At 39.9% G+C, this 288,358-nt stretch overlaps 1 protein-coding gene and 2 long non-coding RNA genes across 6 annotated transcripts; 1 reads left to right on the forward strand and 2 right to left on the reverse strand.

Moving 5' to 3' along the window:
- Positions 1–316: 316 nt before the first annotated feature.
- VWC2L (von Willebrand factor C domain containing 2 like) lies at positions 317–54,183 on the reverse strand. Of its 4 annotated transcripts, none has more exons than XM_074872575.1 (4): positions 53,561–54,183; positions 51,003–51,469; positions 32,601–32,730; positions 317–2,475 (listed from the first exon to the last, which is right to left on the reverse strand). In XM_074872575.1, exons 2-4 carry the CDS (start codon positions 51,411–51,413, stop codon positions 2,327–2,329), a joined length of 690 nt encoding a protein of 229 aa, XP_074728676.1. In that variant the 5' UTR covers positions 51,414–51,469; positions 53,561–54,183; the 3' UTR covers positions 317–2,326. The 4 variants fall into 4 exon arrangements, with proteins under 4 accessions (XP_074728676.1, XP_074728677.1, XP_074728679.1 ...); XM_074872576.1 differs by lacking the exon at positions 53,561–54,183 and adding an exon at positions 52,142–52,165; XM_074872577.1 differs by lacking the exon at positions 317–2,475 and adding an exon at positions 25,800–26,168.
- Positions 53,793–55,569, forward strand: LOC141945085 (uncharacterized). The gene is made up of 2 exons (XR_012629410.1): positions 53,793–53,876; positions 54,862–55,569. It is a non-coding gene; the product is annotated as an uncharacterized LOC141945085 (long non-coding RNA).
- Positions 54,674–151,459, reverse strand: LOC141945086 (uncharacterized). The gene is made up of 2 exons (XR_012629411.1): positions 151,236–151,459; positions 54,674–55,036 (listed from the first exon to the last, which is right to left on the reverse strand). It is a non-coding gene; the product is annotated as an uncharacterized LOC141945086 (long non-coding RNA).
- Between the last annotated feature and the right edge of the window lie 136,899 nt (positions 151,460–288,358).

The following is a 288,358-nucleotide window of genomic DNA, read 5'->3' on the forward strand; positions in this document are numbered from 1 at the left end:
TGTGTCGGTCCACGATGGCTCCCCAGAAGGGAATCCCAGTTTGGCACGTATCTTGTGACAAAGCAAAGCTGATTTACTGCTCAGGAGCTCCCTGGACAACCCATCCCATCCCCAAAGTAGGACTTTCATGGCTATTTCCAGGCTCCAAGCCCAGTCCTCCCAGCCCAGCTACATTACTGCACTCACCAATGCTGCAAAGAGTTGGGGGCTGGAGCAAGGGATGGGATTGGGAATTGGGAGCTTGAGGGGATGATCATCAGCAGAGTAAAATACACCACAAATATGTAATTTGGGGGTTTTTTGCTGGTTCACACACTTTATATTTAACAAAATAATTTTTTAATAATATATTCTTTTACACATCAAATATTGTTTCTAGACCCCCCCATTTTTTTACAGATTTTTTTTTTCTCACTAGTTTCAGGCACACTATTGTTTGAAAATTTTGAAACTGGATAGTCATTGACAGGCAACAGCTTACAAAGAAATGTGGCGATGACTTCTTTAATGGTACCGGTTCAACTTGCAGGAAGCCAATGCTCAGCCAAAGTATGGCCATCACTGTGCTAGTGCTCCTCCTACCCCCTGCCCTCTGGTAAAACGCAAAAATGGGGAAGAAATAAAAGTATAAAGGCAACAGTGTGCATAAACTGAGACCGACTGTGCTGATCCGCTTTGGTGGAGGATGCTGCAAGGAGGATTTGCTGCCGTCGCTGTTAAGAGCAGGTGCTGGACTGAAGTCTGAGCGAAGTAAGCACCATCACCCATGGTCATGGCCATGACCAAAAATCAGCAAACCAAAGGTGGACAGTGATGGGAACATCTCCTGCGCTCACCTGGGCAGGGCAGAGCAGGGAAATGACATGGGTGGCTTTTCTCTCACAGTATCACTCGGAAGCTGCAGCCTGAGAAAGCAAGAGGTGGTGGTGCCAAAAAGCCCGAAGGGGACCCTCTGCTGCTGGCGGGGACTGCAGGGACCTCTCCTCCTGGCAGGCAGGCACGTAGCCTGCTTTCTAGAGAGACCCTTCACCAGGAGCCGATTCCCATGGACGCGGCCAGCCCGTCCCCAGCCCCCCGTGCCCCCTGGCTTGCTTCATCCCCAGCAGTAGGGATGCCCCTGGGACTGGGGGAGAGCCAGGGCAGCTCCCTCATGCTGCTGCAAAGGGTCTCACCCACCAGCTGAGCCAGTTTAGTGCTGGCACAGCGATGGGACATTTCTGGAAACTTCCCTAAGGGCGACGGGCAGAGCCGGTGGGGGATCAGATATTTTAATTGTGACTTGTGGCGGCCGAGTCTTGCTGTTGCTGAAGTCAATGAACCTGTGCCCTTGGCTCCAGCCAGAGCAGCCTCAGCACCGGCAAAACAGGGCTGGGGCTCAGCCCAGGAGCTGGCGGAGCTGGGGCGCAGGTGGGACCCTCCTCCCGCTGCTCTGCCGCCAATGCCCCAGCCAGGCATCACACAGAGACAACCCAGGGAAGACATTGCTTTCTCGGTGCCTTTCCAGGGCTTTTGGCTCGCTGCCCCCGCCTGCCCGTGCAGCCGGTATTGGCTCGTGCTCCGATCAAGGTCACGGTGACTGTGTAGGTGTCTTCGACTTTATTGTCCCCACTCAGTGGAGAAAGTGTAACACAGATACAGCTTGTCTCTTGGCTGTCTGGTTGCATACCTGTGCATCTACCTTGGTCCTTCTGCAGGTTACATTCCAGTTGGGGGGAGGGGGGGGTTAACCCCTTCCTCCCCTTTTAATTGTTACCGCCCTCCTGTCCTTAGCGGGCCCCCCTTATAGACACGATAAAAATGATCCATCACTTCACTCATAGCTGTATTGCCCCGATAACCCCAGCTTAGGAAGAGGCTTAAAAAAAAAAATTAAAAATCACAATAGCAAAAAAACCTTAAATAAATAAACGTGAAAAACCCCGCAATCCACATCGTAGAAAGTGAGAGCGGTGAATCGATTGGCATCTTGGAGGTGGCACCAGTCCAAGAACTTGCGTGGGCCGGTTTTCTTTTTTCCTCCCCAGATCTGCTCACCGCCTCCCTATCAAGCACTGATAATTACAAAAGCAGAGTAGATACCTAGATACTGGATACATAATGTGTAAAGTGAGAGAAGAGCAGGAGAGTGGGGAGAGGGAGACCCTTCCCCATGAGTAAAATCTCTGCTTGTGTGAAACCCTCACAGGTTTTGCTGGTGACCCCGTTGCAGCTGGCGGGAGGTCGGACGCGTGTGCAGCGTCGAAGCCGTTCCTTCGTCATTGTCATCATTGTCATCATCATCAGTGGCTGGTTTGGCCGGCGGTGCCGCTGGCGGGGGGTTTTGCCACTACAGAGCCTGCTTGCCCTGGCACTCGCGCTTGGAGCACTGCGCCGGCTTCCACCAGTCCCCGTTGTGGCAGTGGCAGATGTTGCAGTCGTCCACCTTCACCTCGATGCCGGCGGGAATTATCGTGGTTCCTGCAAAGCAGTTTGGGCCTGCAAAAACACAGAGCAATAATAGAAATAAATACTTTTTTGGTTTTAAGTTGGGTGTAGCAACTTTGCTAGAAGCACCTGGGAGCAGGCAGGTGCTCAGCTCCAGCCCCTTGCTGTGCTCTGGACGCAACGTCGCTGCTGCCGAAATCAGCAGCAATACTCCCAGCCTTCTCAGTGCCAAGCCTTTGCCCCGCACTGATCACTTGTATTATTTTTTTGGCTGCCCTCAGGGACTGAAGGAAAAAAAAGGCACTGAAACTTTCCTTCTCCTGTTTCTGTACCCAACCTCTAGTACAAATAGCATTGGATGCCCCATCGATGTACCCAGCTTTTTCTACTCAGTTGCCCACTAATTTAGTATCTCATTCTCCTAAAATTTGGCTGCAAGATGGACAAGACCACAAGGACAAGCATTAGGACACAGCCCAGCCTTCACTGCTTTAGCCCAGTAAGCCTGCACTGGGCTGCAGGGACTGGAGCCAGTTCATCCCCCAGGACCATGGCAGCCGTGCCCGAATGCCCAGTAACCTCAGGGACACCCACCAGCTTGGGGCTATTAATCATAAATGATTTATAGCATCAAATTAACAAAAATAATTCATGTCACAAATAAGCTTTCTGATAAAATCTGTTTTTTTCTCAAGGGCAATTCCTTTAACCTGCTTATTACTGGTAATTTTTTTGTCTTCTCTATTACACAATATCAAAGCTGAGCAGCAAATCAGCAAGGACCTTACTTTCCTCCTTCTCGTAAGAGCCCTACGAATACCCATTGCCCCACTGTCTCTTTGCAAACCCTCTTCTCCTCTCGCTCCTGCATCAGTTAGTGCCGGGAATTAATGTCAGAGACAGCAGCACAGGGAAAAAAAATTGAGGCGGTCGCATTCGTGGCATCAGGGAAGCATGAAGACATTTGAAAAGTGTCTCATGACTTGAGTGCTGCTCTGAAATGTCACCCCTTGGCTGGCCACCGGCTTTAATCTATGCCTCCGGTGCACGAGGTGCATTCAAAAGATGACAGCGTGTACAGACACGAAATTACAGACAAGTTGTTAGTGTTTAAAATAAGGCTTAAGACTGTTTGAAAGGGAAAATAGGGTCCCTACGGGGCCAGAAACAGGCTGAGCTGTAGCCAACCCAGTGCTGGGGTCTCACGTTTTATAGTCTCAGGGAAATTAATTTCATCTCCCTGATTTATTAGTGCCCTGTCTTTATTAAGATGCTCCTCAGGACCTTATGTTTAAGCTCAGCAGGCCACGAGTCTGACAGGGCTGAGCTTAACCAGACGTAGGCAATTCAGGTTGCTGCCAAGCCAAACGGTGCCTGAACGTTGTTTGTGTTGAAGTGACCTCCTGCCTTTATTAAAGGCCTCTTCAACTGCAGCTCTAAAGCAACTTTTCACATCCATCTTAATGAAGCCACAACAGAATGGCCTGAGAAAATTGCCTCTGATCGCTCCTGTACCAGAATTTAGGGTGCCTGGGTGTACCCCAGGACTGCTGCTTCCTTCCATGGGCAGGACCTGTGAAGGCAGGCTGTGGCACCGGGAAGGTCTGTGTCTCTCCATGAAATGGGGATGATGCCTCCTTCTTTGCTTGGCCAGCACGTGCACCTGTCAGGATGCCAGGAAGAAGCAGGCTTTTGCTCCAAATGAGGAAATTCAACACCACTTGTTGAGCTAGTGGTCAGGCTACACTGATCTGCTGGCAGTGAGGAGCAGTCCACTGCCTGTGGGGAAGTTTTAAGTCTGCTTTGAGCTGGGCCTTGGGCTGGACAACCTCCAAAGGTCCCCTTCAACCTCAGTCATTCCATAGTGCAAAGAACTTCAAAGCCAGGAGTTACCAGCCAAGGACACGCAGGGATACAGAAAAGCCAAACTCCATGTCTGCACACATATACTCTACATGTGCTTTTCTTTACATGCATGTGCTTGAAAAAGTCATGACCTGTTTTGATCATGAGCTGAAGATTTCCAAAGTTGGCATGTCTCTGGAAGACACGATCCTGATTGGAAAGGCTGTCACCCCAACTGCGGTATTTGTCTGGCAACCCACTGAAGTCACTTCTTCCCATGGCTTTTGGGTCCCTGGGCTGGCTGTGCTGCTGCCTGTGCTCCTCATCACAGATTTTAATTCTCTGCTTCATCAAGTCTGGTGAGTGTTGTTCTGTTATGTCATCTAGTGTGGGCTTTGCCATCAGGTCAGCTCATTCGCTGCCGTTAAATGTCCGGGGTTCAAACGCAATGAAAATGCCAATAGTTGTAGTTAGCCGTATTTAAAGTTGAAGTAAGCACCTGTCCCTCTTTAATAGGATGCTCTGATTGCCTGCTGATGTCGCAGTCACCCAGGATGGGTGCCTGCTCCGCGCTCCCAGAGAAAAAAACCCTTTTCATTAAAATTTAAAGAAAAAGCTTCCTCTGGAGATTAGGGTGACAAGGAAAGGGGAAGATTGTTTTCTCTCTTGTTGCCCTGCAGCTGCCTGTTAATCATCTCATTTGAGAAGCCAATACTGCCTCGACACCCACACACGTCTCCAGACACAGCCTTCTTTGGGTGCTGAGCGACAGCAGATTTATAGCACTGCTGGCCCACTCAACACAGCTGAAAACGCGGGAGGCCAGTGGTGACGGGAGCCAGCGTGTTTTCAGACTCACAGGTGGGCCAACCTTCACCGCCTGGCTGGGATTCGGGGACCCTGCGCCCCTGTCACAGTGTTTTGGCTCAAATGCCACAGGGGCAGAGCACGTCTCGGGGTCACGGTCAGCTGAGGGTGAGCGGGTTGGGACTAGCTGATGGGTACTGCAAACTGGAGAAAAAAGTTTATTTTTCCTTGCATCCTGCTTATCTGTCCATCCCATGGCTGCTCCATCATGGCCACAACTGCCCTTCCTCTTCCTCTTAGGAGTCCCAGGTCCCTTCTCCCTCTTGAGCTTCCCCTGGGGGGTCATTTGGAAAGAAGGTAATCATTAAACACCTCTCATTAACGTCCCTATCCCAGAGCCCAGAAGCAGAAAGCAGACACCACAATGAAAAGAGGGGTGGACGTACTAAAAGCATGACCCATGGCTTTGAGGTACCCAGCAGAGAGGGGATCACTCATTTTGGGGCCAGCACCACAGCAGCAGCGTCCCTGCCCTAGCCAAGGACATAGAGCAGCTCTGCAAAATAGTAATTAAACACTAATAATCTGCCCCTCTGATCTCTGGCATCTATCGAGCCAGGAAGGACCTGGCAAGCGCCTCCATGACTAACGGAAAATCCTTGGGATGCTGCCATCCCCCCTACAAAGAGGCTGGGTGAAGGGAAGAAGAAAAATTATGGGTATTTTGGATAAATTGTAGGGACTGAAGGCTGAGAGGAACATCAGGGGACAGCCAAACCAGCCCTTGCTGAAGCAACACTGAGCATCCCTGGCTGGCTGGCTAAACACCACCTGAGCACACCTAAGGAAGGAGCTGTATTCAGAGGCTTAACCAAGGGAAAAATTACAGAAAGTGGGTTTCTTTGCCTTTTTCTTAGCAAAATGGATGAAAATCTGGCTTTGGGCTCTGCTGACACCTGCCCTCTCACGTGATGTTTTGCTGCCATTTCAGGACATCCATCTCTTCTGTCAGACCTTAATACTTTTAATTTAGGCCAACACTGCCACTGCTCTGGACCCTTTTTTCCCCAGCACTCTCTCAGAATAGTCACCTCTGCATTGCCAGAGTGAAATGTTTTCTTTTGTACACCACAGCAAGCTGGATGGAGCATTTTTGCATCCTCTCTCCCCTCGCTTCTAGCCTCACCCCTATAGAAATATGGATTTCTAACGGAAGGCAAAATTTCCACACTCCATTTGTGATAATTCAACTTAAATTCCCACCGCCTGAAATCCAATTTTCCAGCATAACTACTATCAGCCAGCCCCCCTTTTTTTTTTCCTATCTAAACTTCTTCGACCTTCATATTGTAAAAGTGAATCCTGTTTGTCCAAAATGGGATGCAGTGAGCATAGCACCTGCAGCTGAGGCACGAGAAAGATACACTTGGAGAGGGACGCTGCTGAAATTTAGTGGAAAATATGCCCCAGACAAGTGGCATTTTCTATGCAATGGCACAGCTACTGGGGAGTTTTCCAGTGACCTTGGCTTTTTATAGAGCCAACGGCTAATGCACTGCTGGAGATAACATCCAGCACCTGGGGATGCTGTGTGGCTTTGCGATGCACCTTAGAGGAGCTGCAGCCCTTAAAGCCACAACTGGATCCCACAGCAAGAAACCAAGTCCTTTTTTTGCTCTGCAGCAGAGCTAACCAGACTCCTTTAATTTCTCTAATATTTTTTTCCCCTCCCTTAGATCAGCCTCCCAACATTTCAGAAGCTCAGTGCCCCAACACCATGCTGCTGGGGTCTGTCCTGATCTTTCCCACCGTGGCTTTGTGCTGCTTAGAGGAGCAGGCTGAGACCAGGATCTGCCAAACTGATGTAAAAAATCACAAAGAATGAGACAGAACAGCACAGAAATGTGGGGGTTTTTTATTATTATTCAAAGGAAGACGCTGCTCAGAAATATCTGATGACATGTCAAGCACATCAAGAAAGTTACTTATGATAATAGCAGTAGGAACAAGAAGCTGCTTTGGGCAAGGGCTGTCGGGCTGTCGTCCTGGTCTTTGTAAAAGCATCTTAAACCATGACTGCGATGAAAACAGGACAGTGATCACCCTCATTTCCTTGCTCTGGGAGACTGATGGGAGAAGTTCGCTGCTCCCACAGACAATGTAATCGTGAGATTTGCTTGCTTAACATAGTTAATACTCATAAAAGACCACAGCACTCCAGGCTGTTTGCTAGAACAACTGCGAAGGTTTTTATGGAGATATATTAGGGACATTCAGATGCTGTTTTGATGGGAGAGATGTAGAAAAATCATGTGTGGGGTTTTTTTGGGAGGAGTGATGGCAAATTCTGCAACTGTACCCACAAGAGCAGATACCTGGGTGACGACCCACGTTGTGCTGCTGACCTGCACCCCTGGTATGTCTAATCCCATGCGCGGGCATTAATACACACCTGCTACATCATGCAATGCTACCCAAGGGTGTGAGATAAAGTCCTCTCGGGACTCTGTGGCACAGTGGTGCTTTAAAGAAACTCAAAATCCCCTCAATTCAAAATCAGAAGCTCCCTTTCACGCTGGAAAAAACTCACAGCCCAAATGCAGGAGGAAAACATGTGAATTCAAGAGCACCCTGCATGGATGCCGAGTTAAAGATGGAAATAGCAGGAGCGTGGGGTTTGATGCTCCCCAATGTCACGAGCATACAGTGTCACGCCGATGCTCTGGAGTCACTAGGTGCTGAACACCAGCCCAGCCTTGGGGGGCTGCAGGCTGCAGACTGATCCCAGTTGTTTCTTGGGTGGGTTTTACTGAACTCAAGGGCTTTGCCCATGACTTACAGGAGCTCTGAATTTAGCTTCGTGTGTGCAAAGAAGCAATAAAAGGAAATCAAATGTTAAGCACCGCAAGCAAGCACGAATGACTTCAGGCCAACCGTGATATTCAGATTTGCCGTGAATAGCATCTTGTGTCAAGTAAAGCTCATCACCTTCACTGGAACTTCTCATGGTACAACATCATATTTCAGCAAGGAGTGGTATTTTCCTCTTAGTTAAGTATCTTCCGATGATAATCCTATGTCTCCTGCCACTCCTTTAAGAGCCTCCCCATCCCTTTAGGAAATATTAAGGCTGACTCCAGGAGAATTTAGGTTATTTAGTCAATGGAAAACTTCAAGGAGAGAGGTGCTGATGGTTTCGCTTATCTACCTCGCACTGGTAGTTTAGATAGCCGTTAAATAGCAACTCAATCCAGCCATCCCTCAGGCTCCCACGTGATGTGCCCCACAACTGAAATTGCAAGGGATAACCAGAAAATGGTGTTCCCAACAGTGTTTAGGAATGGATACAGCCTGAAAACATCCCCATGGACACTCATTTAGCTGAATGAGTCTTGATGACTTTGCTTCTGGAGCTCAACCCCGAATGCAACAGGGTGTGGGAACTTACTGCTGGCAATCTGCGTTGAACTGGGGGAGCCATTTCTAGTGGATGTGGCCAAGTGTCTTCTCAGTGGGAGGGTGCATTTTTCTTTGCATGTCTCCACAAAGCAGGCATCTCATAGTCTTCACCATGACCATCCCATACCACAAGCCATGAGATCTCTAGTGACAGCGTCCAGCACGCCCAGCATTGCTTGGCTGAAACAACCACTTGCAGAGCAATCACCAGGTGAGGATTACACCTCGAAACCTGCACAAGGATGCTCGTGGACAACTCCCCAACAAAGAGGCAAACACAGCAGAAATACAAATGATCCCCAGGCTCTGGCACAGAGGGCAGAAATCGATGGCTGCCCGCACCTTGCGGCTTTTTCCATGTCCAGGCTGAACTCCGCACTCGGGGGGGAAGAAAAAACAGCATTTCTGGAGGTTAACAGCTCCTCTCTGCTGATCCTGCGGGATCTTTTCAAATGTTCCTCCAGCTCTGTCAATGCTATTTATGCGATCACTTCAGATTGCAGGAAAAGAGCGCAATTTGTGGCTTTAATTAACGAGTCAAGGCGGGAAGGAGTCTTGTTTTCACTGCCTGGTACCAAGACTGCCTGCCCCGCTCTCCCCGGGAGAAGAAGGCGGCGGGTGAAGCCAGAGGTGAGACATAAAGAAGTCAGCCGCTGATGCTGAGCTTTGCCTTATTGAAAATTAAATTTGGTGATGCTCTGTGGGTGGGGGGAGGGGGTGGGGCTGAAAACCCCACCAAAAGATAACAACCTTTCTTGTGTTAGAAAGAAGCCGAAGCTGAAGCTTCTGCTTCAAAACATGGTTGAAGCCTGAGCGTGCATTGGAAACGGGGCTGCTGTGACCGTGGCATGTGGGTGGGTGAGTTTACACCCTGCTAACACCCAGCTCTGATCCCTGGTCTGTGGCTAGTTGCTTCTTGGTGGTGGCAGGAGAGAGGGGAGTGCAATGCAGCTCTGCCTCCTCCCTGCTCCTGGAGATGATGTCCATGTGCCCCAGGCGATGGAGGACACAGCTCTTTGCAGATTAGAGGACATCTATTCATCCCACATGTTCCCAATATATACACTAGGTGAAAATATCCAGCCTGGACTCCCCTATAGCCCAAGTCCATCCCCACCCAACTTGCACAAAAGCTCCTGCAGGGCTGGAAAGGGGACCGGTGCAGGTCAGCATCCCCATCCAGATCACCACCAAGACTCTGAAAGCCCCCTTCCAGCCCACTCACCTTCTCCAGCACCAGACAAGCTCTCATAAACTGCCTGCACCCAAACGTGGAGTCTGCATCAGCACCTCAGCCACCACCCCAATAAAGTCTGGATGCTGCTACGTCTCTGGGAGAGACTACGAGTCGAGTCTCCCAAACTGCGCCAGCCCCAGCGCCGCAAATTAAAAATCCTTCCAGCAGGCAGGCGGGGGATGCTGGAGGTGTCAGTCCTCACCGCCCTAAGCAAAACACTTTGCAGAGCCATCTGCCACCCCAAATGCTAATCGGCTGCACATCGCAGCTTGGAAGCGCTGTGCGCTGGAGCACGTCAATGTTTTCAGCGTGGGTAGGTGAAAGTTGGTCACCAGCACAAACAAGCCATCGTCTGCTAATCCCCCCCCCCCCCCCCCCGCCGATGCCACCGCAGACCTGTTGGATGGCAATCGCGTCCCACAGATATAAGGAAGCCCTCCAGGCGTGGCAGCTGCCAGAAATGTGGCATCTCCATCTGGCAGGTGAGGGGGCTCCGTCTTGTGGCGAGGCAGGCAGTGAATGGAGCGGGGCGGGGGGGGCGGGGAGGCAAAAGCAGTGCTGCTTTTTTTGGCAACAGGCCCACAAACAAGTGGATACCGTTTTTTTGCCCCATCCTCCCCCACCAGTTGAGGGATGAAAACCAACGCAGGCACAGAAAGTTTTGGGGAGGAGGTGTGAGCGAGCACTGGGGTACTGCTGGCCCCAGCATCCCCTGGACTTTCTGCCATTCTGTTGATATTTCAAAATCCCAAAAGAAAGCCTTGCATGGACCTGAAGTGTATGTGTGTGTATGCATATAAGCAAATCCAAGGAAGTTTGAAAGATACATTTCCCACAGCCTTTTTTCTGTTGTTCATTTGCTTTCAGCCAGTGTTTCCCTGCAAGGACAAGCGGTCTGTGCAAGCTTTCCCACCAAATCTCAGCCTGCTCCGGTCATCGTTCACTGGCGCAAACAGTGCAAAGAGCTCCCAGGAAAGTGGGTCTGTCACTCCCACCCTCTGCTGAATGGGTCTATGACTCCACCCTCTCTGCTGAAAGGAACCAAAATATGGATACATGCAACGATGGAACAAGTGATGTTTCTGTGACAAGGCCACCTTCTGCCTGGGATGTTTCCACTTTTAGGCAGAATATTGCATGATGATGGCCCTTAGCCACTGTAACAAGTGTCACCTCCTCGAGGTGATCCCAAGGTGGAAGCTTCACTCTTCCTTTGCTGCCTTATTCATCCACCCATGGGGAGGAAGCACCTCCAGTAAGTGCCCCTAGTTTCACTCTGTTGTCTATGTTGCAAAATGAGAGCCTTTTCGTTTTTTGTTTGTGGACAAACCCCACTGGCTCTGGCTAAAAGCTCCCCGGAGTCTACTGGTGGTTATCTCCCAGCCACCCACGAGCTTTCAATCTTGCACACCGTTGTCCCAAAGAATTAATCTCCTCTGAAGCTGATCTGCAGCTCTTTCCTGCATATTTCACTCCTCACAAGACGATGCTAACAGCCCTTCTCAAGCACTGCCTATTTACATGAGAAATTTTTCCATCCATAATTCACATTGCTGGGTGCCTGAAGATGCCTAAAAGTTATTTAATCTCTGCATTAAAAAAATATATATATATCTGCAGTATCCTTCTCCAATCTAAATCCAAGTTGCTCCCTCTAAGCAAGCCCTACATCATTAAAAGGAGTGCACTGAAAAGGCAAGACAGAGCTGAAAAGCTAAATTCAGGGCAACAGGAGCCTTTCCACTGATTTTTGCCAATGATGAAGCTGGCACAGTAAAGAAGATAAAACACACCTGCAGCTCTCAGCCAGCCCAATGGGACAGGGATCTCCTGGTAGCCTCAGGTCACCTTCTGGCTCTCCCCATGCAGAGATGTTCACATCATCCGGGCTTTGCTCAGACCGCCCCAAGCATCTGCCGCCTTGGAGTCTAAAGGATGCAGGGGACCCACTTGAGTCCCCTAAATTATGACCTGGCTCTCAGTGACACAGACTGATTTAATCCTCACCGCTTTGCACTGTGGTTAGAAAATTACTGATAGCTCGTTATCTGTCTTAATCAGGAGCAGCAAACAAATGAGGGACAGGGAGACATCCAGAAGGGAATATACCGCATTACTCCTCCTTATTGATAGCACAGTTACTTAATTTGATGTGGAGACATAACTTCAGGCATCACTAAATACTGGAGCAGGAATGTGTTGGTGCAAGGAAGATCTATGGGTGCAATTTAAAAGCAGTCTGTTTAGGAGTGGTGACATCTACCAGCGCTGATACAGATCTAAGCTGAGTGGACAGGCTTGAGATTATCACTCAGCAAGTTAAATAAAGACAGCGGCTCTTTGACAGTTAAAAAGCACCAGCTGAAAATTGCAGCCCCACTTCTCTCTCCATCCGCCACGCGTGTGGGATGAGCATGACAAAGGAGGACCAAGCCCAAAGTTTTTCTGACACACAACACTGCTGATGCCGTGGCGGCAGCAAAACTCCAGATCAGACATTTGGCACGGCCCGCTGTGGGGAAGGCAGCGTGGAGATGACGGAGAAAAATGCGTGTTCAGTACAGGCATCTGCAGAAAACAGGTCAGCCACAAGCGGTGCCAATGACTGACAGCCGATGTTGCCGCCGGCGGGTACGGGGGGATGCCAAACTGGGCAGTTCCCAGGATTAAAGCCCAGAAGGAGCGGAACTCTTCCTCCAGCAGGAATATTGTGGATTGAGATATGATAATAAACTACCGGGAGTCTCAACTGTGAAAATGAATCTTTTTAATCAGTTTTTAACAATCCAAGACTAGTGCAGATAATCTAATAAAACTGATCTGGGCACGCTAAAGAAAATAGGACAAGCGGTACGTTTCCTGCTGGTTTAGATTAAGGGTATTTCCCTCATTGTAACAGCATTTGCCCCAAACCTGCGCATCCAGCCTGTTTCTGATCCCAAGTGCACCAAACTCAAAGCTGGAAGTGCATCAACATCTGAGTGCACTTCAAACTTCCTGCAAAATCTCCACCCTCAGTTTCCCCATTTTACCAGGTTTTTAATCCAGTGGTGGCTTATGGACTGTTGCCCAGCAGGGTTAGGCATTGCTGCAGTGCAAATTAATAGCTAATATCAAATTCATAATCATTTACCCACTCTGTTGACTGAATAATACACTTGAATTGAGGGCAGCACTGAAGTTGAACCACTGCCATCAAAGTCACAGAGGAGCCAACACACGGCGTGTCTCAGTATCAGCTCTCAGACAGCAGAAGAGCAAATCGCACGGCTACAGACCTAGACTTAAATACAGGGTTTTCCTCACCTCTTTTAATACAAAATGCAGGTTGGCATTTTCAAAGTCACCTATGGGATTTACACACTTCTTCATTTTAATAGGATCTACGTGTGCAAATACCTTAATCAGCACTGAAAAGTTTAGCTTATGGTAAAAAAACCCACACAGGCAAGGTGCTCAGCATTGCACAGGCAGATACTGTGCATATAAAACAGCTTTTCTGAATCAGATTTTTACTGTGTACATTCAAGGTTGAAGAAGGAAAACAGTAACACCTCAAAGACAGCAGTAGCCATCTATTAAGTGAGAAATGCATGTTTCAACATTTACTGGACCAAATAAAAGGAATTTGCTCTTAAAAATCTTTTTGCAGACAGCATAAAGCATTGGGAGAATACCATAGATTTTTTTAAAAAAATATAGGTAGATTTTAATTGCAGGCAATGAAAGCTACTCCTAGGTCATTATAACCTTTCAGGTAAGAAATCAGTTTTTAAAAAGTCATCTAAATAGGTATTTCCCAAAATGAACTCCAACAGTGCTGAAGGTATATTAGTTCTTTTAATGGTTCAAACACGGCAAATAAGGTGAGGTGGGGTTTTTTGGAGCTGGTATCAAATAGGTTAATTTAAAAGAAATCAGTTACTGAAACTACCAATAAATACTGCATCAGCTAACAAAGTTACTAGTAAAATCAACAGCCAAAGGGAGGAAAAGTTGGACCTTCCAGAGACTAAACCTTTAAGTGAAGAAATATATATGCCGAGGGTGGAGATATATATATGATATATATATATAAAAATATATATTAAAAACATGTCATTGCATTTCTGCTGCCTCCACCTTGCCAGCTTGAGTCCCGAGAGCAGCCATGGGACAACGTGTGCCATGGGACAGGCTTGGTCCAGGTGACTGTGCCCTTATAGCCGGTATTTCCCAGGTCACCCAAGAGAGGAATGGGGACACAGAGCAGCAAACGTGGCCAGGGACTTGGCTGGATGTTCATCCCGCCCACTGCAATGGTGTTGGGGCACCTCCCAAGGCACCGTCCTCGGGCACTGGCGGGGAGCAGCAGCTCTTTGTCCATGCAGACGTGAGGGGACACCCTTACCTAGGGAAGCAAGTGGCAAAACAGCCCTCGACTGCCAAAGTACCAGGTCTTTGCTCTCTGCCTGGGTATCTCCATTCAAAGGCGAAGGTTAACAACAAAAGAATAACAACTGGGACTTTTCCTCTGGATCTTTTGAGCTTTTAGCCAACTTACTCACCTCTTGGTTGTGCTCGGTGTGAAAATTTAATGATTTTTATGGCCCATTTTAACATTTTTATGTCTTATTTCTTCGGAAAAAACCCCCACATTTTGTGTAAGAATTAAAACAGTATTTCATCCTTAACTGCAATCACAGATGATGTATGGAAGAGAGCTGGCTGCACGTCAACTCAATATAAAGCCAAAATTTAATCTAACTTGGTCACTACAGCTGTGCATGATGTTTTATGGTGTGGGGTTTTTTTCATATCAGTCATAAAAGAAGTGGAAACTGTGACAGTGCTAATTTTGTATTAAACAGGAGGAAAAAAATGCAAAACCAGGGGGGCTGGGGGGAAGAACCAGGATTACTATACATTATCGGAGTTGTGCATTTAGATGTGCAGTTTACTGAAAACCCAGCCCACTGTTGGATAGTGAAACTACTGTGGTTAATGCACGATGGTGGTCACACCACCGTGCACATTAGTCACGGCAATGGTTGCCTGCTGGTATAAGTAAACCTCTGCGCCAACCTTCTTCAGCTGCAGGAAACCACATGCTGAAGGCAAACCTTCAGCTCCTTTATGAAAAATAGAGTTTCATCACAATCAGATGACTCTGGGAATGTGTCAGTTGGTAGAAAAATGCCTTTATGCCTTTCTGCCATTGTGAGATGCTTTGAGAGCATCAGCATGGTCCCAATATTTTTTTTTCCACCTGGCAACAGATTTTTCTGACTAAAGTTTTGAACATGGGATCATGTTAGAAATGGAACTTCAAAGCAAAGCAAAAACTTTTCATGTAAGAAGAGAGCTGCTGCTGAAACCATTTCTTTCTACTCTCAGCTCATGTTTGAGTTGTTGGATTTCCTGCTGCCGATTTTAAGCAGAACCCAATTTTCACACTTTGTGTGACACAGCCAGCCCATCTCCTGCTGTCTTCACCACCATTCCCCAGCCTCCTGACCTCCACAACAATGAACACAGAAATGACTGGCCACAGACAGGCAAGACCCAAGCGAAAGGTGAGTTTAATGAACATGTACATGTATAAAAGCTAAAAGTCTAAGTCAGTCACCAAAGGTTCCCCTTCCAGTCAAAGGACGGACTCTTCTGGAGGGCGTTTAACAGAGCCGAGTGGCACCGGCCTTTGGATTTGCCTTTTTTTCATCCCTATAAATTCAGGTCAGGCTGCAGAGGCAGAGCTCCCACTTCTATGCAGATCCGTACAAATAACTGATTACTGGGAGAAAGGGAATAACCACAATGGCAGAAACATAATGTCTTAATTTGTTTGGGGAGTTTAATTACCTGCCTGGGAGACGGAAAAGGAAACTCGAGAAAACATGTCCCCTCTCACCCCACCCCAGGCACTGATAAGCTTGGTGTTAGAGAGACAAGACATGGCAGTGCTGGGCCGAAACCCCCTTCTGCTGAGACCTGCCTTGATGTCTCCAACAGCTGCAGGGGGAAGGAACTCGCGGACAGAGTGGCAAAGTGATGGTCAGCAACTTCCAAATGAAATTCCCCATTCATGAGTGTTTCCACACTCTGTAGCAAGTATTCCCTGCCTTGTTTTTCCTGTGTTCATTTTGTCCTTTAGAAATTTTTTTAAAGCCAGAAGGGGAATTTAGACATTAGAACAGCTACTGACCTGATACAAGTTAATGATTTTATAAAACGCCTAAAAATGCTTTACTTTAAAAGATTGATGTTTCCTATTGTATTTTTTTCAATGCCAATTAATTACTTAATTCATTAGCAGTGTAACACAAGAATAGTCTTTGAAAATCTGGTACTTTGTGTAGATGCCTTTAATTATGGATAATTAAATACTGTGGAAGGACCTGATTATACCTCTGAGCATTTTCTAATCTGGAAAATGAAACATGCTCTTGTACTCTGGAATGCCTGTAACAAAAGCTGAGCTCAACAACTACATGCAGTAAAAAAAGATGGAAAAAAAGCACCCCAAAATGCAGCCCAGCCCCAAACCCCACAACTAAAGGAGGGTAGAAATTCCTGGGGAAGCCGGAGGGCTTTGGGCACACCCTGCCTGGTTGACTCCTCCACACAGGGTTGTACCCAGCCCCTGCCTTGTTGGGGATGAGCGGAAGCCCAAGCAGGCTCAACACGGAGCCGCTGCAGCCAGCAAGCAAACACGGGCTCAGGGCAACTTGATGTTAACGCTTGCTAAAGTTGGGAACAGAGTTCCAGATGGTCCTTTGTACGTATGGCTGCAACAGCCAAAACTGCTAAAAAGAGCAAAGCACTCTCCAAACGACATCAGGGCTGACCTTGGAAGATGAAAACTTGCCAGTGCCAGAAGTTACTCTATTAGTTTGGCTTTGCATTCCTTTCCCTTGCCTTTTTTTTTTCCTTTTTCTCTTCTTCATTCCTCCGCAGCGATCGCAGTGAGAAAGTCAGCATCCAGAAGGCTATAATAACCAGTGTCTCTGTCTCAGAAAGGGTTTTAATCTCAGAAGAAAGCCAGGGAAATGCTTGCTTTGAAGACAGCATCGCCCCAGCACTTTCAAGACAGATCCCCTCCTTACCGCAGCAGGGCCCAAGGAGGTTTATTTTTGGCTATTTTTGTACTCACTGGAAAAAAGTGGGGGGAAAAGAGGGGCACCGATGTCTAAACAAAGCCAATTTGTGCTGTCACGCCAGGCACCCTCACTGTGTACACCTCCCCTTCCTCCTCCCTCCGGCATCTTATTTATACCACAGTCAATTCCTCCCCGCATCCCTGCCCCCTGTGCCCTCCGCAACCGATTGCCTTCTGCCTTAATTAAAAGCCACCGATTACAGTGCCAAGTGATAAAATGAGGCCAGGGGCTTTTCGTTGCTAGAGGCCAATCCTGCTTGGCTGGCTGGGAGCTGACTTTTGCCGCTGGGCAGCCTGACCCAACTCCCTAATGAACGGCTGGTTATCGAAGAGCTGAGCACATATGCTGCAGAACAGGGCTGTTAAGCACTGTATCACAAGCGAGCCATCAGCCAGAGAGACTACATACTCATAGAGAGCACAGGCCAGGGCTGGGTTAACTAACCTCCAGCGGGTGCTTTAGAGAGCAAACAGCATCTATTTATCCCCCCGACTCTTATTTTGCATGGTTCTTCCCTGGGCTGTGAAGTGATTGCCAAACCCAGTGAATAAACTTTGTTGCCTTTATTGAAGATATTTCTCAGCTACAAAATTTTGGGAGAAGAATCAGGACAGGTCCTGTGAAACCTTTGGGGCAGGATGACATGAGAAGGACAAATAAATGAGCTTCACACTGGCACTGATTGCTCTGGAGACATAAAAAGAAGGAAAATGTCACCCCTAACGTGTGGGCTGCCTGGCTGCATTAAGAAGTCAAAGTAGCAACCGTGACTTTGTGGCTGCTGATGTCCAAGTGTGGGGTGTTGCTCTGCCCCAGAAATGCCCCTCCTGGGATGCACAGCCAAAATCCTTGACATGGCAGCTGAGTTCAGCTGAGAAATGCAGAAACTCAGCGACTGGGGGGTGAAATGCACAACTAGACACTACAGCGTATCAGATGTGTTATTGATGCCGTCCAGCGATGTGGTGCCTACATCATTTGTCAGGATTACCCACCCAATGCTGCCAGAAAGTCTCCCTCCTAAAGGGAAGGGGTCAGAGACTCACTGCTAGCCCCTCGCCAAGAGGCTATCTCCTCCCAGCGTGACGGCAGTAGGGCTAACGCTGAAATGATGGGAGTGTAGCAGACCCCAGAAAGACAGCAATAACACCTTATTAAAAGGTGCCACCAGACTCACTGCTGCTTTGACCTTACCAGTTGGGAAAGTTTTGGACATCATGAGCTTATGTGGTGGATTTTACTTTTTCCCAACAGATTAGTGGAAAACAGAAAGCCAATGATATGTGGCCCCTTTGCTCACCCCCACAGCAGTGACCTGCCTATTAATGCATACAGCGATGGAGAACCATTGGGTTGGCCCCACCTAGGAGTCTACATTCAACCAGCACATGCATTACCTGGTTTATGGCAGACCTTCCTGTGCCAATGTTTCATGTAGCAGAGCAGGCCATGCCTAGAAAGCCCGACCCTCAGTCGGGAGGACAAAATGCACCAAATTCCTTGATGCACCTTGAGCATCACCTTCACATCTGGTAGATCGTATTCCAAGAAGGAAAAGCTTTCACACACCGCTTTGAAACCCCGGCACATCCATGGGGCTGGGAGAGCCCAGCCTCTTTGCTGGGTGCAGGCTGTCACGGCCAGTCTGATGGTGCCTATCAGCATCCCACGTGAACCTGCCAAGCGCGGTCACTGCTGCTGCTCCCAATTAGCCAGCAGTCTCCTCTAATCTCGTCTCTGGCTACAGAATAGCTGCAGCACTTTGTTTAACCCATGGTTACAAGAGGAGCTTCTTGCTTGATCACACATGAACCCGAGGAGGGAGAGCACAGGCAGCACTTCCCTGAGATGGGAGGAAAAAAGGAGGGGAGAAGGGGCAATGCAAACTCAAAAAACACTACCACATGCAAAAGAGGAGTAAGGAAAGTCCTGGTTTTGTTGCTGGGGGCTTATAATTCCTACCTTCCTTTGAGGCCATTCCCCTCCCATCACCACTCCTCAAGCCTTTTCCATAGATATAAGTTAGGCTAAATCTGTAAAGAAAAGTAATCACCTTTACTTCATGGGTTGACCCACTTGGGAAACCCAAGCGACCATTTGGGCAGGGAAGTCCCTCAACTACAGGTGAAACTGTTCAAGAAAGGGTTCTGAGAAGTTCGCATCAAGCACTGGGAGAGCTGAACCAGGCACAACCCCTCTATGTTTCTCAGTCCCTTACTCAGATTTTGGCAAGATCTTTCTGGAAAAAGATGGCAGCAAACCAAAGGAGGCAGAGCAGCAATGTAGGGGGGTTGTGCAGACCCTCCTAGTCCAGACAAGCAAGCTCCTGTCACAGATAAATGCACCCCGGGAGGACGGCTGGCTGCAACTTTGCTATTTGGACTTGCTGTTCATCCCAAGGGGCAGAGCCACCTCTCAGGGGCAACAGCAGCAGCATGCCCTGTTTTGGAGGGTGTGAGGCTGGCTTATGTGGGTGCAGGAACTGGCCCTGGCTATTTTTTGCTTGTAGCAACTTCATTGTCAAGCTGTTAGGAGAAATGAGAGGGGGACAAATCCTCAGCTGCTGAAAAAGCACGGGTGTTTCCCTTGGAGCAAGGCAGCCAGGCCAGTTAACATCAGTCTCAGGACTCACAGTGTATTTGTTCTCTAGAGGGGCACAAATGTAGCCAAGAAAAAACGTGGTTTCTGTGCAAAACATAGCAAATACATCTAACTGTTACTATTGTGGACAGGTTTCCATTTTTAATCACAGTTTTCCAAGTCCTTAATAATTACCATTTGACATTTCCTGCAATACATTTCTTTTTCATTTGACACAGCTTGAAAAGTAACCAAAAATTCTCTCTCGCCGCTTTCCTCGTAGCACAGAGAGGGTAGCAAAGCCTCACGCACATCAACTGCGGCGTGTCGAACAAAAGCAAGCAAAATTCATTCATCAATAGCTGACAACCACTGCCCTGATCCGTAACCCAGCGGGCAGGTCTGCGACTGCCGTGCCGTCAGGAAGGGGCTGGTGCCCGCACCGCCTGCGCGACTGCCAGCCTCTGCTCGCTGGGAGATAAGGGATGACGCATCGGATGCTGCTGCGGACCCGGTTCAGATGAATAATCCTCATGCAGAAGGAGTCCCTTGGACGTCAGCGGTGGCTGTGATGAGTCAGAGATCAGAGAACGAGGCTTTTCTGGAAGGAACACCCAACGCTGGCTCGGCCCTCATGAAATCAGAGCCTTTGACTTGCAAGCTGAGCTGGCTTGGCACTGAACTGCTGCGTGTCGGCTGCAGCACGTTCCTCAGCCTCTGCTCAGACGCAGCCCAAGGAACTGACGGGGGGATTATTTACTCCCCAGTTTTTGCAGTCCTTTCTGTATGCAGTGAGGGCTGTGAGGGGATGGCATGAAAGCACACTGCTGTGTTGGTTCAGAAACCAGAAACCAGGCAAATGCACTGACCTGAGATAATGAGACTCAGGAGCACCTAAGCAATATCGAGCGAGGGCTCTTCCACCTGCGCCTCCTGACATTTCCCATGCATTTCAATCAGAGGAGAAAGTGCAATTCAAGGTGCTATTTTGCAAACAGCAAAGCCTGCAGGCCTGATCCTGCAAGGTGCAGAGAGTTTACCAAGAAGCGCTAGGTGCTGGCAGCCCTCTCCAGCCAGGTGTGGAAGGTGGTGGCCCCAAAGACATCTAGCCCCAGAGGAGTATTTTAATCCCATCCTGGACCTGACTACTTACCCGGGCTGAAGGACGTTTCCCATCGCAGTCAGAGCTATTTCTGCTATTCCTCTCCCACTCAAATGAGGAGGAAAAGTCAAAGTCACAAGCACTTTTCAGTTTTAATAAAAATCAGAGCAGGTTCTCTGAAAAAATTCATTTGGCAAAACCCCCTTCATTTCTGTCTTCCCTATTTGAAATGGTCCGAATTATAAAATAAATATCTACATCCAAAATCATGTCACCCCCTCCACCCGCCCAGATTTGAGTCGGTTTGTTTTGAAAGCATTAAAATAGGGCATCTGATCATTTCAAGGTTTCTTCCCGACCTTTTTAAATGTACACACAGTGAGTTTGCTATAATTGGCCTTTCTCCTGGGGACATTTCAGTGAGTCAGCATTTTCTGACCAGCATATTCCCATCTTCTTCAAATACGCTCAACCGGCTGCAGTGAAAGAAGTCCGAGCTTTGAAAGGCTGGGGAGAACTTTGTGTGCTCATCTTCACACAAACCCATTTCTCTCAACAGGTCCTGTGTAGGACTGTGCAGTACTTTTCTTTTTGGTACATCAGCTCCTGCTCCGTTATTTCTAGCAAACATGAGCTTCCCTACCAGCACAACACATTTTTAACTGGAACAAAAAAGTGGCTTAGTTGATGGAAAATGAGGTATACAGTTTACATCAGCTGTGGGACTGGTCCATATCTAGGGTTTTTTTTTTCTTAAAACTACTTACTGAATTCCTGGTGGCAATTACGATTTTAGAAATGGGTACGAGTGGAGTATGTACATCCTAGAGTTTACCTGAAAAGAATAAACCTGGGGAGCCTCCATGCACAAGAAATATAACATTGCTCACATGGTGTAGAATACATGTGATGAGGATGTAGGAGTTGGGGGATACCTAACGGGAGCTCTGACTGCCTTTCCACCTTCCTAGGAGATGAAATCTAACTTGCAGTTGACATCTTCTGTACAAGAATAAGGTTAGATCAAACATACAATTAGACCACATACATCCTGAGTTCACTGGAGATAGGGCAGATTTCAAACTCTGTTCGTCAGACAGGACTGCCAGTCTGTGGTGTTTTGCACATTGTTTTGAAGGGGTTTTAGCTTGATTTTTTGTATTTCTATCATGAGCAATTTCTGATTTTTACGGTTTTAAATTTCAAGAACTTGTGTACAAAAAGGAATGGTAAGGAATACAGGCATGCCTACACGGGGTTGCTAAGAGTGACCATGTTTTGCAATGAGACCCACCTAGTACATGCCCACATCCCAAAGGACGGGTTTCTTCAGTCCAGCAGAAAAGCAGTATGTCCTCAGGACACAGACAAGTTGAGGACCATGGGCTGCCAACTGTCTTTGCTAATGACCTACTGTATCACCTGGGGTGCATCACTGCCCTCCTCCCTGCTTCCTCTCCTCCCCAGTCCCTATTGCAGGTGTGAGCTCTGCACCTCAAGTCTCCACACATGAAGTCTCCTGGTGGCTTAGTGCTTCTGGACACAAAAATGTTAAGGGGTAAGAGTGCAGTGGCAGCTTTTCTTGTGCACTCAGGGAACGCACCCATGCTGCAATAAAACAGGGCATGAGACCCTCCTCTGGCTCTAATGCCATGTAGCAAAGACTGGCCACACCCACACCACCCAGCACTTCTTGGACCTCCTCCAGAGCCCAGGAGGTGCCCTCTTCACCCCAAGACATAGTTATTTTGTATGCATTTCTTTGGACTGCTTGAGCTAGCAGGAGAGTGGCCCTGCAGCCCAGCAGGATGATGGTCCCTTAGCATCAAGGGGTGATATGTGCCTCGGGGTTGGGGTGAAGACACAGCTGGGCGGTGGAGCATACAAAGCCTGCTAAAACAGCGCTGGCCGAGTGCTGTGACTTAGGTGTGTCACCCCATTACGAAGTGCTGACAGTCAGGGTCCCACGGCCAAGTGCTCTGCCCAGCCCTCCTTTATTTAGCTGTACCAATACGGCCAGAGGTGCGAGGAACCGAACCATGCCAACCCAACCAGTCAAAGCAAAGAAAGCAACATCCTCTCCTCTTTTCCACTGGGCTTTTATTTGCTAATGATGAAGCCTAAGTTCTTCAGTCTTAGGTATGAATTCAGATCAACATTGCAGAAGGGTTTTCTAAACACAAACACAGAAAGCAAGAAACTACTCCCAACCAGTCAAGCTCTTCGCAGCCTGTGCTGCAGAAATAGAGGCAAGAAAAGCCTCATGCGGCAGAAGTGAAGCGCTGGTGTTGAGCTCTTAGACCTGCACTGAGAGCTGAAAGCACCCATGGAAAACCAGAGCATGAAGACAGCTAACTGAGAGGGAGAGGGGTGGGCCAAGAGAGTGGAGAGAAATGGATGCTGATGTTTATGGGCAGAAGAGCATCTCTGGACAACAGGGACCAGCAATATCTGATGGCAGCCTTGGCACCACACCAGCCTCGAGCCTGTCCTACAGGAACCCTCTCCAGGCAGCACAGCTCAACCACTGTCACACAGCAGCATCGTCACCACGAATAAATAATGTTCTTTCACCCTCACCTGAGTGTGCTGTAACAAACTGCGGGTCCTTCTGGCAAATGGTTCCACCAAACTTGCACTTATTTTCATTCAGCCCAGGGGATGCACTCCATTAGCAAATCAGGGATAGAGATGAAGAAGAGCACACTTTAAAAATACTTTTTAGTCTCTCCAGCTGAACTGATTGGTGAGTTGGCAAGCGTAACAGGGTAGGATGATGTGCAAACATACAGTAATACCCAGAATGAGATTACTGCACTGATTTCCTTCGCAGAGGTGCGTAGGTGTAGAAGAGACAGAAGGCTGTGGCTGAAATGCAGGACCCTACCAAAGAAGCAGAGAGGATGGAGATGTAGAAAAGGCAGAGGAAAGGGAAGGAAAGGAAACGGGAAGAGACAACTTCTAAGTGCCTTTTTTAATTCTAAGTTTTCTCAGACTTGCTTAGCTCTAATCTTTAATTCATATTTTCATTACAGTCTCTTTGCTCTGTAAAGTCTGCATTTCATGTAAAAGGAGCAGCTCAAACATCAATTATTTGACATAAGTCAACCCCTTGTTAAAGTCCTCTACTCTACATATATGTAGGCTCCAATAAAAGGAGCATTAAACATTCATTAAATTAGAAATACATGAAGACAGTGTCTGCCACTCTTCTCATACAGATATGCTTAATAATCCCAACCTTCTAGAGCAGCGAAAGCAAACCCATCTCTAATCCTTTTAGAAAGCCTGACCATGCAAAACACCTCAGCCTCCTGCAATTTGCCTGTGAGTCACCCAGACATTATTAGCTCTTGCAGGTCAGATCCTCAGCTGGAGTAAACCAGAGTAAAACAACACTGCTGACGTTACACTAAGTGACACAGAGTCAGGATTTGGCTTTAGGCTTCTCTTGCAGCAAAATGGTTTACAGCAATGTAGTTGGATAATAATGCCACTTTTGGTCTTTTAAGTTACACCAAGAATCTGATCAGGTGGGGAACAGCCACACCACGCCTGCTTTAATTTCAGCACTGCCCAGGCTGCTTGTGCTCTGAAAAAGGAACCTGGTTTCCCAACCCGAATCCAGAAATTTTTTCCCCCGCAAAACCCCAAACCCACCCCCCTCCTCTACAATATACTATCATGATGATAGTGGATCTTGAACTACCACTGCCATAGGCTTGTGCACACAAATTTCAGCAACGTTTTCCCAAGGGGAAACAATCACCGGTGAGCAGATGCTTCTTTATAAATATTTCTGAGTTTAAAGAGCAATGCAGACCATGTAACGTGTTTCCCATATCTCTGTGAGCTGTGTCCGCTTAATAAGAGCTTTGGAGCAAGTCCCATCCAACAAATGACTTCTCATAATCCTCCCTGGCCCTTCTCTTCTGAGTGCCTGTAGACATTCATTTTGAACTCTGCTGGGGTGGAAGCCTGGAAACATGGTTAGGACCTGGGGTACAAATTCAGGACAGGGGCTTTCAGCTCCTGCCTGGCCTTCAGCTGTCTGGCAGAGTCTTCTTCTGCCTTGTTTAATATGTGAATTATCCTTTTCTTGCTTCCTGGGCAGAGGGAGAGACCACAAATGCTTGGGAAGTATTAGCTGACCTGTAAACATGCAGACGAACATGTTGGGTCAAAAGAGGCTGCTGCCCCACTGGCTCCCTACCGCAGCACTCTTTGAATTCAGCTTTTCCCAGAAGCGTCCCTGTCACTCTCACGCCTCACAGTCCAGCAGCTCCTGCTTTGTGTGAGCACTGAGCTGTGTGATAGAGTTAATCACATTAAGCGCTGTTCAGTTCATGTCTTTTTCATTCTCTAAAGGCTTTTCCTCTCCCCGGCCTCTTTTGGTCTCTCCTCCTAAACTTCAGGAGGTGGCAGATTCAACTCAGCCCCCCCGTTGCTATCCAGCACCAGGATGGCTAATTTTGGAAGGTTTAACCTCTATATACCTTTCCAAAGCTTTTCACCGTTACTAGATGACTCTTCCAACAGCTGTCTCCACAGGGAGCAGGTCATAGTCTTTAGTCAGCAGGGCATTTAAGCATCTGGATAATCCAACCGCGTGAGATTTCCAAAAGCAATGGAGGGGCTAGCTCTTGACAGATGCTTATGTACCTAACTCTCACCAGCAACTTCAGCATCTACGTGCCTTTAACCACTTGGCCTGAAGTGACGGAGGTGAACGAGCTCCACTGAAAATCAATTTCAGTGAAATGACTTCTTTTTTCAAGGAACAGTAAAAAGCAAGTACTGAAGCATTTTGTCAGGTTGGTGACTGTCCCAAATATACCGCTTTGTTTTCAGTCTTGATCTTCTACTTGCTTTTAAATCAATCCTTTTTTTCCTCTGTTGGTAATCAAATCACTCCTTTAATTGAGCTAATTGGGCACCACAGTTTACACTCCTGCTGGTAAACACAAAGAGCATTAGCCAACAAACAATCAAAAACGCATCCTTTGTAGTCTCAGCAATTTTCTTTTGCATTCAACCTTCCAAAACCATTGATTTTCACAGCTGGCCATGAAGCCTCGGTGCACTGGGCTCTGTCATCGCAATGTTAAAGTGGCTTCTACAGGCTCTGCAAAATGGAAGATGACTCCTGATTTGGGGTGACATCTCTGCGTCAGCACAGCAGCGCTACGGAGTCAGCTGCGAAACAACCACCAGCCCCCACGTGCTGGGCAAGCGCTGCCCGAAGAGGAGCAGGTCCTTCCTGTGACCCTCAGCCTGACATCTGAATGGGGTGGTGGGGGGGGGGTCAACTGAGTACCCAAAAAGGCTGGCTGGCTGCCATGAATACTTCTTCCACCGAGAACGAAGGGTGATGCAGCTACGCTACGCTACCAGCTTCAGTCTTCGGGACCTATGAAGAGGATCGTGGAGTCCTGCAAAGTCCGGCGTGGGGGATACATCTTCTTCTTGGCTGGTCACATTCAACTTGCATCTGAACAATCAATCAGCATATTGCATAGACTTTGACTGAAGGGGGTTTAACTGCAATCTTAAAATCTGGCCATTTCAGGAATTCCTGAAATAAATTAGAAGAGGAATTTTATTTAGTTGTTTTTTTCTAAAGGAATTCCCCCATGGCTCCAAAACACTGTTTTCCATAAAGTAAATGAATATGAAGTCTTCTCTCATCCTCTTGCCACATTTTCTGTGCCACCTTTATCCTGCAACAGTTGTATATAATCAAATGGCTGACAAAACATCCTCTCCCCAAAACCTTCCTTTTTTTCCTCAAACTTTAGGTATTTTTTTCCACACTTCACTGATTTGTCACTGATCATGACAGAAGCAGATGCTTTCCGAAACAATGACCTGGAGATTCAGTGATCCACATCTTGCAGATAAATAACAAGCTACATTTATGCAATAAAGCACAGGTAACTTAATATCCAGGCACTGGATTATTAAAATCTTGGTACTTTTAAAAATAATTTGGAACAATAAGAGACCACATGGGAAAGTTCTTTTTGTCAATATTGGTTAACAACTTGCACTTGTTAATCCACTACCTTCACCTAAAATACAATAAATAATTTACATTTATATGGAGCTTTTTGTCCCCCAAAATCCCAAAGGGTTTTGCAAAATAAACAGCTCGCATTGCCCCCCTAAGACAATACCTGGGCATCGATTTGGTTGTCTCCCTGATTCAGAACCAACACCTCTTTCTGCGGCATCTAGATTTTCCTGGGAGGTCTACCCACCTGAGTGGTAATCAGTATTAACCCTGCTTAATTTATGAATGCAAATGAAGTTCCTGAACCAATTTTCACCCGGTGTGTGGCTGGGCCCAACAGGAACAGCCTGGCCTGGGAGCTGCCTGCCCATGTTCTAGAACCAACTCCCCCGGTAGACCACAGCAGAGCTTTTCTGAAGGGACACCCCTTCAGCCCTTGGGGACTTAGAAAAATCTCCCGCTTAGAAAAATGCATTTCTACATACTGCTTGCTAGGAAAAGGCAGCTTCGAAGGTCAGCCCCCGGTGTTGTTCTACACAGTGGTGTGCAAAATTCACTTAGGGACACATGTAACGCATATTTGTTTGCTAAAGGAAAGGCTGCCCTCAGCTTCGATGGGCTGGGAAAATCCTAGGGGGTTTTCCGGGCAAAACATGCTGTGTTACAGAAAGAACAAGCTGGGGTGCAGAATGCTTATTTCAAATTAACTCAAACAGAGAAATAATGAGCAGCAAGTTTATATTCTCAGTAAATTAAGAGAGAAGCTCAGGGAAAATGTGGCTTCGTATGCATGGAAATAAATTATTATTTACTCACTTTTGTGCTCATGCCCTCATGAAGAAGATATTTGTATGAAATTATTAATATTTATAGCATATTACAATAAATACTCACAAGAGCTTTGCCTGAATACATGTTACTTTACCAAGGTAAAATATGTTGAAAGTCAAAGGGATCTTTTGCTTGTGTGTGGTGGGCAGGATCAGACTCTTTGAAATCTGTATCAACTGTGATAATTTAAAGCTTTAATTAAAGACTCAGTGACAGATTATCTACAAAACGTCTTCCTGCTGCCCAGTATTTCATCACAAATGTCTCCAGAAGCCCACGCTAACGTGAGTAAGCACACTTGCCAGGAAGTATTTCACTGTGGACATGTTAGCTTTTATCTGCCTTGTTGGGTAACAAATTCTTTTGTTGAGGATTGGTGGCAACAAAAATTAAATTAAAAGCAAAACCAGACCCCAAACCAGAAATTTATAATGCTTATTCTGTTCATCCCTCAAGAAAATGAAAGTGCCAAGGCAAAGTCTATTTTAGCAATTGTGTTAATGTACGTGTAAATGGGTGAAGGCGCCTTTGAAATGCTCTGAAAAGAATTTCACACTTTAGAGAGGAGAAGCTAACAATTCTATTGTGGCATTTATTGGGATTTTTAAATTAATTTCCCTGACACAGCTGTGCCATAAAATCCCCCATGGTGAATTTTTGCTAATGTTGAGATTATTTTGGGATACAATTCTGAAGGAGGACTTTGTAAAACCAGGAGAACATGGGTCACTGGGAACTGTACGCTGCCCCTTCCTTGCCTCCAGTCACCTCCAGCCTTTCCCTGAGCAGCTGTGACACTGATAATTTGAAACTGCATCTGTTTTTTCTTCCACGGAGCAGCAAACGGGGGATGTGAAGCTGAGCCCCCTTACAGCAGTGGGCAAAGATCAGCGTGTCACTAACTCAGGGTGGCGTTGGAGGAAGCACCTCCAAGGCCACCTGGGGACTGCCTGCTAGAGCACATCTACTCACACCTCACACCCCCCCCAAAAAGGACACGGGAGCGCGTGGTTTTGGCTCTGAACAAACAGCACTGGGCAAGGTGAAATGCAGTGAATTTCTCCCTTTGTGCACAGCAGTAGGTGAGAGTTGTTTGGAGGTGTCAAAGAAGAGGAACCCATTTAGTCTGGATCATAGATTAAACCAGATTAAGAGACATAGGTGATGATACACTGGAGATCCCCCCCAGTCCCTGCATCCTTGCCAGACCATGTCCAAAGAGCTGAAGGAAACGTAAAGAGCAACCTTGCAGCAACACATAAGGAAGGGCCTTAAAAAACACACGTCCCACCAATAATGAGGCTCAATCTGCAGCAGCCGATGGATTTACAGGGAGAGACAAGCAGAGGTTTGGAAATGAAAAGTTCATGGTCAGGTGAGAAGACCCAGGAGAGGTAAGAATAACACCAGACAGACATGTCTACAGTCCTAGACACAGGAGGATGAGGATCTTGGGGGGGATTTTTGCTCAGAAAGGCTTTGGTGTAAGCAGAATGAATGGATGCTCTTGCTGAACTGCAGGAGAACCTGGGGGCAGGAGGGATAGCACAGATGGTGGCAGCCACGAGCTTGATTTTAACAGTCATAGGCAAGTTTTAGATCCTGCAGAGGAGAAAGTTAACAATAGCTGACACACTTTTGTCTGGAGAAGTTACAATGACTAGAAATAACAACTCCGGGCCATAATTCTGCAGTCTGTTGCTACCAGGAAACGTGAAATCCAGTGACCTTTCATCTCCACGATGGAAATGCTACACAGCACCTGGAGCCATTGCCCTCAAAATCCACTCTGACAAATGGGACAATGGGACATGAAGGAGAAAATGTCCTCTCCCTCTCTCACCCCCAAATTTTAGCCTCCCAGTGAACTCTGCCTGCTCTGCATTTAATGCAGTATCCCTTGCTGAGCAGAGCCAGCTTTGCATGAGCTACAGCATTTAGCAAAACACAAGATAACAATTCTATTTCTTTTGACAATAAGGAATAAATCTGCAAAGCCACTTGTTCAGACTGCTCTTAAATGATGGTAGAGGGAAGGAAATTGATATCGGCTTTTTATGAATCTTCAGGTCAGGTATGTTAGAATCAACAGATTTTTGCATTAACCTCACTGCTACACAGCACTTTTGCCCTTGGCAAGGCATAATTAAGAAAGGCATGAAAATCTATCTGAACGTATCGAGAGGAAATTATTCTCCCATTAACGGCAGCAACAGCTAAACAAGCAGGTAAGCTATGCTGCTAGCAGAGTGCCGCAAATGATGCAGGGCTGTGTTTTAACCTAAAATGAAGATTTTCCTTACCAAAATTTTAAGGAGTAGCTTTTGAAATGAGGATTTGCACTAAAGTTGTTCTGGGGATTAACACTTCTTTCCCCTCAACATCTGTATTCCTTGAGCTCTTCTGTTTGCCTTTCTAAAATGATGACCATGGGGACTGAGACTAAGCTAAAATCTTTTCATCACACTGAAACATGGTGCTGTAACTGTCTTCACCACTTTGGTAGAAAGCAAAAGCTACTGGATGGAAGGAAGAAAAAACAAATAAATTTTTAAGAAGTGTGGTTTCAAGTCATTTAAGTGGGTCTGTCAACTTGTGTTATCTTCATGCCTTTGTGAAACTGAGCTCCTAATTGACTGGCTGCAGTGGAGAGCCAAAAGATAAAATCTGGGTCTCAAGATGAACAGACAGCTTAAAGCGTTGCGATCCTCATTCACTAGGATGTGTCAGAGGGATTCAGAGGTGAAAGAGACACAGCAGTGACTGTTACTCTTTCACATGAAGTTCCCAAAACTTAAGAGGGAGGCAAAAGGTGTGCACCACATTTGGAGCCACGTCCAAGACCAGTAACAAAATCTGCTCATCAGATTCCCTGTGACAATGGAGACTACCTTGGCACCTCCTAATTTCTATCACTGTGTGAACTATTGTATTTCATTTGCAAAGGATAAAGCCAAAACTACAAGCAGTGGCCAACTATTAGCCAGTCACAACTGCAGAAGGAGGAGCAGAAAGCCCTGCCAGCTGGGAGGTCTCACATCTCATCCCTACAGCCAGGCTGGGACACAAGGAGGAGTTCAGTTCCCCTCCACAGTACCCCCCCATGTAGATATCCTCCTTGATCCCAAGGAATAGCCACACCACTGTGTTGCCTCTCACCTTCATCCACTGCTGGCTCAGAGCTGTGCTGCAAGCCCTGGTCGCCCTGGCCCCAGAGACCAGGATCCCCAAGGCATGCAGAATGCTCTTAAGAGGATGGTGAAAAATACTTCCCTGCCTAAAACAGGTTTCCGAGAACTTTATATCTGTATCTCCAACAGATGAGTGAAGAAAGGAGCGGAGAAATTTGGCAAAACTGTGGAGGAAGCCTCCTGGCTTCTAGTTGAGGGTTCCAATAGCTACACTGTGCCCCGGAGCCCCTTCAGCAGGTGTTCAATTTTCCTTGTGTCCTCCTGTCCTCATTCCCACCAGCAGGAGCTGCTTCCTTCCCTTTCCTGCTGGTTATATGGGCACTGACTGTTTTGAAGAAAGATGCTGTCCACTCCCAGTCACCAGGCATGTTGGGGAATGCAACACAGAAAGCCACCAACCCCAAAGCATCTGCTTATTTGGGGAAATGGTCATGGTGGTGAAGGGTTAGTAGGGAAACCCAGCAGCTCCTGGACCCGTGTGAAGCCACCTTTGAGTCTGCACTCCTGGGAAGGCTGAGTGATGCTCAGAGTTTGGATTCAGGTGATGTGAACCAGATGAGAAGGAATTGGTGAGTGCTGCCACCATAAATGAGGGGGATTCAGCATGGTACCCCATACGCAATGGGAACACAGAGGCCAAACACACATGAGCAGCACTTGTTTGGGTGTAAATGAGTCTGAGCTACAGTGACAGGCATGGCAATGGCCAGCGTTACCCCTCCCAGTCATCAACCTGACATCAATCCTGTTGAGTGCGATGGGAAACCTCACACCCAAGCGCAGTGGGCCATATGCAAAGGTGGGTGGTGGATAGAGCTGGTTAACATAGCTTTTCTCTGAAGTTCATCAATAACAACAACAAACCAATGAAATTTCCTATGAACATTTTCTGCTTTTCAACAGAAACATAAAACTGTAAATGAAAACCTTTCAAAATTGATTTAATATAAACCTCAGTATTTCAAGTAGTATTTTTGGTATAATTTTCCAGGCCGGTCTTAATTTTGCCATTTCCTTTAGTAAAAATATTTTGCATTTCCAACTCTTTGCTTTTTCTCTGTCTTAAAGAGCAGAAAATGTGTTGAAAATGTTATTTCTTTGTAAACATTTTCATTTAGATCCAAAAGCAACCATTACTCTTATCCAGCAGCAGTGATGTATGTAAGAGGAAATATATATGGACAGTGAATTCTAAACACAAGAAGATGAGTCTAAGTAGCCATTTCTTGTATGTTAAGAAAGCCATGAAGAGGTTTATGTGAAGCTAGCTCACCTTTTAATCTGTCTTCATATTTACATTAGGAGAAAGGTGCTTTTCCAGAGACATATGTGTGGACAGGCTGCAGTACAAGACCAGGGAGACCTTCTTGGAAGCAGATTTATTTTCCAAAGAGGTGCTTTCAGTCATCCCAAAACCTTTCTTGAAAGTATTGCTGAATCAGACTCCAATTCATGAAATCGTTTCAGCAGGACAATGAGGGCCAACACTACACACACAGACTCCAGCACACAACTAACGACGTTACAGGCTTGGTGGGTGTCTCACTGGCCCCAACGAAAGTTTTTCAACTGATTTTGATGAGTTTTCCCCTGGTCTTAGGTGATAACCATTGGCTTTTTAATTTAGGGACAAAGACTCTCTCTTTTGTTATATGCTTGATTTTATGTTAGACTAATGAGAAAAAAACAAAGACATGAAACGACTATCACCGATATCAGGACTCAATCCTATGAAGCCTCACTCAAGTCAGCAATCCCATCAGCTTCAATGAGAAGACGCAGGCTGGGAAGGGCAGCCTTAATTTTCACAACTGCCACCTCATAACTGAAGCCCACGCACAAGGAGAAGTAACAGCCCCAACGCCAGCCTGTGCTGATGGAAGCAAATCTCCTGGCGATGCATCAGTAACAACATTTTCATGAAATGTTTCCTTTATATCTCTTTGTTAAAGCCAATACAGTACTTTCTTACCATTTTTGCAGACCGGACAACACTGTTCTGGTTCATAGACTGGGTTGACACACTCGGGAACTGCGCAGTCTGCTACAACACAGTGAACTTCATTGCTGGGCTCGCAGCGACACCATTCGCATGGCGAGGGCTAGGAACAAATCTAAAATTAGCCCATTTCCTCCTGTAGCTCACAAGTTTGCAACATTTCTATCTTGCCATAAGATAAACACATCACCGTTCAATACCTCTTGACTGCATTCATTCATCATGGGTAATACAAATGAACCTATAGGACAAAATAGCAACATCTGAAATAGGCAACCAGAACATTAGAAAAACCAGCAAGCATGATACTTGTTTTCCCAGAGAGGGTGTGGGGTTTTTTAGCTTTCATGCAACTTTAGGTCCCCCCTTTGTCAAAAAGACTGAGCTGAAGCCTCGTACCTCTGCTCTACCCATCCATTGTTATCTTACACATTTGGCCGGGAGCAGAGCAGTATTTTTGGAAGACCACAAGTGGTGGTTCACCCCAGGAAGGGAGGACAGGGTGATTTTTCCAGGTCATACTCATATCTCACGTAGATCAGCACTGCCAGCAAACCCCAAGCTGTCGGAAAGGTGCTGCTGGGGTGGCCTGTCCATCTGCCAGCCTCTCAATGTGCTTTCATTTCTGTTTTTCAGAGGAGAGGAGAATAGTGTTGTTCTTGGATGGGCAAAAACGTTTTATCCTGTGTTTGTGCAGCACCTGCATCAGGGGTCTGTAAGCACTCCCATAACATAACCATTTGATCTGGTCCTGGCCCCATTCCTGCCTGTTCCAACAAGGTTTGTGAGCAACTGCCTCACACAGAGTATGTAAATAATTAAGAGCCTGAATAATTCTGCTGAAGTCAGGGAGTTCTGGATTAAAGCACCCAGCTAAATGGTTTTGTTTCAGCTCCATCAATTCAAACAGGAATCTCTATCTGCCTCTTAACAGTAGAGAGCTGTCACTGTCTCACCCTTTGAAAAGCTGTGGAAATCTGAAAAATAGAAAGGTCAATGTTTTAAGGTTCCCAGTGTCCTTCTGTGTGTGGAAGTGCGATGGAAGGATGACAACAGAGCTCAGGAAGGAGAGTAAGAGAATTTGAAAGGAAAATAACTTCCTTTCAGTACCTGTAGGTTCAATACATAATTCCCAGTTCCTCAGCAACAGTAGGTCCACCACTAACACTTGAACGAGTAAATGTGGGTATTGGAAACAATTCTGCTTACTGTTGCACTGGTGGGAATCTGCAACAATGGGAATTCCTCCATATTAAATAAAAAAAGTGAGAGGCAAAGGAAAGGAGGATTCATCCCCATGTGCTTCAGACCCCAGTGATGCGTCACTCATTTCTACAAGACAGATACAACCTGTGAGTTCTGGTTCTGACAAGTAAAAAGCTTTTCAGTTCACCTCTAAGAAGCTCCATATGTCTTGAGTCAAATAATTTATTCCCAGGAAATCCATTTCTACCTTAAAATGCACTAATTAAAGCTTCTCTTGCTTTGTCTCAGCATCTGCAGTCTATAATTCCCATCACCTCTCATTTGCTCACGGCTTTGGCAATTTAGATAAAATCAGCACTCCTTGAGCAAGGGAAGAAGTCTGTGGAGGTGGAATTCCTCTCTCTAATTATCTTTCCTCATTCAATCCTGCTTTGATTTCTGTCTGAACCACCAGGAATCTAAATTCATTTGACTGACATTTCTTATTCAAGGCTATTTAATAAGAAGAAACAATACAGAAGAAAATAGACAGAACTATTTGCTGAGGGATCAATAAGAAAATTGCTGCTTTGTTTTTACTCATTTTAATCGCTAATTATATGGAGTAGTAGAACTAGATCTTGTGATTTGTGGAGGCTTTCACTGACATATCCTTCAGGACTTGTCCCCATCTTCACTACTACAGTGGCTGCAATGCTAAGAAATATGTGGCGTATTTCCAGAACTGCAGCCCAATCTACGGCTTAAAGATGATCAGCACAAGTAGACGATGCCCCTGAACGACTCTGTGACTGAGTAAATGAGACATGACATACACATCTTTTGCTTTTGCGTTGTTGGTGTAACCTGAAAATGACACTGTAATAAACCATGATGTTGCTTGACAATGAAAGCAGCTTTTCAGGAGGGAAGAGCCACACACAATTGAAGAAGGAAAGCACACCTCAGCGGTACAAGGAATGAGCAGCGATTTGGCATGAACAGCAAGACTTTTCTCAGCCACCTCCTCTTCCCCGTCTTAAAAGTTCAAGGCACTTGGTCTTGCCTCTAGGATCTTTGTCCATCTGACTAACTTCAATTGCCAGTGCCCCTTACTGTGGCTCTTACCCAGATGCTCATCTCCATGGCTGACTCCAGCCCTCCTGTACACTTATTTTATGAACGTCTAGGTACCTTCTCCCATGGGATGTGCTTTGGGATCTGATTTGCAAACCTCTACCCTTTCAGAAAGGATTTTGCCCCAGGCACATTGATTGAGCATCTTTTTACTGTTGTCTGTGTGTACTGCATCCCTGCTATCAATTTCCCTGGAGCTACCCTTTTTGAGGAGTAACTATGGGAAATTAGCCAAAAAAGTCCTCTGTTTATTTACATAGGCATTACATAGGCCAAGTGGCAAAATGACAAACTGGGAACCAGTAAGAACAGTGACCCAGTGAAAGATGTCCCAAAGTTTTGTTTCCTGATTCTACCTCATTTGCTCTTACTTTTCTCCAGATCACAGCAGTTACTCTTTTGTGGTCAGTGGTGTTCCCAGTGCTCTCTGTCCCAGTGCAAGTACTGCTCTCATGACTAGGAGCATTTCACAGGATCCACTAGGCTGCAATGTCAATCTTTGCAAGACCCAGAATCTGGATTTAAAGATTTATCCCTCATGGAAAAAGGGTGGTTTACAGTTTTGTAGCCACTCAAGTCCAAACATCAGCTAACACCAGTGCCTGAAAAGAAACTCTCATCCCTACTGAAAAACAAGGTTGAAAAAAATACAGAGGGTTTCTGAAGTATGGAGGAGAGAGGACACAAATCACAGGCTACGCCATTCCCACATGGACAATGCAAACGCTTTATTGGTGTCCCTTAAACTGATATTCTAGAAAATGTGTTAAGATTAAAGGATCACAAAAGGCTTGGGCCAGAATATGATTTATTCACTCCCCCTGTCCAAGGCAGAATAATCTCTTAGAAGCCTCTCTAGGGAAGGATTTGTTAGGAAGCATGTTGGTGCAGAAACATTCTTCTATCATTGTCCAAAAGGAAAGGATGTTCACGGTGCCCAGCAATAACACGGACACATGTCCACACAATTGCATGGTCCCTTACTGTTCAAGGTATGTTTTAAGAAATGCACCTATCATTAAAACCGGAGGAGCGGACTGGGTCCTTTCGTAGAAGGTATCAATGCAGCATTTTGACTTAGGAAAACTGGTGCAATGCACCTGAAATTCTTTTTCCCAATCTTCACTTACCACGGGGGTGAGAGCACTAACCCTCAGGTATAGTGAGGAAATATGTTCTCTGATGTTGTTGTCTGTGCAGGGGCCAAGTCGAGCTAAGCTGGTGGGATGAAGATGTGGCCAACATCTAACCACCATTCGAGGGCTTTTGAGAGCAGATGAAGTGGGACACAGAGCACAAAGAACCTTCTGAGTCTTAGCACTGATCCTGATTCACCTCTCCTTCAGCCATTCGCTTCAAAGACACCCAAACAAGCACAAGGATGTGGATGGACCCTGAACACCACTGTTTATAACCACGCCTAAGATCATGGCCCAACTTCTATTTCTCTTCTGTTCTACTGACATCAAGGAGCACTGTGACCCCAGGTTTGGTGGGGAGGGCAGGTTCATCCCCTGCTTCTACCAGGGGATGGCCCCATCCCACACAGCGAGGCAGCCAGAGGAAGGAGCCAGCACTCATTCGGTTGCGTGGCTGGAAATCCTTAGTCTCAGGTGCTGTCAAATGGGAAACATCTGCTATCAGCAGAGTTTGTTAACAAAGAAAGAAGGAAAATTAAAACAGAGAATAGAGAATACGCATGGCTAATAAAGATTTTATGTGCATGAACACATAATGATAAACTTGATAGATGATATAAACAAACAAACGAAAAAGGCAGCAAAGGAAACAGAATGAAAACCAAGATACACCGAGCAGGGGAAATCAGGAAGTCAAACAAGATGTAGATACCGTATCTCCTAATCTTCAGTCTTGCTCCCATACACACCAGCTCCCCACCATTTTCACCCTGGTTTTGGAAGCAAATGCCAGTACATGTAGGAATTATGATTGCTAGCATCATCCAGCTCCTCCTCACAAAAATAAGGCGCTCCCTCTCTTACCGGGTTGGGCACCACATGGGTCCTTCTTTAGTCAGCTACTAGGATTCATAAAACCACAGAAATTTCATACCTCTGAGAGGTTTACACTTGAGGGCTCCAGCAGGTCCTCAAGTCATCCAGAAGAATTGGTGGACAGACACAGAGACGTATGATCAAACAATTTTTCAGGAAAATAGCCTAAAATACTAATTCTTCCCAAACTTAAGGGAGAAGTGGAAAAAAGAAAATGGAAAATTGGATTCAGAACTCTGTGTCTAAATCCACTCTTATGTTTTTCTACAGCTGAAGAAATCTGAATCAAACATTTTTTCAGACCAAGGCAGCTGGTACAATCACACAAATAACCGATACACAAAACTTCAAGTTTTTAGGCAAGATCTTGCAAGAAGCTTCTGCAAGACCTAAGCTTTACTGCATCTGAGCCATGGCATTTAGTCATACAAATTCTCTCGTCCCATATACTTACTGAACCTCACCTGTATTTCACCCTTAGCTCATGCCTTGTCCACAACAACTACAGCACCCCGAGCCACCTCTCTGCTGCCCCAAACATGTGAGAGAATTTTCTAGAACATTTAGATTGCCCTGCAAAAGCTTATTACTGAGTAGTAAGTATTCTCCTTGAGTGAATAGAGAAAGCATATATATATATATGAAACATTATACTGCAGCCCTCCTCTTCCCTGCCTCCAATAAGGATTTCTCTGTCTATATGTCTGCTTGTCAATCACTCTTAGCTGCTTCTACACAAACATCTCTAGAGAGGTGGAAAGGGAGTGATTTACCTAAAACAAACAAAAAACCTCTGAAGATGACATCTGATTGATATTTTTTTATTTAGCTGTTTGTTCTGTCAATCAGAAGCAATTTTCCTCAGTTTTTGCTCTGCTGTCACACTCACCAGCCTAACCGTAGTTACAGGCGCACTCATTTCAGTCCTGTATGTGAGCTGACACCCAGCTCAGTGGAGATCTCAGACCAAGTTTTAAGGCTGAAGTTTCCTGTGATCTGCTGTGATTAATCCAGATGGCTTCACTCAGATGTGAGGTTTGTTTGAGGCTCATACTCCTCCAAGAGCTGGGAAAACAGTGCCCATTTTCCAAACAGCCTTCTGAGAGCAAAGTGTTATTTGGCACCTAAGTATTTCAAGAGCCAGTGGGTTTTATATCATTAAAACTACACAGACCTCTTACTCCTTGAGACTTCCCACTCTATGAATTTAGATGCCAGCTCCTGATTTCCTCCAGGCATGTTTAGCACAACCACTTCCTGAGACTTTGGACCTCTCCTCACCTTTTCCAGAAAAGGCTTTGAATTGTGTGGTACTTCCTTCATACCTGAGTTTTCAGCCTCAAGGAAGAAGGTTTACATCTTTGATGGAGCTAGGGTACAGGCTGCTCAAAGCTGCTGCAAATTCTTGCAATTGCCCTTTAGTCATCTATTCTGAGATCCTGTCACCAGGATTTATTGGGCTGTTCTCTTCCCCCTCCTTCCTACAGTCTCCAGCTAAGCCTGAGGAGGGTATTTGTACAAGAATGTCCCATAATCCCATACTCAAAGACTTCATCTCATTGACAAGGTCCCATGAAGTGGTCACATAAGGACCACGTCCTTGTGCTGCCTGCCTATTGCACAACAGCCCTTTACCATTTATACACAGCTACTGGCAAACAACTACAGAGCAATACAAACTTTACAACTATTATATCACAAATACTTGACATTTCCTTTGAGAAAGGAAATGGAAAGCTTCATGTAAGTGTTTACAACCATCTAATCATGTTACAATAGACATATACTTATCACCAGGCAGGGGCTGTTCAAGTTAGTAGAAGACAATCTAAGTATTTCCACTGAATTGAAGAGACCTCCTGTTGAGGCCTGTGATGCTTTTCACAGTCAAACAGGTATATTTACAAAATGGGCAGAATGAGTGGAGAAATCTGCTTGATTGACTAGAATTGGAAGTGGTGTATAACTAAGAAATTAAGCCAGTGGGCTTGCTTTCTGAGCCTCATGGAAACCCAAGGGTTCATCACACCTGAGCAAATGCAGAGCAGGTGCCAGGACCCTTGATATCACTGCAAGCCTTAATCAAGTATGTTAGCTCCCACGTCCTTTAAACACCAAAAAGGAAATGGTGCATAAGTATATGCCTTTTCTAGATTACACTGCAAAGGGAAAAAATGCTTTTCATGGTGGTTTTACTGAATACGGAGTTGCAATGCTTTCTCCCATTTTGAGAACAGGTTAGAAAAGGAAGTGCAAACCCCTTAAAAAGGAGATGCCATCATCTCCATTTCTATCCACGTCAAGGCAGTTTTGAATGCAGTGGATCTAACCTGGTACTTCTGCACACATTTGCCAGTACCCTGCCATAGATACAGATCCACTAGCTGTATCCACATGCACCTCCTGCCTACACATCCCCAGGAAGGACTGGAGTGTCCCATCCCCTGCGAGTGCTGGACACCAAGGGAAGGAAAGCTGAAAACCATTGCTGCTGCCAATCTCTCCATCTTTTCGTTTTCAAGAGACTGTGTGCCAGCACTCATATCACATGCAGCCTCCCCCCTCACACAGGCTCGACTGATAGCATCCTGCTCTATGCAGATAAAACAGCAGGAAAAGCAGAGCGATGTAAAGTGAAGTCTGTCAAATTGGGCACTTACATCTTAAGAGTAGCTGTAACTTTTAATGACACTAAGGACAATGGCAATTCTGATGGAAATGATTTTTGTAGGTACAGTTTCAGGTGGCGAATTTATTGGCAGGAAGTAAGAACGGGAAGAAAGTTAAAAAGGACCTGATGAATAAAATCAGAGGCAAAAATGGTTTCCACATTATGGCTGAGGTGGGAAGTCATAAACCAGGGGAGATGAATAAAAAAGAAACCGGGATAACATTCATTGAAGATACTCCAGGAGTCGAAATTAGAATCATTTCCATTGTTATTGAAATTGCCTGTGATCTCAGACAGATTAGCAGGAGATTGCAGGGAAGTTCAGAGAAAGCTTTCAACTGAGGTATTTTGCAGGTGCCAAACTGAGGAGAACTGGCTAGCTAGCGAGTTCCACCTGAAGGCAAGACTGAAATCAGCCCATTTCTCTTCTGGGTTGCTCCTTTGCCTTTACTACTAGCAGCGCATAAACATCCATCTAAATTGTGTTACAGTTTTGGTAAATGGCTCTTTTTTGTGTGTGCATGTGTGTGCGTCAATACAAGAACTTGCATGGGGCAAAAATTTCACTCATTTTTGTCACTTACTTAAAAAAAATAAAAATCATCCATCCAGCTAGTGGAGACACAGTATCAATTATGCTACAGAAACTGTAATGACTTGGATTTTCCATAGGTGGAAAGTTGCTCAAATAAACAATCTGGTGAGTGATTATAGATGAGTACAATCTCTGAAAACACCATCAGGTTGCAAATGATTTTGCAACAGGAAAAAAACTACTAAGTCATTAGATAATTTATTTGCAGGGAAAAACTGGAGCGGTATCCTACTTACATGGAGCACTACCAATACAAATGAACTGCGCCATTCAAAAATTGAAAAATGCTTGCACCATACTGCAGATCATCTATAAGAAGGAGCTGGCTTCCAACAAGCAGCAGAAGCCAATGCCGAGATCCATTATTTCTAGGGGACACCCCCAACAGGCACATAAGCATTGCTAATGTAAGACTGAAATGAAATGACAGATTTCTCACTCAGTTGAAAGAACGAGACACAAATACATTACTGAAAACATCTTCTATAAATGGTGACTCCATCCTACAGTCAAAGCAGCCCCATCACAGAGGTTGAAGATGACTTGCCTATTTTTTTAGCCTACAGATGCTGCTGCTCTCCACTCAAAGCTCGATTTTAGTTACACCTAATTGCTGCTTGTCTATTCACAGCTACAAGAGTCTTCCCAGCAGGCTGGTGACCAGGCATGGATTCTGGAGATGGAAAGGCATAAAGATGCTGTAACTCCCCCAGGTCAAGTATGCCCCTCCTCCCCTCAGCCTCAGACCATGCCTGTCCATACCTGGAAACATTATCCTTGCCATCCTGTTGTAAAAATTCCTGAGAAGGTACCACCGATCAGTAAGCCAGATGAAGGAGAGAAGCACAGAAGATGTGCCACACCATGGGTATCCTGGGCCCACAACTGATGATTCAGGATTGTGATGGCATTAGGAGCTTTGTACTCATATATTTGCTACGTGCCACACAACTTGACGGGTTTAAAAGGATCCTGGAACCACATCTGGATCTGAAGAGTGAGTCCTTCATTAGCTGATGAGAGACAGACAACCTTGAGCTGAGTCCTGGCCCTTTTTCCACGGGAGCTGTGTATCTGCAGTCTCGTGGTTGCTTTTCTCTCCCGAGAGCAGCAGTGGAGCTTTCTGTAACATGACTTTGCACTTCTTTCGTAAGAACTCTCTCTTTGCTTTGATATATGTCTCATTTTATTCCTTACAATAGTTGCACCTCACCTACCCTGGGGCTGAGGGGACTAGAGTTCTCTATTACTTTGGTGATAATTTTTATGGCTCTATTACAATAGTTTTTTAGTTCAAACGTGCCCAGTGCACAGGACTCCTTTCGAAAGGTTGCAGATATGACAGATGGGACTGTGGCTCCAACGTGCGATGCACAGCCCCATTCGGACACAGACAAAATGTTTGTGTGTGCTTCACATTTGTTAAGCTCCTTTTAATACCAGTCGGGAAAGCGAGCCCAGCTGGCAGCTTCCTGCTCTCCATTCCCTCCCTGTCAGCTCTTGCAATGAAGGAGCCTCATCTAGGAGAAAGCCTCCTGGGGCAGGGAGAAAGGAACCAAGGACTGGGTCAGAAAGGTGGTCCCTTTTACACATGTTTTCCCTATACCTGAATCTGCCATTTCTTTCTTCATTCACGCTGAAAGACAGGAGAAGGTGGTGAGATCAGCTCTAGGTACTGATAAAATACTGAATTTGTATTAAGGAGGTAGGTATAATACAACCAGCTTTGGATCTTGGTCCTATTCCTTCTCCTGCAGCTTTCTGTCTGGATCATCATATGCACCTTCCACAGCCACAGTACAGGTCAGGTAGATTTACACCAGTGATGGATTTGGCCCTGTGACTCTTTTACTCACCAGATAGCCAGATGATGGCAGTTTGGCTGAACTGAATGTGATCTGTGGAGTCAGTCTGCTTTGTCTGGAGACAAGCTCCGTGTCCCCACGCAGCTCAGGCAGCGGGAAATAATCACCCTGGCAGGTGACTCCCGGCTGGGCCATGGCAGTCAAGGGGAGGTGTGAGCTCCTCTTGCTGTAGGCCCCACACCGCAGATTTCAGTGCTGTATCACCCTCAGCCGCAGCGTTCTGCACAGTTTTGCACCTCTTGTGTGCTAAGGGAAGCTGGTCCCACCTCCCTGGTACTGCAGTGGGAGCTCCCGCGTCCCACCGTTACACCAATATGCTCCCTCCTTCCCCCCAAAGGAGCAGTTCCTTCCTGAATGCTTTGCTCTTGCTCACCTCTGCTGAACTCTGAATTCCCTCCAGCGTCAGAGCTGGAGACAAGAGCTCATTACTGATCTCCATTAAGTCCCTGTTGCTGTATTGCCTTTTTCTCCTCCCAAGGAAAGACATGTTGGCCGAACCCAAGTCCAAGGAACAATGTAATCCAAGGAGCAACGAGGAGCTGACTTGCTTTTTTCTTTACATTGCTGAGGGTACAGGAGCTCAAGGGTGCTGAGCACCCACAGTTAACATCTACATGCACATCCCCTTCTCCTTTGCTGACTCCAGGCCCTGCTTCAAGCAGTGAGTTGTGGTTGTATCAGTGGGTTAATGTGATGTCTGCCTGGGTTTGCTGTGGTTTTGGTTTCCTTTGCTCATGGGCTTTGACACCCGTCCTGTTTTCATTGTACTTGAGAGGCGGGAGAGGGGCAAACACATCACATCAAATACTGACTTGTTCCTGGTTGCTTTTTCTCTCTCATTCTCGACTATCTGTACTTCTTTGATAGCCTAACTTTTTACTTTCTGGCAGCTGGCAATGTGGATTAGGCTTCATGGGACCTCCCTTAGGCAAATCCCTATCTCAGGTAAGCATCATGCAAATTCCACAGAGGACTATCTAACTGGTACCAAACTTTACACCAGCGTAACATCCCAGTGGGCCACTTGCGACCCATAGAGCTGCAGCAGTTCATAGCAGCGGAGGACCTGCCCCACAGAATAAAGCAGCTCTTTACTAGCTGGCACTGTGGAGAAGGTGTTCTCCAAATTCTCCTGTCTGCCCCTTGTGTCCAGTTGCCACTGCTTAAACCCTTAGGAGGGAAGCCAGCAGGGCCTGGGAGGTTTCTGTCCCTCATGGGATGTTAGCACATTTGGTTATGAGCACAAGCTGGGAATGATGTGAAATGAAAATGGGTTTGAACATGTTATCTGCAATGAGAGAATATGCAGGGGTCTGCTACCACAGGGAGCACACTGGGTTAACCTTCAGTTAGAAAGGTTTTCCTGCCTGGGATGACCACAGTTAACAGACTGAGAGATTCCCTGTTTTGAGGAGCTGCTTCAAACCCTAATGCTCCTCCAAGCATACCAATTTTGTTATAATTCCCAAGGAATTACCTCTGAACAGTACAACAGAACAAAGAGTAAGGAAGCCTAATACTACATGCATTTTTATTTTGCAACTAGACCAAGCGTTGTCACTACATGACTTATCCAATTATAGTCTTAAAAACAATAACTAGGATAATTAGCTAATTGAGCATTATTTTTAATGAATGCAATTCAGCATAAAGCACATTCCAGTAGCAACAAACACACACCTGCACTTCCACTTGCTCTGGTAGGAAATGGTTCTCACCATTGACCTGTCAACATCTCTGTGGACTACATCCTTCTTCACAAGCTGACGACCTGAGGACCTCATGCTCAGCAGCCCTACAGAAACATCTTGGGTGGCAGAGATGGACATAGCTTTGGAGAGTCAAGGGATGAGCGTTTCTCTCCTTGGCCCCACTGAGCATTGTCTTGCATGATAATAAAGCCTCAGACTTGATTTTACCACTCTTGGAAGGAGCTGATAACAGTTGCACGTACTACACATCCCCTTTTCTAACAGCATGGCTCCAGCAGCAACGGAGGGGAAAGGAAGTGCCAGAGCCTCTTCTCCAGCTATGCAGCAATATCTCCCCTCTTTCAGTAGCTCTCTGGACAGCCCCCAATTCTGGAAGCAAGCAGAGCCGATGGGTTATTTCCTGGAGCAAATATCTGAAAGCCCAGCCACAGCTTTGGCGGCACAAATGTTGGGCACGTGTTAATTCCTGTGTCATATTTACTGGAAAAATACCATTCCCTTGGGCTTGCATGTACAGGCCAAATTCTGCACTGTGATTAAAACACTGGGGGCTTGTGCTTAATTCCAGGTGATTCTGAATCGTGCTGATGCTCAAGTTTTGGGTCTCATCTACTTCGATGGGGAGCTTTGAGAGAGTATGTGTGTAGCGAAGCTGGCACCACCAAGCTCTGAACTTTTGGGGCCTCCGTGTCTTACTGTGATCTGGGGAAAGCAACAGCATGGATTTTTTTGTAGCCAAATTCTGAATACGGCCCATCTTCTTTCACCTATTGTAATAACATACTTGTGCATAATGTAATATATATGTTATAGAATCAGTAGCTAAGTACATAACATAATTTAAAAAATAGCTATCACTACAGATCAATATGTGACATGCCTATCTATTTTAGTGTGTTTTCTTGGTACAAATTATGACAGAAATACAGTAAGTCAGTAATTTCAGATTCCTTTGCATAGACATTGTCACTGTAATTTTGCCAGGAGGGAGATAATAAATCGTACTTTTCCATCTGACTGATGTTCTGTTTCCCCCGTCTGATTTCAATGGCTGTATGCTATCTTCAGAACTGGCATTGTTCATGGCTCCTTTTATTAAAGCACAGGCACGTTATTGAAATTTCTTTTGTATTATGATTTTCTAGCCGTACATGACATTGCAGAACACACAAGAAGGAAAAAAAAAGCCCCATTTTTTTGAGTCATAGTAGAAAAAAAACCTGCTGCACACATCTTGAAGAGAAAAATGCCAGTATTAAAACAGAGGCCCCATACTGGTTAGTAATAATTTTCTTGGAATTCATGAGCGAATATCCGAAAACTATTAGTGATTTGGATGATTGGTTTAGTATACTACCAAAAGGTTTTAATAATGCTACTTCTTGCAATGATTAGCTTGCCATGATTTGAGTGCTTTCTGAGATTCACCAGGAAACTGAACACTCAGATAATAAGATGAGAAAAGTCAGTAAAGAACCTCATTTTTCCCCCAACTTTGTTTTTCTAGTGGCCTAAGGAAGCTCCTCAGATTTAAGGTGTCGTATCTCTGTTCTTTCACAGTGATATAAACCCCAGCATCCACCGTCCAAACCTGCAGCTGGGCAGTTCAATACGCCAGGGCAGGGCTGAGGGACCCTCAGAGCAGCCCACACTGCACACCCCAGGCACCGGACGGTTGCACACTTCTGCCCCTCACCTTCTCTTTCAACCCAGGGCTGCAAAAAACTCTTGGTTTTCACCTAACAGCATCATCCCATCAGTAATGCTCCAGGAACGTCCCAAGTGCTTCATTCATATTTGATAAGGTTGCACTCCCAGGCTGGGTAACTAGGGGTCAGAGCAAGGCTGTAGTTTGCACCACTTAATTTCTATTTCTGGCATGATTCTGGGGGTGGGGAATCACTTTTTGGTTTCATTGACTCCTTTTCTCCAGTGGCAGAATGGACACACTATTTCAGGGACTGAGAGATGCTGGGATAGCAGGGGAATACACTCTTGAATGTGCTAATGCCTTCTGATGAGAGGTCTTACTTTGTTAAGTTATATTGAGATAATTGCATTAATAAAAACACAATTAATTTAAATTTTTTAAGAGCATTAACAAAGGAGAAGGAGGTGCCACTATTCTGAAGAATGAGCTGAGAATTAGTATATGATAATGTTATGCTTATATAGTCCCTCATTTATTTTGGATTCTGATTATACCCTGAAGATCCCTATTAGAGCTGTGATCCCTACTGTGCAAAGTGCTGCTCAAGAAGACATAAAGTCAGTGAGATGCAGAAGCCCTAGCTGAAGGATTACAGATGATTTGTGGACAAAACAAAGCAATGAACTTAAAACATACAGTGGCAGGAAACATGGGAAAGAAAAATAAAGTAGGACTCCAGCAGTGAAATCCTGGCTTTTTTCAAGTCAGTGGAGATTTTGCCCTAGAATGAAGCTAAAATTTACCCTCTCCTGTTTTTGGTTTGTTTAGTTTTTTTTTTTTCCCCACAGTGCTGAGGCCTGCCCAGGGGTGAGGGTTGTTCTCCCATCCCTCCACACTCGTGCTTGATGCAAGGGACAAAGATTTGGGCATCATCTAGGGACTTTTCAAGCGAGGGTGGATGTGGGAGCAGTGAAGGTGGAAGGGGACGGGACAAGGAGGTGGAGAAGTCATTGTGAAGGGCAGACAGGTGAAAGGCAGCAAGCAGCAGAGGTTAAGCATTGTCAGAGCCAATGGCTAGAAGAAATTGCAGCTCTGTGCTTGGCAGAAAGCAGGGCAACCACTGAACAGCACCCAAAAAACGTCCTTGATGTTCAGAGCCGTTTTCAAGCTCAAGTTCACAACTGCAGGTTGAAGTGCTCTTCTGACCTGAATATTATCAGGAAGGCCAAGTTCTGATGCCAAAACTTCTTGTGTTCTCACCCAATGTCCTGCCAGGCAAATAGAGATATTTTATTGTTTGTGGCTAGAAAACCTCTGCCATTGACTTTGAGAAGGATGGCATCATGCTACCAAAACCCATGTCACCGGGACTCACTCTCCTGCAGGGACAGGGACCTGCCTGTAGGGTCTAAAATGAAGAGAATGTTTCAAGATACCAGCTTGACAATCTCTTGTGAGCCGGTCATTCATTTCCCAGCAATGGTATTTTGCTACAAATTCATACAGGTCCATAGAAAGAAGATTATTCCGGATATGACTATATTGGGTGATGAGAGATCTAGGAATTTCAGAAGTGATTATGGACTTTTCACACTGACAACCTAATCCTTTTCAAATGGCTCCCAACTGTGGCTACAAATGTACCTTAAACCGCACTGTAAATTGCATTTCTCAACTCTGGGTAGGCATGTGCTTTTCTCAGTAAGTTATGCAGGAGAGTAAAAACTAATCAGCACTTAGGAAAACTGTTGTCTCACTGACATTTGCACGATTTCTCCATAAGCTGCCAATGAACATCCATCACGCTGGCAGTACACTGTCTCCTTAAGTTTACATAAGCTGCTGTCTGGGAACATTCATTTAAAACACAACCATGTGTACTTAAAATAACCGAGACTGCTCTCTGAGTTGTTATTTGTTTGTTTTCTCTCTGGGCAGAAAGGGGAGGGTTAACAAGCTCCCTGAAAGATTTCTGCTAGTACAGGCGAGCTCGGAGCACTTGGGACTCGGACTTTAACCTCCAGGACTAAAATCGAAACACAGATGATGTGTGGGAGAAAAAGCAAGCTGCTAAGTGACCCCAAGAGTCCCCTCCAGGTCTCTCTGGAGAAAACGGAGAGACTGCTTGAGATTTGCAGCATCCTTCACACCTTCCCTGCAGCCACCGCAGCTGCCCATCACACTGCATTTGCCTCTGAGAGGGACTGGAGGAGACCTGAGAGACCAGATTTGAGGCTGACAAGGAGAGAAGTGGAAAATGAGGTTGGAAAAGAGATACAGGGATCCCAGTAAAAGCCACCAGACTTCCCTTTTCTCCTGCACACTGCTCCACAGGAGTCAAAATCCTGAACACTGGGCACCAATGTACATATTATACATGTTTGAGTCGGATCTTGATTCACATTAGGGACACCACATTGACCTTTTCTGCGTGGGTTTCCAGGTGGAACCACAGCCTCAGACGAAGTTGGGAACACGTCTCAGGCAATCCAAGGGGATGAGGCAGCTCCGTATGGGCAGCTGGGGCTTGAAACCCACAAAGATCTCCCAGGACCCATAACAGAGCTATGAACATGCTACATGGGGTTACTAAACCATCTGTCAGGGACACAAGGTTTTACAAAAGAATACAAGAAAAACTACTAATGGGTTTAGATTTACAATTGAACTTCAGTTCAGCATTTCATTTGTACGTGTTAACGATTTAGGGGCACAAGCATAAACATTTGGACAGCTGTCTAAGCTAGATGGCTTGTTGTTCATGTTTATATTTTGTGCTTAGGATTGTTATGAGTCAAAAAAATCAGAGGTACAAGATCAGTTCACTAGAAGAAAGCTAAATATTCAGAAATGGGCCTTTATAACTACTCCTTTACCCTGAGATAGTCATGGTTACTGTCAGTGGTAAGAAAAAAAAAGACTAAATCACATTTGGATTTCTCACCCCAACGCTAAACAGAAATCTAGAAATGAGAGAGGAAAATTCTCCCAAATGGAAACCTCTCACAGATTTTGATATCCTAGAGAAAAAAATTTCCTAGAGGAAAAAAAAAAATCCTAATTTGTGAAATTTCTACAAGATGAGTCAGTCCTGGCACACGCACACACAAACACAAACACACACTTGTAAAAGATTTTTAAACGGAGGCTAATTTCAGCTGTAACTAAGCAGTGACAAGCACTTCTACGGATGATGATTTTGATGAGCTACATATTACCAAAACTAAATTAAGTGGGTGAAAGGGTTATGAGCCCACATAAAACAGTACTTCCGTTTCCACTGAAAGCAGTCTGGTTTTGAGTCAGAACGACTGGAGAAAGCCTCTCCTCTTTGTCTTCAGTGTGTGTGGAATGGACTTGAGAAAGTTTACAGACTGCATAAATTCAACTGGACAAGGGAAGGGCAGAACTCAGAGCCTGTAAAAACTATGAACTGCTCAGAATTTCATCTGTGGAGTTAGCAGGTAAAATCTTTGTTCTGTTGAAGTAAACAGCAAAATGGTTCAATGAAGTCAAGATTTCACTTCATAGCAGCTGTTTCCTGCATCTTTTAGTTGTCTTTCCTATAGCATTTGTAAAGTCATAGTGCACAGATGCTTCTTTTTTTCCCTAAAAACACCCCTGGAAGTGCACAGTAATCTTCCACTGTCTGAATCTCTTCCACTACTAGAGGAGAAAAAGAATTTCACTATTTATTCTAGGTAAACACATAGTTTTCAAAAAAATTGGTTTCTGCCCTACTCCACAAGGTATTGACCTCTCAGCAAAATAGGTCCAGGTTAAAAGCTCAACTGTTAATTAAACTAAGATTGAAGGATCTCACATTAGTCCTGGACTGAAGGTTTCCATGTCCAAGAGTGGCATGCCACCATCTACTTTGTGTTTCTCAGAGGATACAGGAACTTCGCTTTCCACACAACACCCCACAGTTTTTGAATGCAGCAAACAACCAACCAGATTGCTCTAACACTCTCTAATACCCTTTCTCCCCTAAATTCTGTTTCTCTATCCTTTAATCACTTATCAGGGTGCAATTATTTCTTTCAGAAAAAGTGATTAGTACTTTTGTACTTCATTCATGTGAAAAAGATACTTCAATGAGAAGATCTATCTCATTATTCTACTGTTGAAATATCTCAGAGAGAGTCCTTATAACTTTCTCCGATTTCCTAAAATCTCTCCAAAAAGAGTCCTTACAACTCTCACCTGACCATGTGTCAGAATTACACCTAGGTGGGACACTTCACCACCTGACCACACAGCAGTCAAAATGGGACCACTGAAGCATGACTGTGGGATGAAGTTTGGCTAGGCTTTCGGAGGGCAAGAAGAAACTGTTATTTAAGCAGTTCACAAGATCAGCATCTTCACAGTCCTCAACAAAGCAAAGCAGAGAACAGGTTGATCAGGATGGCCCTCAAGGAGATGTTCCTCATATGTTTGTTTTGCCTTATCTCTGTGACATTAAACTGTCCTGCCCACACTGAATGATTGCAGTTACAGATGGACAGAAAAAGATGAACATAAACCATACATGGTAGAAGAAGGGCACTAAATACTACCTTTGCTGAAAATTACAGTATTTGGGAAAGAGGAAATCGTGATCTATGTTACTGAGAACTTGTGAAGTACACGGACCTATATGGAAGTATTTTTCGTTATCAGAAAAGAAAATAAATTGGCAAGTGTATAATGAGATCAGGCATAAAGCCGTGAAGAGTTATAGGCTGTTGTTAATTATGGAGGTACAAATCTTAAAGCCACATGACCTGGGAGAAAGCCACGTGACCTGGGAGAACAAACTTGTGTATACCTATTGCCTTTACAGACTCTGTTCTTCGTTGTGAAATGCTTTTTTCCGTAGAATTGAAAACATGCAATCAAACTCATTAGAATGAGAGAAGCAGGCTGTGTCAAGGGTAGTGGTTTTTGAAAATCTGGTCTTATTTTTAAGATATAGTCCAGAAGGATTTCTTTACAACATTCCTAATAGGAACTCAACCATTACAATTAACCCCCATAGTTCTCATTACTTGAGATGGCCATCTGCCTAGGAATTAATCTTCTGCCATTGTAGACAGCCTTATCACAGTTGAAATGAAAATATTAAATATAGCTTGCAATCTCCTTACTTACATTCTCATACAGTTATGAGTAACAACTCTCAGTACCATGCCATGGATTTTTGCTATCCAAGTTGGAAAACGGGTTCTTAAAAAGCACTCAGTATTTGTTTACCACCACTTCTACATGGTCCGACCTGATTCATGCTATGAGCAAGGAAGGAGGTTGTCCGGAGTAGCAGATTCAGAGGGCTGGCATTTCACACGGGGGCTTCTGACTGACCACTGGCCCTCAGTGAGTGCACATGAAGGGGGAGGTGGCAGCTTTTACATTAGCCAGACCTGCATCACAGCTAAAAAGGACTTCAGCTTTAGCATCAATTAGTAGAAGTAAGCAAATACTGAGTGCCTTGAGAGTCCCCAACAGAAAGACAATTCCCATAGCGTACTAGTATTAAATACTGAAGAAAAGGCTTCATACCTTAAATTCCTCCAAGATTTTATAATTTTTCCCATGATATTCACAAAAGTTTTTCACTTCTTTGCATTCTGGACAGCATCCATTGTGTTCCACTTTTGTACACTTTGGGTGGATTTTAGGGCATTCTGGTTGATCGCAAACAGGTCCATCCTCAGTACAGACACAGGGACAGTTGGAATGTCCCGGGAAAAAACGTTCTCCCAGTTTGTACACAAAGCCACTGTCATCCACACAGCCCTTCCCTCGGTAGTCATCAAAGATCAGATTGTCATTACTGGACGTCTGGTCCCCTTCATCGGCAGGGTAGTCTTCATGATTGATGGCGGCTGGAGTGACCAAAGCAGGGATTACAAACAGAAGTATCCAGGCTTCATGGATATGAAGAGCCATCCCCCTCCTCAGCTTCTCCATGGGATCTCAATGCCCGATAGAAACAGCTGCTTCCATAGGGAGACCAATGTTGTGGTCTGAAAACAAATATTTTTAAGTGAGAACAAACTCAAAATTCTAAGGAATATTGACTTACAAAGGCCATAGTTTCAACCAGCACCCAAGAAGAAATCAGTGCTTTCAAACTGCACAGATAACTATTGCTGTTTCATTTGAATTAAGCCTCTTCTCAATTATTGTTAAAGAGAATAAAGCATATGAAATACATAAATTAGACACACGTGCCTGGAAGCATTTGCCCACAAAATGTCTCCGCAGAAATGGTGCCTCACAGAAGCATCTAATTTTTACTTTCCTCATTCGTGCAGTTGAGTTTTCTGATGCACCAGAAATTAAACCAGCTGCCTGAAATCGCATGGTGATGGGCAGCTCAGAGGGATCTGAACCCACGTTTAAGCATGGTCTTAACCTCCTGCTGTGGCCACTGTCCCTCTGTGCTACGTATGGCACGCAGCCCACTTCATTAAACTGAGGTGGGAAACCTGAGTTGAAAAATGAGATAAGCATAATCTGTAAGTAGATCTGCGTCCAACATGAAAGATGATGCTGGGTTATACCCGGTCTGCGAGAGGTGGAATAGTACAGAATTTTATATACAGCATTTCTGAAGAGGGACTACCTGGGCTACCAACACAGCCCAGCCTGTGGCAGGTACGTGTAATCCCGACAGAAGCAAAGATGTAATTCACCTTCTCCATTATTCAGCATTTCAGTAACTCCCAGAGAGAAACGCGGAGAGCAGGATGCTAAATGCCTGTGGAATGCATGGAGCCGCTGAAACGTGTTTGTCTGATTAAGCTGGAGCCTTTCTAAAACTTTGGGAGCGATGCGGCATGGCCCGACCTCTGGAGAGCTCTGCTGAAGCGGCGGGGCCGAGGATGGACCCAGCGAGGGAGAGGAGCTCTGCAGGGCCCCCAGGGACAGCCAGCGCCGGGCGTGTGGCTTTGGGTGTGCTATTGGCTGCCCATGGTGCCACATCACTGCCACCAACACCCCGTCCTGCCGGCACGGCCACCAGCGGCCAGCGCAGCCCCAGCACCAAAATGGTTTCTGACCTCTCTTAAGAGAACTGGGCAAAGTATTAGAGGAAACTTTTAAATGAGGAAGGATGGAGGCAGCTGCCGGCACAAAAATGGACTGTTTGGGTGTGTGTGTCATTGCTTCTCTTCCTCCTTTCCCACAGCGTGCACACACAGATACACACAGTATATACAAACATGCACTAACCTACACACACAGGCAAACACGTCCTCCCCCTCCACCTCTCTGGGAGATATTTTTTATGTATCGGGATTTCTGGTGGGCTGCAGATGTTCAGCAATTAATTCTCCCTTAATTGAAGAAAAAAGGCAGCAGCAGGAGGAGAAAGCTTTAATCCTAGAGAAGCAGCTAAGGGATCCTGTTGACAAAGCAGTTTTTCCAAAGCCACAACAGAGGGAGACACCGGATATTACACAAGCTTTATCAAATTCAAAAGATATCTTCTTAATTGAAGTACTAGCTACGTTTCTATCACAAGGACTACGCACCCTGTTACTACTAATCAGCAATATCTATTGTAACATGTTGTTTGGAAATAAGTGGTTCATGCAGATACGGCTGCTTTGCGTATCCACAGAGTAGAGAATCTCGCCCACCTAAACGCTACAGGTAGGTTGCAACATTGCAGATTGGTGGGCATTTGGCGGGGGGGGGGGGGGGGGGGGGAGCAGAAGCAGATGAAGTAATTCATGTCTGAGGAAATGTGATGAAACAATCGAGAGAATCTGTTGAAGTTTGATGAAGAAGCTCTCCAAATTATTTTAAAAAAAAAAAAAGTTCTCCGAAGATCATAAATAAAACCACTGTATTTTGCTACAGCATCTGAGATGTCCCACGGCAACTCACAAGCGCTGGGCTCCGCGGCGGCGCTGGAAGGCAGACAGACTGCAGGCGTCTTGCACGGACAGATTTCAACAAGTAAACAAATGCTGCTCAGCTCAGAATTAGTTTACAGCCGAACTTTCTCATCATTTCTCATCATGAGAGAGGCCGGGAACATAGGTAAGTCTCCGAGTAAAACGCTTCCATGCGCCTTCCCTCACCCCAAGTGAATAATTTACACTTACCTAATCAGGCTCGATCTGAACGCTGGAAGGGGTCACAGGCCAACATGGACTAAAAGGTTAGAGAGAGATTAGTGCAAGCAGTTCCTCCTAATCACATTTTCAGTGTTGACTCACGGACAATCCCTTTTCCTCCACCTCCCATCGCAGAAGAGGGGAGCGCGGCAGCCCGGCGAGCACAACCTGAGCATTAAGCTTTAACCCGGTGTTCGGATTCAGAGCGAGCAGCGGCGCGGCGGTCCGGAGGCAGGGATGCCGCGGAGAAACCCCGGTGCCAGCAGCACAGTCATCGCCGCCAACTTGGGCTGGATTTCCTCAGGTCTTGAGGAGGGGGGGGAAGAGAAAAAAAAAACCCATATATATCCCCTCCCTATGCCCAGCGGATCTCTTGCGAGCCTAGATTTGCCACGGCGGGGGAAGGGAAGGGGGGGGAGAGGGGGCTGGTTAGGCTGTAGGCAGGCGGGAGAGGGAGGGCGGAGGAGCCCGGCGGGCGAGCGGGCGGGCCCCGCTCCCCTGCGGGGACCCCCCCGGCCCGGGCATGCCCGCGCCGGGCCGCGCAGCGCCGCGCCCCCTGCCTATTAGTATTATAATTAATTTTTTTTTTTTTTGGAGGGGGTGGGGAAAGAAAAAAAGGGGAGAGGGGGAAAAAAAAAAAAAAATTCCAGCGGCGGAGCGCTCCGGCGCCGCGGGCCTCAGCGCGGGCGCGCCATGGCGCGGAGCGGCGCGCTTTCCCCGCGGGCGGCGGGGTTTCCGCGGGGCACAGCGCTGCTGCCGCGTCCCCGCTCCGCCGCCGTGGCGCGTCCCGGCCAGCGGCGCTGCCCCGCCCGCAGCCCCCCCCCCCCCCCCCCCGCACGGCTCGGCTCGGCCCCGCTGCCCGGCCGCCGGCTTCCTGCAGTAAAAAAAAATCCCCGGTGGCTGCATTATTAAAACTTCACATCTTCCCCCGGGCTGGTGCCGGAGAAGGGGCGCCCTGCTCGCGTGTCTCGTGTTACATTAAAAATCAATCTCCTTGCAATTCGTCTGCTCAGGCATTAGGCGTCATCGTAAAGCTATTTCTCCAGAAACCACCAAAAGAGAGATTCTTGATGTTCGGAAAAACACAGTGTCAACAGAAAGAGGGAGAAATTGGGTATTTTATTTGGATAAAACGCAGAATAATACTCCTCTCGGGCGATTGTTCCCACTGCAAATATTAGCTATGAAAACAACTTCACTAAGCCCTTGCTGCTATGGTGTCAAACCGTTTTTTTTTCCCGTAACACCTTGAGATTAAGGTTACGTTAAGGAGCTTGCTTGGTCCTCAGGTCCAGAGACACACGGTACCGCCGGCACCCCCAGAAAGCAGCTGCGCTGCCCGCCGATGGAAGCCAACGCTGTGCACCTCGCCGCCGTCGTGGCCTCGCAGGCCGGAGAGCTGCCCACGCTCAAGTTGCAGAACCTTAATGGATCCATCGCTGCTCGCCAGAGCCACGACATGACCTGAAATTCAGAGGAAAGTTATCGAGGTTTGCCAGGGCAAGGCAAGAGATTGTCGCTTTAAAGATTGATCTTTAAAGATTAAACATGCATACTCCTGTTTTCTGAGATAAAGTATCAGAAAGTTGGACAGATCAGTAACAATGAGATTGGATTTGGGAGTGATTAAGTGAATCTGGAGACTCCGGCAGGCTACCCGTTAGGAGCACAGCTATTTTACTTACATTCGGATACAATCATTCAGAACCAGATTCTGACACACGGACTGAGCACTGGAAAAGTTGATGCACTTCTGATACCTGGAGGTATCAGCATCAGAGCATGCTCTTAACGCTGCTTTTCTTGAACAGCTCTGGGAGAAATGGGGATGTGGGTTTTCAACTGGATTTCAAGGAGGTCAGGCATCTAACTGAACTGAGTGCCTTGCTCCCTTATATCCTTGTGGAAAAAACAGTGATAATGAAATTGTTAGTATACAATTGGGTCTAACAGTAGAAAAAATAAAAGAAAAAATAAAACCTCAAAAAGGTTCTAAGGAGTTCCCAGTTTCCATGTGTTTATTTTTGAACCAAGCAGACTGAGTTTCATCACTCTGAAGGAGGCAGAATGTGTTTATAAGTTTATTCTCTTCCTGCTTAAATAAAAGCAGAGGTAGCAGAGCTGGTAGGTGATATGTTTGAAGCACCTTTTACTTATTCAGCCACCACATAAAGACATTCTCCCTTTAGAAATTAACTACAATAATCATGAGTTTCACGTACAAAAAAAAAAGAGGATCAATACATTCATTTCAAAGCTGATGTGGTCCTCCCAACAATGGAATCATTGTACTGCCAGTCATGATCTTGGTCAAACACCTTTTTCTATTAGGAGCAAGTTCAATATACCTTCCAAATGATTACGGCTCTTTTTATGTATCAGGATTTTCTCTCTGAAAGCAAAGGCATCTCCAGCAGAGGAATAATTCATATTGACACTGACAAAGTCAGTCTGGCACTGAGGTTATCATTTTTGGGAAGATTATGAAAAACAGGAGATATTTTGCTATTTTTAGTCATTCAGTTTATTCACCAAGTAGCCAATGGGAACATACTGCCCAACAGAAGTTAGTATGGAGGGGTCTGTCCCAATTTTAATAACGTGCAAGCCACAGGGCCTTGGGGATGCCTATGTGATGTATAGTTTATCCAGGGAATACATTGCGTCTCCATTCAAACTAATTCATAACAGTAATGTGCTCTGCTCTGCTCATGGAGACCTGATGGCTTCATTTGACAGCCTGGGAAGTAAACAACTGCCATTTTCTCGATTTATCAAAGGAAACACATAGTCTAAAACATCTTACAAATGCACTGAGAATATTTAATCACAAGTTATGCTTAGCGTGGTCATGGATATTTGTGCAAGAAAGGGAACTAGAAAGTAGAGCTAACCATGATAAATATGCCCTATTTGCAAACCTTTATAACTACCAGGCTTCTTCATCTAGAACAAAGCCTGACACAGCAAAGATCTGTAGGATGGATTAGAGTGTCCAAAGCAGCAGATGTGAATATTTATTATAAACCCTCTTCCAGCAAGTCTTTGCTGACAGAAGCATTGCATATGGATTTTGCTTGCAGCCAGACTCTCCAGGCAATCCCTGGGATGACTTCTCTAGGAGCCAAACAAATGCCATTTCGCCTGGAGCCCTGACACCGCAACAGCTGGGCAGGGGGTTAATGGCACTTTCAGCTTCTCAAAACCAGTAACGAACCTGCTGGTTTCAAAGAGAGAGGGATGGGAAGGAGAAAAGATTTGGACAACTGCGATTCACTTCCAGAAAGTCAGGGCAGGACAGACTGGTAACTGAGACAACAGCTTCAATGTCTAACTTACCCCCCCGGCTTTGGCAGCAGGGCAGGAGCAGACCCCAACGCAGCGTTTTTCTAAACTCTTTGCTAGATAAGTCATATGCCTGAAGCCAAACAATAGCACTCTCATCTGGTCAGTCCACGCCAACATCCTGACAGTATCGGGAAATGACGAAACCAATAGGAAAATAGAGAGGGACAATAAAAAACAAAAACCAACTAGCTAGGAGGTGCAGTAGTAAACCACACGTGCCTTCATTGCTAGCACGCATGGGCGAAGGGGTTTAGGTGTATGAGGCAGCCCTGGTGAAGAATGATTCACTTCATATGGACTTTTGTTACCTGAGTTACGATGTGTTACTATCCTATTGTTGACTATGAGTATAGCCACGTCCTTGCCTGGTAGCAGCAGGATGCACAGGCAAACGCCTGCGAGAGGGAACAAAAGGGGAGGGGAACGCACAAAATGAGAACATCTTATTTCCGTCACCCTTTATGTCAACACTGATCTACACGCTCATAACAATTTGCTCATTATAATGTAAATTTACTCCCTCCTTCCTTCCAAAAGGAGACATTTCGTTTTGGAAAGAGGGAACAAATTGTGTTTTATTGCGCTTTCAAAATGTTCTCCAATTAGGAAAGCAAACAAAAACTATTACATAATTGTCATGCAAAGCTCTGTTTTTACGAAGGATACTTACTTGTGCACTAACAAAGGCACTTTGATACCATGCTCAGTGGAAGATAAAAGCCTGGAGATAAATTTTTCTTCATACCTTTGACCAAACTGTCAGGTGGGGCTGGTCTGCGCAAACTCCCTAAACTCAACAGTTACACTGATTTGCATTGAAATGAACAGTTTCTGCTTAGAAGATGCAAAGCCTCAAAGACCCCAACCTCTAGATCTCACAGCCTCTAGATCTCCAGCTCCTTCCAAAGAAACCACTCTGGATCTGCTGGTGCACCTCCCAGATGGGCAACACGGGGAGCTAAAATGAAGCTTTGCTCTGGCTGGCCCCACGCCAGTCCTGAGCTCATCCTTCTACCTCAAACTGGCAGACAGGAGTGATGACAAAGCACATTGCCACGACAAAGAGACCCTACGGTAGCAGCCTTTGTTCTAATTACAGCTGATTTGCTGTTGCCCACTGCTAGAACATAGGTACTAATTTTTCTGATGTACCCCTATTATATCCTTAGAATAACATAAGCTCTGACCATCTGGTCACTTGCTTCAGGAAGGATGCAGTGAGTTAGAAAAGGTAGAGAGAAAAAAGCAGCAACAGCAATGAAAGGTATAAACAACTTCTGTGAAAGGAATCATTAAGAGGGATGACAGCTTACCCCAGAGAAAACTATTTGTGCACTAAAATGTACTTGGCTGATCATGCTTTCTCCATATGCAAACCTCAAGCTTCAGTCAGCCCATGATATCGCTGCTGTTTCCCTCCCTGGGGACCCACAGAGAAATGCAGAGCTAAGCCAGACCCCGAACTACCACCCAGGTGGTGTGGGTGAAACACGGAGTTTCCATCAAAATGCCAGTCTGAATCCCAGCTAACCTGGGAGCTGCGAGGCAGCTGGAGCAGCTGTCAGAAGCAGTGCAGCAAGGACAGGGTGTTTCTGAACAGTCACCTTTCTTCTTGGACAAAATTAAATTTCCTCGGAGTGATCAGTGGGCTTCAGCTTCCTTTTTTCACCAGCATTTGAGTAAGCTACTGCTCTAGGTTTTCAGTCCTGGTATCCTACAGAGAAGAATCTCTGTTCATAGTCTCGTGTGCGCTGCCTCGCCAGGCTGCCACTTCCAGACTGGCAATGCTCTTGATTTTAGGCATTGATTAATTACAAATGCAGTGCTGTTGTCTGGGCTGGAAAAATACATTTGTACATAACAAAACAATAAAAATCACTCATGCTCTTCTATTCCTGATACTAACACCAGAGCTGAACCCTAAAATCAATTAGTACCTCAAAAGATGCGATTACTTTTAAGATATGTACCCCACTGGGGGTAATTAAAATGAATTATCTTATATGGAAATCTGGCCCTGTAAATTTTCCAAATGTACATAAAGTTATGTGCCTAAGAATGGCCATAGCCATAAAGTGTCAAAAGCAAGAATCTGGAAAAAAAAAAAAGAAGTTGTTTTACTGGAGTCTCCACACTGACCTAAACATGTGAGGTTAAAATCAAAGTTACTGCATTCAGTGAAACTCAGTTATGTTACATATAAGTAAACAACATGCTGTTTCTCATCTGCAAGGAACTTTGCATATTTATACTGCTATGTAAATGCTAACAAAACCAAAGCCACTCATGTGAATACAATGTGAAATCCATCTCCTAATTTGAACTGGTGGATAAATTTAAAATAGTGCTGGTATATTGAAGCAATTTAATTTGTTACTGCATTTCTTCAGAAGACAAAACTAGACAAGATTAATTTGCTGGGTTGATGGAACCAAATTACTTGGGGTAGAGGGAACAAAACCTGTGCTTGTCAAAAGACAGTTTGACAATTTATATTCCATAAGAGACTAACAGAAATCACAGCCATGATTACCGTCTTCTTTATAAAGTGAATTTTGAGTGAAACCTTGCCAAGACCACATTAAGTACTGCTTTACTGGCTTATGTGTTCAAACAGCTGGAAACAGTGACACCTTTGGACTTGGGAAGCCTAAACAGCAGACCAGTTTACTGGTATTAGGCTCTGACAGTCAATAAATGATGTTGGACAAAGCCTTAAGATTTCATCTTAAAACAAGTCACAACTGTAAAGGCTGTCAAGCACCTGATTTCTCAAACAGTTGGAAACAGAGCCCTCTTTCAGAGCAAGCGCTCCAACAGACCGATCCCGCTCACATGGCAGACTGCTACGTACACACACCGCTGTGTCCGAACAAAGCACCACCACCAACCCTCGTCGGACAGCCCTTCACAGATACGTTGAAGTATGAAACTTTTCTTCAGGCAAATTAATTTACAAATTATGTAACATTCAGTTATCAAATACTCTGAAAATTCCTTTTTTAGCAGACAAGTACTTAATGTTTCTAGAGTAGTCTAGCAGCTTAAATGTTAATAAAATAGTATTGTAACAAAAGTCACAAACTCCGCAACTTACTGTAGCATATTAGGCTGAGACAATCCATAGCGATAAGTAACACTGTTTGCTCTCTCAGAATAACTTTTTTCCATAGACTCAGCAGCTAACATTTACTCTTTTGCTCAGATACAGAGCAAAACAAGGACAGTGGAAGATCGAAAGCTCTCCTCACTGTTCCGGCAGCTCTTACTCCCAGAGCGAATGGACTAGTCGAGGTGCTGGATTTGGACAATTGTGTCTAATAAAAGTACGGCAGTTGCTTTAGACTTTCTTATAAATAATTCAGATGTAGTAACTTTCCCAATTTAAAAATACTTGCACTGCCTAACTGTAAGCAAAGCATTCATCTTCAAAGACACAAACCCAGTTATTTCTTGTTTCATTGAAATTATAATCTTGCATGGGTTTAAGAAATTCTGTTTATCATAACTGCATAGAAAAGTCGGAGACTGATGGCAGAGATGAAATAACATATCAAAGAAAGAAAGAAAGAAAAGCTTTGATCAATAGGGAAATGATTTTTATACACATCAGAACCAATTTAAAGAATTCTCTAGGATCAATTTAGATAGACAGAAATGCTTCTCAGCATTTATTACCTGTGGAGGGAATATTGATCCCATCCATTGATTTCTCCTATGCACATAGAGCAGCATCTGGTTTTGTTGTGTGTTTTTTTTTAAAGAAAGATGCCCCAAAATGGAAAGCATCAAGAAATTACTTATATTTTAAGGACTTACATTCAACCAATGTCATTACTCAGAACTTTTAAACTGTATTCAAGAATAGGCAAAATGTAATTTAGCTTAATTTTGGTACATGATTATTAGTCAATAGAATATATTTTAAGAGAAGGGGTTTTTTTGAAACCTTACTTACCAAAGGCTACTAATTCCTTACATAAGACTGTGTACCAAATACATTTTCTTTCCTGTTCCCTTTTTAAAAGGAATCTCTCTTCATGTTAATATTATAACTCACACAGCCCTAATGGATTACATTCCCTCTGCATTAAGATCTTTTGTCATTATTGGAGCTGCAACCATTTGCATCATCATGACAATCACTCAACCTAGAGAGTCTCCTAGGAACGGGGGACCTCTCAGGTTAGGTGTAAAGGCAAAAATACCCAGTCCCTGCCTTGAATAATCTGCAGTCTAAGTATAACCAAGTAACAACCAACCACAACAAGGAATACAGCAAATAGATCAGGGAGGACAAGGCTACAGATGATTATAAACTTAATTAGCCATGATCACACTGCCTTCCCATAGTTGAATGTTTTATGGGCATCCTGGCAGCAGGAGAGGACTTGGGGTCTGAAGTCTTGTCTATGCACTGCACCATGTGGAGGTACGGGGTACGGCCCGCTATACAAAGCTAGCTGAGGTATGTGGAGTACATCTAGAGCAGTATAGCTGTTTCAGTGCACCCCTCCAGCCAATACGCCTTGCTTCTCTGCCTGGACACAGCATGGCATGACAGTGGCGATGTGACCTCCAGCTTCTGAGTTGGCATCACTGAAGTGCTAAGGCTCGGACAATAGGCCCAAGCCAGAGTTGACCTATAAGTGAATCCTGTATATTTTATAACTGATTATCATTGTGCTAATAGGTATTATACTAAGTTATAGCAAACCACCTATTCTGATGTAAAAGGTAGGAGTATTGAAGCCTGAGCAACAGGCCCTGAACGGGAACTGCTAATTCAGTATGTAGTCATTAGTGAAATATGCATAGAAGATGTAGCTTAAACATCATAAAACATGTCTATCTTGAATGTATCCTTATCTTTCTTTGTGTGTGTGAGCAAGATAACAGGGCCACAGAGACAGTTGTCTGGCCCTGTGACCTGGTGTGTGACCTTGCTCATAAATCAACTAGATAAGCAGGGAAAACCCCTTAGTTTCTCCCCTGAGCCCTGGCCAGGCTCTGGGAAAATCTAACATGAGAATGAAAACAGATATTTCCACTTAAAACAAAAGGTGCCAGCTATTCTGGCTTGCTTATTTTTGGTATATAAGGCTGGACCCGCTTGCGGTGACTTTGGATGCCTCACCTATGGGTGGGATTTCCTACTTGCCGGGACATGCTCTCCAAATCCTCGCTGCAACTGGGGCTCCCCAGCGCCTGCGGATCTGGATGATGGTAACGTATGCAAGTGGTGATGGATCTTTCTTAATCACTATTCTCCCTCTCAGGTAGTAATGATTTGATGCATTACCCTGTATTTTCCTATTTGCACTGTTCTGTCTTTTCTTACTGTATGTTTTCTGTATTATTCTATTATTTAGTTATTTCTAGTAAAACACACCTACTCTTTTCACTCTAGTGTCTGAGTTTAATTGGTATCCCTAATCAGCAGAACAATCACCTGTGGTGCAAAGAAATGTGAACTGGATGGGCTTGGATCCTTAGCTGGGAAATGGGAGGAGAGCACTGAGTTGCTTTAAAACAGCTCATGATATGGCCCACAGTTTTTTACTTGGTATGTGTGGCATTTAAGGTAATGAATTAATTTGGTCCTCAGAGATTAGAGGGGCTAAGGGTGACTGGACTTATCTCTTAATAGCTATGCCAATTATGGCTGTAACTACAGGCCTGACACCAGATGCAGGAACAGCTCGTGTGCTCTAGGTCCGGTTGTATTCAAGAGAAGCCGTCAGGTTCACAAATAGTACGGTTTATTCTTATGCAACATCTACAGATTCTTTGAGATTGCCTACAATAAATGTACAAACTGCAGGTTGGCTGTATAGCACTACACACAAAAAATGATTGCAATCACACACACTTAATTCCTGGGTAATCACTCAACATAGCCAAGGGCCCAAATGTTACCAAAAGGTGTCCCTTCTGGAGGGGGGCGAGGAGCACAAACCCGTCGATCTGTCCCTCTGATTTGGTATCGGATTATCATCCACCCGAGTTAGATACAAACTCAGGGTAGTGTTTATCTAAGTGTGCATGTGTGAGTGGGTGGGACCGTGGTCAAGCCATTGTTTCTTGAGTAACAACGCAGCACATTCCTTGGTGAGAGGTGTGCGCTGGTTTTGTGGGAAAAGAGGAAGAATGAGAGATAAGATCTGCAGAGTACTGCAGAACAGTCCTTGAGAAAAGGGGAAGAGCAGGAGATAAATCTGCATAGTCATGTCAAATGTTCCTTGAGAAAAGTAGAAGAACGGGACCGCACAGCCCCCACCTCGCGTTGAATTCCTCCTTGGTGCCATGGCAACACAGATCACTGGATCTCCATCCCATCCTGTGGTCCTGTGTTTGTTCTGGGTACCATGTGTTAAGGAGATGTGTGTTTTGCAGATTTTTCACTGATTCGCTTTTCCCACACTTCCAACAGTATGAAATTAGACAAAACTTTAATTTTGAGGAACCTGTCTGAGGGAGGTGGAACAGGAGATGGAAAGGTTGCCAAACAACTGCAAAGATTCTTCATGCAAATGTTAGTGTGCTTGCCTAAATACCAGTAAATAAAATGCTTACAGATGCTGCAAACTGTGATTGCAGTGGCTGTAGATAAAATTCTTCATTACTGTCACACCGAGCAGAATGTTATTTACCAGGCAACTGATTTTACCATATGATAGATGTACATTTTTTTTTGTTCTATAAACAGCTTTCAACAAATATAACAATGATTTCTCATTTTCCAAATTTACACTATGCTTTGCTTAGGAGTGCACTTTTTTGGATGTTATTATAAGTCCTTCATTCTCAAATGTGAATAAAACCTCCTAAATATCCTTCTCCTGGAATGGCAACCCCCTCCTCCCTTGGCCTTCCCACTGTGTTTATTTAGATCCTTCATGGGAGAGGGCATACAAGAATAATCTTGAGCAGGTTGTAATTCACTTGCAGCAATTTACTAAATATTCTCAGTAATGGAGACCAAAAGGCAAGCTGGGAAAGAGAGAAGAGGTCCAACAATCTGCTGACACAGGTTTTTAATATACTGGTAACAAAATAAAATCCTTTTGTCATTCTCTAATGCAATGACTTTTTTTTTTTTCCTTTCTCAGAAGAATTTAAATAGACAGAGATTTAGCAAAATATATTAGGGAAAATTAGCTCATCTCAGTATGCACTTAAACTCGTGACTCACCTTATGCATGTGAAGTCATTCAATTCAGTGCAATCATGTGCTTAAATGATGGCAGGATCAGGGCATCACAAACAGATTCATTATTGCAATAATGAGTTATAGCACAAGGTCTTATAACGAACAAATTCTCTTTTATTTGGCTTTTAGTAGTACACTAATAGTTAGACCTTTTAAAGAGAAAGGCAGCTTTATAGAGTGAGTAGGGGCATATAATGCAGTTTCCTAGACCCAAGTATTAGAAGAAGATAATGACAGAAAAGTAAGTGCAGGGAAATTTCTCAGACAAATTATTCAATAGACATTTACAAAGGTGGAGAGTGACTCCCCTGGAACACAGAAAAACTCAAATTACCCAGGCAGCGTGTTAATAGAAATTCAGTTATCTTTAAAAATCTGCGCGTAGAGATTTGTCCGGGATGCGAAGTGAGTGTGCGGCAGGATATGGCCTTATGCATTTCCCTCAAAAGAGTAAGGGTGTGGAGTAATGTTTGACCAATGGAAAAAGAAGACTTCTCTTAAATTCTTACTGTGTGGAAAATGTGACTTAGATGAAGGGACATTATTTCCAGAGCTTAAACAGATCTCAGAACTCAACAAATCCTTTTTCAATCAAAAAATCACTAGAAAGTTACTCAGCGCAAAGAAAGCATTTATCTAGTAGAAGAAAATCCTTTATATAAAAGAACTTAAAGCCATTTTATAAGGATTTCTAGACTCAGACCATTGCTGTAAAGCTGCTTTCAGCTGGACTTGAGCTTGTTTACATTAGAATTTAGTTGGCCTTTTGGTAGCGTTTTGGATTTTCAGAATAGTTTCAAACCAAACCAAAAAGTATTGAAGCAGAAACTTTTGGAGCAGAAACTTTTGGAGCAGAGGCTTCAAAATCTTTCTAGATGTGCTAATGAGGCATGCCTGAATATATTAGGAATATATTAAAAAATAATATATTGAGAATAAAAGGACAATGATCTCCATCTTCTGTCCAGGACTGGAGGTTTTTTCATGAAAACTTATACAAAAGAAGAGTATTTTCATGCATATAATAGGAACACGTTCGTCTAGCTTTCAGTGTTACCTGGAATATCTATTATGGGCACACACCTAGATCTGTTTCCAAGTGAATCTACCCTGATGAAAAAAAACCAGATGAGGAACAAGGCAGATGGCATTCTGGCAAAAATCCTTGGACTGCTACTTAGTGTGGGACCTCAGTCCCATCGAGCTCTTCTGAAATCAAAAATCCCAACAGGCAGTGTTTGATTTTTACATCACCATTAAAGGGGAATGTGTTCAGTGACACTGCACCAATGGGGAGCTGCCTGGAGCTTTGGCAGAGCAATAACCTCCTCAACACTTTGGCAGAGAAACTTCAGAGAAGGTGACACCAGTAATGTTGTTGCTGTGGTTGTGCTTGTGCTGCCCAGGGCAACAACATGACGAAGATGTCGGATTTTAAAACACTGCATGAGAAGAAAGCGATGGAGGAAAAGAGTGAAGATCACTATCATCCGATGATCTTCAAAAAGGAATAAATCACCATAAAATTAAGTTGCCAAGCTGAAGCTCTGCTTAGAAAGAAACTTTCTGAAGGATTTTTTATGTGATGGCAAATGCTCCAGAACATGGTTAAGGTTCACACTAAAATCTTACTCTGACGAACAAGCTTTTCTCTTCTGTTAAACTTACGTATTGGAAGCAGCATATCAAGTACTGCACTGCATGTAATATTATCTCCATAATACATTAGCTGGTTTCTTGGTGTTTTAAGTCTGTGAGGACAAAATGTCACACTTATGTTAAATAAAAATTTTCATTAAGAAAAATAAAACTTACTGATGGGGTAACTTAGAAAAATTAAGTCACAGCAAAACTGCTGTCACCACAAATTGAAATTTATTCTTGTTTCTGCTACAAGTGAGGTCCCTGAATATAGATTTGGGCACAAAAACATGCTTTCCTCTGAACTTCCTACTTGATGCAGCTGTATGTATTTTAGGTATCAGTATGTCTCATTTTTAAGAATTCAGTGAAGTTGAGCAATGTATAAAGACAAGAAAAATTCCGGGTACGCAGGAACATAGCTCTGACTAATGGAAACACCATTTTAAAAGCATTCAGAGAATAGAAGATAACCTTTTTATTAATATTCTATTCTTTCTCTTTTCTCCACTCTCTATTTTCAGATGCCTGCAGTCATTCGGTTAAAACCTCTTTGATCCTCCTTCCTTTCTCAAACAGTAAGATGGATATGCTTGTGTTACAGAAGATGAGACCGGGATGTGAACAATGATTTATTTTTCCCTTGGACAGCATATGCATCATCCTTTCCATTAACTCTAAAAGAATGACCAGATGCGTAATCGTTTTTTGACACAGAGTGGGATTCATCTCATCTAACCTCACCATCCTGAGATGAGTAGTTAGTTCATCTGGACTCCTTCTGCAGCTACCAGTGAGAAAAACTTCCTTTTCAAAGGAACTCACCCTGCCTCTTTTAGCCAGCTATCGCAGGTGATCGTCTCTGTGCACTGACTCCACATAGCTCATTTTCAGACAGCTGAGGCAGGGTGAGATTAAATCCCACTCACAACTTGCAAACAGGCACTTCAAAGAAATTTTCAAAAGAAATTCCATGATTTGCACTGCTGGCAGACTTGTGTATACCAGAGCTTCTGAAAATGTAACTAGGCACCTGTATGCATCTCCAGGCATTTAAATACCATTGAAAGTCAGACTTATATAGGCAATGACCTCCATTAAACCCAAGTCTTAATCATTTGGTGCAACTCTCATGCTGTGGCAACAATCCATAATTTAAGTAGCATTTGGTAACAAAGCAGATCGTGTGCATTGTCAACATCTTGTAACCCTATTAACTCTGAGATAATGGACTTGTCTCCACTATATTTCTAAGCTTATTGAAATGGACTGTAATTAGCACTTCCTTTTTTATAGAAATCGCTTGATCCCAAGAGCCAGCTCTTACACTGCAGCTAATAACCAGTGCAGGTGATCAAAGCCTGAGATGAAGGTGGACTCAGACAAAATGGTTTGGCCATGCAGACCTGGAAGCCAAACTTCAGTTTACTTCTAAAGTTCAAGCAGGAATAATGAAAACTACTTCAGAGAAAAAGTGCTTTGGAGGAAAAATAATATTTATCTTGCTTTACTTCACAATGTTCTGCCTAAATGTTTTATCTCTGAACATGCTTTTCAAAGAGAACTTCGGTGTCCTTATGAGCTCAGATCAGAGCAGAAGCTCTGTGTAAACACTGATGATTTCTAATGGTTTTTGCACTCATCAGTCTCTTCTAGCAAATAAGATCAGGGAACACATCTGTTTTGTCCTTAAAGCTAGTTTGTTGTTATCATTATTATTTCAAGCTTAAAGGATGATCTAATGTATGTGGATTCTGCTTTTTGTCAAGTAAAATCCTTCCCTACACAATGCTCCCTGGAGAGGAAGGCTGATGCAGGGCTGGTTAAAGCACTGCTGAGACAGCTGGGAAAGCCAAGCCTGGCTTGTGCTGTGTGTGCCTCCAGCTTAGGCTGAGGTTACCCTCCGGACTTTTCCGTGCCCAGTCTGTCATAGCTGTCTGGGCATTTTCTATGGTAACTGGAAAGAGATGGGTGGAATAAAGTGTGCTCTGCAGGTCTCCATTCACTCCAGAGGTAGTCCCATGACTAGCTCAAACAAATTACTTATTTTTAGGTATCCAAATAGATGGGTTCAATGCCATCATTAATCTTCTCAGCTCTCCCAACTCTTAAGTTGGTTTTGTCTGTTTATAAACTTTTCAGGATTAAAAAAATGGTGATTTTTAATCGTAATCAATGCAGCCTTCAGATGTTGCCCACACTGTCATGATAATTTAAGTGAAACAGAGTGTTACAGAATGACTTGCATCTTTCTTCCACGTTACAACAAGATAGTGTTTTGCCATGGTAGTAAAAACAGACAGACACACAGGAAGACTCTGAAAACAAAACCAAAAAATAGAAGTAGAAAAACTGGCTTAATAAAATCTTCTCCAAATAAAAGCTCAAACAAAGAGTCTACTTTTACCATAAGCATGTTATTGTCAACAGCGGCATCTCTATTAGGCTTGTTCCCTTACCTAAACATTCCTATTACTGTCATTTCTCAGGGTTGTCATATTCACTGCCTTGACGGCGCAAACACTATGCTGTAAAATCTGTCAAAGAGACCAGTTGATTTCCTACATCTTCTGACACTTGCAGGTCTTTAATATCAGGCTGTCAGAACACCTAAGAGAAAGGCGGGTGCTTCCCTGTTCAGTGCTGTTGCTGTGACTACCATCACACATACTTTAATCATTAGCCTTATACTACTATGAAATCCTGACTTTTATGCCCTTGGAGTCCCATGCTAGAAAATGCTGCTGGCATAAATCTATCATAGAGGTTAGCTGGCTCACTTACCCATGGAGTTACATTTGTACAACGAAGCCTTTACGTTTTATGAAGCTTATATAGTTTTTTCTTAAACTTTCTTCTGTGACTTTTTTTTTTGCTTGAGAGGGGAGCTGTAGTAGGTGTAATGATTATTCAGTGACAGGCGTAGGTGAAACTCAGCTGCTTAAAATAAACCTCTACACCTGGACCCTTTTGTCTTTAGGCATTCTAATATAGCAGATGAGCTCAGTGGGCAGTAAGTTTTCTGTAACGCAGAACTCCTTTGATTCAATATTGAAATGAAACTGAGAGAAGAAGAGCAAGAGTAAAGCAGATCAAAACAGTCAACGGCTTTTGTTTATGACACTCACTTCACAGGGAGGAGGGTATCTGTATTCCTGCTTCTGCTCTGCTCTGGTCCCCCAGTGACACTGAATGAACCAGTTCCTGAGCTAATAATTATCCCGGGATAGGCCTTTTTGAATATCTCCTGTTTTAGCATTCCACTTTGTATCCCAAAAAAATCTAAAAAGCTGGTAGAAAATATTTTACAGCCCCCAGATCAGGGTGCTGCCCTGAGTTGTAGCAGTCTCTGCTATTACTAACAGTCAAATTAATCACACAGGGTGGCATGGCTCCACAGAAGCCACACGGTTGATGGATTTAGGAAACCCCATTGCAAGAGCTAAGAGTGCAATAAGCAAAGCACATACTTCCAGGTGGTATGAATCAGGTAAGCCACCAGAAACAATAGGTGGATTTTTATGTAGCTTTAAGTGACTGTATTGGTGCTCCGAGAGTTTCTATTCACAGAGAAGGGAACAAAAATGTAGGTCTTCAGTACTTCAATTGCCAAAGAACATTAGCTGCAGGAACATAATAACTTTTCTATGCATGAATCCATGAACACCCTGCAAGAGCATTAGTGGAGAATCAACAGACTTGTGGCTGAGGCAGGACAAGTTTGGAGATCAGTTCTAATAACTGCCGTACTCCCTGACAGAACACGTCATTTAATTTCCCCGTGCCTCAGCTCCCCATCTGCAACAGAAAGCAGTAACACTACTTTGTTCAGCTTATCTCCTTAGACCGACTGGGGCAAGAACTCTTACATCTTGCCCAGTGGAGCCTCTAGGCATTATTAATAAAATAATAAATAATAACAAATGTGTTTACTGCTGTAAGTCAACAACAGATCTCCTGGCTGCATGTGCACACAAGGCATCAATTGAGCCATGGGAGATAACACACAATGTCACTTCCTCGGGCCACTCTGCTCCTACTGGCTGCCAAATTACTCTCACCTCTCATCAAGTAAGGGCTAAATACTGTAAGGAAATGCAGTCTGGCTGCTATTGCTTACAGTAATGAATGCTGCTGTCAAGTATAACAAATGTCGTATGTCATAATGGCATTTATGACACTAATACTGAATCACTGGATAGCATCCAATAAAAATCTATGGTGAAGTAATGGGACGTAGCTAGAGAGTGTTGAAAAGGAATCCTGAGTTAATATACCTCTTATAGTTTCAGGTATACACGAAATATCTTGTAATACTACAGCTAAGTGACAGTTAAAAAACAAAAAAGCTCACTGTAGGATACATTAGACATTTTGCAGATTTATGGTACTTAGGATGCAGCTCCTTGCAGTGATCCCTGCCAAGGTTTTAAGCGGGGTTAACACTTTTGACTGTTTTGTGGCATCCCCTATGCTTTAAGTGTCTGAAAGATATGAATTCCTTTTCGCTCGTTGTCCTGAACTGACTGGTATATTACTGCTTTTATTCACAGCTGAAAAATATTTTTAATTCTTTATGGGTTATTCATCCTTTGCCTGAGAAGACAGCACAGGTCAAGACTGAATGAATTTGTCTCAGACCCTGCAAAGTGACTGCTCTTTCAAGTCTAAGTCCATGACATGTAACAGTTTCCAAAACGAAAATGTCCTACCAGACCCAAATAGTCTCTCGTATATCAGGTTAAGATATAAAATGTGCCTTGAACTGTGTTCCTTTTCCTTCAACTTGCCATTTGTAATACTACTGATTGCTTAGAGATGTTGCTTTTTCCTGTGCTTGCAGAGACAGTTACACACAAAAATTATGGAAGTAAGGCTTTGTAAATCCAATCCATCCCTCTCCTAAGCACGGGTAGTTGCATAAGCACAGGTAGTTTAAATTATTTCATTTAAATTCAGGTTTCCAAAGCAGCACTGGCAAATACCTTCTACGACCTTCTACAATGGGGTTACAGCATTGGTGGACAAGGGAAGAGCAACTCTCATCATCTACCTGGACTTGTGCAAAGCATTTGACACTGTCCTGCATGACATCCTTGTCTCTACATTGGAGAGACATGAATTTGATGGATGGAGTGGATAAGGAATTGGCTGGATGGTCACTCTCAAAGAGTTGCGGTCAATGGGTCAATGTCCAAGTGGAGAGCAGTGACAAGTGCCATTCCTCAGGGGTCGGTGTTGGAACTGGTGCTGTTTAACATCTTTGTTGGTGACGTGGACAGTGGGATCGAGTGCACCCTCAGCAAGTTCTCCAACGACACCGAGCTGTGTGGTGCGGCCGACACACTGGAGGGAAGGGATGTGCCATCCAGAGAGACCTGGACAGGCTGGAGAGGTGGGACCATGTGAACCTCATGGGAGTTCAACAAGGCCAAGTGCAAGGTCCTGCCCATGGGTCGGGGCAATCCCAAGCAGAAATACAGGCTGGGTGATGAGTGGATTGAGAGCAGCCCCAAGGAGAAGGACTTGGGGGTAATAGTGGATGGAAAACTGACTGTGAGCCAACAATGTGCACTCACAGCCCAGAAAGCCAACCGTGTCCTGGGCTGCATCAAGAGGAGTGTGGCCAGCAGGGCAAGGGAGGGAATTCTCCCCCTCTACTCTGCTCTCGTGAGACCCCCCTGTAGTGCTATGTCCAGCTCGGGCCCCCAACGTAAGAAAGACATGGACCTGCTCAAGCAGGTCCAGAGGAGGCCACGAAGATGCTCAGGGGGCTGGAGCACCTCCCCTGTGAGGACAGGCTGAGACAGTTGGGGGTGTTCAGCCTGGAGAAGAGAAGGCTCCGGGGAGACCTTATAGTGGCCTCCCAGTACTGAAAGGGGCTACAGGAAAGATGGGGAGGGACTCTGCATCAGGGGATGTAGGGATAGGTAACAGGTAACAGAGGGGCAACAGAGGGCAGATTTGGATTAGATATAAGGAAGAAATTCTTTCCTATGAGGCTGGTGAGACACTGGCATGGGTTGCCCAGAGGAGCTGTGGCTGCCCCCTCCCTGGAAGGGTTCAAGGCCAGGTTGGATGGGGCTTTGAGCAACCTGGGCTAGTGGAAGGTGTCCCTGCCCATGGCAGGGGGGTTGGAACTAGACAATCTTTAAGGTCCCTTCCAACCCAAGCCATTCTGTGATTCTCTGATTCTTCTCTGGTAAATAAAAAAGAATGATTTTGGGGCAGAATCCCAGGAACTTATTTTCTGTAAAAGGAGGCTGTGTGTTAGGTTTTTTCTTCCATATTGGGAGAACTTTTGTTTTAAATATGCCATTGTACTCCTGTGATTCCATTCCCAGGGATTCAGATCTCTTTCATCTGGATTCTCCAGGTGAATGGATGATTCCATAATACAATCAATGTTTGTTATAGCTTTTAATAACCTCTATGTTTGAATTAATCTGACATTTTCATTAGAGAATATTTTTATTGTGTCTATTCTTTCTTTCCACTGCGAGTCTTCAGATCTGCTGACTTTGAGTTAAAGCTGCAATCTCATGTAGCTTCATTAAATTACATTTGTTTTAAAACAAGGTTCACATCTGGTTCTAGATTTTCTCAAAAGCTTGAGACGCTCAGGATTGAGGTTTTGATTGTAGCAACTTCTGGAAAAAAAAAGGTTCCACTTTCATACCCAAACTCTCTCTGAGTCCCAAATATATCTCTCCAAAGGTTTGATTCAGATTCAGCTACTGTTTTCCTTATGCAGTACTAATACATTTGCCAGGGAGTTGGTTTGGTTTCACAGGAGCTTTAGCAGCATAACCAAAGCAACCATGCCAGGCTGCATAAATGGAATTTCAGCAAGTACTTTTGAACAGAACCTCTTCCCAAAATTGTTTTTCTGTAATTGAAAAATGTCTTTCAAATGGAACCACTTAGCATAGCTCTGAACTGTATCCAGAATGGTCGTAAACTGCTGCTCACAGGCTAAGGGCCAAGATTTTAACTTCAGATATAAATGCAGTAGCAGATGCCAATACTGCTAACACTGAGGTCTGGCCTGATAAGCTTGATTTTAAAGTGTTTGTTTCTTTGTTCTCATTTCTGCTTGTAAAATCAAGGAGTGTGTTTAAGGCAGAGCTCAGATGAAACATTCTTTGGGAAAACTCACCATGAAAACTCTATCCAACTCAGGCTTCTGGTCTGTCTCAATCTAACTATAACCTCAATAGCTTGTAATGGAGCCAAATTCCCTTATTCTTTATGAACAATAAACAGGTCAAGAACCTCAGCATTAGCTTCATTTCCTTCCATCAAAACATCCCAGCCATATACAATTCCACCGCTTCTTCCTGGACATCTCTAGTGAATCACCTTTAGCTCCTTCTCACAATGTCCTCCCTAATACCACTCTGTCATTCTGCCTCCCCCATAGCAAACACTACTACTGAGGTCATCACTGTTAACTGTTCTCACCATACCACTCTTAATGGTCTCCACTCCTCAACTACACCAATTCAAATTTCTTTCTCCAACGATGTCTCATTCATTTAGGTTTTTTTCAACTCCCTCCATTCTACCTGTTTAGCTTTCAATGTCTCATTTGACAGATTCACCCAGAAGTCTTTATGCCTAGAAGTTCTACGACTCAAATAACTTATCGACACTTGCTTCAAAACCACAAAAGACTTGAATAAGATCAATTGAAGCTACTGATGTCAAATTTCCTCAATCAGAAATCTGTTCAGCAGAGTTCCTTCTGCTTCAGCAGAGGCACCTGTTCTTTAATGTTCTTCATGCTTTTGGTAATGGCTGTTGTAAAAACAGCCTTCCATGGGACTTACTGCAAATTCTGAAATCTGAACAGGGGCAGACACTGTAGATGGCTTAACAGGCAGAAACGTGTCAGCAATAAATCAAGAAGGCAGGAGGGGAAAATTACCTCTTATAGTGTATCAACCTGTTTATTCTTGTTTTACCCCAACATCAAGAGCGCATGTCTATAGGCAGCAACCATACCCCGTCTTTTACCTTCACTCCATCCTAATTACCAGGGTACAACTTAGGTTTTCAGAATGACTTAGGGCACCAAAGTCTCAGCTTCTGCTGAAAGTTATTTTGATTTGGCATCCAACCTTCAATTATATTTCTGGTTAATACCCCTGGTGCACTAAGAAAGAACTGCCACAATTCAAGTGCACAAGTGATGCTTTCTCTGAAAGATGTACCACTGGCCTGGCCATAGACAACAAACAAAGTAAGGACTTTGGTGCTTTGCAGCTCATGATCATTTAGCAAAGAAATAGAAGTTTCAAAAAGGGATTCAGCCTAAGGAAAAATCTAGTTTCTGTATTTACTGCAGCTGTTCCTGCACTAATATATCTGGGATAACAACTATGAGAATTTCAGCAGACAGATGGTAATGACTGGAAATAATTTGATATTATCTGTTTTTCTATCCCTACTGGTGGAATATTTTGTTCCTTACAATTTTGGTTTTGCACGACAGTAAATCATGGGTAAATTACTGATTAAATCTGAGGTCCTAAAGACATCAAGTAATTCTAATAACTAGTATTAGAAAATCATTTAACTCTTAGAATCTACTGATTAACATATAATTCATGTGATTCTTTTTGTTGCTATAAATACAGTTTAATTTAAAGATAATCTTCTAATCCACTGTATTAAAAAGGAATTATGGCAAGAGTGCATTAACTAAGAATCAGTTGCACATCCCAGAGACATAACAGATCTAGGACTTCATTAGAGCACATTCACGTGGAGGTGACTGAACAACTGGGGACGGCATCAGTTAACCCACTTAATTATTTAATGCAATAGGATTTAATTTGCTAATGAAATTCACAAAGTTGTCAGATACTGAAAACATGCTGGCTTATGAACACCAACCACAGCGGCTCACTATCATGCAGATACTCTTCCCCTCATTTGCAGATATGGTATTGTGGTGGTGAATTGGTTATGTGCAGCAGCAGTACTGAGAAAGGCTTTCCAGAAGCCTTTTTAAGTGGAATTATAAACTGAGATGCAGAAAGAAGAAACAGCATCTGCTCATCAAGCCATCCTGTGCACCACAGCAACAAAGCTTTTGCAGGTGTCTCCTGACCTGAGGTACACTGATAATTTTAAGGAAATCTGGAATCGTTAAGTCTAATGTTTTAGAAGTGTAGAATCCTCTCTAAATTAAAGAAATCAGGAAAAAAAGAGAAACGCACACAGACAGAACTCCATTGTTTTGGACGCTAAAGAGAGACTCTTCTTAAAAATTAAAATCACATTTTCCCTTAGTACCTGAATATCCATAATTCAAATACTTAAGTCAGCGAAAACTGTTGAGTATTGGATCTGAATGAACAGAAGAATTCAATGGCAAATTCAGGATTAGAACCTGAATCTGTTTCTCAGAACATTAAATCATGTCAGAAAAACTCCTTTTGAAATTCTTTTAGCACTATATGGATCAGTTCTCATCACACTGGTTGCCTCAGTAGGATGCATGGAGTAAGACTTTAATTCCTCTGAGAGGCATGGGCATATTACAAATAGTTAGCATCCTTCACTGCCTGTATATGCAATTCATCTTCTGCACAACTGTATTTCAATCTTATTTTCATTAGTAACTTGTACTGTGTTTGGATTAATTATTAAATGAAAAAGAGTATCATTATATATGGCAAAGATGAAAAGCTTGCAAATGGAGAAGTATAATTCCCTCATTGAGGGTATTATACTCTCTGTGTCTCAGAATGTATTATAAATCCACACATGCTCAACTACTGAAGTTCTTCACCTGCATCTCAGTTAGGTAAAACAACGTCTGCTTTTTGATACATTCAAGCTGCAAGCTATAGGTGGTCTGAAAACAAATTTTTGATATTGTCAAGCTGCAAGCTATAGGTGGTCTGAAAACAGACTGTGGCTCCGGTAGCTTTATATTATTTACTGATATTAGCTGTATCTCGCTAATCTGCCTTATGGAGAGAAAGAAGTTTCCTTGTTTCAATGTCAGATTTATTTGGAGAGCTGCCTTTTTATTGTTTAAAAGCCTGGCCTAAATTTGAAGTATGACAATAATTAAAATAAGTCAAGTCCGAGTAGAGATTTGTTGATGTATACTAATGACTGTTTCTTAAACTTCAGCTCACTGTTATTTTATAGTAAAGGCAAGCATAGAAACCTGAACCATTTCAAATTAACCTGGTTTTATCTGAGCTGGTAAATTATTTTTAAGTGTCTAGTATCAATTAAGAGGAATAAGCTGCTCAAATTGTTTCCAGCAGAAGAGGAAAGTTCGGTTTGGAGGTCACAGGCATAAAAGATAAAGAGTGTATCAAATTAAGCAAGAGGTCACTTGTGAAAGACCAAAATACAGGCAATGTTAAAAAACCCCCACACTATGGTTAAGTAAGTTGAGGGTATACAGGAGCTAGGCACTGAACTGCAACAACAGCGGCAGGGATGCAATAGGAGACATCCCATATCAGAAGAAATCAGAAGTTAATTTTTTCATGATGAATGCCTCACAACATTGTAGCTATGAACACTATTGACACTAAAGGATGTAAAAAAAAATTAAGAAAATAAGCAATGAGAGAGTAGTTCAGAATTAGCGTTTTTATGTGGGTTAAAATGAGATGGGGTGTCAGTTAGAGGTAGCTGTGAGGCACATGGTTGTGCAGCTGACAGGGGTTACCTTCTAATCGCCGCTGCTGGCTGGATGTAGGAGAAAGGCCATGTGAGGAAAAAATATCCAAGAAGACATCTATGTACAAGTGTGTTCTGAGATCACCGGTTCTGCCAGAATTCAAAGCCATCACCTGGTTAATACAGAGGTTTTGGAGAGCGTATAATTTGACTCAGAGAGCAAAGATGAACTAGAGAGAGCTCTATTCCTAGCTGGAGTATGTCACAGAGAAAGGAATGGCAGTCCCCTGGGATCACTCACGGGGGACAGTGGGGTGGGCTGGGCTTCCTCCAGAGACGATGGATAATTCCCACTGCATTAGATTTCTAGAGTGGAATGAGAAACTGCATTTTTGCTGTTTGATACTAGCCATTAGGAATGTAGCTAAGTAGAATCAGGAAAGAGTTAGGAAAAAATGGCTTCCCAAGGAAGCGCAGTGATATCCTGAGATGAACCGTGAATCGGTTTGCCCACATGTTCTTGCCATCACTTCACAATTTGGCATTCCCATTTCCCTCCCCATCTATTTTGCGATTTGAAGAAAAAACAAAAGTAGGTCAATGTTGTGAATACATCTGATTTGCTTAAAAAACGAAGATTTTCTCATCCTGTTTGTATGTGGCTGAACTTTATGAGCTGCATTTATATTGCCTAGTTTACACAGTCTGGGGCCAATCTGGGTGTTTTAAGTAAGAGTTATTCATTTAGCAGAACAGGTAATTCACTGACTATCTGAATTGTTTAGGCAAATTCCCTGCACTGACAAAGCTTTTGCTTCTTATGTGCTTATTCAGCTTATCTATTTTCAAATGCACGTCTAGAATCTTTTACTGCATTTGCACAGCTAGAAACCGACGTCTGGATTTGAAAATTATGACATCAGAGGCAAAATACCAGCATCACAAAGTCCCAAGTGTCATCTCTCCCTGTTCCCACTACTGTTAAGCTCCAGATTTCTGATCTTAGGGACCTGATGGAGAATAAATACATGTTTTGTATTTGATTTATTTCTGTGTTATTAAATCTTGTTTGTGCTTCACCCAGATACATGTAACAATGTGAACTTATTTCACGCCACAATGGATCATGTAATCTGAAGTCATTATTCCCACTGGAAATACTGCAGTTGCTTGCAGGCTTAGGAGCATATGATATTCCTGACTCAAGATCCTGTGATGGGAATGAAATTCATAGTAAGTTGGTAATTATGTCTGGTCCTATACTGTGAAGATACAGGCACTCAGAGACAAGTGTGTCAATACTCTGTGTTTATATTTTTGCAAGATAGGAGAAATTCAATTTTATTCAGCTATCTCCCAGTGACTTTCTGCAACTATGTATCAGCAGAACTTTTTTCACTTTTTATTTTAAAGATAAATTGCTTGGTGCACTATCAAGGATACTTAGAATTTAAGAATAGAACCTATTAGTCTGTCACTCTTCCAGAGACACAGACCTTGAAGAGTCTGAAGAAGTAGTCTTTATGTGACAGCGTAATAAGGATGTCAGGCCCCCTCCCTCCTCCCCCAATCTTCTTGAACGACATTTTCCCCAGCAGGGAAAATTAATACACTTCAAAAGTTATAACATGCCGGAAAACATACATCAGCCATCAGCGTGATTTTCTAAAATGAAGCAGTGTGGAAACCACATTCTTAATCAACTTTCGCAAACCAGCTCTCTTTCAAAAAAAAAAAAAAGGGCTTCATAATGCTTTTACTGTGTAGCATTAGATTTGCTAGTGAAGTGTGGAATATTTTTCTTCTTATGTTATTAAATTTCAAAGACATACTCCTTAGGGCTTGTCTTAAGTCTGTCATCTGTGCTGCTAGTAAAGACTCTTAACACTTGGACAGCTCCATCCCTCCCCTTGGATCCTACCAGCAAATCAATCAAAATGGCACCACCTCTCTTCTATGCAGGCTTTCAGCAGCGTGCCAGAATATGTTTACATTTCATCACCGCTTAGCTGGCTTTTGTCATCACTTGAGAGCTGTCTGTATCACTTAGTAAGAAAGGGACGCACACAAAGGGGTTATCTCCTTAGTGTCTGAGGAAGCGCAATTATGTTAGTTGATCACAGCGAAGAGAATGGCTGATATCTTGCAAAGGATGGAAAACAGAGAAAAGGTTAGGGAATTTAACTAAGGCAAAGTGATAAGAGGAGGAAAGAAAAAAGACCAAATAAAAAGAAAATGGAGATTAATATAAATAAGAGGAAAATGATAAGGATTAAGGAATATGAGTCAAGAAAATATTATGTCAACAGGAAAAGTAAACACACTAGAAAAAATGAAGTGAGATAAAATGAAACAAACCCAGCAGTTTCAACTTTAAAATAAAGAGCAAGATGTCATTATTTATGTTCTCCTCCCTGCCAGTACCTTCTATACTGTTTTTCAGGTGTGTGCAGAGACCTATATATAAATTATTGTCCATCAGTGGAAAACAAAAGACAAACATCAGTTCAGGGAGAAAAGTGTACCATTTTCTGACTTGCTGAAGATGGGAAACTTCACTTTCTAGTATTTCTAAGTACCTCAGGAGAAGTTCAAGCTACAGAGCAATCTGGACATAGATGTCCTTGACAATCATTCGTGTCAACAAAAAGCGAGCATATCCAAAGCACTTAGAAATTTGTGTCACTGACCTGCTTGTAGGGAAACATTGAGACTCTACATGGCAAACCAGTTCCCCCATTAACATCAGGCATGTGGTGGAGAATCAGAAAGTAGTTAAGAAGTCTGTGAGCAATCCAAGAATTGTATCAAAGACTTGCCATGAAAGGGCTAGCCCAAGTTAGGAGTCTTGCAAGTGAAATGGGAAGGTCTAGAATGGTATTAAAATTAATAGATAAAATCTGATCTTACAATGTCTCCGAGCCAATGGAGTGGAACGAGACAACTGCAGCATCAGCTAAGGACTTTAAAATCCCTCAGAACAAAGCTGGATTAGACCGAGTAGATCTGCAAGCATCTCTGGGGAAAAATTAAGAATATCAAATGGTGGATTCCACTGACTGAATGCAGAGATGTAGCTTATATGTATTTCAGAAGAACTGATCAGTCACAGGAAAAACAAATGCTGGCTTTGCAAGGTGTTTGAAGCTGAGAAGGCGACTGGTAGTTGGTAGTAGTTTAAAGCACTGCCAGTTTCCTGATTAGCTCCCATAGAAATAAAACAAACAGAGATGACAGATGATGATGTCCCTATCACTAAGCAATAGTTTTTGCTACACAAATCATGTTATTTTCTGTTTAGAGGAGGCAGCATGGTTATATCATTAAAAGAATTGCTGACAGCTTCTGTTATTAATGGTCCCAAATGTGCCTCCTGCCATCTGTGATGGGTGAAAGATAGTAGCAGGCAACGATCTGCACTGAAGTTAGCTTTCCTGACTACACTTAATGAAAAGGCAGAATTTTTTGAAGAACAGATCAGTTTCTTAGTGGCCCTTAAGAATGCTCTTGATATGAGTCATCTGCTTTGTAAAATATGGTAATTTCACAGGGAAGAGCCACTGTTCTGAAGAGTAAAGATACAGTTTGTTTGCCTTTATGAATTTATTTTAATTACAAGCAACTTTGGTGGGAATTGACTTTGATATCAGTATAGCAAACCAGAACTAGGAGGTTTGGGAACTGTCAGAGAAGTAGCCTGACTTTGAGGTATTGTGTCTGTGCAGGCTAGAGTCTCTGCTCACTTTGATTGATTGTCCAGGACACCAGACATCTGCCTAGCCCCAAACAAGTGCCGAGAGACTGCAGGGCTGTTGTCCCCCTCAACCTTCACTCGGAGGGCTTGTCAACATACACCTTTTGCTGTAACTGCAGTTTGGGCAGCGCTGGGGTTAAACTTTTTCATTACTTTTCTTTTCTTTTGCAATTTCAGTATGCTTTTTTTTTCTTTCTAGAAGAATATGTTAGTTAACCAAGTTGGGGCTAGGATGGCAGCCCCAGATGTCTTGCATCAGCTCTCTAAAAATTTCAAAGAATCAACTTGAAAAATGATCAAAAAACCAGAGCAAGCTGCAAAAAATGGCTTGGGTTTTTTTTTATAAATCAATAGAACCCAGCTGACTTGGTGCTTGATGATTGCTCTGAGCATTTCTGCAAGCACAATGGGAGAGAAAAGCATGTGCAGGACCGAATTTCACTGACAGGTCAAGTGCCAGCAAAGGTGGCTTTGCTGGCAGACTAGTTAGAGCTCCGATTTATCCAACATAATGAACACACGTTCTCTTTCCATTCTAAACTGAAATTATAATCTATCTCTGAATAGAAAAGTTTCTCAATCCTCTAATTTACAGTCCGCTAAGCACACAAAATGTATTAAACTTTATATTGTTTGTAATGAGGTTCTAATCATGCTAAAAATTGTGTCTTTATAGAAGTCTTCAGGTGCAACATTGTAAGCTGACAACTGGATTTGCATCTGCTTTGGGTGTTCTCAGAATTAGCATTAAAGAAACTCGCTCTGGGATAGAAATAGATGAATGCCAGACTTTTCTTAAAAGAGGCTTTTTTAAAGTGAAGATGAAAAAAGTTGGCCAATTTTTCCCCTTCTCAAGTAAACAATGCAAATAAAAATATTTTCTACTGTTTGTTTATGATGGAAGGATAAAAACCTCACTTTAGGGTCAAGTACAGTACACAAAAGTAGATTACTGACATCACAGGAAATCCTGCCATCAGTTGCAGCATACTGCACTCAAAAGATGGACTTTTTCTTGAGTTACATTATGCTATTAATTTTCAAAGAAAAATTAGGGTAGTAACACTTAACTATGAAAAAGAATCACCTCTAAGCTGTAAACAGTTTCTGTACTGAGATACGCTTGACCCTGGAAAGAGCACAAAATGAACAAGGTGGGTGTGGGGGAGAAGAGTCAGCATAGCCCTAAATGTTGCCTTAAACAAGCTCTATCTACAGCTCTGCTACAGCATTTGCATACCATGTTATTTTAATCATGAGTAATTACTGAGAAACAAAAGCAAATCATGGCAGGATAAGAACTGTAATAAAGAAATCATTAAAAACATCAGGGGATTTCTATTAAGACCAGATTTAAGGGGGTCATTCTTTTACTTTTAATATTGACAGCATCAAACATCATTTAATGCAATGGAGCTCAGCTTTTATTTAGGCAGTTATCCTGCTGGATTAATATAACGGTAAAAAAAAAAGTCAATATTTGTATTTAATCTATTCTAGTGCCGGATTGATTTAACAGTGCTAATGCTGAGTCTGTCTTAGGGGGAGATGGATCTTTGGTTTCAGGATCTAGTCCCATGGCAGCATGACAAGATGGCTTATACTGTGCCAGAAGGAACCCTGAGCTTAGAGCCTCGTCTCAGGGTTTCAGTGATGAGAAGATGTCAGCCCATCCCATGTCCATACACAGATCTGTTCAGTTCTTACATCGGGGTACTTCTGCTGATTTTCAGCAGTGTCAAATCAGTGTAGCACCAGTGTAACAAGGAGGAGAATCAAGGCCCGATCCCTCTTTCTTATATGTGTCTCAGCTTTCACCTGGAACCGCACAGACATGAAACAGAATGCCACGGGTTTCCTCCCGAGAGAAAAAAGGTGAACTGCTGCTGCATAGCTAGTGCTTTGCCATTAGATACTCCTTACAAGCACCAAGAGTAGAGGAGGAGATAAGAGAAGGAAGAGATGAAACTAGCACATATTCTCATTCATTTACATTAAGTAACTTTGTATCTGAGAATAAAGCCGGCTGCGGAATACTTGGGAAAAAAATCACTGGAAGGCAGATTTGTTCACAGTTCTCATCTCATGGTCCTTTTGCATGCAAAATTCCCATTAACTTGTGCATTTGAAACACAGACCGGATTCTACACAAATTTTCCCAGGCATCCTCAATGTATATTCATTTAAATACCAGCATAAAAATCAGGCACTCCGTACTTCTCTGTAAGAACACTTCAAAAATACAATCCAAATTCACTTTTAAAAATGGTGTTTGAAATTTTGTGTCCACACTGGGAGAGAGGGGGGTTTTCCAGGACTACTATTACTTCCAGGTAGACAGGAATCAACCCAGCCAGCCAGCCAGCCATCCAAATATTAAATGAAAGAATGGCTGTTGTCCAAAACTGGGTTTCTGATAGCTGCAGATTGGAGAGGCCATGGAAAAGCTGTCATTACCAACAGGTTTGTGTTCTGTAGTATCCTGGCAGCAGATGCTGCTGTTGCTGACAGAATCTACAACACCAGGGATGGATGACAATGCTTTTCTGCTGTGGCACTGGTGAGACTTGTCAAGTGCTCAAAAGCATCTGCAGGAAGCTGCAAGACAGAAGACTGTTTCTTATTCAAATGGGCATAAACTCCCCACGTGGAGACAGAGATAAAAACATGGGCTGGGAAGAGGTGTACAGGGATAATAATTAAGAAAGTACAGTGCTGGGAAAATGAAGGTTTGGAGAAAGCAACAGAAATTTGCGTGTCCATTGAAATGAGAAGTGTAACATTTAAATGACCCAGTAAATTTCTATGAGCAGTCATGGTAGGTGTGTTGTTATAGTGTTTAAGGGATTTCAGCCCTCATACTTCAGGACATAAGGCAGTTGCTACCTGCTTGAGGTTGGCCAGAACCACCCCGCCTCCCTGCCCTTCCCAGCACGTTATTGCTGAATTATCCATTATAGGGGTTTTAAACCATTTTCTGAAGCATCTGGTCTTGGCTTCTGTCAAAGGCAAGACACCTTAGCCACTCCAGATGAACCATTGCTCTGATGTGTTATGACAATTTCTGTGTTCCTACAAATGTCTAGATTAAACTCAATTTTGATTTCAGCTAAGTGGTTCACTTTACAAAAATAGCTTGTAGAAATACTCAGTGGAGAAAAGAAAGGACAATAACCTTCCCAGAATACTTTGTGATTGTGATAATTAAAATATAGCATCAAGGGCTTTGCCTAGAAATGATTTTAATAAGAATTGTATTATACCGTACAATGTAATGTCAAGCAATAGGTATTCCCAGTTAACTGACAACCCATCACACTGGATTGGGGAGATTAGTTTGATGCCTGTTTAGTTGCTCTGATGGTGCATTGTGACAAACCCTCTAAAAGGTTAACCTAGATTGCAACAGTTCTTGATAGTAAAGAAGGCATTAAGTAGAAAGCCTAGATGAATGCTAACTTGGTGAGGCTGACAGGGCCAAAGGAGTTCCTATCAAGAACAGTGAAAAATTATCCCTGGGGTTTAAGCTAAAAAAGGGCACTGAATGATTTCTGAAAAAGTAAAAACTCTTTTGATTTTAAATCCTTGTAAAGCAAAGTCAAGTTGAAACTGTCACTGTAAACTGAATGAAAGTCTCATTTCAAATCCCTCACAGCCTATAATGTTCGAATTTTAAAGGTTAAACAAGCAGTAGAAACACAAGTTGATTAACTCTTGTCTTCCCCTCTCTCAAACCAACTAAACCTAAACCAGCTAAACTAGTTGGAGGCCAAATTTAATATGGTAGCTGACAGCTGGTGGAAAAACTGATGGGGGAGGAGAAAGATCAAGAAAACAGGAACTCTACCAAACTTGAAAATGATTCCTTAGAAGATTTCACTCATCTTAAACTTCTGGCATCAGCTACTTCGTAAGAGAGACAGAGGGGAGAGTTCTCATTGGAGAACTCTTTAACATACATGAACACATGAAGAAAATGTCTTGTTCCCCTTTGCTGGTCTGGTCTGTCAGAACGAACAATTCCCAATCCAAAGCAATCTCCTCCTCCTAAATACTGTCAAAATACTTGGTTTTACAACATGTGGGATAAGATCATTTACAGATCTCCCGATCCCTTTTTTCCCCCTGCAAAACCTGGGAGTTGTATCTCTCTTCCCTCCAGAAGAGGGAGGACTTATGTTAATTAAATTCACTTCTCTTTGGGACGGGGGAATGTTCTTCTGTACTGGTGTTTTCATTACAGCATTACAAGCTCTCCTCTTCTTCACAAAGCAAGAAACACAAATGACCTTTTCTATGTATGTATGAATTGCCAGACAGCAAGGATAAAGATCCACAGGTTCAGAAAGGCAACAGGACATATATAGAGGGAGGAGGAAATATTTTGCTGTAACATAACTAAAGGTATATACTTGTTCAGTATGTGACTATTTGCATCAGCTTCCCATGAAAGAATGGCTTCCAAGAAGCTATCCATATGTGAAAAGTTAAGCATGTGCCTCACCGTACTGTGACAGATCAGTAGTACAGATTACTTATTATTGCCTTGGTTCTCTTATTAATTACTTCCCTGATAGGCTCTCTCCCTTTTTTATCAATGCAGCCACTCACTGGCATGCAACCTATCTGTTGATTTATGTCATCTCTAAATTTGCATCACATGAAGCTGAATGACTAGGTGACAAAGTTCTGGAGATCTGATGACTTCACATCTATCATCAACTTAACCTGTTTTCCTGTTCTGCAGAGTAAAGGCCATACAATAAGAGGGATGACACGAAATTACTGTCTTTCAACCCTAAGAAAAGAATGAAGCTTTTCTCAGAGACCTTAGGTTCAACATGGCATCAGTCCCAGACAGATCTCCAGCTCAAAGAGATTCATGGTTTTGTCATCAATAAAGGAAGACAAATTGATTTGCTCTTGTCTGATTTTTTTTCCCCAGATGCTCTCTCTAATGAATGCATCAGGAATCACAACTCCTTACTGCATAAAAATGAATGACCTCTGCAATATACCTCTAAATTTGAGCACGATAGTGCTGGGTGTTTATGCATGACCCAGTTGGATGAAGTTGCCTATCTAAAGCTCTAGGCACCTTCAGTGTCAAAGTCTAACAACAGAATAAATGACCAGAGACCACAGCCACAACAGAAGAGCCAACAGCATAGGAATGCTTCTCAAAAGACTTCAACACCCCCCATTCCAGCTGAGAACCGTAACAAATATTTTGTTTTAAGCTGACTGACATTGGAAAATCAAATCCTAAGGGATGAAAGTGTCTATACATGATGTCTCAGTAAGGTTTCAGGTTCAGAACTAAACTTCTGAGTAGATTTGCATGGGGACGGGAAACACTGTGATATATGGAATAGTTAAGCACTCCACCCTTGTTGCAGACATCCAGCAAGACGCAAGATGCAAAAGATATAATTATCAACACCATCTTGGTAATTCAGGAAAAAACTGTAAGGGAATCCTAGTCTTTTAAGCTTCACTAAGAATATGTTGTAAATCTCATCACATCAAGCCTTTAAGATCCTATAATGTGCCCATAGTTAAGTCCCATGCTTGTTGTTGGGGAAACACAGCTACAACCCTAAAGGTTTCTGTGTCTGTAACAATTTATAATTAGGGAGTTTTCATAGAGAAGGAACAGATATTTGCTGGATTTTGTAACCAAGCTGACTTGCAATGTGGGTAAGAGAAGGGAGTACAATTTCCACAAACTGATAAGGAGGAAAAACTATGTCAACAGTCATAACCTGAACTAAAGGACAAATCATATGGCTGTCGAGGCAAGAAAGAAGTTTCAGCATGCATCAGGAAGCCTACCAATGGCCCTGTGAGCATGGTGCCTTTGCATCTACCCAACACACTCCTCTCACATGAATCTCCTTTTGAAAATGTCCTTCTGCTGAAGTAACTTATCTGTCACTGAGGACACCTCTTAACTCTTATTGCCGGAAAAAACATTTCCATTAGAAATGCAAAACCAACAGGCAGATGTAAAAAAGGGTTATTTACATCACAAGAAGCAATTCCACATAATTTTAAATCTTCTGTCTGCAGTATGTCTTATGTCCTGGTATTAAAGCCATTAAATTAAGTTAGAATCCTGTCTATTGACTGTAGGACTACTCATAATTTTATCTCCCTAATAACATTAAGAGTGCAGTAGGATCCTTCCAAACTAAGGGTAGGATGATCTATTAGCATTTCAAGTGTGTCTTCATGCAGGGTTACAGATAACAATATAAACAAATTCCATAAAGTATGAGTAGTTTCAATATGTTATTTACTGAAACCTGAAAATAGAACCACTGCCTCATCAAAGATATAGTTTAGGCTTTTTAGAAGACTTCTGCAGAATTTATTAGATATGAAATTAAGAGTGTTCTGTAAAAGCATAATGGGGTTCTGTAGAAATGACTCAGAAATCCTGCTGTGGTGAGCAGAGAATACTTTTTGCTCTGTGTAATTGTAAAAACAGTGAAATGAAGAGAGGATTAAGGGGCAGATACTTGGCATTGGCTCAGTGAAAGCAGGATTAGTCTACCTGCTGTGGATCAGGAGCTGCAGGTTTCTGTGCATGCATTTACAAACTCCACAGAAAAATGAACACGTTTACCTTCCTTGCATTCATTCTGGGCTGAGCTATTAAATGAAAACTGAATGAAGTATACAGAGAATTGCTTCCAGCCCAACAAAGACTACATATTGAATATATCCAACTATCTCCTACTCGGTTTTCAATGACTTTCCCTTTCACGTATTTATCCCCACTACATACAAACTCTTTAAAAATATTATATGAGCAAATGTAAGCTCTTGTGAACACACTTTTCTGAAACAGAATGATAAAACTCTTCCAAAGTAAGTTTGAAGAGCCTTTTTTTGGTACACTGCTTGTAAGGATCTTTCATAAATCATAGAAACAGAACAATTTTTTCTGCTTTTTAAGAGGTTTCTATGTAAGACTAACTCTGAGAGTGAAGCCACATGCATTTAAAAGGATGTTGGATGTTGGAAGCCACAAGCATTTAAAAGGTTGCATTTAAAAGAATGTTGGAATCATTACACACAAGTAAATATTAAGAAGTAGTGAAAATGAGCCAGGAGTTAGGATGAGATATAGGCAGAAATTTCTAAATTAGCTGGTTCCAATAGTTACGACACATCAAGAAAAAATAGGCAGAAGAGCACCGCATAGTTAGACTTGAGATAAGGACTAAAGCACAGGTTTTACTTTACATGTGTTGTCAAACACTCATATTTAAAGTACACTAGAAAATATTAGTTACCGTTTCTACTGGCCATGTCCATTTCTTATTACTTGCAACAGAAAACAAAATAACAAATCCACTGCACTGCTTCAAGATAGAAATTACATATGTCTAAATGTATTTTTCCACAAATGACTCCTAGCATATTTGAAATAATAAATCATCTCCTTTTTTCATCTATTTCTATCTCCTTTGAATGTCTTATTTAGTTACCTTAGTAATACTTTTTTTTTAACCCAGGCTAAGAAAGAGTCTAGGATTCATGAATTTAAAAAGCATTTTTGGTTTCGCTGACAGCCCTAAGGGACCCCAATGTGGATAGCAGGAGATGAGCATGCAGTCAGGAATGATATCCCTTCTCTTATGACCTCCAGTTTTCTTGACAGACAAAACACCTCACAGAGTTGTAAGATAAAGTTCTGGGATGATTTTTGAGGCCACAAAGATTCTGAAAGTCATTTTTATATTCTTTTTAATGGTATAAAAAAAGGACAGAAGCAATACTAGTGCTATAAATGACTTTGTGAGGAATCTCTCCTGATCTTCACACCCCAGACTCTCTGTCACAGGCACAAGTCTAATGTTTTCATTCATCATCTCAGCGTAGATAAAAATGATCCATTTTTGGAGGAGCTTATTGTCTTTGGATTACTTCTTCTAAACACATAACCTTATCTATTCAAGGTGGATGCCTGGCTCAACCATGACCTTGTCAATCTCATTAAGTCTTGAATGAATTTCTCAAATTTTCTTATCAATCAAGGTAATTGCTTCTTGCAGGAAATCCAATCTTCTGTTAACCACATCATTACCTGGTGATCAAAGTCCTCAAACTCTGTGTAAGCTGGAATCACTCAAATCACCCAAGAGAACAGAGAAGCCTAAATCCATAAACAAATCTCTACAGGTCATTTCTTCAGCAGCTATACCTCAGTTTGAACTATCTTTAAGAATCAAAAATACTTTTACATCGTAGTTTTACATCAGGCTTTAGAGTCATAAAAGATGACACTGTCTTTGCAAAGGCCGTGTAAGATGAGAAGAACATGAAAAGAAGGAAGAAAACATCTCTGGAAGAAATGGATTTTAAGCAAGGATCTGAACAATATAGTAGATAAAAACCTAAGAATATAAGAAAATCCATGCAGATGGGATGAAATGAAATCTAAATCCTCCCTACCTGAGAAAGAGTATAAGAACAGGGCAGGAACAGGGTGATACCTCCTCAGAGTAGTTTCCTGGACGTCAGCAACCTGTAGCCAGGGCAGTCTGGTTATATTTAACAGCCCACACTGGATTTTCCTTTTGTGATTCTATCCAGCTGATTTGAACCTACACAAGTTTTTAGCACACAAAATATCTCCATCTCTAATTTAGTCATGAGTGGCTTGGATGCCATGCTAATTCAGAAGGGAGATAAAATGCTTAACTTTGAAATACTGGAATGTAATTAAGACGATTGTGAAGAAAGGTTTGGGGACGGCTGGGAGCAAGTAAGGAAACTTGCTGTTCTGTTGATACAGATCATACAAAGATTTACCAAGAGGTGCCCTACTTTCAGAGAGACTAAATATCTTCTTCTACCAACACAACAGCTCTCATGCTGTGGAGACTGGTGTTGTATGCTAATAATTCTGAGCTTTGATGAATCAAAAATAATTATTTCATGTGCAAAAATAAATTAGTATTTCCAGTACCAATCAATATTTGTACCAACATATAGCTTTGATCTTTATTTTCAACATTTGAGAAGAAAATATGTTAATATAGAAATCTGTCTCATCTTCTCTCCTAAGGGTCTAGTCCCATTACGTTGGTGGGAATGCCATCATTGACTTCAGTGCAGCCAAGATTTTTGCTATTTGTGTGTGTAGTGAATCTGGTGGGAAATCTAACCAGGTCCCTGAAGAAAATCAGCAAATTCCTGCTCACATACAAATCTGAGGTGACTATGCACACAAACAAGTGTATGCATTAAGCAAATCCCTTAACAATTTAGCTTTATGTATATATTTAATGTAAGAAAATATACAGTCCGACCAGCCACATATCTGTATGCCTTCCAGTTCACCCCAACTGACAGTTATACAAATGCTAGGTCCATTGATGTTCTCTGAGAAGGAGGGATGCTGGATGACGAAATCAAATAAACCCAAGTCAAACTCTGCTCTCTCAGGAAAACAGTGTTTAAACCTTCTCTCATCTCAAGTCCTGTTCCACACAACACAAGTAATTCATCATATTGCAAACCTTATTTTGCACTACAGTAAGTATTTCCCAGTCTGTTAAGCTGCAGATTAATTTTCCGCCCATCTCAAGTCTGTTACGTTATTGGAATGGTTACTTTACGTGTTTCCAAACTTATTAGCTTAATAGAATGACTCAAATTGAGTGCACGAGATGGAAAGGTGCTTCCCAGTGGTTAGAATATCTTTGGCTAGTATTTGATTAGCACCAGCACTTCTCCTGATCACAACTAATACATATTTATTCATAAAACTTACTGGGCAATACTGAGTTACAATGCACAGCTGCAACAGAGAAACTTCCAGAGGATGTGCGTGAGCCCGCTGTCTCGAGCCATCTCTGATGCCACACAGTGAGCCGAAAGGACCAGGCATTTACATGCTGGGCAAAGATATCCACAGCTTGAAGATAACATGGGTTTTTGCTTGTTTGGAAGAATTATAACTTCAAGTCTTCTGGAAAAGACTCAGAAAAGACCTAAGGCAGATCTAGGAGCTAAGACAGGTCTAGGAGCTAAGACAAACTCTGCTCGGTGTGAAGTGGGAAGGTCTTTTACCTCTTGCAAGGTCTATCTGGCATTATAATTTTCAAGTGACCATGGCCACTCTGCATCACCAGTAGGACTTTGGCACATCCAGATACAGACCCCACCTCCACTCTGGAAACCGTCATGTATTGCAAACCTAATGATTTGTAATTACAGTCAGATTTCTGTTAGTTCTTCCCCTTCCCCCCACAAGAAACCTAACACTATGACTGAAACAGAATAATCACTTTTATGGAGGCTTTTATAAAAAGATCACTAAGAAGAACAGAAAATATGTTATCACCAGAGAATTGTGGCTACCTGCCGGAGGACTGAAGAACAAGAAAATGACTGTGATTGTACTTTACAGTTCACCTCTTAGACAAACACAAGGAACACAAGGAACTCAAGGACAAGGGCAGCACCGAAAAGGAGATGCACGAGTGAGCTACACAAAGTCACCAGCCACTTTATTTTCCCTTTTACATGACCTAAATCTTTCCCTTTTATCTCTTGCTCTGGTCTCATAAGGAAAATAAATGCTGGATTTCCGGATAGCCTGCACTTGCACAATGACTATATTTAAGCCTGAAAAAGATTTCTGGCTGACTGCAAAATTTCCAAAGACATGTTTTGCATTAAAAATAAGACAAAGGCAACCACAAGGTTTTCATCTTTTCAGAAGTGGAATTCTCCACAGTCAGTGCCCATCCAAGGCAGGAAATGACAGCTTTCCACTTGCAAGCTCCTAGGTAGCTCTGGAGAACCTGGGGAGTCCTTACAAGATACACTTCAATACTGCTAACAATAAGTCAGTCATCAGCAATAAACTTAGCCTGAGATAAACAGCAGATGGAAAAATCAGAATGAAATAAGACCCTGAAATGCAACAAAGCAGCAGCTTCTGTTAAGTGGACGGAAAAAATGTGGATGCATTAGCGCTGTGAAGAAGACTGCAGAAGATGAGTATGCCCAGACTTAAAACGATCTATTCAGAAAAGGACTCACAAATTACTATTACTTACATAGAAGATATTCACAAAATGAGCTTCAGTCTTCTCTCTTGCTTCTCTCTATAGCTGAAGGTGAGAGATGGGCCTCTCCAGAGAGCATGCCAGAGAAGTCTAACCTCGGGGCTTTGAATGGCCTACAGCAAAACCAATTTCTCTCCACCAGCCTAAAAAGGGATCAAAGAGAGTTTGGGCTTCCAATCCTGAGCTTAGCTTATGCAACCTCCTGTAGTGGAAGCCTAAAAAAGCTCCTTCTGGGGATGTTTAATCCATTCTGATAGGCATCTCACATGCCTACAATAATGACAGGATCTCAAGAAATGACATTATTATACAGTGAGAGCTTTATTTTATCATTTTTATTAGCTTAGTCTATGTGCTGGTATCCCCCCAGGGACCTCAATCAATGATCAGGGCTCTATTCAGCACCAAAATGTATTCTTATATAGTGAGAGTAGGATCCCAATAAACTGTCACACCATTACTGTATGCTAAGAACATAGTGCTGACATTTCAGATTGGTAAATTAATAACTTAATTTTTTAAAATGACTATAGCAGTGTGTTTACAGATGCAGAATTAAGCCTTTGCTCTATTATTCATGAACACTGTTGCTACTGATGTGAATGTCTCATATACTAATTGAGTATAAAGGTTACGGTGCACCCTTCCAGATGTAGTGGTCCTTTTAATCAGCAAAACAAAAAACACAGCACATTCATTAACAACATTTTTTAAATCTTTTTGGATGATACACAGAAGTCAAGCATTAAAAATATTCACTTGAAATTTCCTCTTTCTAATGCCTAACGTTCCTTGCCTATAGGTATGGAATTATCTGTAAAGCTAATTCCAATGTAAAAATAAATATAAAATTATTGCTAAATAAATGATTACTTCTTTGTTGCTCATGCATCATATAATTAATACCATGATGTGATCTAACATGTTAAGGAAATAAGAATTTGCCATCAGCAGGCTGAAAGAAATTTGTTTATTAGTTTACTGTGATTCAATTTATGAGAATGTGCTTCATTGATCTTTGCAAAAGAACTTTAATTGGAAATGAATATCACAATCTATTTACCACACCACTAAACCCAGTCTGCTACAGTTCATTTAAACTACACCTGCTAGTTAATTTTCCAATAAGAGAGAAAAAACTTTGAATTAATACAATAAGAAACAGTCAGAAAGTAGGCTCAGTAGACCACTATTTTAATCAAGGTGTTCCTTGCGTGTCCTCATGAAATGCTGCTAGCAGCTGATTGGGATTTTGTGTAGCATTTACATCAGAGCTTGAATTCAGACACTGTGCATTTTGATTACTACCTTCAACATGCAAAGTCATCCCTCCTTTGCCTGAAAGATCTAAGATCTATATTCAGCATGCAGATTCAGAAGAAATATTTCAACACTTTGGACCATTGATGCTCCTGCCCTACAGCAAGTGCAAAAGGACCAAAATGAGCCTTTTCCATCCCTTGTGTGATTCCTGGAGATTTACACTGGGGGACAGTGTCATGTGTACCTAGAGCAGTGAACTGAGGAAGAAGACAACAGATTGTAATACCCTCATGTCCTAATCCCTACATTTAAGCAAGAGTCAGCACAATCCTAAAGGTCTTGGAGTCTCTGGAAACTGTATCATTTGTGGGCTTTTTCCAAGGACATACAGCACATCTGCCACTTTTATTACTACGTGGGGCAAGGGGTCCCTTTTAGCTGGCTGACTAGGGATGAAGAATGACCTGGTTCAATCTTTTGTGATAACACTGTCACAAAATTCAGGGTAGAGGCCCCTCCTGCCAAAAGAGACGGTGAAAAAGCATTGCCAGGATCAGCTGGCTTAATGCAGGCCTTCACGTATGGCTCCTCTGAGTCACAGCACACCCTCATGGCTCAGTTCAGATTTATAAGCACTTAGAGTTTGTCGGAAAGGCTAAATTCCTTGCAACATTGCATGGCAGTCCATGACTAAGTGCAAAGACAAGGTTGTTATCCTTAGCATGTAATATAACAGGACAGCAGGAAGCATGCAGGATGAGCTAGAAGAAGAGAAAGGCTGAGCCCCAGTGACTGTGGACTTGCTATGAGTAGCTACCTGGTGATAGCAGGTGATAGACCTGCTGCAGTGAGCATCCCATCTCCCTGAAGAATCAGCAGGAGCCACTGGCATGGCTTGCCAGCGTGAGGCAAAGCATCCTGCCACGCAGCAGCAGTACCTAGTTACTCAGGTGAGCAGCTGGCCACGTGAAGTTACACACACTGAACACACTTCACATTAGAGGTGTAATGAAAAAATCATCAAGAATAACAAAAGATTGAGTTGGATATCTTTGACAGTTTTTCATGACTGCTTCAATGGAGTCTCTTCTATTCAACATACCTGTGAAAACAGCAACAGAATTGGGAGATTTTTCCACCAAATAATCATCACACTCACAAGTAGCACCCGCCCCACTGCCTTCTTCCCACTAGTCAGTCATTTCTGTGCTTAACTGTGGGGCCAAGTTTTAGTCTTTATTTTGTAAAGTTCCTCAACAGTGAGTTTACTAAAAATATATAGGTCTTCCTGATGTAATATGTTTATCCTGATTAAAAAAATAAGACCACAGTGAAACACTGTAGTCTCCTTCATAAAGCCTTTTTCATTTTAACACAATGTCTAATTAATAGGATTCTTTTAACATGATTACCCTTTGTGTAATATTTTAAGAGATTCTGAAAAAATTAATTCTTTTACAGGTTATACTCAGATCGTTATAATTTTTTATTAAAGATGTTTTGCGGGGTCAATTTCTGACCCTGCATTTCGCAAAAATGGAAGGCACTAACTACTGCAGAGTTATCATAGATTTATCATGTCAAGAGAACACGGTATTGTAAAGCCTCATTGGGAACTTTGCCCTCTGACAATTATTTTTTTCCTCTAGAAACACCCATTTGTCAGAATTGGAACTGCTCCCCTGAAAGAAGAGGTTTCAGGTGATTCTCCAGGCCTGGAAAAATACTGGAAAAAGTTTAGGAATGACCAGAATGTTCATTCTGACATCTTTGGGAAGAGAAATCTCAAAAGGAGGTTTGCTTAAAACTGCTTTAATTTTGAAATTTAATTTCATGTCTATTTCCAAAATGGTGAAATATAAAATGAAAAAGAATGAAGCTTGTAATGAAAAATTTTGAAGATATCAAAAATAAATAATTTGAAAATATTAAAAGTAAATATTTTTACTGATCAGATTTTTTTTTTTCCCCTGTATGCTGATGTATGAAGATTATCAGATCACCTTTTATCTCAAGTGGGAATATTCTTACAGGAAGAGATGAATGGTTCCCATTTAGGTCTAGTCTCCATCTTGTGAAGAGAGGGCTTTTCAGTGAGTACCTATGCATGAAACGCAGGACGAGTGCTGACAACATGGCCAGACACTTCGGAAGGCCAAGGTCTGCTGAGGATGGAGGCAGCTCAGTGGTCTGTGCGACAAGTTGCCCTAATGCTTCACTGCATCAGAGATGAAGGAAAGCCCTTTAGCAGGGCCCATTTCTTCTGACTTTCTGCATGGGCCTATGAGTTGGACCGTTACATTAATTTTCCTGCACTTAAATTGTTCCCTACTGGCTTGTGAAAGTATGATTAATATTCTTCAGGAATCTGTTATTAATTCTTCATTACAGTGTAGTCGCACAAAAGGCAAGGGGAATATTATGTCTGGCTTGTTGCACCTCACCAACCATTTCAATAAATATCTTAAAGAACAGAGGGTGTGCAGAGAATGAAGAGTACCGGGGACTGCTTACATTCCATGCACTGCAAAATAGATCACCAATCTGTCTGATTTAATAAAAAAAACACTACAGAGCAGAGTTAAATCATAGAGTTGGATGTTGAAAAGTACAGTATTGTGAATGTGCCTTAATATATTCAGCACTGAGATGGATATGTATTATATATATTATTTATTTTAGCTGCACAAAGGCAAAAAGGTGGCTTTTATATGCTATACTGTTCTAATAAATATTGTGGTTCCAAAGCAAAATTATGAATGGTATTAAAAATGAAGTACACCCAAAACACGCGACCTGTAAATAAAGAATATCCTATGGGGGGAAAAAAGAGCTAGAAGAATTCACCAGTGAATAAATACAACACAGCATAATTACAGGCTCTTGTGTTTTTCAGCCAGGGTACAATCATACAGTTTATTCAAAAGTCTTCTAATATCCTCTGGGTACATACTGCATTTACGAGAAAGCTTTCTATTGTGAGCTCTCTCTCTTCCCTGCCTGGCCCTCCACACTCTTTAAATGTACTTTTGGGAAAAAGTCTGCACTTGAAAGGGGATGGAGCAGATTCTTGGAGAAATAACTGGCTTTTTTAAGTTCTAATTTTGACCATTCTCCGTTTCTCAGATCCTCCAGAGTCCAAATTCCACTGATGTTCATAGCTATTTTTCAGTTGACTCTGACTGGCCTTGGACCACATCTTTTTTTGGTAGGTCCCAAATTTATTTACTTATTCACTTTTTCTGTCTATTAAAGAGAAGGAAAATATTAATAACTCATTTATGCTAAGTTATGACCTTACTATTTTTAGTTAAGACAATTTAGCAAATCAATCATTTTAAAGATACTGTACTACCATGGTAATCCAAGTATGTGTGATCACACATATTTAGTGCCACCTGTGGCCACTTCCCCCCATTATGTATCTCCTGGCAACATGAAAAGAGTAGAAAGTGATGATTTTGTAGAGTCCTGATCATTATGCCTAACTTTAAGGGAGCAATAATTCTGAAGTAACATGACATTACAAGTAGACTGCAGCGCTATGTGTTAATGCCAACTAATTAGCATTTCAGCTATTCCACCATCAAGTCAGATGAGATCTCGTCTTGTTATTTTTTTCCCCTGCAGGTCACAGATACTCAACAAAAACACTGAGTTTATGGGGATATGTAAGTATTCACATAGAGTACTTTGACTCTTTATTTTGAGACTTCTACAACATGGGCAAAAATCGTATTGGAAATCCAGTTAAAACCAAAGCAGAGAGATCTTTTATAGAGATTATTTACTTTAAAATGACCCAAATATAGTATCTTAAATCCATTTGTCATTGATACAAATGGATTTGCCTCTTTCTTGCTTTGATCAATGGGAATTTAGTGTGAGGGAGTTAAGCTTTCCAAAGCTTTCCAAAGTCAAAAAAAGGCTGCTACAGGTTGTGTTTATTGAAGCACCAACTAGCAACAATGATAAAATTTGACTGATTTGCTAAACCATGAAATCAAAGCTTGCTTTGTTCAGAGCATTAGCACATTTTCTTTTGACAGTGTATTTATTATAGAAGGTGCACTTTTTTAAAAAAAAAAAAAAAGATACAGAATAAAGCTATTGGGATCGAGATCGTGGGGATACTGAAACAAAACCAGGTTCACTCAGTTAACCACTAACAGAAGTTTGTATTAAGAGACATTAAAAGCAGTCTTGGGATCCGGAAATAAACTGTCTAGATAGGAATCTGAATCAGCTCAAGAATACTGTTATTACAGAGAAAGCTGAAGCTTTATGAATGAAGGTAGACTGGCTAATTCAAGGCACAGGACTGGATATAGTACTGGTCTCAGAGTGAAAAAGATAAAACCAGCTTGCCCCCCCTGACACAAATTACACGTGTTGAAGTGGATTACAGAAGACACACATTCTAATGAAAAGTACCGCGGAGTGAATGCTTCTGAGATGACAATGAGATGAGAACCTGTCCTCCAGACCCCACTCTCCAAATCTCTCTTCCTCCCAGCACCTTGGCACTCCTAAGAGCTCTCAATCACTCCTTTCTGTTAAGTAGTTGCTGTCTCATTTCCCTCCTGCTCATCATTTACCTGCTTCAGCTTCTCTTTGTTCCCTTAACAGTGGATTAAACTTTATTTCCATCCCTCTCAATAACTAACCTCATCTTCAAAGACAGCCTCCAGTCTTTGCCATCCTTGCAGTGGGAACCTTGCAAGTACAAGTACTATGTTAAGAGGAGGAGTTTCACCGAAGCTTTTATTGATGCACACTTCCCAAGGCACACAACACGGCGCCCAGGGAAGCAGCAAGACCAGGTTGGACCAGGACAAGGTGAAAGGGTCCTCTAAGATGTAATAAGACACCCTGCCTTTTCCTTCCAGTCTCTTACCATCATACTAATTAGTCATGGAAGGTAAAAGTTCAGGATTAAACTGTGTAAACATGATTGTCCTGAAAGATGGACAAGGATCACTTCAGAACATGCAAGAAATAGAAAGTGATCTGGATCTTTATTATGTGTCATTTTAAAGAAATCTTTAATCTTCATAAACATATGAAAACTCCTACAGTATCACACATCAAAGGTGAATTCGATGTCACCACACTTGAGCTATCTCAGGTTATATGTCTAGATTATACTTGTGATTTATTTAAACTGTTTTTGGATGAGATGAATCATAATTCAGAAAATAGCTCTTTATCTCTCCAGAGACCACTGAGGAAGCAACTTCTAGATGATTAGAGTCAGCTGAGATGGAGTCTTTCACAGACAGATGAACAAATCATAAAAACTGTACAAATTAGGAAGATATAATGGAATATTTTGCTTGATTCTCAACTGAAACATGTTAACTGCATATTATTTGCAAACTACTGACTTTGTTTAAACATATTTAAACAACAGAATGTAGTTAGAGAAGCAACTTCTATTGTTACTTTGAAGCATTGATGTTGATTTGGTACATTTTCGAGAAGCAGTCAGATATAAGTTGGAACTGTCTCTAAACATAAAGACACACCTTTAATACTACCCTTTCTCACAAGATGCATGGTTCACAGGAAAAATTTATTTTGTAATCGGTAACCAGTTCAGTCTTAAATGACTGATCTACTTATACCACAAAGTAATCTGTTCACATTCAATGTAACAGTCAAACCTGGCAGAGAAAAAAATTGAGGAAATGTAGTTACAGCTGACATGAAAATATAAAAGAGATCCAACAATATAAAATAAGCAATACAGCTTTGATAAAAGAGTATGGTGAACACAACTCAGAAATATTCATTCATCAAATGGGTCTGCAGAAGTTTGCACTGACATTCTGAATTTGGATAAACTGCACAGGGTTTGATCTGCCTCTGGAAAGACCGAGGAATTGCTACTTCATCCAGGATATATACTAGAGAAAGCTTTTCATATAATTCAAATGAGCACATAGTATAGAGAAAGAATAAGAAAATTCTGATTCCAAATCAAATCCAAATAGATACAGGGGCTGTGAAAATTGTGATTCATATTGCATAGTCTGGGTCTGAAAAGATGTAACTTAAAGATTCAAAGCAACTCCAGTTTCAGCTACTCAACAGGAATATGTTGAATTTGTAGAGGCCAGATTCCAGTTGCTTTGCTCATATTGAATTAACAGTCTTCCTTTACAAAAAGCCCCTCTTAAATCAGTGAGCCTGCTCTTGAAGTAACAACATCACATTCAGTGTTCCTTATGAGTTGATATAAACACATCACAGATGTCTGATAAAGATAGACCCTACTATGTGCAGCTGCACAGTATTGAGTAGTTGTCATCCTAATATTGATTATTGGTTGGATTACAGATGCGTGTGAATGAGAGATTCCCACAACATGTCAAAAGTGGAATTAGCTTTCTCATGAAACCAAAATAATTAAAAAAACATTTTTTTCTTGGATTAAACATTAAGATGCCTTGACAGCTTTTAACACAAAGATTTACTGCATATTTATTCCAGTCAAACTCCTAACACAAACAGAGATGAGTTTTAAATGAGTTGCAATCTCTTAAGCAAAGATTTAGGAGCCATTGCAGACAACTCAGTAACACACAGAGCAACATTCACACCAGCAAACCAGACCGCAGGCTCCACGACCCAGGAGTTCCTATATGAAGTATGTATTAAATGTTGGCATTTTGTAGGCTTAAAAGACACAATGAGGTGTGGGCACTCTTGCTTTGAAAGGTCATACTAGAAGCAAGGATAAGCAAAGCAATGGGCACAGACATGAGAGAGGGTGTTCCCAACGAAAAACTACATTTGGATGAGGCGAACATGACGTGAGCACACTCAGCTCCGCTCCCAGGTGAAGGATTGCAGTGTGGTCCTGTTTCACCGACAGTGCATTCAGCCCGCAGGCATGCTGGCAGAGGCTCAGACAGACTACTACAGATAACAATGTCAGTGTAAGAAAACTGCTTCATGCTATCCAGACTGCCTTTTTGCCAGAAACAGCCACTCCTCTAGCAGTCTGTGCAATATATAGCAATATATATCTACACCAGTGAAAAATCCAAAGGCTTAGCTTATATTGTCCATGGCAGAAGAAGTGACAAGCAGCACAAGGTGGTAGCATTTTAACTTGTCACAGATACCTGGAAAGTAAATGAGAGGCAAATATCTTCCAGAGAGCAAAGACTGGCCAATGCCAAGAGCCAGAGCCAAGGAGCATGGCTGTCTGTAGGGAAACTGGAAGCGGCTTGTCATGGGGAAAAGCAGGATATAGAAAAACAGCACAGGATAGAAGGTTTCCTTTACCACATTTAGCTTGTTAGAAAATAAGACTACTGCAAAGTAGTGCAGTTATCTTGCAGTGCCCAACGACACTTCACCTTTCTGAGTTTCAGAACCTTATATATCAACTTCAAAGTATTTCCCGAGACTGTGAACTCACTTGTTTTGCACTGACCATTACAACTCCCTATTAAGGCATATGTTTGAAAGGAACTGCTGTTCTCATTACTTTTGGGAACGTGAATAACCTTAAATACAGAAGAAATTCTCTGTAGAAACTTGGGAAGGTCTACAGATTGGCATATGGCTCATCAACAATTTCACAGCAACCCAATCCACTGATCACAGAGACAGTTCACTGATCACCTCTCCCGCTTCCAACACGTCCTGCCTGAGAAAGGTGCCTTTGATCATAAGATAAACAGGGATATGCAGTGCAAGTGAAGGAGTTTTAATGCCCTTTTCCAAGTTCCTCCTGCAGCTTCATCTGGAACACTGTGTAAACTGTAGTTTATTGTTCTAAATTGTTCGATTGTAGTTTATTTGTTCTAAAGTGGAACAGCTGGCAAGCCCAAGGAGAAGGTCAAAGAAACAAGGAGCCTAAAAAATGTAATATAGCAGAACAAAAATGGGGTCTGAGTGAGGATAAGCCTGCTGTGATAATGTACTCTACAACAGTAAGCATGACGTTTTAAGTGAAAGAAAAACATACAGGAAGATAATACCATTGCATTGACCAGATATGAATAAATATAACTTAGAAATTAAAACCATTAGGAATGTGAGGTCTTTAAACATCTATAATTACTACACTAAGTACACCATTTGTGTTTTAGGACATAAATTGATCTTCAAGAGGAGTTGAGGTGAAACCAGTACACTATACATCCCACTGAAGAGTATGGAATAATGGACCACAGGAAAAGTCAGTCTGTTTCAATAAGGTAAGGAGTATACCAGCCTCCTTCACAAGCTAGCTGAAACCAGTGGCTTCCCAGTACTGCCAGTGGAATATGAAACATATCATATACATGCATCCTCAGTATTTCATTAAGTTTTTCACTTACACATGTTTAGTTAGTTTTCAATGACTGAAAATTACTAGGCATACCAAGATTCACTTGCCATCCAACCTTTTTAAAGGTCGGTAAGTTAATGGATCTAACGTTTAGAGACATATTTTTTACCCTTTGTACATTCTTATTAACTTCCACAGAGTAGCAATGGGAAAGATTGCTGCAAAGTTCCCTCATGTGGTAAATTTATCTGTAGAAAGACTTTGAAAAACATGCAATACAAAAAGCATTTCAGCTTGGGAGGGAGAGGGAATGGACACAGACATTATATGCACAGAAGATGGAAAGACAAATAGGAAGGAAAAGACTTGAAGTGTTTTGGCAATAAATGCCAGCCTACCTGGATTTGAAGGCAATGAAAAGAAAAAACAGATTAAAAAAAGGTGCAAATAACAGTATTTTGAATTGCTAAATATATTGTTTTCTCTTTGGAATAAATGTTTTATCATACACATTAAAATGTATGATCTGCTTCATTAATCACACTCATTTCCCTTCCAGAGGTACAGATATGATCAGATCTTATTTCACAGGACCAATATAAAAAGGTTGAGCTTTTATTTTCTGTCATTTGAGTGTTCACCCTGATTCCTGTGAAAAACATTTCCACCCCAAAAAGTTTAAATGCTTTGTATCTGTATGTACGGACTGCAATAGCCAGCAGCATCTTTTGCCTACCTGTAGTTTCAATTCCAAATTCCTGTCCTGACTCAGGAAAGAGAGATCAGTGATTTATTTCTAAATAGGTTACCAAGAATAAAAGATCTGGTTCTAGATTTTTGGACTCAGAGAGAGCAAAACAAGCTGCAGCATGAATGAAAAGGGAAAGAAGACAAGAAAAAACATACGCAGGTACACAGGTATGCTTTTGGAGTTACGTGGTACTCAGTTAAAAAATCACATATTAACAGAGGGATTCATAAAGACTGGAGAATCTGAATGGAGCCAAACATTAAAGGTTAGAAATACTTGGGGAAATTACTTACTGAATCATCAAAAGAAGGGAATGATAGGTCATTTTAACAAAGAAACTCAGAAAGGCAAAGTTCAGCAATACCACGGTTTAAATGCTTCCCCCTAAGATGCATTACATGGAATTCATTTAATATGAAGAAAGCTTCTCCTGAATTTATGGGCAGAATTTGTCTTTGTGCAGCTACCAAGGAGAAAAGGCAAGCGAGATCATATTGAATAACAATCAAGAGAAGAAGGGGAAAATTCTCAAAGACAAAATATATCAGTGGAGGGCTGCCTGGAAAAGGGGGTTATTCTCTTCACAAAAAAGAACTCTGGATGAACAACAGGCATATCTTCAAAATATTTTATCAGTCAATATATTAGTCAATCTGGACAGAACTGCTTTTATAAAGGAAAACTAGTCCGTAGGTATTCATCATTGAAAGTATTGCTTTGGTATGAAATTACAGAGGATTCATTAAAACTATGCTCTTGGGCAGGTGTTTTTTCTGGAAACTAAAAGAAAACAAGAAAAATCTTTAATAACAAAAGAAAAAATTATATGAAAGTAACAAATAGAAGTCAGACTCACAGCTGGTATAAACTGGCAGGAATTCTTTGTCTTCCCATTGAGGACACACTTGTTTGAAGCAACTGCCTGATGAGAGCAGTGCCCTTCTTTTTTTTTCACCCATTCATCATTTCTACTCTTTCCCTCAGTCCTTATTTCATTCCACTACAAAAAATGAGCAGAAGAGAAATGGATTAAAAGGTACTTGTCCCTATCAGGTTTTCCCATTGTTCCTTTCCTACCATCCACAAAGGCAACATGACTGGACTTTTTTTGGATTTTACTTTTTCCACAGATTGTATCCTGGTAGCAAAATCATCACCTTTCCACATGTAGAATGTTTGTTAAGAGCACATGCTGGAGCTGCAGCTGGGACATAACACCCTTCTCAGCATAGGAATTAATTTGACATACAGCAGCCACGGGTCACGTCCTGTGTTTGCACAGAGTAGTACCTGTAGGTTGAATAAAGGTTTGTTTCTCAGTGTGCTCGAAAAATCATGAACCAGATCATCAGCCATTATACAATAGAAGACACACTTTAGAGTTACACAAATGTCAACTCTCCAGCAAGGAAAATGGCACAGAAAAACAGGGCCCAACTTTTCAGTGTGTGAAAATTAAAATTAACATCTCAAAGTCAAGTGACCTCAGCTGAGGTTCTGGTTTATTGGTTTAAATATCTTTTTCAGCTTGAAAGACCAAGTCTGTATGTACCTGATTTCTTCAGTATCAGCTACAGTGTCCCTTGAGTTATATGTCTTTAATGCTGCAAAGCAGAGGTGACAGCATGTTTGTCACTTGTTTCTAGAAGTTAGATGAACTCCCTGGTTAACTGGTGAACTCTAGAGCTCCTAGCCCAAGAGGAAGTGTTTCATATCAACAATTGGTTTTAATGAATCTGAATCTTAGTAAACTTCAGCTAAGCTTAATATTAATTTTATTTTACTGGATTTCTTTTATTCCCCCTGATAATTTGTGCATGTGTCTACTTCACTAAAAGCTCTAGATATTACATTTTTATTTGTAAGTTAATTTCAATTGCTGCTTAAACAAAAAGGAGAGGATTGGGATGATTACAAATGTGAACAGAGTCTACCCAAATATCTTCATCCTCTGTGCCACGATGGTGTGTGTGCACTTAAAGTATTTTCCTCATTAAACACAAAGTGTTGGAGCAATATAAAATGCTGCCAACGTTCTTCTAATGCACTGTTGGTTTGGAATAAAGCTTTTTATTCCATTTCAGCTCAAGTGGCTAGGTTGCATGTAAATAATTAAGAAAGTACCAACAAAACAAATTTACCTATGTTTGCAGGGAAAAAAACAACCCTGCAGTTTAGTAGGTAAAGAGTAAAGAGAAACATCACCATCCAAACTCAAGGAAACTCTAAGGTAGTAACTGGATCACAACAATATCAAATCATATCTGATAACATATTATCCTGTTTGGGATCGTTCCCATCTGCATCTACGAACACGTAGTGGCACTGACTGTCAGTATCTTTACCCAGCATCCTGAGGCTGCTGCAGGCTCACCTCATCACCTTTGATGAATTTTCATCCATTCTGCAAACACGTGAGCCCATCAGCCTGAAGTAAAGCTTGCTCCCTCCATTAGAAAGAGTGTTTCTCTGTCCAATTGCTGTTACACAATATATCAAGATGAAAGGCAGAAAACCAGTCTTGTCCTTCATCTCTCTCAAAAGCTGCTATGTCCTCTCTACCTTTCTCTGAAACTAAATCTAAGTTCTTAAAATAGCTAAGTAACGTCTCCTGTGTAACAAGGGAAAAACTCTTAATTTCTTATGCAATATGAACGATATCCAGTAATCTACAGGTAGAGCAAATAACCTGAGACTTTTAATGTAAGAATCTGAAGAGCTTTTCAGAATTCATTTTGGTGAAAAAAATGTTGTTTGTCATCTAGGAATGGCCACATTATTTGAGTTCTTACGGTCAGCATATATGAAAAGGAATGTGAAGTCCACAGAAACCAGAAGTTTAGGAGTATTCCTGCCAGAAATGCCTGTTCATGTTCATCCATCAAACACACAAGCGTGGGGGGTCCCTGAGCCCCGAGCACCATGGCCAGTCACACAGTTCAAACCCACACCTTTCACAGCTTTCTCTTTACTGAGAAACACATTGGGCTAAAAGAGTGGTTGTCTGCTGGGAAAGAAATGAAGATATAAACTCAGAATTATAATATGGAAAAATAATCAATATTCACTGTACCAGGCAGTCACACTAAATGCGGATGATATGCACTATATGATCCCATTTACTGACTGTGAACTGCTTGAAGGCACGGTGGATTCACTCCTCTGAATGGTCAGACATGGATTATTGTTATTGCCGCTTATTTTACGGCACACAAATACTGAACTAAGCACTTCAGAGAAGTGGAAAGATATAGTCCCCTTATCCCAGTAGCCGTGTTAATTCATGGACTGAAACCCAGGGCTTAGGAACTCTCCGTACTCTCCTGCACAATGACCGAGTCCAGTTTTCACTATTTCTAAGGCACTCAGAAACTAGAGAACTGAAGGGGAATATGAAAGAATAATTCAGGTTGTTACAGCGTGAAGGCCTAAGGCAATTAATGCTTCAATCGACAGACAAAGTACTGCATGCATTTCCCTAACAACCTGAGATATGCTAATTTAGGAAAGAAAAAAACCCCACAAACACAATGACTTCTAAAATTTGAACATGAGAAGTTCAGGCACAAAAATATTAAAACTTTTGAAATGCACATTTATATTCAGGCATGGCAAGATGTTTGTCTCCTTCATTTGCATACACATGTCTAGTAGAGATAGACACAGACTACCCACTTAGATCTGTTTCTAAGACACACCTCACCTTTCCTAAATCAGATTTCTCCATACAGAAGCAGAGGTGCCCAATAATTTCCTGCTGCACTTCAGAGGCCAAATCATAGCTCTGACAAGAGAGTGGCTCCTTGACTGCAGCAAGAGTTGCATGTAGCTATAGATCAGAACTTTTATCCCTTTCCACAGCGGATTTAACTTCATGTTCAGGAGATCTTCCTGTAGAATAGCAGTAAGCCATCTGGGATAACTCACATTCACCTGCCCCTTTTACTAGCTTTAACTAACTATCTAAACATCTCTTAGATCAGCAAGTATGTCCAAACAAACATACTCCTTTTCTTTGCAGAAGTAAATCTAGATATTGTGTATCTAATTCTGGAAGGGCTTCCTAGATCTGCCGTTGACTGACAGTCAAACAATAACTATACATTTAACATCTCTAGGAAAGAATATACTGGTAGACTATTAAGCTAACTGAAGTTATGTCTGTAGTTGTCTGTGAATGCTCGATACCAGCATCTGCTCCCACTAGTTCCAAAGCTGCACACAGCATCAGGCTCACCTGCACAGTTTGCTCAAAACACAGGTTGTTAGTGCTGGTAAAGCAACATCACAACAACTAGTCCAAGTAATCGTATTTGTGGATTTATTGTGCATCACATATGTACCTGCAAGACTGCTACACGGAAATAACATTCAGAGTCACAATGTTGAGATATTACTGTTAAAGAGAGTCTTTTTTTTCCTTTGTTCTGCAGACACACCCTGCATAATGCCAAGGGTAAACTTATGAGGGGCTCTACAATGCTACTCCAATAAATGATGTATGATCCAAACCCAATAACTTTGCTACTCAGTGTCAGTGGTGGGGCAACTGTCCAACTAAACACAGAAAAAAGCAAAACATGACATGCACATTCAATGCATGACAGTGAAATGAAGGAAATGTGACACTTCTGATGGGGTTTTGATATTGCAGACAGCTTGTACTGTGCCACGATTTAGCTGTGACAGAGCAGATAGAGGGTTGGCTTGGCTAGCCTGATTTTGCACATGTCCTCTGTAACAACACAGGAGCTTATCGGCTCCTCACACAAACATCTTTGTTCCTCCTTCCTTGCAGCCTGTACACATGACAGAGGCTTCCTCGATTACTTTGTTAACCACCACATTGCCTTTTTCATACTTCTCCTAGACCTACCTATTTCAAAATTACTAGAAGAAAACAACAATAAAAATTTACAGTATCAGGAAAAAACCCTGATATATTTGCATGATGTTTTCTCCATATAGACAGATGTTAAACAGCTGCTTTTCTGAAGAAGTAGCAGCAACACAACAGGCTTTAATTTACTTGGAGTCTAGAGCTACCTGCAATACCCACAAAATAAAGACCCGCCAACAGAGAAATCATTTAAGGCATCTCGAAGAAGCATAAAATATAACACACTAACAGCAATACCCTGAACATACGGTTTCCTTGAGTTTCATTCCTGTGAACAGGTTATAGATGACTTTTCAAAATTAAAAGCAATAACAGAGCTTCTCAATAAATCACAATACAGAAGTCGCTGGTAAACACATTATGGCAAAGATCTATCTTGATTCCAGCAAAATAACTTCTTCCAGTAATTCTTGTACTGAGCCTCTCTCTTATGGATATATATATATTACCTCTTACTATACTATATCCCAGTGGTATATATTAGATTGTACTTCTTCCATTCCCCTACTTCATATGTCACTTGTATATGCTTATATAAAATCTTGAGGCTTATGTAAGTTCTTGGGAGAAAAACTCCACGTCTATATGGATGAAGACTACACCAGCACAGTGCCATGCCAATTCCGATTACAGCCTGGAGGCGTTGCTGTGTAATATAAACACCAATTGACCAGCTGTGTGGGTGTACCTGGAGGAGGGACGAAGCAATTCACAGCTGCTTTGCTGCCTCTTGGAAGATGTTTTCAGCTCTTATATCACACTCTGGCCACTGTTCTGCTCTAACCTCTGCTGGATCTGAATCAGCACACAGCTAGGCTGGAAATTAAAACTTCACCTCTCTCTTGTTGGATCCTCTCTGAGTCAATATGAATTCAAGATTTGGATTTCTTAAACTGTGCCATTCTTCCTGGAAAATTGCTTGACAGTGGCCCTGGGAAGAAAAATGTATTCTCCACCATGCAGTGCCACATTTCTCTTTATATTAATCACTTATTGGTCTTAATACTACAAAAGTTAGAACATCCGCACGAAACCATAAAGAATAGTACTGTGGTGTTAGAAAGCCTGACAACTTCCCCAGCTTTGGCACTGATGTTACTCAGGTGATGAAAGGCATGTCCGGTGGCAATGCCTGAAACGTTCAATATATTGTATTTCCACAAATTCTGCAGACTTTGTGAAGAGCCCACTGTCCGCAGTGTAACCACAACTCCTGTTAAATCTCACAGATTCTTTCAGTTCCTCCGTTTCAGGAACTGCAATTTTCAGAAGCTGTCGCATGTGTTTCAATGTTTAGCAGAGAATAAACTAGCCTGAATGCTTCTTTTGCTATTGTAATTAAGCTCAAGATTCCACCTACTTACATTTTCTTTAAAAATGCATAAAACTATGAATTAAATACATGCATCATTACTCATCAAATTGTTTATCTCTGTACTAATTTTATATATATACACAAATTAAATATTCATGTGCATCTTTCTCCTTTCAGAGCATAATAACTCCTAGTTCCTTATTCAACCACATTGGTGTTTCCATTTGCATTGTGTAAGTTGAAGATCATTTAGGTAAAAGCATCCTTAGGGATTTCTGCCTAAAAATTCCAAATTAAGTGGTTTTTTTTTTTCCCTATATTAGTAGTGGAGAGCTGTCCATATGCTTACGTTAAGCCTGACAGATCTTTGATTACCCCTTAGCTTGTAGTTATGCAGCTATAATGCAGTTTAGATACATTCCATAGTTGTTAATGGCTCAACACACTGAGACCTTGAAGAATAACAACCAAGGTTATTTAGTAACGTAACGTAATAAAAGAGAATAGACTTCACCATGTATGTAAAAGTAGTAAATGCTTTGCTGATTTTAAGGCATATGTTTCTTTAAAGTTCTCAGAACATAAATGATTTAACTGCTACACACACGCACAAACACAAAATCACAAGCCGAATTTACTGCAAACTTTGCAAGCTGCAATAAATAGGTAAAGACATAAATTGCTGGCAATTAGGAATTTACTGAAGAGGGTAGTTAGGGGAATTGCGCTGATTCAGAGAGATGAAATGCAAATATATTGTGCTTACATGTACAGGGCCACTGCACCTGTGCCCTAGCTAAAGCACTAAATCAGCAAGCCCAATCCAACACGCAGACCCCGAGGATGCAGATCAGAAGCAGCAGTGAAATCTTAGAGATACAGGGTTTCCACTGACATTAACCAGAACCCTGTTTGCTTGGCACCTCTGAAGACCACACCACCAGCAGTACCCTGTACTTGTAAAACAAAAACATGCAGGCAACCACTGATTGCCATCAACACTGCTTCCAGTTACAGACTGAGACATTTTGAGACTGGTAATGGCAGGAAGATGCTGGAAGTCCTTCTCTCAGAGAGTATCTCACTGCTTCCACGTGTCCTGCTTTTGTGTCACACTGAAGGGTGACGGTTGTTACCATAAGAAATCACTAGCACTGTAAGAAGTGCCTGTCTATAGCCTAATTATCATTAGCAGAAGCACTGTTTCAGTTCCTGGAGATTACACGGCTGAGCGAGGCCATTCGTGGATGGGTGTGGATCAAAATGTCCCCACTGCCTGTGGGTTAGCAAACCTCCACGTACTGAATTACTTCTCTACCGATGTATTCAGCTTGCAACAAATTGTTGGGGAGTAGTCTAAGCTGGGGAAAAGGGGTTGGGGGTTAGGTGAGATACCCCTCCTGGGAACACTCGGCATGGCAATGCCACTTCTGTAGGGGCTCCGGCAGCAGGCTGAAACAGCCAGGTGATGACTTATAAGCCAAAGGAAATACAGGTGGGAAGGAGAATACTTGAACCTCTACAGCGCACAACACCGCAGCGCACACAGACTCCGCAAAGCCAACACACAAATGGAACAGACCATCGTAGCTGTCACAGAGCCTCAGCTGGCAGGAACACCCTCCCTTTTCCTGCCAGTCCCTTGAACAGTCCTGACCCCAGGACAGGCATAACCCAAACCCCCAAACTGCCACCCAGGTGGTAGATGAACTTCCTTGAAGAAGTTGATCTTAAGTAAGATCTATGCCCTGAAAAGTATTTTTCTTTCCATTCCAAGTACACAGTTTGATAACTCAGATCGCACTTAGCATCCAGCTGTTGGTGTTCATGATTGCTTGAGTCTCTGCGCTGGTGTGTGCAAGGTCCTCTGCCCTCAGATCGAGTGGGGTATGACATTCGGTGGAGGCAGAAGTTGGCAGGAGTAATAACTATTGTTCAGATTCAGTCTATAGCTAAAATAAGCTGTAACACAAGCCAGGCACGAGGGAAATCCATTCAATGAGCAGCTTGAACAAATCTATGTTCAATTAATGTAGCTTTTCAAACACTGTGACAGTGTTTGTGCTCTAAGAAGACGGTTAAGACATTGCTGCCACCAATCATTACGGCAGTTCTCCTTCCTCTCGGGAAGCAGTGTCAGTCCAGGAAGGGAGCACAATTAGCAGTAACAAGAGAGTACGTGGGAGAGTGCAGGATGAAATGCAAGACTGAAATTACTATTGAGGCATTCCTTAGGAGAAAAGGAATTTATGAAGAAGATGAGGACATGGAGGTGAAAGATGGAAAAAGACGGAAAGAGGAAAACTTCAGAGACAAGAAAAGGCAGAGAGAGGTAAAGACTGGGGAGAAAATATGGAGGAAAATCAAACAGAACAAGAGGCTTGAAGAAGCAAAAACATTACTCTGCAATCCCTGATATTAATGTTGTCTAATTTTGGGTAGATTTGTATCTTCTGTTGCTTTGCCTCTGCCCTCCTTGCCACAATTGCCCAGTTAACCCCACCTGTTCCATTTGGTCAGCACAGATAAGAAATAGCACTGAGCTACAGAATGGATATTACTGGACAGCCATTTTCTACCAGATAAAACGTATAAGGACTGAACTCTCCTACATATCTCTCCATCCACCACTCCTGCTCTCTGTCCTCTGCCCAGTCACTCATTTTCATGAAACTTTAAGGGCTTTGCCATCTCGTACTGTGCTGCCCCTCCTTCTGGTTTAGCTGCAATTAGCAAACAGGTTCCAAGTTATTAAAGGAGGATTGACAAACACACGGAGGGTCTGACAGATGGGCCAATTATATAAGCCTTATTTCCTTAGGCATCCAGGCTGAAAAGAGGACAAACCATGAGAAACACGAATCATGCTGAGAGTAAAGAGAAAGTGCGTGGGTAGGTGGCTGAAGGGGTGGGGGAGCAAGGGAATACAAGACAAAAGAGAGTGCTGCAAGTGAGTTGAAAGGGAAGGGAATATGTAACAGAAGGTGGTGATGTTACTGGAAGGGGTCTGGAGTTACGTGTCAGAAAAGGCAGCTGGTTTTGAAAGGACAGAGTGTTACCTGGAGCTGTAAGATGCTCTGTGATGATGGGAGCACTCTGGGAGAAAGGGTTTGCTGGGAGTGCGATCCAGGAAGTAATGAAGGGAGTGCAGAAAGTTAGGGGATGAGGTAAAGGACAGAGAAGCTGTGAGTAACTGTTGAAGTCTTCAAGGGATGAAGAAAAAATGAATAGATCTCTCATTTGTGCTAAGTGAGATTCACCGAATTCGATGTTGCTATGGTGATTTACACCACCTGAGGACCCAGGTTCAACTGTTTAAGGCAATGCATATAATTATTCTTTTTTTTTTTTTCCAAAATAAGTACTTGAAGCCTCTTGCTTATATATAACGTGTTTCATAATTCAGAATTCTGCCATGGTTTGACAGATGATTGATGTACTCGCGTTACCACAGCTAGTAGCAGTCTTAACTGGAAAGGTGCAGTTAAGAAGTATGTTATGAAACAAATGCCCTTTACAACTTAAATGGTATCCAAAGCAATGAGTTTTATTTAACAGATATGTACAAAAGAGAAAAGCAAAATTCAGACTTTAGAAGATTGGTTTCATTTAAAAAGTAAAGAAAGGACAATAACAAAGGATGGTGCTTCAAGGGTGATACAGAGAAAGTGGTGTTATCCTGTGTAGACAGCAGGGATCCAAGAATCCAGTTCAGCATTACTACAAACTTCTCCTACAACTTTTGGCAAATTATTTAAACCCCTAGGCTTCTGTTTCTCAACTTGAATAACTGCTGGAACTAAACTTACCCTAAGGATGTATTTTGAGACTTCAGTAATAATGCCTAAGTGCTTTGAAAAGTGCTACATCATATAAGTGAAGAATGTCATTATTAAAATTGTGCTTCAGAAATCATCACTAACAAGGATTTGTTCTATAGCTAAAACTGCACCAAAAACATTATTAGCTTGCAAATCACAAAGCTCCCATTGACACACAGGAGAGAGGCACAGATGAGAGCTGTGCCTGTACTGCAAGGGTAGGCTACGTACACCCAGCATCACTGCGTGTTGTAACGCTCAGCTGCTACTACCAGTTAACCTACAGCAGCACAAAGCTCACTGCAGACCCACATGCAGTCCCTTTTCATCTGCAGACATCTGACCAGCAGTGCCTCAGCTAAGTAGTAAAAAGGTTAAGATTATGTCTGCTGGCAGATGCTGCAGTCTCAGTGCGGCATAGGGGTGGCCTAGCAAACACAAGTCATTGCTGGGGTTAGCTGGAAGAGAGGTACACTGCTGGAAGGGGGTAGTATGGCCGTGTTGAGGTGCCACAGGCTTGATCCCTGTTGTAGGGTCTGACAGCCACAGCGATTTTGTTCCTTGGTGGTGTTTTTAGAAGATGTATCTGTATCTGTTTAGGGTTCTAGGACACCTTTCTTTTCATGGATGTTGGTTTGGTAGAGACACTGGCTTCATATTGAGAAATCATATTTCAAGGTGCATTTTAGAAAAAAGCCTAACAATACAGGGAGGGAGCTTTATTTAGGAACAACGAGGAGGGTATGTAAGCTTTAACAAAAACATTAATTATGTGAAAAGCAGGCCTGTCTCCATCTCACTTTGCACAAAAGGTTATTAAGCTAAGGCTATTAGAAAAAGCACTAAATGTTTTCTTAGAGAACACACTTTTTTCCTGTGAACTGTTTAATACTATGAAATTTTAGGAGAGCTGCTTGTGATTTGGAACTGCTCCACAGAAGTTGTTATTTCTAACCTGCTTGTCTCACATGCAGGACAAATGTTCATATAACCTGATACGATTTTTATGTAAACACTGAGATGACTGATTGTGTAATACAACAAGGTTACTTGATGCTATGACTGCCTGCTAATGTGAAAAGCTTGTTAGCTGTCTAGTTGTCTTGCAATGTTTAACCTGCTTTGTCTACAAACTCAGATGGAAAAATTATCACCTTTCTAAAAAAAATTTCAGAAGAGGAGGCAATGTCTTCTGCAACAGATATGCAACTATCCTCTTCCATGATTTCATTCAAAAAACCAGTATCTTGAAGCATCCAAGGTATGTTGTACAAAGGTAAGCCTCTGAACTTACTTCAACCTCTTTTAAACTTCTTTTAAATTTCAACTTCTTTTATACCCAGGTAGGTCAAAAAGAGTATTTTGGAAAATAAGAATAAAAAGAAGGCTTAAAATCCTACCTCTGGTCTGCGAGTTTCATGCCACAAGAACAGATGCAAATAAGACTATGTTATATTTGTAGTGCACGGATTATGTATGCATGAACTGAAAAGCTTACCAAGACACATGACAATGCTGAGCCAACTGAAGGGTAAAAGCTAATTTTGAATCCAGACATACTTGAAAAATATAAGTTTTTCCACCTTCTATGAAATGGTGAGGAAAAAGGTGTTATGAACGTTCTTCAAATTGAATGTTGAAATTGCTCGTTCAGCACTTTTTCTGCAATACAGTATGTGCCTAACCTTTATAGCTGGGATGCCTCCCGAGGGAGATGCATCTCTCCAGCTGAGAACCAATGGCTTTAACCACATATTCCTGCAGACAGAAAATGGTTATATCCTTGATTTACCTGTTCCAGGGCAGCACCTTACACAGCTTTTTGGAGCAAATGCCTTGTGTTCATAAATCTAATCTAAATTTACTCCAATTGTCCACAAGGGAAGTACATAAACTGCTTCATTTACCTGTGAGGCATCAAACACAAAGCCAGGATTCAAAGCCAGTTTTGTGTTGATTTGCAAACTACTTATTTATCTGTGGTATACATAAAGATGGGACATTGTACTGGAACTCATCACTAGTGGTGGGGTACTCTACTCCCCCTCAAGAACAAACCTACTGACTAAGGTGAAGCATAAACTAAAGAGGAGATACAGAAGGGACTGTAAAGAAAGTGACTGTAATTAGATTGCGGTTTTACTTTGAATGCTTCCTGTTTTAAATAAAACAGCAGCCATTCCTCATCACTGCTTGTTTTTTGGTGGTGATGTCCCTTACAAAATTGCAAAGAAGACCAACCACTTCTGCACCAACAGAAATAACCCGAATCCTCTATTTGTTCATGTAGAGACAGGTCTTGAGACTTAGTCTGAAGAAACAAAAGCAATACTTCTTGCTGTTTTCAGGGTGTATTTTAGATAAAATATGTCAATATTCAACAATTCAAAATAGCTCCTCTTGCCTCACCCCAGGCCACAAGAGTCACTGATGGGATTTGGCCCCAGTCTTCATGCTGGTTACGCTCTGTGCCCACTGTGTCGCTCCAAGCAGTCGCTCTATGCCTCCCTTGCATCTCTTCAACTGTGCCTTATCTCCATTTACACTGTACCTTCCTGCCTGCTTCAGCTGCTCCTCATTAGGCTTTTCATGCAACTTCATAGCATACTGGGACATCAGCATTGGTTTGGGCTCTTAATTGCTGCTCTAATATTTAATAATATCAGAATATTACTAATGCAGGTGCATAAATATCTGGCAGGTTTACACAAATACTCTCCCAGAGTCCTCCTTCACAGCATCTTTCAGGATTTGATAGCACACCTTTAAAGCTGGAAAGTTAAAAAAAAAAAAAAGCATTCATTGTGTTCTGGAAAAATAAGGCATACAAAAGTCACTGCAATCAATCTGCATTTCTTCCTGTTAAAATCTAACCCTGTCTTACAGCTTTGTTTTGTTATTTTTGTCAGATCCCCAGATTCATCTTGTAATAATGTGCTCTCTCCCCAGAGACCTAGCCGGTGCCTTTCATCGGCAACAGCCTTCCAGAAGTTCCACTTAGCTCACAAAGCAAACACAATGTTTGGCATAATATTTCCAAAAGGTCATACTGTGCTTCCTAACTTAATGGCCATTTATATTGCTTTACAACATTTAAATTCACACTCTGCTATCAAGTGGAGCCATGACATCTAAAAATAAATGCTTAAAAGCTAAATTAAAAAAAAAAAATGCCCCAGATACCTGGGTTTGGAAATGTTTTCTGCTTATCTGAAGATGAATTCTGATGCCTTTCTTCACAAGTCCTTCAACTCAAGGGTAGGTCCACTGAAAATAGCAGGATAGATGCTGAAGTCATTACTCCCAGGTATTAGATAGTGCCATAGGTTCCAAAATACCCATAATTACCTCATATGACCACCAGCAGAGCATCCAAGTACCTTGAATTTAGTATTTATTTTCATCTTTAAAAGAAGGAAATGGTATTAATGCCATAGGACAGTGATGCACAGAGAAATTCAAAGCACATGTATGCCATGTGCAACAGCCACAGACCTGCTCTACACATACATGAACTAGCGCCAATCCACAGGTCTGGAAACCACGCCAGCCTAACACTGAGCCAAACCCGGAGTCCTCCTCATAGGGATGGCCTATGAGTTTCAGCTCAGCACTCCACTTCCCCCCCTTACCTGGCCCCTGGCTTACATCTGATTCCCAATTAGCAAAAAGGAATTTCACTACAGCTGACAGTGCCATTTCAGAAAGCAGCTGCTGAAAAGTCAGAAAAAAAGCATTTGCCCATAGGTAACCACTTAAACTAAAAAGCTGATAATAACTCTTATTTTGCTGAATTGGAAAAGTTTAAACCTAAGCTATTGCTTCTTTGGGGCAGTACAATCTGATTAACCAGCACAATAAAGCTCTGCAAGAACTCAACGTGAGCACAGCTTGAAAATACAGCCACTATCATTAAAATAAGTTATCCTTTACCACTCTTACACAATCCATAGATAAAGATGTATTCTATCAATTCATTCATTTAAATAGGAGATCAGCTGAGGGGAAAGGGCATTTCTTTGTGACTTGAATTAGTACTTATTTTTACTGGAACCACTGCATCCACAGTCTTTTTACCTGCACAAGTGAAGTAGCTCCACATGGAGACCACTAACATACAAGCTCCAAAGCCACAAAACTGAAACACCCAGCGTCCTGCTGGTACAAGTACATGGGACACAAACGGTTAAAACACTGACATTTCCCACATCACAATCTTTACCTTACCTGTAGCATTTGCAGTGATTCCCTATGCTTTGAGAGGGAATGACTGCAAATGCCACTGACCCGATTTTTCTTCCTAATTTGCATTTGTTCGTACATATTTCACCTTATTGTCTTTCAAGCTACACCAAATCTTTGAAAATTGCAGTGTGCCAAAATTGTAGGCAATCCACACTGACAATTTCACATGTCTGGGAATCCTCCCTCATTCATTTGTTCCTACTTATTCAAACCACAGGTTTTCACTCACTTGCATATGAGGATAAAGCAATCAAAGTATTTCAGATATGCACATTCAACATTATGTTTTCCAGAGAATGTTAAAAAAAACCCCTGTTCTATGAGGAAGTACTATATCAAGCTATGAATTGACACATCAATATTATAGTAGATCAGAAAAAGGTACCCAAAATGAAAAGCACAATTTTGCTCTTTTTACATTACTTTTCAAGTAGCTATGCTATGTAATTCTCTGTTATTTTAAAAATCTTCATTCCCCATCAAAATATGATAAAGGCTAGATTAATGCAAAAAAGTTATTTTGAGTCCATATTGTAATTAACAATGTCCAAATTTACTATGCCATGAAGTTACTTATGTATTTCTTATCTCCTGTGAAGCCTGAAGTTTGCTTATGCTAATATCACAATGGATTATATACATCGTGTCTTAAATTTAATGCCTGTTTTACACTAATTTCAGATCTACACAGTTTTTCCTTTAGCATAATTGTGGAATGGTGATTAAGGCATCTATACAAAAGGCCACGAGAACATTTATCCTAAATCCAGATGTCACAAAAGCCATGTGTAATTTTTCAAATAGAGGTGGACTCATCAGCATTAGACAGATCTCAGGCAGCGTTACACAGCATTTTCCCCTTAGCGTCACTATTCAGACTTCTTTAATTTCTGTCTCTCTGATCTCTCCTCGAAATATAGTCTGAATTTAATGACAGCCAAATATGCTGGGGGGATTTTCATTGACTTCCAAAGACTTCAGGTGAAAAAAATCAGTACGTACTTCAGTGGCTCCTCACACTGCATCGAGTCATTCCATCAACTTGATCTACATAGCACTGGTGGTGGAAGACAAAACTGGAACTACTTCTTCTCCTTCCCCTACACGACAGCAGTAAAAACCCCCGACAAATTCCTCTAATAGTTGCTACATCTAGATAGAGAAGTGACAGTAGTTGTCTACAACATAGCATCCTACCGACCTAAAACTCCTCAGACCTGCTGTCCTGTTCTGAGTAGGATGGGAGATGGCCACAGATGAAAGGAACATTTTCCTTTCTGTTTGTAAAGATTCTGGAAACGATATAGTGTCCTGTCTGCCCTAAAACCAGAAAAAGCCATGCAATCATGAGACGAGCGAATGGAGTAACAAGCAAAAAGAGGACCTCTGCGCCTCGGGTTCACAGAGATCACACCGCCCTGCAGAGAACGTCTGACTGACAGGACCCCCAAAGAATTGCCTCAGCCTCACACAGCAGCTGCCACAGCTTAACATCAGGATGCGCTTCAGAATCAAAAATCTAACAGGGGCTTTCAATGCTAAAGATGTTATTTTGTAACAGCTGCTTTATCCCCATACAGCCTCACCGCTGGCTGTGCAGTGACTTGGTGATATTCCACAAGCATATAAAACATGGAGTGTCTGTCATGAGACAGAACAATCAAATATTTTCAAATAAAATAACCTTTTCCCTGCTACAAACAGAGACAAATGCTGCAATATTCCTGAGTTAGTTGCACAAGTCAGGGAAGTAACAGTTGTGATAAAATATTTCATCTTAGAAACTTTCTTCCTTTGGGAACAAACTACTTTCAGTATTTACGATTTAAATAACTAAACGATATTCTTCCATGAACAGAGATAATAAACTAGAAATCAGATGCATGGTCATCCCCCATCACATTTCTGTGAATCTATAACGAAACATTTGAGAAACCATATATGCTGCCTCTGATCATGATTGTTCTGTTCATTAGTAACACTTTTGCAAGTAAACTTTCAGCCACAGTGCCAATTAAATCTACTTACTTGTGTTTGGAAGTTAATTAATAGCAAATTAAAGTTCTGAATTTCATGCATATTTTTCATCCATACATTAAATTTATCTCATGGTTGGCATTTCAGAAGAATTTTTTGTCAACTTATCTTCATCTAACAAAGGAAGCTACTAAAATGGCCTTTGTACTTCGTTTCATGGTGTCATTGAAAGGTATCCTTCAGGATATTTTACCAAATATTTTCAAGGAACCCTTCCTCCCTCTTCGTATCTGTAGTAGCTGTCTATATTGCACTAACATTAATGGAACTTCCATCAAAAACTGGAAAAAGAAATACTTCAAGCTCCTAACTGGCTTCGCCCATGTCTACTCACACTCATGGGACAATGTTACTCCTTTCCAGCTAGTGCACTACTAGATGTGTTAAAAGGAAGCCAAACAAAATCATCTACTCATCAGATGTCACATTAAAATAATTATATGGTAAAAATGAATTAAAACTGAAACGCGAGTCAAAAAAAGTTGAAGAACGGCTCAGAAAGAAAAAAGGATCATAATTATTTGTCAGGCATTCATGCTAATTAACTGATGGGCCATTTGTTCCATAAGCTTTCTATCACCTTAATTTTCACAGAGAATTAGCTAGTTTTTTTCATCAGTTTGCTTCTATATATGCTATGGGCTGTGTAATTTCCAGGTCCAGGCTGGGGTCGAGGTTCCACTGCAGCCATGGGTCACTGAGACATCTCATGAAGAGGTGCACGGTGAATCCCCTTTGCAAGAGGAAATACTGCAGCAGGCCCAAGCTAAACATGCTGTTTCCTGAGACAGCTTTCCTTTGCCCAAGAAAAGCAAGGATCATGCAGGAACTGTTTGCTGGAAACAGGGAGAATCCAAAGCTGGGGGCCTGATGAAACTATAGAGAGTGGTGAAAGGTACTTTCTTGACTTCATGCTGTACTGCACACTAGAGCAGTGACTGGGCCACAGACCTAAATCATAATGATGGCAAAACAGCCTAATTAGGTTGCTTAGCTCTGGGACTTCCTCAAGGTCAGGGCCAGATTCTATATTGTTAATTTTTCTGTGTCAGCAACAGACAAGGAAGCAGGACTGCAGTTCTCCAGATGAAAACAGTATAGCCATAGTGACTCTATTTAGATTCACTTTCTTATGCATCTTGACCGGACCAAGAGTCAACAGCGCAAATCTACCTCACTGAATCTCTGGGGCCACTGACTTCAGTAGAGTTGAAAGAGACATGAAACCTCCAATGACCACAACATCTGATTCAAGATTGCAAATTGCTTGTTCAGGAGCCCATCATGATTTCAGAAGTCAGCGGGAAGAACAAGAAGCCACTGGAAATGGAACGTAATCAATTCTTTTTGATAACAGCTATTTTAAAGAACGGTTGAGGTCAGCTGTAAAATACAACTGTAATTGTACAGCTTAGCCTGTAAAATTACTCTTCACTAATACAGCTATGCCAGCTTACACTAAGCAATCTGTGCTACGGAGCTTATGGAAACATTAAATTTGCTTAAAATTCCACTCTGTTTCAACAGGATGACACTCAGAAGGATGTCTGAAGGGAGTGTTAGTTTATACGTAACGCACAGTTCTGACTCACCAGTCAGCTATGTGATATAATTGTCTATGTAATTCTAATGGTGACCTACTGAATAGAAGCTAAAACTAGACAAGAACCATTAAATTACTAGTTATTCTGAAATAAAATGTGTTTGAAGTGGGTTTGTGATGGCCAGATCCTTTCTGTATGCTCCCCTGCATGTTAGCATGTCAGAAGATGTGACAAATAAAGAGATCACAAAACTGTAGTTTCTTCCAGCATCACTTTAAAATAATGCCTCACCTGATTTTCTAACTGTATTTAAAATAATTAAAACCCATTTTTCACTACAAGTTCTCTGAAGTACTTGAGAATTCGAAGTCAGTTTTTCTTGCTCTATCAAATATCCTAGTTTTTTGAGCGGGAAGGATGTGACCTATAAATTACCATGATGAATAACTTCAGGAGTAAGAATGTGGGTCAGTTTTTCATTAAAATTAAAAGGTCCTGATTCTCTGTTGTCAGATTATCAAGTGCTGCTGCAGAAGGAAACAAAGTGCTGTGAATGCAGAGTGATGATATTTTACATGCAGTTTGCCCTGGTGTAAGGAACACGTCATGTTATAGGACACTGCGTAGGCAGAATCATTATGCTCTTTTTCAAGGGCAGCAAGTAAATTCTGATTTATTCACAGAGACGAAATTTCTCGCTGGTTGAAACTCACTTCCATGAACACACAGGGTCAATGTACCACTTAATTCCTATATAAATCTTCTGAAGATGGACAAATTTCAAGTAGCACAATGGTGTATCATTTCTGCCAATCTGAGGGAAAGACAGCACTGCTGATAATTCCTTCTTCTGATCCAAGGGTTTTGAAAGTCAGAGAAATGTGAGCAGGCTGTCAAGTTATGGAGACTGTTGGTGAAAGACAGATTTTAGGGTCTTTTTTAAAATGAAGCAATGAAGCCTCCTGGCATTATTGTGCATTTTACACAGACAAAAACTACCAACAGTACAAGATGCAGCTGAGAATCCTTAAAGAAACAGTTGAAGGTAAACTAAAAGCAAGTTCAAAATCAGTTTGAATACTCACAGGACATGACTTTGCAACTTCAAATTATACCTTTTCATGATGGGGACAGCTGCTCCCAAGCAAAACCTGACAGATGCCATGTAGAAACAGTGAAACCGCTTACAAATGAAGCATTAAGGGCACCAAGGAACTTGCACAGCGAACCGAAATACATATCTCTAAATTATTGTCATGGCCATTTGTAAGAATCATAAAGGAGAAGAGCTCAGCTAGAAACATGGTGTTTTTCCATTAGAAGTGCCACCTCTCTGGTTTGCAAATGACCTCAGTCTTAGCCAGTGGGATGAAACTCTACATGACGCCAAAGGATCACATTAATACTCAAAGACTGAAAGCTGCTTCTAGGCACAGCAAGGTTCCTGTCTTGCCATTCTTGTCAAAGACAGGAGGCACCTTTGCATCTCCATCCAACCTGCCACTTCTCTAAGCCAGCCAATTCCCAGATGAAAAGGGAATTTGACAGGGCTGACATTTTCCATCTAAGTCACTTTTCTGACGAGAAAGGAAAGGGAGGATCAGCAGAGAAATGGCCACCTCTTGCCCTAAAAGGAGAGTTGTCACCTACAAAATGCCTCCCCAAACTCTGTAAGATAAGGAGGGAACCACAGGTGAGCCTCTGTGGCTCAGCTCTGCAATCTGTTGTGCCTGTAGATACTTTGCATATTTGGTGGTTATTTACTGATTTATAACAGTGTCCTTCACAGAGATTTACAAGATTGTATAAAGCAGAACAAAGAAATCTCCAAGTATCTCAAGTGAGTAGATAGAGGGAATTTTTAATGTTTGACCTTAAACATATTGAAAGTATAATATGTTTTCATCTGTTTTCTCAAATGAGAGGAACATCTATAGCAGGAAACTGCAGAGGACATAAACAGTACATGAAGTGAATTACCTGACCTGAAAAAGAAGGCTTTGGGAAAAGATGTGAACATTAATCAGCATACAAAGATAAGGAAGAGCCAAGGAATGAGGATTTTTCAACAGACATAATGAAGATTTACCTTTTAATCATGATTTTGTGCTAAAAAGAGGGAACTAAGGAAGCTGCCTGAATAAAGATGTGAGAAAGATGGATGGCAGAGAAGTATATTAGATATGCTACTGAACTCTGAATAGATCAAAATAGGTAATGAACAAGACCAAAATTTAATACATAAATACTGTGAATAATCAAAAATATCACATATAAGATCATATAGAACAATATCTTATGTAACACACACTATGACAAAAATCGTAATTTGAAATGTGAAGGCAAAAATGTGAATCAATTTCTTAATGGTTTAACTCATGCAGCTTTGAACAGTAAATTACTTAGAAGGACCATATAATGATTTTCTGATATTCCTCCTGAAAACACCAGTTGATTCAGTCTAACACCAGGCTGAAGAGTGAAACAAAATGTTCAAAACAGTACCATCAATCACATCCAAGCTTTAGCACCCAATACGATTTACATCGGTGTATTCTACGTGCTAATGCACAAGATAGAGATTGACTGTCTGCCCAATCTATACCCAGATTGTCTCTGCGTACTCAGAATGACTGTCTAAGGCCATACAGCATCACTGTTTCCCCACAGTGTGGGAAAGAATTCGGACAAAGACAGCTTCCACAAGGAAAGCAAATGCTATGTGTTACTGATGGGAAGCACTGAGCTTTACTGTTGAGAAGGGGAGATGTGTTCACGCTCTCATTTATTGAAGACGGCCATAGGTGTCCCTGGAGATCCTGGTTTAAGGTATTTCCCTAAGCCAGCACAGGCGATGTGTGCTAACCAGTATGAAGTACACAGCTTGGCATTTCCAGGAGTTCAGCATACAAACAAAGACAAATGAACAAGTAGCTGCCTTTTTTATCTTTTAAAGAAAAAGGGAACAACCTAGCTCGTCAAGGACAGATGTCAGCCTTCTAAGCGCACAAATATCAGCTAGTTCTGTGGGTTTCATTGACCTGAAATACAAGTTCTCGGAGTCACAATGTGAATCTTTTGAACCTACATGCTCAATCTTACTACAAAGATATGTTTTTAAAAAGAGGATTTTATAGTGAGCAGCAAAGCATAGTAATGATTAATACCCTGATTGCCAGCAAGTGCTCTGAACAGCTCTTACTCTGCAGACATTGACATTCTCTTGCCAAAGAAAAAACACAGTGGCATTTCATGTTATAAAAACAATGTTCACTGAAATAGAAAAAGCACTAGCTGGCACTGAGAGTAACAAACGAGAAGGTCAGCTGAACAGACACAAACAGTACGGAACATATACTCAACGTATTGTATGAAACAGAAATTTAATTTACCCTATGCAGTATTCACTTTAGCTGTATTAATAAAGCTTACATTATTTTAACAAAAAGAAAAAGGTATTACATTAAATTTTCTGATTAAATGCAATTATAACTCTTAATCAGCACCTTTTAGGAGGATTAGTAATGGAAATGCGTTCATTAATGCTGGACACTTATAATTTTATTCTGGTTTTAACCATCACTGCTATTTGCAGTTCTGATATCCAGAAAAACAACCGTAATGTTCAGAAAACCCAACCAAACCTTCATAATACAGTTTTAGACTATAATTTGGCAAAGGCTCATAGGCTTATACGCTTAAAGTCCTATCAAAATAAAATCTGAAGTAAGCATCTATCAAATCTTTTTACAGGGATGGAACAGAAAAAAAAATACTCCTACTTTATCTGATGCATGTCACTATATGAAATCAAGGAGAGCCGCTGCTTCCTCTGTGCACTCCCAGAGGGCTTATGGTACTCCAAAAAGGTAAATCAAGCTCAGAGTAGCATATAAGGTAGCTCTAGAGCTTCACTTAGCTTGCAGGTATTCCTCTGTGCCAGGAAGCTCATAGATAAGGCAACACAGACCTGGCCCTAAAGGCCAAAATCCAGATCAAAATACATAATCAACATCTGGAGCAAAAAAGACTCTGGAGGAGCAAAAACTACACGTATGCAAAATTTGGGTACACAGAGGGGCACATATGCAGGAGTGTTAAGTAACCAAAAGAAAAAGAATGAATAAATGAAATATTTCCTCTAGATTGGGATACTAATCCTTGGCTACATTTTTTTCTGATGATAAAGAGAAATACAAGTTAAATTCATATCAAAACAGTAGCTGCTTAAACAATGCTTTAGACTATTTAAAGTCAGTCCGTATTATCTTGTAAAGAGAATATGTAAATGGTAAGAAATATGGTAGCGAGATCAAACTTCTGCCCCCCCCCCCCCCCCCCAAGCTCGCTGTGTGTAGATATAAAGCAGTATCATAAAACCTGGTAAAGAAAATTGGAAATGCTTTGGATTCCTGTGAAATAAATGGAACTTCCAAACATTTCTCAACTGTTTGGTTTTTAAAAAGGAAAAACAACACAGGACAGAGAGCAGAAGAGAGAACAAGGATGGTATTTATGCAGTAGGAATCAAACAAAGGTATTTGTAAGATCTACAGATTTTAAAATTAGTCTCAAGAGATAAGCTAAGAATAGTTAAACATAACGTTGACTAGGAAACAAACCCTAATTCAAATAGTATTTTTTGATGAACTGAATTTGAAAAGCTATTGGAAAGACATTTGATCATCATCAAATTTTAAAGAGACAGAAAAAGTAAATACAATTTACACATTTAATTATTTCCTTCACTGAAATAAGATTAGATAATTGTAATATTTAAACAGATCCCATATTAACTCTTCCATCTGGATGCATTAACTGGATGCATCAAAGTGAAAGAATCTTGCATAATACACAAGCTGGAGTCTCATATGCATGGTATATTGACAGGATTCTGAAAGAGCAAGTGGGTCCTGAACAGCAAGTGGACACTGAAGGGGTTCCTCTGATTTGTCTCTCAGGCTCACAAATTGGGATGCTGGGGTTCATGCACATCGCAGAGATCATATGAGAAAATCACCATGAAGATTTTGCAGGCATAAGCAAATACTCAATTGGAAAACAGGTAGAATAAATACAAGAGGCCACTTTGTGATTGTAAAGGCTTTTTCACTCTCTCCAAAGAAAGACTTTAGATACGGCCATCCGCCTGTACAACACCCATCCCATCAGGCAACCATGTTATAATACAGTGGACATTGTCACTTCTTCTTCCTAGATGTTTTTCGAGTCTTACAAACTGTATGGATTTTGGGAGGCTTGTGTCCTTGTAGAACTAAGCGCATAGATCCTGTCTGTTCGAACAATGGTAATTTATAGCCTACTTTCAATAGGAATGGGTGTTAGCACAGAGGATGGAAACTGGATTTCCTAACCTCTCCCCTGAAGATGCTGGCAGCCTCTGAGTCCTTGGCACACCGGCACATCTCCCAGTAAAAATGGAGTGGGAGTATCACAGGTTGTAGCATACAGATGTGTTTTGTTAACCTAGACAGCACTGGTAGCAACAGAGTAAAAAAACATAGCCTGGGCTTCAGCTCATCCGCAGGTGAAGATCATGTCTTTTGGAGCATGTGTGTTCAGGACACTAGTCCCCATCACTGCTTCTCCACCAAGAAGTTTTTAACCACAACCCTTCTGTGTAGATGTATTCTCAGAAATAATTCCTGGTAGCTGAGATGTAAAGGATCTATTAACAATTAAAGGTTTCTCATAAAGAGCTTTGATACATCTTAAGGAAATTGGAATTTATCTGTATTAAACAGGTGACATAAGCTGGTTAACATTTTCAAAACTGTATTCGGAACAGAAACCGTTTGTCATAAGATCAGTGCTATCATGAAATGAGGGGCTCTGCCATACTACTGTAGGAAAAAGAGTGAACAAAATATTTTAAATTAGAGATTCTTTTTTTTTTTTTTAAAAAAAAAAAGCACAGACCTTAGAAATATTTTCCCCCACATACGTGGCATTACCTAAAATCAAAAGGGAAGACCAGTGAATCAGCCTCTCATGACACATTATATCAGTTCAAAAATTCCTGAACACCATATGGAGTGAGTTTACCACCACAGCAAGAGAGACTCAATCCTTTTATGAAAAGACAATTGATTTTTTTTTGACCAAAAGTAAATAAACTTTATCTGGATTCTTGTAAAGTGTCAAATTAACTGCTACGTGGAGAAATTATTAAGCTCCAAAAAATTGGAATTAGCAGCAAAACATGCTTTAAAAAACCTAGCTGAAGGGAATGAAATAAGATGTGGTAAAAGAGAAACTATCAAATAGGGAGAAGCTTTTTAATGCAAAACCTCCAGAACTGGTCCTGAGACTCATTTTATTTAGCATTTTCATCAGTTATCTTGGCACAAAATAGAAGAATCAAACTAATTAAACATTAATGGCACAAAGTTAGATGTCAGTGACCATACTGATGAGGATCACAATCACATACAAGAAGAGCTGGATGACATTAAGGAGTGGAGTACCAAAAATGAAATAAATTACGACAGTAAAAAGTGCAAGGTCTTGCCCTGGAGATTAATACAAATTTCTGCTATAAACTGAGGGCACGGGAGCTATATTGGCTGGTCATAGGAAGATGATGCTCATAGGAAGGTGATACAGCCGTACACATCAATGTGATGCAACCCAAGTAGATATCGCCTTGAGGTGGAACATGGGGTGTATAAGAGGCATCAGGAAACTGGAGAGACAATCTTACGAGAGGGCATTTTAATGCCCTAGTTATCTATCCACACAAAACAAAGGCTGACAGAGGGTATGATTGCTCAGTGAAATTCTGCTGATGATTAAATACCAATGAGGAGAGAAGGGCCAATATACACAGGAGAAGAAAAGGTACACTTACTTTGGGGCTGGAACTCAGAATAAAGTTTCTAACTCTCTGGAGAGTAAGGTTCTGAAACAGTCTTTTAAAAGCTAATAATTTTTTGAGGCCAGTTTTCTTAAAAATGATTATCTGACATGTTTGCCTGCAATTACAGAGAAGTAAACATGCTCACCCAGGAGAGCCCCTTTTTACTTCTACATTCTCTGTTCCTAATGGCCAAAACCAGCTCAGTAAGACAGATGGAGCTTCACTTCTTCTGCCAAGCCTTGATCTGAAGCTACAGATCTCAGAGACCAAGACAGTCAGAGACAAAAAAGAAATACAGTCCATATCCCATCCTACTGTGCTCTACTATTTCATCTCCAATAGCACTGTGAATATAACTCTCTTTGGAGACCTCTGCAATCTCTCAGCAAACTGGCTAAAATAAGGGAAAATTTTTCTATTTAATTCTATGTATTTTGGCAGTTGTTTTCATGTGATTTCCCACATTATTTCAGTGAAGGTTTTTTGAAACCTTCATAAAATCTAAGCATGCATTACAAGAAATGACTGCGTTTATGACCTGACATTATGTCATATAATTACATATTAATGTAATTTTTAAAATGACTATTTTTCTTCTGATTGCAGCAGAAATGCTGCACAATCTACCACACACATAAATCCAGCAATATTGTGCCTTGCTTTGGAATATATTAGTGTACAAGAGTGGATTTTTTGTCTGACTTTGAAAAGTGAGCATTCACTTGGTATATGCTGTTCTCACAGAGGCTGCTCTACATTCTGGGCAGCGGAGAGGGTTATCCTATGCCACCAGAAAATGTTACACGACAGCCTCCGAGACATTTCCAACTCCACAGGTTCACCGATAGTTTAGTGACTGGAATCCAACAGTAGTTCTACTGTATGACTTGGAAACAAATCTACTTGAGCGTGGAGCTTTTCAACAAAGATTTCAGATGCGGAGTGTTTCAAATATATATTTTGGTGATGTAACCATGATTTTTAAGTGGTCTAGTTTTAGACTCTCCCTATTAGAAACTCTTAAGGAAAGCTTAATTTTCATCTTTCAGTCTTGTAAATTGTTCATAATCTAAATGAAAGACATGAAATAGTCTTTAATATAAATTAAACATTATCATTTTAGCTTTTCTCTTCTCTCAATTTATTAGCAAGAATTTTTGGTTTATTTGCCATTGGGCAAAGAGCAAATTTGTTATGGAGACAGAATTATTAAAATTGACCTGACCTATTTTATTTCCCTACTTATGAGAGGATATCCCCTAAAATTACACTAAAATACTCCAAACTCTGCTTTCATAAATCAAAAGCCTTAGAGAGCAAGGCAGCATTAAGTCAAGGCAGATCTTCAAAATGCTGAGTAATGCCTTTACCCCATCGATCTTTTACTCTGTCAAAATATTAGCTTTTTACTATACCACATTTTCTGTGCCACTTACAGCAATTACGGTGTGACTGAAAAGAAAGGAAGCCTGACAGGTTATGCTCTTGTACAGTCTCCAGATTTTAATGGGGCTGACAAGTCTCAAGGACTCTCCTACTGCAAGGGAGCTGCTGTCCTGCGCAGTATTTCCCACAGCCGTGACACAATGCAATAATCAAGTTCACATATTGCTTTAAAAAAATGAAGCAGCAGCGGCAAGGAGACAAGGTGAAAGCTGTATATGGGTTAAGAGCGAGCCATGGTGAAAATCTCCCTGGATATTTGCCAGTAAGTATTCATGTATTTGAACTGGCATGTGCAGAATCCTGTAAGTCCTTCCTCATCTACGTAAGGAAACAAAATGAAACCTCTCTTGCCACTGCAGGGAAAAGGAGATTGCAATTATTCTGGGCCCAGCATTACGTCACTGAATTCAAGCAGTTTCAGCCCTGACCTCTGCCTGATCGGAAATGGGCCTAATGCACTGCTGTACTGCTTGTGTTCGCTTGTTGCCGGAGTTCATGCGGTAATTCTGTTATCACTCCAAGGAAAATTGACTGAAAAAGGCTTGGAACAAAAAGCACTGTTGCAACTGCTCTCTGATGTGAACACAGCAGGCAAGCCTCTGCTTTTGTCAGCTACTCCTTTTGAATTTTTCTATTCCTGTTCCTCCCCACAAGCAGTGTTGCAACTGCAGAACCCACAGAAACCTGTGTGTATCCAGCGTAAGACACAACTGTGTTTGGCAGCTTCGCTCTGAAAGCAGCAGCTCTAGGAGCTCTGAAGCCCTCTACAGTACTTCCTTTAATTCTCAGCTTTCAAGGAGTGCTGGCCTGGGAGTGCTGGGTTAATGGGCTGGCCTCCCCCATCCCCTCCTGAGAAAATAACATCACCCTGCAGTGCAGTCATGCTTCCACCCCAAGCATGTGCATTTTGCTTTTTCCGTAATTTTGAGGAAGATGACATAAACAAGAACTCTTCATTTCAGTGGCCTCATTTGCCATTTCTTCAGCAGCAAGAGAACTAACACAGCATACTCCATCTGTTGTAATGAATTATGAGCTTCCATTAGATGCAAATGTAGTTTGGGGACAGTCAGCATTAATACAACGCAGCAGCCCTCTAGCCAGAGGTCTGGGAGCTGCTATGTCTTTTCTATAGCTCCCATAAGGCCAGTGGGCATTTCAGAATCTCAGAAGTCAGGGCTGGAGGGATGCTCAAGAGTTTATTACTCCTTCTGCCATCTCAAGGCAAGATCAACTTTACCACAACTCTTTGTTAGAGTAAAATGGGGGAGCTCCTACAGCTCTTCTCAGTACTGTTTTTCAACAATAGTTAAGGAACTTTCCTTAGAAATTCACTTGCATGAAGAAGTTTGCACCTCAAAGACTTAAGAAAAGAACAGGTATTTCTTTCCGGGCAACACAATTACTGCAGTCAATGTTGATGAGGGGAACTTGAGCTCGAGATGTCTGGGGGCCATTACTATTCTGACCATTACAGCTATAATTCCCAGTCTTTCTGATGGTAAAAAGCCTCAAATAAGTCTTTCATTCATGGTCTTCCTGCTTCTTAAACTCTTAGGAAGCAAGAAGATATTTCCTGATAAAGTCAAATCAATATCTAACATGAGAATTGCTGGAAACATTTTTCTGTATTGCAGAGGGTTACAATGCAGACTGGAATAATTTACATTACAATTACCTGTCCTATTGTTGTAGAAAAGATCTGCAGAAAGCATAATGCAGGGAAACATTTCACTCTGCTTGCTGAGTTTGAGCAACCTATAAAGAGTTATTCCATGAAGACTCGGAGAGCCCAGCTGCTGCAACGTGTGCAGGCACAATGCCTTACTTCTAAAAATAGGGCACTGTGGAATAGGGTGGAAAAAAGCAGAAAGTCAGCAACAAAAATTAATCCTTAAATTTTCCATTTTTCTGTGTTACCTGAAAAGGTATCTTGCACCAAAAAAAAAAAAAAAAAAAAAAAAAAAAAAGAAGATGTGATCGCAGAGCCTCAGCCCCCTGACAGCAGGGGGAGTGACACCCAGCTTGTTTGTTAGCTCTCTAATGGGTGTTGCCGAATAACCCTGGACAAGTCACCTATACCTGTTTCTCTGCCTCTCTTCCTTTGCATTGTCTATTTAGATTATGCAGCTTAGATTCCTAAAGGTACTTAGGCACCTAATGCCTCTGTGGACACGTCTCTAAGTCCTCCAGGCCAGGTACTGTCTCTTACACTGTCTATATACCAGCTTTGACCTTACTTGCCATATGTCATCACTACTGATACAAAAATTATTGTCACAGATGAGCTCTGAGCTCTTCTGTTCTACAATATGAACAACCACCACAGGGCCCTGTGGGAGTAAGCAAGTGAATTCACTTCTTTTATATATTGACAAAAGTCAGGGTAAGAATTCAAACAGAAGGAAAAGCATATTGAGAATCCATGTCACAAAACCACTGTATAAAATCATATCCACAATAATTGCATCTTGATTTTAACTGCAAAATTCATACAGAAGAAAAGTATGGAAACATCAGTTATTCTGAGAACAGAAACCTCCCCCAGTATTTGCTTCTCAGCAGACAGTGGGCTCAGGATGACTTGGCTTTGCTAAGCTTTAGCAGCCTCATGTGGCCACGTCCAGAGCAAGGGAACCAAGGGGAAGTCAGGACAGTTAAAAATATGCTCCACCTTGGACCAGGAGCTGGGCAGATGCAAACCCACTCAGCTTCACAAAATGTAATTCTTGCTTGTGAAAACAAAGGCTGAAAGGTGACATCACTGCATGTGTAAGCCTACATGCAGCAGCCTAATCGCAGGGAACTTGTCAGTCTTATTAGATAGAGGCATAATCAAATCCATTCTCTGGAAGCTAGGAAAACTCAGTCCTAAAAAAGATGTAATCTTATGGTGGTATGTACTTAAAGCTGAGATGGTTACTGAAAGGGGTGGTGCACCACTTGAATTTTTTAGATGCTTTGCAGAAGAACTACTGGGAAAAAGTCTAATGTCGTGTATATATATATATATAAAATATCTGTACATATATATATATATAAAATCTTGTCAGATGTTTGTAGCCTAGGTACGGGATGATCTATCTCCTGATACCTCAAGATTTCTTTCAAAATATTAACATTTCTTATTATTTATGTATTTCTACAGTGGCTTCTTCCGGTCTCAGAAGATGTAATTTGCCCTTGCTGAGCACTACTGCACTACTGGATGTCCTTATCCAGTCCCTGAATAGAGGCCAATGAATAACACGCCCCATTTGGCAAGTGCTTTCTCAACCGTAAACAAGTGCATTTTTTAAATGCCCCCCCCTTCTTACAAAAATAAACCAAATTCACCATATTAACTGATAAACTGTGTACTAAAGTACCAGCAATAAATAATAAAAGCACCATTCTGCATTTTAAAAGAAGCCTTAGAACAGAGAGGTTATCACTTTAGCTCCCAGTACCAACAAGGATAAAACTGCAGTAAAATTGTGTACTATGTTGTAAAAAAGTGGTGAGAGCAGGAGGAAAGCCACTGTAAGATTTCAAATGATTACATGGTATAGTATAAGCTCTATAGGAATTGAAATGCTCATGTCTTTTTAAACATTTAGATGCTTCAGGTATTTTTTCTATTACATTTAATAAAGTAAAAAGTACCCAGAAGTAAGTTTTCATTGTTTATCTGGTTCCTTAAGGAATTTCAGGAAAAGATAAAAGCCTGTATCATGGTTTTTTTATACATACTGTACATATAGGAAAAACGAAATCGTAACAAACAATAAATGTAGAAATTAAAAGCAGATATTTGAAATAAAAATTTTTAAATTTGAATGCTTAACTTGTATAATTTAATGTGTCTTTTGGTAGATAATGTTGTAATATTTTCTATATTTTTACTGTTTCATATTTGGCTTTTTGCTATTTTGATACATATTTTGATACTGTTGAAGACTATTTTCTTTTAAAAAATGAGGTATAGCACATGCAGAACCTTCTTTTCAACACAAACTTCAAACACTAAGTAGGTGAAGGAAAGGTTACCAGGTTACTGTGATTTTTTAAAAAATCTTATAGACCCACAGACTCAGAATGATCCAAGTTGGAAGGGACCTCCGGAAGTTATCAGTCCAAGCTTTTGCTTGAAATACTCTCTGTGTACTTTGGGGACCCCTTAGAAAATTAAAATCCTACCTAGGAGCCAAAGTCCAGAACTGATATAGTCACCCAAATTCTTCCTACTGACAGCAAAGAACTCTTACATCATCCAGGGCTGTACTAATAGAAGCACAGCCAGTTGATCCATCTTTAACTAAGCACTCGTTAGACTGCATCTAGATATTGCATCCAGTTTTGGGGCCTCAATATGAAAAAGATGTTGATAAACTGGAGTGAGTTCAGTGGAGGGTCACCAAGATGGTCAAGGGCTGGGGCATTTGCTCTTTGAGGTGGTAGGTGGTGGGAGACTGAGAGACAATGGACATAAATTGAAACAAAAGAGGTTCAGATTGGATAAAAGGAAACTTTTCTACAACGAGGACAGTCAAGCAGTGAAGGTGGCTGCCCATAGAGGTTGTATACTCTTCATCTTTGGAGGTTTTCAAGAGCAGGCTGGATAAAGCCCTCAAGCAGCCTGGTCTGATGTCATAGCTGACCCTGCTTTGGGCAGGAGGTTGGACAAGACACCTCCTGCAGTTCCTTCCAAGTGATTTGCCTTATGATCCTGCTTTTCCCACAACACTTAAGGTAAGTGAATTCCAAAAAAAATGGGAAAGCAACAAGGTATATGAGCTAGTAGAGAAGCAGAGAGAGTGATGAGAAATCTTTCTCCGGCATTCCTCAAGGTGACCCTTACACATTTTCATATGTAAAATTCTGGACATTCTCTGCTGTCAAAGCAGAACAACTTATATTGTAATTAGGGAAAATAGGATGGCAAAAATGCTTTCCCAAAACAAACACCTCATATGCATATAAACAGATGCTATAATTGAAAGGGACATAGAAAGAGGTGGATATGGAACGTTAGACCTCTAAGCATCAGGTAAAAGAGTGGACATTCTCTGTTGTTGGTCTTCTAGTGTTGAGCTATCTCCGCAAAGAGCTAAACAGAAAACAAGATGATCCAAAACCTCAGGGACTGTATCCAAAGAGCTGTTCCAGTGAGACTCTAATACCTTCCTGAGCAGGATGAAATGAAAAAGAAAACTTCAAGGATTTTGAAGTGGGCTTATAGTCAATCCCTATACAGATATTCTGATGGTGAAGGTATTGTCCCAATACTTTATTTGGGAGAAGAACCTATACTGTCCCCAAGGAGCTCAGTTTTAGAAGGAGGTAATCCATGTTTAATTCAGAGGATTAAACAGCACAGAGAAGCAGCACAGAGAAACTTGTCCAATACACAGAGGTTTCTTCATTCTCTGTAATTCTGACAGATTTCCTCACATAGAAATAATTTATGATTCTCTTACACTTGTCTTTGAGAGCAGGGCAAACATTAGATTCAAACAGGGCTTCAGAATCAGGAAAAAAAATTACCACTTAGAGAAATCCCTTCAAATGGAGGCATATCCAGTGTTAAGGCAGATTCCCATCTTGTACAAAACCACACCAATAACACAAAACATTAGAGACCCTGACATCAAACAAGCACAGCAACAGAATCAATTGATGGAACTAGTCCTGCAACCATTGAAATGATGCTGTGGCTGGATCCTTTCATTACTGCAAGCTGATCATTACAATCTTCACATCAAAACCTTCTTTTCTCCCTCACTTCAGAAGCTTCTCAAATACACCCGAGCTTTGCCCTACATATAGAAAGGGCCTTCACCAGAGGGAAATCTCAGGTTCAGGCACAGAAATTTCAAAATAAATGGAAGCTTAAGAGTTCAGTGTGCCCATCCCTCTGGGCCCCAGGCAGAGAGACAGGCCATTTGGAGAAATGGCTGTTTGTGGGATATATCAAGCCATAGAAAGGGTACTACGCTCTGGGAAGATACAGAGTGAAGGACTGTGATTAAGTCAGGTTTTAGAGAGAACAAACATAGAATTTAAACCAGTGGAAAGACAGAAACTGCAGTGTCACAGTACGAACCTCTGCAGTTGGGGGGTTTCCATCCTTGATGCGTCCCATCATCTGTGTCTGAACAATGTCTCCAAGAAGTCTAACATATAAAAGTGCTAGCAAAGAAAAAAAAAAAAACATATTAAAAAAACCCTCCAGTCCTCTGCACTCGGTACAGAGATTTTTAACGCTAGCTGAGTGTAGAAAAGGGAACCCAGCTTGCAGAACAAAATCTATCTGTATCAATAAATACCTGAATGAAAATCTGCCTTCAGGCCTGTTATACAAACCTGAGGATGCAAAGTCTTATTCACAGTTCTTGAGATGATTTTCCACTTTTCTTTCTATTAAGGTACACATTTGCAGTGTATAAAATTATAGTTATGAAAGAATATTGTGGGAATTTAAAATATATTCCAGTTTAAATACAGAAAAATGGTTAGCAGAGCATTTAAGAACCATGTTTGTATCATATTCCACAGATTAAGATTCACTGATATCTCCAGACGAATTACACGAAGAGCCAGCATTTCTGTCAGAAATGAGAAGTCACAGAAATTATTTGCCTTTGGAGACTGATTCTGGTGTTTTTCTTATATTAAAGTCAGGTTCCTATTAAGTCTTTAGATTTACTGTGACTGTGTCCTAAATCTTAGGAAATGCCAATATTTTCCTCACTTTCTTCCCCATTTATTGCAGCATACTTCTTCTTCTTCTTTCTGTCAGCCTCCATAATTGGTGGAAAGTAAGAGAAAAGCCCAGCATGGTGCTGAATCAATCTAATAGTGAGTTACAATGATTGCTGGTGGATCTGAACTCCTGGAGGGAACGGGCTGTATTTTCACAAAAGGTAGCAATCTTTTTATTTTGCTTTCAGGGGCTTGGGAGGAACAAGTAGGCCAGGGAAATGGTGTATCACTTAGCACAGCTTAGTGCAGAACAAAAGGATGTTCAATGTCAGATCCAGGGTCTACCATGACACACAAGGTAAGCGGGTTTTTTTGAGGGATTTCCCCCGCTTCCTCCTTTTTATATATACCAGACCTATTAATCCCATGCTTTTAGCCAGCTAACTTCCATCTTACTTTTCCGAGTAAGGAACTACAGGGAGGTAACCAGCTCAGAATAAGCTTCTGCTGTGTACTATTAATAGAGCACAGGAATAACTTTGAGCTGTAAAGAGTTTCCAGAGTTCAGACCCCAAGTCCACTCTGATGCTAGGCCAGCTTAGAGAATATTTAAACTTTTCTGGGTGCAGACATACATTAAACACCAAGGCTAAGATAAAATAAACCATCTGAAAGGTTTCCCTTTGCAGTTACTATTCAGCTACTGATAACTGTGTGTTCCTTTTGTTTTTTTCTGTTGGTGCTCTTTTTCATGCTTTTTTTTTACTAGCGTTTCTCTGTTTTGTTACCTGTTTTTACCCATTTGTATTGTAGAGGAGGAAAACTAAGAAAATTATAGAGTTAACCAAAAGAAAAAGATAACAGCTTGAGGTTTTTAGCAAGAAAGGACATAATTTCATCCAGTAAGATGCACTTAAAATTTAAAAGCAAATCAAACCCAATTTATAGCTATATAGATATACATCAGCTAAATAAAACACAACAGTTCAGATATTCTTGCTGAATTTCAATTACCATAAGACCCCACACATTTTAGAAATAACATTAAACAATGCTTATTAAGCCATCTGATATTCTGAAATATATTTTCGGATGTGTATTTAAACTTTTAAAGCAATTCAGATTTGGGCTCCCTTAGGAAAACACATTAATGATTTTTATGTTCATTTAAGATAGACACTTTCTTCCTGATAGATTCAAGTGCTAAACAGAAAATTGTTTAGACGATTTCAAGCATTATTGCTCTCTGATATTAATGCAGCAGCATACGAATAAATAAAATGAAGCAAATTTTTCCTTTGGAACTCACTTAAACAGCAATACTCTGAAGTCATCCAGAATTCTACTTAAAAAGTGGGGTGGTTTTGCTGGGTTTTTTTAGAAGCAATGCAAAAGTTACATATCAAAGTGATGCAAGTCAATCAGGAGCCTCTGCCTGTGCCTATATTTACTTTCATGAGATGTTGCATTAGTATTTAATAGAAAAGTTTTCCTTGCACTCATTCGTCTGCCATTGTTCCCTCTCCTTGTTTGTCAAAATAAAGAGAGACTGGACCCCTGCTTCATCAGTGACTTAATAGAAACCACTGCGACAGGAGGTAGAGAAGCCAGTAGCTCCCCACGCACCCTATTCACTGAGCCTGCAATGATCCAACTTGACGTCCCTTGTCTGAATAAAACTAGGCATCCCTTATTTCTAAGCAAAACCATGCATTTTGCTCCAGTGTCTTCTACTCCCCAGATTTTGACAACCTAAGAAAAGTGCATTGTACTTGATGACCATTTGTCAGATGATCTACAACTCTCCCTTTCAGCAAAGAGGTCTGTGAATATAAACAGCCATCTGATGCAAAAGTATTCCATTCAACCAAACACACAAACACATACAAGCTCATTATTTTCAGCATAAAATAAATCTATTCCCTCCACCTGGAATTGGAGAGCATCCCACTCATGCTTTAAGAACAGAATATGACAGGGAAGGAAAAAAAGATCTGATATATTATTCTTTGCTTAGTCCAAATTGGAAACCTACATGCCCTAATGGCATTTTGGTTTCCAAATGAGTTCTTTGAATAATATTCCCTTCTCCTATTTCCATTAGAATCTCCAGAAATTAATAATTTAGTCTAGTCATACTGTAGGCCACATGAGTGGTAACTTTTGAATAAAACAATAACCATTCATACCCACATTTAAATTGCTGGAAGGCTTTTGAGGTTCAGTGCCAAATAACTAACCCATCTTAAGCATTTGTAGTAACTGGGACTTATGAAAAGTGGCTGCAGCTCAGTCAGCATTAACTTCAGTTTAGGAGTTTGGGTTTAATTTTTTATGTTGACTTGCGTGGGACTTGATATCCACAGAGAAAGGGACACACAGAGAGTTTCATTTGCAGTAACAACATAGCCATGCCTTCTACAGCTAAATACAGCTCCCAGGGTTGCCATTCACCCCTGTGACCTCTTGTATTGCCAGGTTACATGAAACAGTTTCTAGATTGTGACCCTTCTGTCGACCTTTTCTGAATGATCATGTTGCTTATGTCAGACAACACAGTGAACATGTGTACAAATTCAACTGATCTCAATATCACTATGTTTGGAAATTCTGCATTTCAGGAGATTCAACCAAGTCTGTGACAGGATTCAACATTTATGGGATTACAGGGTTCACCACTACATCTTTTAAGTGCAATCAGGGTATGGAGTAGGTGAAAGAAAAAGAAAAAAGAAAGGGAAAGAAAGAAAGGGAAAGAAAGAAAGGGAGAAAGGGAGAAAGGGAGAAAGGGAGAAAGGGAGAAAGGGAGAAAGGAAGAAAGGAAGAAAGGAAGAAAGGAAGAAAGGAAGAAAGGAAGAAAGAAAGGAAGGAAGAAAGGAAGAAAGGAAGAAAGGAAGGAAGAAAGGAAGGAAGAAAGGAAGGAAGAAAGAAAGGAAGGAAGGAAGGAAGGAAGGAAGGAAGGAAGGAAGGAAGGAAGGAAGGAAGGAAGGAAGGAAGGAAGGAAGGAAGGAAGGAAGGAAGGAAGGAAGAAAGGAAGAAAGGAAGAAAGGAAGAAAGGAAGAAAGGAAGAAAGGAAGAAAGAAAGAAAGAAAGAAAGAAAGAAAGAAAGAAAGAAAGAAAGAAAGAAAGAAAGAAAGAAAGAAAGAAAGAAAGAAAGAAAGAAAGAAAGAAAGAACATTTCTGTGCACCACATCACTGTAAAAAACTTGATCCATATATTGCCAGGTAGATTCCCTAAGCGCTGAGGTTGAAATGTTGGAAACCACTGCATTTTATTACAGGGGAGCACAGCGACAATTGCGGAGGCTCAACCCACACGACCCCGCAGGGTTTAATCCTCAGCAGTGAAGGAGAGGTGCCCCGCAAGCCAGAGAAATCTGCTTAGCACTGATCACACTCACCTCTGCCTGCAGACTTTCCTCTGCTGAGCCTCCATTTCTCAACGTTTATGTGAATTAAATTCTCCACTTTAGCACGCTGGCTTGAAATACAGGCAGGGTTTAGTGAATATAATTCCAGATTCCAACTGTGATATTAACACTGAAACATGCACAGAGCATGTTCAGAATTAAAAAGCCTGCTTCCCTCTCTTTTAAATGAGGAGACAAAAAGGATTCAGATGTCTCAAACACAAGTGTATCAGAAGCAGGGGCTTATGTTAGTGAGAAAGAGCCTGTTACATGCCTGTTATATGCTTCCAGCTTCTCAAAAGCATTACTTTAATTTTGCCACTTATTTCCATTATTCTCTTCCTGCTTATTCCCAAAGCCAATTAAAATGCAAACAGGAGATTTTAAAGGCTTCAGTTTGATAACAGGCAGCAAGACAAGCGAGGCATGGGACAGCACTGAAATATGGCTCTTTAATGCAAGCATATTAATAGAAATAATTGGATTTCTAAAGTCTCACAATTGCAAGCGTTACCTCTTATTGTCCATTAAATCAATTGACATCCTGCACTTGTTATTTCAAAAGTGTTATTCTTATTTCATGAGAGTGCTAAACATATTCAGTTTGCTCTAATGAAAGTTGGGGAGTTTTCTTCTGAAGTACATACTAGCCTCATAGCATGTAATATATCCAATGGATTCATTAAAGCCAGTATGGTAAATGCTGGCCTCAGAGAAGTTAAACTCTCAATTTTGTTTTTAGCGGGGCCAGAGTTTCATCCAAAACACATAATGTTTTATTAAGCTTTTAGTAATTACAATAAAAGAGTTAAAGAATTTAATCTCAACTTTTCAAAAGAGCCTATGGGAAGTAGATGCTGGAACTTGTCTGAATTTCAATGGGAGGCTTAGCATCTAACATCCTCAGGAAATCCCTGCCTTATCCTGCTGTTGATTTCTGAATTTAACATCATCCTCGTTTTCCATTTTATATGTTCAATTCAAATAATATCCCCTGGCTATGACTGCTGTCAGGTGATACGGCTAATGCAATTTTTAACCCTATCCAACAAGGCAGTGCCCAGTCGACCTTACACCCTCTGTTCCTGCCCCTTCTCTTATACCACATTCATGCTAAAGAGCCAAACGCAAAGGAATACAGACATCCCCACACATACCTTTCTGTTCGTCGGGTTAGTTCCCTGTAGGTTTAACTCCCTGAACTGGCTCATTGAGATGACAGATAAGACCAGAGACAGCTCAAGGAAGCAGAGGGAGAACATGGCAAGGGACAAAGAGAGAAGAGGAAATAGGAGGGTGAAATTGCCTCTTACAGGTACAATTAGCCATTAAACTGGTTTCATTTTCTTGTCAGTCCACATGCTGCCTATGGCTGCACAGGATTAAGATTTCCCCCTGCCTCTGATGGTATAATATCAAGTTTACTTATCCCAGCAGCAAGTGTGCTGCTGACACAAATGGTGGTTCTGCTCTTCAGCCCACTCCCAGGAACATGTTCCTGCTCCTCTCCTTTTTGCCAGCAGAAACATCCTCATGACTGTGCCGTGAGCTGAAGTGGGAAACAAATACAGCTGAGAAGTAACTTCCATTTTTCAGAGTGGATTTTATCTGAAGTGGTTCCCTGGTCTGGCTCACAAAGCAGCTACACACCACCAGTGCCAGGAAAAGGGAAGGGGAGAGAAGAAGGGTCCGTCCCCCTGAGCGGCACTGTGAACTTCTGCCAGAACTGTTTATGGAGCTACAGCTGTGACCCAAGAGCTGAAAGCCAACCCTTCAAAACTGGGAAATGAAAGCCAGCCTTCTAACTTTGTTTACAGCACATACCGCAATATGTATATAGGCTCCTGAATAGCTTAGGGATGAAGTTCCGCTGATGATGAATTAGAATTATGCCCCTGTTAGGTATGGTTATATATCCAATTCCAGATTTTAAGCACCCATTTAAAACATAAATTAATATTAAAAAGATACATCTAATTTTTTATACTTGTTCATTTTCTACTGCTTATTCCAACATGAATATTTCCCTATTTATAGCATGATAAATTATCTTCTATTTTTAAGTCTTCCTACAAGCAAGATTTCAGTTTTCTTTTCAGCTCCTTCAGACATTACCTTGTACAGAAGTGTTCAAGTGCCACGTTTTTATTACCACTAATGCAGAATAAGTCATTTTGCCAGTTGAAATTATGACAACTATGTCACAAAGAGAGAAGGTAAGAGCAAAAATGTGGAAATTATGACAACTTTGTCACAAAGAGAGAAGGTAAGAGCAAAAATATGTCTATGTTTCTTTTTTTAATGGTTAAAAAAGAAAAAAATTACTCCTTTTGTTGTATTTCCTGGAAGAACTGTCAGTGGAAGTTGAAGAGCACTTAACATACACCTTGTGGCCTCGAACACTAATAACTTCAACATAGGACTGATCGTGAAATTGCTTTTCACTTCAAGGTAAAACCACTAAAATCTATGTAGGGGATTAAGGATTTCCCCAACAGAAAACTAAGTATTTCAACTGAAAAGTTGGCTCTTTTTTTTTTTTTTTTCCCAAGTAAATGAAGGGAGAATTACAGTCACACAGTTCAGTTCTAACAGTTCTGTCCTCAGTTCTGGATCTCTTTATTCATATACTTAAACATGTTACGTTGAGTCTTTTACACTCAAACATAGATAAAATAATGAATACAAAAGGTTAAGAGATAGAAATAGCACAAAAAAATGGTTGGGCCTTCAAATCATGAGCAAAGAAATCCATGAAGAAAAATGCAGAGACTAAGTTCACCAACATAATCCTTCTTCTTTATGCCACTCCTGTGAAGTTATAAATGCAGACTGAACATCTCGCTTCCTTCACTGAAGTGGCATCATGTGGTGAAAAAGCATCTTTAAAAATTGAACTAATTTGGGGCCACAAACAGGAAAATGCCTTAATCATAATTTTATAGCATAATTTTATGTCAGTACATAGGTTTTTAGATGCCTTAAACTGCTAATTTCCATAAATTAACATGCCTGGGTCTCTTTTAATAGTAATCATAACTTTGCATTTCCTGCTTGCAATGCTTGGTTTTAACATAATTACAGTATGTTCCTTGTTTTCAGTCCCATACAGATCCCCCTCACTGCTCTCTCCCCAGTCAAGCTCTGCTCAACATAGTTTTGTATTAGCTGAGACACAAAATGAACCTGCAAAATTTACTCAGAGATTTATTGCATACATAACACTTGCACATGTATATGCAAACTCGCATTTGCATATTCAAAAAGCCTGTCTGCTGTTGCCAGCGAACATGTTTTATTTTCACATGCTATGGCTGTACATGCAAATTCCTTTCTTCCAGCATCAATTACCTACTCCCCCACAATCAATACGTTCCCTTTCCTAAAACAATCCGTTTCAGACCCTATATTACTTTGCTTTCCCAGAAGTCAATAAATACTGCCATGTCTCCCTACACAAATGTCTTTTCCCAATTCTTTTTACTGATTCTGTCGATTATGTGCTTGTCCCTGTTTTCTCTCCTAAATCTTCAGCTTCCTCCATCTTCTGGTCCAGACCCTGCTTTTGCGCACTCCAGGCAGGAGAAAGAACAGCAGCTCTACCTCTTCTGCTGCCCTGTTTCTTTCTCACCTGTCTGACACAGAGGCACCTTCTGCTCCCTTCGCTGAAGAAACAGCATCCCCAAACGGCAGTGTTCACTAAAATTATGTAAGGGACCAGAAGCACCTGCCAAGAACTGGAATGAACAAAATACTGCAGAGGAAAGGGGACAAAACCACTCCTTAATACCTACAACGATATGCCATTTTTTAATTTTATTTTTTATGGGAAGCACCAGGCTTGGAAGCTAAATGTTGTAGTCTCCACAGCCACGTGGACAAGGGCCAGGACAAGACTGCTAAATGCTCTGCCCAAGAGTACTGTTAAATGAGATTCTGCATTGAGGCCAACTGCATTAACTGGTTCATCACCAGAATACACATAACCCCCTGCATCAGTTAGGGGCTAGTGGGTCCCACCCCACCTCATTTGAAAGCTTCTGCCTGGCAATATTTCAAGTAGTGGCAATTTTGCAGAAAGTGACTCACTTGCTATGTCTCTCCTGCAAAAGTATGTCATACTCTATCTTAAGATTCCCTGTGCTGCCCTAACCACCAGTATAGATGGGCACACAAACAAAACCTCTACATGAAATGACAGTGCTATGGTGAATTGCTCCCTAAAGGTTCATTTACTAATACTTAATCTGCAGTTGTGCCAGCCTGTATACTCGTGTCAAGAACGTGGGGAAAAGCAGTCAGCTGGAGTCTTTATAATGAAGAAGCCTCTCTCAGCTTTACCCCTGCTGGGCTGGCTCAGTCCTCAGCTTTGTCCTGCTTAGAGTACACTACACACCTGAATGAAGAAGAGTTTTGCTCTCTGAAAGAATCAAGTTCATGCTAGTTATAAGAACTGAGCTAGCTAAACTACGAAAATTTAACTATTGATCATGACCACTTTAAAATATGAAAATAAATTCAAATTTGACCTGGTAGGCTGAATTTGCTTTCAATTTTTTCCCACATATAAGGCTTATTTACCTAATTTAATGTTTTACAGCTATCTTTAATGTGCAAATACTTTCTACAGTGAATATGCAATATAAAAAAAATAATCAGAAACTCTCATTTTGAAGTTATGCTGTTTATTTCCTTCCTGAAAACTCAGCTGAGTGAAGTCAGGTTAATTGCCTCTAAGTCTCTATGAATAATGTTGCAAAGCCTTGCACTGACAGTTACACCATTCTTCTGCTAGTCGTGTATCCCAGAGCTATTTCAATGTATAACTGTAATTCATTTTGGCTGCTAGATCTGCATGTAAAGATAAAAGCCAATAGCAAACTTCCGTAGTCTGCCTCCGGTTTTCATCAACTTTCTATCCAGTGGGTGTAATTTTGGAGATGTTACTTGATCTAACATGCTCCAAAATAACGGAAGCCTTTGCTCCCTTTAATATATTCTCTGCACATTGTCATCATTCATGGTGGTACGTTGGCTCATTATGTTGTACTAATCTTGATACCTAATATTCTTTTCACCAATCAATCTGTTGATTACAGCCAGTTTAAATCTGAGCGATAAACAGGATTCTGAGATTTTTCAAAGGACAATGAAATCTGAATTAATTAGCATCCATAAGAGGAAAACCAAAATCCTCCTACAAATAGAACTGAGAAACTTAATAGCCCACAAGGACAACGTTTATGGAGCAGCGGATGGGCTTTTACACACTTGCAGTGCGGGAGAGCGTAACATCCTCGGCTCTCAGCTTAGCAATCAGGCTACGGAGAGGCTAATTCTCACACAGAAATTTATTAATTACACCTTGAAACTCTACCAAGTTAGCCTGTTACTGACGCCAGATCTCAAACTGTCCTGATTCATAACACATCTTTAAAACCTGTAAGCATGAAGATTTGAAGCTTCTGTCAAAAAGTATTTCCAGGTTACACTTGCTATTCTATCAACCACACACCTCACAGAGGCAGCCCCTCCCAGTCTAACATTTACATGGATAACGAGGGTAAATTCATGTAAAAAGGGGGAAAAATCATACCTGTTTTCTTCCAACTATCTTTATAGCATATTCCATAGTTGGCAACTTAATAGTGTTACTAACATTAACAAATTCTTGCAATGTAGGTGCTTTTCAAAGAACACTAAAATACTTGAAAACGTGGCCTTTTAAAAAAAGGTTAAAAAAAAGAGACATTATTTACATGGCTGGTGTTTAAGGAAATAACAAAAATCATTCTCGCTTTTATGGAGAACAGTAACATTTGCAGTCCAAAAAATCATAAATGTCCTGTAACAGATGATGATAGCCTCACTGACATGACGAATAAGAGGCATTTAGTTTTTAATGGCTTTTGTAATTTATTTTTTTTTCCTTACGAGAGCAGCACACTGTGTAAAATGTATTTTAGTCTTTGGTACTTGGAAGCAACTTCACACATTATTATTCTACATTAGCTCCATTTGTCGATTTGATGACTAAAGACCTATTGGCCAGATGCAAATGCTGCATTCTAATCTCGATCTATAACGCAGAACATCCATGGGTATGTCATTCTCCATGAAGGAGAATGAATCAGGATAATCATTCTGTAAGGTAAGGTGTAAAGATAAAGTAAACGCATTAATTACCTGAAGGAAGTTCCTGCTTACTTGTGAGAACATTTAGTTGCATAAAAAAAAGAAAACAAGCCCAGGCGTAAAGATAAGCCCTGTCAAAAGTATAGTCTTTCCCAGTCAAAAGGTGCTGGCACTGGCCTTGACTCCATATGTTGCAGAGCTCTTCACATGTGAATAGTCTAGAGAAGTCAACAGGAACGTTTATGCTTTACTGGATCAAGGCCAGGAAGTCTAATATACTTTATTCCTCATTTCCATCATACATGCATAAGATGTTATCCTCTAATTCAGACATACTTAAATAATTATATTTTTTTTCCTCAAGTAAGCATCATGCAAAAATAGTGAGATGTTTTAAGGGCTTGCTAATTGATGATATATTGCCTTAAATTAATTTTCTACTATTAATGTTACTTAATGGAATTTCATATTTCTTATTTGAAAAATGAGGGTCAAAGGAAGCAATGATGAGAGACAATTACAGTTACCACTTAGGACCATTAATATGTAAATATATGGGTAAGTTAAGATTGCTAATTTAAGTTGCATAATTACTGGATATTTTTGAAGTTAGAGTCTAATAAGTTCTGCCATTATTCGTATCTATTTTATGCACACAATGTCAATGATTTTTATTCTTAACATACCATGAATAATAGCATCACATTTATTTTATTAACTGATACGGGCATTAATGTCGCATTATGCCATTCAATCACTTCATTTCTTTCCAAAAATACAACAGGTTAAAAAATTGCATCACTTACACACCTTCATGCATCAGCTCATGAGTCAATCACAAGTAGCTGGGTTTGAGAAGCAGATTATGTACTGGGTAGATTTCTCCATAATCACCCAGTGGTTTTTTTTCAGCTTTCCTTTGCAACATCTGATATTACAAACTTTAAAGCACAGATATTTTTAAAAGGTCAAGATAGAGAATGGATTTTATCCAAGGATCCCCAGCTTAGCAATCCAAAAGTCAAGAGAACTCTATCAAATGTCAAGAGAAAGTGAAAAAGACTTCAACAAATTATTTCTGCAATAGTTCTCATTTATGCAATGTGTGCGCAAGAGAAATATTTTAACCAGTTCTAATTCAATGATATTTTACAAATTTCATCTTATTTCAAACATGTAAAGTATGGACGATGAGAATTTTCTCTGTTATGAGTTTTTATTAATTTTTCACTATTACGTAAAACTTTGAACTCAAGACTGTCCTTCAAAAAATAGAATCCTAAGTTATGGCCTGTATTACACGGACCACAAAAATAAAATCAGAAATAAAAAACTGCAGCCCACTTCTAATCCCAGTACATTCTTAATTTTAATTTAAAATAGAGTATGTGTTCTCAGAAGAATTCTGCATAGACTGCCATGCATTCTCCTCACAGAAGTGTGAAAAAATGATGATAGCTGTAGGAAATTTTTTATAGATGATTTTAAGAAATTTTTGAAAATAGAGGTTTTTTTCCTTATGTCTAGTGCAAATATTGAGGTGTCTCACAATAAAAGAAAGCCTTTCAGTTTCCAAAAGTACAAGGAATTTTCAGTTCTAAGCAAATCTTACAAGATATAAGCAAACCAAGATCTTCCTTCTCTTTGCCTTGCCTGATTTAAATTAATGCCTGTTAGTTTTAGGGAGGCATAAAATCAAATCAAATACTATCATCAGGTGAAACAACTTTCTTTGGTATGTGTAAAAGACATTTATATAAACTACTTTGAAATGTATCCTAAGTTTAAACAAATGTGATTTTAATTTGTTGTAACAAAAAGAATTTAATTTTATTTCTTAATTCTCCATTCTGCTGAAAATGGAAGAAGTGTTTTGGGCCCATGAAGAAACAACTGCCTTTCCTATTTGCCCTTCGTTCTGCAATAAGTATGATGTGGCCTTTCTGCAGACAATTCACTCATGTCACTACAGAAGATATAAAGAATAAATCAAGCCCAATATCTGAGCCATCTGTAATAAAGTTTTAACTACTGATTCAAGAGATATTTTTCCCATAAATTGACTCACCATACAATTGGGATTGCTCCAAGCCTTTAAGACTTTATCTACTAACTGTTTGGAAATAGTAGATGATAACTCCCCCATAGCTGATAGAGCCAAGTAGTTAAAAAGTGTTTTAGACGATATCTTCAAAGGCCTCAACAGAGAATCCCATAATACCCTAAATTTCTTTAGCTGTGATCTATTCTTAAACAGAAACCTCTCCTTTAATCCCTGCTCTGGACTACTGGAATCACTGGATGGGTTGGGAAAAGTATTTTGTTACAGCTAAACAGTTGAAGAATACTATACCCAGATTCCTAAAAAGATAGATCTATTTAAAATCTGTCTAGAAAGAACATTGTTACAATAAACAAAGCAAAATAGAGGTCAGTGCTGTTTATGAGATACCTACTAAAGGAGAAGTTAACACAGTAAAAAAATATTAGTCAAAGAAGAGTTCAAACAGCACCTTCTAACACTATGATAACTTCAATACAGTCAGACGGAAACTCAGTTCTTGTGGGTTACTGAGGAAAAAAGCCCAGGGTAGTCTGTGCACTGTTCATTTTTATAAATTCACTTCTTCCCATGATTCAGATGTCATCTGCACACTCTCAGGTACCACTTATACATGAAGCAGCAACACATCGCCCACTTTCTGTATAACCAAGAAGATCTCCATGAAAAGTGATGTCACCAGTGCAGTCAGGGGAATCAAGGCCAGACACTTCAAGAACCAGCAAAACGTCTTCAGCGTGCTACTGTTAGCACAAAGAAATCAAGCATTAATCTGCACTGGCTAAGGTCTGCTGTCTCCACTGCAGGGAAGAGCTCCTAGATACAGCCCCTAAGTACAGAGATAAATGTCTATACGTTCACTGGTCTTAAATATCTGATCTACTTCTGTCTAATCTTTTTTTTGCCCTTCACAGAAAAAAATGTATTAATGCTCCCAATCCCAAGAAGGTTTTCAGTCTGAGAATCAATCAGTCCACCAGTCGACGTCATCTTCCACACAAATATCAAACCCCACAAGAATGTCGGATGATGCACACTACATCCTGTTGGATGATGTCGGTCCTTTGCACAGTGCATCCTGCCCCAGCACTTACAAAGAGACAGCACGATGAACGTGTCCCATAACCTGTCTTTAGTCATTCCCTGTCAAGAGGGCACTGGCCTTCCGATTTCCTTCTTTCTCCAAGGCATTCAAGATCACAAACAGGTTACCATGGAATAATTTATTTACCTAAAACACAACTAGCCATTGTTTACAACAGAGACAACAAATATTAGGTAAAAAATTATTCCTCACAAGTGATGCAGAAACCCTAATATCACCTTGGCAATGAAGGATGGAAGTTCATGGAAAATCTCTGCTAGGAAAGCCTGGGGAATATAAATGTGTGTATTCCGGGAAAGGATGCTGGAGCCCCCTTTCTCCTCATGAGATATATCATGCACCCAGACCCACAAATGAGTAGCAGCAGCCTCTCAGCAAGCAGAAAGCATGGGACAGAAGAAAGACATTTCAAGTGAAAACTAACATTAAGAGAATGCTAATAAAACTAAATAGCAGTAACGAATACTTTAGAGCTACAACTTACTACTAATATGACCTTCGTTTATGTGCTTCGTTCACTTCCCACCAAAACAAAAGGAATTTCACTAGGAACTGCATCTGGTTCTAGACAACTTCAATTGTGCAAAAGCATTAATTAATCAGTGCAACACATTGCTCTCTCTGACCTGTTAACCCAGGGGGGTTGGTGCGGGCAGGCTGCTGGACTCCTGTGGAGGTGTGCTGAAGGGGATGGGATGTGATTCAAAGCACTGCGGCTGGCAGCAAACAACAATCAGGTCTTCCCAAAATACACCCCTCTGAATAAAACATGGGCAGAGCACAGTGCTGCGCTTCCTGCCTTCAGCAGCTGAGAAGCCCAAAATATAAGGAATATATTGGCGGTCAGAGTGGAATTAGCTACCTGGGAAGAAAGCAGCACATCTGAGTTAACAGACTTCCAAGCACCTGAACCACTAAAATTGGTTGGGAACTTAGTGTTAGAAGTGAGATGAATTAACATATTTCAGTTCCACAGAAGCTGGCGAGAAAAAAACCCACCCTTATTCTAAATCTGTAATTCAAAACTCAAAATCAAGTCAAGATTTCTTTGAAGGGGCTAATTGAATTTGCTCCTTTTTTGACTTGACCTCATTTTATTTTGTATTTGCTGTGTCACTAAAGTTTATCTAAAGAATTTACACTTTGATAATTAAATCAGAAGTTGGAACTCTTAGACATTTTTTTTTTGTTCTAAGAATCCTAAAACAATTTACAGAAGTTCAATAGAGTAGGAAGAAGATTAGGCCACCAAATGAAAGAAATTCAAATGATCTTCAAAAGCTGTCCTCCCCCCATCTTATCTTTGAGAGTGGATAAATCCACTTTGATACTAGGATTCAATAAAAAGATCAAAAAAGTCCACATGCTTATATCTGATGTTATTCAGGTAATTTTGTTGTTGAAGTAGTTCCGAGGATGGAATGTAAGCCAAGGAATGTACATCTGCTGCTTCTCAGCAGTAAAACATTAGCCCTACATTTGCAGAACTCCTAGGACTGGGGGATACAGGGAAACACAAAGTTTGGAGCTCATGAAAACCTTTTTCTTTTTAAAAAATAAGTTTTATAATCTGTCACTGACCAGATACCATGTAAACAGCAAACAGGCTTTCCACATGATCAATTAGATATAAAATAACCTATATCTTAGGTTTAACACGAGGTGGTCTGAGGGATTCAAGATGAGAATAAAGAAGCGGGAGGGGAGAGATAAATAGAAGACAAAACTATAAGCCACTGTGAGTCAAAGGTATATGCAAATGGTTTGCAACCATTTTTATTCATTACGGAATCAGAAGAGAACAAACTCATTTAATTTTATGTGCTAAGTCCAGTATTTGTCTTGTAAATGTGCTAAGAGACAGCACCGAAAACATTAATTCTATAGTTTCTTATAAAGGAAAGGGAGACAACAAACAGGAAGAACATTCTTGAATGATAAAATGTTTGAGGGATCTGGTGGGAATTCTTCACATAAGATGTATTCTTCTTTAGGGAACAAGCGTAGATGTAAACAGATGGGCTTATATAAGTAGAACTGGCAGCTCCACAGATAGCTGCTTTCTTTTATATATGATTTTTCAGACACACCAGGGTTTTCAGGACCACTCTGCTTAATTATTCTTAACATTTTGCCCATTTCATATGCTCGTAATATAATGCCCAAATATAAAAATAATTGAAGCAAATTGTAGTTTAAATCTCAATGGAAACAATACATTTTATTCAAACAAACCACTTACAAAGGGAACTGTCTGTTTTATGAATGTTAGTCCATCTGCTCACAATAGCTCCTTTGGAAGTATTTGTTTTGCTTAGAAATACCAAAACTGATTATGTATGTAGTGGTAGATGGGCTGAGGTGTCTTTACGGCTTTTAAATCACAAAGCATATAAAGGTGTATTTACTTTTGTTGGTCTAGTACAAGTGAAGAAAGGAAATGTTTGAATCCATTTTCACTGGGCTACACTGCACGTATGTTCTGTACAATAACTATTGCAGGTGTTCCTCTTCTGGAGAGGACATACTGACGAGCGTGTTTCCATGATGATGGCCAGGCAGTACTGGGGTACAGTTCTCACTTCTCCTCCACAAGTTGTAAGAAAAGAGCAATTCAGATGACACTAGAGAGAAGTCGAGTGCAGCACTCTTCAAATACATGCATACATGATACAACAGTGCTTATAATGAAGCTGATAGAGCCACACTAGTAATTTGACTGGGAGTGTGGTATCTACCATTTTACAATGGCAGGATCCTAATGACCATTCTGCCACATCTTTACACAAAGAACAGTTTCACACATCTAATGGGGTAATTTCCCGTAATAAAACCTCCTCCAGCCCTTGGTACATAATTGTAAAAAACCCAAACAGACTGTGAATATGTATGTTAAGAGCAAAACTGTACAGAGCCAAAGGACTGTAATCTGCACGTACTTTTCCATAAGGTGAATGTGAGCTCTGTGTTAATGGGTGTGATTGGGCTCTCATCTACTAAGCTGCCCAGTTTGTGTCATTTTGGATCCATTCCACTGAATTATTTAGACATTCACCTCAGTACTACTAAAACTTAATCACAGAGAACATCAGGACAAATCACAGAAGCGAACATCAAATATAAGAACAGAAAAGCTTTTATAGCAGTAAAAGGAAAATAATAACAGAAAACAAATGAGCAATGAATGAAAAAGAATTATTATAAAATATGTAACAGAGTCCCTGATTAGTGTAAGAGTTTGAAGCAGGTAGCCCCAAGACCCCTCAGGCTAGCAGCGTGCATGCACAGAGGAAATTTAAACTAGGATTCCCAATGAAGCTGTGTTTGAAAAACATCACAGAGCTGAGATGTCTGACCTAATGAATCACTAACAAATAGAGTAGCCTGCTGCAGCATTCAGATGGTATCTTCTTAGTTGGGTCCCCCACAATGTCTCCGAAAATGTCCTGGACAGACAGTATGGTGCCTGCTAGACAGAAGCTGGCTGAAGCTGTTTAGATTGGACTATAGTAACAGCAACACAGAGCATGTTGTATCAGTATGACAGAAACCAAGAAGAAATCCTCTATGGACGTCTGAAGCTCAGACTTCTCTTCCCTTGAAAGGACCACTAAGACTTAAGATGCCTCTACCCTGGTGCACTGAGTTCTAGCTTGCCACAGAGAACCTGCTGTGGAAGGTACATGATGCCATGGGATGCTCAGCACCTCCAAGTAAACAAGGTCAGCTTCTCTCCAAACTTTAGATCTATCTACCAGCTAAGACTTTGGGTGATATTTTAGGAAAGTATCTTTTTTTCTTTTTGCTGGGGGGTTCTGAGTGAGGTCATGTTTAATAATTTCTGTGGGGTTGGTTCTCCTTATTAATTTCCTTTCCTGTTTCCTTTCCATATGTGTTGCTCTGATGCCAGCAAAGAAGTGTTTATTGTACTCAATAACGTTGTTTTCCTTGACTTTGAGTTACCGTTCCTGCAACATCCTATCAAATACACAAATATGTTAAGAAAAATCTATAATAAATGTGTTAATTCATAATTAAAAATTAAAAGAACATTACATCAATCACAATACCTGTATCATAAGGCTCAAAAGTCCCAGACTCTAATGCTTCACATCAGATGTAGAAGCTCTAATGGGGAGGCTGTGTGTTTGTAAAGACAGGGAGTTCACTCAGTCCTGGCATTTGGAGCTGGTCAGGGAAGACGGTGGAAGAGCCCTCTCAGCCACAGCGCTGAGTGAGGCCAGCACTGGCACGGATCTGCCCTCTCTATGCTGTGACTCAGAGGGTTCATCTGCTTAAATGAAGCCCATTATTTTGCTGGTCCATCAGCCAATGACTCTAGGCAACTCTTTATTTTGCCAGTGCCTAAACTTAGCTTGCAAGCACAGCTAAAATATTAATCATTAGTTACAGTCACTGCTATAAATGCCCATTATACTATCAGAGGCATTCCCAATGTCATTCAGGTCGACTGGCTAGTGTATGAAATTGAAGGAAAAAAAATACACAATAAAAATAAAAACCCCAAATATTGGACACAAAATGGAGAAGGGCTAATTCTGCTGATGTAAGGAAAGACCTGTTTAGCCAAATACACATAATTGTATATTAGTTTTAAGTAGACAGCTGTGACTGCAGTCTGGAATACAGAAAGGGATGATCCTGAACAAAAGGCTGTTTTCAACTACTCCTACAGTTCTGGCAAGGAAACCAGGGAAGGCAATGAATTTAACAGACTATGTTTTAAGTTCTCCGTTTTTATGGAATGCACAATGAAATTCTCAAATTGAATGAATCTTGCACTCCAAGGACAGTGTTAACAATTTAACTCCTGACCTTAACATCCAACCTCAATGCCATTGTCCAACTTTAGATGCACATCCAGCTGAGAAATGAAACATCTTATATTATACAGATAGGTGTCTTTGGTTGAAGGGATTGCTGACACATTCCTTTACTGGGAATAGTGATCCATTCCTCTAAAGATGAAGTCCTTAAACTCCTGAGTCATACCCTGGTCAGGCTGTTTTGTTTTTTTAACAGGGAACAGAAGTCCAAAACCTTCGAATAAAGTGATTAAATATTTGCCAGAATCAGAGAGTATTCAAACAGAAGTTTTATAAAACCTTAAATAATATGAAATTAATTGAAATTGTTACTGAAGTATGAGACCTATTGCTTAACCTGGGCCCCAAGGAGCAGACGAATGGAAAGTGGCAAACATTAAAGCAAGTTCTGAAATGAGCTTGAGAAACTGTCAGCTGGTACATCTGATTTCTTTAGACGTCTAATAAACTCAATTGTATAATAAGGAATGGATTTATTTCATGCATGGAGAAATGTAATACCATAGTGAAGAGTTACTGTAGCTTTTATAGCAGGAAACCACACATCAGAAATCTGCTCCAGTTCTTTGATGGTGCTGAGAAACACAGGAGTTAAGGGTGACCTGACTGACATACGGTACTTGAATTCCCAAAGGTTTTTGACAACCAAAGATATGAGGGAGAAAAACAAAAACAAAAACAAACAAGAAAAGTGCTTTCCAATAGGACATAGTCAGTAAAATACAGCAGCAGATTACCAGAAGAATGTGACATCTATTCTGGGAACTGTGCTAGTCAGCACATTCACTAAATATTTTTTTAAAGGGTGGGAAGGTGAATATTGAGATGACATTCATTGATAATATAAAATTATTCATGTTTTTCAAGATGACAGCACATTTCATAGACTCACTGAAGAATCTCAAGATGCTACTGGATTAAGTAATAAAGTGGCAGATGAAACTGAATTCTGAAAAACATAAAATTATTCAAATGAACAAAAATATCCTTAATTATAGAAATCCAATGCAGACTGTAAACTGTCCTTTGTCTTTAAGGAGAGAGATCTCAACAGCCACTGCGGATACTTCTTTGAAAACATCAGCCTGATATAATGTCAATATTCATTGTGGGTAAAAAAAAAAAAGCTAGAGAACAAAACCTGGAAACCTCTTTAGACTATTTAAAACCATGACTTAAGCACATCTTAAACAGATCATACAGGCCTCATCCTTCTCACCTGTTTCTAAAAGAATGTACTCGAAATAAGATTTACAGAAGGGCAACAAATGAAGAAAGATGAGGAATGGCTTATGTATCCAGGAGATTAGACACAGACTCTTCAGCTCTGCAAAGAGAGTAATGGAAGATGCATCAGCATGAAGAGGTTGAACAAGGAACAATTATTCAATAATTCTCACAGTATGAGAATCAGAATGTATCATTAAGAGATTTAAAGCAAAGACAGGGAAGTACTTTATCATTGCTATGGGATATGTTGGAAGCTGAAATATAAAGAAGTTCCAAAACAAAAGATGAGACAATTTTAACAGAGGAGAGGTCCATGAACACCAGACAAAGTGCATGAGGTCCCCTGCTCTGGGAGGTCCTAATCCACAGGGCATTGGAGAAGAGTAGCAGAGAAACCTCTGTGTTTACTCACTCTGTTTTTATCTATTTTCCCTAAGCATCACCTCCTGCCCACTGCCAGAGATGGGATACTAGAAAAACCTTTGCTATGACCCAGAAACACTCCATTTTTGCTCTTGGGTTTCCAGGGAGGATCACTGAGGTATTCCACATATATTTATTTATAATATGAAATGTGAAAAGGGGAATTATGTTTGGCATGAACCCAACACTAAAGAACTCTCCATCATCACCAGCAATCCCTCTTTTGCTTTATTCTAGAAGGAAAAAAAAACCCAACGTATTTCCTTTTTTCACTTAATTTAATTTAGAGAGGAAAGACTACAGGTAAGTAGATTTTACCCTACTCCCCAAGAGCATGTGATACTCAGATAACAGCTCTATATAAAAGATATTTTCACAAGTTGAAAGACAGGCAAAGAAATAAAGAAAGTTCATTCCAGAGAAAAAAACCAAAACAAGCAAACAGTTCAAATATCCAAGCCAGGCTTTGGAGGCTGTTGATAGAATTTCCTTTCTTCGTTATTTCTTCATTCACCATCATGTATAGTATTTTGCCACGTAAAAAGAAAGGGAATTAAAATACTTTATTTGTTGCCCAAAAGTCTCAGTACAAAAAATGTCTTTCTGCCCAGGAAATGACCATGTGCTCCCTGGTGTGAGCCTTTACAAAAGGATGGGCAATATTTATGAGCAGTTTGAAGGCTTCCTAGTGAATATCCATCTGGAAAAAGTGGATATGCAAGTTTTGCACTCACTCCTAGGTCAGTTATCTAATCCTAAAATTGCATTCAATTTTCTCTGAGGAATAGTTCTGCATAAGCGTAAGTTAAATGCCTCAAAGGCATCTAAATCATGATTTTCTTAGTAGTGGAATGACATTAAAAACAAAGAAATGAAAATCATGCTTTCATGACAAAGGGGATTTTGTCTCAGGCCTCAAATTCATTTCAAGCCAGTGGGTTTGTTTTGTTGGCATGCAGGCTTGACAAACAGAGGCTGGCAGATACTGTGGTAGGAGCAGATTTTTAGCATTTTTTCCTTTTCAGTAAACATGATGCCTTTCCGTGTACATTAGACCACCATTTCAGCCAGTTCTGTCTGCTAGCAGCAACAGAATACCTGCAGAGATGCCCTGAACTTTGTCTCGCTCACCTTTTTCCACCTGGCCCATGAAATGCAAGCAAGTCTTCCAGATTGGTTCGTAAAAAATAACAAGCACTACTAGGACATCTGTATGGAGATTATATTGTTAATCAATTTATTTTGCATAGCCCCATGGATCACTTGCTATTGATGATTATGCATTTTAGCTCCTGTGACAATTTGTCAATAAAATAAAAATAAAAAAAGGCTAAGGACAGCATACTTTCAATTTAAAGATGATGTCTTTCTTGAAAAGAGATGCCACTTTCCAAGCTCTGAAAAGAACTAGCTCATTTATATATATTTCCTTTACCAAGTGGAAATGCTGTTCAAGGAATCAAAACTTTCTTGGTAATCACAATATAGGTATCCAGAGGTGAAAAATTTTCTTTTAGAGTTCAGTTACTTTTAAAAACGAATACTGGAAAAATAGCAAGTTTGATAAAAATGTAGGTTTTGAGTTACTGAAAGTGTGTTATTCAAACTCAACATAGACTGGCATTGTTTTTACACCCCCAAAAAGTGGAAAGCTAAATACTGTTTACAGATTGTTTTTAGATTTTTTTACATGAAAGTGTCTGACATTTCACTTCAAAGTTTTCATTCAAAATATGAACTTTGCTTCTTGAAAGGGAAAAGAATGGTAGATAAATAGACCAAATTACCTAAATTATCCTTAACTTTGGAACAACATCCTTGAGTTACTTAGGTTGTCACAAGGATTATTTTTTTTTCCAAAGCATGCAATCCGAATGGACTCTGTCTCCTTCTAAGTATTTGCTTCCCTTATACAAAACCTCACAATTTCTTCTTTCCATCAGCATGTTCTATGCTCCCAACACAATTCTGGATTGGTTCACAAAGCTGCCAGCTAACTACTGACTCTTGGTTAGTGATGAAAATATATTTAATTTCAACAGTGACGAAGATGCAAATCGCTGTCCTCTTACAGATTCCCTGACCTAGCCAGTCCCTGGCAGAGAATTCCATGGCTGTTCTATCGTGCATATTTAACAGATTGAAAGTACACACAAATACTAGATCAATATCATACCTTATTTCAAAAATACCTTTCTTTTATTACCGGATCTGAATGGTGAATGCAGTATTGATTCATTTCTATACATACAATACAGATGCTTTACTCAAAACACAAGACCTGGATAGCTGTCGATATTTAAGAAGAGCTTTCATGGAAGAAAGGCTGTGATGACCTTCACAGGTCCTTGCCCTCTGACTGTCTGCAGGAATAAGTTAATCAGGAGATGAAGCTCTTGTATCTAAGCCAGGCTTGAGATGGAGCTGTGCAGTTTGAGTGAGAGTTCTCATTCAATCACTATAAATACATTCAAAGTGGGAATTTGCTAATTGCAGCACTCTGTAAGCTGGAATTAATATAAACAATAAATATAAAATAGAACACATGGACCTAGTAAAGTTACAAAAGCAGTAAATGCTAGAAATGAAATGTTGAATACATTATTTTTTAAGACTTGTGCCTAGTTTAAATGGGATTAGAAAAAACCCAACTTGTTGCAAACCATTTTAATTCAGTTTGTGGATAGCTGCTGGAGAATCAACATTTTGATCAGTTATGCCCCACTTGGGATGCATAAAGCTCCAATTTTCAGCTTCTGTTAGTTTAATACAAGGACAGCAAAAATCATGTGGACATTCCCTTCATTTACTTTTGGAACAAACAATTTGCTCATCACCATATTTTGGCTGACTGCCTGAACAGCTGAAACTGTTGCTTCTCGTTGAAGAGTAACATTTAACCAGTCAGATAATAATCTATTCAACCTGGGGTCCTCAAAAAAACCCTAGCAGGTCAATATATTGCCCTAATGAGGCACAACCCTGGCTTCCAGAACATTGTTTTTATGCTGGGTATACACTGGCAAGTGAGATGGGAATATTTAGTACTACGGTATCTACTTGAAAAAGGCTGGCTCTATTAAATAGCTGTCCATCTTCTTGCACTCCAGGGAAGGAAGCATTCCTCTCTAACAAAGATGAAGGGAATATCAATGGGGCTAATCTCTTCAAAGTGCTGAGCGCTCAAAGCATTTGCCTGAAGTAGTACACAGTCCCCACCCTCATTAGCTCAGCAAAGAAAACACAGCCAGAGACAAAATACTATCCTGCAACTAGAGCAAAAAATGTAAAATAAGGGGTTTCCAAGCCACCTCCTTTTCCTTTTTCCTTTCCAAAGGACAAATATTTCATACATTTTAAATTATGTGTGTACGGAAAATAAAGTCATATATTTTAGGAATCCCTCTTCTTTTCTTTCTAGCATATTTAAATATTGTGGAGTTCGCTCATATTGAAAAATGGTCATGACACAACAGAAATACTGCATGGCACAACTCTTCTGATCAACAAAGGGGAAAAATTCATTGCCATCTTTTTCCCTTTTGAAAAACTGCAACAGTCAGAAAGAAGGAGAATGATAGTTTCATACCCCCATGAAACAAGGAGATAAAATGATCTGTCAATCAGCTTATATTTGTGTAAGTTCCAATCTACCTACCGCCTCCAAATTAGAGCATTTTATGGTCAGGAAAACAAATGTTGAGAATAAGAGAAATGAAATACAGCAGCACTGAGGGGAGAAGTGAGAATTATGAGACAAGGAATTACTGTTGAATAATGTAGCCTTCCAGCACATCCTTTTACTCCCATGCTGACCATAGGAATTATTAAGGATGGTCAACAGATGCTGTAAGCATTCCTCAGAGAAAGAGGGCTGACACAGACATGTTGCCGATCTGACTTCCAAGAGTAAGCAGCATGATCAGGACCAGAAAATAGGTCACGGGTTGTGTAAACCAACTCAGACCACATGGGAATCTCTCCAGGGAGTCCACTAATGGATTCATCAGTTCAAACATGCAGGCTGGGCAGGCTACCTAGGGACAAAACGTCAATATTGGTGCATTGCCTAAGAGCACACAGTTGGGCCAACAGCATTTGCCTATTGCAAAGCTCTGACAAAGCAGGGATTTCAGCTTGAAGGACAAAGCACAAAACCTTTCTACTAGTGTGGGTGAGGCGAACCAGCCCATCGCCATTCCTTCTGTCTCAAGTATGATTTTTTGAAAATCTTTTGCTTCTATAAAAACAGCTTGGTCAACAAATGGTGAACCTGCAAGTTTATTTCCCACAGATCAGTTTAAAATAGGCATGCGCATTCAGACATGGACCAAACACATATCGCAGGCTCTAAAAGTGTCTTTCATTCTCCCTCTAATCCTTGTCTGACTGTTAATTGATGGTTCCTTTGTTATGAAAAGTTTTATAAAGGGATACTCAGGTTTGGAGTAATGAGAAAAAGAGAAAGAGAGATGGACAAGACAAAGGACAAAAGGAAACCCACCACTGCTTGCAATTTGCCAGTGTAAAGTGAAAAGCCTGACTTTGATGTTTAGCCCTGTCCCATTTTGGAAGGAAGGAAGAAGAGGTTTTGTGACTGGTTGTTACCTGCCTGAGTTTCTGCAGAAGTGTTGCCTGCACTGGCCCGGCAGAGGAGGCATGCATGAGAACAGCGCTCAGATGCAGAGCACTGACAGAGCACTTGGAGACAAGCTGAAACCAAGAAAGTAAAGACAAACTAAAAATGCTGATCACCAAATAAAGAATGTAGACCTAAGATATGCAGGTGGCTGCATTTGTGCTCACCAAACAAAACCTGTAAGAATGTGGATCAATTACATTTAAAAGAAACAGAACATCTGAATCCTTAGTCTGTATAGAAAAGGGTGTGTAAGGATGCAGTGAAAACGTACAGATCTTGCAGTGCTGAACCCATAGCAAAGAAAAGGGTTCTGATGGCACAGACATTAAACAAGTCATGATGGGAGAAAGGAGAGGAACAAGTGATGTACAAAATTGTAGCTTATGCTTTACAAAGGGACTTGAGAAAAGCCTGAATGAGAAGCAAAGCAGGTAGCAAAATAAGGAAGAACTAGTCTTGATTTGCTAAGTAAAGAGCAAATGTTTCAAAGGAATTGGAAAGATGTGTTCTAAAAAGACAGCTTGATCACCTTGCCTCCCTGTTATGTGGAGCTACAGCACAATAGCAAGTCCAAACTGATTAATAACCAGATTTGGGAGTTGTCTGAGCTCTGTGTAAAAAAGCAAGTTGCCAGGACAAATCCTAAGAATTAGATCTATACCTATTTCAATCTATCTATATATCAAGCTCTCTTTGCATATTGGGCATCAATTTGCAGAGTTTACTACATTCATGCATGATTCTCCAATTAATGCATGCACAAGCACTCAATTAGTGCATGCATGAGCACCCAGTTATCTTATGCATGAATACCCCATTAGTTTATGCATGTGTGCCCAATCAGTTTATGCCTTGACACCCAATTAATTTACACATAAGCCCCCAATTAATCTGCATGAGTGCCCCATCAGTTCATGCACAGATATGCTCCCACTTCGGGGCAGGGTGACCTGCAGTGAAGCAGCAACAGCCTGGAGGAAGAGCAGGAAGGAGCATGGAGGAGCGTTAGACAGAAGCCATTAGACACACAACCCCAACCTCCTGCATCACCTGCTGCCACACCAAAGCAATTGGGATGATGGAGCACAGCCCGCAGCGAAAACAAGGCAAGCAGAGACTAAGAAGAGGGGAGGAAAATATGTTTCGCTTAAGCTGAGACTGGGAAAGGCGAAGGAAAAGCATTTACTTAAGTGCTTGTTTAGTTCTTCATGTTTTCCTTTTTCTCAATACCCAGAATCAGTGTTCGGAAGTTCGTGTTAATTGGCAATAACTTAAATTATGCAAAAATTTCCCAAGTCAAGACCGCATTGCCTGGGACAGTATATACACAATCAGAATTGAGGTAGGGACTCAGGCATTGAGCCACAAGGGGAAAAGCACCCTAAGGAATCAATTGATGTTATCAAGTAATCTGCCTTGGAGATTAAAGAACACAGAGCAATGAAGTGTTGTAATGGAAAAAGCTTTTTAGTCAGAAATGGGGGTCATAGGGAAAAACACACATTAATGTCAGCAGATAATTGCACTATATGGACAAAATCAGATGCTCCTAAAAAGATTACTGTGGTAAATTCTGCACTAGAGGATTTTTCTCCCATCAAGCATGAGTTTAACTGTAAGCAAGAGGGAGACAAATACAAAAAGCAAGCTTCAGAGACTGCAGAAAAAGTGCGATAGAGTCCTGCTCTGGTTCTCTAGATACCTGGACACACACAGTCCCCTTCTGAGATCCCAGAGGTGCAGGCGCATCCCCCTGCTCTCCCCACATCCTACTGCCAATTGCAAAATCCACTGTACAGCTTCCCAGGAGAGGAGAGCTGCTTCCATCCTAGAAAAATCCCCCACCCAGAGATGAAGCTTTATCTACTCAGTGCCACTTAAGCAGTATCAATTAACCAAAAATGTGAAGGAAAGAAGAAGACAGACACCTAGCACCTCAATACCAGCTCGTCTTTGCAGCCAATATACCAATGAAAATTGAGAAAATCAAAGAGAAAATTGAGTAGGCACCTCACTGCAAGATCAAACCTCTAAATAAATGATACTGCCATATAATAAATCAATATTATTTATGTTTCCTTTAAGAAACAGAATATATACTCAACTAGGCACATATGAATTTAAAAATACAATTTATACTTCTGAATTTTTCCCTCAATTTACAAGGACTATTTCTGCCATTTCTGTTCTGAGCACAGAAATTGTTACCAGCTAAGGAATCTGAAGATTGTAGTTCTGGAACTTTACCTGAAGGCTCAATATCAGCAGAAATTCTAACAATCTGAGATTTAATCTCTATGTCTCCATCCCTTAGGAGGCCTGTGTAGATCACCTGTGGCTTTAATATTATCAGTAATATTAATATTATAATTATTTAATATTATAACTAATAGCCAAAATAATGTCAAGTGCAAATATTGAAAATGCTTCAGCAATGGCATCCCAGAAGATCCCCTCCATAAATCTGTGTTCAGTAAAGGATGGGTAATAATATAGAGAAATAAATTCTTTAGACCACTATTTAACACCAAAACCAACTCCAGACTAACGGCAAACAATTGTAACCCATTGGACTAATGGCTGTCTCATGGTAACGATCTCGTGTAATGTCATGTGATGTGTAATTAAGCAAATTAAGCTTGCTCTTAGATAGCAACACTGAGCAGTTACCCTGACCCCACCATGGTTGACAGTGGTACCACTTGTTCAACAATCGCTTCCTAAAACAATGTGTCTCCTGCATCCTCAGAATTCCTATCTCCTAAAACAAACCATTTCTATCACAAGGTAATCTTGATCCTAGCATTTCTCAACTTTCACATTAATTTACAACCTTTACGTTCTTTTAATATACTCTCCCTCTAAATAAAATATGTACATATTGTCCTTTGAGGTGTTCAGAGGCATTGTAAGGCGATTTATTCATGTTCTGGCTGAAGAATTCACCTCTTCAACGCTGAGTGCAACACTGCCCAGCTTGGATAGAAGATCTCCAGATCTCAAAATATAGCAGCATAATTTTCTATACATTGTTTGCTTTCCCTTGGCCTTCTTGTAACTGCTATTGATTTTGGACTGTTGCTGTTGCAGTGGGGTTTGCTTGGTTTGGGTTTTTTAATACATTATGATAATAAATAAATATGTTGTAGCATACAAGCTAGAATCCTCTACAGTTTCTCTAGCACATACACAATGTTATGTTGTGATTAATTGTATTAAGTACATTTTCTAAACAGCAACTGGAAACACAAAAGGTGATGACAAGAGGGTGTTTAAGGGATTCATGAATGCTGCATAAGAATACGAGCACATGGAGATGGTGGTTAACTTTCATATGAAAAAATAAAAGTGAATTTAGTTTAAAAATCAGTTACACTGGGGTCCATCTAGCACAGTAACCACAGCTGGTCCCTCCTCTGAAGCCACCCACAGCACACAGAATTCAAAGGACATCTTCCTTTGTATTTCTAACATTAAGCATCATATTGAAGATCACTGCCCCCAGCGGACTGAGTCCTGGCCAGCTCCACCACCACCTCTCAGTGCAAGACCATGAGCTAGTTTCAGAAAGACTGGGGGGAAGAAGAAAATCCACATAAAGTGCAATGGTAATTAATCATGTAATTAATTGCTTCTCATTCACAAGTATGCCATATCAAAAAGTCCACATCTAAGCTGAGCTAAAGAAAAGGTAAGACATAGTGTAGCTAAAGCAGGAAGATTTATACAAAACTTTTTTCATTAACTTATTTAAGATCTGAGTGTGGCTCTAACAAAGCAGCAAATGGCTTTATGGTCAAGCATTTATGCCATGAATAGCATTCGCATCACTAGAGTTAGCAAGGACCCCAGTGGTGCCATCAGGAGAATCCCAGTAATTTACAAACTCATTCTTGGTACTAGTTCTTTGTTAAGCAATTTCCATCCAGTGCATGTCATACCGACAAACGATAGTACCCCTTAAAAACAAAAGCTAAGATGTGCTTGTCTACATTGCATTTGCAATGATAATTACTTGAAAACAATACAAAGGAAAACCAAACAAAAATCTTCCATTAGCTTCGGCCTTACTATCTCTGACCTCAATCGCTTTTGCCAACACTATCAAACTTTTCATAAACCCCTGCTATCATTATTAGCTATAATTTATATAATTACTAGGCAGAAGAAAAAAACTTCTCAACCATGGCTCTCTAATCTACTAATTAAATCCACCTGTAAGATGCTGAACAATTTGTTTCCAGTGTCTACGACTTTAATACAGTCAAATATTTTACACTAGGTGGTATAACATCACCAGGAGAGACTGAGGGATACAGCTGGAAATTAAACCATGCTTTGATAAGGTCAGAAAAATGCACCCAAGCTTCTCCACAGACAGAGGTCCCAAATGAGACAGATGTCCCATGCCCAACAGGCTCTTAGTTAAACATAGGATATATTCTCCCATCATCACTTATTTTTGGAGTATTCTGGCTGTTTAACTTATTTCAACATGGTTATTATTTTTAGTTAACTCCACTCAAATGACTGACCGAATGGTTTAGATTGACCCAATCCACGAATTACTGTTTAGACAAACAATGCAGGAACCTGCTGGATCATTTGGTCCAGCCCTCTGCTGTTGCAGACAAGCCTGTCATTCAGCCTCTCTCATTGATGTATCAAGGGCCATTTCAGGATTACTCAGGCTAACTCTAATTTAGCTAGCTTGGCAACTCTGGTATTAGCAAAAAAAAGCTACGACTACATGGTGTCAGCATGAGTTAAACATCCACAAACCCAGGGGTGCAGAGATACTCACCTCAGACTGGGTCCCACCCTGCATTGCCAGCAGTAACCAAACCAGCTGCACCCAAGCAAGGCCAGATTTGCTAAAGAGTCTCTCATCATTCCTCCCCTGATGCAGTGCAGAAAATGCATTCCTTTCCAGCCACTCAACGAGTAAATTAAATACTGCTCCGTAACAAATAAATATTAGTATGCTTGTATTTCTGCAAGGTACCTATTCAGAATAGGCATTGCCTTTTCAGTCTGTGTATGTTGATAGTGCCTGGTATGGCTTGCCCTCTGTCCCTAGTTAGGTGACGCAGGCACCATCTCTCTCAAACAACAGCAATTGCAAGAGTCTCTTTTAGGTAGATATTTTCCTATCTTTAGCTAGGTGTGATTGCATCCTGTTGCATTATGCCTCATTATGATCATCCATCCCAATTTGATATCTCTGTTGTGTGGTTACTCCTGCAGAGAAAATTTTGGATTTTATCCAAATGATGGAAAAATTTGCCCATTTAGGTTACCTGAAGCTGATAACCTTTCTACTGGAAAGTTCCCATCTGGCTAGAAATATTGCTACTGCATTTTTCAGGGATGCAATTCCTTTGCAAATAACCCAACATTATACTCCAGAAACAAAAATGCAAAACTTCTTAAAGTCCTCCTGAACAAAAAATGAGCTCTTATTCTAAATTACACATATAAATAGAATAGTGGTTAAATTTGTCTTTGGGAAGCTGTCAAAAATGGACAGTGTCAATGCATTTTTTTTCCCTTGGAAGTGAAAATACCCTATTTAATGGTACAGCAGAGAGATCTGTGAAAGCACCAGACAAATAATATAGAATGTGATGGCAAAGTTTTCTGCCAAGTGACTCAATATAGTGATATTAAGCATTTCGCAGTATGTGGGTCATTATGACAAAATAGCATACTATTATTTTTGTTTAATGATTCCTTAATTATCTCTCATATTCTATTGAAGCATTATATTTTATACACATAACATATAATGCAAATGTATACATATTTTTCAATATGCCTATGTATATTACATTATATATTATTGTATCATATCATATCATATTGTACTACCTTTGAGTATGAATGATTTCTTAAGCTAGGATCTCATTCTGTGGTGCAACATGAATGTTTGTCCATGCTTTGGAATTGAAGATTAATACTGGTTTTAAAACAAACAAAAAAAAATTTTACAACAGGCCCTCTTCAAACCAAAATGCATGTTCACTCACAATATTGCTGACATGGTAATACATGGTTGATGATGAAAAATAACTGGTTACTTTAATTCTTTGTGCGGAGTAAGCAGTCCCATCAACACAATGAAGTTCTGAGGCAATTATAAGAGGATTTAGTAAGACTGTTTATGAAATACAACTACACAATTAGCAAATAAAAGAACAAACAGTAATGGAGAATAAACATCACAAGAACATAAGTAATCTTGCTAAGTTTCTTACCCCCAGCGATCAGTTCTGTATTTTATGTAATATTTTTGTAATTACTTGCACTTTTTGTTATTACACATTTTTCATTTTATATAACTGGACCATTAGTCCAATTTGCCAATCTAGTCCATAGAAAACAAGTGTATTGATCATTGGCACGATCAGGCATCTGTTCTTTAAAATTAACACATCTGTGCTGTTTCACACATGCTATCTGGCTTCAGAATCAGAGAGCGATTAGAGATATTTCAAAATAAACTACGTCTTAGGTAGAAAAAGTTGTTTTAGAATCCTAACAGAGTGATCAAAGATGACCTGGTTGGCAGGATGCGGGCCTGCATCTACAGGTATCTACTGACTTCCGAATGTCCCAGAGCCTCATCATACCAGAGGAGTCACAAGAAGCAAATGTACTACCCTGTCAATGTTGGAAACAAAATAAAGGCATTGCTTTTGTACTTCTGCAAAGAAGAAAGCATATGACACTGGATACCCACTGATGCCAGACATAGTAACTGTGTTTAAATAAATGTAAGTTATTATATGTGAGCTTATCACAGCCTCTTAGCAACTATGTTGACTTGAATAGCAACAGTACAATATGACTTTGAAAGACAACACTTCAGGAGAAAGTGAGAGTAAAAAAAAGAGGTTATTTTGAATTCTGATACCAGTGTCCCCTAAGAACACGGCTTGTGATTATACCTTTTCTTCTCACAGAGACACAGGAATGGCCCTTTAGCCTTGACTTTTAATGTGTCTACTCATCTTTCAACGTGAAGCATAAGATTAGAGCAGAACAGACACTCCATTGCTGTATATTCATTAGTAGCAATGCTAAGGACAATCTCACTCATTTCAGTGAGTTGGAAGCATGCAGGGACTATCTAAACAAGGAAAGACAGCAGGACCATGTCCCCCATGCCTCTCTTCAATATTAATTTAAAAAAACCCAAACCAAACAACTGAAAATCTGGCAGAAGTATTTTGAATATGTAGCATATGAACATATGAAAATGCAAAAATCAAAGAAGGCAGGGTAAAGGATACCCAAATATAACTAGCTAATTCCTGCCACCCTAATGGAATGAACCCCCTAGCTACCAATGTAGAAACATTTACTTTTCATTTTAACCTCCTAAATAAAGATTAAAAATCCCAAAACCAGCTCAGCCGGTGTGCACTCGGAGTTATCAAAGTCAATGACCTTTCCAATTTATGCATGAGTGTGAGATTAGATTAAAGGATATTGTTCTGAAGGAGACTCACAATGGTATGGAACTGAGAATCAGGTAAAACATGGGTCAGATGCTGCATCCATGATGTTTTTTATATTCAGTTAATTTTTACGTTTTTCACATAAATAATACCTGCAAGAAAATGTGTGGAGTTATCTAGCAAATAGAGGAACTAAGATCTGAACAAATCCATTGCCTTCTCAAGTAGAAAGTAATGGCCTGCAAAACACTATCATGGTAGGAGTATAATGAAATCTTTAGGTTCATTTGGAGGAGATCTAAAATGTCAAAACTCCATTCTGGCTTGTTACAGTGACTAATACAGAGTAACACCGAGAAACAAAGTAATCATTGCTTGGAGAATTCAGCAGGCAATGTATAAGCTCTCAGCACCCACTGTTCTGCAAAAAAGCTCAGTAACCCTGTACCACCTCAACATAGTGGTGCTAAGCATTACGGAAAAGCTATTTGTTTAACTATCTCACCAGCTGTACCCCCCTAATTCTCTTCCATTTCATCTGGCTCCTTTCATGAAGTTCAGCCTATACAAACAACGCGGTCAAGCAGGTCCTTTGGGAAAACAAACCAACCCCAAATACGACAGCTACACTCCAAATTGTTGCATGGCTTGAACTGGATCTCAATAAAACAATATTTTTTTTTTTTAAAAAAAAGCATCATCATGGATGTGAGACTGAAAGAGTCATCGAATCCAGTCCCTTACAAGCAATGCTTTCATACACTTGCTGTGATGAAAGTACTGAATTCCAGGTTAGCAGCAGTTCCCCTATCCAGCCCCTGCTGCTGATCTAGAACCTGCCTGTCCTTGCATTTATAAATCTTTCAGCATGTAAGTATAAAATGAGAGTTTAAAAATACCTGTTCACATGCCATTTATATGCTTAAGGCTAAATACAACTGTTCTTTTTTCCAGAAATATTCGTTCCTGTGCCTGATGCATTTCGTGTAAGTATCATTCACTATTTCCTGGACTAAACAGCTGAAGCTCTTCCTTCTTTCCTCCCCACCCTTTTCAGATAGCATGGAGTCTGGATTAACTATGAATGTACCCATCACTGATTTTTATACAGCAACTCTTGCAAAATTGATCACCAATTCTGGAGGCCTGTTCTGAGATGCTTGTAACCTGACTTTCAGAGAGGTTGAAGATGCAAATCTTAGCTGATCAAGGTTTCAGTGAAGCTGGCACACAGCAGCAACTACGAAGTAGGAGGGTGGGACATGCACGATCAAGTGGAACATCTCCTTTCCTTATATCATTATCTATCACACCAGTAAAAGGAAGAAGGACTGAGTATGTACATGTAGAAAGATCCTTCCATTCCTCAGTGTAAGTACCTGGCTTCTGGACCAGCTCTCCACACCCCACCATCCTCTTTTTTCACTTCTGCAAAGATTATGTTCATCACTATCAATAGTCCACTTAGGAAATCGGTAGTATCCCTCATACCTGTTATTTCATAATCTCTAATATGACTTTGACATATTCTTGCATTTTACTCCTGATTTTTTTTTTCCATCCATAGAGAAATTTTAGTAAGTAATACCTTTGGGGGGCTGGTGGGGGGTTGGTTTTGGATTAGAATATGCCTGTCTTCAAACTTGTTTTGTATGTGTCCAATATACTTCACTTCAATTGAATAAATGCCCCTTAATTAGTGATTTGGTAACTCAGCAATTTTGAACTAGAGTAATGGACAGCCCATCTGGGTAAGACTGCACATAACCCATTCAGTGTAGTTACAGAAGACGCTCCAGTGGGTACTCTGTGACTCCTCCCTATGCCATCAACAGTTGTGTTCATGGATTTTCAATATGACATTTCTCTCTTAAGTAACAGCATGGTCCAGCTAATAGATCATAATAGCACCAAGAATGCTTCACTGAAATAGATATTATGCAAAAATTGATCAGAGACAGTCCCTGCCACAAAGTGACTGCAGCTGTAGAGCTGACTTTGACCTTCCCACTGGCCCTGATTAAGGGATCGTTACTAGTTGCATAATTATGAGGAAAACAATCTGATCTACTTTTATTACAGGTTCTTCCTTCTATGAATTAATTTTGCTACAGTAGCTGACACACCACAAGAGAAGATCCATACCCCATCCTCTTTCCATCTTCCATCCTATTCTCTGCCATATTTATTTTCTCCCATTTCTACCACAAATCCCTAAGAAACACAAGGGTAAGCAAACCTCTCCTCCTGCAGGAACTTACACAATCAAATCATTAGTAGGTACCAGATACACTTAACCACCCTAACTTGTTATTTAAGCTCTCTTTCACAAGTTGATTTGTGGCCACATCAGAAAGGACCAGACCTCCTGATCCTTGCAGTTACTATCAGAACAGAAACAGTGCTGAAGAAACCTGGTCTGGGAGCACCACCTCACTACGCTAGATGCTGTGTAAACAAGCTAGAGAAGATGGTCTTGCTCCAAAGGGTTTACAATCTATCGTAGTAGCAAGATCAACCAGTTCTTTCTGTCAAAAGTCTGCAGACTTTTTATCATTTCCTCCCAGATGCCTGGTATAAACGTACTGCACATAAAATGCAACACGCAGTAGTGTATTTCACCTGATTTCCCTGAAAAGGCAGTAGACCTCATCTGCAAAGAGAAGTAAGAAAACATAGGGTTCTGATGGTAACACCTCAACACAGGCAAACTGGTGTTTTATCTGCCTCAGCATACTCTGTCCACAGACACATTATTAAATGCATTATTACTGATACCTAGGCAGCTGCTACACTAAAAACATACCAAAAGGATTTTGTTAATGAGCCAGCTCTTACATTTCACCACTTTTTCACTTGATGTCATCTCTATTATGTACCTTTTCTAAATCAAGTGAGCTGTAGATGTGGGATAACAACTTTCCAATAGGAAGAAATAAACCAGGAATGTAATCATGTTTAAGGATAATTCAAAGCTACATGCCATTCAAAGAAAAAGAAAGGGATAGTCATATGTTAAACAAACTCATTTGCATCTGGCCATGGGCCATTTTCAAAAGCTTTAAAGTGGAATCACTTTGAATTCTCCTATGAGCTTTTGGGTTTTTCATTCCTTTTAGTTATTCATGGAAGAGCCCTCTGCCTTGCTCTTCGTTTTCTTCTTTTTGTTTCTTGCCTCACTGAAGTCTTTTTTATGATGCCTTTTTGATGACGTATTTTGCTGAACAGCAAGCTGGACCATCAGGGCTTGACTGATTTTCTACATGTAAAAGGAGGAGACATTGAGATCCAAGGAGAAAATGTGTAAAAGCAGATTCCAGTTGTACTGATTTTCTTTTACACTACTTTTTTTTTTTTATGCTGCAGCAGCCACAGCTCAGTTCTATTACTTCCTCTAATCAAAGAGCATGTAGAATGATTCATAAAACTGGTAAGACTTGCTATATAATCAAGTTGGTACTTTTTTGTGTTGCACACTGAAATAATTAAAGAATTTATACAAGGATTCAATTAGCCTGGATTCAAAGACTGGTTCTGTTCCAGGCTCCACTTAAAGGACTTTGCAAGTCCTTTAATTGCCTTTACAGTTCCACCTTCCACTCTTTACCTTCCCTGCTGACTTAATGAACATCTTTATATTACAGAAGATCTCCCATTAAAATGGGTATGCTCAGTTCCATATACATCATAATCCTAATCTCAGTTGGCACTTGCAATCTATTGTAATACAAATAATTATAACATGAGGAATTAACAGATTTATATAATTTCCAGGAAGTTGTAAAAATCCCTTTCCTTCTTCCCTTTTTTTGAATATACATTTTTTTTCTTCTGAATATTAATAATTATTAACAACAGAACTAATCACAAGGTATACTTTAGGCACATATTTCCTGAAAATTGATGTTTCACACCAGCAATAAGGATGAAAATCTGCATAATTATGTCTCTTGCTTTTGAGCACACCTCTGGATTTATTGTTGAAAGATCAATAATATATGAACTGTAACAAGTGGCTTTATCTAATTTAGACAGCAATAAACTCCTCCCAGGAGTTTAATTCTGAATGTAGGTCAGTAGTTGTTTCATAACCTTTTGCAAATATTTTTTAGAAGGCAAAATAGTGAGTGAACAGGCAACTCATGTTCACTATTACAAGTTTATATCAAATCAGTCAAGTTTACTGATTTGCAAGTCCTTTGTTTTCAAAAAGATGTAGCTGTATGAAGTGTATTTTAAGCAACTCTTATGACCACTAGACTAAGATTTCCATCAACCTCAGTGGAAACAGATTCAAGCTCTAGGCCTCTTGATAACTAGAAAGAAGCTTGATAATTATTTTCCTTTTCCATTACCATTGGGAATCTGGTTGCCCTCTGGCATAACAAAGGGCTGATGAGCTTGTTACCGGTCTTACCAGTCTTGTTACCAGTCTCTGAACTAAGTAAAAGGAGTTTGTTCTGTGTAAATAAACGGTGGTGGAAACTCCTTGTCATTAAGTGCCAGTAGACAAAGTGGCCACATGAGCAATAGTTTCAGCTACCCCAAACTGAGAGAGACTCGAATAATCTGCATTTCTGAGATGCTCCCTGTGGGACACATCCTAAGTCACTTAACTCTACCACCATTTTATATGCGTTAAAGTGAATATTTTTAAAAGAAGGAATCATTACCTCCCACATTTACAGCATGAAGCACATCAGAAACCTGATGAGAGTTACTGCCTCAGGCCTTGTTGTTATGCAAAAACTAACTACACTCAGAAAAAGTAACAGGGGGCATGCACACAGGGCAGACAGAGTCCCATGCCTGTGCCACCCCATCCGTGGGGTGGAATTGGGCTTTCTGAGCAGCAGTAAGCAAGGGCAGAGGGATCTCAAGAGAATCCAAGCAGGGGCAGGTGAATCTGCTGTAGTCATTACAGGGAAAAAGATTTTAATGTCCAATTAAACCAAATGAATTATGTAAAATATGATAAAGATGGAGGAAAAAATGCAGATGTAGTCCATTATTAGACTGATGACTAATCAATCACCACCCATTTTTGAAATATCAGGCTTAAATCATCCCAGTTTCAAATGAAAATAGCATCTTCTTAGAAAGAAACGGAATTACTTAGCCTGGCAAAAATACAGTTACACCGATTACCACTTTGAAAGCGTAGTAGTCTATTTTTAATAATTCTTTTCATCAAGAGTGGGGGAAAAGGGGTGATTAAGGGTTATTTACAAGCAGCGCCAGTGTTTTCCCATCTGCTTTTTTATTAGCTTTTTTCTTTTATAGTTTCAACTTCTGCATTGCGATCAAAGTGACAAAGGACCAGTTATGTTTCAAAGCAACTGAACATCCAGAGCTCAAACAACTGTGGTCTGGTCCTCACTCCCTGTGACGTTGTTTACAGCTTTGAATAGGCATGAACTGGTGACACACCAGCTCTTCTGGCGGTGATTCCAAGATACTGATGCAGAAAGAATCATCTCTCAGAGCTTCACCGTTGGTTCCTACAGAAGAACCCTCCAACTTTATGAGCAGTTGTCAATGAACAACTCCTAATTTTGCACTGTGTAGAATTGGTACAACTTGCTATAAGAGTTTGGCTATTTTTGCCATATCTATAGTGATTACTGGTCTATTGGAATCCCTTCATATTATGGTTCAATGTGCAGCTTTTGAGAGCGTACTGGCTGTGCACGCTCTGGGGCAAAAGCATCCTCCTCCTCTAATCCAGCTCTGTGTTCACAGTGAGCATTTGAACATACAGGCAATACAATATCTATTATTAAAAAAACACGACGGATTCAAAACTACAAGAATCTGTTACAAGCTCTCTCTTACATGGCAATATCAGCACCTACCCCACTATCTCAAAGGAGACGCCTCAGGATAACTGATGTTTTATGCCTGTGGGAAGCAGGGATCATTCCTGTCCCAGCTCCAATTCTTTTGCTGGCTCTTTTTCCTTCAGGCGCCCCAGCAGCTGAGGTTCATAATGAATGTAGTATGTCAAAACACACTTTACAAACATAATAGGGGAATTCTGTGTCAAGCTTTCCTCTTTCACACGATGTTGCAATCCAGAATACAGACATGCTCATCACTTACTATAATAAAGGTGAAAGAATGTCAGCTCATCAGAAGTGCTGTAAAAATGTAGGGTTCTTCAAATTAGCCCCTCTAAATTATGGTCCAAGATTAAATACTTTGCAATTACTGTTGGTACATGCTGGGACCTGACCAGCTTCAGCTATAATATAAGGACTGTCTGCAGGTACTCAGAAGCGTTCATTTGGAGCCAGCAAGTCCTGGTGGGAAATGCAAAAGAGAGAGATGCGCATGGAGAAATGCTGGCTGATGGGTGAGTGCTGTTAATGCAAACAACCAAACAGAGCAAAGGGAACAACTAGAGAGTCCTCAGGAGAGGTTTTGAGCAGAAGGGAAATTTGTTACAGAAGGGTAGAGGCACACAGATGCCTCTTCAGTGCAACCAGTCTATTGCTCAAATATATCGGTAAGTGGAAAAAACATGTGGATGAGATGTCTGTGCTGATAAATGAACAGGTATGTTGGCCATTGCATACTCAGAAACTTAAAGATATCAAGACAGAATGTTTTCCTTGTTTTCTCAGTGATGATTTTGATCGAGATTAAGTGTATCTTAAAATGATATTATTTCTAGGTTAATAATTTTATCCTTTCAGAGCATATGGAGACTCATAAAGAACACCCCTTCAAACAAGGAGCTCCATCAAAAGTAATCAATGGAAATGGCAGAACTTTGTTACAGCAGAATTTCCAGTTGTACTAACTTTCAAAAATAATGATGGATCGTGGCTCTCTTGTTTGTTTACATGCACTCTGCAGGTTCTTCTCTTGCTGTGTGAAACAGAGGGAATCTCTCTTCCCTTTGCCACATCAAGTATCATGAAGTGCCTTGTGGTGTTTGAGGAGAACAACACATGCTAGGCTTGCAGAACCCCTTTGCATAAATTTACATATGAAACCCAAGATCACTGCACTCCCTGCAGAGTTACTGCTAGCCATAGTTGACATTGCTCTTGAAACAGTACTGCAAAGAGAGCAATATCTTTTGCAGAGAGGTTTAAAATAATCAATTTTGTTTTTCCTTTCTAACCATCAAAGAAGTGCCTTTGAATTCTGGGAGCTGTGCAGTGAGAGGAGGAGATGAATGATAATTGCTGTTACTGGCTTTTCTCCGTATTTTGAAAGATACCACGACTAAAATGAAGTTAGGTGCCATCATTACCTGATTAGACACTCCTGAGAGCAATAAGCATAACAAATTCCTAGGGTATGCCATGTTCGCGTACAGGGATTTTATTGTCGTTCAGTTCCTTAAAGTCTAAATAAGTACATTTTTAAAAACTGGGTAGTATCCACTGTAATAATGTTAAAATATAGATGTAATACATACTTTCATAAATTCATAAATTAGTATTAGTGGCAGTAGATCTATTGCTGAAATGTGAAATTGTCCATTTAAAAATGCAAACGTTTAAGTCACTGAAAGAAAATAAGTGTCAGTAAACTACATGTGCTTTTTTAAAACAGAAACTATCAAAGGAACATATAAAATGAAAAAGTTCAGCTTAAATTTGGCTCTTCATTTTGTCTTTGGGAATTTTTAAAGGAAAACTAAATGCATAAAGAGGAAATATCAACAATATATAAAATGTATTCACAGAAGCTTGCCCAATTCTGAACTCTGGTAAGTGTATGAGTGTTTCTCCCAGTTTCAAAGTATTTCAAGTGAAAGAATGATCAGTTCAATAAATCTTGTCTCATTATTTCAAGAACTATCTCACAAAAAAACAGCTAAATATCAAAATAGGATAATCTGCATTCCTACTCCTAATGGACTTCGGCTGTGCATTCTCAATTATTTTCAGATTAAATCAATCTGATATTCAAGTACCTTCTAACAGTGATACTTATTCAACTACAGATTAATTGCATTTTCATAACAGAGAGGCCTTTCCAAATTTGGCCCTACTTTCACTCTTGCATAAATTCATTTTAAACCCAACTTTGTATTTTATAAAGCCACATACTACACAACCACGTATACAGCACTGTTTCAAGCACCCTGTTTCCCTTTGGCCATGATTTGATAAGTGGTGAACAGTTCAAGAGTCCTCTTGCCAAACACAAATCATGCATCTAAACTAAACCCACCTGTCTAACCCAAATTTAAACCCTTTTGAAGAGTCAACTTCGCACAAACATGCTTTTTGTTGAAAGAGCTGTTACCTGTCCGCTTGTAATTGACGCAAAACCATACTAATAGCATCAGGTTTGGCTGGAACTCAGGAAAGAAAGGAGAGTTTATGACCTTTGGAAGAAGGGCTAGGCAACTCAGAAGGACTACAGGATGTTGTGAGGTTATGCAGGGAGAAAATCAGAGGGGCTAAAGTCCAACTAGAACTTAATCTGTCTACCACCGTAAAACAATAAAAATTGCTTCTATAAATACATTAGCAAGAAAAGAGAACCTCCATCCTTTATTGGATGTGGGGGGAAACACAGTGACAAAGGATGAGGAAAAGGTTGAGGTATTTAATGTCTTCTTTTCCTCAGTCTTTAATAGTAAGACCAGTTGTTCTCCAGGTACCCAGCCCCCTGAGCTGGAAGACAGGAATGGGGAGCAGAGTGAAGCCCCCATAATCTAAGGGGAAATGACTAGCAACCTGCTACACCTCTTAGACACACACAAGTCTATAAGGCTGGATGGGATCCACCCAAGGGTACAGAGAGAGCTGGCAGAAGTGCTCACTACGCCACCTTCAATCATTTATCAGCAGTTCTGGCTGATCGTGGAGGTCCCAGTTGACTGGAGGTTAGCAAATGTGACGCCCATCTACAAGAAGGGCCAGAAGGAGGATCCTGTCAGCCTGACCTTGGTGCCGGGGAAGGTTATGGAGTAGATCACCTTCAGTGCCATCATGTGGCATGTACAGGACAACCAGTGATCAGGACCAGTCAGCATGGGTTTATGAAAGGCAGGTCCTGCTTGACAAACCTGATCTCCTCCTATGACAAGGTGACCCACTTAGTGGATGAGGGAAATGCTGTGGATGTTGTTTACCTTGACTTCAGTAAACAAAGCCTTTGACACTGTTTCCCACAGCATTCTCCCGGAGAAACTAACTGTTCATGGTTTGGATGGGTGTACTCTTCACTGGATAAAAAACTGGCTGGATGACTGAGCCCAAAGAGTGGTGGTGAATAGAGTTAAATCCAGTTGGTGGCCGGTCACAAGTGGTGTTCCACAGGGCTCAGTATCGAGGCCAGTTTCATTTAATATCTTTACCAATGATCTGGACGAAGGAATTGAGTGCACCCTCAGTAAGTTTGAAGATGACACAAAGTTGGGTGGGAGTGTTGACCTGCTTGAGGGCAGGAAGGCTCTACAGAGGGATCTGGCCAGGCTGGAGCAATTACCTGAAGCCAATTGTATGAGGTTGAACAAGACTCAGTGCTGGGTCCTGCACCTGGGTCACAACAACCCCCTGCAACGCTATAGGCTTGGGGCAGAGTGGCTGGAAAGCTGCCCAGTGGAAAAGGACCTGGGGGTGTTGGGCGACAGCCGGCTGAATATGAGCCAGCAGCGTGCCCAGGTGGCCAAGAAGGCCAATGGCATCCTGGCTTGTATCAGAAATAGTGTGGCCAGCAGGGACAGGGAAGGGATCTTACCCCTGTACTCGGCACTGGTGAGGCTGCACCTCGATGACTGGGTTCAGTTTTGGGCCCCTCACTATAAGACAGACATTGAGGTGCTGGAGTGTGTCTGAAGAAGGACCATGAAGCTGGTGAAGGGTCTGGAGCACAGGTCTTCTGAGGAGTGGCTGAGGGAACTGGGGGTGTTTAGTCTGGAGAAGAAGAGGCTGAGGGGAGACCTCATCGCCCTCTACAACTACCTGAAAAGAGGTAGTAGCAAGGTGGGTGTCGGTCTCTTCTCCCAAGTAACAAGCAATAGGACAAGAGGAGACAGCCTCAACTTGCGCCAGGGGAGGTTTAGATTGAATATTAGGAAAACTTTCCTCACCGAAAGGGTTGTCAAGCATTGGAACAGGCTGCCCAGGGAAGCGGTGGAGTCACCATCCCTGGAGGTATTTCAAAGATGTGTAGACGTGGCACTCAGGGACATGGTTTAGAGGTGGACTTGGCAGTGCTATGTTAACAGTTGGACCTGATGATCTTAAAGGTCTTTTCCAAACTAAATGACTCTATGATTCTATTTTAACAGGTAACCTGGCTAATGTAATGTGAGCCTCCATCCACACCTGACGACAACAAATTGGGAGTGCTGGGTGAGCTGGAGGTGAGCAGATTCAGCATGAGCAGCCACGTCTGGAGTCCTGGCCTCACAACTCAGTGCTGAGCATCTGCAATGATTCCCATTCAAGTCAGTGATAACAACGGCAGTGCAGATAAAAGTCTCACAATTTATCGAGAAAATGACTGTCACATGAGAGAGTTACAGGATAGAGGGTAGGGATGGCATGCTGCTTTCTCTGTATTTTAAAACATAATTTCCTGTGAAATATCACAGAGAGAGGCAGGTTTGACTGTATTGAAGGTGAGAAATTGAATTTAAAAGAATCTAGATGGATCTTCGTGTTCTGATTTTGTTTGTTTTGCAAAACGACAAGTTTAAAAAGCAGCTGTTAAAATGAAAAATGAATTATGCTGGCGCCTGGACCCATAGTGTACATCTGCCACAGGAAAGTCTGGCATTCTGGGCCAGGAGATGCAATTTTAAAAAATCCTTATTCCTTAGGATACACAAATTAATTCTTCTCCTCTAAGAAAGAAGGGCAAAGTTTGCCACACTGCTAGCAGTTTTGCATGCTAAACAGCTCTTGCTTCGTGTATTGTATACACAGAGGGTCACAATCACTGCAGAACACAGAATTAAGCAAACAAAATCACACTAAAGGATATAACATCTTTTTCTTTCAGTTATACTTATGAGCAAATGTTTATATTTGTAAATATAAAGTCTGGAAACATAAAAGAAAATACTGTATGGTCAGTTAATTATTAGTTTCTGCTGAGGACCCTTCCAAGAGCCAATCTGACCTAAAACATGTAAGTTTTTTAAAGTTTCTCAAAAACCAAATTATGTCAAAGCTATTTAAAAAAGATGCCACATTTCCTCTGCTTGGGCTTTACAGAGTTGTCTAAAATCCAAATGTCTATGCATTACCCCAAACTTTTATCAGGAAGAGTTGAGACAGAGCTTCATCATATGCAAATATTTAAATGAGAGCAAAATGTGATAGTAGACACCCCATTAACCTGAGGTATGTCTTGTACTCACAGCACTGAGACCATGTAGAGGAGTCAGCAAAGAGTATGTACTGCAAAGAGGGGACTGAGAGGACTGACCAGGTAGGAACACAACACCCCTTACAGAACACGAGGCCTTAAGGTAATACCTGCAAACAGGCAGATATCCATCTTGTAATGCCTGGTGACAGAGAAGGCTGAAAGTGATGTCTCTACAAATATCATTACTGGGAACAACTATGTTCCTTTTTTTCCATGGCAAAGCAAAAAAAGAGAACATGGGACAGTGGCTTTTTCAGCAATGATCAATGTTACAGTAAGATTCTTTGCTTTCCATTTCTCCATGGGTTTGAAATACTTTCCTGGAACCTAGCATCAGGAAGAAGAACAAAAGAAGGTCTTCTCAAATCTAAGCTTCTCTGTGATATAAACCCTGTGGCTGGAGGAGAGAGGTCCTGTGGCAGAATGAGCTAACTTCACCTCTCATAATACAAAGTGTTGAATGCTTAAAATAAAAGAAGGTGAATGTTCTTGAGCTGTGACTGTTTCGAGCTAGTAATCTGGACAGGACTGGGTTTAAAATCTCAAACAAATTGGGGAGACCTGAAAGGCTCATTAGTTCCAAGTTTCTGAAGGCAACTTGGGCCTTGATTAAACAAACTTCAAGACTAACAGAAAATATTTTTTTTCCAAAGAAATTATAACTGGGAAATTGATCCAAAAATAATCCAGGAAGCCAAATTTCTTTCAAACTAAGACAGCGAAGAAACTGCATTTTGCCTGATTTAGAAGTGCAGACATAAACTCTAGCAGCAGTTGGTGCATTTAAACACTGAGACTGAAGGTTTCTCGGTCACAATCATATGCTATGTGCGAAAGAAAAAAGGATTTTTCTCTGTCACTGACTTATTGAGGTATATGACACCTATTGCCAAGTTTTTCTTTGCAAATGATCTTTTATAAAAAACTAGAAATGGTGATGGGAAACTGAATAACACAAACAACATGTGACATTTAAAGATCAGGCTCAGATTTTTTTCAGTCCCATTGAAGTGCCTTTGCTAAGAGACTGTCTCTTTTCTCAAGGACACAGGAATACAGCACCTTGGGAGACCCACCCCCATGCAAACCAATGCATCATGGATTTCCTTGGCCTTCTGAAGATAGTCAAATAAGTCCATACATATCGGACTTTCCTCACAGAAAGAGCTGGAGGAATTTTTCTTACTACTAGACATATTCTTACTTGTTTATTCAGCCTTCTATATTAAGACTCTGATATCAGAGTTGGATAGCAAGAATATTTAAACTGATCAAAATAAAGATGGATCTACCCGATTCTTCTAGAGTGGTTTCAGAACATCTTATTTGGTCTACCCATAATGAGTAAAACAGGCACATACACGCTAACTGTAGAGGTCTGTGAATAACAATAGCATCAGAGATCATAGGAAGTGATTAAACAGTATGCCTGGCCAAGGGAAGAGAGCATTCCAGGAAAATTACTTCCAAAAATAGGGAATAACATGAATATTTCAGAGAATGGATATGGAAGTGGATTCTAGCACAGTTTTCTGAGAGTTTCACTATTTTCAGAAAGAGCTTTTTGCCAACATGTGAAATGAGGGTATTTTGATGCAGATTTTATTCTTTGCCAGGACAGAGACAGAATAGTCTAAGAATGTTCGATGGCCTGAAAATGGTTAACTAATGATACTAAAATCTGTATTTAAAATGTAATTCAGTTCTGTAATTATATTTCTTATGCATGGAGACAGAAATAAACTAGAGGAAGAACCTATTAGCCCTTTTGCATGTATAATTGAACACGTTTGATATTACTAGGTAACCTTTGTAAGTAACTGGCTTTGAGTTTATGCAAAGAGGTGAACACTTTGAATACATAAATAACAATAAGAGCAGATAGGTTTTTTATTTTGTATTCTGTTCTTTTCTTGTTTGTGTCTGTTAGATGCAGTCAGACATCCCTGGCTTTATTTGGCCATCCACAGAAACATCTGAAAGATCTGACTTTTGCATCATTTGGGTGCAGTAATGAATAAGAACTGACATCAAATATCAATATTATTGGCCCAGCTAAATGGTAGCTGACATCCAACTGGACTGCTGAAGAGGTAAACAAAACTGAAATTTTGTTTTTGTTTAAAAACCGTCTGACATTATTTGTCCTTCAGTAAATCAATGGAAGAACGACCTAAATGCTGTTGCATTTTGGCTTGGGGAGGTAAAACTGGGCAGTTGCTATCAAGCATATTTTTTATAGTCTTTTAGGTTTCCTAATATAAACTGTAATTCCAAAAATACTTTTTTGTTTTAAGGAAACTTGGTAACCTCTGAAATGATCTCTTAACCTACAGACATCACAGCGTGGCAGATACAGACAAACACAGGTGAATGATAACCATACTCTTATTTGAACATAAAGACATATATACACACACATGAGGGAGCAAATTTTGCTCTACTTTAAATTCATAAAGATTCAAGCAAGCATCTATAGTCTTTATAGTTCATTAGCACAGGTGATTTGCCAAGCTGGGAAAATGCTGTGCAAAGTATGTACAAAACTTACTTCAAATGCTATTTAGGCCAGACTTAGATTTTATATTACATACCAACGTTCAAGAACAGATCACCATTCCTTCTATGAATTCTACTGTATGAAATGGCATTGTTTTCCCCTAGCTGTTGATCAAAAACATGTACTATTGTAAAAATATTAGTGGTTTGATTTTTCATCTTTTCATGAATTACGCAGATGCAAAATATCCTCTCCATAACTGTCCACAAGACAGGAGGAGAGAGCCAGGACTGACTTGGATGTCCTTGCCTTGACGTCCAAATGTAGGCACTCTGGTATCAACGGGGCTCCCTCCACCACCTTTTGTTCACCATGGGCCTACATTTGTCATATGGAATCCAACCATTAAATGGGGTAACCTCAAATCCTGGTAACGTTCAAAAACTGGGGAAATTACTTTGCCTCTTAGGTGCAGTCTCACTTGGGTTTCCCTAGAGTGGGTATCTTTGCTTTCCCCGGTAAGGTATGTTCACATGTATCTTTTACTGCACACAGAACCTTTGGAGAGAATTAGAGCACACCAAGTAGCCTCTAGAAATCCATCCTTACAAGCACACGCATATGTTTCTACTCAAAGACTTAGCCCTCAGTGAAAAGAAACAACTGAAACATTTTTCTCTACAAAGTTAGTTGTGTTATGGGGACATGGGAGTAAAAAGGACAGTAACATTACATTTTAGGAGGAAAGACGCATTTTTCTACATCTTCAATTCAAAAGCAGCTATATGAATTTTGCTCAAATTTTCTCCAACTTTCCACAGGCAGAGAGTGAGCTTGGAAAGCCGCAGAATTTATACACTGCTGAAAGCGTTATCTTTAAGTCCTGACATCACCACAACTACAGACTTTTCTATCAGGGCAATGTGACTGCCCACCAGATTCTCCAGAAAGCTCATGTCCCAGCAAGGCAGCCTCCAGCAAATGGCCATGTTTCAAGTGCCAGATTGGCAGTTATGTTCCATAGAGAAATGGCTAATTATAGAATCTGAGCACTATTAAGAGTTCTGGCTGTAAATGTTGCCCACTTAACAAAAACCTATTAACTACAGTTTCAGAAGCATGGTATAGTAAATAACTCAGATTTAATCAGTTTCACAGAGTTTAATCAGGATTTATTCAATTTGTATAAATTCATTGTTCTTTTTTTCCTTCTTCCTCATATAATACTCTTCCCCTAAAATATCCCTTAATTTTTGGACACACTGCCAATGGTGTCCTGATCTATGGTGGTCTGATCTAACTGTAAAATTTGTTCTTTGTTCTTGTATTTTCTCTACAGGACATTGTGTGATTAGAATTTCAAGTTCTTTCAAAACTCCTTTGGGCACCAAGCAGCCTGAGACATGACTATCACAAATCCACTGAAGTGACTTAGGAGCCTACTTAAACTGACTATATCCTAAGCAGAAAAAGGAGTGAATCTCTTGGAATCTTTCTTGGAATCATTACAGCACTGCACCCATAGAGTCCGACCCTATAGACATGACTTCTGATAAGGCATGGGATCTGCAGACCTGTGACATTAAGATATATATATATAAAAAAACCAACCAAAACACCCCTGATCCAGGTAGGATTCTGTCAGCAGCCTTCAGTTTTGCCATTTCAGACTTAAGAAAGCAGACTTTTCCAAGAAATCTTTGACTGGCTGCAAAGCTTCTTTGGCCAGATCTGACCATTAGGCTTTCTGTTGGCCAAACAGTCCATGATCAATCTCAAAAATTTTTCCCATGAAAGTATTGTTGAAAATAGTAGTATTTCTATAAAAATCTTTTTTTTCCCCATAAAACATGTGTCTTTTAATAAAAAAATTGTCACTCAGAACACCTTAATCAGCTTGCTTAAAGTGGAATATTTTAATTTTTTAGTTGGCGAGCAATAGAGGGTAAGAAAACAGTGCTCTGGCACTATATTTGGTTGAAATATAGCACTTGCTTTGCTAGCCAACCCATGTGACAACTCTAACTTGTACAACTCAGGACCAACTACTTAGTCTTTTCAGTAGTTTTCCAGTACACACAGAGTTAAATTATATAACTGCAATTGCAGCTTCTAAAATTATATTCCTCACTCAGTTTAATCAATGCTGCACTAGATGTTTCCATTTTTACTAATTCAATCATTGAGAATGTCAACCAATGATTTAGCCTAGAGTTTAATGCCAACTATAATATTCTTTATCAAAATAACACGCTTATCTGGAAGATTATCAGCACACAGTCTTTCAGCTTCCTGTTAATCATTATAGGTCACATTAGAGCATGAGGCTCTTTGTAAATAGTCACGTTAAAGACCATGCTATAGTATTACTATAGTATCTCCCTCACAATTCTTGCTACTGTTAAATACTCTTTGTTCTACACCAGGGTGTTTCAAAATACTGAGAGGCAGGTTGTGCCTGTGAAATATACAGGTACACATGCAGACAAGAATTAAGATGCCCTGGGAATTCCTATTCCCCTCCCTGACATTATCCCACACTTTCTGCTATGTCAGCCCCGGAAGTTTGCCCTATAAAAAAATAGGGTTGACATTAGCAGTTTGTAAAGCAGTAGCTGATACTGAACAAGAGGAGAATATTCAGGATCTCCTACAGTAAAAATTAGTACCTTGCTCTGCTTGTAACGAAACTGGCAGTGAGAGCACAGGAAGCAGGGACACCATTAAGATATTTTTCAGGAAAGATGGTCCCTGAGAGAAAAGAGTGCAAGAGGTAGCAGAAACTAACACGTGCCTCACCACTTCCACACTAGTTTTAAAGAGCAGTGTGACCAGGAGAGCCAGAGGAACCATACATCATAAATGTTTTGATCATTTCAGAATATTTCATATCTCTTCAAAGAAACATTTTGGGAAAATCACTTCCCTTCCAAAGTTAACAGGTATTCAGATCACAGTCTGTCTCCAATTTTAATCAAAACTTTTTTTTTTAGACAACAACTATAAGATTAACCATCCAGGGAAACAAAACTAACAGCAAATTTCATTTAAGTAAAGTAGCTAAATGATCATGACAAAAGAGAATGGCTTACGTATGATGCACTGATCAAAGGAGAAAGGAGGTAGGCACAAGGGGGGCGCGGCTTTATTATAACAGTCTCTGAGACTCTGCTCTGTGTGGCAGGTGTGTGCCACACTGAACTGCTCTAGAAGTCGCTACTAATACTAAATTCAGCTGCAGAGGTATCTATTCCACCAAAGTGCATGACAATATTTACCAGAGCAAGGAACATGAAGGTTAAAAAAAAAAGGAAATTAATACACAGACCTTACTTTCATGTTGAATGTAGCATGATCACAAGAATGCAGGTGACCACAGAATGTGTAAACACAGAGACACTAGGAATTAAATATAAAAAGAAAGCAATTCAATAAATTATAGCGATATAAATTATTCTATATCGTTGTAAATAGGAAGACCTTGATTTTATGGCTGTGTGCAAACCAAGGCACTTTGTGTGCTAAAAAACAGCTCCTGGTTGCTAGAAGAGGAACATATTTCTCACAATTACTAAGGATATATATCCTTACCTCACATAATTGCTAGCAGAAAAGGTGCATTCAAATATCACTAAAAAAAGCCATCTCCCTTGCCAGAGGTTTTGAATTAGAAGATGTAATCACTGCTTCCAAAAGACTGAGCTCTTGATCTTAGGCAATGATTCAGTACATGTCTCTCGATATTCCACACACACCATTAAAGTCTTCCTTAAGGAATCACAAGCATGAAATCAAAATTAATTATGTTTTGTCATCTTCCACATTAGGCTGTAAGTGACCTACATAGTGCAGTAACATATGTCAGATGTCATCACTGATATCTGACTTGTTCTCCCAGTACAGGAGGCATCCAACCACAGTATCTCTGGCTAAAAAACCCAAAGTCTTCAAGATGGGAAGACACAGATATTAAAAATAGATGCACTTCTCTGTTTTCATAAAAATCACTGGCTTCATAGGTAACAGTAACAAAAATACTCTCTACTAAAAGTGAAACCCAGCTTTGAACAGTGTAATCATAGCCTGAAGAACAAGTTTGCACTCTAAGAAAAGAGTTTATTGACTCTGGAATTGAAAGACAATGTGTTGCATTTTTCTGGAGAGACGAAAACACCCAAAACTAAGATCCACAATTCTTCCATTCATCCTAATTGTCCTTCTTTGTACTTGTTCCAGCTTGAACCAATCTCTTGGGAGCAGGGGTAACATAGGTTAATCATACCTCTGTCATGCTTTTAGAGTTTATACCATCAGCTTCATTGCATTTTTATTTTCCCCATCCACAAAAAAAAATTAATCTTTTTCACTGACAAAACCTCCTATGTTTTTATAACCAGAATGCTTTATCAGTATATTCTCACTGTTTGCAACAAGTCCTTTCAGGAAAGTAGTTAATGAGGTTTGACCACAAAGTAATTCTGGAGAGACACTACTCGATAATACTCTGTAGTTCATATTACATCTCTGAACCATTTAGGAGAACTCAGTCCAACAAAACAGCAGTTTAAGGGGATTAGATTGCTGTTGTAAATATCTCAGAGGTTAAGAGCAAAGAGGGAAAAGAGCTATTGAAGCTGAAGAGCAGTGTTGACGCAGGAACATATGGGTATTCATTATCTACAGATAAATTTCAGCTGGAAATTAGAAGACAGTTCTCAAACAGTGAGATATGAAAACTCCCCTCTACTCCAAGTAGTGGGGATAAAAATTTCTCATTAATTGTAGGAAGCTGCTTGAAAAGTCTGGAAATAAATGACCTTCTCCTGCATGTGATCTTTTGCCTGAACTTGGAGACCAAGGAGACTCTTTTCAGTCTTGTTCATAAGGCAGTAGAATACAAATTTCTGATAAAGCCCAGCATTTAATACTTCAGAGAATTCCTTTTGTTTAAAAAATGTCACCAAGAAAAGGCAGCAGGTTACTTTGGCAAGTGCCATTTTGTATCTTATTATATATTTCATTTACCTTTCTGTCTTCAAGTAGTCTCTGCTTCAAGGCTGCATACACTATTGAGATCAAACTAGGAAATTAGTATTATTCCCATGGAAGGATTGCAAGACAAACATAACAAAAAAAAAGGGCTCTGGACTATTAAAAGCAAGCCACTGTCTTTAAGGAGCAACCACACCGTCCATGTTAAGCATAAAAAGGTTGCCAGAGCACAGTTCGTGAGTCCTCCACGGTTTTCAACAGATTTACAGGGTGAAAAAGTGCTAAAAAAACTCACCCAAAAGCCTGTATATTTACATGATTTCTAAATATTAAAATATGAACCAATAAATCCTGATAAAAAGAAAATTTAAATGATTATTATCCAATTATAAATTCACTGTTGGAATAGAAATGTAATTACACAAAATTCCCAAGATACTGACAGACAAATTAAATTTGATAAAGATCCGTAATAGGACAAAGATAACTCAACACATATATGCAAGTCTAGCAAGAAAAAATTTCAAGGACATAAAATTTACCTTGTGGTCTAGCAGCAATATCAGTTGTACCCAGTCCATGGTAACAAACTAAATGTTGGCGCATGTTTTGCATGTAAAGAATAGCTCTTGTAAAATAACTGCTGTTTCTCAGCAGGGCATAGTATTTACCCTCAGACACTTTGAAATACCAATATATACACAGTAATCTTCCACAAATGCAGAAAAAGCATGCTCTCACAAACCAAAAAAAAAAAAAAAAAAAAAAGAGAGAAAAGCATATGGATGCTGTGCCACAAAATGCACGTGAACTTTCTGATTTCCCTTCCAATAATTCAATCCAGTATAAACCACCTGAAAAGGATTTTAATAATAGTAATAATAATAAAAACAAGACAAAGGCAATGGTTCTGTAAAGTGTTTCTCAATATTATTGCTGAAAATTAATTTCCAAAGTGCCACTTTATTTTTATTCAATGCACAACTAGTGTGTCCTTTACCAACACCAGGAAATCTGAGTTTTGCTGACATAGATGCCAGAAAAATAAAACTGGAAAGCTTACTATTTAGCTGTAATGTCCCAGCAAAATCAAACAGTAATAAATATTCTCTAGATCAGAGCGCATGTTAAGATAGCACTGAGCTTTCAGCATCCAGAGCTCAGCAGTATGTTAATGATACCCCTTTTGTAGATACATTCTGCTTTTCAGTCTTTAATTAATTAATAAAAATAATCTGTTATAACACCACCAGGACCCCTGCTCCATTTGATGTGGAGCTGAACAGGGTTTCTGCATTCCAGGCTTAATCTCACTTGGAGTGAAGTCTGGAGCATCTCAGGGGAATTTCACTGGAGTGCCTTGTGAATTGGTCCTTGGCTTACTAACAGCTTTTGTCATCCAGGAACCAGCTGTATACATCTACCATTTAACCGAATTTCTTTAAGGTTCAAGACAAGTAGGGCAAACATCTGGGACTTGTATCACAAGGAAAAGAGCAGAGGAAAGAGGAGGACCTTGTCTTAATGTTAGGGGAGTTGTCAGTTAGGGAGAATTACGCTTTGCTGCTACCTTCAAGGTCTCAGTGCCCATTACCCCACTGACAGAGATAACATCATCACAAATCGAGAGTGGGAGAAACAACAAAACATCAGAGCAGAACTCTGCAGCTGTAAAAAGGCCTATTTTTTCCACATTTAACCCATGAGGTCTATCCAGTCTCCTTGCATATGACACTCTAGCAGTCTAAAGGGCAGTAAATTACGAAGAATACATTATTATTGTTAACTGAGTCATCAGGTCTTGACTGAAATATTAATGGGGGAAATCTCAGTTCTATTACCTCCTTGAGCTACTGCCCAATTACATTAATAACCATACATTCTTCCTTTCCAGAAAATACACAAATAGCAACATTCAAAGAAACAAAATATGAAGTGTTCTGCGCTGTTTTTTTTTTTTTTTAAATATTATTCATACATGCACACACATATAATTTTCTAGTTTGAAATGCAGAAATTAACATCAGAATCAGCGGTTAGAAATACCATGGCATTATGTTATAGAGCCCATCAACCTCTCAGCTTCCACTGAACACAGACGTTAATTGCCTGCCTTGGACTGGAGCTATCTAAAAGACTTCAGATAGAGAAAACAATTATTTTTTTAAAATGCAATCTGGGATTACAGAAAAGCAGCCTGACCTATGGAATAATGGATGCGTGAACATTAATCCTGCTGCAAAAGTAGTTAAACAAGGAACCTAAATTCAAATGATTTTTTTGTTCTTACTTTCACAGGATAAAAGCCCAAGATTTCAGAATCAATAGTGAAATTCTGCTGTAAATACTCCTTATTGTGTCCATATAAATATACAAATACCAGAGCAAAGCAAGACAGGCTGAAGACAATCATAATTAATATACTACAGCTTTTTTGCATCAGTAGAATTAAATTCAATAAGTAACACAGCAGTTGAATCTTTCTATACTTATTTAAATTACCAGCTTAGCAGCAACTACAAAAAACTCCCAAACCTAACAAGCCATAATTCAAGCACTTCTGGAGAAAATACACAGCCAAAACCCATTGAGCATCATTTAAAAATTACTCATGTCTTCTAAACAATGCTGGTTTGATTATATTTCTGGATTTTGAATGCCCTGCTATACATGAAAGTCTGACATGAACAAACTTACTTCATCATGTTCAAAATCAAGATAACAAATCCATTAGATCAAGCTAAGTGTAATATACTAGGTGCAATGCGTAATTATCTTTATTAGTTTGATATGATATAGGCTTTTAGATAACAACATCTGGGTATGAGATTTACATACACAATGTTCAGATAAGAGATATATTTGTAATTTCTTGGTTCATTTAGAAATTAACTCAAAGAAATATGTTCATTCAGAAGGACTGAACTAAGAAAAGTGTTTAAACCATGAAGCACTCAACAGTGTAACTGTTCACCTCATTCTCTTGAAGTGCTAAAACAACTCACCCAAAAACCTGTATATTCACATGATTTCTAAATATTAAAATATGAACCAATAAATCCTGATAAAAAGACAATTTAAATAATTATTTAAACAACAGTTTTTCATGAAAGGCTTAATTTTATTTGGGGGAAAAAAACTATCTTGAATGAAACTGACCTTACATAGGTAACTTTTCAGAAAGTGAAATAATCTAATGCTTAGGAAACTCATTTCACTAGACTTGAACTTTTCCTAAAACAAGCATAATGTTAAGTGTACTGTGATTACTGGCTATTGACTCACTGGGGAAGGTCTAACCTTTCTTTCAATTCCCCTTGGTGAATATGGCCAAGGGCTTCCCTTTTTACAACAAAGTACCAAATTAAAAGCACGACTCCTACTCAAACCCTTGCCTTATTCATGATGTGGTCTGTCTGCTTGGTCTACCCGTGCTTTGCATCAGCAAGGCACTAGTAAGCTCTGAAGAAAATGTGTCACATATCCAGCAGAACTGTGGGCTCTGAAGTCACTCCATGCTGCAGGGGAATTGCCTGCATTGTTGCCTTGAAGTAGGTGCACTGGAAACATCAAAAGGTATTTGGATCTCTTTATTATAGCATAAGCTATAACAAGGTAATTTTTAAAAGAGAGAAAACTAATTTTCATGGGATATGACAGGTAAACACAAAAACTGGAGAAAAAAGTCTAAAAAAACCTGCCCCCTCTACCTTCGCAAGACGGCTCCTTTCTTTTAGTCTCTCCTTTCAGCCCAGCCCGTAATAACTCACTTCAGCAATATCCTGCAACTCACAGAGTCTGTGTGCATCCCCCGCAAGGCCAGCCCAGCTGCTCGCAGCAAGAGCTGCTCTCTTCTCCATCTGCCCCATCCTGTCTCATCCAGAGGGCACCACTCAAAGCAACACAAACGCATCCATCTCCCAGGTACTCTCTGAGGCATTTATGAGCACATGACATACAGTATCTGTACAGTAAGCAGTGAACAAATTTGAAAAACAATTTTGCCATCTGTCACCACAGGTTTTACTCGATAAGCTCAAGCACAGAACCTTTAGCATGGACTTTGCTTCTGTTCTCCTGGCTTGGAATTGACCCTGGGGAAAAAAAATAATGTGGAAAAGACTGTTTCTTCATGTTAGACCAAGGGTAAGGCCAGGGCATTACTCAGATGTTTTGTAATCCAGTGTTTGGGGAATAAAATTAACTTGCAACGCTCATTTGTGTGCCTTCTTACACAAGGATTCGCAAGGCAGAGATGTACACCAAAGCTGAAGTACATCAGCTGTGGGGCTCTTTGCTATTATGGTGATCTCTTTTTCTCACAGACAGCTTCTTTTCTTTTTTTAAAAAAAAACTTTATTCACTACTTTTTCCTAAAGAAATGAAAGAGAATTTTGAATCTCTTTAAAATGCATGAACTTATATAACAACTTCCATACTGTGAAACATTAAAAACTTGAGAAACAGCATTTTTCTAAAGCTGGTAGGTAATAGAAGCTAGAAATAGAGCTCTGCCTGCCAGCTAAGCCTAATGCCATGCTTTTCATCGCAGACTAGCTTTCCTTTTGCTTCTGTTAGTAACACCTGCAATTAAAAATATGAAAAAAACCTGAAGTAACCTTGCTCTGGGACACTCCTGAATTATTTCATTTTTCTGCATTTGAACTTTCACCTGAACGTAGCATTAATATGTCTCTTGCACTGGAACGTGCAGTCATATTCACTTTTCTTAATTGGGAGGAAAAGTATGTTTCTAGGCCAAGACCTTGTGTGCTAAATCTGTTCAAAGTGAACCTCTAAGGCTCTCCTAAAAAACACTAAAAACAGGAGTTTATAGTAGAAATGCTGACAGATTATATTCTTGCCACCATAATATAACCTGACTCTAAGATAAATGTTTCATGAATTAAAAATTTGAAAAAAGCTCCTCTGTTCAGCTTTGTTCTTGAGATGAAAGTGAATTATCTTTTTGTCTTCCACTGACACTTGGATTTTTGGACTGCAGTCTGCGGAAACCTGTAACCACAGGCAGTTTTTAAACAGACATGACCGTGTGGGATTCTCTCCTCGCTAAATTCCTGCAAGAGACATCAAACTTCTAACTATATAAGGAAGAAAAAAATGTTTTATAGTAAGCAGATACCTTCCTGTACCTGCTCCTGTGAAGAGAGAGAAAAGTCATCTCTACTTGAAAAGATCACACACAAGCACAGTTCCGCCTGCACAGTCATGACAGACCATCCAGGGGCAGTGGGGGAAAGAAGTTTCTTTGCTGGACACATCATTTCTTTAAAAGAAAATAAATAGAAAAAAAAACCCTCAGAGATATTGAAATTCTTCCACTAAAAGCAGACCTGTATATTATTCCCCTGGCTGATACTGGCAGATGGCTTCAGTAACAGAAGCTAATGCATCTTAATAAGGATTCGTAAGGCAGGTGAACATACATCACACCCTGTCAGCACCAAAAGAATCAAATTCAGTAATTGCATTCCTCCTATCCAAAGTAACTCCTGGAGTTTAAAAGTTCCAGCGAGGGAAGGATCAGTGGTGCAAGAGCAGGGATGGCTGGGGAAATCCCGTATGCTGAAGTCCATTAACTGCAGACTTCTCAGCATGGGATACGGCCTTTTCCCCCACAGAATTAGGCAGCCCATTTTTACCATGACTAGAGTTTACTTTACATTAACTTGGAATTCCAATACTTTGCAAAACATACCAACCGTTTTCAGGAGAGTAATATGTGAATGACAGAAACCTAGTAGGACTGTCTAACATTAAACATTATGAGCCCTATTGCTTTAATGTAAAAAAGATCAAAAAGATGAATTATAAATGAGTGGAAATTGTTGGTGGAATATGACTAGGAAAGTTATGAGTGTAGTGAAAATACAGAAAAGAAATACGAAAGAATTTCGTTGGCTTTGAAAATTAAATCACATGAAAGCAGAATAAAACAATACATAAATTTAATTATATATGAGAAAAAGTGAGAGGGCTACACGGGAAACCGTTTCTTCTTTGCCACTTTTAAAGAGGGTTTGAAGTTTAAGTTTCATGCTTAGGAAGTTTTTACTTTTCCTCTTTTCAGAAGTGAACAGCATCTGGCCTGCAAGAAAACTACCAAAGGCATGAGAAGCTGTTCAGCTGTATATAGTTCAGCTTCTATACATGTACGACTTCTACATCTGACTCTACCACTCCTGTGCTGTGTCTTTAGTGTCTGCACTGAAGAATCATGTTTCTTCACCTGCTAATCTGATTCTGCTCCTGTGACAAAAGTCTGAAGAAATCAGCAACTGAGCAAAGCAACATGATGTACTACCTTCTGATCTTATCCGAAGATGAGAAGTTGATTATCAGACTGAAGGATTTTAGTGGTCTTAAAACTAGAAGATCAGTTTTGGCCCAAATGCTAAACTGTTGCCTTATGGGAATTCATACCAGAACACTGGTTATTTTCCCTAGCAAGAGAATGGTAAAACTAAGTGGTTTTAACTGAAAAAGACAGTATAGAGACAAAAGCAGGTATATGCACAACTGTGATTATTAAATAAGAAAAATGAGGTGGCCTCGAAAGTTTAAAAAGAAAAGAAAAAGCTGAAGAATTTCTTCCCTTCAAAGAGTCAGAATAAATCAAGAGTAAGCCAGTAAGATCAAAGTTTTACTTGTCTGACAGCCATTTGGAGAGTGTTTACTTCTATTGGTATAAACGAATTTGTAAGCCTCCTGCATTCACACTGTGAATTTTGTTCTGGCAGTCATTATGCATCAAATATATCTTATCCAAATTTAAAATGGCAGATGCACAGAGAAAAATACCAAAACGAGAAAAACAAAAAAGGGCAAGCTTAACAGAACATGTCTGCAGTTCTCTTTTGATAACCTGCAGCTGCTGAATAGCGCTCATGAAGTCAAGTTCTTCTTTGACCTCTATTTTCCCCAATAACCAACAGGAAGGGATTGACTAGTTCCCAAAGTAGGGGTCTTGGCAAAGAAATCAGGATCTGAATGGAAATGGAAAGCACATCACTTGCTCACCATGATCCAGTTTTCCCAACTACTGCCACTTTGGGACTGAGAGTATTGCTGACCTGAGGGACTGAGATCAGAGAAGAGAATCTAGACTATTTGGCTAGAAACATTAAAGAAATTATTCACTAGGAAAAGAAGTCACGGAAATTAAAAAAAAAAAAAAAAAAAACGAAAAGAAAAAGGAGCAGTTTAATTTTAAAAAGTCTTGAGACTTCAAAATTTGAAATAAACCCCCCACACCAGTGGAAGAGGAGAAAACACTGAAATCAGCTCTTACAAACACACTGTCCATAGATTCTATACAGCAGATCCTGCATACACTGTCTGCATCTAAGTGAAAGGGGGAAAAAGGATTGCAAATGCCTATCAAAAATATTCCTAATTGTCTGCAATTTCAAATTCAGAACTTAGTAAGTATTCAAAATCAAATTCATGTCAATATTTTCAAAAGTGAGATCTTCTAGAGAAAAGAGAAAGTAAAGCAGGAAGGCCTGGGGAGTGATGGAAATAATATTTCTCAGTAAGTCTGCTGGACATCTAAGTTTTATTTAGCATTCAAAGCACAAATACTTAATTCCTATCTCAGTATCCCAATAATATGATGTTAACTTCCATTACATTTAGTAACATGCAAACTTTGTCTCATAAACTTGCATGCTTTATACGTTATGGGCCTTAGATATTTTTGGCCTCTTGTTTAGTTGAAATACAGATATTGTGTGAAAAAGCATCATCATTTTTGTCGTTGCCTTACACTACCACAAGGATGTATCACAAAGTGAAACAGATCTGGGGTCTGCTGAAGCTAACAACAAAATTATTTCCAGCTTCACTCACAGAATGAGGACACTTGGTAATGCCTTTGCTAGAAAAAAACTTCCACCCGATGTCAAGTTTCACTGCATATGAAATTACCTATGGCTGTAAATATGCTTATGATCAGACCAAAAGATGTGTAAATACATCCTTTTGACTTTCATCATACAAAGCATCCCCATTGGAGGTACTTTGCTGAATCTCAGGCTAAGGATTACCAATATTACTCTTTCTCCACAGCACTGCTCCCAGCAGAAACCTGCATTCAGTCTCGATGGGAAAGGAATTAGGCAAAACATGAATTTTAAAAATCCCGCATGCTTTATAGAGTTTATTGATCATTTCACAGAAAAATTATTTTAATCATTAAAAATACACTCTCATGGTTTAGCTTTGTTAAGCTTATTAATGTTTCCCAATAAACTTAATGACTTAAATGAAATAGGAATAAATATATTTTTTGATCCATCAGTACTGGCACTGTATCTGATGACTGGATTTCTAGGACCACAGACTATGCAACTATTTATGTCACCTTCAAAGAAGCACATGTAGGAGGGCTGAAACCAGAAAATCCTTACTGGGAATATCCCACAACAAAGCAAATGACATAAGAAGTTATAAATGCATACATACATAAATACATAGTCCTTCATGTCAAATAATAAAAGTCAAATAATAAAAATATTGAAAAGAATTATTCCAAAGCAATATGAACACTCTCCTCAAAATGTTTTTGTCAGATTATTGGGAGCGGAGGGGATAAAACTATTTAGCATCTGCAAAGCAAGAGCTCTTCATCTGTTTTAGAACTGTTTTCCCAAGATGCTCACATCATGGCATAAGATCATAGAGATACTGAAGAGAAGTAAAACTCCTGGAAGCCTTTTCAGAGACCTCTTGTAAAATTACAGCATGATTACATTACCTCTTAAATTAAAAAAAGTTTCTTACAAAAGTTCAGCTTAACTGTCAGAGTTGCCAGGATTAGATCTGGGACCAAATGTATTATGACTAAGCTCAGTGCTGTATAAATATTAGATCCATTATTCAAACAGCTCACAGGACACTGCAAGCTTGATTTTACATTGACAAAACCCCCCCATGAAATATCTTTCCTGGAATTTTTCCCTACAAGGGTTGTGGCATGGGCCCCTGTCTGAGCAGAAAGAAAATGTGAGCAGCAGGTTCCCATTAAAGGAGTTATATCATGTATGTAGCCTCAGACAACAGAATTCCAGCGTTCGGGTTTGGTGAGTTATTAATGGCAGTCTGCTCTGTAATTGTCGGAGAAATAATCTCATTGACACATACAAGTTAGGAAATAGAGGTCTCATTAACAAAGCCTCTAGCCTTTATTAGATCATATAAATAACCAAGAGAGCCTGCAAAAGATCGATTACAGCCTTTAAACGTTTACAGAATCAGTGTTTAATTAAGACAATTTTAATATGCAAATCAAGCCTAATTATCATCATTTGTTAATGTTAGTCTGCCTGGGCTCTAAACAGCTTCAGCTGCAAATATGGTAACAGTATCATATTTTTGCTGTTTTTTTTTTTCCTAGGAAGAATTGCAGAGGAAACAATCAAATTGTGCTACCAGTACGTACGAAGGCTTTCAAAACCGCATTTCCATTTACCATTTGGAGATGAAGGTCAAAAAAGTGCTCAGCATAGCATAAAAGCTAGCTGAAATGTTATGCATTTCTTCACCCACTATTTTGTAGAGTGCTTTAATTAATGTATTTCCTTCAAAGTAAGTAACCCCTCTGGGAGCTTCTTTTGATGAAAAGCTGCCCTTGTTTAATGCAGTGATTGAATAGATGGGTTTCTAACACAGACCATTGTCACTCAGAAGCTGATATTGGGACTTTTTTTCTTCCTACCGCCTCTGCCCCAGGAATGGTAACCCTCCTATGCTGAGAAGCCATAGCATTATGGCAAAGCCCCTGGAAATTAAAGTGTGAAGCAGAAGAGAACAACAGAGCTTTCAGCAACATGATGAGAGGAGCAGCCGGGGAGGAATACAAAGCAGCAAGGGAGAAAACAAATGTCTGTGTTCTGATTCTTGAAGAAGGAAAATTAAAGCCTTGAAGCCTCCGTGAATTTGTTTTGGGAAAGAGGGTGGGGAAGCTGCAACAAAATCCTGATAAAAATAATTCCCTCTTCCCAACACTGCTGCTCTCCTGCCGCCACGATGAGCTGCGCAGATTAAAACGAAGAAAGAGAACCACTCACCATCGGGTGGTATTGATTTGTTGTTGAATGCTTACACATTGACAGTGGGGGAAATATGAAATGTTTCTGTTTGCAACATTTTACAATATAGAAAGTCACTTCTTTATTTTTCTTTGCCATTATGTTTTCTTTCCTCATATTCCTGATGCTTTGGACCCTGTAGCTGCCAAGCCCTCAGCTGGTTGAGGGTAAAAGGAAAGCTTTCTACTTTTACTTATTCTGTAATATATTCAGTATTTCTAAGTAAATGAAGTCCTCATTAAAAAAAAAAAAAGGACATGCAGTTACAACAGGCAATGAGTCTTTCAAGGCAGAATGAATAAAAATGTAATAATCAGAGTAGAAATAAAATACAAGAGACAACTTGAAAAGCCCTCAATTCAAATGGAGCAGAGCAGCTTTCACCCAGCATCTTGACTGCCTAGGGGATGAAAGGACTTCAGAGAGAAACTGCATCTGGGTACAGTGCAGAGCCATGGCTGGGTTGAGATCTGTCAGGCGATCACTCCCCAGCTCCTTTTAGAAAGGTCCTGTCTGGAGACGGTCTTGGAGAATGGGCCGTGTTCAATAAAACCTGTGCATGCTATTGCCAACACAGCAAGACCACACAGAAGGTGAGCTAGGCTAGGGGACAAATTTGGGCTAGGGGACAATCCCTTATATAGCAGGAACCCCTATCACTTGTGAACCCACAGGCAATGAAGAAACGAGCCACAGAATACAAAGCTGTTGAAGGGGCTTCTGAGACAGATGGCAAGCGCTGAAGGTGGATTTATAGCGTGTTCCCACTGAGAGCTGCATGCAAAGGCATGGGGCTTCTGCACAGACTAATAACAACTGTGGGAGCCACTATCATTTCTGGGTGAATGTCTGAACCTGAGAAAACCACAGGAATTTGAACTAACCATACATGGAAGGGAGCACCTAAAAAGTTTAGTTTTCTAAAGCTCTCTATTAACTGTAATGAAAAGTGTTGACACTTTCTTATCCTTCATTAGATAAAATGGCCAGGATTTTCACAGAACCTGTTGAAGCTTGAATTTCAGTGTAACTTTATATAATGAATGCAACAAGTACATTTTTCAGGAAATACCTGCAAACCCAAGAGCTGGGAAGAACAAATGGAAAAAAAATGCAATTTATGGCACATCTAGTAGGTTTAGTGGCAAAGTTTTATGTTCAGACACAGTATACATACAGTTACAGCACTGACCTCTGAGCTACACCACCATGACTAGGACAGGGAAGGAAGGAACAGAAGGGTACTTCAGAAGCTCAGCTCATTCAGTTGTTTACTACGGTGCTGCAATGCTGCCTTGGCTGGTTTTGCCCAGTGGATGTTTTCCTAAAAGGGGAAGTCAGCAGAGCTGATTCACTTCATACAGACGGTAAACTGACAGCAAAGGAAAGTGAAATGACCATGACAATACTTGAGCAGCTGATTTGCAGTTGAGGGTTCGCAGTCATTTTCCAGGTCACCTCCATGCTACTTACTAACACTGGATAAGAGACAGTCCTTTCTACCCCAGCTGAAACTTCCCAGACCACGGGAGCTGCTGTGCCCTGGTATGCCTGCTCCAATTTTCCAATCCAGTTGCACACAAATCCAGCTACTTCTGAGGAAGGTTCTGCTTACGGAACACGTAGTTATGCTGCCCATAAATATTAATTCATGTTCTCAAGTCTAAACTTCCTATTCATATTAGAAATATATGAAACACTTTTTATGTTCAACACATATGGTCTCATTATGCATATGAATGTCCATTCGCTTTTGTATCCTGCTAAAGTCTTGGCCTTAGTGTCTCAACCCTGTCTGCAGCTCCAGTGATGGAAAGTTAAAAACATTGCCAAACTCCCTTCTATCTGTCTGAGTGTTGTCATGTGCACTCAGTAAGATGAAAGAGTTCCTGAGTCAGACACAGATCTGATAACTTCCTAAGATATATAGCATATCTCAGAAAGCAGATATTACTGTCAAAACCCAAAGAGTTTAAAAATTAATTAAAAAAAAATTATCTGCATTAGACATGCACATCAACAATCCTGCTCCGTAACAATATTCAGGCATCTACCAAATTAAATGCTACTTCTTATGTAGTGATCTTCTCAGTGTTCAATCATTTGAACATCCAAACTTCAAGAATAAGAGCTGCTATAAACAAAAAGTACTGCTTACACAGCATTTTACACCCTGGAACAGATTGAGCCTCTGTTGAGGTCTTACTCTCCAATGAGAAGGGAATTAGTGCCCCTTTTACAATGTGTAGAAGGAAGTATGTTGGTGTACATGGCTGAAAGCTGTGGGAGGAATCCTGACACTATATTTAAGCAGAGCAGGGTAAAACAAAATTTCTTTCAATTTCTCAGCTACAACAAGCACTCAATATGACTCTTGGCTTATTATACATGTTTTGCAGGTCAAAATTTTCAACCATATGATTTCGATTAGTAAAGAATGAAATACAACTAAAAGTTTGTCTTTACAGAAGACACCATTACATTTCTTTTAAAATGAGAAATGCCATTTTAATTTTTATTTTTAAAAAATATTTTCAGTGAGGTTTGATTATAAAGCCCCAACAAATACAAAACACTTTTCTTTTTTGTCATTCTCCTTTCTTGTCTTCCTCACCACTAGGGACAGTATACGTAATTATTCCTAGATCTGAGAGGTAGAGCTCTTTCATTAATTTTACTGGTTTTGTAATTTTTTTAATTTAACCCAGATCTTTCCTGATTATTGAAAGAAAGACAAGGAGATTATTTTTTTTAAATTTGAAAAAATATGCATTTAACAAAAAGAAGCTCAAAAGGAAAGCACATAAAGCACTTTAAATGCAAATGACCTATAACTTTCATTCTATTTCTGCAAATTTTCAAATGAAGTTTAAAAATCTCAACCAAAGCATTTTGGTTTTGCTTGCAGCTAGCTCTGCTGGGTTTGTGTCCTTCTTACCCTGATTCCCTGCAGGGAATTAGCAGGAAGCAGGATGCCCTGGGGTCCCTGCTCCAGCCAGCAGACGCTCCACAGCAGCACAGGCTGACCCAGGTTTGCGATCCCTGATGTAGCAGGGCTCTGCCCTTTGTGCGAGCCATGCTGCTGTACAGCAGGGTCACTGCAATGACATGGCAGAGCTAGTGTCTGAGCTCAAAAATAAATTCATGCCCTTGCATGTCTTCAAGCCACACACGGAGCACCTCTTATCCACGGTAAGAATATATGGCCAGAATAGCCTCCCAGGTCTCATCGGGATGTATATCTACCCACCGTACAAGACAAGGTGGCAGAAGAAGCATTGCACTATGAGATATCACGTTATGTTCATTTTCTCTTCAGTGAACTGAACTGCAAATAAATGACTCAGAAACCAGCATGAAATGAGGACATATCACCAATGGGGTTTTATAAACATTATTTGTTAGAAGAAGTAACTCTCTTAACAATATATGACCCATGACTAATTTCAGGGGGTCAGGGTGATCTTTGCCCTCCACTGTGTAGAGTATTATTCTTCTCTAAAGAAGTTCAGAGGTTAATGAATAAAGTGTCAGCAAAGAAGAAACGAGACTAAGCAAGAAAATGCTTGTTCTTGGGCTCTGCTATAAATAATGCTCTCATTAAAATTCTGCCTTGGAAGAAAGGCAAGTCCATTAGTCTAGAAGCTAATTTTTACTGGCTCCTTAGATGTATGCATATTAAAAATTCAGCTTTTATAATTGCCAGCCATCAACCACCTAGTCAGTGCTGTTCTTGGAGTTTTTAATTATTTACTTCATTTGCATAGACACTCCAATTTATGATCAACCATTTAGTTATCAAGGGACAGTTTTAGTAATTCCTCTTTTACATTTTTATTTATTCCTTTTGTATCCCTAACAGGAACACTGAGAGGGTCTTGCCCAAGTTGTGCAGCAGTGGGGCATGCCCACCCTGGCAGCTGCAGCCTGCCGCCATCACCCTTTCTGCCTGGGCCAGGGCAACATGTACAGTGCAGCTACACAGCACCTGCTAAATGCCCATATCCCACCTCAGAGCATCATAGCAGGGTGCAAGGACAGTGCTCCTACCCGATACCTTAACCTTCTCCTCCTCAACTGCTGCTGAAGGCCCCTGCCTGGCACCTTGGCCTCAAAAGAAGAAGGAAGACCTCACACGCGGGAACATGCTGCCTCTTTGCTGTGAGTGCTCTGACACTTTGTCCCAAAGCTGTTCTCCTTCAGGTTTTCAGTTTGGGGCTTTCTCCTCCTCCCACAACCTTGCTCTGTTGTCTGAGCATACTGTTGCGAAACATCCTCCAGTACCGCCCTTCCTCATTACAGGTCCCAGCTTTTTCTGTTCATACTTCTGAGCAGACAGTACATGCTTCTCCTCAAAATGCTGTTTGCCCAGATCCTTGGACACACAAGAAGGTGAGAAAATATAGGAAGACACCGGCTTTGAAAAGAATGAGTTTGGCAGTTGCACAGGAGCACGCCCGTCCCACTGCTCCCCCCAAGCACACGTCCTGGGCAGCCAGGCTGCACTACTGCTGCCAATGCACTCTTCAGCTAGACATTGTCCCCCTGGGCACCACTGGCCCAGAGTGAGCAGTGAATCTTGAAAAGCCACCCAATTCTTAGTTCATCCTTAAAAACAACTAAATTATCGAACGAAAGACGTGTTGTCTGTCTTCAGCATTCAACGGCAGGCTCCAGCAACAATAGGAATGATTGATTTGTAATCCCTGGTATCATTGTGCTCCTCCCTGGGTACCATCTCTGACGGCTTTTTGCAGACAGGATACCAGACAGCAAATGCAAAGGGAGCAAGGCAGCCTTGCCTGGCAGGAAGGGAATTGATTACCAATCCCTCTTTCTGCCAGGCAGAATTTCTTTGCTGCAATTCATACTTTTCAATGGGCTGTCTACAGACAGCCTCCAGATGGCTTTGGGGGGAAGTGAGGGCAATGACACTAGAGATTACAAATCAATCACTATTATAGAGCCTTTTATTTGGTAGAAGCTTCCGAGCAGAAAACAGATACCAAAAATATATAATACGTCCTGATTTTTTGTTTGCTCTTTCCTTTCCTTAAGCTCTTTTATGTCCTCTTTTCCTCCTGACACCACTGCCTTCTCTTCTTTCGCTGCTTTTTCTTCCATCTTTCTTACTACGTATTTCTCATTTGTACTTGATTTTATCTTTCTATCATCTTTCTCACTGCTAACCTACACCATCCATAGTTACCTGATATGGAAGTAAAACATGATCTTTCTACTCTATGCTGTCATCTTCCCTTTCTTTCACAGCCAGATCCCTCTTCTCAAAAAATGTCACAGTAGCACTGACAGAGAACGAAGCAGGGTCTACCTAACTTTTATTGTCTTGAAGCCATTGCATATATCATTCTGACTGCTTTTGCTCATAGCAGTATGTTGGGTTTAGTACGATAGGATCCCCGCAATAAGGAGAGAAGGTAACAGAGGGTCTGGCAAAAGATGATTGTAGCCCCTCAACCGCAATATAAAACATCCAGAGAAAACTCCCCATATGTTAGGGTATACCCACACTGCTGGGCACTGAATGTGACACTTCTCACATGTGTGACACTTCTCACTAGTGCCTTAATTTTATAACGGAGATCATGGGTGCAGTTCCAGCCAGCCAGAAGAAATCAGGATATACTGCTATTGCAGGGCTTTCATGTGAGAACAGTCCTGAACACCCAGCACACAGGTCCAATTTTGCTCACCTTTATGCTTTCTTTTGTGTTTTAATTCATGTCCTCTTATTTATAAAAGTGTTGTCAACTAGAACAAGTGAGGTAGGTATTGACAATGTGTTCACTGGGGAGAAATAGACTTTTTTTAACAATAAACCCGCTCAAGAAACAGGTCAGTTTGAATAAATCAACTGACATGCATTTGGAAAAATAAATATCAGCAGCTGAAAATCAGCTTTTAAAAAGTTTTGGCTTACTGAATCAAAACTACTTTCTGTTCTAAAATATTAACAAGTTTAGATTTAACTATTTCTTTAGAAACTGAAAAATAGATCAAAATTGTTGAAGGAAACTATTCAAAATTCTCGAGACACTACAGTTTGGTTTTGCAGAACAGAGACTTTATCCATGTATTGATACACAGAAAGTTTTCAAACTATTGATTTTTCATTCTAATCCAAGTAGGAAGCTTTTTTCAAAATCTCAGAAATGCATTTGATTATTAAAATACAACTTCCTCCCAGGAAGGGTGTCACTTTCTTGTTCAGAGATCCAGAATTAGGGTAGAAAATGTGGATACACCTCTCTCAGAACCAGCATTTCCCCTGCGTGAAACATCCACTACGAATTTCCAAGTATACCAGCTGTTGCAAGCGACACTTCTGAGTTATGACACCACTACGGTAAGGTAGACTACATGATGCAGTTCAAGTCAGTCATGTTCTACAATCTGAGGAATTACTACAGCCAGAGAGTAGCACTTTCATAATAGCATAAGAGCACAAAACAGTGGGCTGAAGACTGCAGAGGAAACACTTTGCAGCAGGGTATGACTGTGCCGTGAAAACACCATGGCTTATACAGCAAAGAGTGAAGCTGAGATTTGATGTGTCTTCTCTAAAGAAATCAACATCGTGTCCCTTCAAACCTCATTCAGACTCTTGAGAAACACAGTGAGATGCTGGAGGATGTGGTTTTTGCTTAAGTTTATTCCATTTTGCACAGTATTCTGCTGAAATCAAGAAGTGAAAAGGAAAAAAAAGACAAAAAAAAAAAAAAGCCTGCATGACCCATTTTACAAGATATGAGGACCCAAATTTCTATTTATGATAAACTTTTGGACAGTATCAGTTCTGATCAGACATGCTTGGGCTCCCCAGGTCCTCAGCAGCACAGCAGCTCTTTTGCACAGCCCATGCCAGGCAACTGCGGATGCCAAGGTCTGTGCTTACCCCACCTCAGAAGCCCTTTTGGGGCGGCCGGCACTGAAACCCCCCTGCTTCCCCCCAGGCGATGGAGATTTTCACTGGGATGCTGCCTAGCATGTAAGAGAAGTTTGGAAAATAAATATGTTTCCACAAAAATATTTGGTTCAGTCAGCATTTTATGATGAAATTCTCTTTCATCAGGTAATTTTCAAACAATGGTAAGAGAGATTTTGTGTTTAGGTTTGTAACACATCCTTAACCTCCATAATAATTTGGAAAACTATATACAACAATAATTGTGTTTACTCTATTGATTCGACTATTGGAAATCTTGAGATTTTGACAAAATATTTCTTTTTATTATGCCATTTCTGACAGTTGAATATTGCTGAAAATAAATAGCGGGCAATTATTTCAATACACTCTTACTGCACATTACTTTAGAAGATTGTTCTAAATTGCTAAAGACAGAACCAATTTATCTAAACAGAATTATTTAATACTAGTATGGATTAGCATTATATAGTCAGAGTAGGCAGAAACTATGGACAGAAACTGCAACTCTTTTTCCATTTCTTGTCTTAAATTAAGAAAAAGAGGGCTGCTCTAGAACAAGTCAAAACATTGAATTTTATACCAGAAAGAACATGCCTCCTTCAAAATCTCTGGTAATTTGGTGATGCTCATAGAGCAATTTGGTGATATTCAGAAAGCTTGCATTATTAGACACCATTTGCAATCCATATTACCTGCACCTAAAGGCTTGATCATTTCCTCTAAGCTCATATACACAAGGGAAGAAGATTTATAGAAAAAGAAAACAATTTTTTGTGGCTTTTTTTTTGTCTGCAAATGCTGGCAGTAAGCCACTGTTTTTCTGAATCTGTAATTTTATGCCTCTATGTCAGGCAGATGTTTATCTAAATCATTTAAATCTCTGTCTTTTCTGTTTTAGACACATTTAGTATTAAGGGATGCTCCCTGAGTAACAGCATACATTAAAAGTTAATTAAGAGGAAGTTAAAGGAGAAGGAAAGTAATTACTTTTTTCATACCCCCAACAGACACTTATTTCATTTTGGCAGGTTAAAAATGAGAAAATTTGGAATAAAGGTGTGAAGATGGGCAATACGTATTTTTAGGGAAAAGCTTTATTATCAATTTCCTTACATTCTAATTAGAAAATGCAATCCACTTGCTAATCTTGAGTGAAACTAGTAACTAATATAAATTGCTTCATTAATTTGTTTAATAACCAAACTTTTAAAAAGTGGCATGTCTAAGTCAAATAGCAGACAGTTATGGGCTGTCATCACAAAACCAACCCATTTTTTGAACATTACACTAGTAGACACTATTTACTGGATTTTAGTTATTACGCAGTGTCAAATAATAATAGCTTTATCATTCTAGGTTTAATACAACTATTTACTCTTGACTACTAATTAATGTTTCTGAGAGAGCAAAATATATCCAGAAAAATGTGTGCACGCATACTCCCCCCACACTTGTAGACGCACACTTTTTAACATGCAGATACGTGTTCAACAAGTGTTTAACTCTCCTTTATAGCAAGTCACGCTCCAATGGAAACACTAGGATCTAAATTTAAAACAAGATCTTGATTATCAATATGTGCATTTTTCCTCCAGAGAAAGACTAATTTCTGGATTAAAAACCAAACCAAAACAAAAGAATGTCACAAAGAGAAATAAATCAGTCTTGGCCACAGCAAAGCTGCTCTATTTAAAGTAGGACAATTATTCTTCTAAAATAAAGCCCTCAGACTCCAAAGATGTTGTGTGCCCTGATGTCAGGTCTCAGAAAGACTGTACTGGAGAGGAGTGCATGCGTTCCCCTAAGGTTGATCAGCTGCGGGGTGTCCCCAGCCAGCCCCAGAAAGGCAGTCCCCCACGGGGGAACGTCAACCCTCTCCCTGCCTATGCTCAGCTGAATTCAGCTGAACTTCGTCATGTGTCACGTCTGCTGCTGTTGGTGGCAGGGGGAATTTGAGACATGAGGCCCTACATTATTCAGAAAGGAACTGACAAAGGGCTATTTTTCAGTAACATGATTAAAAGGGAACAAAAAATGGGAATACCTTGCAAATCCATAGCAGATCTTGCAAAATCCATTTTCCAGATTTGGAAAGGAAAGATTTTAGAGAGAACCAAATTCACAAAAAAATCTGTCCCTAAACCAAAATTATTCAAATATGTTGCACAGTTTTTCTCAGAATAAAACTACTTTATTTTTTTTTCCTCAAAGCATCTTCCATTTCCTATTTCCTATGAAGTTGACATTTTTTTAAACTCAAATTATACTAATTACAAATATGACTAATGCTTATTAGCACTTTAATTGTGTAAAATAAAATATTTAGGCCCTAAGTTTCTTATGTCTACAGGTCTAATTTTAATTTATCCCGTATCCCATCTCTGTAATGGTGGCACTGCAGGAGAACCACAGAGATAATCTGGGGATTGGTGGGAGAAAATGACTGACAAGGCATGTTCATGAGCTCTCTCCTACATCCTGGTCTCTCCATTTCTTGTTCAACCAAAGCAGAGAGTATGATGGCCATGACCAACACAAACTGTGTGACTGTATGCAAATTTTGACTGAATGAAGAAGGAAAATAAAAGAAAAATCACAAGTCTGTAATCACCTCAACTATAAACTTCAAAATATATGGCAAGTAGAGTCAAAAAAAGAGCATTTGTCAAGATGTTACACATTTCCCAAGGCATGGGCTCTGCGACAGGTGGACACACTACCTGCATTTCCAAAAAACACCGAGTGCCAGACTCAACTTTCTAGGGTTCCATCTCAACTAGTAAAACCAGTTGCATGCCATTACTTGATGGAGCTGGAAAGGGGGATAGGTTTGGCAGCAGGATTAGGGTAGATCTTGGAGTGCAATATACAGAGGGTCCCATGTGGTCTTACTCTAATCTTGACCACTCCTGCTTTTCCATAACTTTTTGCTAAAGCAACTCTGTTGTTTTTGCACAAATCTAGTATAAAATAGGAGAGATTTAAATAAAAAGTAGGACTGTGGCACAGTCATATCAACATACATCACCAAGTACCTCCTTTCCTGTGAGCTTGTTCACAGGGGAAAGTTGGACTGTTCATATTTATTCTAGTCACCAACAGGGGAAGATTACATACAAAGGCTTTGTCACATTGCTAAATTCTGCTTCTCGCCTATCAGTTTTGTCCCAGTGTTTCCAATCTACATGTGATAAATGTCTTCTTTTTGAAAGATTATTGCTTCTCTATAAAACATTTTTGAGGAGAGAGAAAGGGGAAAGAAACAATCAGCTGAGTAAGGGACTGGCATGTAAAATACTATCATTTGCAAAACACTGGCCTGAAACCCACTTAGAGGCAGAGAAGCTGGTCTTGAGCCACAAAAGAGAAAAAACAGAAATGCAGTAATCACGTATTTATTTTTAGAGAAAATGAAAAGCTAAATAAACTGTAAAACCAGTGTTTACCGGTAAATCTTTCCTGTCCTGAAAACCATGCTGAGTGATGCAGGAACAGTCAGTTCTCAGGTGATCAACTGGTGGTACCTTTTTGGCAGAGTCTCATTCCTCCTGTGTTGGTGCCAGGACACTTCAGGTCCTGAAACAATTAATTTCAGTAGTACTGCAGCAAACTATTGCCAGAAATCTGAACTTGAGAGACAATGATGCAACTGCTGAAGCTTATTTTTCTGCCCTAGCTCTGAAATCACCTCACAATCAAGAGGGGACCTGAGACTGAGCTCCTGAAAAGAAGCTGATGGACCTCAGCCTGCCAGGAAAGCGGGACATAAAGCATCCAAACATAGCATTTGTGAAGGGATTAGTGCACTCACCATCGGATTTGGCATGGGATAGTGTGTGTGACTGGGATTTATGGCAGGGATGAGGAACGCTGTGCTGATTGCTTTGATAAATGTGTATCCTTGAGGTATGACTAATTGTTCTAAGAAAGCAAAGGAGATACCATTAAACACAGGGGGAAAAAACACAGAGGAAATTCTGTAAGTGATCTCATGGCACTATAGGGAGAAACTTGCCCCCAGATGAAGAGCCCAGACAAATGTTAGGAACCTGGCTGTTAACTACAATGACACAGCAATTCACACCACTGGTTGGAATACCATCCTGCTGTTAGGAAAGTCCAGACTGGCACGGTGATAGAGACAGATCTCTTTTCATTGCTTCACATAAATTACAGCATGTGATTAGCATTATATTGATTGCTTCTCAGTGGGGATGCCTGGGGTTCTCAAGATACCAGAACAGACATTTCTCCACAAAGTGAGTCACTACTACTTTTGACAATTTCACCATTACAACGCTGTCACATTACCTCATCTGCAGGACAACAAAAGAACATGCACTCCTATTTCTATAGGCAATATGAAATCCCATCAGGCTAGTCTACTGGAGCAATTTTAAATACAACTGTACAATACAAATTAGGTGCTGCCTCATTGCTTCTCCTCTCCAATAGCCCATGCTAATGCCTCCCAATGTCCACATCAATACTGTACAACACCTGAAGCTCCTTCTCAGGACAACTGTTACATATGTTTCATTCCACCTCCACCATTTTAGCAACCAGGTCTATCACACATTTGCATCAATTTAATCCTTTCTACAGAATAACCCAAAAGACATGAGTGGAGAAAAAGATTCCAGAGAGAGAGAGAATTGAATATGTTCATATTTTAGGACCTCAACTGAATCACCTTTAGATTATTAGTACAGCACACTCTGAGGTGGCAAGACTCTTACTTTTTAATGTTTTTTTCACGCCCTATGAGGCAGTCTACATCAACAAGAAAGGGCAAAAGGGAAGTTGGAAAAGAGGTGAAGTGATATGCCTGCTACTCCTAAGAAATTCCTGGCTGTGTGAGGAAGAGAAGCATCATCTTCCAAATTTCGTATCAGTTTCATATTAGTCCAACCACACTGCTTCTTAACATAAAATGTCCTCAACTATTTATCAGGTTTATAAATGTGGAAGCTGAATTCAATTATAGTCAAAGAGTTGCATTTTGGCCTTGGACCACAAAATGGGAACAACACCTTTCCATGCTGTTGCCTTGTGGGTATCAGAGCATAAAACTGTTTTAAACCTGTGTATGCCTGACTGTTCTCTGTACATTAAATATGCACTACAAAAATGCTATCATATGGGAAATGTTTGAAGTATGAATTACCTCTGCAAACTTTCACTATCCATCAATGCTGCATGGTGCATTCTACTCAAAACCAATGTGACAGACTACAAATTTTCCTTCAAAACTAGGACCCCCAACTATTTTGCAGATGACACTTAAAATTGACTACTTAAGCTTTCTCAAAGCAGCAAGAAAATATTTTTGAAGCAAGTACCTTGCAAGCTCTGAAATTCCAGTTTTTTGAACGCACAGCTGAAGTCATCCCAAAGGTCTGCCTGCTTTTCAGGTCAAGCCGTTTCCCAGACAGTATCTTTTGCTATTATGTAAAGGATGTGTGAGAGGGAAGTCTAAAGAAGCCACCCACTGAGGCTGTGGGGAACTAGAATGGGAATAGATCTATACACAGGCAGTAGAGGTTAGAAGGGAGTAACCTATACAAAGAAACAGATTGATTCACCACCAACATTTTGACTCAGTATTTAGCAAACTGGAAAGCTATTTATTGAAAATATATTACTTACATCACAACACTGTTGATAGTAGAAAGGAAATTAATTTGTAAGGTTTGGGGCTTGTTTGTTTTTTAACAGATCTTTTTGAGAACGCGTAGCCGCAGTCACCATGTCATCAGACTTCTGAAACATTCTTACAGCTACATCTGGGAAGGGACATTGGAATACATAGTTTGATATGTAGCAGCTCATGCTTGGACTAGACAGTCTAGTGTAATCTTTGAATTTGAAAAGTAAAAACCCATCGTGGCATATTCTGTGTAGACAAGTGTGTCCAGACAACTTACTTCAACCTGACAGAACAGCAGCTCTGTACTTAGTAACACATAAAAACAGCTCATGGGGAATCCAGTTAAAAGGAAAGATAACAAACTACCCACTCCTTTTCTTCAGCATAACATGGTAGAGCATTGTAGGCACGCAGGTGGAGGCGGACATGCTGATCCACTAAGAGGACCTTTCATAAAAAGTTCATGTCTATAATCTGTTTTCCTCAATTAATATGTGAAGAAAGAAGATTCCACAATTAATTGTGGAAAGGAAAAAAGGTCATTTAAGATGCAATGCCTTTAACTTAACAGACTAACAGATTTATCTATTTCTCATACAACCTTAACGGCATAGTAGTTTTTCCCCTCATTGCCTCATCAAGAATAGGATTTGGTCCTGAGCAAATGTGTTGAAGCAGAATCTAACTGGAGCAAGCACAATTACTATCTAAGGAAAGCGTTTACAGTTGCTGTGCACAGTAACTATTCATGGGAGCTCAGTTCCCCAAATGTGTATAAAGCTCACAATATCAGACGACTCCTAGATACCCCTGACATATACTTCTTTGATGTACATGCTTATCTGAATTTTGTCTCCCGTGGTTTAATGAACTTCCCTTTGCACAGGAATACACATGTTCTACAGGCACAGGAGGTGCTGACTGCAGCAGGTGTTTGCTTACCAAATTTCCACGTCCACGCTTCAAAGTTTGGCTTAGTTTCCCATTAGCTTGCATGTGCAAGTAATGAACTACATTTGTAACAGGCTCCAGAACAGGCTGTCTTCATACCTATGAACTATTGGACCAATTAGCTACTTTTGCAGTGATAGGTAAGCTAGGTATTTTATACTGAAAGATCTGTGGCAGAGGGTAAAATATTTGTAATAGAGCTTTCATCTCAAATGTGCTTCCTTCCCTGGCTTGTCAGGACATGATAGCCAAATTTCAGAGATGATGCAAAAGCTGTGACTGACTTTACTTCATATAACTTTACGAGCACCTTGTGAAAAGCCCGCAGTACAGAATAAAATCAGTACAAAACGCAGTAGATCTCCATTCAGGGGAAGGCAAACAATGCCTGACTGTGTACTTTGCTTATGAGTGACTATTTTTTGCTTGTACATTTCAAACGTTCTATCAGTTCTTAAAGCCTCCAGCGTCACCTCTCGCTTCTGCTCTGTCAAAGGCAACAGTGTTAAGTGGTCTTTTGAAAATTTTCCAGCAAACACCTTTATGCTTTCCTCCCTGATACCTTTCACACCTATAAACATCCACGGATCAACTTGACTGACCTCTAAAAATTTCCCCTTACTTCTCATGCCTATAAAAAAGTTGTTAATAATGGTCTGTGTAGTACAAAGCATTGTTTCTGATGTTAAATAATAACTTAATAGTTTCACTGAAATTTTGTGCTCTCATTGGCTGAAGTTTCTAGCTTCTGCCTTGCTTATCAGCTGTCTAGAGTAGAAGCATGCTATAGCTATGTACCTTCTACTGCACTTCACACAATGGAGGCCTGGTCTGGGAAGAGAGGTGTTAATATCATAGCAACTAAGTAAATTTAGCTATTATTTTTAATTAATTTAGGTATTGTGTGGCCAGTGGTAATCTGGTAGGAACATTATTACACACATACACACACTAAATTGCTTTTTCACTAATGACTCGTTTGTTTTATTCTTGCCTCTTTCAAAAAAGTGATTAAGTTGAAAATGACCTTTTGAAGATTGTACTTGTGGACCGATCTTTTAATTTTTAATTACTTACTTTGCTTTAATTGTTACATTAGGAACTATTAAGAAAGCAGCCAGCTTCATAATCAATAATTTAATTAGAGTTTTAGGACCAAGAAGTCAATGCAAATGTTATTCTGCAGTCAGGCCTTTCCCAAAGCCTTTGACAGAGCTCCTCCCATTTTGTTTCAAAGTGACATTGGTGACAGAAAAATTAAATTCATACTTACTGCAATATATCATGCACACATATTATAGATACACACAGGCAACTGGTAAGAAGTTCAGACTCAGGTCAATCTATTCGCTGCCCAGACAGGAATACAGCCTGCTTCTCTCACTTCATTTCTAAATAATCAGTGACACAGCCAAATGCCATTACACTGCGAGCTCTGACAGAATGCACTCCCTGTACGGCACACCAGGAGCCACGCTATCTAAGTGTTTACTGAAATCTATAGCCAGACTTTTCCCCCGGCTAGAACTTCAAATATTTTAAATTTATCTACTTACAGCTCTCTAATTACTACTAATATTCTAAGATAACCAGCAGCAAGTGAAAACTGATCCACTCTAATTTTACAACTCATGAAATCTGATTCAATCAGCAGTGAATTAATACCCTCCTCCATTCCACTGTTGCCTCTCTGCCTGCCCTTGCAAGTTTACAGCATGTCAGCGTCAGTGATACATCACACGGAGCTGTCAGTGGAGCTGTGAATTGCATGGCCTGCTGCCTGGAATATGGATGTCCCTCATTTGTAATTACAGGCATGTGTTTCACATGGCTACATCACTCCAAAAAGCCTTCCCCAGAAGCAACCCCCTATCCGGTAAAGCATGAATAAATAGAAACAAGTGTGCCAAGACACACAGGGCCAAAACACCTCTCCATCACCCATCATTAGATTAGGGGGGACCATCCTGGGGAATGCGAGGGAAACAGCACATGGATGAAAGAGAGCCTTAAACCAGAGCAGAAGCTTTGGTGAAAGGCATAAAACCTTGCCGAAGGGTGGCTGCAGTGACCTGCTAGGAGGGAGGAAGGCAGGCAGTCAGTTGTGCTGGGAGGTTTGTGAGCTTGGCAGCAAACAGGAATTCAAAGGCAGGTACACCTACAGCTTGTTAGGGAAGGATCTGAGGACTGCTCTGACCATGGGAAAGGCAACAATATAAGAAAGGAGCCAAGACTCACTCTAAGACACAAAGTAAGATAAAACCAAGCCAGGCTGCACTGCAAGAAGCCTGGCCTGAAGGGTGCAAATGTCTAGCTACAGGAAGAAGCTCAGGCAGAGCACCTGGGGAAATCACCACTGTACAGGAACGGAGGAAGACAACATGTTAAAAGGGGCTGCCTTCCCACTGGCAAAATAACTCTGACATCCAGTGGACAGGCCCAGGCATGTCAATGAACAGAAACAGCTTAATAAAACAATAATTATAACCTCTTAAGAGCCACTTATTCAACTGGAGCTTTAGAATCATAGAATCATTTAGGTTAGAAAAGATCATCAAGTCCAACCGTTGAGCTTTGCAGAACAAGGTAACTTGTCTGATCTAAAATGTTTAGAGTCTAATTTAAACCTAGTTTAACAGGGGAAAAAAGCCCATGAGATCAACTGATTATACAGTTTCTTAAACTTTGGATTTAATGGCTTGATTTGAGAGCAAATTCAGGAAGGCAAGAAAAAGAAGGGACAAGTCAGCAATGGCGGGCCAAATAAAAGTCCTAGTTCAAGTCTGAGGGTTATTCTGGGGACAGCAGCCAAACACACTTTGAAGGACAAAAGTTTTCCTGCCTCTCAGGAAGAAAAAAACCCCATAACAAAACAAGAACATAGGCTACTTTCTTGCTTGCATCTGGGTCAACTGATCCAGTTGCAGCTACATGCTCGTTATTTGAATTATTTTATTTTAATCTGCTTTTTTCCACAGAAGCTGTTTTGGAGGAAAGTCAGAACATAGCATTTTTTAAAATGACAGTGACCATATCAAGCTTTTTTCTCAATTTTTCAAGATTAGAAAGAAATCAAGAAATTTTTCCTCAGCCATATTTCTGGTTTTGAAAAAATTGGCACTATGTCTCTAGGAAAGCATCCCAAACAGGTTTAACACAAACCTCTTCAAGTTTTACTTTTGCCTTTCATGATATTACTTCTTGGAGAAATCATAATCTGTACTCATAGCTATTTGTTCTTGGTTTCATATTTTACTGTGATTCAAATTCCTTTTCATATTAAGACAGGGAGATTTAAAATATGAACCCATTATTTACAAATACATAGAATGGAATCAGGAACACAAAATTTGTTACACTGCATGCCAGGAACTGGACTTATCCTTGCCTGTCCCTTATTTACAGCAAAATAATTCAATTATACTAAGAGATTCCAAGTTTGCATGGAAGAGCTCTTCATTTCCAATACTGACGACTTCAATCTTTGACCTACTTTTGAAGAGGATTGACTTGAACCATAAACTGCCTGTCAAAGATTTTTTTAAACGACCCATGCTGTCTATCCACTCAGTTCTTGAATTCATTCCTCAGAAGTTCAAAAGGGTTCAAATAAAACTGACAAATCCAATACCCCGAGGACATTCTGACTGATAATTTTGTGTCTAAGCTATTTACTCAGGGATAAATCAACTGTACTAGGCCAAAAAATGTAAAGACAATCAGATTGACTTTCAAAATAACTCCATTTGGCTGCTCTGTGCCTGTCTCATACTCCTGATTCTTAAATACTCTAACATATTTCCAGAATTTGCCTTGTGAATACCCACTCCAAATGAACACAGCCGTAACAGCCCCCATCACAGATAGGCAGCATCCCTACAAACATCTGGGTGTTCCCACATACTTTAAAGCTACCAGAAAAAGAGTTCTGACAAAATCCATGTTGAAAAACAAGTACTCTAAAAGATAATTTATATTCCACTGGAAGAAACAAAAGCAGAACAGGATATTTTAGGGAATTACTAACTTGAAAATTACTAAATTCTGACACAGTCAACACTGAAAAATAAGTGGTCTAAAAGATAATTTCATTAGCAGAAAGAAAAAAGGTTATCTAAGGAAATTACTGGTTTGGAACAATTCAACTGCATTTAAACAGGTAAGAGGTAAACAGCTTTCAGGCACAATCCAGTTGCAACAGGCAGGAACCACAGCAGGGTTGTCCCATGGCATAGACATCACACAGTGGGGGAAGATGGGCTGTATTGTGAAGGAAAAAATTGCAAGAGTGCAACTTAGATCAGCATCCTTGTAATTATTCTACATCCATATGAAACACATAAACAGCTAAGCCCTCATCGATAAATGTCGCACCAGAGCTGGCAACCTTAGCAGACAGCTCAAAAACTGGTGTATGTAAATATTTATTCCCACATAGGACACCGTGTGAAAAGCCCTTTTAAATAGCCATTGACCTTAAATGATCTGTATGCTTTACATCAGTTGCCTTTTCCAAGACCGCAGAAACACAAATTATGTCACCCCAAATTCTTGGGGATTTACTCTGCTATTTCTTTGAACTCACAGACAGATCATTTCAGGACCTAAATGTCTGTGGAGTAGATCATGAAAATCCAAGAAAGAAAAGTCCCAGGCAGTATCTTACCACCAGCACTTGTAACCACTCTGTAGAAAAAGGCTGGCGGGGTTGCTGTGGACCACAGGAAAAGTGGTGCCTGATGGTAGGGCTGAGCACCCACTGCCACTTCTCCTACCACATGGGGCATTCATTTGGGCTTCCCTGCTGTTGCCCTGAGTCCTAATTGCATGGAAAGTTAAAATCTATCAGACCTTGGCTAACATTCAAAAGGTATTAGCAGAAAATGATAAGCAGACATCATGAGTACAGAAGCCTCAATTTATTAGGAAATATCACCTTAAAAAGGGCTGTACATAAGACCGTTTTTTATCTGGTGCCACATTTAAAGAAAAAAAACCCTGCCCTAAAGGAGCACCCAGCTGCCTCTCACTGTTTTCACTGACTACTTCTTCCTAATGTCCTTCTTGGAGTGTAATGAGGCCCTAAAAGTCCAGCCTGCTCTACTATATAAAGTGTGGCTATACCACACTCATGAACCATTTCCAGGGGCTAAGAGAGAACCGATTTCTTCACACCCATAAGAGATACCCCTGCATGAGCCTGAAAGGAGGGTCTGCCTGGATTCACAGTCCCCTCCCTCACTCTGGGGCGGGGGGAAGCTTTACAGCAGTCTTTGAGGAATATGATGGCCACAGCCAGGCTCTGGCTCAGTGAGAATGAGTTATCATTACTGGGAGCTATTTGCTGCTGTTAAGGCAGGATTTTGGACAATCTCATTCTGTTTTTTCCTTTTTCCTCTGAGATTGGTGCCTGCATTATTCATCAAAGACCACACTACCTCGGAGCTTCTAACTTTCGATTGTGCTGTTCAGCCCAGAAATTACTGTCAAGGATACAATCTGATTCACAGAGCTAGAACTTGCACCTGGTCACTGTTCTGCTGACTGTCTCACCCTTATTTAAGTCATCTTTGACCCAAATAGTAAAAAGCTGACATCCTGTCTGGATGTCAGGGATATTAGTTTGGTAGGGGGGTGGGAATGGGATCCTTTAATTTGTGTTATATGCCAGCAGTCTTCTGCAAAAGGAAAGCAGAAAAATAGGGCTCATCATAAATCACTGGGCTACACTGCATAAACTCATAAATACATCCTGGATAATTAAAAAAATTAAACTACAAGCACTTAAATATCAGTGACCAGTAGAGACCAAAATGGACAACAATTATCAAACAATACCTCAGATGCTTATTATTTCACAAAATCCAATAGAAGAATAGAGCATTGTATGAATCTAACTTTTTACAGAGCTGTGCATGTGCTGAACTTTATTCACGTGAATAGTATCACTGATGTGAATGGGCCTGTGCAGTTAAGCGCACACACAAGTCTTCCCAAATCCTTGTTGGACACATTCCTTAGGGCATTACTACCGAATGCTGACTTCTAAGTGACAGTCACTGCACCACTTTTTCAAAAAGGAAATATCCAGTTATAGAATTTGACATTTCAAAAATCAGAAAGCAGATGAGAGTTACTAAATCAGTAAGTTTCAAACATGTAGAATGAAAAATGTGAGTACTTTTTTTTCCTCTATTTAATTATTTAAGTGTATAAATATTTGGCATTTTATCTGTCTGAGAAAGAGCAAAGATTCCGCTTGGCTCAAATGTTATCCAGACAAATCTGACTAGCCCCAAGAAATTACTCAGTGGAACGTGGGAGACGCAGATGAGTGGCAGACCGCTTATCATGAGAAGAATTAACCCAGGCAGGTGAACTTGTACTCTTGGGGTCTCATGTTCTTTTGGACCTCTCATATTTATCATTGGACACACTTTGCAATTCATGAGTAGAGACGCTCACTCTGATGTGTCAGCAGGAAAATATTCTGGTGAAACGCCAGAATATGCTTGTCTTTCTATGAAACTGGCATATAGAGAAATAAATTCCCCAACTTATCTTGGCACAAGAGCCATGAGCTTTACTGGCAAGAAATTCGTACCAGTGAATTGCAGCCTCAGTCTCATACATCTAATCTACTAGGAGTCTGGCACGGCATGAGGATGATTCCTATCCAAACCCAACACCATATTTTCTCCCAGAATGTTTGGGAAGAGCCATAATCATCTAAATACTCTTCATCCTGCTGTGTTCTTATTTCCCTATAAGCAACATATATCTTGTGTTCAAAATTACAATGTGCTGTTGATTTTTTTGAACCACTAGATCTGACCCTATGTTATCCAGAAAAAAAAAAAGAAAAAAAAGTAACATCATGTGTTTCCAAAGTCTGAAGGCTGCACTATAGCTCCGGCTTAGTAATTACAAAGATTGATGTTCCATTCTGCCCCAAATCCAGAGCTCATTGTCCATTCAACTTACACCGCTTTGACTTAGAGTTCTCTGCATCCATTATCTTTAATAATAAAAGGCTGACTAAAGTTAATGATTGAAGAGCAAGATGTGATTAGTAATATCAATCTAATATATGAGAAAACAAACTGGAGTATGATTTTCATGTTTCATTAGAATTATCTTAAATGTGCTCCTTAATGCTAATTGATCTCACAGAGGTGAGAAAATATTCTGTTCCAAATTAATGGGAGAAAATCATTCATCTTCTTTCTGGAGGGAACATTTAATATCATTCACTATTTAGAGGGAGATAGCATCTTCACAGTGATTTCACCACTTAAAGTACTCTTCAATGTGGGCACGTATCTGAAATCTGCAAGATTTTCCACTGAATAGGGAAACAATTCAACTGAATAGATACACAACAAAATGCCATATACAATGTTTCTTTTTCCACAAATGGTCTTCCCTAGCTTGGAAAAATTACTCAAAGCTGAAAACCAGTGTTGGTGAATGAAAACTGAACAGGCTTTTCCCATAAGTTTATAAAAGAAAACTCTTTTATAATTCTGTTAATTTGCTATGAACAGGAGATTACAGAGACATTTGCAAGACAAAGTTCCTTGGAGGATTTATTGAAAACGAAACAAAGCAGAAATCTGTTTTTCGACCGAGTTTTTCACTTTTGTTTGTATTTCAATATTTTTTTTTCTCTTTTTGAATTATTCATATTTGGATATCAAATATTCTTATAAACCAATACATTTAAGAATAATGAGTCTTGACTGGCTTCATTTTAACTTCTTGTGCTCTATGCCCAGGATTATTATTAAATGACATTCTATTCAGTCTGTTTCTATGATCCATAAATAGAAATTGCCTAATGAGCATCTCAAATATTCCACTGTCATTTTCACGTCAGTTTTTCTTATCCTGTGTTTGTATAGCTCTGATGACAATACCTATTAATACACAGCAATAGCTCTTTGCCTCCTTCCTCTCAAATCCCTTCCATGAATACAACCTTCTCTGTTCTGGGCTGGAATCTTGTCTCTTTACACTGTTTGAGAAATGCAAATTGACCGTAATACCAACCGAAGTAGCAACTTGAGAATTTCAAGAGTTGCTCTATGACTAATACCACAACAGCAGCAATAATTATTGAATTTTCTGATGAAAGAGAAAAAATTCCTTTTGCCTTGTTCTTGTATTCCACTTGAACATGGTTTACGTATTTGGTCTGCGAAGCAGCAGGGACAAATACACTCTCCAATGTACTAAAAACATTTATAACTATACCAAAGAACGAAGGCAGAGGAGAATAAAGGAAGAGATGCAGAGTTTCTGACATTACCTACAGTGATATATTTTGGAGAAAACAATGCATATTCCATGAGAAATCACCAGTGAGTTCTGGGAGTGGGTGGAATGCCTTCTAGAGGAGGAACAAATATATTACACTTCTATGTTCCTCCAGTGGCATTTTCCCCTGTTTCCTTTGTACATAACTTAAAGCATATGCCAGCGCTTACAACAGAAGCCTGACAAAACTGACCTTCAGCTGCTCTGTCTATTGAACTGATAAGCACAGTGTGCAGTCTTCCAGACCCAGACCATTAGTTGCTAAAACCACCACCACCTAATTAAGACTACCTATTTATACAGCGATCTCGGCGCTCATGTGAGGACACATTCATTTCAGATGTCAAGGAAACGTCATATGGTGATATTGTTGGTCAGAAGATAGTATCTGTGTTAGTTAATATTCTATTGCCACATCGCCTTTACTTTCTATTTTGATTTTACACTGTCTTTCATTTTTCTCACGCCATACATGCCATCACTTTGCTTGAATTCAAGAAAGACCAGGAAAAAGACTGCTTACTGTTCTGGCATCCCAGAGGGATAAAGTCTTGTCAGCAGAGCTAGTGAGAACAGTGTTGGAGAAAGGAAGAAACTCAATGCTATTGACTGAATCTTTATGGCCACACATTGTATATCTGCATCTCTCACTGCAAAATAAAATAACAGAAATACAGCACTTGTCATTCAGGATGATAAGAACAAGAGACAAGTTTAGGTAAATTAGTAGTGCATTTCATGTATCTTTCCTAGCTACTCTTTAGAAAAAATGAACATTAACAGCTATTCATCACCCAAACACTACACCACAGAGAAAATAAAAAAAACCTAAATCAGTTAGTGTTTGCTTCCCGGTAACGAAGGCTATAATGGGAAAGTAAAAAGAAATGGAGAAGCAGGTTTTAAAAGATTGAGTTGTAAGGAACAACAATGAAAGCACCACTTGATGTTCCTGGGTGCATCATCAAAAACCTTGTTGATGTAGAATTTAAAAGGAACATGGATGAAAAGGTGGGATAGGGACAGCACCATTTCCTTTTTAAAGATATCTTATTCCTTCTTGCTTACAAAGGGTCTACGAAATCTACAGCACCATGCCAACATGCACCTTGAAGAAAGCCAGAGAGTGCTGGTAGCCTTTCTTCTCAAGGTCTGCAGAAAGACTTACAGAAATTAAGTGGTATTTGGGAGTTCTTCTCTGAGGATAAAGTCCTGCCACTGTGGATACCCAAGAGGCCTTTTCCCTGAAGAAGAGTTCTCTTACTATGGATGGGCCCCACCAGTAGCCATTATAAGGTATAAGATCTTAAAGCAGATGTGAGAAACAGAGATGAACCCCAAGAAACAAGGTCTTTACCATAAACTGACCACAGCTCAGATGGAATTACTCTGTGACATGGTTCTAGAAGTTCTTTCAAGGCTGAAGACTTCCATCTATCCCGTCAGCTGATCAGCTATGAAGTAATACCCTAGAGGGTTTTGGTTTGTTTTCTTATCTTTTTGCTTTGTCTTCTTACCTTTTAATGAGTTAATTTCTGAGACAGCACTATTGATCATTCTCAGTTCAGGGTATGAACCCGATACAGATGGAACACAAGATGGGAAACTTTTCCCATTGTAAGGAATAGAGACACAACCACTGTGACACTGCTGTAGAGAATCAGTTCTCTCACAAAAAAGCCTGAAGTTGGCTATCTAGCTGTGATCTTATAAAAGCTTTTTGGCTTCTGTTTTGCTTTCTGTGAGCACACCAGAGAAGAACTGTTCCTTGAACTGGAGTCCAGGAGAAGTGAAGGAAGAGCCCAAGGATGACTCACCAGGACCACAGAGAAGGTAACAAACAAACCTAGGATTATTCAAACTGAACAGAACAGCAAAGGCTTAACTCCTAAACAAGCATGTCAAGATGGGAGACAATTGAAATGAACTGGCATTCACCACCCATTATGGCTGTATACAAGATTCATCCACGGTGATATGGGTTTCGGTCTATGATTTCTTTAGATACACATGAAACTTCACGAATTTACGGTGTCTGTATTGTTATACCCTATGAAAACATAGAGGTAGGTGAGCATACTATAGAAAAATTTAATCAATGTAGAGTCACTAGTAGTTCTATCCTCTTCATTCAGCTGACTCAAAAATAGTATGAAAAAATAAAAGCCAACAACTCATCATAAATTATTACAGCTCTCAGTGAGAGCTCAGAATTTTATTCCCTGCTCATGTGATTCTGACTGTAGAAACACCTCCCCTGAGCTGGCTGCTGAATATATCATTGGGGCTTGCAAATTAGATTACTGGGTGGTTCTTAATGGAGAAATTTCTTACAACATTTATTAAGGAAGCTGTCAGCAGAGGGAATTAAAGATGTGATTTCCCCCCCCCCCCTTTTTTTTTTCCCTTCCTGCCTGTATGTCACCAGGAGACTCTCAGAGCTCTTGCAGGTTTTGTATCAACAGCACAGAAGATCAGTATCTGCAGATCAGATACAGGCCAGCAGAGCTAATGGGTACTGATGGACACTACCCTGCTCACCAATCTAACAAAGTGACTTCTCGGACCTTTTTTTAATGCCTTTCCACTTCCCAGACTCAAATACATATGCTGCACTGAGTTGAACACCAATTCTGTCCCCACAGAAGGCATAGTAGAAGGGAGATAAGCTGTTTCTGAGTAGAAATATTATCCAGGAAATATATTTCCAAGGAATATTAGATTCCACTGGTATCATTTTACAGAATCTATGTTTTTCTATTATAGATAATACATTATACTATTCAGTATTATCTGTTATATAGACTACGTGTGTTATTTTATCTCAAGGACTCATTTTAAACTAGTCATAAAGTATTGTGGCTGTTAGAGCTTGGTGCACAAGTTATCTGATATTCATGATCACTTGATATACAACAATAAAATAACTTCAATAAAATAATTTTTTGTTTCACAGTCTCATGGTAATGTTTTATATTACAGATATGCCTTTTTCATCTCAGATCATGTACTTTTATTTGTGTAGAGGTATGCCATTTTAAAAAAGTGACCAATGATTTCCTGCTTGCCTGTTACACTGTAAGGACCTTGAATTGCTGAAGAGTCTCTAACAAGCAAAATCCTGCTGGGTATTTTTGTCGGCACTTAGTTTAGAAAACAAAGACAACTTTACATACCACAATGTGAGTGTTCCACTAGAAGAAAAGGGGATATTTTCCTGTAATAACAGGATGGATGTATGTCCTTTTCAAAGGCAGGGGGAGAACATCTTCAACCTGTTTGACGACGCTTGGGGTGAAAGAACACAGGAAAAGGAAGAAAAGTAAAGGAAAAAAGAATATTTTGTTTGTGAGTCACCGACATTAGATATGGACCATCCCTGGCAGGCAGGCTGCAAGAACAGGCTTGTGAGAGATTAATTAGGTGCCAAAGCAGGAAGACCCATTCAGAATCCCTTAGCAAGGTGAAAATGGACTAAAGTGATGGACCATGACAGCAGCAGAAGGGAAGGAAATGATTTGTACTTTTCCATCAAGAATATAAACACCCAGACCTGATGCAGTTGTCTCTCTCCTTGCCACTTCCATATCATTGCGTACTGACGAGCGAGCTCTGGCTCTCAAGATTTAATTTACCACTCTGGTAACTGACTGACTGATATTTCTAAGAACCTCCAACTGCTACATAAAATAAACTCATCTTTCCTTCCAGCTGAGACATAATTTCAGCAAGACCGTTTTGTATACAAGCTATGTTTTGGTCGGAAAGGGGAACATTTTATTTAGATGTTCTTTTTCCACAAGAAAGAAGTTCATATGAAGGGTAAAGCATCACCCTGTTTTTCATGGGAGATCATATTTCTATCCAGTGGTTCAAGTTTATCTACATTAGAATAAATCTGTAGCAACATTCATTATCTAATTTTTTTTTTCTCATTATGAACACATAGCTTCATAGATATCATAGATATAAGCTTCACCATTTCTGAACATTTTAGTTCAGAAGAGAGAGGGAATAATCTATGAATAGTAAGTTAGGCATTTGCAGTGCTCTTGTTGTTTACATACAGAGACAGAGGTTCTAAATAAATGATGTCACAGTAGAAATACTGCTCAGTAGTTCAGTATTTTGCAGATTGCATTCTGAACCTCATCTCAAGACACCAATTCCAACCCTCATCCTTTACCTGTGTTATTACTATTTCTTCAATGTAAAACATCAGTTAACACATTTTCTTGACTCATGACTAATTATCCTCAGTGTTCTCTTTTTCTCTACAAAGTCAATTTCCCTTCCCTTAAATCCAGGTAAGGTAATAACATCCATCAATAAATCAGCCTTTATTCTACCTCACCAGGTTTTGATTTTTCTTAACAGGTTCAAACAAACATGGTCAGACTGTTAGCTATAAAGAAGCACACCTACACCATAAATTAATCATACCATTATCGATATCACTAGCTCAACAGTGATGGGAAAATTTTACTTGCTCGATTTTTAGAGACTTCTCTTTTAAGAATCACATTCCAGAATGGTTCATTCAAATTCAAAAGGGCTTTCAGTAAAACTGCACTGAAAAGAGAAGATATGAAACATTTCCACTTACATAAGACTTCACTGAATATTAACAGGCTGCCATCCCTACACTAACGTGCAATAGCAACCAAATAATGCACTAGTTACAGTAATCGAAAAGAAAATACAGACAGTGGGTAGATTTCCCCTACCCTGTATACTTTCCTATCTGCACAGACAGAGTTAAAACTCAGTAAGGACAGCAAGCTGGCACACCCTGATGGGAACATTTTACAATTGCTTGGTACATATTTATTGCTAAAGGCTATACAGGGCACAAAGCATTGGACAACCTGCAGTGCTCCACACCAGCTTAATACCCATTTCCAAAGACACACAGCAAACCAGAGCGACAAGTGAGATTACATGTTGCCAATTCTTTTGCTATTTAAAAGTGTTTTAAAAAAAACCACCCAAAACGTGCTTACTGGCAATCCTATGAAAACAGGACAAGCTCTGCCTTCTTTCTTGATTTTTTTAAAGCATGTGTAAAGTTTCTATGTTCAGCTCCAGTTGGAAAAATTGGGGGGGTGGGGGTGATACCATTTCAATGATTAGTTAGGTAGTCATAGTTACTTCTTTTATTGCTGTGCCATATTAAATTTCATTTCAAGCATGGTAATTAAAAACACCTATACAGCCAATTGAAATTAATGAGATTTTAAGCATGTACTTTTGAGTCAGTGCCACTACCAAACATCTTTTTACACACCTTCCAAAGGAATACACTAAATGCACAAACACTCTTGAACTGTATTCTTTCCCAACAGCTCTTCTCTCAAATCATCCCATGGAACGAACACTAAACTAAACCCTTTCTCATGTCTGTTGAATAACATTCTTCTATGTGACCTGCAACCACTAGCAGGTAAAATGTCAAGGTAAAATTCATCAGAAAGTCACCTGCTATAAAGGTGGACACAACATTTCTGAGCAGGTTTTGTAAGGTCACACAACAACCAGCCTCTAATCTTGTTATAATGATATGATTATAATGGTTAAAAAGAGAATACTTTTAACAAAAACAAATCCTATCACTTTCCCATTATATGGCTTTATCTCCAAAATGTGTCTGAATCAGGCATAGAACTTTTCCAGCTAAGATCAATGGGCAAGTATAGCAATTGGGCTGGCTTAAGACATTAAAATGCCAGTTTGGTTTATGCTGTTATAAATGCATCCTATCATGTCTTTACATTTTATGACCTCTATTTTATTTCTAGGTAGCTTCACATATGACACATCCAATTATTCATGTCAAGAATGTAAAACTACCAGTATTTCAGTAAAAAGTGCCTACCATCATTTATGAAAATGATTTTTTTTCTTGACCCATTATTTCACTAAATGTAGCACATTTTATAAGACATTGACATGTGAGGACACTTCCTCTATAAAGTACATTTGTCTCTGGAAAGATATATGCCAGTATGATGCTGTCAATATGAGTCACTTTGTTCAATTATTACTTATCTTCAATAAAATTAAGCTCTCTTCAAATTGTGAACATTCATTTATGCTCTCTTCCAAACTAGTGTTTGACACTTTGAAAATGCAGTGCTAAAGTATACGTTACTACTATTTTTGCAAAAATGTAAACATTTCTTCTCCAGTATTTATAAACATTTAGAAAGAAAATATAAGTTAAATCCTTCTCTGTGTAATTTATCTTCATACTCAGCACTCATGGCATGTTTTAATCTTTGCAATGAGTGCTCTGCAAAACAAAGAGCAATCCCCCAGTTTGAAAGAAAATATAAGTCAGGGTTTCTCTAGTAAGGGTCAGTTTGCAGAGTTACTCCTGAGTTATTAAATCATGTGTAATCACTTCATATTGTTGGTTTCTGATTAATTTTAACAGTTACACTTTTTAAATTCACAGTGAGCAGAAGCAGGATTAAGTATTAAACCTTCCTGTCATCACTCACATCAGCGGCTGCTTTGAGCTCAGCCAGGTAAGGCTGGCTGAATCACATAAGCATGGTGTGTAAGTCCTGCTCCCACTGAAAGCAACACAAGGTTTGCCACTGATGTCAGTAGGAGCAGGATTAGATCCAGGTTTATCACCACAGGAGCCTGACAGCTCACACTTTTGGTCTAGTGCACAGTAAATTGAGCATGTAAAAGGAAACTGATCTCTGAAGTGGTACGGACTGGTAAGTTCAAAGGTACAATTCTTTCCCTTCCTCTGTCCTTTTCCTCCTCATTCTGCCAAAAGAAAAGCAAAGGCTTAGCAACTAGGAAGGCTTATCCAAGGAAAAAAAGAACCCCAAACATGATATTAATGTTTTATTAATGTTTTCTAGGTATATAAATAAACATTACTCATCTGACTCAGCAAGCTTACAAGTCTTCATTAAAATACTGTTACATCCTTTTGTAGACCTCCTTGAGAAACCTGAGAACTTAGGAGTCATACTCTTAAAACATTGAGGTTCTGAAATGGATCAAATTGCTTCTTTTATTTAAAAAGTTATGTTTTTATCTTGCTTGGTAAGTTTTGAAAGGCTGCAGCAGTTTATTTTTCAGAGTGCAGATTTCTTCTCTGAAATTTAGCAAACTTCTTTCCCCCTTAGTTTTCAGGAGCTGAACTGAGCATGACAGCTTTCCTTTAACACCAATTTACAAAGACTCAACAAAAGCATCACTAGCCCTGCTTCAGTTCCTGCTGAAATCAGTAATAAAAGCTACAGTGATTTATTAGGTAAACAGATACCACCCTGCTGCACGTGGGAACTGTAGTCACAATCCCCTTCTGGCCCTATTTGTATAAGGAACAGCTTGCACACATAGGGTGAGCTTTTGTGCTCACATGGGATGCACCTACACCTTCAGGTAAGCCCCCAGTCTGCACCAAATTTGTCTAACATACATTGCAAGCCCTCCCTTTTAGCAAAACTCTTAAGAGAAAACTGAAAGGCAACGTCTGAGCATGACTGGCCCTTAACTTCGGATCTCATTTTATGAGGCCTGAGCACACTGAATGCTTCTCAGCCCAGTCTAGTCCCACATATTTTGGGGTTCAATCTTGCAAGTACAACATAAGTGTTAAAATCTACCTACAGCAGGAACGTGAGCCAAAACCAAGTCCAGCATAGTGCGCCCCTAAGCTTGTCTATAATCCTTTCCTCCAACTCAAAATACAAATATGGGCCTCTTTTATTCTGTAGTGCCACCTGTCATGGATGGAGTGATGCACTTCACTTTCAAGAGAGAAGCAACAATATATTTTACTGATATAAGAGAGTGAGTTAACAAAGTTCAATGGTAAATGTGACAGTGGTTCAACAAGATTTGACAGCAAGGTACACGTGATTATTTACTGCATAGAGGACAGGGTCAGACAAAACTGTCAGGGAGATCCTCCTGTTGAGTCATGAGGTTCAGAAAGGACCCCCTTGCATTCTAAACTCCTTAGAGGGGGGTTAAGTGGGGCTGGATCCAGCCTTAGTCCCAGACTTGGTCAACAGTTTACGTCTAAAGGATTGTATGTGCACAATTAATCCTTTATATCACTTAGCTGAGATTTCAAAGTTTTGGTGTGTATTCCCAATTCACTGACCGAGGAGCTGATGCGATAAGGATTCTCTCAGCCTCAAGGAATCACCTTGAGAGGGGTCCCTCCTCAACAAGAGATCCTGGCATGCAGCCTGCTGCTGTACAGGAGAGCTCAACAAGCCATGGGTTGTCCACTATTGGTGGAGTAAGATGATTGACTCATAGACATATTTGCATACCAACTACAGACATTAGTTTCTTCCAAATTTGGCTTGAGTTAGACATTGACCCACACTGTGGTTAGGTGGGCGCATTGCTCAAATTAGCCCTTGGCTGTTGCGTTGTTATCCGTCTCCCCTGAATCCACATGACCAGACACTTCCATTATGACTGCTCCTGGTGGTTATCACTTGAGCAGGGTTAGGTGAAATACAGATCAGGTTGGGGCAGGGGCGAGGGAGCACACTGTCACACCACCTTCACTAGCAGTGCGCAGCCTTGCTACCATTTACACATTAGTGTGCTGTTAGCAAGCTACCCAAAGAGCAATGCCCAAACGGAACAGGAAAGCTATTTTGTTGTGTTGTGTTGGAAATTTATTTCATCTCCAGGGACCTTGCCTCCTTACAGATTTTGCTGTTCTAAAAATTACTTTGTCCTATTTCTATAACTTGAAAGAGCCTCTTTGGCAAACAATACCCAGAAAGGGAAAATTGAATATACCTGAGAACACAAAAAATACAAAAAAGCACATGCAGAACAGAAAAAGAGGAGAATACATTACATTAAATGAAATCTAATAGCTTGAACTTCAGATTCAGAAAGGTCTAATAGTGAGGGACATTTGGTCAAAACTTCCCTAATAAATTTATAATTAACCAGCAGAAAGCAATGCTCCAGTCAGATTTCTATTCTGCAGTGAAATTAGATGACAGCCAAATAATCACAGTCCTTGAAATAGTGTTCTATAAATGCAAGAGGTTGCAAAACTTCATGGCTTACCTTTAGGATTAAAATGCTTATTTGTCTCAATTCCTTGTAATTTATGTAACAGCATATGTATTACTGAAAAAGTAGCCAACTATAACACCACATTTTTTTTTTTTTTTGGAAGAGCTCCACTGTATGTATTTTAGTAGAAGCTGTGTATTCATTGAGCGTGTGGAAACTTCCACTACTAGTGAGATACTGATCAGCTTAGTAAGACATATCACTGAGAAAAAATACTCTCAGCCAAAAAAGGTCAAAGGCAAAGTTTTAAGGACACACTGGTTGCTATGGTGTGGAACATAGACCTGACTGCCTGATGCTAGCCTGAGAAGTAAGAACCCTTATTTTCTACCGTTGATTATTGAGCATGTTTCTGCATACAGTGCACACAGATAGTGGTTGACTGGGTTTTACAGAACAAAAGACATTTGTTCACAGGTACCATGTTTGGTTAGAGCTATCGAGCAGAAGTAGACAAAACAGAAATATAAGCAATTACATTATGTTCTTTGAGTGATTCAAATGCTACTCAGAACTGGGATCTATTTTGATAAACATTGGGAATAATAAATATAACTGACAATAGCTTTATATGTTTTTTATGAGTGAAAAGCACAAATTACTGAATTAATAATATTCTACTTGGGTTTTCACTAGAAGGTGTGAAAAACTAACAGTGTATGCTAATAATCTATCTCCTTTTTTATTGGCTTGAAGCATGAATAATGAATCTGCTCATTATTATACTGAAGATTTAACCTCTTAACATCTTACATGTCTTTGAACAAGCAAGGTATTGTGTAAGAAGTATTATTATTTGTATTATTTTCTGCTTCCAGATAAAGGGTTTTTGGTGTAAAGCTTAATTTTTTTAAAAGGAAAGATAAAACAACAAGGCATAAGATCTCTACTTAAGCATGGTTCCAGTCATTTTGTTCTAACTTTCCCCATTAACAGTATGATTTTATATCAGTATAATTAAACCTATACAATCACAGTGTGCACCCAAAAGAAGAGTCACTGTACGAGAACAGTATCCACAATTACAACATCAGACTGATTTCTAAAGTAATATAGTGAGGCTGTAGAAACCTTTACAGATGCAAACTGGAACTAAGCACATCTTTAAATGTAAGCATTTTCTTAAATGTTCAGCTGAACCAGGACCACTTTGACTGAAAATAGCAACAGAAATTATTATTTCCATAGTTATCTCAGAGACACCAACAAGCGATCATCATGAATTGAAACAACCATTTTTTTATGTAGCTGTTCTGGACTGAGTCACAGTAGGAAGGGAGGCCAGAGAAGCCTGAACGCCCCGGCAGCACACCATGACCACCCTAACAGCAGAAAAAGGGTTGCAGTTACTAGGTCTGTCTTGAGGAGGGCAAGGAATCCTTTTATAACATTTCAGTCAGCTCCAATAGGACAACTGCTGAGATTAAAAGTTTTACAATATAGCACATACATTTTCATACAAGATTGTAATATATCCTTCATTACCTTTTACTATAGAGGCTCAGTTGAACTCTGTACCTTGTCAAGGTATCTTTAAAATCTGACTACTCAACACCTAATCGTTGGCAGCACCAGGCATTTTTCAGCTCATGGCAACAGCTGTTGCAAAAGCTCGCTTTCCATTGAAATTGGACTCCAAATCAACTGTGATGATTTATTTCAGCCACTTTAGTTTGAACAGAAGTGTGTTACTTACAATCCAAATTTTTCAGAAGTGAGATGCATTTTTATATGCTTCAACTTTGGATTATTTTGCATTTGAAAAGGGCCATATTTTCCCAAGGTTAGAATCAGGTCAATAAAAACTACTTTGAGTGTCATGGGACAGGAACAAGACTTAGGCATTTATAACCAAATTCTAGATCTTAATAAGCACCCTTTCCAAGGACCATCTTTGTCATATACAGATCTTGGTCTTGCTTGTAAATACTAGTAAAAAAACGATGTCTAGGAATGGTCCAAATTATTTTATCTTGAGAGTACTTAGCAATTTTCAATCTATCTCACTCCAGAATGCAGTCAGAAACAATAAATTTGTTAACACTACTCTAAGGAACTCAACTTAGTAGGCATTCCCAGATCATCTGTAACATGTACCGATGGGATTTGGACCCCACATAAACTGCATTGTTACCCACTCCTTACATGACGCAGGAATGCACACCCTAGATTCCTTGATCAAATTTCAAAATCTGGGTTTAGTTCTTCCCTCTGCCTCAGGAAAGTCAACACCCACATATTAAGCCATCCGTTCACTGCTATAAATTTCTACTTTTTTCATCAAGACTGACTATGTTCCGAAAATAAATTCAGTCAGCTGAAGAAAAAAATTTCTGCAGACCAGTGGTCACAGCACTCAGAGTGACAAGATCTGAAGCAGTCCCCCTCCAAGGTCAGCTCTTATATTTCATAGTTTTTGGATAAAATGCCATTTCAGTCCTTAGGACAAGAACTAGAACACAGTCTTCTCTTCCTCTGAGACGCCTAGGTCTCCCTCACACAGCACAGAAAGCAAGCATAACCATCTATCCCAGAATTATTGACATCAATCGAGGTGCAGGGTGCACTCGGGTTCAGAAAGGTACATGGTGATGTTTATATTATTTTTTGACTCTAACCCTTGCTCAGCACTTTCTGCACATCAAGCTTCCTTAAGGAATTTTTTTGTTGGACAGTTAAGGACAGGAGCACCAGAAATCACTTATTGAAAACCATAGCCTTATTTTATTAAACAATTATCTCCTACTCCCTCAAGGCATATGGGTACTAGATAATCAGATAAGCACAATCTCAGTAATAATAAAATAGATCTAAACAATTTAAGATGACATTAAACACTGCAGAACTAGTACCAGCATGTTTTCTGCTCAGCAGTTCTGCAGCCGAATAAGCAAAGTCTTGCTCCCTGGTGACAGCAGGTTATCCTCAATTATCATATCAGCTGACATCAGCACTGAACTGCTGTCCTGTCTTCTCAGTCAGTATGGAAGCTGCCACGTTTTTATTATTTTTGCCTTTTTTTTTTTTTAAATAAAACAATAACTTTGCAGGTAAAATTTCTGCCTTATCTGGCTAACCCTGAACAACTAAATCCAGATGTCTCTTAACTAATCCAAGAACTTACTGCTATTGATTCTGAAATATAACAGTATAAATGTATTTTGATGTATCACTGCCATGTGATCTAATTTTGTGTGTGTGTATATTAATGCTTATGTTAGAACTGTTCTACTCAAACAGGTTATTGTACAGTTTTAGGCTTCTGCTGTACAAATAAAATACTGGGGAAGATGTAACCCATCTAAACTCAATATTCAGATCTCCCTTATGGTGCATTTCAAGCACCCTGAAGAATTTCTGTGTCATTTCTTTCATTCTCTTCCTTTTCATCATTTATTTCACTCTTCTACTTGATTACACTAATAGATAAAGAATATGGTATTATATGCACAACTACTGATTGGTCACACATAACACAGAAAATGAGAAATGTGACAATGAAAAATAAAATATGAAATATCTTTACACCAGAAGACCAGATAAACTTACTATGCTATATTGGAATGCACATTTTCTGTTGAATCCTGGTTATCTTACTGTTAGACTGATCTGATCTATTTCTTCTGAAAAGACACTGATGAATGCAACAAATAATTGCTTTTTATAGGATTTTAAGTCTGTAACAGTATATAACAGCACATTTTTAAGAAAATGCTACTCCTGTAACACTAAAGTCTAAAATACCTTGCCAAATCCTGCTCTGTGTTCATCCCACAGAGATCGATCACACCACATTCTCTGTAACTTTGTACATTTAGGATGAGATTTCAAATCTTCCCTGACAACGGAGAGTCTCAGATTCATACAGCTTTTGGGTGCCTAAATAATCAATTAGATCCTTAATGTGATTTTCAAAAGTGACAACGTGCCCGCTCCAACAGATTTTTGATCAACCCTTCAGGCACTTTTAAAGATCCAAATCTTTGTGCATATTAAATGATTGGAGCCCACCCTTTAACATCTACTTAGGTGAGAACTATGTAAGGTGTCTTTACCAGAATTAGGGAGGAGCTGACAAGGAGAACATTTGTCTCACTGAAGAAAAAGAAGTGACTCTCTCAGGGCTTTTGTTTGCTAAGAGTCGACATCAAACTGCAGGAAGGATGACCTATGTTTTCATTGTTTCTAAAACAAAATTCTTGCCTTCCTTCCAAAGATATCAACTGTTGTAAAAATACTTACAAAAGAGAAAAACTGAAACAAGAACTATATAGATCAGCAGAATAAATCTAGAGAATTCAATTATATCCACACAGTTTTTATAAAACTGACTTAATTCAGCTATCATCCCTCAAGAAAAAAAAGCAAACACCCTCCTCCTCCCACCAAAAAACAAAAAAAACACCAAACAAATACTCCACCATTAATTTACCTCAGAATCCATTTGCTGGTCTAGCTTTATAGTAATGAAATCCCATATAGGATAGAGAAAACAGTACCAAAACCTCGTAATTTAATTTCTTTCTAAATTATTTTTTCTATACAAGATTAGACTGACATCTCTCTATCTTAATCCCAGCCCATATTCAGGAAGATTCATGTAAGCACCATGGATAATTTACACGGTTCAGTGCACACGTAAAGGGACTTCTGCAAGCTGTGTTCCCTGAACATCGTGTGCAAAGGCATTAGGCACCAAAACTATAGGCAGTGACAAGTGAATGTTAGAGGACCCTCTTTATTTATTACTCTATTGCAAACCAGGAACTTTAGTCCTTCTCATTTTTCAAATAAAAAACTATTTTGTTAAAAAAACCCACAAACAGTCAGTTGCACTAGTGCAGAGAACCATGAGAGCCTGGGCTAGTACTGTGGTATTGTAAATTAGTATGCAGTTACACAGAATATTAATGGATGGGTTTAAACTAGAGAGTGCAGATTCACTGCATAAAAAGCAGTGTTACTTTTGTCATATGTTAGTTTATTTTTTTCCATATTTTAAATTTACTGAAATTCCTTTAGACCTATTAAATGAGCAAATCTTTTTTGAAAACAATACAACATGGCTGAAATGCAATAAATATAAGCACTTTAATATTTAAGTGAGGAAAATGAATTTCAGTGTGTTTTCAAATTGGTTTTCTTCAGTGCAGAGTTTCTTTATTTGTCCATATAAAATAGATTTGAGTGGGTGGCAGCTTTAAGGAGATAGGCAGCACTATTCAATGGCTTTGTGAACTTGGGAAGATATTATGAATAATGGATTTGCTCTGCTCTTAGACATGGAGCCACAACAAAACCAATATCATTCTAGGTTCTCTAATAAGCAGCTGCTGGAGTAAGTAATAAAAAGCCTGGTCTACTGATTTAAGCTACAGGTGCTAGCATTTTTGTTCAGATCATTGTAGCAAACTATGCGACTGGCTCTGTGTTTTCAGCAGGAAAACTACTCAAACACAGAATAGAGATCTCAAATTCTGCTCCCAAAAGTCTGATGTATTTCATAACCAACAGATTGGTACTTGCCAAGATTTTAATACTGGCATTGTAATTCTAGAAGTTATGACATTATCTTACCTTGTTGGTAAATGTATCTCCAGCAAGGCATTACTAAAATCTTCACTTGCACATAGCAAATCTTAGTTTATACTACTGTTGTAGGTGCTTAATACGAAATCAAAGTAGCATCAAGCCACGAGTGATAACCTAGTAAAGATTACTTAAAAGGTTAACACACTTAAAATTTGGTTTTTGTCAACTTGCAGTGCTATCTGCTAACTTCACACCTAGCATTGCATACTGTGTCCTCAAGACCTCATTTTCATCTTAACCTTCCAAGCAGTTAGTCCAGATCTATATTACTATGAAACAAAACTCTGATATGAAAAAAATCTATGAAAAGGGCTTTTTAATTGGCAGAACATAACTGCAGAACATCACATATAGTATTTTGATTTTTTTCTTAGAACTTCAGAGGAGAGATTCAAGTATAACTTCAGCTATGTTCACACTGTGCAGCTGACATGCCCTTTATGCAACAGAAATTGTCCATGATGATCTGCTCTTTATTAAATAATTCACAAATTTTGTTGACATTTTACTGCAGTCTCAATATTAAGACTCTATTATCTAGAATTTTTGTTTTGGTTACAGAAATATGTTTGAAAGAGATACTAAAATATAAAAAAATACATTGGTTTGCATCAACTGGATAATTCCAATTCATATTTAATAGGTTTCCCACAGATACACATGCCTTTGCACACTCTGAGTTCAGTAAAGAGATGCATAAAAATTGTCTTTCAGATGGTGAACTGATTCCTAGCTGGGAAAGATACTGGTTAGTCTAGAACAAGATTGTTGCATGATGTTGTGTTTCAATTCACATCAGAAAACCTACTCTGAATACTGGAAGAGCAGAAGGGAAATTGCCAACATTTTTGTTTTCTTGATCTTCATCTCCATTAAGGCAACCCCACCCCTCTGCCCTTATTTTCAGGAGAAGTGTGAATTACCAGCTATGTAAACAGTTCAAAGACTTAACCACTTGTATGGTGTGGATATAAGCTTAATAGCTTTCAAAATCCTCTCTGAAGATTCTGAGAAAGAAAAATCCACACAGGCTACCAAAGAAATTGTATTATATGTATGTGGTCCTACCACATACATATATAGGGGAAATTTATCATTTAAATTATGGAAAGTTAAGATTTAGAACAGAAATGAGCCCCAAGTTTTTGAAAATTGTCACTGAGAAAAGAAACCACTGTTGGGCTGAAAACAATATTCATTCACATTTTAAGAATGTACAAACACAATTCAATGTCTTCAACTTAATAAAATACCTGGGAGACCCTTATTCTACATAAGAAGTCATTGTTTAACGATTAAGATGTGACTTGTGTTCATATTCCAGCTGAGGCTAATGAAAGATGAACTTACTTGCTTTAATGGGATACACATGGTAGACAACTAGAGTTCCAGCATCTGGGAGAGAAAATAATCTGGCAATACAAGATTTAGTGTAAAGTCCGGACCCTTAAAAAAAAAGGGGGGGGAATTAAAAAGAAAAAAAAACAAACTCCAAAAGCATTCCCCCTCACCACGATCTGTGAAGGCTGCCTGGAGCTAGAGGACAAGAATTCAAACACAGGAATTTATATGTATAAAGGCATCCATTACAGCCAACTTTCATTTTGAAATCAAATGACCAACACATCTAATTTCAAACTAGAAGACATTAGTAGCTAAAAATAACTCAACATTCAGGTGGATAAGCCTATCAAAGTGCTGCTTCTTATGAATAGTAAGATATACTCCTGTTCTTGTTAATTCACTGGAGATACAAGCAGGGAAACAATCTACAATTACTTGTGGTGCAGCACACTGTGATTTTAGGTAACAGTACTGCACTTTAACATGTATCACAGACTATGCGTGTAATATTTGCACTAACTGGTACTGACAGGATATGGTTGTGATGATTGAAGTTCATCATTTTAATGAACTGTTTTCTTCACTGAAATCTGTAATAATATCTGACAGCTTCCACTGCTGTATGAATTACTCTAGTGGTACAATTCATTTTTGTTTTGGTTGAGATACTGTAAGACAATATTTCTAGGAAAACAGGTTAGGTCAAGAAAAGACTGCCAGTAATGAGTGAATGTAACACGAAGGAGAAAGGAAACAACTGGATAATGAGCATGGATACACAGTGAAATACTATACCATGACTTAAAATGAACTTAATGTCTGCAGTGTTGATCCTTTCCATTTGAATACTGAACGTAAGACAGTGGAAACACCTTGTCAGGATCCGAACAATATTTTGCAGAAGCCATAGTTATAATACCTGCACACTTGCAAATAAGACGAGGAATTCAACTTGCACATTGTCAAAGAGAGAAAAAGAAAACCTGAGCCTACTACAGTATACACTGTTAAATTGGAGTAAATTTTTTGGACCGGCCAGCTGGTTTGGTTAGGATTTGATGGAAGGAAGTCTAAGTATTACCTTCAAAATTCATCCTGCTCTTGAACTAGCTGTCAGGGAATCTAGGAGGCATTTTGACAAGTAAGGTAAACCAAGTAGAAAGGTGTCCAACTTACAGAAGATCACATTACCATAGCAGTTAAAACAAACAAAGCATTCTGCTGTCCAACAGGAATCTCTCTGCCAACTATACATAATTTAGGAAATTTGTGCATCCTTGGGCTGACAGAGGGCAACTAGAACATAAAAAAACCCCAACCAGATCTAGTAAGTTTTTCCAAGCCATACTGGATGCAGAAATAATGGAAGCAAGGAAACTGTTCAGGTAAGAAAAGGATACATACATCCTTTTATGCAAATCAAGTGCAACTTTCTCTACTATCTTTTATGGAGAAGCGATGGAAATCTTATGTAGGTAATTGATTATAGAGTTCAGGTAAGCCTGCTAGAAATATTTGTAGAAACAAGAACTCTAGATATTCTAGAAAGCAGCTCCATTCACCGCACCCTAGTTTAAAAAAAAAAAAAGTAAGTAGTAGGTTCAATTATTTTTACCGTCCCTTAACCAAAACCAGTGCTGTACATTTCAAGATCAGTGGCAGAAACCATAAAGCAAAATTCTTACATTTCTGTCTTCTCAATGCTTTAGGAAAAAACCTCAGAATATTTTTGATATTTAAAAAAGTATTGTCATTTTAACTACTAAGAATGCTTGTTATGTAAAGGCTAACTTAACCATCAACAGTTCCAGAAAAAAACACTGATTTATCTAGACCTGTAGCCAACAACCACCAATACAAACATTTCAGCAGAAGCTACACAATTCCTGTCATATTTAACAGTGTAATTCCATGGAGACATGTTTCTACTGTGTCCCAAATGGTGATTAGCTTATGTCACAAAGTGTGAAGGCTGACAGTCTTTGCAATATCGCTAACAGCATGCGCTTTCAATTTCTCTAAGTATATGTGTGCTTTGAACATTGCTATGCAATGGCAAACAAGTCCAGCATTGCTTTATCACTACATCCTTTAGGTGACAGAGATATAATAATGATATAAACATATGTTTCTCATGAATCTATATTACTACTGAAAATCCAATTCTGATTTTCTTTCTTCTCACCCTGTAGGAAGACTATTCACTTTGACATTTATTTAATGTTACCAAGGAATGGGAAGTTAGGTTTTTAATGATGGTTTCAGTAGTAACTTGCTATACAGCCTTGCGTAAAGCACTTACATTTGGTGCAACTAAGTCTTTGCTTAGTTGCACCAAATGTAAATAATTGTACCGCTTTGACCAGTTTAGGCATTCAATGGGAATTAGGTAAGACTCATCTGGTTTTTCTGACTTGCAAATATGCAACCCATATTAAACATTTCTTATTATTAATGCCTGTTGTCTTGTACTAACTCTGTAACGTGATTTAAATAAGTTTACAATATGAAGTTCAAGATGCACTTCTTGATTAAGTTTTGTACTTCAAGATAAATCTTTTTCAGTATTATGAAGATTAAGCCATATTTTCCACTCAACCAACTATGTTTTGGATATCATTTTTTCCCTGATAATTCACATCTTCAAATTGATTTTTGCAGTTGGCTCTCTGGGAATTATAACAACTAGGTTTTAGACTTTCTTGGTCCTGAAAAATGTGTTATGGAACTCTAGCATAATTATAAATTTGAAGACTTGGGCATAGGCCTCATTTTGATTTGAGGGATTAATAGCAGGTACTCCTCAGAGGATTCCAAAGGGAATTGTCCTTTATCAAAATGGCAAGCATTTCCTGATGTGCTGTCAGGACAGACATTAAAAACTACCCAAAGATGGTCCTTCCACATTTCCTCTGAGTTCTTCTACCTGCCTTCTAATTTCCTGGAGGACATTTGTCTTTTCTGAAAATAGATTAGCTTCACTTTTACTGGAATCAATTAAACACAGTATCTGGCCAGAACAGCTTGTGGCTTCTGTCCCGCTGAAAAGCAAGTCAGGTAAATGTAATTTGAAAAGGGGTATTTTGACAAGGACTGGTTACACACCCTCACTCTGATTCAAAATGTGAAAGTATGGCTCCATTTTGAAACTAGACAATCTTTATGACTTCCTTCAAAGGAGATTTTATAGAGTCCTGATATGGATACATTTGGTCTGGTGAAAAATAACTACAAATCTGATACTAAATATTTAATTTAAAAGCTGCCCATTGCCTAAGGAAAAAGGAAGAAAAAGAAAAAGTATGGATGTAAAAGATGCCAGGAGAAGTTAGGATAAACTCTATGTCTTTTCATAATTGCTCTGATGGTACAAAGCAAATAGTTTGACTAGCCAACTTGGCAATTCAAGCAACATTAACTCACTTCTTTATTGAGACTAAAGCAAAAAAAGTCCAACCAAAACTGTAATAGCATTTTAAAATCAAATTAATCATGTCTTGCACTGCACAGTGTCAAGAAGTGTTAATAATAACAAATGCGTGCAGTATCATCATTGCATGGTATCATTCCAAGGAAAGCTATAGTTGACTAGGGGCTTCTATTTAAACAAAACCTATCCCTGCTTAATTTCTTTAAAATGTATACTAACCTTAAATTTCCCCAAATTAAAATGCTTCTTATAAGAAGAAACAAAACTATAATCAGCAGTTATCAAGTGGAGAGAAGTTATAATGGAAGCTAAGAGTCTTAATGTAGGCTCAAGAACAAAAAAAGGAATTATTTAAATAAACTAGGAATTAATTCATGTCATACACATCTGGCACCAAGTGAAGAAGTGAAAATTCCCAGTCTTGTAGGAGAGCAAAAGGTGTCAACATTTATTTTTGTGTAAAATAAGTAAAAGAATATATTTAAAACTTAGTAACAAGATACTGTATTAGTGGTTGTACAGAACAATTAACAGTGATTATGATAGATTAGCTACTTTTTAAATTTGCACCTGAACAAATGCACCAAATTATACTAGTACTGACTGAGGATTGATGGAAACAATTACATTTTTTAGAATTTTAAAATAAAATTTTGATTATAGGAAAAATTTCAGGGAGCTAGACGAAAATTACTGTGTTAAATGAAGAGAAAAACAAGTGATGGATTAAAAAACAGCAAACAGAAAGCAGCAATGGCTCCAATTTGCAAACATTTATTCACCCTGAGGTCTCTGCTGCAGGACAGAATGGAATTGCTTTTCTCTGTGGCCTAATTTTGCACTAGTGAAAGAAACCAAAGAAAAATGGAGAACTGGTCCAATGAATATACAATGGATAAAAGAGGAAAAAAAAATTTGGAATGTTCTGACTTTGGTGCAAATAATTTCTCAAGCTTAAAGCATAAATAACAATGTTTGCATTTAACATACAGTCTACAGCATATGTTTGCAAAACTAAATAACCGCCTGTGTTTACATGAGATATATGATGTTCAGTTTGATTTGCATATCAGAGATCAGGCTGTAAATCTCTGACGATATTTACAGTTGGATAATTGAAATTAATCCTGCCAAAATGACTTCGACATTCCCGAATTTATGGTCTGAGAAAACAATCCTGGAACTGTTTGCCAAGCTATTAACATGGCTGCCTATATATTTTCAATCTGAGCTATGCTGCTGAATAAAAACCTGTTGACAAATTATAAGCCTCTTTATTTCTTCCCCCACTTTGTGTTCAAGTTGCTTCCTATAATCATTAAGAAGGTGGGATAACCTTGAAGATAGCAGATATGCCTGTGTTTTGCTGGTTTTGTTTTTTTTATTTTTCTAATCATGGCAGGTACATTAATTATCTTTCTTCCTCATCCCATCCTGCCCCCCCGCTAGATGTTACACCATTTTCTTTGTAATTTCCTTTAAAAGCAGCCAATTCTTCCAGCAGAAAGCATCAAGAAGTTCCAACACCAGAACTGCCTCCCTCAAATCTTTCAGTAACTTGGATCATGACTGCATCTCAACATGTGTCTGTGTCTTCAGGGAAGAAGACAGGTGCTTGGATTTTTGTTTGCTTGTTTGTTTTCTGTTTTGTTTTTTAAACTCAGATAGCATCTTTAACTAGAAGGCACAGAAGTTGTCAGTGAGAACAACATTGCTAACTACAAATCTACCCCACATTATCCTCCTGGTAAGAATGCCTTTTGTGGCTAGATAATCGGCAGAAACTTCCAACATACACAACAGAAAAATGCTTGTGTATAACATCCATTCCAAAAACAAAACAAAAAATCAGCAGCAGTTTCACCTTCTAATAAAACAAAATGCAAATGATTAGCAGGTTGAATTTTCTTATCATTGGCAAATAATTACATAATTTATTGGCAACCTTTTCCTGTTTAAGAGATGTTGCCTCTCCTATTCTTTGGACTACAATAATTGATTTGATGATTGTGAAAGTTGCACCTTGGGTTTTGGTGCTAAAAGACAGCAAACAGCCTCCCCGCTTTCTTGATACCGAGTTTTCAACCACAGAGAACTCTGCTGTAGGTATTTCAGAAGCTATGTTTATTTAAAAAAGGATGTTTCTAATATAGAAAAGCAACTTTTTGAAGTCTGGAAATAAAAAGTTGACTGCCACCCATTACAGAATGTGTGTATTTATATTTGTAGCATTTATTTACAACATATTTCTTTTAGAAAGGTGGCAGTAATAGCTTTGATACTCATCTTGCTTTCTTCCTCCCCCCTCCAGTATGCTGCTTTCCAGGACCACTCAATTTGAAAGCAAGCATCCATCTAAATATGTAATATTAAGGAAGAAAGACAGCTCTCATTCATAAAACGTTAATTCCTTATTAGAGGAAAGAATAAATCTGTAGATTAAGCAGAACAACTATGATCACTGATTATTATCCTACCACAAGTATGTTATCTTGTGCTCTGTCCCCTGTTCAGAGCTTGTGTCAACCAGCAGACACCTGGAGTGGGAGAATTCTAAAGATGATGACTAGATAAGCACAGATTCTGTGAGGATGGGAAGAAAAAAGCCTTTCTTACCCTTACGGTAAGCCTGCTCCACCTTCCCATTTTGTTGCACACACCAAAACTGTGAAGAAGTCTGAAGGGAGGTTACATATTTATATGGTACCTAGCACAGCTGGCTTCATTCGTATTGGACAACTCCAGGCACATAACAAATTTACAGGGGGCACGCTGGGAAACATCTAGCACTAGTGTTGCTAAACTCAGCTGATTAGCTTGGCAATTAGTATTGCCAAGCCAAAAAACACTGCAGGTTCTTTTGTATAGCATTTCTATATATAAGCATCAGCAAATTAACAATCCAGACTGGAAATTACCAGCCTGATTAATCTGTCAATACCTTTCCCTTATTTTCATATCTTGCCATATATTCTGCATGGGTGGATTTTTCACTTGAACATGAGCATAAGGGTCAATTGCAGCTGACTGTTCTGCAGAGTTAGGTCTTCAGGTGGGATGTCTTAAGCTTGAAACAGCCATGTTTTGTCATCAAATCCCTTTTTACAGAAGCTCTTCAAGAGCATCCAATTTTTCCACTGTACTCATTTTATACTAAGTGCATACACCACATACACTTCTACAGCACATCTTACAAATTCATCTAAACAGACTAGCTAAACAGAACTCAATTGTCTTTTGGATTTAGGTAATTTAACATAAAAGAACACAAGGGCTTTTATTGTGAACAGACTGAAAGTCCACCAGTGAGGACTCCAAGTGAGGCTTTTTTATTTCATGCTCTGAACACTCCTATTTTAAGAATACTATGCCTTGTTTTTGTGCCACCTCCCGCTCCCTTTAGCCACTGAGATTTTTGCATGACTTAAGGTTATTTATATGCTTATAACTAGCCTTTCACATCATGGCTGTGCTCCTTACTCTCTTATTTTCAACTGCAAAATGCACATCAGATACACTGAAGGTAGAAATGAGAGCTGGTAATGAGTGTGAGTGGGAGGCATGGGTTGGTGATGAAAATTTGCTTTGATTCCTCTGACTACAAAAGCTTCCTTGCTAGAGAAGATATTTTAAAGTGTCTAAACAAAACCTTCGTCTATGCAAATCCAAAACCATTCTGACATAAAATTAAAGCTATTCTTAGTATTATTTCTTAAAGATTATGAACATGACACAAAGGATGATCAAAGTATTAAAACCCTAAAACAGGTTAAGAAAAAAAGGCAACAATACAACAGATTTCTGGTGTTTTCATTTCTAAACAAAACACTGACCATTAATTCTTATTACTGAGAGTAATTGTGGAAGCATCATCTGTTATCAGAACTGGCTGACAATTTCTGTTATAAAACCCACTTCTCAGTTGTCTTGAACTTTGCCAAACTTTGCTTTGTCTATGATTTTATAAAAACTGAATATTTGTTTCAAGCTTTTGTTTTAAGCAGCTGCTCTCAGCTTAGCCAAAATAATTTGGAATAATTCATGAAAGGACACATTGCTTATCCCATTTTGAAAACAATGTTTTTATCATTATTTAATGCTCCCTCAATTCACGATTTGAAAGCAAGACTGAAAATCTGATACCGACAGAGTTTTAATTAGCTCTCAAAAAATCTGGCTGAATTACAACATTTTGAAAAATTTCAATTCATACATGCTTATCAGAGAAGTATTTCACTTTTACAACAAAACCCTTCAACACTCCCACTTCACCAAGCATACTCCTAAAATAGGTCTCTAGGTCTCAGTTGCAGGGCTCACTACAATTGCAGCAGACTAGGAGTGATCTAGGCAAAAGGAAAGAAAGAAGAAAGTCTCCCTTGTTTTTTTCAGTGAAGTTTCTCTCCCTGCACTGGCCAACAAGCTTGAAGGACTATTTCACCTCATTCAAATGCAAAGGATGAAAAAGACAGAGGAAAGGGAAAAATCCATTAGGACTGGATAGTAGAGAACCAAGGAAAACACCTATGAGACTGGAGACATGTCTGTGGACTGATGACATTCAGCTGTTAAAAGTCAGACCTAGTACAGTACAGTGGTGTCAGTAACACTACTTCTAAACCATGCAGGTGTCTAGAAGGAACAGTTTGGAAAAAAAAAAAATCCATTCCATTAATTTAAGGTGTAAATTAATCAAAATATGTCACCTCAAATATAACTGAAGAAAGTTGAGGAACTAATAATGACTTGGTAAGCAGGAATATACTAATATTCTAGAAGCACCTTCATAAAAATGCATTTGCCTGAATAATAAAGAAAATGAAGAGGTATACGTTGATTTATTAATCAGGAGTCTCCTTGCCAAAGCATATATAATGAATAAAATAAATTTCCATTTGTCCAACCTTAAATTAGTGTGTTGTACACTCATGAGCGAGAAATACTACATAGAAAACTTACTTAAATTTTGTTCAGTTACTTCTTTAAATTACATACTGAAGTTCCACAAAGCTCGGACCTTAAAAAAAACAACACCACAGAATAATTGCAGAATAAATTCCCCATACTCGACACTGGAGACCACACCTCAATTATTGTGTTCAGTTTTGGGCCCCTCACTACAAAAAGGACATTGAATGACTCGAGCGTGTCCAGAGAAGGGCAACGAAGCTGGTGCAGGGTCTGGAGCACAGGTCTGATGGGGAGCGGCTGAGGGAACTGGGGGGGTTTAGTCTGGAGAAGAGGAGGCTGAGGGGAGACCTCATCGCCCTCTACAACTCCCTGAAAGGAGGGTGCAGAGAGCTGGGGATGAGTCTCTTGAACCAAGGAACAAGCAATAGGACAAGAGGGAATGGCTTCAAGTTGCATCAGGAAAGGTTTAGACTAGATATTAGGAAGCATTTCTTTGCAGAAGGGGTTGTTGGGCGTTGGAATGAGCTGCCCAGGGCAGTGGTGGAGTCCCCATCCCTGGAGGAGTTTAAGAGTCGGGCTGACCCAGCGCTGAGGAATCTGGTGGAGTTGGGAACGGTCAGTGTGAGGTTAATGGTTGGACTAGATGATCTTCAAGGTCTTTTCCAACCTAGATGATGCTGTGATTCTGTAATAACAGATGCCAAATAAAAGGAAATACTTTTTTTTGGCACTGTCTTAATTTAATTCTCAGTTCCCTATTTAGTAAAGGCTTTATCTAGTTTTTGCACCACTCCCTTTAATTAATCTGTGTTCTTAAAGTGAGGTCCACAAATTGATGCTAGACATCTCTCTCTCACTGGGCTAAAACATAAACCAGTGGTTATTAAGCAAAGCTATCAATCAGCTAATAAAGAATCTCCAGTAACTCCATACCTGTTAACATCCCATATTCTCTTTGTGTTGTCCATGGACGCAGAAGCCACAAAATCACCACATGAATGCCATGAGCAGTCCCATATAGTGTGGGCATGTCCTTCCAAAGTCAGAATGTATCCACGTTTTGAAAAGTCCCATATCCGCACTGTGGTATCCCCACTTGAGGTGACCAGGTGGCTGCCAACTGTTATGAGGAACAAAAATAAAGAGAAGTTTTTAGCAAGGATATAGGTGAAGATTTTTCAAAGTACAGAGCAAAATAATTTAACTATGTTTAGAAAGACAGCGTAAGTAGCAATTTTTGATTTTACATTAAAATACATATGAACAAAAAATTATGTTTGAAGACATTCATATTTTTACTTTATACAGTTTTCTGACACATCATAGATGAAGCAGTCATGTATTAAATACGCTATCAAAAGAAAAGAAAACGAGATATGAAGTAGCTATCTTCCACAGGAAAGTAAATATGAGTTCCAAAAATTACATTCTTACTTTTTGTAGTCTATTTATGAGTTTATCAGTAAAATAACTTAAGCCCAGAGAACTGCTTTCAAAGTAGAATAAAATAGCTTCAGGGAAGAATATTTTCTCTTTTACCAAATCCATACCATTTTCTACCTATAAATTATTATTTAAGCATCACAATTTTGTCTCTTCTGATTCAGTATAAACACTTTAACAGATTCACTATCTCTTGGGGTCATTGATATGTTACATAAATGAAAACAACAGAGTTCGACTCAAATTTTTCGGCCAAATCTTCAGGTATAAACTAGTATGGTTCTATTTGATTTAAGCACAGACATACAGCTTCAGACTAGAAGTCCATCTGGTTCAGTAACATGTTATGCAACAACTACTAAGGGTTTCTTAATAAAAAGAAAATAATAAGGAAAAGCATGTAGAGTGATTCTCCTATTAAACTCTCCCAGACCTAGCCTGTGGCTCAGGATTTCTTTGAGACAGAAGCCTCGTGCTTAACAGGCATCCATGGAAGCTTTTTCAATAACTAATTAATTTCTGAACATATGCAAACCTTTGGCACCCACAATCTCTTGTGTCAATGAATTCCAAAATGTAATTATGCATTGTGTGAAAAACTATTTTGGGGTCTTAAATACGTTACTTCATTTCATTTGATGCTTCTAATTCTAACACTATGATTAAAAGTAAACACTGACTACACATTTACCATGCCTAAACAAACTGTGGTATTATAGGTCCCCTATCAGGAGCTAAAGACTCCTACTCTATTGACTCATTTCTCATACAGACGTCATTCCACCTCTTTGATCACATTTAACATCTTTCTCAGCACCTTTTGAGCTGAAACTGAAGAAACAGGTTCCCGAGGAAGCCATACAATGCACAGTAGTGTTTTCTGGTTTATTCTGTATTCTTTTAATTTGATTAGCATTTTTGACACTACTGCACAGAAATTTTCAGAAAACTGACCAGAGCAGCTCCAAGATTTTTTTTTTGAGTTCTAATAAGTAGTTTAGACCATTCTTATCTATGTATAGTTAGGACCACTTTTTCTTATGTGCATTAGTTTGCATTCATCTGTATTGACTTTCACCTGCCACTTCACCGTTGAGTCAGCTGTTGTGACTGGAATTCTTTTCCTGTAATTCTTCACATGTAACCTTCATTTTTACTGCCCTGACTAATTAGCAAAGTCACCCATCTCATTTTCTTCCCCAGTTTCCAATATCATCTTAATAACTTAGGTCCCAACAGAGATCCCTGTGGGACTCAAATAATTTCTCCATTCTGAAAGTGACATTTTATTCCTATCCTTTCACCACATTTTAAACTCACAAGATAAATTTCCTTTGTATTCAGGAAAATTTTGCTTCTTTGAGAGTTTTTGCCAAATGACCTTAAGAAGAATTTACTGAAAATCCAAGTATACTGAATTTACAAATCTCCCTTGATCAAATGCTCAGCAAGCCCTTCAGGGAACTCTAATAGGTTTCTGAGACAATTTCCAAAGTCATGTTGACACCTCCCAATGCTTCACTAAAACAAATGTATCCATGTATCTTGAAATTTTGCTTCTTAATATAATTTCTACCAGCCTTCCCAGTATAAAAATAAGATGAACTGATCTACAGCCCCTTCATTTCAAACTCTTTTAAAATACTAAAAAAAAGTTAATGCAGCCTTCCCAAATTATACCAGGAATAATGAAGGTTTTCTATTGTGTTTACTAAAAAAAAAGCCAGGAATAATATTTGGGGATAATACAAAAAAATACAGGCCAAAAATAATTTAACCTTGGGTTTTCAGACCAATTTCTGCTGTCACCTCAACAGCATCAATAAGAAGACCTTCAGGGTCCAATAAACTCTGCTTGTATTTGAATAATGGAAAATGTGCTATCACAGGCGCTAGAAATCCTTCTTCCAAATCTCTGGATATAAAACTGTGGGAACTGAAAACAGCTCAAGGGTTGATCCTAAGTGCTACTGTAAAACTTCATCCTAAGAATATACTCAGAGATAGTTAGTTCACTGTTGCAGTGTAAAAAAAAGAAGAAAAATAAAAAAGGTCTGGGAGGGGCAGTGTCAAAATTTCTTTTTTTTTATATTCTTCCTTTCCTCCTTTTCCAGTGGATGTCCACCAGATTGTTCTGTAAAAGTACCTTCTAAGACAGTTTGAAATATGTGCATCATTTACCTGATAGATCTAAAGGGGGAACTTGCCATTATGAAATATCACCTCCCTAAACTTCTGACTATTTTTAACACTTATGTTTTAGATTTCTATTTTTTGTGAAACTATCATTATAATCCTCATTAAGGCAGTTACACCCCCATGCCTAAGACAAAGCTTTGAGAGATTAATCTCTCAAAAATTTTAACATTGCACAGGAATAATTCTGAAGCTTTTTTCATATACCAAAGCATAAAGGCTTGAAGCCTGAGTAAGGGTTCAGAGGAGACCCTAATTTTGTCAAGCTGCTAGGAATAAATGTGCTTTTATTAATGAAACACTTGTACTTTTAATAACTCAAGCTCGATCTCACTTCTGAAGACAGATAAAATTAGTGAAATGACAAATTATCATACCCCTTATACATTTATGAAATAAGAGCTATTTCAAAACAAATTCAGAAGCAGATATAAAGCGGGACTGATGAAATCTATAATTGATTCAGAGGGTAGTATGCACTGCCACTGTTGTGAATCACAAAAAGAGATTTATTGCTTATGCATTTTTTAATATATAATCCCCAAAATGCCACAAGAAGAACCAGTTCCTTGGGCAGAATTTTAAGACTACACCATCCAAGCAGTGTTGAAAATCTTTCAGAAAACAGATATGAGCAGGAAGGTAGTTCAAATGGATTCAATTTGGCAATCTGTGGCAGGGGAAAGAGTTACAAATGAGGTTTAGCACTCCTTACAGATCAAAAGAGAAAAGCGGAAACTGAAAACAAAAGCATAGCTTGTGCAGGAAAAAGTTTTGAGGGACAGGCTGATGGTGGAAGTAAGGGAAAAAATACTCAGGAACAGAGGGACCCTGCAACACAAGCTCCCTAATATTCCCTGGGCACAAAAAAAGCATCACTTCATTAAAGAACAGGGATCTGCATCATTTGAGGATCTGCAATTAAGCATGCACAAAATTAACGTCAGCATTTCTGGGAAGCACAAACTGCTGCTTATAGGAATGATGGTGGTCAGAGCTGTATTAGCACTGGGCCTGCACTTTGCGGTCATGAAATCTTCGCCGTGCACTAGTATTATTCAAACCAGACACACACATAAATGAAAAATAAAGCTCATCTAAATCAGAATGCTGCTCTTAGAAAAAAAATCCTGTCAGTAATGACATACTTTTTCTGATTTGCAGCATTTTTTGGTCCTGGGAGATAAAAGAAACACCCCAAATTCTGAAGTAATGTTTTGTGACCCACAGCTACAACATTTTTTTTACTGCACTATTACTCTGTATGTATGATATAACATCTGGGGAAAAAAATGTATCAGAAAAGTAGATGTTTTTAATGATTTAGGCTGTCAGTTTAACAGTCTATACCCACAAGAGTCCTCTACCATATGACGATTTTCAAACAAAATGAATACTGATTTTTATAAAATAATACATTGGAAATATGACATTAGATGCTGCCTTAATTATCAGCAGCCATATACATAATCTCCATTTCAATTTAAGATTGATCACTAACAGAGAAAGCTCCAAGTAATCCTGTGCAATGTATGTACCTTTAATTCAGAGGGTAATAAACCACTTTGATTTGTTTGGTAAAAAAGAATTAAAGAACCAGACGACAGATTAGGAGACAAGAACAACATAAATCTTTTTCTGTCACTTGAAATACATTTACATGTATGCAAATAACTTTAAGAAATTCGGTGCTAGCAATTTTTTTTTAAAGAAAGCAGCAGTATATTTGTGTACAGTGCTCTATGGACCTGATCAGTTGTGATTGCATGGTCTTGCTTGGTCTGTTTTGGTGGTTTTCTGCTTAGACTTTCTAGCAGCCCAAAGCACTGTAAGGGATGAAATACGCCTGTATAGTTTGGAACAAAGTATATGCGTAGAAAAAACTTTGAAAAGTTCTAGGCAACAGAGAGTCTGTAAACCCCTGTAAATCCCTACATTGTCTCTATGTATAGATCTTTTTTCTTAACACTAAATACACATACAGTTCTACCTTTCAACTGATTTCAGGTATTCCTAATTGATGCTATAAAGCTGCCCTTCCAGAAACAATTAGAGTGGAAAAAACTTTGGAAATCTTAATTCCGTGTTCCACAAAAGCAGAAGGAGCATTAACTTCTTAAGCCTTTCCTCCCTCATATTCTAAAAAACACATTTTCTTTCATTATATATTCCTCCTGCTTCCAGCTTCACTGTTCTCACTACAAGATGCCTCTTCATTAATACTGAGTTGTAGACATATCAATAATTAAGGGACATATTCAGCAACAGCATGAGACTTTGGCACAGAGTTATTAGTCAACGTTTCAGGTGACTGATTATTTTTCTGCAATACCAGTCAAATGAAGGCAATAGCTTACACTGATACCATTTCCCTGTAAATATATCAGACGTGATATTAACAGTCAAAGCAGCTTCAAATATTGCATCTCGTTCAAATATTTCTGGACAGTGGACGTAGATCTGAACCTCGAGCTACTCCAAGGGGTGTACTCAGGTTACCCCTGAAGACAGTGTAGAACATAGAGCTAGCAAGCTATTCTGCTTCATAGCATTAGCCAAGCAGGACCACAGATCCCATCCTTCAAAATCTACAAGGATTGTCATTTTGCATCAGACAAAAAACCCCAATAAAGCCATTTGTATCATTAGATCTGTCTGCCTAGGACATGCCTCTTTCAACTTCTCGTATCACTGACTGGAGCAATACCTCTTCATAACCCTGAGCATTCTTGGTCAGCTTTATTCTGAGAGAGAGAACATCTTGTTCTACAGTTTATTTGGTAAATAAGAATAAGGTAGACTTCTCTGTCCAACATAACTCATCTTAAGAGTTAATCACGGGAATATTATTTTTATATGTTGTCAAGGACAGTACTGTGAATCAGACAATGATTTTGTTACTGTATTCTACATGGCATTAAATGAATGTAGCAACATCTGTGCTACTGGCATTTGTATGTATTATTTATGTAGCACTGTGGACATGCCCGGCGTTTTGCAGACAAACTAAGGTACAGCTCCTTTCCTGAGACAATTACAGCCTAAATCAAAAGGTGGTGAGCAAAGCCTTACACACAGTGCTGTCAAACAATGGTTCTGAAAGCAACACGCTGAAACAAACACAACTTGTGTTATAGTTTTCTGTCCTAAGAGCTGCAGCAACAGGTAACATCTGACTGGAACTTAACCATATAACACAAGCATCAGCAACTCAACAACAAATTTTAAACATACAGTCTAAAACATTACAGGAGTAACAGTCTTTTACCACAGCAATTGAAAAACACTTTAAAATCAATATTCCAATTGTTTAATTGGAAAAATGATGTCTCTTATTTACCTCTATTCATGCAATTATTCTATAGAAAAATCTAAAAACGACTATACTATTTGCAATATCAGTGCAGGCAGACCCTAAGCACAGCAAAGCCCAAGGGAAGAACTGCAAATACTGTTAAAGATTACTTTAATTTTGCTGACATTTTATGCTAGGCCAAAGAGGAAAGATAAAGGAAATGTCTGGGAAAACTGAGTTACTCCACAAAAAAAAGAACTAATGAAGCCTGAATGCCTCTTGGCCCCATCATCTGAGCTGTTGATTAAGTAAATATATCAGGAATTGACTGATCCTTCAGATTTCTGCATTCTGAGTTTTGTCAGAATTAGCCTGAAGGTTAAAAGTTACTAGAGAGCATGGGAGAGGGTATAAGGAACATGTGCAGAAGTAGCACAGCAGCGGTGGGGGAATACATCCTTGTAAGATTCATTTTCCTTGAAAACAAGGCTAAAAACAGTGATGCAGACTTTGTAAAGTGTATACCTACCAATGGGCTCCCACCTTTGGTTATGAGAGCTGTATTTAAACACTCTCTTTTCCATTTGATACTAAAAACAATGTAAGGGATGGAAATACCAAATAACAGTTCAGCTGTGCACTCATCATAACCCTTCTTTATTGTCCTACTTTGCTGTGGTGTGTTTCTGTCATAGCCCCTCATTTTATTCTCACCAGAGAAGGTGAAAATTGGGCTGCATTTAAAAAAGGGTGGCGTCAAAATGTTATTAAAAAAGTTCCCATAAAAAATATTGAAAAGACAACAGGTGATGTTTTTTTCCACAACAGACAGGAGTACTTGCACAGTTCCTTGATAAAGGGATCCAACTCTTCTGCGGGTACAAAGGAAGATGAGACAAAGTTCTGGAAGACGAATACATCAAGGATTATGTGGAAACTGCAGCTGGCTTAAGAACCTTTGAAATAAGGAGTCCAGGAGGGTACCAAGTCTTATCCATTTCTAGGCATCTCCTGGTACTCACTGCTGGGTACAGGATGATGGTCCAGAAGAATTTGGCATGTGCAGCGATCCTTATGTTCTTAGTCTGTGAACAAAGCACTCTGTAGCAAAGATTTTGTTTCAAATAGATTTTGTAACCTTGAAACAGACTTGAGATATAGTTCACTTTTTTGTTACTGGAACTCTGAGTCACATTAATTATTTACAGTGACATTTCTTATTAAAACCCCTAGGACTTTTGATATCTATGCTTTGTTTTGGGTGTTGCTTTCATTATCCTCATGGACTCTGTGTCTAAGACACATCTTATGTAGTAATTGTAATATGTCTCATCCTCCGGAATAATCTTAATCCTATTTTTACTCCTGTTTTATTAATAGACATAAAATGTCATTTATACAGAAGGTGAATGCCAGAATGCTCAGCAGTAGAAATAAGAAAATACCTTTTCTTTTCCTCATTTATCATCAAAGCTGAGAAAAAGAAAAAGATTAAATTTCAAAAATGCAAAATCAATCATAAACTGACATGCTATAAACAATTAAGAAGTTTCAAAGCCAGGAAGCATGGCAGTAACCAGCCGATGGTGGACAGTATATAGGTACATGGCTTTTTGCCTGAGAAGAAAAATGCGACCATCCTGCAAAAACCTGTGACACAAGGCTATTGGCTGGAAAGCTTCAGAAAACTGTCAATGCATAGTATGCCAAGTGCAAAACTCAAGGTAATTTTTCATTCTACATTACCTAATTGCTAGATCTTTTTATCATATTTCATGCTTATATATTGACCCAAGACAGGATAACTGTTTTTCCCTGCCATTCTACCTGGCTGACAGCTGGGTGTGACATCAAGAGAAAAAAAATGAAGCAGTCTTTGGGCATAGCACCACTTGTCACTGCTCCTTGATAAGACAGACACTGGGAGTAGGCGTCATAAAAGTAGTAATATTTTGTTTTAATGAAGTTCACCTTCTTTATTAAAACTTCCTTGAGGCTACATTATACTTCAAAAGTGACTGTTTCACATCTGTGATAATTTAAATATAACATGCTCCTACTAGCAAAAGGAGTCCCAGTATGGTATATATGAATTTTCAGACAACAAATTCAAGTAATTTATAAACAAGTTTCAACCTAACAAGTCCTCCATCTTTCAAAGCATTTTCCCTTTCTGAACTGAGTACTGATGACAGAAGCTGGTGTATCTAACCACACACCCACACAGAAATCCTGTTTCACCTGGTGCCCTTCCTGCTGCTCTTACCAGCTTGTCTGTCCCAGTGCACTATTATTCCTTTATTTCAAGGGTTTGACCTGCTCTGAACACTCTGCATTCAGGATCATTATGATGATTTTTTTTGTTATGTCCACAAGGTAGCAGATTGCTTCAATTCAGGTTAAAATCTATACAGATCACCGTCAGGCCTGCTACATTCAAATCCATTATCTTGCTAAGATTAGCTTGGTACCCCACAAAAATAGTGAGTGTGTTACCATTCATTGCAGGCTCGTCTTTTTACTGTGTAAAAAATTAGTTAGCTGTCTTTCAATGTCATGTAATTAAAAGTGGTTAAATGAGATGTGAAAATAATTTAGGCATCTGGTAGAAGGCAGTTTTTAGTACATGTAAAATTGCCTTTTAGGAGTCTTTGGTAAGAAGGTAAAAATGAAAAGACAAAAGATAAACTAGTTGGAGATTAGATGTAGCAAAATACATGTCAGCAGGACAGCAGGCACTAGACAATACAGAGCTCTATGCAGGCTTTAAAGACCAATGAATAATTCCCTTTTTAACAACAACAACAAAAACATAAATTAAAGAAATCATGTCTCTTCTAAAAGCTTTCTGTCAGTACATGTCCAGCATCCAACACCAAAATTCTACACCTGTTTACCAAGGGGCAGGAGCATTTGGTCATCCTATTGGAAGCAGGAAGCCTAGCCAGTGATATCTCCAACAATTACAAAGGCTACTTATGCTGAAGGCAAACAGTGTTTCTGGGTCCAGTTGTGCCATCTTGCTTTAAGACACTGCTAAGTAAGTTTTCCTCCACTAACTTCATAAGAAATAACTATTTTACCTGAAATTAAATATAATGAGCAAACTGCAAAACTACCATATTTTCCAGAAATTATATCTATTCTGTACCATTCCTATACTTTCTCTCAAACAATGCCACTGTAAGTTAAAGTCTTCCTATACACTATTACATTTAAAAAGTAAATTAGTGTATTTAGGCCACATAAAATCATACATAATACCAATCAATATCGATAACATACATTAAATAGCATACTATTACTTTGTGATACTTAATCTCAACACCCATCCCATCCAGCATGGGTCATTTTTCTTCCATTGGAATGGCTCCAAAGCCTCAAATTTTAATGAAAGGCTGTTGAAGTAGGGAAAAATGTAGTTTGGAAGGAGTTCAGATACATGAATTCCATGTATAGAACAGATTTATGACCTATATTAACAATGATAATCCTGTGTCACAGTTCCTCTGAAATGCAAAGTTGTGGATCAGTCATTTCAAATCCATTATCATCCCCAAATGGTTGTCCAGTAATGTCTAATATCAATCGATAGCCAGTAATGAACCACAACCATTAATCTCATTTGCATCTTTGTACAAAGCATCAGTTTTAAGCTGCATATTCATATGCATAGAGAGTTCAGTGAATGCACAGAGATTTCACAGCCTGTGGAAAGTTCTGCTCTGGGATTTGAACATTTCCCAGGCACCTGGAAGAATATTTAACTCCCACTGTGTAACGATCTTGACAGCGAAGCCCAAGAAATCACACAAGACGGTGCATCAGCCAAGTGTTTGTGTTTTGGGCAACTGATGATCTCACTGAGCCATGCTCTGGAGATGCAAACATAACCAAAGGCAGGGAATTCGTTAACGGAGACAGCAATCGATAACAATAAGTCTGAGAGTGGAGGAGAAATGGAAATGCTGAACATGAACCGAATCCTGGGTTGGTACAAGAGAAAGCAGTGTACCAAAATTAATGTAATCTTCCACGCTTTCGTAGAAAGGCTTTGTATGAAAACCGAACTTTCGTTCATGAGGCCACGCAGTCTAACACCTGATTGCTCAAAAAAGCGGGAAAACAAAAAAAGCCCAAAACCTCAAACCCAATTCTCAAAGTTGATCTAAAGTGTGGACATACATACTGTGGCCTTCTTTCTTTCTGTTCCCCATTCATTTTATAGATACACTACTCAAATGCAAAGAATACAGTTACAAGCTAAGAACATGGTTCCACATTCACGTCTTTCTGCGGTCAAACAAGTCCCAGTGCTCATTCACAGTTAGTCAGCTCTCCCTGTTACTTCTGCTGTCGCAACAGTTTTGTACCCAAAGTTATCCAAATTACTGCAACAATACAGCTTGAGGGAAAATACATAAATACAACAAATAAATGACATCACAATTCATCTCTGGAGTTTGTATACAAGGCAAATTTTCCTTACTTCCACCATTAAACCTTATCGCATGCTAACAATGATTTGTGATTCATGCCAGAAAATCCAAAATCTCCATGGATCGATTCCAAAGCATACTGCCCAAGGGTTAGGGCATAAATTCCACATGGTTTACTAAAAACCATATTAAATACAAAAGAAACACATTAGGAAATGTTACAGATATACAATGAAATTAAATAGTATCCAGGACTAAAACAACCATATTTAAAACCTTGCAAGGATGAATCTTGTATATTTGAGCTAAAGTACCTAATTAAAGGTAATGCATCACAAACCAGTCAAGTACTCATTGTTCCAACATCTACTGAAATGTACTGGTTAGATCATTTTTGGCAAGATTAAACAAATGAAAGGCACTGATGCTACTGTACAAAAGGGAAGGTCCTGACTTCAAACATGACAAATCAGTAATCAAGTTTTTCCTCCATCTAATTCAGAGCACTATTCTTCATCTTGGATAGATTGCTGTGACTAGGATGAGGTTTCACATTGCATTCCTCAGCCACACATTCCCCTCGTTAGCACTATATTAGCAGAAAAATAATCCTGCGGGGAAAAAAAATGGAAACAAAGTTTCCTGGCAGTCAAGTTCACTTGAATGGGCTCACTGTGCACCAGAGCTGTCCAAGTCCAGGGACTGGAAGCGAGTGGCTGCAAACAGACTGAGGAGGAAAGGCTCAGGATCCTCCCCTTCCAGAGAAGCTAGTCATAGCACTGGCATGGGCATAGGAAAAACCTGCAGCATTGGACAACACAGGGATTTGAACCTCTGCCTAAATATTTCAAGCCAGAAATGCAACCAAATAAGTCAGTCTTAGTGATAAAAAAGCCCCCTCACCTTCTGAAATCTTTTTTAAAAGTATCAAAGTGATATTTATATAAAACCTAAGCCTCCAACCTTGAAAACAGACATTTCAGTACAATTCAATTTTTGCAAACATTCTAAATATTTGGGGTTTATTTCCAATTCAAATATCTTAGACATTGCCTCAATTGAATTGCCATTCTCTAGCCAACTCATACACTAATGTTTGTTATTTTAACAGCTACTCTTTAGGAAACGCACATTTGAACAATATAACAAACATGGATATCTCCTTAGCTACTCCACTAGAACCCTTGCAGCAGACTTTAGGGAAAAAACAATTGCCTTTATTGCACAGAAGAAAACAATAATGAAGCAAAAATGTTAAAGGCATCAAGATTATAATTGCATGCAAAGAAACATAACACAAGAGATTCTATTAAGAGAGATGTTTTGACGCGTATAAAGACTCAGAATAGAATGAGAGTGACACGTTCAGCAGAAACACACGATCAGACCAGTGAAACTGAGACCAACCCAAGCGAGGAGGCACCTAGCTCTCTGTAATTCCAATTCCCCATCCTCAAATGAGGATGCTGATGAAGCTAGAAGAAAATCTACACTACTCCAAATCTGAAGCCACCACAGTGAACATTTTTCTCACAACCTAAATAAATGAAGATCTGCAGAACTGAATTGCTTCTGGTGACTCTGAGGCAGCAGTACCAGGACCAGCAGAAACTGAAAATCATGGTGATGTGTAGGAAATGAAACCCAAGAACTCCTTGAAGAGCAGGCAAATTTCTGCAAAACTGTCACAGAACATATTCATGGCTTCACTGAAGCTGAACTAATAGGTTTAGAAGTATACCGTTTTATTGGTACTCTATAAAGAGGTTTCAGCTGCATATCCCTCCTCCCTTTCTCTATCAAAGTGGTTATCATATAGAAATTAGTTTCTTTCTTTCAAGTAAACACCACATCTAATTACTCACAGGGCTGATCTGAAAGTTTCCTCTTAATTTCTGAGTCAAATCAATCACATCAAAATATTCCTGAATTTGAATAACTGGATAAACTTTAGTTGTAAAGAGAATGATTAAACTTGACACCTGTTCTGTGAAACTGATAATGACAATGCCTTTTCAACCAATATGATTAGATTGGTTTAATGCTCCCAATATTAAATATGGCTGTTTTCAGGTCTAAAATTCAGATAATGAGAGAATGTAGAACACAAGACATAATTTAAGAATAATGAGATTATTTCTATGTAAGCAAAGCATTCAGAACATTTCAAAACTATTTACCTTATAGACAAGCATAAAATTTAAGTGACGTATTATAAAGATAAGATAGCTAAATAATAATTTAAATAGTACTATATGAAGACTAGCTATCTTATTATTCCCATTAAGAGTTCAAATGTATCCGAGGTCAAATACTTCATACTGTGGATATGAAGATTGAAGTCTTTTTGAAAGAGGTTTTAAAGAGGTGTTTCATATTAGTGATGGAGGGGCAACAAATTAATCAGTAAAAATGTCATTAGTTCATCTGAAAAAAAAAAGAAAAAAGATAGCAAATGAACAAGGTAAAGATTAGATAAAAGAAACCACAGAAGCCCTGTAAGAACTGCCTAAGGAATCCTGAGTTTAAATTAAATTGATCTGACAAAATGGAATCCACTAATATCATATTAAAACTGTTTCAAAACCAAAATTCGAGTGTTGACATACCAATCCTTTGGCACCCCCTCTCACTTTCTCAGGGAAAATTCTTTGAAAAATTGTGGCCAAGGATTCAATTTTATTTGAGAGAATGTGTGCATGTGTGAATGAGAGATTGAGTGTGCATGTGTGTAAGACTGGCCAGACTCTTAACATCTGAGAAGAAAAAAAATGTTCTAATCATATATTTGATACACAAAAAAGCATAGAAATATCATCCAATATAATATAATACATAACTAAAAATGAGTAAAATCAAGAGGTGCTGCTCTGTGAGGGAACAGCAATCCTTCCTCACACCTACAGCTATACAAATCAACAACTTGTTTCAGTAGAAAGTTACAGAAGCGAGGGTTCTGTGTTATCACAGTTTCCATTTTTCAAGCTGCTGATATTTCTGGCCAGTGACCTGTAGGCTGAGTCCTTCCCTCTGGCCACCTGTCTCCTCCTTAGGAGTAAACCAGCTGTGGGGTGTCACTCGGCACCAGCAGCTGGGCAACTGCCAGAGCAGCCGCTGCTCGGAGCATAGCAAGCTGGAGAGATGTGCTGCTTCTGGTGTCACATCTGGCTAAGGAGGTGGTGAGGACCCAGCATCCTCCAGCAAGCGCAGAGAGCTGGTCAGGGGTTGATGTCACTGATGTTTCTCTGGGTATTTCTCTGGGTTTTTTCGTAAGTCTGGGTAAAGCCCCTTTGAAGCAGACTGCCTCCAACTCTTTTCTTTGCTCTCTTACATACACTTTAACTGTCCTTCCTAGCATAGTCTTCACTTTCACTGAAAGCAAGCTGCCACTCGGATAGTCTAACTCTGGGGAACTTAGGAAAAATGTATAATTTGGAGTGTTGCCTGGAAGCAGGCATATGCTCATACAAACGCCCTGCGGAACAGGATTTACATTTCAGAAACCACATTCCTTTCTCCCTCCACCAAGACAAAGAGAAATGAAGTTTCTCACTATGTATTCCATACAAAAGAAAACTAACATACAGGAGACAGAAAACATACAAATTGAAGAAACCAACTACACTTTTCACAATGTTTATAACTGCAACTCCTTAGCAATACACAAGAAACAAAAAAAAAAGAGAAAAAAATGGTGTAAGCATCCTATCATAGATTTCTAAAATGCAAGAGACCTTACTTCATTTCAGTTACAATAATGCCTTAAAGGCTACAGCAAAGCACTTGAAACACCACAGCCAGTCTCCAAACACCTTTTAACGAGCTCCCACTGTACAAGACCTTTTTAAAAATCTGAGCCATGTGTGCTAACTAGCAGAAAATACCTAACAAACAATCAACAAAATGGCTGGGATATAAAAATCTTTGGTCTTCAAAAATATGTCATAGTTTATCTTAAATATTGGAAAGGTTTCCTAGTATTTACTGGTTTTACACAAAAACTTCAATAGGCTTTCAATCACTGGTTTTGAAATTCGGTAAGTGTGTAAAGCCACCTGTGAAAATAACTTCAGAGCGGTTTCATAAAAGGGCAGCATTTTATGACAATATATTTTCATCCTGTAATTATTTCAAATACACATTTGAATTGCTCAATAGGACGACTGCTTCTTCTGTCAGCCAGTTTCCTCCCTTTCCTCTCTTCAACTGTCATCAGCATTTCTCTCTCCTGCTGTTTGCTGAATTATTGTAATGGAGATATTATTAGTGAATCACTCTAACTTTGAGTGGTCAATATTTCCACCAACCAAGAAATAGAAGCCAAAGGTAGTTTTTCATTAAAGCATGGTCATTCTGGATGAAAAGTGAAGCCTATTCAGTAACCACACTATGGAACTGCAGACCGCTTTCTTTTTAAAATCAATATATAATGATAGACTCTTAAGGTTCCTGTTATAAAAGAAAGAAGTTGCATTTCGTTCTGCAAAATATTTCTAGTTTAGAATAGTTTTCAAGGACAGCTCTGGCAACTGAAGGATATATTTAAAAATAGAAAAAGAGATGCAAAGTCCAAACAAATATCTACAGTTAAAGCAGCTGTGACTCAACTTCAAAATGCATGCAATAGTAACTTTTTTTTGGTCTTTCTATTGATGTGGAAAACTGGTTCTTTAAAGCAGAGGTAACATCCTGGCAGAACACTAATGGTCTAATTATTAATGTTTCTGAAGTCAAACCTTCTAGATGGCCCATGGTCTGCTGATATAACCATCTCAAAGAGAGATCAGAAGGACTGGTGATTTGGCAACAAAGAAAATCTCCAGAAGTTTGGATATCTGCTGGGTACCCTGGCCTGTGTAAGAAAATGCTCCTCAACATGGCAAGAGTAGCAGAAAAAAAGCAACTTCTGCACAACAAAAGAGGCTCTAAATGTGTAGCAAAGTTACAATTACTATCATCCTGTATTTTCCAAATGCACATTGCAGAACTGATCTCTCTAAAGAAAAATAAAATGAGATACAAACATTGCTTTTTCTTAAAACAGATACTCACCAGTAGTTATCACAGCCCTCTGAAATGATATAAAACATATTATATATATACACATCCCAAAAACCCACAGAGAATAACCAACAGTTACACGTGCCAGAAGAGATTAGTATGGGTAGAAACATTTGGCTTGTGGGAGTGGGTGGAAGGGGAAAAATTTTAATCAAATCCATTACCTGGTTATTGATTTCTCTTTGCCAGACTGATCCTGTAGAATACTTATAAAGCCTCTGACATTGAGATGTTTGGCCAAAGATATTGGATTAGACTAAGCAAAACCTGAGCTTCTCATGTAATCTCTCATATTTCATTTATATGTGATTTATTCCTTTGTCCAGCAGAGGCTTTTTATTGATAAAAATAATGAGATTGAGAATCCCAAAGGAAATCTAATGCCCACCCACTCAAACATGTTTGTGAAATAAAAACAGTAGACTTTGTAGGCCTGAGAGAGAATGAAGTTATGTGAAGACTGTTTCCTTGTATTAAAAGTGTGAAGCTTGCCAAAGATTTTGAAATAAACAAAGCTACTTCTGAAATTAAAATTTTGCTATACTTGAAAACACTAAGTGCATGGTTAATACTGTACACTGGGGAACTGACTGAAAGACTTCTGAAATAGTTTTTTCTTTGCAGAAGAAATGAATGCAACTTTTTTTTCTTTTGACTTCCTGTATTAGCTCAGTTTGATAAAACACCTTAACAAATGTCCAGCCTGCTAAATATGATGTGTTACATAATGCCAGTTAGATGACTGAAAATTAATCATGCCACTCAAAATAAGTTTCTAACTATTCTTAAAATGAATATGTAATCTGGTAACTAAAGGCTTTGTTGAACTATATAAGAATCCAACATTCCCTAAGAAATTAAATCATTATGCCTTTTCAATACAAATGCCGTTCAAAAGTCCTAAGTAAAATGTAGCAGACTATCTTGCATTTCTTTAATAGCTATCAATAGTAATAAAAGGATAAATAAAAACCATCTGTTTCTGCAGTGAACCCTGAATTAGGTTTTAAAGTCTCTATTTCAAGACACAAATCAGAATAATTCTATTCCACTTATAGCCAGCAGAGACCTTTGTGATTAATATGAGTCTTACAACTCTTTCTTATGTTAATGTTTAAAGGGGTGTTAAAGGCTTTTAAGTCCCAGCCTTGTTTAATGTATAATGTGGAACTCAGCATTTATGATTCAAAAACTAGCAGAAAAAGTCTTCTGAAGCTCACTGTTTATAGACCATGTATTAGCAGTAATCTCCGAGATCCTTTCACTGAGAGGACCATAAGTCTGGTTGGCTCAGTGGCCAGACAAAAAGGGTGAATGCTGACATTTTTCTTTGTCCCCCTCCCTGGCTCTCAGATGTACACAGCAGCTTGCCTGACCAGTCTTAGTCTTCATTTGAACACGGAGTTTCTCTCATCAGTGACCCCTGTGAAATCCCCCAGGGCAGTAAGATCCCTTCCTCCCCTACGTTTACCTACGGGTCACGGGCCATGAATATTGTTACCTACAGATGCTAGTTTTTTCTTGTTTCAGTTCCTTACTCTCAGGCTGAAAGATGCAATTAATGGTACTCCATAATTTAAAGAGATCATGAAGTCATTTCAGCTTTTTCCAAGATTTCTGTAGACAGAAACCTCTGTTGTCCATAATGAATCCAGTAGAACACAGCTCTGGGATGTGTTGCACTGACTGCACATCTGCAGGCCACCTGGGCAGCATGTGCTCAGTACTCCTGACTTGTCTGGAAGGAGTTCACAAACTGGAAGCATATTGCAGAGCAATACAGTGCCTACACAAGTGAATTATCCAGGAGGCACAGGGCCTGCTTAGACAAGTTTGGGATTGGACAGTAAACCCATGAAAACACATACAGCTCTTTAACACCACTGGAAAAACACTCTGGAGCACAGCAAACAGGAGGGTACCACAGCAAACAGGACAGTACCTAAGCACATCACAGCTGAAACTTTTCCATAATGGAATTTGAAAGGGTCCCTAATGGAGATGAATTCTCAGCCTGTTCCTCCCTCAACATCTCAGAGGACTTCCTTTGGTTCTGAGTGGGTTAACACATGTGGTGTTACCTTAGCGTGACTGTTAACCCAGCCTGGGCAGTGGCTCTAAGCCATGGGTGGTAACAAAACCCAACACTTTAAAATCACTGACTTCATAACTTTCTTCCATTCTTGAAGAGCCCCAAAAGTGTATGTGATGATCTCTAATTAGAAATAGCCTCCAGTAGCATAGTCAAATCACACAACTTAATGATAAATTACAGCTTACATACAGACAAATGCTGCTGTATTTAACTAAAACTATCAAACATTAGCTTGTAGCAACATTTTGTAGACCCTGGAATCATAACTTAAGCAGTAACTGTTTGATCTGGAAGTCTCCCTATTTTCACCAGATAATACAGCATCAGTACTTGAAAGTCACTACATTAAACAAAATGGCATAATAGATAATTCCTATTTCTTCTCATAGAAATAAAAATAAATCTAAGACTAGCATTAGGAATTATGAAAGTATGAGGAGGAATATATTTGATGTCAGTATAATTTTTTAAATTATCCTGTTATTGTGACTAAAGAACCTAGTCACTCAATATGTCATAAAATGCTTTTCACTTGCTGAGGCTTCATGGGCCATGTACAGTTTTAGTTATTTAAAAAATATTATTTGCAAAATGTAACCAAAAAGAAAGCAGCCATTTATTTTTAGCGTCAGATTGTCTGACTCTCTTCATACCCTGTAGATGTTTCTCACCACACACTGATATATGAGAACATTATGATCAGCAAGAAGATTGGTGTGGATCGATACATGGGCATCTACCACTAACGGGACCCTCCTCACCAGTTCAGTCTGGAATGGGGGCCAAGAGCTGTAGAGGTGGGGGATGAAAAAAGCAGCACGCTCCCTGCTTGTAATTCACCTTGATAGTCAAAGCACTTCAGGCTCTCAAGCTACAAAATTGTGTCCACTGTGAAATTCTGAAATTATACATGTACCTGCCAAGTTGTCAAGTCTGACTTTGCTCCTCAACGCTTCCCTGCTTCTCCACGCACAAGTCCTCTGAGATGCAGTGAGCAATGAGCAGTGTCAGATTCTGCTTGTTACCTCTGGACAACTGATCATGGCTGGCTTGAAATGCAGCCTGCCACTCTTTTCTGTGAATGCCTTCCCACCTGAATTTTGCCCCTCTCTCCCACCACTCCTCAGAGGTTTCTCCACACCCTTCCTCCATTCCTCAATTACTGTTCTTCTGGGCTTTGTAGTCTATCTTTTTTTCATACTGAAATTCATCTCTGGATAGTTTCTTCAGAAGCCCAAATGACAAAAAAAAAAAAAAAACAAAACAACACCAAAACCTAAAAAACTAAATCAGGAACTTACCTGAGCAAGAGTTCATTTCAGTTTCTCAGTTTACTCTGACTTCAATTCTGCTCAGGAATTTACTTTTTTAAACCTTAAAAGTTACACTCTGACAGTGTCTTACTTCCACAGCTCCGATTTATCAGTTGCTGCTGTTTAAGACTTTGAGAAAATAGCAATATCCTGGCCCCTTTCTCTCACTCAGGATTGTCAGCAACATTTTGGTCTTGGACTCAAGAGGCTACCAGAGTGCTCAGTCACCCACAGCACCACAGACTTAGAGCCTGGAAGAGGTTCTGAGCATCCAACTGGATGTTCCTAATTATATCCTATCTTCTCCATTTCAAGCTTTAAATTTCTGCTAGAGACAGGGCATAGCTAAAATCAGGAGCAGATTTCACAGCTTTTGGCTGCTTATGTTTTGGCCAATGTAAGTTCAGCAGTGATTCTGTGCTGCTCAGCTTTATGCAGCTGGAAGAGACCTTGGTTTTAGAGCTTTCTGCAGACCAAGCATTCATAAATGTTTCATGGCTGACTACCCATAACCCCCCAGTCACTCGGGGAGCACCAGAATCACTGCCCCTCCATAGCCTACTCTGATGTGCTACAGAATTCCCCTGAAAGCTTCTTGTGTGAATTCAAGCCCACCTGGAGTTGCTATTCCCATCCCAACCCATTCAAGCACTCTCTGAGTCCTCACATCCATCCTCAATATATTTTGCTAATTCCTTCTGCACCCTCTCTCTACAGGGTTGTCTTTCTCATCTATCCATGCATAGATTTCCATCAGGGTAACATCACCTCCTTCAGCTTCAAGAGATACAATCTAGAGCTGCTTCTGTTCTTTCAGAACATGGATTGTTTGCTTAGCCCAACACCTCATCTTTCTCTTGCATGCCCTCACTGGCACCTTTTTCCAGGATATCAAGCATTAACTACCTTTCTTTTCAAGATGCTTGATGCATGAATGTATTTATCCTATCTTTTTTTTTCCCCCCTAATTACTGAGGAGACAATACCCACCTCCAGTTTTCCAATAGCAGCAGAACTTAAAGAAAATCCACAGAGTTCAAGATCACTGCTGTGGTATTTTTTGGTATAATAAACAAATTGATAACAGTTTTGATTTATTTCCTCAGTAATTATGAGAGTTGAAACAGCAGCAGAAAGAATACAAGCAATTCTGCTTCTGATTCAGGTGAACAGGCATTACAAAAGAGTTGACAATTTCACAATTTTCAGTGCAAGTTTTAAATAGCTTTAAGAACCTACAGTTTGTACTTCTTTTCAGTTCAGAAATTCATTGTATTCCACAGACTCAAACAATGTTTGCATGAAAAGGGCTACAAACATTTTAAAAGAGTTGACTTGATTAATTTTTATGAATATATTAAGGGCATTACCTATTATACTACCACATGCGGAGCAAAAATACAATATTTTACTGTTCACTGGGATTTTATCGTATATTAACAAACACCTCTGTTATGCTGCAGAGCTTGATTCTTTAGCCACCCAGGAAGGTTAGTAATAAAGACAAATAAATCTAGTACATGACATGAAATACATTAATGTAATTAGAGTATGGTTCTTAAAGGAGCAGCATTAACATCTTCAGCTTATTCTGGAAACTGGCAGAAGATGCAGATTTTTATCTGCGATTCCAAACATTCGGGTCACCTGGTAGCCCCAGGTACACTACGCAGCTCTTCTTCAGCTATCCAGATTTTGAACGTGAAGCCCACGTGGATGGCTGTGGCAGGAGTCACTCTGACTCACTCTCTCCTTCACACATATAAAAGATAAATTGAAAAATATTCCTAAATTTTTCAACAGTGACAGGAACTTGCAACAGCTAATTCATCTGTGAAGTACTATTCAGCCAGACTGGAGTAAAAATAGTGTTTGTTTTTGAAGTTTGACCAGTTGTCACCTGAGCTACAAAAAGGAAGAACTGTTCTCCACCCTCCTTCCAGCTGCTGCACTCTGTAGATGATGGGACCTTTTTGAAGTTTTACTTTTATTTAAAAAGCTTAAGGCAAAATTCTACTCTCAGATCTGCAGAGTGCATCACAACAGAGATGTTCTTCTCTCCTCACAGGCACAGAGCTAGTCTGCTCCCCTTCATCTATTGTCCTGGGAGCCACTACCATGTAGGGAGAACACATGGGGGACTAAGACCTTTTGTACAGACCAAAGAGCACTGAGCACAATGTAAAAAAATTATACAGCACCAGATTCCAGAGCTTCAGCAAACCACGTACTCTCACCTCACTCTACTTTGCTCAGATGTGAAGGAGATCTGTTTTTAAGCAAAAATAATCTTGGAATGAAGCACATTGTCAGTGATGGGGAAAATACGACTCCTCCATTCCCTCCATCCAACAACTCTTCAGAAACTCAGTGGCTTTTTTGCCCCTACGACTCAATGGCATTACGATACTTAAGGATATTGTTGTACATCAGTACTAGGAGAGATTCAAATGACAATCCTCAGCATTATTATGTATTAATCAGCCAGCAAGGTCCAGAGCCTAAAACATACCCTTACCCAACAGCATCTTTAGCTTGAATCTTATAGGTCTTCATAGCTACCAACAAGACTTGCATCCGTATCCCTACACAGTGGTGGCACAAAGCCAACCATGAGAAAGATTCTTGTTCAAGTAATAGTACACTGTGAACATGTAAAAATGGATTTTTGGAATTTTAAGTCATTTGTATGTACAGAAGCACCAGTTAAATTGACATCGTAGGTCTTGTGTGTGTGTGTCTGTGCATGCATGTGCGTCCCCTGACTATACATAGAATATTTCTCAGACCAGAGGTGGAGATTGTTCTAAACCTGATTTTACAGATGGAGAGAAGAAATGTAGAGGAGAAATGATCTAACAGAGGATAAAAAGGAAAGAATGTAGAAGTCTGGGAGTTCTACCCAGATTTCTGAATCACAATTTAATAGCCCAGCGCCACAAAAATATTCTTCTTTTCAACTTTTGGATGAACATAATTTTAAATCTTTAAAATGGAAACAAAACTACAGTTGATTCCAGAAAAATTCTATGAGAACTTTCCATTCTTATTTAATTGTTTTTACTTTCAGAACACCTGATATATAGAAGTTCCCTACTTAAAAAAAAAAAAAAGTATGATTAAATGTATTCTGTCACGTTATATATATTTTATCCAGTAACAGAAGACAATATTTTAATGGCACTGCTTTTGATTCACTCCAGAGCATTCAGCAGGAGTCAATTCATACTGCAGGAGAATGATGATGTACCTCAACTCATTTTAATTTCAATAATTGACTGAGAAATAGGAAAGCCTATTGAAAGGACTGTATTCTGGTCAAAGACTAATGAGAAAATAGTTTTGAGTCTCTGAGTCAGTGGGTGTCATGGTAACAATGCATTATCGAAATCTGATTAGCATGCCCAGCAGCTTTATAAATGATAACATGCTCTTCTAATTGTATTTTCCTTTCTTCCCCTGTGATGAGTTTTATATTCATAACAGGTAAGAGGTAAGGCAGCATTCTGTTTATCTGCAAGTTAGACTTAGGATGTCCAGCGTGCTCACAAACTCTGTGCAACCTGTCATTCAGTAATAGAAAAATTTTCCTACCATCTTAAAATAAGAAGCTGAGCTTTCCATTTCTCTCCTCCTGTATTATATGTAATTAAGTCAAATATTATTCTCTTATTTTAAATGTATTAAATTATTTCTAAGGATATACACACGAAAAAGAGAACATTGTGAAACAAGCATCTTAAGAAAATGCTTTTGTTTCTCAGGAGAAAGAGATGAAAGAAAAGAGTAAGAGCATACTTAATTCATCCCAGGAAGCATGATTGCATGTTCCTGAGGTTTTGAAAAGAAGGAGGGGATTTTCTTGTGTTTAGAGGATTGTGTGTGCATATGCTAACTCATTACAATATCAGAAATCAGAAGGAAACAGAAATCAAATAGGATAGTTTTCCTTCTCATGAAGGAAAGAGCCAATATTGCTTCATAAAATAAATACAATGAATATACAAGGTTGGAGGTTTAATAATGCTCTTTTTATAAGGGAACCTCAGGTGAGTAGCCTGGCAGACCTTTATTATATTAACAGTAAAGAACTCTCTTACAACTGCAGCCTCACAAATCTGATGCAAAATTATTTTAACATATAGAGGTTCAGTCTTAACAAATAGAATTTTTTTTTGAGACTAAAACAGCATTCTATTTTTCAACAGAATGACCAAGAAATCTATGTCATGTTTGGCCTATCTCCATGGCTCTTTTAACCTAAATATTTATTTCTCATTTTCAATGTTCACCTTCATTTATTAATTCAGCTTCAGATCTGAAAGAGAAAGGAGGAACGCTCATATTCTTATTCTCTAGGTAAATTCAAATAACTCTTAATCATATGACAGATAATGCCTAATACAAGAAATCAACTTTTCAGTATTTTATTAATAATGGAACCGTGTTTGTTATAGTGCATGAACATGGAGAAAACGAATACAGCGAGACCTAAAAAGCTTATTACTCCTTGTTATGTTCACTGGCACGTGGACAAAGTTTAAGATGTACAAAATACTAAAAGCAATCAATCTTAAGTCAACACACTGAAAGCCAGAGGAACATTTATCTACATGTTTGGAAATTCAGCAGAGAGTGCAGGGTTACACTGAGAATAGAAAGTCATCAAAGCAGTCCAGTGAACAAAGAAAGAGCAAACAAGTACTCCCCAGAAGGGATTAGTGGGAGTTCAGGGGACTGTTTGCTCTAACCTTGGATGGAAGCAGCAGCCCGAAAGCCAATCAGTGTGACCTTCACCTGTCATGATGATGTTCCCATCAGGTAAGGCTCACATTTTCCAGAGGTGGTCATCGCTGCCAGTGACTACAATGTCTTTTCAGGTATGTAAAGCCAAGCTACAACAGAAGAGAAAGGCAGATTATATTCTGTATCAATTCCATTTTACGTGAAATACACAGCAGTGAGATTAATTTAACTCAGGGCAGCAGCTACAGAGGACTGATTCTGGAGGGACTGAACAAGCAGTGATGCTTTCTATGCTCTTAATAATTTAAAATATATGCTATGTAGACGAGTTTCTGCTGCTACTGAAGAAAAAAACAAAACATGACCAACTTCTGTGAAACCAGAATTGTTTTCACATTCTCTTGAAGTTCCAGTTGATTAAAACACTCAAATATGTTCTAAAATACCATGTTAGATGATGTTCTTACAAAATGCAACAAGGTAACATACGAACAAGCTGTACCAATGTGAATCACTTTTTCCCACACCCAAAATAACTTCAAAAGCATTGGTGTGGCAGTCTGCTGCTGATGGCCAAAGGGAAAAAGGACAAAAGGACTCTGCTTTTTTTTTTTTTCTTTTTTTTTTCCACTGTGCCCACAGGTCTGAAGTCTCCTACCACTGAGAAATAACACAAATGATAATTACAGTCCAGGAGCTACAGTCTTTGCCATCACTTTAGCACCTATTCACTGGGACTAGGTCAGAAAATCCATTTCAATTCTATACTCAAAATGTGTTACATGTTTTCATTTTTTATTATGTAGCACACTGGGATGTAATGGAAATCATACACTTATCACACCCTATACTGAAAACTTGGTTTATTTTTCATTTAGCAACTGCAGTGCAGCTTAAAATGGATCCAGGGAAGAAAATAAATCTGTTGGAAAGATAACAAGTAGTGTATTTCATATGGATCTGGTTATTTGATTTAAATTATTGTAATGCTTTACTATTTCTTGAACATCAAAAAGTATCTAGGAGTTGACTTAAGTCCCAGGAGTAGATTATTTAAATAGATTAAATCTGGAGTTCAGAATCAAAATGCAACAATGGGGAGAGGAATCACAATCTGTGTGTGCACCTATTTCAGCTGTGCATCAGAGCTGACAGTTTGCAGAGAAAAACGCTTGTTAAAACGGAACGAGAGTAGAGAGAGATGATGCTAAGCAGCCAAATGGGAAGAAAAGAGAGGTCCTGGAAGGCACACTATTATAAAAATCTCTTTTTTAATAGTACCTTTCTCCTGCACTAAATTATTTCATAAAACCCCTAAACCAGAAACACAGCTTCTACTATATTGGGAAAAATAACTCCCTCCATCAAATCCATGCTAAAAACATATTTATGTCAACTAGATTTTCATCAGAAAACACACCTATTCTTACAGTTTAAGGCACAGTCTAGGAAGATTTTTAACGATTCATCAGTTGAATTCATCTGCTCAACCAAGGAGCATGGGTTTTGTGCATTCTCTAGTTTCTTAGAGAGAAAAAAAAAAAATGTTTTCTAACTTTGCCTAAAGAGAGAAACTTCCTTTGAATTTATAGGAAGAAAAGAGAAGAAGGGAATGATGTTATTTAAGTTCTCCAGAGATGCACAGAGAGCAATCGTATCACTTAGATTGGCCACAACTGATATCTAGAAGAGCAAGGAGGGAATAGAGATAAAAGGAGAGAATTAAAGGCTGAAAGAAGGCATGCCAGTGGCCTGCAAATTACAAGAACAACTGTCCCAGAATCCCTCTACTATCGGAGACCTCTGACACACCAAAAATCCCATTGCAGTTTTCTGCAGCATGCATAGGCACACAGCATTGTTATTCTGGGGACTGCTAAAAAGGAGACCAGCTTCACAGAAAAATGAATGGTCTAATAACTATAAAGATAAATCCATCAGGGTTGCTGCACACACTATTCTCTCAGCTTCTAAAACAGAGGACCTTCCTCACTGGCATGCACATGGCCATGCACCACAAAGAAGCAAGATCAGCACAGGAGTATCTTTTATTGATAGCAACAAGCTCCTATGCTGCTCTGGATGTAGCAAGGGAAAAAGCAACAGAAGTGGATTCAGGAAAACTAGGGAGAGAAGAGGATGCCCACTGCAAAACCACTGACAGCATGTGCTACTGCAGGAAGCTTAATCACCGAATCAGGTCTGTCTATGATGCAGTTAAAAGACTGGATTTTTCTGTTTGGGAACAACTTTATTGCTGTGTTATTGGGAGAAAACAAACAAGCAAACAGTGTCATATGGATGCAACTTATGTTTTTCTCTTCATCTCTTTCAGATACTTCAGATACCCTCCAGATATTTCTGCTATTAGTCGAGTGCATGCCTGTTGTGAAGACTTTCCATCAGTTCTGTCTGTTACATTCTTCCTAAATATCTGCCTTCTTGGTTCCCAAGATGTGTTGCACAGCCTAACTTAAATCGCCTTCAGTCCACCTTTCGCTCAAAGAAAAGCTAATTCTACTGGCTTCCCCCAGACCCCAACTTGCTTTCTGAACAGCCCTTACCCACTGGCTTGGCTGCAGCTGCCTGTGGATGTGATCTGCCCCGTCATTCATCCTGCCTCGGCTCCCAGGAACATTTTTCCTGTCCTTAAACCTCCCAACACACTTCCAGTCCACTGTTGAAATGTCCAGACTCCTTCAGTGACTAGATGTTCCTAAAGAGCTTTGAGACAATCCATAAAGTGAATTTCATATGGAACAAAGTATCTTGCTATCAGTATGAAGCCCACAAGTTTATTTTTCACAGGCTTTTCTTTTAATTGCAGAGCTCTTGTAAAATGCTGCTGCTGTCCAATGTTTTTTTTCTCCATGCCATTTTTACAGGCACACAGTGAACACTATTTAATTAACAGCAAATTTGTGACATAACCACTGTTGAGCTGCTTCTAAGAAAGGGAAGCCCATTCATCCAAAAGGCGTTCTATATGCAACATTAATTAGGCACCCTTGTCTTCATTTCTGGCAATCCAGCATTGTATAGATTTTTGCTTCATCTCTGTTCACAGGGTCTAATTATTTCCAGCACAGAAGACTTTGGGTAGATTGGAATAGAAATCAATAATGGAACATGTGTGATAGGAACATTAGTTTTCTCCGCCTCCTCCTTTGGGATAGAAGTGGGATCAGAGGAGACTCAGCCAAGAAAAAAACAAAAAAAACTCTCAGAGATTTGCTGCTGTTGAGTATATAAATACCCATGTTTACACAACTCATTCTGGCACTATAAGACATTCTCATCGTTTCAGCACTTGCCATGGTAGATATATAGTGCTCCCAGTAATTTGCTTTCAAAACAATCATTGATTATTTTAATTTATTTTGACTGAACCATAAATAAAAATATGTTATCTTCAGATGCAAAATACTTTCAGTCTCAGCATGTACTACATTTGATCATTTCACACATATAAAATCAACCTTCAGGTTAAAAGCTGTTAAATCCAGAGCTGTCTGTATAATCTTAACTGTGTGCTTGTTTTAATACAAACACTAACTGCATTGCACTGAGGCAGGGGAGATCTCAGTTAGATGTGAAGGAAAACTTTGTGGCAATAAAGTTTTTGAAAGACTGGAACTGATAGCCATCTGCCATCATTAGCCTGTTCTTAAAGCTCCCAGCACACCTATCATGTAGTATCTAGGTAGATTACTTCCATCATGGTTAGGAGAAGGGACTGGTTGGTGTCTTGAGGTTCCTTCAAGTCCTAAGGTAGCAATGTTCCTACGGAGCCATGGTTCATTCAATGGACAAAACACAGTGTTTAGATGTGAAGGGCAATTATAAAACAATGAAAGTATCACCTCAAACCTCTGCTAAGGCATAAACAGCAGTTAAACCCAGTTGCACAGGTGCAAGACAGTAAGGCTTACAAAACCCTCTAAGATTTTAAAATCATTTTAGTGGCTAAAATATCTCACAAAATCACCACATATTCAGCTTTTTTTACTAGCTTCCTACAGATGTCAGGAGATTGCAGGAATAGGAGTCATCCAGAAATAAAAACCTAACCTGAAGAGTCTCAAAAGTAGGCATTCTGAGAATGAAGAATGCAAAATTAATGACCAGTTTAGTACTCTACATGACTTGTCCAGTCTCACCCAATTGCTTAGAGAGAAAAAAACAAGGACAAAATCCAGTTCTTTGTGTTTTCACATATAGGAGTTACACATAAAAGTACGTTCTCAATATAGACAGCATTTAGCTGCCAAATTCTAATACAGTATTGTACTGAATATCACTTGCGATACGCAATTTTTAGAACTTCATGATTTGATCAAGTTTATTTGCATTCCCAGATACTGGCAAAGAGGATTGTTGTTAATGCCAGTAGCTGCTTTCAGATCAGAAAGCTCTTCTCCTGCATTTCTTGTCCAAAATGAGAGCATCAAAGTTCCTCCAAGATTTAAAAAAAAAAAAAAAAAACCACAACACATTTTTCTTGGTCACAGAAACTTTGTAGCTAATGTTTTCTTACACAAAAATTCAGCTTTACTCACAATACCCAGCACAGGAAATTCTGGTCTGAGCAGTTACATTTGGGTGAAGTTACAAATGGCTGAAAAACTCAGTTTTATAATGGAAAATGTTGGGAAATTGCAGGTCTTTCTTCCTCTACCATCAGACTCTCCAGGTGTGTTGGAATGGAAGAACAGAGTCGGTTTTGAAGGCAAGGATATAAAACACAGTGAATTCTACAGGATGGCTACTGATCACAGCCTCAAACAAGAACAGTAAGTTTGTGCCTAAATATAAGGACATCAACAGCCCTACTAAAATCAGTGATATTGTTCACACACATGTACTTAATTATATTGCTGGACTGTGCCCTAAAAATCTAAAGAATTTGTAAAAACCAAAATACTATTCCAGTCCCAATTTTGCTGGTCACTAGCCAGTCATGCCAAGACCCAAGACAAGTTGGCCAAATCATTAGCAACAGCTTTTGTAGTAGTTGATTGCATCACCTAACCCCATTTTTCGACCTCCTACATTCACAACAGCTTTTGAGGCAACACACTCACCACCAGCCACTGAGGTCCCAGGTGCAGCTGCTTTGTGTGGAGGATCGGCACTGCCTCCTCACCTCTGCGACCGCACTCCAAGGATCTAATTATAATCAAGGTCAGTCTCCAAAATTATTATCGATAAAGAGGTAGACCACCACACAAAAAAATTCAGATCAACAGAAAGGCTGATTATTACCTCACGGTGGACTGAAAGGTGAGAGGTAGCAGTCATGAAAATCCCTTCACATTTTGAGCAGAAAGGGAACGACAGGAAAACATGCAGTTGATCCCTTTGTTTGCAACATCTTTTGGCATATCTCTTATTTTCCTCCTTATCTACATAATGGTGGTGCAGTGAGGGTGAGAATGAGACAAAACAAAAGCAAAGAATCATTTTGTACAGGGTGTAATCGGGGAGGTGCTGGCAGCAGGGGGGACTGCAGCGTCGGCTTCTGTGAGGAGAAGTGGGGGCTGCCCTGCGCCGGGCACAGCCGGTTCACACTGACTCCGCCGTGGACCCACCACGGGAAAACATATTAAAGAAAAGGCAGAAAATGCTAGACAGAGAGAGGAGGAGGGAACAAAACCAGTGACAAGCACCAAGGTCGGGGAAGACGGAGCTCCGTGGTGCCAGAGTTGGTTACTGCCTGCAGCCAGCCCATGTGGGAGCAGATTTTCCTGACAGGAATTGTGGCCCACGGAGAGCCTACACTGAGGCAGACTTTTCCTGAAGGACGGCAGCCGTGGGGAGAGCCCACACTAGAGCAGGGGAAAAGTGTGAGGAGGAAGAAGCAGCAGAGCAAAATTGCTCCGTACTGCCCACCCACCCGCTCCCCCGCCTCTCAGGGCTGAGGGCTCTGCAGTGAAGGAGTGAAGGGGAGCTGGGGAGTGGCGGGAAGGAAAGGCGCTGCTTCCATGTTTGTCTTCGTTTCTCACTACCCAAATCTATTTTAATGTGCAATAAATGAAATTAATTTTCCCCAAGTTCAGTCTGTTTTGCCCGTGACAGTAATTGGTCTTTATCTCAAGCCATACACTTTTTCAGGCTGTTTTCTCCTCCTGCCCTGCTGAGGAGGGGGAGTGAGCAAATGGCTGGGTGGACGTTTGGGTCCTCAGCCAAGATTAACCCACTAATAAATTAAAACCAAACATCACAAAAGCCTAATCAATAGTTTTGCCCACTACAACTTATCCTAATGTGTATTCTTTGGACAACATCTCTCTAATATAGCTATTTCTACCACCTTTTTATCTTAGCTTGAGTTATCCAGTCTCCCTGGCCAGCATACTTCAGCAATAATTATAACCCTGACATTTAATTCAGGGTTTTATTATGCAAAGGTAGCATAACTGAAAAGCTTTGCATTCCTGTTTGAGGTCTTAAAATTTATCTTTTTCTGACAAAATGGAAGAGGGAAAAATGCTTTCAAAAGAGAAAATAAGAGCTAAAACAAACAAAAAAAGGCTAAAGCAAATAACACAAAGAACATAAGTAGGGGAAAATACCCATAGCACAAAGCTCATATCTTTGGTTTCATTTATGTAAATGCCTGTCTGGAAGTCAGTGATAGATCTCACTCACAGCAATGCTTAAAAATCTCTATTGTCTAGTGAAGTCCCTGGCTGCTTCCCAAGCTCCTATGACTCAGGATTTAGGAGGGAGAAAAGTTGCTAGGATCTCAACATACCTAAAGTTAACCTTCTAGACTGCCCAGCAGATCTTTGTACACCATAGAAAATAATTAGAAAACAGTCTTCCAGAAACTTAAACACATATCTCTAAAAGGCCAAAAGACTTAATATTGTGCAGTGCTAGCTTATGTACTTATTCTATTCACCATGCACACAAAATCTTCAATCTTAGCAGTATAGCAGCAGCAAACGTATTTATTCTTGTAAAGAAGCGGAATAAATCCACGCACTTTCTAACTTGCCAAAACCAGCTCTCCTTTCAAAAAAAAAACAACTTCAGAAATGGAACGCTCCATACAACATACAGTGCTTCCCCAGATAAATGTATTAAACACTTCATTATAACTCACAGATACACAGTTGTAGTGATAAATTAATAAAGTCCATTTTGTGATGCTCTGTCTTTGATCACTTTCTGTTTATCCACGCTGTGTGCAATTATCAAAACGCATTAATTTGTATTAGCTGCATGTTGTAACCTACCTAGGTTTTACCGTGTTAGATCTGATTATGTACATGCTGGGCCAGTCTAAAATAACTTTTTTCTTAACAACTAAGTTTGGCCCTACATCAAATCTTAGAAAAATTCAAAACTATCCTGTTGATCTGCATGTGTTTTATTTAGGTCTCAGTCCTTTGAAGATATATGCACATTCCTGAATTACGCACTGCCGGGAGTCCTGGTGATTTCACAGCGTATTAACTTAAAAACATACATAATCCTTTTCAAGATAGAGTCCTTAATCAGATCAGAGAAAGAGGATTTTTCTAGAACCTATATAATAACATGCAAATTGTTTATGTCATTATAGTCTCGTGTACTGTGAACCTCTGCAACCTAGCGTTAAGCCTTTTATCTGGAATGCTTGTAAATAACTACTGGCATGAATCTAAATCACTTCTTGGAGAATCTTTACTTATTCATTCCTTCCTTTTGCTTACAAGGTTGTTGATAATTACTGCTGGTCAAAAAAAAAAAAAATCACTTAAGTCTACAATGTCAGCTGTTACACATTACAGAAACAGTGCATCTCTAACCTGCCTTAAAACAAAACAGCAGGCAGCTAACAGATCTTTACCTCACTCCAGAGAAAGCTACTGTATTGTAGAATCTATGGGGTTTGTTTTCGGTTTTTGTTTTGTTTTTTTTTTAATTCAAATTGTCATACATTGTAAATGATGACAAAGCTGTGAACAGAACAATAGACTGATCAAATAGTTTGGGGTATTCTTTGTAAGACTAGTGTGCTTTACAAAAACCCAGCTAACTCAGGCGTCATTCCCTGTGATTCCAATAGCTCACAAACTCTTATTTAATATGCATCTGAATCAATTTTTCCAGCTTAGTCATCTTACTAGGTAGCCAGCATACTTTAAAGAGAAGTAATTAAGCCAAAAAGGAAAACAGAAGGAAAGTAGCAACAAACAAGTAGATGCAATTAAAATGTTAAAACACTGACGTTCCTTCCTAGTATCTTCTCTCTGGAGTGAAAGCTGTACTTCCTCGCCTGAAATGATTTATACCATGATTCATACTGCCCATCACCATGTAACTAATCTTTTACTATCACTTCCTTTATGAAATATGCTACATCACTTTCCTTTAGGGAAAGGCAGTCCCATATGAGTATTAAATTACAGCATTCAAAGTAGTATTGAAGCATGATTAGCTTAGATCCGCAGTGTCTGAAGCCAATTCTGAAAGAGATCGTAGCTCATAGGACAACTCTCTAGAGCAGCAGAGAAGAGGCTATAGATAACCAGGGTTAGACCATGCCCAAACCTTGGCAAAGGAACAGCCCATATATTTTAACATTGCACCTGTGGTCGTGAACCACTTCACCAGCAGAGAAGCAAAGGGAAAGGCAATGTAGGCAAACTTGCATAAAACTTTCCCTATTCAATATAGAATTGTTGCCTATTTTTTGACCTGTGCATTAGGTACTTGTTGGGTACTGAGATAATAGCTTGTCTTCCTCTGAAATGAAAGACAAACTGCTTTTCTAAAAGGTAATTTTAGCTTGACCAACTTGAAAAGATGCAGATTGCTTTTGTAAAAGCTTCTACCTGTGGCCTGGTTTGAATTAGTTTTCATCATTACTGTTAGCAATTCCCAGTCTTCTGTTGCATGGCAGCTTTTTCACAGATGATTAGGAGCAGTGCTGTGGTATGTAAGAGTTTGGAACGAAAACTACTTGAAACTTGCCAGTTGGTAAATTCTGTTAAATTATCAAGGTTGATGAAAGAAAATATTTAAAAATATAATTTGCAATTAGAGCATCAAACTGTCAACTCACATTTCTAAATTAATAAGAAACCAAAGCTTTAACTCTTCAAGGTCAGTTTCCCTCCTGTGTTTCTTTCTCACTTTTGAAGCCAGGGAAGGGTATTACGCTCTGTGCTCTATTTCAGTATCGTAGTGCTGAAGAATGCTTCCATCCATAGAATTAAAGGAAACTCTTGTGGCATGAAAGTTACATAAACAAATAGTTTCTTCACAGTTAGGACTAAGAAGCAGAATTGACACCTATGAATCCTGTTCTTCCTCTGATGATCTTTGTAACCAGACATATTCATATGAGAGAGAAATGGAATTTAGGTTCATAAAGGACCACGGTAATTCTCTAGTCCCACAATCCCTAAATTGTAGGCTGCAGACCCCGGATGGCCTGCAAAGCTTTCCCAAGGAGCCCCAACAGCTGTGCAATTTTTCCCACTGAAGAAGGCCATTCAACTTTTCCATGATGTTTCAAGAGAAAATCTTTTCAAGCTATTTGCTTTACTCTCATCTCCCACACAGAATTACAGAAACATATGCTGAAAGGCATCATCTGGTCTACCTTGTGCTAAGGAAGGGTTGCATAGACTCACCCAACATTGATTTGTAGAACTTTTCCTTGAAAAGGAGGTTCTACAACCCTCTAAGTGGCTTTTTCCTGGGGTTCCTACTTCCAAATGTAAGCTTTTTCCTGGGGTTCATGCTTTCTAAAACACAACCCTCATCATTCTGAAGGCAAATTAGAGATTTGTCATAATTCTTCTCTCAGGAATATGGAGAACAATTTCTCTCTACCTTCTGACTTAAAATCTTTCTATATCAGATAGTTTTTATTAGCATTGTCTTAAATTAGGCAAATTCAGTTGTCTGATGCATTCTAAACATTTCTAAAAGTCATGACCAGACATGGATACAATATGTTAACTCAGACTGCACTAACCCTAATTTGGAATAATTACCCAACATTATAGACACCACACCCCTCTTCAAAACTAAATTTCTTTAGTTTACAACAGCAATGCTTGTGGACTTTGTTACCCATTTCTTCTCTTGATAGGTATTCCCTATCTTGTATTTGTGTATCTGAATTCTTTTTCCTAAATACATCATATGGCATTTCACTTTATTGAATTTCATCTTGTTGATTTCAGACCATCTCTCCAATTTGCCAAGTTTATTTTGAATTCTGATCTGATACAGAAAGGTATTTGTAACTCCTCATAGCTTGGCATCATCTGCATATTTTATAAGCTATTCTGTATTCCATCACCTTCACTACTAATGAAAACGCTGAACAGAACTGATTTCCTAAGCAAATTCTCAAACTGAAACTCAGACTGTGAAGTTCAACCAAGGGGTTCCTGTGCCCACTCCATTACATCGGTTTGTACTAAAACTTATCCTTTAGAAAGGCACACAATAAATATTTTAAATCTTTAAATGCAAGAAAAGCCACATTTGCACTGCTAAATTGTTGCGATGGTTAATTATTCTCTTTTTATTTTTGCAGAACTTTGCCTTAAAATCAGGCCAGCTTCACTCTCCAGCTGCATATTATACTGTTTACTACATCAGAGAGAGAATACTCATAGAAGAGATTGACTTATAGAATTATAGACTTACTGACTGATAGATTCTTCCATATCATTCCTCAGAACTTCTATGGATTAGTCTTCACAGACAGTATTAACTGAGGTTAAGAATTTCTGAAATGTTTTGTGAGACTTGAACAAAGTAATGCTGTTTTAGGAGAATAAAATCATATTTTTTGTTTGCAGTTCCTGGCTCTGCTATAGAATTATGTACAATCAGTTGCAGAAAAATATTACCCTACTGGGCAAAGCTAAGCCTTTTAAAACCATGTAATTTCTAGAATATTTGCCATGTGATATTTGGCATATCTTGCAAATTCTTTCCTTGCCTCCCTGCCCTCCCTGCCATATGCTGTCCATAGGCATTACAGCGAAGAAAACAGAAAGCAGAGCTCTTCAATACTGGAAAACAACCTTACAGAGACCCAGATCCATATTTCTTTACGAAAACTAGGAATAGGTCTCATGATTCCCTTCAACTCCCAGCATGTGCTGAAAAATAGAAGAACTTGGGACAGAAGAAATAGAGACTTATTCATTCTGGGACACACACACACACAAAAAGCGGAAGACATGTTCCAAGTGCTATTAGTTAGAGGTTTAAAAAAACCTTCCAAACCACCAAACAGCAAAGCAAAACCTTTATTTGTTTTACAGCAGTTGTGACATTTATCCAGTCCTATAAAGCACAGACAGTGGGCCAAATTATCTGATTGCTTAAATACCTACAGTTCTTCAGTGTAATACATACCTGCAAAAATGGAATGGAATATACACATTCCATTTAAGTGGTCAGGATTCAAGTAACAGTTTGGTGACCAGAATGTAATACACAAGAGGCAACTGTGATCAAGTCTGTTGTGATGCTTGGACATGCCACGTTGTCCTCCCTGGCATGGGAAAGTGTATGGTTGCCTTCCCACCTTTGTCTCAGACAAATTCTATTTATACCATTATGCTCCTAATATTACAATAATGAATGCAATATTTACATTTTGACAAAACCCTGAAAAATATTTCTTGTAATGAACATGGACCACACACAGAATAATAATCTTCATGGTCAAATCTCCCAATTGCCACATATTTGTCTACATCCTCCTAGAACCAGAAATTATAACATACCAGGCCCTGTAAATTCTTAAGTAAGGTGGTTCTAGCCTTTATAAAGTATAAAGATGTGTTAAAGAAGTTTGTCAGAAGAGTCTGAACATGAGACAGCAATGTGCCCAGGTGGCCAAGAAGGCCAGTGGTATCCTGGCTTGTATCAGCAATAGCGTGGCCAGCAGGGACAGGGAAGGGATCTTACCCCTGTGCTCAGCACTGGTGAGGCTGCACCTCGATGACTGGGTTCAGTTTTGGGCCCCTCACTCCAAAAAGGACATTGAATGACTTGAGCGTGTCCAGAGAAGGGCAATGAAGCTGGTGCAGGGTCTGGAGCACAGGTCTGATGAGGAGCAGCTGAGGGAACTGGGGGGGTTTAGTCTGGAGAAGAGGAGGCTGAGGGGAGACCTCATCGCTCTCTAGAACTACCTGAAAGGAGGGTGCAGAGAGCTGGGGATGAGTCTCTTGAACCAAGGAACAAGCAATAGGACAAGAGGTAATGGCTTCAAGTTGCACCAGGGAAGGTTTAGACTAGATATGAGGAAGCATTTCTTTCCAGAACGGGTTGTTAGGCATTGGAATGGGCTGCCCAGGGCAGTGGTGGAGTCCCCATCCCTGGAGGTGTTTAAGAGTAGGGTCGACTTAGCGCTTAGGGATGTGGTGGAGTTGGGAACTGTCAGTGTTAGGTTGATGGTTGGACTAGATGATCTTCAAGGTCTTTTCCAACCCAGATGATTCTGTGATTCTGTAATAAAAGCATACACATATTAAAAATTACTGCTGGTAAGCATGATTCTCTCTGATACATATGGCAGTCTTATAGCCAAGTTGCAGGAGTTATCTGAAAGACGTCTTCATGCTGTTAAAAATATGATGCTTTTCAAGACTTACTGACATCTACAAAACAAACCTCTCAAGACTCAGAGTCATGCAAGATACAAATTTTCAATTCAAAGCATATTCAGAATAAAATGCCTTTTCCCAAGTCACATCTAAATGAAAAGGATAGGATTCCAGACTTCAGTTTTTCACCTCTCTTAGTATTCTTACCATCTGCTACCATTTACAGACCCCAGCTGTATGTTCAGAAGTGGTTCTAAATCTTATGATGATCACAACAACCTAAATATTCTGCTCTGCCATGGAGTTAGCCTATTAACTAGCTGGCTACCATCAACCTCCTTGAACACAGTATCATACACTATCAAGAAGATTTTCTAACCGTCCATGCAACCATTTTGTTGGCTTTTGTTGTCTGTGGTCAGAATCCAAAAGTCAGACTCCTGCAAAGGCAGTGTTTACATAGACTGTGCTGGAAGGGTATAAACATACACACAACTGAAATGATTACTTATTTTCAACAACTGCAACTCTACAGCAACACAAACGTCATGACTTCCAAATGACTTTTGATTCACTTCAAACTGGGCTACAATGAAGGATAAAGATCAGTCTCAAAAGACCACTGCTGCTTTCTTCAGTGCTCGTTAATGAGAAGTAACGAATATGTACTTTTAAAGTATACTACACAGTCCTGCTTCTGGAGCAGGAAAAAGAGGGAGAAAGTTGCCTGTTGTAGTGCTCTGAAACTAAGTCATCACTCCAATGGAAAGAAATGCAGAGTCCATTTATAGAAAGACAGTTTTCTAAGTGTTTGGTATCCTATCTCTGAGTCTTAAAAGAGCTGAAAACATCTCTTTCATTTTGCTACCACCATTTTGTGTCCTGCTGCATGTCCATCACGTATCTCTTTCACTTTTATGAAAGAGAAAAAAACACAGATTCAAAAAGTTTGGTTTACAGACAAATACTAACCCACAGATTGCTGGGGACCTCTCAGAATCTGACCAAATGCCAGCAAAAAAACCCAACAGCAACTTTTCTAAAGTCAGGGTTTTTACATATGTAAATGTTAGTGTATCATTAAGGTGTCAAAGGACTATGAATGAGGAGTGAGGTTTCTTCTTATTTTTGACACGAGAGACACAATAATAGCATTTCTTGTAAGTGTTATGCCATTTATTCTGTAAAAAACTAATGGTGTCTGTAAGAAAAATATGGATGAACTAGGGCACCTCATCTTGTGCAAGTCATTCAGAAAAATCTCATGTGTATAGCTGCAACATTTGTGCAAAGGTACAAAGCACAACCTCAAAGAATAGTTTTTCTTTGAGGGTCAGCATATCTGCAGCATTGCATATTTTTACCAAGACATTGTCTATTTAGTGAACAGGATCTGGAATGCGACATATCAAAGGTTGCCAACAGCTGCCTTAGAGAATCATTCTGGATAAAATGTTAGGATACTCATTGCTTGCCTGTTCAGTCATTGATGAGTCTGTATATTTTTCAGCAGTATCTATATGCATGATATCTGTATAATATTCTCCAGAAAGACCACGCAATTTGGTGTTGGGGTTTTTTTTTTTTAAGTACAAACCCAAGTTCCTCTAAACTCAAAATACCAGAATATTTTGTACCACTAAAAATAATACTTTTGTAGTGACTAAAAATCAGCAACCTAAAAGCCAATTCTTGATCAGCTTTACAAAAATAGCTGACCAAGTATAGTATGTATGAAGCACTCTCACATATTCTAATTTTAACATCTGCATAATACCATTTACATTTGATCAATATATACTGCAGACTGAACCCCCCCATCATGCCTATTGCAAGCTCCGTATTATTGTAAAGTTAAGAACTGCTAAGAAGTAGAGAGTGCAACAGAACTCTATAGTCTATTTGTCATAGAAAAAAAATCATCAATATGGTAATTGTAGAAGTGCAAAATGCAGTTTAAAGACCAATGCTGGCAATTTTTTTATTCCACGTAGTAGGAAAACTAATGAGGCACATCTTAGATTAGTTTAGTGTAATCCTAAAAGCACTAAATAATGCTTCCTATATAAGTACTTTAAAGTAGATTGCTTAAAGTAAAAACAACACAAAAGACTCTGCTCTAATGCTAGAGATGCAGAACATAAGAGTTTAAATCACCATTAAATCAGCAGCTACACAAGACTATTTATTACCATTAATTACTCAAATTTGGCAGAATGCTTCACGTCATATTAACTTCAATTTTAATACGAATATTGTTTCATTTTCTAATAAAATCTAACTTAAAAAAACCTACACCACAAACAAATAATAATATCCGCTAGACAGAAATGTCAAAAAATCAAAATAAACAATAGATTTTAGGGTAGCCACTGTATATAAAGCTATACTCATCTAAAAGGAGCCTCGTCAGTTCCTCTACCATGTGGAGTGAAAAAGGAAGCAATCTGAGCATGAATAGCTTAAACTCCCTGTCTTAAAATGGAAACTGTACAGACAAAAATCTCTTACAATACCTACAGAGAGCTGGAAGTAGAATCTCAGTCAGTAAACAAGCTACACCGGTACTCAAGTTCAGTTTATCAAGTAAGGGTGACAGGCACACTGCTCTCTCCCACGTGGCCATTCAGTATTGTATTACGCAGAGCAGGGCAGGTTGTTGTGTGTAGTGGAAGTTCATAATGCGAGCAATGGGGACGCTGAACACCTTTTTCCCCAGTCCACACCAAAAACATTCAAAGGAACATCCACAGCAAGTCCAGGGCCTGGTTTTGCAAAATTCCTTATGTGGCTTGAGAAAAGAAGCAATTATAGTAGTGCTGTGTACCACCTTTATTATGCAGCATCTGCCCTGAAATGGGGTCTTTTCCAGGTCTGTTCCAACAAATTTATTTTTATCAGTCAGTCTCACTACAGCTTGTAAGTAGTCAGCAAGAGGTATGCTTTCCATGTGGTGTTTAGGGCTATAACCACATGAATCTCTTTAACATCAAGAGATTTCTTTACATACCAAAATAATATTTCCCTTTGCATGTAACAGGGATAGCTTTGCAGTGTTCACACTTGAATCCCTGCAGCCGGATGCCAAAGCTAACGTAATCAATACAAATCCTTTGTTCATTTAAAGGGACTTGTACAGAGAATTGCTTAGAAGAAAAAAAAAACATTAAAGTTCATGGGAATTTGGACTGACTTAGTATTTCAGCATATAGCACTGTGCAAACAGTTGCTTAACGTGCTTGATTCTCCCTCTGCAAATGCCACCGATTAGCTTGTGTACCTTGCAGCAGTGCAAAAGGAAACAATACCCTATGTCCTATTCCATGAAACTGCACTTACAGTAATAAAACAGGGATTTATAGAAACATCTACTTTAAACTGTTTTTAAAGCTTCTGAAATATATCTGGTCTAGTTTATTTTACCCCTGCAAACCTGTACAAATAAATGTACTCCAGCCATTACGGCTTTACAAGTAAGAAAATGCAGAAGGTAGCTGTACAAAAATATGTCAGTCTGTTACACCACACCTAAAATCTCCCTTAAAAATAATAAATAAATCAGATGTTATGAGTGTAAATGTGTATATAACAGTGGAGCTTTATAATGCTCTATTTAAGACCTACTCCTGCACATATAATGAACTGAATAGAGGAATTTGGGCTTTATGTACAAATTCAGGTGTCCCACATAAGAGCAAATTTGGAAGAACAAGGCTAATTGAGTGGGATACAGAAATGGAGTGTCACTATGATATTTTAAAATATGATCCTATATTGTGCTTTAAGTTCCGATTGTAATGAAGTCAAACACTTAAGTTACATGCATAACTTTATGCACACAATTAGCCCCGCAAAGCAGAGCTGAACAACACACTACAGCAATTTATTTTGGTGTCAGTAGGATTAATTACATCCTTAAACTTAACTACTGCCCTCTGTACTTATATCACTTGCACAGAAGAGCAGTTGATATCAACACAGCACTACACGCTTTCAAGCCCCTATTCCCAGCTCCCTCATATCCAGTGAGAAGATATTCCACTTCTTGTCTGAGTTGTATACAGTAGAAAAAACCCACGTTTTATGAACCTGAAAAATAACACATCTTGCCCTTGTTATTGTGTATATATATATATAACCAGACATTGCTATTGCAGCTGGCCTTCATATTTGCATATAATAAAGTAGAATATTGAGAACAAGTATCCGTGTAATTAGCACATCAATCATGTTGTTCCTTAATATAAACTAAGTATTAATTCACTTATCCATAAACTCCCTCACCGTAACTAATGCAAATTATTAAGTAGCTAACCACAAGCAAACGAAATGCAGAAAACCACTGGAAATACACGAGTTTCAGCAGCCGTAGCTCAGGCAGCATCCATGGTAGTGACCCACCATCCCACCAGCAGCAGCTGTGTGCAGAGACACGAAGCATCCTGCACACAGAAGTCTGCCAGCTTCAGCATCAAGTCAGGCATCTTCGTTACCTGCCGGCACACAGGTTGCTGTGAGCTGTGGTCCTCTCTGCTTAACTACTGCTAGAGTGCCCGTCTTTCTTGTTCTATGTCTTGTTACCAAGAGCCAAATAGTCCTTTTTTAAGGGAAGCAAGAAAGGTTTAAGACCTGTCTTTAACTTTTTTTATGAGGGCCCTGTGATAGTTTCCTGCAAGAATACCATACAACCATCTTCCTAAAGGCTTTCTAAAATACTTCCAAAGCTGCTGCTGCAGTGTTGGGCTTCTCCCCAGGTGATACCATGGCTGCACCAATGCAGGGTGAGAAGTCTGGTAGAAGGTTAAGGTGAAACCACACCGGGAAGATCAAGACTGGCACAGACACACAGCACCAGTGACACATGTCCTACAATGTTCCACTGATCCTGTGCTTAAATACGGACAGTTGACTCTGCCTAATAACTTGTAAAGCTTACATGTATAGCTGCGGGTCCTATCCGCTTCCTTCTTTCCTTCTTATTCAAGCTCAGAAAATTATTCTAAGAACTAAGCTAAGGCCCTCACTGTAAACGCACACCCACCCATGAAGCAAGCCTCTCCAAAATCAAAAAGGAATAAAACGCAAAAAGTTGTTACAGTGTTAGCGTCTGTTGATGTGGTGTAGCTACTCACTGCCTCTCAGACGACAGCTTTCTTGCTCTCCTTTTATAGACATCGGTATATATTTCTAAAAACATCAACTTACTGACCCCATTTCTCCGTTTCTTCTGGTGCATGTGTCTCCCCACACATATAATGGTTTCTCACACTGACTGTGACAGGGAATTTGCCTAGCATTTCAGTGCCACACCACCTGAGAATTCAAACTTCTTTTTTCCTACCTACACTGCGCACACGTACCTCATACATGTATTTTTCACTAAGACTTACAGCCAGAGACAGCGATAGAAGACCATCCTTCCATTTTTGCCCCAAACTATGTAGTGACCTTGTTTAGAGGCCATGAGAACCTCAAGAGCGTTATTACCATGCTGAGAACTAGACACCATTCAGAGACATATTCCTCTAAACAATAGAGCACAGGTATCTTTTCCCTTAGAGACATTACAATTTTAAATGTAATTTTCTTACCTTTGTTTGCAAAAAGAATCATTTTCCTCTTTCTGTATCCGTTAGCAGCAAATCAAACATTTCATTTCAATGGAGATGTTTTGAAAAGCTTGCTGATGAGAAACAGTGCAGCTTTCCCCACTGGATCAGAGTATGATCAACCCATCAAACTTCACTGGTGCGTGGTGTTGTGGCTGCATAGCACGTCCTACAGGTTTCACACAACATGTGGGCAAGTTTGTTTCCCTGCCTCCCCCCACTCCCTTTTTGAAACAGCTTTCTTAAGAATTAAAAGTGTCATTTTAAAGAAAGTATTTGGTTTATTTTGCTAAGGTTTTTAACTCTTACAAAGTTTTATGCCTACATTTGACTCAAAAGACATACTGGAAATGTCTTTCTTTTATACCTGTGTCCTTACCAGCTACCATCCACCAAAGATCAGGAGTGCACTGCTCATTAAGTAAAGGACACATATTTTTATTTATTTATTTTTAAAATCAAAAGGGCTTTGAGGAAAAACATCTGTTAATCACTACTGTAGATTATGGCAAACAGGGTTAAAATGTTCTTTTTGAAAACTATTGTGTTTATCCCAAGAAATAAATGTTTACCATCCTAACATCCCCAGATAACTGTTACTAAAGCCGTTGGACATCTATAACTGCTGAAGAGCTCCACTGCCATCCAGTCAGCTGTACAGGGTCACCTTTTACAGAAAAAATGGGAAAATTCAGTTCACTAAGAAAGGCAATGGCATAAACACTCCATTGAGGGAAGAAAGGTGAAATTGTTTCTATTGATTTGGCCAGCTTTCATTTCAACATGATTTAGCCAAATATTCTTCCAAAACTTATTTACACTAGGAAGATGAGAAGTTGTAAAACTCTTCCCCTCAAGAAACATTTCTCTAAAATAGCTATTAAAACCCCTGTGGCTTTGAGTGTACAGGATTGTTTGAGCACTTTGCCTAAAATCCCTTCCTTCACCTTCTATCTGCCATGGCAGAGCCCTGGAGCTGGCTGTGGCCCATGACACGTGTAGGTATATTTGGGACTCAAGGCCTTTTCTAAGCATAGACACCTGATTTGGTACACCCCACATAGGAAGGACATGATCACTTTTGCCATTTTATTCCACCATTCTTGATGTTTAATTAAACAACGGTTTCTCTGCCTGATAGATGAATATGTTGTCCTGATGTTAGAGAAATGCTATTTTGACTTGTCTGAGCTTTCTCCTCCTTGCATCTTTCCCCAAAACCAAATGAAACAAAATGAGCCAAGCACATCCAGGGGCACTGGAGAAATCAGCCAGCACTGTGCTATCACTCTGTGTTTAACTCTGACTTCTACAGCTTCTACACAGCACACAAATACCTGCTGTGGTGAGTAGTAGGATTACACAGGATTACATAAGAAGGACAAGGAATACTGTTGCTGAAGCAGTGGTAAAAGGGTAGTTGGCTTAAGAGATCTTTATCCACCATTGTAAAGAAAAAAATTAATATCAATTTTGATACTGTGCATTCATCAGGAATCCTACCCCATACCAAATATTCCTGCCTAATAGAAGCAAGGTATGGCACAGTTCCCATGCTAGTCCACTCCCACAAAGCTGCTGAGGGGAAGAGGAGATAACAGCAGCAGCACAGCAGGAGGGACGTTGAGAACACGAAGGCACCAGAAGTGGCATTCAGGTGGGCAACAGGACAAGAAAATAATGTATACGTGTAGAAAGAAAGAGAAACTGAGTACGGAAAGGAAAAGGAGGTGGTAACAAGTTTTAGCTATAATAAGGCTACAAGACTATGAGCCACTGGGCTGCAGTATACAAACATCATAAATACACACTGGGAGCAAAGAATCAGTTGTAACAGACTGGCAAGGCTCGTCCTGAGGCACCTCACTGTCTCTGCAGGTGTTGAGACTGCTGTAAAAGCATGAGGTGGCTCCGCCAACTCTCTGAAGTTTGTGTCCAAAATCAAATCATTAAGTGCAGTATAATAAACAAAGAAGGTCCTACCACTGGAAAAAAGGAGGACAAGTAAAGAGACAGCAGGAAATTCCCTTTCAAAGGGCCAAATTACGCCAGCGCAATAACCCCACACGTACATCGGCAATCGCCAGATGGCAGAATTTACTTAGTAAACTGAAAACTATTCTCACATCTTTCCCACACCACAGTAAGGGAGCGGATAAGCACACAAGTTGCTCGCCTACAGCAGTTACTAGCTAGGGACAGAAAAGAGGCTAGAAAGGAATGAATTAGACATGCAGCAGTGTTGTCCAGATCTATGCATTCTGTACTATCAATTCTGTTAATACATCTCTAGCTCAGAACTTTTTTCTATTGATGTTTATTTTTTTCCTCCCTGAAGGACTGAGATCTTGCTTCCATGGAAGGAGTGAAGCCGAAATGTATGACAACCCCAACTTCCAAACTCTTTCCCCGCCCCCCCCCCCCCTTCTCAGATGTGCAAACAAAGAAATGAGTAGTGAAATACTTTACATTTTTACCTTGGGTTGGTTGAAATAGCTTCTGAACAAACTCCTGATCTAGTTTTGCAAGTCAGGTCTCTTCTGCTGTCTGCCTTCAAATTATCAAATCATAAATGATCAAATGATGGGGGGTTGGTTGGTTTACAATTCCCTTTGAAGCGAAAAGGTTCAGCATAAAGAATTCTATGAATAAGCAAATGCTGCCATTTCTATCTGCCATTTTGCTTTATGGATCACAAGTTTTTCACATTTTCTGATGTCCTAATGGTCAAGCTTGGAAGAAACGCTGGACACAGAATTAGAGAATTTTTTGTATCATATCCCAAAGAGTAAGAATAAGAGTTGTAAAACATCATTTTTCCAATGACTCTCTGATGTAGAAGTAGCAACTACAACATACACATAGTGGTTGGGGGACAAGACAAAGTACATTTCAAATACAGAATGAAATCAATGTGCAATCAATGCATAAAGGACACACTGACAGATACTTGAGCAGAAAGTCTCTAAGATAAGGAGCATGAAAAGTGGATTTTTTCAAATAAACAAAACTGTGAGAGTTTTCTTTTTACAAGGAATAGTTGAGGAAAAGGTAGGCCTAACAGAATAATATTGGAAAGATGGAATCGTGCTTAACAGGAATTGACATGGGTGATAAATGATCACAGGAGGAAAAAAAACCTCAGAATGAGAGATACAACAGAGTTCTCTCTCCTGTACTCTGACACTGCTGTAACAGCTAATTAATGTGATAAAATATGTTATTTCTATACATACACACGCACACACATATACATGCAAGGAACAATCTATTTTCTAGCAGCCTTGCATGAATTCAGGCAAACCACTACCAAAGCACAGCAACACAGTTCAGTTTAATCCACCAACAGCAGACTAAGCAACCTCAAAGACCAGTCTTTCTTCTGTGTTAGCTCTATACTTGATTTTACATGTCCTCCAGGGGAAAAAAAAAAAAAATTAGTTTTGCATAGAATCTATAGGGCAGCTTCTTAGAGTCACACCATTCTAAACAGAGGACTACTCTTAAAATTGAAGAGTTTGTGTCAGAAAGAAAGAGAAAGAAATGTAAAGTTTTGGATTCTGCAAGGAATGTTTTTTTTCAGCAAGGAGAGTATACACACATGGCTTGTTTCCAGCCCTTAAAAGGTCTGTTTGGCATTTTTTCCCCATCATTTATTGATACCTGATAAATGATACTTATTCCAGTGATTGACAAAGGTGCCACAGAGAGATCCTGACACACAGACTCACTTATACTACTTGGAGGAAACAGTACGGTTACACATGACCTGCTGGGAGAGTATTCCCTGCAGGCTGAAGATGAGGAAGATGATGGCCTAACTCTTGTGGGATGCAAAAGACTTTGTAACTGTGCAGCACAGTAGCAGAACTCTGCAGGGCAAGAAAACTGATATGTCACACTAAATCTGGTACACTAGAGAAGTATGAATAGAAAGCATCCTCATATTTCATACAAATTAGAATCGGTTTCTTCTGGCCAATGCTTAGGGGTTTCTGGTGTCAGGCTTCACACAATTGTCTATGGCAGGGAAGAAGAGAGAGACAGTATTATCAATTCTTGTTAATTTGTAAACTTAAAAAAAAAATAATCAGTTGCAAGATGGACAGGAGACATTTAACATACAGAAATTTGTGTTTTCCCAATATTCCACAGTGCCTAGAGCTGTGGGTTGGTGTCCTAAATATTCAATAAATATATAAAAACCTCAAATGCTTAATTTCCAGAAAACTTATTTCTGAGCTTAACACAGTAAATTTTCATTAATTTCTTCCCCTAGGTTAATAGGAAACAAATTACATTTCAGAAAATGTTAATGGAATTTCCCTACAGTTTCTCTCTTATGTACTCCCATCTGTAAATGTTTAAATATTACAAAAATATATAAGTAGGGTGAGACAATGGACAATTTATTCTACTGTAAGCACAGTACTGCACAAGACGGATTGAAAACATGAAAATAAATCACATCTCTTAATCTATCTGAAAGGTCTAGCAGGCTTGATGCAACAGTTTGTTCTGTCCTTTAAAGAATCATTAGAGTAATGAAAGCATTAGATGGTGTCTTGCAGCCTTAGAGCAGAAATGGGTGGGAACGCAAGGTTCAGTCGAGAGGAACAAATGGTAA

This window comes from Strix uralensis, chromosome 6 (assembly GCF_047716275.1).
Source record: "Strix uralensis isolate ZFMK-TIS-50842 chromosome 6, bStrUra1, whole genome shotgun sequence".
NCBI classification, from domain to species: domain Eukaryota; kingdom Metazoa; phylum Chordata; class Aves; order Strigiformes; family Strigidae; genus Strix; species Strix uralensis.

What these genes read in the sequence shown, in the direction of transcription:
- VWC2L (XM_074872575.1), bottom strand. Translation starts at nt 51,413, where the DNA reads ATGGAGAAGCTGAGGAGGGGGATGGCTCTTCATATCCATGAAGCCTGG. An exon ending in AAATCTTGGAGGAATTTAAG is followed by an intron (nt 32,731 to 51,002) that starts GTATGAAGCCTT and finishes ATTTGTTCCTAG; the next exon opens with CCCTCGCCATGCGAATGGTG. An exon ending in TTGTCCGGTCTGCAAAAATG is followed by an intron (nt 2,476 to 32,600) that starts GTAAGAAAGTAC and finishes GTGTTTTTGCAG; the next exon opens with GCCCAAACTGCTTTGCAGGA.